The sequence below is a fragment of the Clytia hemisphaerica genome, unplaced genomic scaffold (genome assembly GCF_902728285.1).
Source record: "Clytia hemisphaerica strain Z4C2 unplaced genomic scaffold, Clytia hemisphaerica genome assembly, whole genome shotgun sequence".
Taxonomy (NCBI): Eukaryota; Metazoa; Cnidaria; class Hydrozoa; order Leptothecata; family Clytiidae; genus Clytia; species Clytia hemisphaerica.
Window position 1 is genome coordinate 56,736 of NW_027104179.1, and position 286,000 is coordinate 342,735.

Genomic DNA, 286,000 nt, shown 5'->3' on the forward strand with positions numbered 1-286,000 from the left:
TACTGTACATAATGTCAAATACTAAACTTAACGCTAACGGTCAGCGTTGGGTTTCCGAGTTATCAGAGTTTAATTTTACGATAAAATACCGTCCGGGTATTATAAATCGAGATGCCGATTGCTTATCTCGATTACCACTCAACATTTCGAAGTATCAAGAGTTGTGTAGTGAAGAGGTTACACCTGATGTATTTCAGGCTGTAGCTTCAGCAGTTGAAGTACAAAGCAACAACGACGAAGTGTGGGTTTCAGCCATTGCTACCAACAACAATGATGAGGATGTTCCTGACGACGAAAACGTCATCTCCATCAACGAACTGATAGATGCTCAACGTAATGACGTAGATATTTCACGTGTTATTCATCTGCTCGGAAGTGATGAAAAAAGCTTCGAGAGATGATTCAAAGTTTACAAAGAATTTGCTTCGCGGAAGGAAGAGAAAACCGTTTGTCGACGACGGTTTACTCAAGAGAAGGTGTGGCCGATTCCACGAACAGATAATTTGGCCGAAATCATTAAAAAGCATTATCTACGAACACTTACACGTCAACATGGGTCATCTAATGACCGAAAGAGTATATCAGCTGGCTCGCCACGACGGGTCTTTTGGCCTAACATGTTCAGTGACATTGATGACTACATCCACAAAGAATGTCAATGCATCGTGAATCGCAAACCGAACCGCGATTTACACGCTCCTCTTCAAAGTATTCACACTGCTTCACCAATGGAACTAGTTGCAATTGACTATCTCCATCTCGAAACTAGTTCACGTGGACATGAATATGTCCTATTGATCGTTGATCACTTTACAAGATTCGCCCAGGCTTATCCGACTAAAAATAAGTCTGCGCTTGCTGCTGCAAAACATCTGTACGGAGACTTTATTCTACGATTCGGCGTACCTACTCGCATCATGCACGATCAAGGTCGTGAATTCGAGAATAAACTGTTTGAAGAATTAGAGAAGTTGTCGGGTGTTACGAAATCAAGGACCACACCCTATCATCCACAAACAAACGGTGCCTGTGAACGGATGAACCGAACGCTTCTACAAATGATGAGAACACTTGAAGAGAAGGAAAAGACAAGATGGCATGAGAAACTTACTCTTAGGTTCCAAATAAACGGGGGGGTTCGAATAAACGGGGGGGTTGGAAAATTTTCTAGATTTTAATAAACGGGGGGGGGGACCTAATTGCCGGGGGGGGTTGGAAATTGTACTTCTGAAACCCAAAAATAAGGTAAAAATAGACTAAAATCAGGCTATTTAGAGCAAATTAAGGGGCCTTCTCTTTGACAGCTGAAAATATTCTTAGAGATTAATAAACGGGGGGGTCCTAATAAGGTCCGGGGGGGTTGGAAAATTTTCGAAAAATTAACAAGCGGGGGGGCCCGTTTAATTGGAACCTAAGAGTAACAAATTAACATTCGCTTATAACTGCACACAACACGAAACAACAGGTTACTCTCCTTATTTCTTATTATTCGGACGAGAACCTTCCATCTTTCTTCATAGATTGATTGGGAAAGAACCAAAAACTGAACGCAAAACTTACGATCAATACATCAACGATTGGAAAGATCAAATGCAAGAGGCATACGAAATTGCCTTTAAACGAGCATCCAAGAAGAAAGCCAACGATACGAGAAGACAAGCTGAGAAACCATGCCTTGCTCCTCTACTACCAGGAGACAGAGTATTATTGAAAAACGTGAAAGAACGCGGTGGTCCAGGAAAACTACGTAGCCATTGGGAACGTAGAGTCTACCGAATTCAAGAAAGTCAAGGCCCAGTTTACACGGTCGTTGACGAAAAGCATGCTCCTGCTAAACCTCGCGTTGTTCACCGCAACATGATTATGCCAGTTGGCAACGAGTTTATTTTAGATCCACAGGAGAAGAGGCAAAAGCCAAAGAAACAACGAGACGCACGACAACCACCACGACAGGAACCTCCTGTACACGTCGATGAAGGTCACGCCGAAAGTGACGACGAACCTCCGTTACATCTGGTGCAACACTACGATAACGTAATGGACGACGAAGTACAACATCGCGTACAGAACGATCCTGAGACGATTCCTAACGAGCCTGACGTTCCTCAAGACGACGAGAAACGTTGAAAACGGCAAACGAATCATCTGGTGAAGAAGAACCCGCCGAACAGCTCCCTGAACGACGACAACGTAGACCACGTCGGGTATTTACGTACGATGTACCCGGTCAACCGTCGATCTATAATTTGTCAGCAAATCAGCCAATTTATTACACAACGCAGCCAGCTTCAAACTACTTCAGTTATTGTTTCCAACAACCAATGTTTCCAATCCAACCAAACTGTATGTATCAGCCTACGTACCCTACAGTTCCGTACGGTACTCAAAGCTTCAACGCTGTTCCAAACACGTATCAAAATGGATACCCTCAACAACCAAATGTATATTTTAATTATTAAGCAAATGAACTGTTATTGATTGATCTCGGACTGTTATTCAAGATAACAATGTTGTATCGGACGTTCCCGATGAAATCTTGAAACTCACGTCAATGTTAGGCAACTAACAACTCCGAAACTACTGAAAAATTCGTCACTCGTAGCTGCAGAATCGAGGAGGGCAAACATTTAAAGTCGGGGAGAGTGTCGCCCTTATGAATTGGGCGTATGAGAACGCTCTTCCGCGGCCCGAGAAATGTTTGTCTGACGGATAGGAAAATTCAGTTTTTAATGGAAATCCAAGATGGCGGCTGTGGTTTCAGTCAACAGATAAATTAAATGCAAGAAGAGAACATTTAGTATATTTATCAACTCTATTCGACTCAAATCTCTGTCTCACTTCCCCTTAGTTACAATATTGTATTGATTAAATACAACCTCGTCACCATGCTTGATCGTTTATTTGATTATGTCTAGCGGCAACAAAAATTGGAGTATAATTTTCATATGGGGATGATATTTTGGGTATTTTTTTTTCATTGGAGGGGGATCCCACCGGTTCTGTGAAAGGGGGTTATGTATAAGTCTAACAACAGTCATCACAGTTTTACCAATTTTTACCATTATAGTAAAGCTCCCGCTTCGCTCGCTGTTAATTTTTAGATATTAAATGTATTTTTAATCTTTATGTGCATAAGTGTAAACGGTTTCTTGTATTTTCTAAGGAAAAAGAACAAAAATATTTTCTTTTATATTGAATGGAACATTTAATTAAAACTTTTTCCTGTATTTCCTAAGGAAAATAATGTAGAGAAAATCTCTAACATATTCAAAATTTGATGTATTTTCAAAGGGAAATTATCCAAAATAATTGCTTGTATTTGCCAATCAAAAAAACAATTTCTGTTATTTTCCAAGGAAGTTCAACAATTACAGTTCCTTTTTTTTTCCAAGAAAAATTACATATGACAACTATTATATACCAAGAAAATTAGAAGTGATTTTTTGCTACTTTCGTCAAGTTGGTTTTTAAAGAACAAGCAACATGCTGAATGGACCTACCTAATGATTAACATCAGATGAAAATAAGAAAAAAGTGACAATAATTGTACAAAAATTCAGAATGGAAAAATAAAGCTTGTGTGTTGAATAATGTAAAATGGTAAAAAGGAATTTCCCAAAATACGAAAATCACTTAAACCATTCATGCCCAGAAAACCTTTTAAGCTGTTTTTGGCCCAAATTTGCCCAAAAAAATTTTCCTTAAAAATCTGGCTCCTTCGCATTGCCATTTTGCATCATTGTGCAAAAAATCAGAAAAAAATTATGAGTCAACATTGAGAAAAGCTATATTTTCTTATTTGGTTAAAGGGAATTTCCCTAAAATACGAAGATCCATCTTTTAAGGCGAATAAGAATTTTCCAGGAAAAACCACTTCAGCCATCCTTTAGAGAATCTTGCCCTCCATCTTTGTACAAAAAATCAGAAAAAAGTAATGACAGGATTTTGCACAAAGTCCAAAAAACCCTATTTTTAGGCAGTTTTTAGCCCAAATTTGCCCAAATATATTTTTTTTTCGAAAATCGGGCTCCGTCACATTTTAGGCATTGCCATTTTGCATCATTGTGCAAAAAATCACAAAAAAAAAAATGAGTCAACTTTGAGTAAAGCTATATTTTCTTATTTGGCTAGAAGGAATTTCCCCAAAATACGAAAATTCGTTTTTTAAGGCGAATAAGAATTTTCCGGGAAAAACCACTTTAGCCATTCTTTAGAGAATCTTGCCCTCCATCTTTGTACAAAAAAATCAGAAAAAAGTAATGACAGGATCCAAAGTCCAAAAAACCCTATTTTTAGGCAGTTTTTGGCCCAAATTTGCCCAAATATATTTTTTTCGAAAATCGGGCTCCGACACATTTTAGGCATTGCCATTTTGCATCGTTGTGCAAAAAATCAGAAAAAAATAATGAGCCAATCCTGAGAAAAGCTGGTAACAGACGGACGGACGGACGAACGGACATGGGTTAGTTTATAGAACCTCCACCGGGGTACCCGGAGGTAGGTCCAAAAATCAAATAGTTAACACGTCGGCTAGCCATTGGGTGTAGACTTTGAAGGATGACTTTGAAAGACTTTGAAAAGCTTAGAATTTTGAAAATTCAAAATGAACAAGAAACAGAGAATGAGTGTTGAATTTTAAAAGACTCGTAAAAATATCTGTGAATTTTGACAACACGTAGCAAAAATTGACAACACTTAAAATTGAGGAGTTTAGCAGTGCTGTCATCCTATGCAATTTCCCGAAGTGACATGATATACTAATATACTGATCGAAAATGTTAAGATACCGTCTCAAATACCTCTATGGCATTTTATCCATAAACCTAGAAATATTATTAGGGTATTATGTGGTATTTTATCAAGCATGACAAGATAAATCAAAGAGAGAAGAGAAGCCAAGAATCAAAATAACAATTCCAAATCAGATTGATTTTTCAGAAGAAATAAACAAAACTTGTTGATGATCAGACTTTGGGGAGATGTGAAGACTGAGAATGAGACCTTACATGTTTTTTTATAAGCATAACGTTTATAAGCATACCGAGACCTGAATTTGTCTAAAAAATAAGCATATTACAAGCATATTACTGAGCTTGCTTTTGAGGTGTGTAAGTGAAAATTACTTAATTTAGAAAAATACAAGCACAAACGCGGCAATCGTTCAAAACTTTCCTGAAAAATCTTTGTGTCATTACTTATTTCGCTATCCTCATTAATAGCAACGACAGATTTTGGAAAAATTGGAGGCTTGAATTTTTTGGAAAAATAAGCATATGATAAACATACTTCGAGCCTGAGTCTAAAATATCTCTAAGCATAATTGAGCTTGTTTCCCAAAAAACATATGCTTATAAAAAAAACATGTATTGTTGGAGTACGATAAACGCGAATATTTTGCGATATTGTTCTTCGATGTCGTGCGGTTAATTTGGGTAAAATTAGAAAAATTCGTATCATTGGTAAAGAGCAACAGGAAGTCAGAATGGTTAGCAAAGAAGTAGGAGAGACAAAGCGGGCCATATATTTTTCATAATAATTCAGTCCTTGTATAGTAAGGCTGGTTCTTACTTAAAAGTATGTAAGTACGTAAAATAAGTACGTAAAATATGTTGAAATAATGCAACCAACAATTTGGCGCAAACTGGCGCTTTTGTATTTTTTATTTGTCACCCCCTCCAGGAAAAAAGTACTCCCCATTGATACTATGCTAGGAAGTCAATTTCCCAAAAAAGTTAGTATTTTGAACAATCAACCATAAAGTTTTTGTGTGTAGTCGGTCTATCAACTTTGAATTTTGAAAGAAGTTTCAAAACTATGGTCAAGAAAAGATTGAATACAAAAGCTTTTGAGAAATTTAATCCGATCCCAGTATGCCAGTCATACCTTAAGTCTTAATTACTCAAACTTTTTTTATTCTTCAGTAAGCTTATTAAGTCAGGTAAAAATATTACAATGGTAGGGTTTTTCAACCAGTGGGAGAAAAAAATAACAGATTGAATGAGCTTGATGGGAATTGATATACCCCAAATTTTTATGGCTGGGGATTTAAATTCCATTGTTTCCAAGACAGAAAATTCAGTGAGGATGGAAAAAATAGCACATTTTTTGCAGTGAGCATTTGTTTATTTGATTTTTTTCCAGTGCGGACAAGAATTGGAGTATGATTTTCAACTGGGAACAAAATTTGGCCAACTTTTCTGGTTGGAGGGGGATTCCACCGGTTCTGTGAGAGGGGTTGTATTCGTCTTATCATCAAAATGTCCCACATTCAACCTGAAAGGAGCTAAAAATCATTAAAACGGCACTTGATTGAATTTAAAGTAATGTAATTTTCTAATAGATCGATTTAACCGTTATATGTTATATCACAAATAGTACACACACATTTTTTATAAGAACATCCAAAATATTTGAAGCCTTCAGATGTTCTTAACTTTTTAAGTTTTAAGCCTAAAAATGTTCTTAACATGTTCTTTTTTTTACCATTTTGTGAGTATTTTTGCCCATTTTCCAAAGAAATTGAATGTTTTAGAGTCTGCAAAGCCTTAAAATATTCTTAATTTGTTCTTAGCATTTTGGTCATCGAAGCCTTATGTTCTTATAGTTTGTTCTTATAATAAAAAAAATGTGTAGCTCAACAGCTTTCACTGGATCAGGAAGTGAAGATGAGAGCAATTTATCATTTCGTCGTTTAATCTTCAGATCAAAATCCATTATTTGAAGAAAACTGAAGTGTCTAAGATTTTCAAAAAGTTTAATAAAATTTTTGTTTACCAAAATTAATAGATAAATACTTCATTATAAAATATTATTGTATATATTTACAGTGTTGGGTAAATGCGGCACAGAAAAAAAGATTTGGTACTGTAAGAAAGTTAGAAAACCTCAAGTGAAATCCAAAGCATTTATGTTAGTTTTTAAAAGCTTTTCCAAGTACTTGGAAGCAATCTGACAGAAACAAAAGACGATAGCTACGAAGCTACAATTTTTGCCCCTCTATCCTTACCACTATACACCATATAACTCTTTATTTTGATGGAAGATTTTCATGTTTGTTGGTTACTAAAAATTCTAAAAGATTGTTCCAACATCTCATTTTTGACCTCAAAAAGCTAAAGTCGATAAACGGTTTTACTAAGAGCGGATAAAAGTAGGTTAACTTTTATATAATTATTTCAATTTTGCGGTTCCGTATGTCCTAATTTGTATATAATTAAAACACCAGAATTTAAATTTACACAATTATCATTTTTGTTCATTTGAAACTCAGACTATAATACAGACTTATCTTATTTTTTACTAAGTCGACTTTTCATCATCTTTAAATACTCATTCCTCTGTTTCTTCTTCATTTCAATTGGTGAGTCAGCTTTCGGTAAATCTGACAGCGATGGAAACTTCCCTTTCCATGGTTTGAATGGAGTTCTTTTCCGAACTGGTTTCTTAATAGCCATGTTCCTTGCAAACCCAAACGGGATTTTCACAGAGAACAAAACCTCGTTTTCAGTTTTAGGTTCGTTTAACTTCTGTTCAATTTTATATACAATTTTATGAGTGTTCAGATAAGCAGCACTCGTCAATCGTTGCATGCATTTTTCATCACCAACTTTGTGGTACACCAACGATGTTGGTCTGTATTGGCAATGACTGGTGTTACTGTAGAACCAGAACATATCATCATCTTCAGGTACAAAGTAATGGATATTCTCAATACGCGCTCGTTGAATCAGAATCCCAATATAAGCATCATCGATTTTGAAAGGATCTTCCCAATCGAAGAATGGAATAATCTGTTTGATGATATCTCTGGATATAATGAAACCACCTCCACTACAGTAAGGAGGGTAGATCTCTGTCGGCCATTCTTTGTACGTCACCATGTACTTACTGTTTGGATCTCGATTCACTGGTGCTTGAATATTCATATCGCCAGCGTATAAACTGTCCTTATGTTGGGTGATAGTTGTATTCGAAATGAATTGCATAACATTAGGGATATTAATGAAAATGTCGTCATCGATCTTGAAGAGGTATGTGAACTCGCATTGTTGTACTGCCCATTCAAAACCAGCCATCACCCGGCGTGTCAAATCGTAGAAATCTTCATTCCGATCAATAATCAAAATGTCTTTGTATTTCTCTGACTCTGCTTTGATTTGTACTGATTCTTCATAATTGTCTGCTAAACCAACCGAGAAATAAACTTGGTAATCCAGATTAAATTTGTGTTTGAAGAGTCGGAAGATTTCTGTGAATCCCCAGTTGTTTCGAATGGCAGCTCTACGTTTTCGGTTAGATGAGTGAGACGTAACAAGAAAGAGTATGGTAGAGTTGACACATTTCTTGACAGAGGATGGGTTAATAACTGATGCTTTGTTGTTTTTCTTCATGCTAAATGTGTTCTCTTTATCCTCATGGTCAATTTTCTTGGAAATTTCTCCGACTTTTGAAGTTAATTCTTCCAGCATCTTTAAAATGTCTGTAGCATTTATCAGTTCTGAGGATGTTGCTTTTGATTCTGTTTTCTTGGTTCCTTTGCTTTCTGGGTGATAACGAATGGGAATGTTTTCCTCAATTTTCTTCACTGATTCTTCAGCTATGGGATAAGGTAAAGCTCTTTGTTGATTGTTCAACCGATACAATGTATTGCTCAGCTCTTCGCCTTTTCCTCGAATTTGTTTCAAGAATTCGTTATTGGCAATCAAGTTTTGGTCTCCTTTTCCTTCGATGGTTTCCATGTAGGCATTTCTATCTTGAGCAAAATCTTTATTACTGTAATACAATTTCTCGATTTGAATTTGATGTCTATATAAGAAGTGCTTTGATCGAATGACCAGGAATAACGACAAAAGAGCAGTGATTGAAAAGAAGCAAAGCGTCAATAAAGTGCGTCTTCTATATAAGAAACCCGGTCTAGCAACCTTCGATCTGGAACGTTGGAAAGTCGGCTTCATCATAGCTGTTGGACTCATTGGACTCATCATTTTGATTTCTCTTCTTCTATCTTTCAATTTCTCGCATCACCGTCTCTCCTGCTCATAAGAAACCAACTAATGGTGCCAATCATGGGTTGTCTTGTCATGAAAAGTATTTATCTACTCTTGAACCGGATGTCAGGAGAAACAATCTTCTCATAATGCAACATCATCGAATAATGGAATAAAGTTAATTAAGGATACAGTTTCTATGGAAACCAGAAATGTTACAAAAGGAACCATTACTATCGATTTTACTGATAAGAACTGATCTATTCAATTTTTCTTGTACCTACTACCTGTCACATAAGAAAAACAAAAACAAAATGGCATTCTCATTTCCTGGCACAAAGAAAAATGACAAAGAGAAGTTTATATCCTAAAGAATGTATGAGTCGATTTTCCATATTTAATCACATTTTTTCGAAAATCATTCCATCAGCCGAAAATTAGATTAACTGAGATCTTAAGATATTTCCTTGATTAAATTTGATAAGATCATTAGCTTTTATTAAAATTTGAAACACTTGTTTCATTTATTATTCATCTTTATTTTTAGCAAGGTCAGCGCAATTAAATTTGGTAAACGCAATTTATCATATTGGATGAAATCCCGCATGACATATATACCTGAATCCAATACATTTGCATATAGCCTTTTGAATACTATATTTAATCAGCATGAAACTTATAGTTACTTTTTTCGTAAATTATCTCGATAAATAAAAAAATGAAGGAAAAATCTTGATGATTTGATTGATCATTGTATTGGATCAAGTGATGTCAAGCTAACAATCAATGGTCGGCAAACGTCACCAGATAGATTAAATTACAAAATTCAGAAGATCAAGTGTTTGTAACCCAATAGACCTTGTCGACCGTAGTCGCGCGGTCAGGCACGTCCCACTTAATTATTCAATTGCCCCCCCTAAACTCGATCCAATCCTTTTTTGACACATTCTTCTATTGTCTATAGGTGCGAAAAAAGGACTGGGACGGTTTTAGTGGGATAAAGCGGACAAAAAATGCCCGCACAGCAATTGGCGGCTACTTACGGTCGAAAAGGTGTATGCAGCTAATCTAACTAAAGAATAAGATTTTGATTCTGTATTTGCTCCGCGGTGAAAGAAACTTCACGCTTGTCCTAATTAAAGATCTACGAAACTTTTTTATTGGTAGTAAGTCGTAAAATTGGAACAACTAGACTAAGGCAAAGCCTAGGTAGGAACTTGTAAATCTGTTCCATTGACAAGATTTTTAGAAGTTGAAGGGGTAGTTAATATTATTTTAAATTGATCTACGATGTAAGGGCGTGTATACACTCTTTTTACAAGAACATCAATTTCATAAGAACAATTACGCTCAAAAACACCGAAAAAAACAACAGATCTAAGCCTTGAACTGCTGAATTGTTTAAAATTGCCAAACGAGCTGCTCAAGCCAGCCGAGCCTCACCAGATATTTACTGGTTTGCCTGAAGTGGCAGTGGCCAATTTACATCAATTTGCTAGTTATATGCATTGAAGGAGTACAGGTTTTTTTATAAGAACAAACTAAATAAGAACATAAGGCTTCGATGGCCAAAATGATAAAAGCAAGTTAAGAACATTTTAAGGCTTTGCAGACTCGAAAACACCCGATTTTTGAGGAAAATGGGTAAAATGGTCACAAAATAGAGAAAATAAGAACATTTTAAGAACATTTTCAGGCTTACAACCCAAAAGGTTAAGAATATCAAAAGGCTTCAGAACATTTTGGATGTTCTTATAAAAAAAGGTGTAGATATGGTTGTGTTACCATAGATTTTGTTTACATTGTGGTGGGTTTTTTTTTGAATTTGTTATTTCCTCAAACCAATATTCGTGTATTGCTGTATTAATTGACATCGGTTAAGTTTAATTAAGTCCCTAATTATCTAATTGTGGTTTCTTCAAAACTTGAATTATTGCCTGATTACGGCAGGTTTAAAGAGGTGGTTGATTACTAGATACCCCTGTACCAAAAATCACTTACAATCATCAAACGGTTGTGAAGTTACCAACTGAATTTTTAGCCTCGCCCTGGTGCTAAATGTTTCGAAATATGTTGGTATGATCCAAAAACATAAACTGTAAAAATTCTTCAATCATGTATGGAATGTCGACTTTCAAAAAAGTGCGTTGACTGTGATACAGTAGTAAGTTAGATATTTGCAATCAAGCAAATAAGGGTCGCACAAAACGACGAATTTTTGAAACTGAGCATTAAAATTATTCCTGCTTTGTTAAGTGGTGTTATTTTTGAGAGCTCTTCAAAATGACAGAATCTATTTCACTCAATGTGGAAGAACCCAATTAGTTCACCTTCCCTTTGTTTAATTGGTTAATTAACATTCGACTAATGAAAACATTTGAAACATTTTTTATTTCGAGTGGTTTAGATACAAAGGAACTGATTTTCGATTGAGCTAAACATCGAGTGATTCATTTAGCCTTGCTATAGGAATCATACTAACGATAACGAATAACGTTGCCATATAGAGCCCAAAAAACAATGGTCCGACTGAATTCAATCAAATCTTGATCTTCCTTTCTTGAAAGTGGTAAAGCATAGTGATGCACGGAAGAGGAGGATGACTGGCACAAGGTTCCCCAGCAAAAGATCCCGTCGATTAAGTCAAGACAGATGATGTTGGCATAGTCCTTCAAACTTCTTTGGTAGTATACCCATAGTATAAGAAAGCCGCGGCTTTCTTATACTATGGTATACCAAAAGGCTCCTTTTGGGGCGCCAGTATGATATATAATCTAGAAGTATAAATCCTTCTTAGTAGTAACGGTTTTCGAACCGAAGGTCCACGCCCAGAGATAAAAAAATGAGACGACTAAAGTACAACAGGTGGTTGATAGCTTATCCTGGAATTCAAAGGTGTTACTTCCTTATTGTGGGAGAGAATTACTTAAATTACTTAAAAATTTAAGTAAACACTTTTTTTATGACAATATGGATTAAATCGTCTCAAAAATGTTCAATTGATCAGATAATACTTTTTAATGATGGGGGATTTCATGTAATGTCCTCCGTGCAATAATAAAATTGTTGATCTTGTCTTTTCCCTAATTATCGTCTTATATAACATGAAAATTACCAAGAGCTAATGTTGATTCGACCTGTTTGTGATTACTTCAATACCATACACATTTCTTTCATTTGACCTGCAATGGGCTCTTCTCACCCCCGGACACGAATGTCTCATTAACTAACTCCAACAAGTCGTCTTGTTTTTTGAGTTAACAATGCCTTATAAAGATAGATATGAGCCCTCCAAATACATTCGGGATCTGTCCTACCCACAAAGGAGTAGGAATCACGGCTCTGACAGACACTGCGACTTGACAAACGCAAGCTGCGGCGTATACCATGACACTCGAGCGACACCGGGAGAATGATGCTCAAACGAGGCCGAACCTCACAAGTGCCATGTCACATAACAATGTCTGTCTAATCTACCCACACTCTTGAGTAATGGTACCCAATTCCCCTCACATGGCATGGGTTGACCCCGGCGAAGTTATATTCACTTGCAAAGTGATCTTCTTGATCTTGTTGATATCCTCTCTCGGAATAATATCCTTCTCTATCTACTTTCTTAGGGAAATATATATGTAACAATTGAAAGCCTCCACTAAAACAACACTAAGTGCACATGTATTGATTTCATCCCCAAAATGTCGATTCAAGAAAATCCATTGAAGCTTACCAGGTGGCAATCCGTTACTTAGTGATAACAAAAGTTTAGAGATATTTAAGAAACAATGCCTTTCAATAGGTTTACTTTACGAGACAATATTCAATCGTTTTTAAATTTAGATCTATTTAGACCACGATGATACAGGAAGATTAAACAAAGTTAACGAACTTTTGTACGACAAACAGTAAACACACTTAAGAAATATCAGTGTTTCCTTGACCCATATAAATTTCCTGAAACTCCAGAAAATACTGCGTTGTCATGCTTACAGTCAGTCCCTGGGTTAAATCCAATATACTCGACCCTTTTAAATCACATACAACGGAAAAATTAAAGGATTTAAGAGTTCTTTAAATTAGAAATATTTTTAACCAAACATTTCCGTAACTTACAAACTAAAGGATGTTATTTTGATTTAATCTTTCCCGATCTGGTTAAATTAAAATCTTTTAAAATATATTCGTCTCAAAATAAGATTAAAAAAAGCTAATCTATATTCGAACAGGAATGTTATAGCGCACACTTAAGATAAATGACTGGTAACCACAGAGATAATCAACTCAGTGACCCGTTATAAAGCTCTGCAAATCTTATATAAGACGCTTCTAAATCAGTTTCCTGAAAGATATAAGCCTTACTTCCTCGTTGCTGAGGTGCTGTATTAACAAATGTAACATGATTATTAAGGCTCCCATAAAGTTTCATGTCAAATCCTGTTTATCTTAGGTTATGGCTCCTTAGTCAACATATTCTGCTTTGCTAACCTTCCCATTCGGAAAATATTTTTCGTTAAGGCAATAGCTGCCTTTTTCACGTAGTGACTGACTGAGTAATCATATTAGGTCTCTCCTTAAAAAAATACCCCTGTTTTAGTGGCTTGGGAGAATTCCAAAAATGCAGGTAGAATGTAGATACTAAACAGACGAATATACCACGCCTTCCGACTCGATTTTTTTACTTCGTTGTATTTTGCAGTATTGCTTGACAGTTTATTTATTTTCGACATGATGTGCGTGAACGAGGATCTATCCCTATAAGAAGCACGAATCCGTTTGGAATATCACCAGCCGTCCTGGAAAGTCCCATATTCAACCTGGTGTGGCACAGCATGGCCAACAACGGCAGATTCTTTATAGAGGCGATCATCCATAACTCAAACACGCACAGAAACACAAATTTGTTCAAGTTAGGTATATTTCGAGTTATGGAGTAAGGTTTATAAGGTAAATTGTATACCTAAGAAAAGTAGTATCATTGAAAAAAAGAAAGTAGAGGAACGGTTTATCGTCAACAACCAATTCAATTACTTGATCACGTGTTAACCACGTGTCATGGTATGACATGCAGATTAAAGGGTGCTCACTGATGAAATGAAGGGAGATTAGAAAATCATCCATAAATGCTAAATTTAACTTCCGAAAATTAGTTTGTTAACCCACATCAACATTATGTAACTCATGAAGTTAAAATGTTCTTTTACAATAAGGTATACTATAGTACAAATTACTACATCTAAGAAATAAGCCCAGAGCCGAAGAAAATTCGCAAACGGTTTTTTTGCCGAAAAGAGTTTACATTCGGTAGAGTTAGCCAGTTTCTTTGAAACTCTCCCACCGATTTTTTCTCCGCCGTATACCGCCATAACGCCATACCGCCATATTTTCCCGCCTTTACTATCACTATAACGGACAGTAACATCGTCTAAGGTTAGTTGAAGGTTAAAGTTGCATCTCTTATGTAGGATTTACGGAGCAACTCATTTCTTGCATAGCTAAGTCAACGCCCGCGTTGTTTCCATACAAACGCTGGATTGGAAGTAACATTTACCAACAGATTTCGAAAAATGTAAAACGCGAAAAGAAAGAAATTGCTATATTAAATCTGCCATCTGAGATACGAAGCAAATTTTATAGAAACACTTTTGCTTGTCTGGGAAGGGTTGCAGATTCTCCTCTAAGCATTTCGCTTCAAACTGCACTGACATTGTTTTCAATAATTTCAATTTCCCCCATAGGTCAGAAACATGCTCAAGTCAAATTCTTTTCTTCTGATAAACGGTAATAAAATAAAAGGTAACTGTTTCAGATCTAATTGAAACAAAGATAAAGTGATTATGAACATGAAAATCTTGAACACTCCTGTCTCGCCAAAGCAATACCAAAGCTACAGAGCCATGTTAGCGTATTTTTGGTAAGCAAATTCCCGGACAGCGTCAGTATGGTCAGGGAATAATCCTAAGCAAACGTTATGGTAACGGCAGACCATGCCAACTTTGTGGCGTCTACACCCAGCTGGCACACAACATTGTTTCAACGTCCATCTAACATTCATAACGTCTTTTTAACGTTATATAAACGTCGAAACAACGTTGTGTGCCAACTTTGTGGTGTCTAATATAATACCACCATCCCGAAAATCCCGATCATTTGTTGTCTGACTAGGCTTTGTCAGTGGAGATTTCCGTTTGTTTATTCTGGTAAAAAAGCAATCTATCTCAGAAACTATAATGGTGAAAATGACGTGATTTGGATTGGAATTCTGCATTTTCTCATTCTGAGGGTTTTTCAGAAGGGTAATCGGTATCGCTCTAATCCAATTTTCTAAAGAAGGGAAAAGGAAAAAGCTAGACTGGAGTTGTTTATAATGCGTGTAATACAGTAGTATAGGCATATGATGATACGATTATTGTTACGGAACTTAATTTGTATAAACGACTGGAAGAATCCGGTGTTCCGGCCTTATAGAATCCCCGGCTAGCTACGCAGAGAAAAGCAGGAAAATAACGGCATGATGAACGAACTTGAACCAAGTGGAAGATTTTTACAGGAAGATCAGAATCACTTGTTATAAACGACCAATTTTATTGAATTATTCTCGGCAGGAGGCTTTGGAAGTTCTTTTTTAACAAGAAACCTCCGATTGTTTTTTAAAGTTGAAGTAAAAGAAATTCACTAGCACGCACAATGACGTTCCTCTCCTCATCTAGCGGATTCCGTTTTCATTCCGATATCAAATTCCGTTTTCTGTTCTGGCAAGATTGGAAATAAAATTGTATCTTGACGTGGCGGAACAATTACGAGACTAAGAGTCAAATTCTTTCTTTAGAATAAAGGAAGAAAATCAATCACTGATTTAAAAGAGGAAGCATATTTTCCAAGTGAAAAGTATTTGAACCATGTAACTCGAAACTCTAACTCGCTGCAGATTCGAGTTATTGAGACTGCACTGTTATATCAATACACCCCTTGTGTCACAGACACCCACTGGAAAATTTGGCAAAAGTTTTGTCCCCGGAACATGTAAGATGTAGGTTTAAGCAGTTGTAAACACAGCAATTATGTTAACTGTTTCCCAATTTCTCCACTTTAGTTTTCATATGGATCAAAAATTATATTTCCACTTTGATTCGTACATTATGCGCAGATGAAGGATAATCGCCCTAATAAATTATGTTTCAAAAAGCAATATCGAAAAATCTGCTGTCACATCTGATATTACGTTACAATGGATAAAGGATACGGAATAACATGAAAGCATTGTTCACGTAATATCCTTTTGTAACATGCAACGTCCGGAATGAACTTAATTAGCTACTACTACGAACCATCGAATACGAATAGTGCTGTTGTGGCATATCTAGATTATAAAGTAAGTTAGAATAGCGCACTTACTCTCAGATAAAAACGTTGATGATGTTCGCCCTGCCTGAGATCGAGGGTAATTTGCGTGAGGGATCGCCTCTATCAGTTTGAACGTTATCCCCCGTATAACCGAAATTACGCAACTTAACTGTTAACCAAACATAAAAAATGTCTATAGTAGCGCTGCCCTCGTGCAAGATATGTAGGTAGGCCACAGATTCAACCCTTAGACGGAGAAAGGCGTATATAAACGTCTTGAAAAGGTCATTTTACCGATACACAGTCTTTTGGTCATAACTCCTGACCACTTAGCTGAGAGAAAGAGCTTTCCAACGATACCAAAGTTGATACCTGAATCATTCGTCCTGGTCAAGAAATGGCCTTTGAAAGAATAAATTTCCAGAAAAAAATGATGAACTTTTTGGCCTTTTTCAAAAAAGTTATGTAGCGGCTTTGAAAGGTTAAACCCTTTAGAAAGTCAACCTGTGCATCGCTCCTAACATGTTGATTTTCAAGAAAATTTCAAAAGTTCCAAAATACAATCCGAAAATTGTGCGATTTCCTTTTTGGATTAAATTATATAAAAGCTTCACTTGATCAGTATTTTTAATTCTTTTGTTTCGAAGTGGCAACTCGTTGTATCCCCAAAGGAATCATCTATTTTTGATTTCTCATAAGGTGGGCTTTGAGTGGCTTGTAAAATGAGACCCACCCTACACAATACCGGAAAATCATTATGGCTGCCCAAATATTGATATGAGCGGTAGCATGGAGACGCTGAAAAAGGTTTTAATTACACTAATGAGCTTTAATATCGTTTGATCAATTAAAACCGCTAACATTAATAGAATTATTAAAACAAAAAAGAAATCATATTTTAATTAACTTTCCAACTATTATTTTCAACTAATTAGTAATGGTTTCCTAAGAAATTAATTCAAAAATAATAGAAATTGATTGATTGGTATAGAAAAGTTACAGAGATTTAATTGATGTCTTTTTAAAAACTTCCTCAACATAAACAGTGCGGTTTGACAAGTGTATTTTCGAAACACAAAGAGGCGGCGGGAAATGGAAAAAACTAATTTGTTTCAGCAATTACCAAATAAGTAGAATAAGATTTCTTCGTTCAGAATTTTGAAAAACAAAAATACTACCAGGGGATACCCATTAAAACCACATACCCCTTAAAACCTAAAAAGTTGAATTTTTGGCTCTCTTAGCCACCAAACTTAATTTAATATTGTATAACTAACTTAAGACCTCTTATAAATGTACTTTCATCCAATACCTAATTTCAAGAATTTCAATTATCACAATTAGTTCTCGTAAAATTCAAAATTATTCAAAATTTCATCAAAAATCCCTTCAAAAAGTTTTTCGGACCTGAAAGTTTTTCAGCATCTGAATTGCAATTTCACAGTTTCAGAAGTTGTCAAGGGGTAAGGGGTTAAACTTCGTAGGTTTTAAGGTGTATTTCGAATTTAACGTACAGTTTTGAAAATATTTAGGTACCAATGGTCTAATTATAACATTACTAGCTTTGCAGTGAATCGCTGTTCAAAATTTGAGAAAAAAACGACTATTTTATAAAAATCAAATTACTATATAGCGCAATATTTGACCAAAAATTCTAATTATTAATTAAATATCAAAAATCCTATTTATGAGTGCTTAGCTTGAATCTGGTGATTCTAGGTGACGGTGATGGATTCTGATTCGTTCCTGGTAACGCTAACAGCTCTGGTAAACTGACATCGACTGCTGGTAACACATGGGTGATTCTACCTGCGGGTGGTTGGTTGTGCTGTCCAAGAGCTAATTGTGGCGTCCGAATATCGTACACTGTGGTTGAAGTTGACATAATTAATTTCTTGACTTCCCGTAAGTAGATTTTACAGGTCATAAAATAGATACCAGGGTTTAAGGATGCATTGATTTGTGATAAACATTCTGTGGCCAATAGAAATATTTGAGTTGTGTATGGGCTCAATAGATCAGGTTTTATGACCTGTACCACCAGGAATAAAGCAAGCGGTAAGTGGCAAACTAGATATGTTGTCATCAATACTGTAGCTGTCTTTGCCAGTCTTAAAGTTTTATTAAGATCTTTGAATCGCTTCCTTTGCGAACCAGATGTCTGTTTCCCAGTAGGTTTACACAACATGGCTGGACTTGCATTCTCGGCATTCGTGTAGTTCCTCTTAATACGTTTCTCAGATTCGCAAACCACCCTTAGCATGAAACCATAAGCAAAAATAACAGTTAGAAAGCCGAAAAGAATGAACAATACAACAAAGAAACGGAATAATGCTTTATTCAGATATCTTAAGAACAAGACTGGTAAGGGTATAATCCAGGATAAGATAATAACGGCGATGGATTTGCGTCGTGTCATATGCATATTGTGGTTGTTACTATGTTTCAGTAGTAAATATCGATCATAACTGATACAAACGATGAAACATATGAAAGCTCCTGGTAAACTGATCCCTAAGAAGCGGCGTACAGTTTCAATAGTTATGTTTTTCCGTAAATGTTCACTTAAGAGTTGTATGACACACACCGGAGACCATATACCACCAATGAAAACACCTGATAATGTTAAATTGAATAAAATCCAAGTTGAAGCTTGTCTGGTGGAGAAATTAGTGTTCTTTGTTCGTAATAAGACAACGATTGCCAGGGAATTGCCAACGATGCAGAGAATACCAAATGTACACATTATTATACCAAAAATAATGCTTAAGGGAGGGTCAATCAAATCCACCAGTGTTGATTCTACAGAACCATTTGATGACATTATGAGACCTCGTCTTAATTTTACTTACTGAAATTGTAGACAAAATAGTGAGTTATTTTTACATCAAATAAATACTATCCATTCTCAGTTGAAAATTGAATGTTGGGTAAAATATTAATATTCTTCACATTGGAATTCCTATTATGTCATCTAAAAAATAAAAACCTCGTGTGAATTTCCTTACTGACTTTGAAAATCAAAAACTGCCTAAGTTAAAAGCTGCACAATTATTGAATTTCACGTCATAATTTGTAACTTTAGAATGATAAATAACGGAAGACCTTTAATCTTTATAAACATTCTAGCGATACATTAATACAATAATGACCAGTTAGTGAGGGCTGTACTGAGAAATATTGCCCGAGGTCAAGTAACGACCGAGCTTGCGAGGTTATTGCGTTGACCGAGGGCAATATTTTTTTGTAAGAAAGCGTTAATCGGATGGTTTGAGATACAGTTACATTCTTTCTACCTTCTATGGTCCATAGTAAAACCTCGAAGTATTTTTGTGTAACAATCTTCCAAAATCGAGATATCAAAATTTGAAATTTTTGAAAATGGGTTCTTAACACGGTTCTTAGGTTGAAATTCTATTGTTTTCATCCTAAAATCCAAAAACTTGTAACTTAAATATCTCGAGAGACTTTGGAAAATTCGGCAAAAATATTTTGAGGATTTGCTCAGGACAATAAAAGGATCCCACATGTCAAATATCACAAACCATCCGATTATCCCTTTAAATTTCTTTAATTCCTTGATATGGTGGTAGACAAGGAATTCAAAAATTTCCAGTCCTCCATCATATCGTATAAGTGTTCTTCCATATCAGAGTGTATTTACCATTTTTCACTCCGGAAAATCATCATTATCATCATCAGAGTTCGGAAGAATAGAGATCCACATGACACGAAGTTGATTTTGAATAAAAGACTAGAAAAAAGAAGTGAGATAAAATGACGCTGAATTACAACAAAACAGCGGAAAGAAGGGAAGCAAAAACTTTATCCTCACCCAATGATAAGATTCGTTTTATGAAATAACCAAGGTTTAGATTTTATTGAAATAAATTTTGAAAAATTTCTCTCTTCGATAAAAATACGTAATGCTAATGGCCAAATGGGTTACCCCGTGAAAACCACTTTTAAGATTTGTTCAAGATTGCGGTTCCCAATTTCTGCCCTATTCAGAACAAAAAGAAGAGTTACAAGAAAATGGTTTGTACCCGGACGGGAGCGCGGGAAGGTAATTATCTTTCGAATTTACGCCTGAAATGTTCATGGTAAATATTCTTATAAAAATTGAATAACCCAGTAGATATGTTAATTTATGAAACTTCAAACATTCAAAATAAGGAAGAAACTAAACAAAATTGAAGATTAGGAAATAACGAGTTTCCTACTGGCACGCTTCATAAATCATTCATATTTTATCAAGAATAATCTAACAGAAAGACTAAAAATCTTTGGTTCTTAATGAACTTTGATTACTTATTTAGTAAAAAATTCCCTTTCTAATCTTAGATATTTCATTTGACTTTTTTAGATAAAAATTTCTAATCCTTTGGGTAGATAAAAAAAGCTCTTGTTTTAGTTTCGACAAAACTCAAAAAAGATTACCGAAATTTAGTCTTTAAAATATCTTATCTCAAACTCCCAAAAGTTTATCTAAAAGAATGTAGGGATCTATTATGTCTGGGCTTATTATTTTTATGGCATTTCGAAAAGCCTATGTCACAACAGGTCATAAATTCTGCACACATAACATTCTACTCTACATGTTTTTTCTTTATAAGTAAGTGTCTGCCCCTTGGTCAGGCTCGTGTATGCTTAAAGCTACTTGACGACTTGAAAAATATTTCAGGCTGGCGTATTATGTTACGTTTAGGAAATCTGAGTCTCCGTATGCTTATAAGTGTTATGCTCATATGAAGAAAAACATGTAAATGGATGTGTCGAATTTAATACCGATAACTGAGCTATGGCCTTTAGAGTGAATACGTAAAATGAGGGGGGGGTTGTAGGGGTTCGAAATTCCGCGTTTTCCCGTCAAAATTTTTGCTCAATCCCGGAATCCCGAAAATTGAAAAAAATAATAACACCGTCACACCGGTACAGGTTCAAATACCGGCATAATGACAAAAAATAAGGCCAATACCGTCACCGTCTGATTTTAAAATACCGTTTTCCCGTCTTTTTTTCATCAAATCCCGTAATACCGTACTAAAAAAGGGCCGATCCCGTCACACCGTAAAAGTACAACCCCCCCTAAAATGAGTGAAATAATGAGAATCTTCTCGGAGAATACAAAGAATCTTAGGTAAAATTTGCCCACTTCTCACAGATCCGGTGGAACCCCCGATGGAAAATTATACTTCAATTATTGTCCCAGCTGGAAATGATAAAATAAACAAATCCTAACTGCAAAATATTGTGCTATTTGTAAAAAAAGCTAGAGAAATTTCCTATTAGAATCGGCTATTGAAATCTCCTCGATGCAATAAGATGGATTCCCCTTTATCCGCCACGTAAAGTTAGTTTAGGTCTAAACAAACGTAAAGGTACGAATTGATAACAAAAACAATGTCAATGAAAGTGACAGAAAATCTAATGACATTACTATCTAATTATGATAATCGAAATAACGGAGAGAATCCCTCATTTTACCATCTGTGACAAAGAACGTGAAAATTCCAATCAAAATTTTGATACTTATTTCAGCAGGTGTTAAAGCTTGCATGGACTGATTGAAAAAAAACAACAGAAATTCAGTGACAAAATATGCTTCGAGTTACAATTTTTTTCCGGTGTTGTGAGATAAGATAACTCCTTTTTCCTACACAGTACGGAAAAGGGCATTGGACTCAACAGTGGAATTGGAAACAACCACGAGTAACCGCATCAACTGACGTCAGAGGGTACACCCCCTTCTCACAGACCCGATAGGATTTTTTCAGTCAGTAGGGGTAAAGATATTGGGCTAAAACTCAATGGGGATTGATATTCCCATATTTTTGATAGCTGGGATTTAAGTTCTTCTGTTTTCAAGTCAGAAAATTCCCTGGAGATGGGGAAAATAGCATAATATTTTGCATTGAGGATTGGTTTATTCGATTGTTTTTGATGGGGACAAAAATTATAATTTAAAAAGTATAATTTTACACCGGGGACGATATTTTGGCCAATTTTTCCAGTTAGTCTGTGAGAAAGGGGTGTGAGGATTAACCGTCTGGACAATGGTACAACCATGGTCAAAATCTATTGAGAATTTAGCTTATTTCCTCGTTTTTCGAAATTTGGAGTTCGGGCAAGAAAGTCGATTTTGGGCTATCTCTTAAATTTAATCGGATATTTCAATTTTGCACGAGTTTATAGACTTGCAGGCTATATTATAAGCCTTATTGGACCATTTTTGAACTTCTTTGAAGTCTTAAGTCTAGCGCTAAAACTCAGAAACCGCTACCCTTCCAACCTATCTTAAAGCACTACCAAATCGTTTGTGGTTTTCAAAATTCGTAGGAATTTCCCTTTTTTCTAAAATATTGCGATCATGTTTGTAGAGCAAAAAATGAAGGTAACGCGCTTTACAAGAGCTCAAGATTCGCAACCTGAGATCAGATTGTGGTTGTTTTCTACCCACCACGCTGAAGCTCTAAAGGAATGGGTGGAAACATACAATCTGACGAATATGCAATCTCGAAATCGCAAGGACCGCATTCGTCTAAAAGGACTGGGGATGACAACAAAGTTGCGTGATTGTGTTTATGAATAGGGCGCCGTATCAGTTTTTGACTTTCTGGCGCACAACAAGATTGTTGTTGTAAAATTTTCCGCGGGAGGACTATTTTCCTCAGATGAATAATTTTCAAGTGCCTTCAGAGGTTTACCGTGCACGTAAGAAAATTATGAACAGCTGTTATCAGGCTAACGATTCGAGGCTACCACGAAGTGTCGTGGTATGCGTTTTATATCTATTATAAGCTCTTGTTAATATTTTAGTTATTGAATTAACCTTTGAATGAACATTAATGCGGGTTTATGCTTTCTAAAGGTTAATTCAATGAGGTAAAGAAAAAAAAAATTAATTATCCATCGATCTGATAATTTTTTTATTGTTGATTTGAGATGAGACTTGCTTTTAATAAAATTCCTTCAGTCTGGACAAAGTGTGTGTACGCTAAATACGCTTATACATATTAAACACGTTAAACTAAAGTTACCCAGCTGGCACACAACGTTGTTTTAACGTTGATCTAACGTTAAATGGACGTTGTGAACGTTAGATTAACGTTGAAACAACGTTGTGTGCCAGCTGGGTAACATAGCTGTTCAAATATGATTCAGTGATACTAATTGATGCATTTTGATGTTGAGAAATTTCAGTAGGTGATGGAGAAGTTGATAAAATGGTAGGGCTGTGTTTGGGGCTTTTTTTAGTTTTATACTACTCTAGCCATAGAAGCATAAAACGTCTAATTTTCACATAAATCTTACCGGCTAACTATAGTCCGGAGCGAAGTTCCAATTTGTCACCTTTATGGATTTTAATTTTTTCAAATGAGGACAAGAAACTTGAGAGTTTATTTTCTGCCAGGGCTTACTCTTCAGGGTTTATTGTAGCCCGGGGTCCACTTAAAGCTTTTTTTATAGACTGAATGGCGCGATTAAGTGGCCCGGTAGTATATGGTAATATGCTTTTGCTTAGGCGGACTGTAAAACAGTCCGCCAGATTTTAGTTGTTTTTAGAAGGTAAAAACAGTATGAAGCAATATTTTATTTGAGAATAAGGGATTGCAAATCTGGTAATCGAGTTTGTTTCTCATTTTTGATTATATCTTTCAACTCCAAGTAGTTTTATTGTTATTTGGATTTTTAAAATTTTTTTCAAAATGGCGACCTCGCCAAACGCTCCTAGTCTACTTCACTGGACTCAGCGTCATAAAAAATTATCAAAAAGCAAAGTTCAGCCAAAAGTAGACTCTAGTCTAGGTTTATTGGGGCTGTAACTGTTACATGGACACAGTAGATATGGCAAAGTACTGGTGAAATTGAGAGTTAATAAAATTATAAGCATAACGCTTATATACATATTGTTTAGGTACCAAAAACTGAGCCTGGATATGCTTGTTTGAGAAAAATAGAATGCTAAGCATAATAATGCTAGCCTGATATAGGGACAGACACTTACTTATAAAAACATGTAGTTGGCTGCCTTTCAACACTTATCGAGGAGATATTTTTCGTTTGACATTTTCTGGCTTGTTCGCATTTATTGTAAGAAAAATTAACACTCCAGGGAAAAGATCAGGAAATATTTGAATAGCTCACTGCGTTAACATGTGTTTATTCTATTCATTTGATACGCTAGGTGACCATTTTGAATTTCAATAAGCTGTCGTACTGAGCTGTATTTCCTTTCAATAGGACGCTATAGGTTTTTTTTAAAGAACAAACTATATGAGAACATAAGGCTTCGACGACCAAAATGTTAAGAACAAGTTAAGAACATTTTAAGGCTTCATGGACTAAAAAACACTCGATTTCTTAGGAAAATGGGTAAAAATGTTCAAAAATTGGTTAAAATAAGAACATGTTAAGAACATTTTTAGGCTCAAAACCCAAAAAATTACGAAAATTTTTTTATGTTCTTATAAAAGAAACGTATAGTGACATTAAAGACAGGTAATTTTAGGATCCCAACTGTGATATGTTTAGACTCAAAATAAATGATTCTATCAGACAGATGATCATTTTTAAGAATGTTTTGATTTAACAAGAAATGGTAAAAACGAAAATCCGTCTGTAAATATTTTGATATTAAGGGATATCAACATGATGCATTAAAGGTATAAATTGCATATCAGGTTACGCTTTATTTGTGAGTTGGATTTTGGGAGAAAAAATCCTGTTTATGAAAGCTAAGAAATTGGAAGGACTGGAGATGTTTGAGTTGAGAAGTATACACCGCTGTCTCACAGCCCCGGTGGAATTTTTTTCCTCAGTTGGGATAAAGATTCCTATGGGGGGATATCCTAATGGGGATAGAAATTAACTTAAAAAATGAAATTAAAGCGTGTTTTTCATTTCATGTTTTCATTTTAAGAGACAGATATGTAAATGTACAATATGATCAATACACCCCCTTCTCGGAGAAGTTGTGATTTCTTTCAGCAAGTGGGGGTAAAATGGTGTCCGGACAATTCCCCCTGGTGAATTCCCCCCGGTGAATTCCCCCCAGTAAATCCCCCCTGGTGAATTCCCCCCGGAAAATTCCCACCCGGTGAATCCCCCCTGGTGAATTCTTACCCATATATTTTCATGTGTGTTTTTAAATTTCGAAATCATGGACTGTAACACCGGGCGGGGGGGGGGAGTACTAGGGTTGGCGAATGAGAGGTATGTGCGGACGGGCCCTCCGAAAACCGACCCTTAGAGAGGCTGATTTTTGCTGAAAAGGTGACCCTTAGAGAGACTTTTTGAATTTCTTTTTTAGATTTTTGAAAAAAGTCATACCCTTAGAGAGACTTTATTACAATTTTTTCTCTGGAAATCAAAAAATTTCCTAAAAATGCTAAATTTTCCGACCCTTAGAGAGACTAATTTAAAACTTTCAATCGAAAAAAACCTCCAATTTTAGGGTTAAAGAATTTTTACATGATAGTCTACAAAGTTTTAAGAATCACAACGCCCATTTTTTTGATTCCGAGAAAAGAACTGAAAGATTTTTACATGATAGTCGTCTACAGAGATTTTTATAAGATAAATAGTAAAATCGCTTATTTCAAATTACATGATTTTTTAGTTCACCAGGGGGGAATTCACCAGGTGGGAATTTTCCGGGGGGGAATTCACCAGGGGGGAATTGTCCGGGAATCGGGTAAAATAATTGACTGAAACTCGATGGGGATTGATATTCCCATTTTTTTATGGCTGGGGATTTTAATTCTTTTGTTTTTAAGTCAGTAAATTCAGTGGGGATGAGAAAAGAGCATAATATTTTGCAGCGAGGATTGGTTTGTTTGATTAGTTACAGGAGGGACAATCGACAATCCACCGGAAACGATATTTTGGCCAGACTTTCCAGTTAGTCTGTGAGAAAGGAGTGCATCAATCTTTAACACTTGCTGTAGGTAGGGGGGTCCAAAAATGACTTTTTTTGGAAATTTTGATGTTTAACCATCTTTTTTAAATTAAATTTTCACGCTGATTCCGAATTTGAAATCCGTTTTTCCATATCTCTTACCCCTAGGCGGCTACCAGAGACCCTTTTTTCGGATCCCATTGCAACCCGTTCTGGTATACACATTTTTTCATAAGAACATAAGGCTTCGATGCCCATAATCTTAAGAACAAATTAAAAACATTTTAAGGCTTTGCAGAATTTAAAATGGACCAAAATACTCACAAAATGGTGAAATTAAGAACATGTTAAGAACATGTTTAGGCTTAAAACTCAAAAAAGTTAAGAACATCCGAAGGCTTAAAATTTTTGGATGTATTTATAAAAAAGTTTCTTCGAAAGTGGAGTTTTTCAGATATCACTAACAACTGGTGTTTTAGGCTCCTCTCTCACTACATATCTCGGTAACAAACCATAATTTTTGTTTAAAGTTTAAAAAAGGAAAAGTTTGCTGGTTCCTTTTGTAACATAGGGGTGATTTTCTAATTTCAATACAACATTTATATATTTGAGACTGGTAACAAGCTATGATGTAAAACCAGGTAAATATTACGGTGAAAATTTCCGAGTTAAAGCAACGTCGGATCGAGTAAAAAATTCTCTCTAATTTTTTGTACACAACAAATTTTTGAAAAATTTTTATTGAAAGAAAGTTTTGTTCATGACTTTCCTGGAAAAAAATCTCATTTCAAGGTTTAGGCCCTTTTCAAAAATTTCAATTTCTTTTTACCCTAATCCGTAAAACTAAATCCCCGCGAAAAATGAAAAAACCCTTATCCGCGAAATCCGCGGAATCTTAAAATTTATCCCATTAAAGTAAACAAAAAAGGATAGTTCATTTAATTTACTGTAATGAAGGAATGTAAATTTTATCCAAATCTGGCAGTGAATTGGGAATCTCCAAGTTATTCACACAAGTAAAACGGTGATTACACCCCGATTCTACATTGGGGCCAGCAGACTTTTTATCTTAAAGATTTTTGTTAAAAAATCTAGAGAAAACTTAATTCTATTTAATTTATTCCCCATACCAGCTCTTTATAAAGAACCCTTTTTCATTTTGATTCCCTTGTTACATCAGTCTGGAAATCTAAAGTCTCCTTTAGAAAATTAATTAAAACATCATCAACTTTTTTATCAATAGGCACCTACCATCTGGGAGCGAAGGGGGTGCTAAAAACAGTTGTTAGGAGAACACAAGATGTGATGAATGGACGTTTAGTGAAGAAAGACCGTAAATAATAAAACATGAAAATTATTTGTGAAAAAAAAATCATCAGTATGGTTACTACAGTAAAATTTCTTTCTTTTCATCAGAAATATGTCTTATAATGGCGTTCACTTTAATAACATTTTTCAAAACTTGGTTGGATTTTACAGTAGGACAGTAGAAAGACAGGGAGATAAAATTTCTGTCTCAATATACACTCTTTTTTTTCAACAAGCATACGGAAAAATCGAGTCGAGGCTCAGTATGCTTAGAAAAATCTCATTTTCAGCCTTACCTTAATTTACGCTTATTTATATGGTTAGACTTCGTTTTGTTGATTTGCTTTGGGTTCATGGAAATTTCGAATTTTTTAAGTCGGAAAATTGATTCGGCTTTCTAATTTGGCACCGCAGGGGAAAACCTTTGGTCTAAGAAAGCTAAAACAGCTTTAAAAGTAACCCTGAAAAGGTCAGCGCTTTAGAAAAGCTGCACAGTTTTTTCTGCATTTCAGCTTGGAGGTATGCTTATAAACGTTATGCCTATAAAAAAAAGAATATATTATAGTTATAGCACAATTCTACAAGAAGATAACTTTTTTTCTTCTTCATTTTTTCTTCTTCATTTTCAAACATATATTTCATTTTTCTATGTTTTGTAATAATCCACTTCTAATAATCTTTTCAACAAGCACAAAACCGTTCGAATTCTTTTTTTGTCTCCGCAGCAGATTATATTGATCGAGACTGTACGTTCTTTTTCTGGTCAAAATAAAGTAGGAAAACTAAAGCGAGTTGAATTCATGATATTCATGACGTAATATTTTCTACGGAAAGACCCCGGTTTTTTGTAGTGGGGTTGTCTAGCATAATTTAAGGGAAAAAATAAGATCCAGCTGAAACTTTCTCCAGACCTTCTCTATAGGATGGTTATGCCTCAGGAAAAAATCCCCTAAAATCCCACTGGTGGAACATCCTTTTTTTGGGACATTTCTTTTTTCCCCAGGCAAAACCCTAAGGGCAAAATTTTTTGAAAATTTCAAACTCATTTTCAGACATTATCAAGTATACCATTCGAAAGCTCCCGAAAAACTATATAGAAGACTTTTAAATGGGTATAGCTGATTTCATTACCTAACTCAAGATAATTCACGCAGAAGATGCTATATATGGTCAATTTTAGACCAAAATGTGGCGAAAAGTGGAACTTGCGCATGAAATATCTCGAGTTAGATAAGGAAATCGGCTATAACCGTTTAAAAGTCTTCTATATAGTTTTTCGAGAGCTTTCGAGGTATACTTGATAATGTCTAAAAATGAGTTTGAAATTTTCAAAAAAATTTGCCCTTAGGATTTTGCCTGGGGAAAATAGAAATTCCACAAAAAAAGGATGTTCCACCAGTGGGATTTTAGGGGATTTTTTCCTGAGGTATAAGAATCCTATAGAGAAAGTCTGGAGAAAGTTTCAGCTAGATCTTATTTTTTTTCCTACAAACAGCCTGTAGTGGCAAATTTTTGTCTAGTTTGAATTTGCCACTACTGGCTAAAACTGGGATATTTTCGTAGAAAACATTACGTCATGAATATTCATGAATAGGAAGCATGTTAAGAATTGAATTATCAAGAATAAGAGCATTCAAACGATTTTCAATCTACTGTGTATACAGATTGAGTATTGTGGTCACATTTTCTTGAAATATTCAATGTTATTTTCAATGTGGATATTGGTTTGAACACGAGGGGAGACGTAAAGAAACAATACTTGGTGGTATGTGGAAAATATTTTTTATTTTTTTCGAAGTGCGTCAGTGAATTATTATCATTTATAGTCAGAAAGAAAAGACATTTTTTTATTCTGCTACTGGTAGTTTCATGCCACTTTTGTGACAATTTTCAGGCAATCATTTATAATTTTTTTTCTCAATTTGACCATTGATGGTAAAGGACTTTGGAAGTTGAGATAAAAATTCTTTCAGTTTGGTTATCCTATCTCATATTTTCCATGTACAAAGAGGTTTTGCATCTAGGTAATACATGCACATACATGTACAATTGATGCTCTCTAATTCGGCTTTAAAAGCGGGAACTGGATTTTGAGAGAATAATGTAGCGTATCTAATAGAAGAGTGTCGTTTGTAACTAAGAGCTTCTTGTTGACACCAGGGGGGGGTACTGACGGCAACTTTCACTATCATCGAGTAATGGCGCGTATCAAACAGTAGAACGGCTCTCAATCTAACGGTATCTTAGTCGAGAAAGTGTCCAAAGAGACCAGTAAGAATCTAGGGTGTGGTTCAAAGGTACTCTTCAGCATACAATTCTTTCTTTTCAAGGTCGTAAGGTGAAGCTGGCCCCAAACAATGTCTGGAAAAGTATACTGTAGTTTGAATAACTCGATTATTTTTTTGGGGGAGGCTAGTTTGAAAACTTTTCTATTCAAAATAGGCCTTCATGATTTCAATACTTTAAGCTTAATAGTTTACTTCATTTCTATTTCGAAAGAATTTGCAATTACTATAAAAACAAGAGGCCTTCCTTAAATTAAACTTTAAGGTCAATCCGCAATTTCGATTAAAGTATAACTTCATCAAAAATAAAACTTGTAAACCAGTGAGCTGAAAATATGATAGTGAAGAAGAAAAACACATCAGCGAAAATGTGAGAATTTAGTATTTTAGCTTCATCAGATTCGAAAAAAAAATCTTTATAAAAAAATGAAATTTTATTCCTTAAATACAAGGATTATCTCCTTATTTTCAGTCGGGTTTTCAGTTTACTTTTCTAATTTTGGATAATCAAATTGTTCAATTTGCTCAAATAATTTGGCTGATGGATTCCGTCTTTTTCTATGGATAGAAGAAGCTTTTCATACATGCGTAGAAAGAAAGTGGGATGGGATATATAGGGATATTTTTAATCTTCAGCTGACTTTTCCCGCTTTAGATCAGGAGCTAAAACTAGTGGATAGTGACAAATGTGACACGGCATGTCAAAAAGATTGAGGAAAGTTGAGGAAGTTCGAAAAATATTTGAAGGGTATTATGACAAGGGACTAAGTAACTTTTCTCTGTTATTGATTTGAGGTGTAAAAATAATTCTCCCTGGGTTGTAGATAGCTGTAGAGGATACCATCACATGGCTCCAAGAAGCTAAGTTGTGTTTCTTGGTTCAAAGTGCTCTAAGAGTTGTTTTTCTTTGCAAGAGTTTGTCGTGAAAAGTTTCTTTTTAAGAAAGGCAGTTTTAAGAAAATTTAGTCAGATGCATTGGACTGGATAAAGAGATCGAACAGTTCAAAAGTTCAACTAAATTTTATAATGTGCTCGTAAGAAAATACGGAACCAAATTATGATTCTAAAATTTTTAACGTTTTAAAGGAATAAAAAATAGTCATTACGACCAGAAGAGATTGAATAAAATATCTGAACATCGGAAAGCGGCACAAGATACCGTCAAGATGACGAACGGGACTTTTGTCGATCATATCATACCTCCTTCATCCTACATCTTCTTCAGTATGGGAATCCTCGTCGCCTTCTGTTGCATTGTGGGTAATTCCTTAGTTATGGTTGTTATAGTGAAATCATCACGTCAGAGAACGTGCTCAACAAAGATGGCGTCCACGTGGATATTATTCCATTTAGCATTGTCAGCATTTTTTATTGGTGTTTGGACTGTAATATGCGTAGTACATATCTCAACTGATACAATGAGACATAATACGAAGATGGACCATGCTCGGCGCTTTTTCGGCATCGTGGCGCCAGGAGCTTTGATTTTGTTATTAAGTTGTATCAGTTATGATCGGTTCATCTTGCTCAAGTATCATAAGAATCATGATAAACATATGACCAAAAAGAAGACAAATATTTTGATTGCTTTGTGTTGGCTGCTTCCACTACCTGTCCCATTTCTAAGGTAAGTCAAAAGTTAAACTTGTTTTGTTTGTGCTCCAAGTTATCATATCCACATTGCTTCCAAAATTAAACTTGAAATACTATCTCTGAGATGAGATGTTCTTCTAGGTGACTTTTGACAGCTTGATCTTCAGAAGGAGTTGTTCAATCTAAACAACTCGTTCGTTCGTTCGTTCGCTCTTTTTCTTTTTGGGGATATTCAACTTTAACCGTCATTAAAAATCTCATTTTTCTCGACAGATATTTGAGCCCACCAGGATTCTATTTACTCGTCATAATTGCAATCGTCGTCGTTTTTGTGTTGCTGATTGTCGCCTATTCCTTCGTCTTGCTCCTGGTCTTCAATTCGGAGAAGAAAATGAAGATGATCAAAGCAAAGAACTTATCTCTGGCAGACCTCACTTCTACTGAGTACGAACAAGAAGCTTCTCCACATCTTCAGAATCGACGCGACACCAAATTCAGAGACTTCGTATCTTTAAATCGAACCATCAAATTAGCAAAAACAGTCAGTAAACTTTTAATCATATATTTGATTTTCCATTCACCACTGGTTGGATATTTACTAGTCATGTTGTTTAAACGAGACGTCTTTGATGACCGGGGCCGTCAAACAGCCTTACTGGTGGCGGAACTTTGCTCACAAATAAATGCTGCTTTAATACCGATTGTTTATTTTGCTACCAATCAATCGTGTAGGAAAGGCATCAAAGAACTTTGTGGAATCAATAAATGATAAACTTTTCAAATTAACAATGATCCATTTTATATCCATACAGAGATATCCATACGAACATTTCCAAGTGGTAATCCGAGATAAATTTCCAGGAGGAATTTTTCATTTTTCCAAGGGGGTAAAAAGTTCTTTTAAAATTTCCAGGCGATAATTTCGTTTTATCCACCCTCACTTTAAGGTGTGAATATAATTTTTCCAACAAGGCCATTTTGTAGGGGATATCCACACATTTTCAACAATTTTTTTTATTTGAAAAGGTTCGTCCACCCCCAGTATGGTTTTTTTAATGGAACAGCCCATTGAATAAAGCTAGTAATCTAAAAGACGTGTAATAGTATAGTAGTATCTGACCCTAGGCTGCTTAGCATCCACTAACTTATTGCAATTAGACTTTTTTTTTTATGGATTTTATTTCTATATTTCATTCATTGACCTAGTTTTATAATACTTGAAAGTTCAAAATACCGTAACATTTAAACCCCCTCCACTCTATAAATTGCAACTCTATTGGTCTGGCAGACTTAGCTCAAATAAACCCTAAACATTGAAAATACAGTATGGGTGCTAGAAACACCAAGAAAAACCACAGTCGATTAGATTGGGAAACTATTTTGGGACATTTCATGATGACGCCAATTTTAAGTACAAACCCCTGCACAAAAGATTTAAAAAATTTTTTAAAGACAAATTTCAGCTAAAAGTACTTTATATGAAAGATCGTGAAAAGTAGATTATGAAAATGGGATCGATTTAAAAAAATTTCGTCCATTAGAGCCACAAATTGTCCGAAGTCCGCCATATTTCCTGGTGACGTCACCAGTAAGATTTACATTCTCATACCACGCTTAAAAGATGGACCTTGAAACGTACTAACTGAAAATGGTATTACAGGGTTTTGACAGCTATATCACTTATTTTGCTGAATAAGCGCATTTTACGCTATTTTAGGTGAGGCAGCAAAGCTCTAACTTCAAATATATGTTGATCTAGTCATCAAAGCCCGATAAACCATACAACTTTTTAGAAAGTGCGTTTCAAGGCCAATCTTTCGAGGTTCAAATTTGAGCTAAATATTATTTTTTTCAAAGTAAAAACCTAATGCTACTGTGTCGACTACTCTGCTGGGGAAAATTAGAGCCAATTATGCTCCCTTCTTCCACACAGGATTAATCGAACAAGTTAAAAAATTTTTTATTGCGTCACAAAAACTGGTTCTCGGACAAGTACCCTTTTCTCGGGACATTCTTTAATGGTTAATGGGGTTTTTACGGGAAGTGATGTTGACAAATTTAGCAAACGTTTTTGACCAATCATTTCTTTATAAATCGAGAAATTCATTCAGCGCAAGAACGATTTTGCTGAACAAAATTTTGCGATGGGTTTTACTTTCAATCTTTGCGTTTGCGTGAAAACCAAGCGTTTCGAAAAAGGGATCAAGTGTCTTCATTTGCAATGCAGGAGTTTCAAATCGAACACCTACGGCGCTACGTTATCAATACTTTTATATTCAATAACCTAAACAAACGATAATTTCGTTTCTGTTTCCCATGATGCAACGATCAAACGAGGCTTGTTTTACTTTTGATGACATGAATCGGTTGAGTTGATAATTAAGAGACATATGAATTCTTCGACATGGCAAGACAGAAATGTCAATATCCTTCCTTAGAGAAGAATCTAGCCTGCAAAAAACCGGCGACGGCTATTTTGATATAAAATGCCGGCAGCTCTCCGTCTTTTGCCATCGATGGCGTCGTTGAAGAACCACTGAATTATTACTGTTGCGTCCCTTCTGCGATTAAACAAGCTATTAGTACAAACTGGCTTCGAGTAAACTTAAAAGAACACTACCGGATCAAATTCTAAATGATTTACAATATAAACTAGGCACTGCGGCGACAGATCGTCACTTATGCACGACTATTATTGATGGTGTCTATAACGAATTTCATTTAATTTGTAATGAAGTTTTGTAATGGAAAAGGATTTAGTTGTATCAATCAGCAAACGGGGCGAAAAGAATCCTCCATTGATGCGAAGTTTCAGTTTATGGCCTATGAAAATATCGACAAAAAATTCGATCGATTTCTAAAATCTTCTTTAAATAATCGAACTTAAATTACAGTATTTACACAAAAACTATTATAAAGAAAATATATTATCAAGAATTTATTAATTGTAAAACTTTCAACACAGAAATTATGAAAAATATATAGCATACACATTTCCACACAAAAAATAAGAAATTAAAAATACCTTTGAGTATTCATGACCTTCAAGGATGAGTATTCATTTACGTTAGATTACCTCTTCGTCAAACGCGAGCTAAACGGTTGAAATGTTCAATGAACCAGGCGAAGAAGGTCTCAGGTACTCGAGAAATGTGACCAAGGCTTGGGTTGAACATACTCTCCAAGCAAAGTAAGTTTGACCAGGACATTTCCATGGCTGGAATCTGAAATAAGAATATACAATAAATTTAAATCATTTATTTCTCATAACACCCAAGAAGAACACAATGCAAACTCATTAGTCATTTTCGCCAAAAATCTTTAAAAGCTGATTCACGAAATCTTTCTCTCTCATACTGTACTCTCCTAAAAAAGCTCTATTCGAGAAATTTAATTCTTGTACAATGCAAAAATCTCGCGAATTTTCATTATATGCGCAATTTTTTTTTCTTTAGTGATAATGAAATACTTTCTATAATGTATTCTCTATGTGCACTCAAACAAATATACAATTCCCCAAGTATGTCTCTGCGTATTTATCAGCTTTCTGGTGCTTACTGATAGCGCCATATAATACTCTTTGGCATCTCCGCCGTTCATCAGTAACGTAAATACATGTTTTTTTATAAGCATTGCACTTATAAGCATATCTAGGTTCAGATATGGGGAAAAGTTAAGCATATGGCAAGCATTACTTGAGCCTACGAAAAATGTTTTTTTCCTGGTTTTGGCTTTTATTGGCTGGAATTTTACAGATTTTCAGTATTTTCCTAAATTTATCCTTTAGATTTAAGCATCCCCTCAAGCATTTTTCAGCCTTATTAAGCTTTTGACCTAAGCATCTCTGAGCCTGTTTTCGGATTTTTGTATGCTTATAAAAAAAAAAACATGTAAAGCCTGTGCTACACAGGGGCGAGGTTGGTATGTCACTGGTTGTATGTTGAATAAGCAAGAAGTTGAACAACAGTAAAAAGACGAGGTATTCCTGGGAATATAAATTGAAGAACTATTCCCAACCTTTTCTTCCATGACATTGAGAGAAGAAACTGTTGAAGGTGACGAAGAAATAGTGTTTCTCTTCAAAAGCTCTGAAATGTTTTGCACTATCGGTATCATCTTTGATTTCAAGTCTTCGTCACTATCTACAAATTTGGTACTTTGTCTCGAAGGAGGAATGCTTTTTGAGCTCTTCTTTTGCACTGATGAGATGGCGGATTGCATCTTAGAAACGGCTTGCGATGTTGCTATGGCTCCTACTGTCACCTTACGCATAGCTTGACCTGAAAATTGAAGCGAGGAGAGATGTAAATTACTGTATCATACAGTTAATCCTATAGTATAAGAGGTTTTTCAGTTTGACTTTGTCATGCAACTTCCACTATAATTGGATAGAACGTTCGAACGTTTGTTTTCATAGCGGCTTGGTTTTTAGTAAGTTACATAGCTTCAGCGAAACAAGAAAAAACCTAGGTACGATTTTGATTGATCATTTACAGCTAACTTCCGCTAATTCGAACTTCCGCTAATTCGAACTAATTCTCAGCTTCCGTCATAGGGAGAGCTTCGTAAAATACCTTTTATAATTCGAATCTTTCTGCAAGTTGAAAAAATAAAAATCCCCGTTCGAGTTCGAAGTTGAATCGATGGATTTTAATGAACCCAAAGCATATACAGAATAGAAGGAGTTACAACAAACAAACCTGCTTTGATGGCGTGATCCGCCCCTTCCGAATTCTGAATCAGATCGACCATTTCATCATGAAGTGCTATACAATCTTCAAGGCGGAATACGATGTGAAACAAGGAGGAGACTTGTGAAAAACTGTTGGAGGACGAATTCCCAGCGATTGTTTTGTTATTCATGGCTAGCAACAAGAAGATAGATCCGTTGTCAAGGTTACTGGACAGCTCTGGTTTGTACCATTGGATGGCGATCTCCAGATCACCGGCTTGCAAAGGGTTGCGCACTTTGACCGTGTCCACTCGATCTCCGACTTTTTCACTGGCTAATATCCGATTGGCAGTTGAATCAATCGATTGTTGGTCAGGATAGTCTTCCATTTCTTCTGTCAATGAAAAAAGTGGCAAAAATGAACGAGTTAAATGTTATTAGTGTGTATAATACTATTGACGGCGGAATTTATTATACAGTTGACGCTCCCTTATTCGACGTTCTACTATTCTATAGGCTCTCTTATTCGATGGAATTTAAAGTCACCGTCAACAAGAAACTCTCATATACGACGCTCCCTTATTCGATAGGCTCCCTTATTCGATTTACACCATCATTCGATAACATTGAAAGTCCCCGTCAACAAGAAACTCTCATATACGACGCTCCCTTATTCGATAGGCTCCCTTATTCGATGAAATTTAAAGTCCCCGTCAACAAAAAACTCTCATAAACGACGCTCCCTTATTCGATAGGCTCCCTTATTCGATGGAATTGAAAGTCCCCGTCAACAAGAAACTCTCATATACGACGCTCCCTTATTCGATAGGCTCCCTTATTCGATTTACACCATCATTCGATAACATTGAAAGTCCCCGTCAACAAGAAACTCTCATATACGACGCTCCCTTATTCGATAGGCTCCCTTATTCGATGAAATTTAAAGTCCCCGTCAACAAAAAACTCTCATAAACGACGCTCCCTTATTCGATAAGCTCTCTTATTCGACGAAAATCCAATTCCCCTTGAAGATCGAATTAGAGAGCATCAACTGTACTAAATGTAGTGTAATAATAATAAAATAATACAATGCATAGTGGCAACACCCCTCCAACCCCCACCTGAAAAAGGTCACCCCCACCTACATAGGGTTACCCCCACCTGAAATCTCATATCAGCCCAACCCCCACCTTTTTCAGCAACCTTGCCGGTAGAAAGGGGCTACACCATACTCCAACTCATATGCGCAAATCGGCGCAATCGAATCACACCTTCGAATTTGGAGGTCTTGTTCCTTTTAGGAACACTAAAGATCCCAGTTAAAAGTCCTGAGGACTACAAACTGGAAAGGAAAAGACTGGAAAAAAAATAAACTCTTTTTAACCTTCAGAACTTATGACAGTCATTTGTTTATATTTTTATCTAGTGAAACTATAGTATGTGCGAAGTTGAAAAAGACAAAAAAGTACAAAATCTAACGAAGTTAAATACAGAAAACTTGACAACCCCCACCTGAAAAATGTTACCCCCACCTACATAGGGTTACCCCCACCTGAAATTTCTCATCAACCCAACCCCCACCTATTTTTAAAAATCTGAAAATCCTCAACCCCCCCCCTGAATGGCCTATATCCTAAGCTTGGTCGGGATAGAACACTCTCTCCAGCCATACAAGGCCTACTCGTGTTCGTGAGAGACTATTCATGCCAGACCTTCCTCGTTTCCTGCTCATGGCAAGGACACAAAAACTATTCAAATTCATATTTTTGTTTTCAATCACTTGATCCAATAGAGTTTTCACGGGAGGACCTTTCTTTGTATCACAATCGTCGTGTTTAGTTCAAAAGATAGTACGTAATCATGAAAAATGAAACAAAAGTGAAAAACTCCAACCTTCTTCTTCTTCATCTTCTTCTCGTTCTTCCATAAAATCATCAGAAGGCGATTTGATTGGTGACACAGGTTGTGAAATATCCGACGCACTTTTCTTCACTGTCGCCATATCGGCTGTCACACTCGCCACCAGACCCCCAATCAAATCAATCGGAAAGATTGGAATGCATTCTTTATCGAAAACTGTCAGATGTTCTGCCAAATATTTCGCTACGACGTTCAGCTTGATGGTCCGCGCGGCCGAGTGAAAAGATATTCGCACGATGGCTTTATCGAAATCACCAAGTGCTAGAGACGAATAGCTGCAATGTCGTCTTAGATGGATCAGATACTTTATAAGATGCACCCAAGTGATTTCAACGTTGTTTCCTCCATTAAGCTTTACAATGCAGTTCGATTCTTCTTTAAGCTGATCTGCATTCTCAACGCCAATGAGATCTTCAACAGCGAAAGAAGGAAGATTCTGCCAAGCTGTTTGCTCCATGGCTAGAGAAGTAACTGATAGCTCACCAGCTAAGAGCTCCGATTTGCGTTGCGCCTTTGCTATGACACCTGCCGCCCTAATACACACCCAAGCGCCACGCGATAAACGATGACAATCTTTCGGGTGCGATTGTTGTCTTTTTATGTTAGGTGCATTTGGGCGTAACGCCCCTCCCTTTGTATTTGAACGCCTTCGGTCTTCTGTGTCGGGAGTCATAGGTTTTTGACGGAGTTTCAAGTACTGACTGAACACTAATGTCATCTCGTTGTAGCATCGACGGATGATGCTAGAAAAGAATGAAAGTAGAGATCAGCATAGTGTCCTAGTAGGTTGGTCCCCCCCTAGAAAATGGAAAAAAATCCCTCTCCCCCCTTTTAAACCCCCCCCCTGAGATTTGAAAAAAAATCCCCCCCCCCCTAGAAATTTTTTTCTTCAATATTTGCTCTTGATGCTTCTATTCACGTTATCTCTGTTATATATACAATGAAAAATTGAAAAAAAAGTGAAATGAAAAGTAAAAAATGAACTGCTAGTGAAAGATAACTTCTAATCAATTTATTTACAAAGCGAATAGGCCACACCAGAAAGATTTCCACAGTAGAAAAAATAATGTCCCCAGATAATTTCTCCCCCCTAGACTTTTTGGGGCCATTTTTTCTCCCCCCCCCTTTGGATTACCCCCCTAGATTTTTGAAAACCATTTGCCCCCCCCCTTTTCCTATTTTCTGAAAAAAAAATCCCCCCCCACTATGATCAGTTTTCAAAGTCGACAAAAAAGAAAGACGGAGAATGGATTTCACAGAGTAAATTAACACATGTTGAAATTTTGGTGAATTATGCAGAGTTATAAGACGGAAAAGCCTCTTTATATACTTCACTGTGGCGTAAGCATTTTTAACACTGAGAGATAAAATCAGTGTTTTAAGAAGCTTCTTAACAATGTACCATATGCTCATCTGAATTTGTTAAGATGCTAGTGACTAAACATTTCTGAATACTGTACTCACCTCAAATCAATGGTAGTGTTCCGAACGACATCAATAATCTCCAAGAAAGAATCCAGCGCAGTTGTCATTGGAATTTCATCAAGTTCGTAAAGGAAACGTTGAATTTCGGCTGGAAAAGGAAACAGTAATAAAATGAACCTCATTAGCATTGTTGGACTAGAAGTAATAAACACACGAACAATTGCAAATGTAGAGATTTTAAAGTTTAAAAGACTGATTAAACTCCTGTAAATCTCGCTAAAGGTTGCAAAAATTGGCTTAAATGTTGAATCAAAGTTTGTCTGTAAAGCCATTCTTTAAGATATAAAAGTTTTTCCAGGATTAATTGGCGGGCACCCTCTCAAAATCTTCTTTCAAACCAATCACATGTGGTTGCACCCAACGAAAGATGCTACGAATCCCCCAACAAATTGAAAATACTGACCTTTGAGCAGGGTTAGTTCAGTTTTGACAGCGAAATCTTTATTGGTCAATCGATCAATCAGAACATTGATAGAGTCAACATCTTTAATCATTTCCTTCCAAACGCGAGCGTGAACTGGCTGTGACGCGTGCACCATTCCCAGCGATTTGGCGCGGTACAAACGCATTTTGATGGATGTGAAATCGCTCAGAAGAAGGGAGTGAAAGTTAATTTGTGAAGGTACTGGCATTTTCTTGGACGTATGACAATTGTATCCTTGTAAAACGAGCTGTTGGTAAGAAAATAATAATAATTGAGTATGATGAAAATCTATCGACAGGGGTATACGCAAAAGTTACGTCAAAGTTATACGTCAAAGCAAAGTTTTTTTGTCAAAAAAATCTTTCTAAAACGGGTAAACTCTGTAGTCTGAAAAAATGAGAATTATTACGGTGACAATGTGTACATTCTTTTACGAGAAGTTATAATTTTAGAATGCAAGTACAATGTTAAGATTGTTAGCATTCGCTCAGACTAAACATACCTGATTTAAGAAGTAAGATTCGATATCCTCATAACATTCGACAGCCATTGGAAGATTGGACGGGTTCAGTAATACACAGATATCCGTTAACAAGACTTTCACTTCGATCTCCAAGGTAACCAAGGATGATGGTAGTATCCAATAGGATGATAACACCTCTTGTAATTCCTATAGCAAAACGAAATGTCGAAAACATGAAAATTCCTAAATATTTTGCCAAACTCTTTTCTTTTGCAATTTGAATGTAGAAACTTGTTCTTAAAATTCGTTAAAACTGATAAAAAAAATATGGGAATCGTGCTACCCCATTCCAAACAAAAACTGAATTGAGTAGTAGTTAAAGTAAGATCAAAGAAAAAATATTTCTCACTAACCTTCAATCTCTCAATTATGTCATAAGTATCTTTGCCACATTTCAAATCGCTTTGTATTTGTAACATCTTCAACAAGCATGCGCTCGAAGTGTCGTTGAAAATCTTACATTCCACTAATGCGTTTTGAACATATTCTTCAAAACTTCCAACACGTCCGACAAGTGACAACATCGGGCCGGCAAGACGACCGACGGCATTATCTTCGTCGGAAAGACGGCTTGATAACATTCGACGACATTTCAACCAAGTCAAACAATCAATAGAAGTGTCTCCCTTGTCAAAACTTTCATTCGGCTTGGCTTGATACTCGTAAGTGTTACTAATCTCCTGATTTGAATCTACCGTAGTATGATAATTGATAGCAATCAAGCATTCGTGAATGTGATTGGCTGAAGCTAACACGTGATAACGCGCGCTTTCGATTTGCGAAAGTTGTAGCTGACTACCAATGTATGCTTCCAGTTCTTCTGAACGCATTTTCGCTGAAAAAATAATATAAAATATAGTAAAAACGTCACATAATTTTTCAATTTAATTGCAATACTGAAGTTGTGAGAGGAAGATAATTATGACTATCTAAAACATTCATTCAGGATAGTATAAGTAGAGACATAGTAAGTAAGTCTGCGAGCACAGTCGAAGGCGATCAGAACGCTCCTATTTCGAGAAGTTGACAGATGCATGCACGAAATTTTAAATTTGAAAATACCAGAAAAGAAAGGAACAGAAAGAACAAAAATACCTTCGCCATTCTTAGGGACGACGATCAACTTCAATATATCTCTGACAGCATTTTCTGCACTGTTCAACAATTTCCATTTCAGGTTATTTAACGAGTGCTGTTTGACGTCAATCAATTGGATGTTCTCTTTCGATTTCTTGGCTTGCATTTTGCGGTCGGATTTCTTGGAAGGTGGCGATCCACGTTCTTTGTTCATCATCTTTTCTTTGCTGTTAGAATTCGGTGTGGAACTTGAAGTACTCGATTCTTTAGAGACAGATGGGGATGCTTCAATGGGAATCTCATTCAAAAGCTCTGCGACGGAGGCTAAAAGCCCTGATTGTGCAATGGAGATTTTGTTGCAAAGCTCTCTCCCGTAGATGTTTGTGTAGGGTGATTGGTTAATATTTATGCCACATACTTGATGTAAACAATGAACGTTTAATTGGTCGGTGATCAGTTTAGTATTTTTGAAAACAAAATGCTTGGTGTTGACTTTGGCGCGAATGAAATCTGCCGGTGACGGAAGCATCTTACCGCTGACCACGTGGTAGAAATGATGAAAAGCTTCTTCAAAACGCTCTAAAGCACTCAGAGATTTGATTCTGAGAAGCTTAACTTCGATGGTTGTGTTAATATCCTTGCAGATTGTGGATGCCATATAGTGTGAAAGCGTCAATAGAGGCTGACAACGCAGGTAGAAACCATTCCTTATCAGTCTAGTTGTAAGCCATATAAGATGCGAGGTGAGGTTTCCACAGTGTAAATGATGCATATCAGAGAAGAAATGAAGACCAGGGATGACCTGTTTGACCGTTTCTTCTGTGGAGATGTCGTATGTGATGTAAGAGTGGAATGCTGAAGGATGAACCAATGATGTGCAAAACAACGCCTGAAAAGAAATGGAGGAAAGCCGGTAACGGAAAGGTTCATTTATTAGACAGTGAAAACTATTTAACTCAAACCTCAAAAATTCAAATGTCTCATAAAATACGAACAAGTTGTCTTTGTGGCTTCAGTAAACAATGTTTTATAGATAATTCGAACACATAAAATTCCTCGTTCGAGTTCGAATTAGCGAGAGTCAACTGTATTTCGTTTTTTGAGTATTGACCGTGCTTCGATTGTAATTCGAAACAGATAAGAAAACCACCGCTAGGAAGAATAATAGACAACAAAATGTAGGTCTACCCTTTTGAAAAAATAATTGACGTCACTTCCAAAGGAATTTCAAAATAAAATCTGACGTCAATTATTTTTCAAAAGTTTAAATCTTTAGTTTCTTGAAAAGTTCTCGGTGTGCTAACATCGTTTTCGATAAGCTACTATCACGTTAACGATTTGAATCGAATATTGATCGGGTGAATCGTGTGAATTTCGTGTTTTATTACGAATTGAAAGTGCAAAAAGTATATTTTGTGCATAATTGTGTATTTACAATTGTGCGTTCATTGCTAATTTTGAAAAAAATAGCCTCATTAAGTCATTGAAAATGTAAGTATGATTTTTACAACTTAATGAGATTATTTGCACACAAGCCTTGCCTTCGTCTCATTTTTAAAGCGAGATGTGATAACAGTCTAAGTTGTACGGGGTCTTACATCATCAAGTTCCAGTTCAATACAGTATATGAATCACATATAAAATCATCTCGAGTTGTGCATCAAGATTCATGATTTTACGAGAGCATTAATTTCAAATTTCTTTTTCAGGGCTGGTGTTTTAAGTTTGTTTCACAACCCTCAGAAAGTTGAGGTTTTGAAGAAACCAGAGAAAAAAGAAGGAGTAAACCTTCTTGGTCAAACAGTTTATGTATCAAAAGAACAATCTACTGCTGAGCAAAAAAAGGTATACATATTTTGTTCAATTTGACTGAATTCACATGGTCACCTACAATTGAACTGGTCATTATCCATACAGGTGCCAAGACGTATATTACAGTTCTAGTTCTATTAATTAATCGCATAACACGCTAACGTACATTATCATGATATTGAAAATAAAAGTAATCCAAAGTATCATGCGCATTGGTCTTAGTTCGATAGTAAACTACTAAACTGAGTACTGAAGTGAGATTTGAATTTTGCATTATCAATCCGACTGCTCTAATGTCTGAACTTACAAGTCTATACTTGAAAGTATAACGATGGTTTAGCGGCAACAACCTAACACCATAAGATACATGCATCTCCTGGTATATTTTGTTGCGTTTCAGCTCTTAACCATATGTATCATTTTATCGGCCTAGCTGTAAAAAAAAAACTACTTTTGTTTCAGATCCTTGAAGATCTTTTTTACGATCCATTGAAAGAAGAAATTCGAGCAAAGAAGCGTGCCGAACAAAAGGTAAAGGAAATTACACAAAAAAAAAAAGAATATCGGGTACCCATTTCAATCCGTTCTCATTCTAATATTTTTTTGAAGAGTGATAAGAACACATAAATTTCTGTAACCAAATATTGTGTTCTCAAACCATTGCATTCGTTTGTTTTTAAAACACTGTTATCCATTGTGTGCATATTTTTTACTTATTAGGTTATCAGTGAGCTTTTCCACAACCCTCAAAAACAGAAAAAGGAAGTTAGCTTTGATTTGGAAGAACGCGAGTCGTGCCATGTTGAAGTAAAACAAATAGTTTCTTCAGGTCAACATAACAACAACACTTGGAAAAGTGATAACATCTTAACTGTCGAGCGCTCCCAAAAAGTAAAGAAAACATCTGTTGTAGGTCAGCATCTTTGTGGACAGCTGAAAGAAAACGTTTTATACTCTAAAGCTGGAAAGCAAATATCGGTTGCAGATCTTCATCGACAAAACAAAGATAGCAGTTTAACTGTTGAGCAACGAATCTTCATTCAAGGCATGTTATTTTTTTTTTTTTTTTTTTTTTTTTTTTTTTTTTTTTTTATACCAACATCAAAGCCTAAACGCGTGGTATTCCACAGAAGGACAACCACCTGTAACAGGTCAATATCAATTTGAATACAACAAAGATGGTAGCTTGAGCGTCGAGCAAGAGATCTTTATACAAGGGATGTCTTATTAGTACAACTATGATGTCTGGTGCTGGCAAAGCTACTACGGTATGGTGCAACCAGCATACCAAACAGAATTGCCATCCAAAGAAACACCATCTTCTCAAGATGAAGCTCCTCGAAACCTCTGCTAAACGCTACATCTCATAAATTAATTCATTTTTTTATGAAAATAACATCACATCACGAAAAAAAAACTTTCTCCGTGTTAGTAATAAGCTTTTCCAGATGATCTTGAGAGCAAGTAGAACGGTTATACCGGGTGCACCAAAAAAAAGTATACAGGCTTGTCGAGATATTGTGAGCTTCAGGATTTAGATTTTTTGTTCATTCTTTTTTGATTGTATAGAGGATCATACATTAAATTTGAAAAAGTAGTTCGAAAGTCATTATTAAAAAACTTTCAGTGTCGAAATTTCAAAAAATCATTAAATTAACCCGGTACATGGTCTACATTTATTTGTACTTGCATAACTCGAAATTTCCATAATTTCAACAAATTTGCGTTCCCATGTGGATTCGAGTTATGGAGACTCCACTGTATTATACTGCAATTCAATTTTTTGATTAGACTCGTTCGAATTAACGTAACGAGTTGAAGCCAGTAAGTCATTATAAAATCAATTTGTCATTTAATTTAATCTTGTCATTATTAAAAAACCCTTTGCGTGCCGTTACCTTGTTTTTGTACCCCAATCCATTTGCCGAGGGGTAATTTTTTTTAGTAACCTGATTTGCCGATGTCGTATATATACGACATGCAAATTTTAACTCGTGTTGCCGCATGTCGGATATATACGACAAGGATATTTTATTCCTATTTGCCAATGTTTGACATTTGTATTTGACATTTGTTTTATATATATTTTATGATAGACTAAAATAAACCTGAAATAAATCTTTTGAGCACTTAATATATACTGTCACTATTACTATTTGGATTTTTTTATGTCGGATATATACGACATTGGCAAATAAGAAAACCATTTTCCTAAAAGCTGATTTCTCGGCAATAGAGCTCCCTCTTTTTTAAAGGCCTCGGCAATTAGGTAAAAAAATTTAGAGTGAAAATTTGCATGTCGGATATATACGACATCGGCACGGAAAGGGTTAAAAAACGAAGCTTTTAAATAACTTAAAAAATTTTATCGACCCAAATGATATTCATGTTGGAGGCTTAGATGTAAGAAATTTACTTACTTGAAAAAATGAAGCAGCAAGATGACAAATCTCTGTTGAAACATCAATGTTCGTCGGGTGGATGTACCTGGAAAAAGTGACAAAGCAAAATCGTTTTTAGGAAAGGCAGTGTGTTCCTAACCCATTCCGTTGGCTTTTCAGTGTGTTAAGTGAAGAAAACCTAAATTTCCTGATGGACAAAGATCCATCCGACCAAAAGAGTAGAAAACGAACGGGCGAGAGAGCTGAGACCTGATCTAGCTGAATCAGTTCTTATTCCATCACATCTCCATGTAGCCAGTTTCAAGTTATAAATTTCTTTGGAAAGATTCAAGTATTTCCTTGGGTGAATATCGCTACCATCGAATGAGGCAAAAGGGCCAATCTCGATTACCAAATATCTGAGAAAAATTAAAACTTTCTTTACTTTGCCAACTTAAAATTTGGAAATTTGCTCTTTTTTCTTGTGATAGGATCCTTCTCCACTACAAAAAAGGGTCAATCTTAAAAGCAAACAAGTTTTCTCAGGCACTTATTTTGAAATTGGACGTTTTGCCTGGATGGCATTGATATGGGATTGTAGAATTTTCAATTACTGTCATATCTAAACTCGTGACTTACTTAGCAATACTGGTTGTAATGAGACCGCCTAAAAGACATCCTTTGGCACCACATATATCCAATAAACGTTTGGTTGAAAGTATAGTACGGTCTTCAATGTTGACAAACTGCTTCCAGTTGTTTAGAGCATCAGTTGTTTGGAGAATGTTATCTAGTGCTTGGCACCACCATTTGTAAGCTGACCTACATACAAAAGAAAATTGTGGGTTCGAAAAAGAGGAAGAGGTTCGTTTAGTTTTCTTATAGGTAGAACTTTTTTTGTATCTTAAAGGTTTTGTTTTTAAATAAAAGTGATAACGTTTGCTTACTCATCAATTCTAATTTACAAGGTTTTTGAATTTCCTCTTAAAATTATTCTAACTACCCAAATTTTTCAGAAAACCTTCTACCTCATATATAGTCTTTCTTGAAAAGTTAGGTATTTTTACAACTGAAAAGGGGAGTAAGATTGGCCAATATACCAAAAACCGACCACGCCATTAAGGGTTGATAGGCATCTTGAAAGGTTGTTGTTGATATAAATGGTATCAATGAGAGCTCTTATCTATAAAAATTCTCCTACCTTATATTGTTTGAGTGATACATAACGTTTCCCAACTCGTGCATGGCTTGTATTGCTAAATCAAATTGTTTAGTCTTTGTCAGCATCTCGACCGCGCGTTCGTAAGACATGACGATAGATGCGACTTGTTCACTCTCGATCAAAGGATAGAATTCCAGATCCTCTCTGTTTTGGAATGTCTTTAAGTGAAGATCTTCAGGGTCGTATGATGGAGGTTTGATTTGTGAAGCAGCGAAACTCACTTTCGATTCCTCACTCGTCACTTTGCCCATGTTTTGAGCATCTGAAAAAGTAATGTGTCGTTAGAATCTCTGTTTTGATGAGATATCAGACGAACAGTTTCAAGGATGAGGTTCAAATTTACTCAAAGAAAATGAACGGTGCTTTGCATAAAACTCAAGTGCTCCTAGTTTTCTTTGCTGGACTAAAACCAACAAAAAGCATAGTTAAGCCAGGGGGGGGGGGTCGGTACTAAAATCTCAGACATCATGACATTTAGTGACGTGGTGGTACTGCAAAAAAGCTCAAAAATAATTTTAGTACCATGTGTACTAAAATACCAAAAAGGGTGGTCCCTTAAAGAAATTTTTGAAAAATCTTAGTATTTTGTTCTAAAATCAGCCAAAATGGAGCATTTTTTTAACAATTTTGGAAAAAAATTGATTTTTTTTTTCAGGAATTTTCGAAAAAAATCTTAAGAAATCTTTCAGAATTTTTCCATTTTTTTAAATATTTAAAAAAAATATTTGTATGTACAGTTCAGCACAGTTTAGTAATGAAATTATATTATTTTGCAGATTGATGCACTAAATTCGACTAGGTTTGTAACAATGACCCCATTTTGGTAAATTTAAAGCCGTAAAAGGGCAAAAAATGGGTGGTATCTATGTTAAATTGCTCAAAATAATTTTAGTACATGTGTACTAAAATAACATTTTCGAAAAATAGGTGGGGGTATGTCAAAAATTAGCGAAAATCCTTTTAGTACTCATGTATGTCTTACATTTTAGTACTGACCCCCCCCCTGGTTAAGCCAGATATAGAATCAAGTCTAATTGACAATTTAACCTGACAACCAGCTTGAAAACTGAAAATTCCCAAGATGGTTGGAGGGTGATTGTGTACATTAGACTGAATTATATGGAAATTGTATGGCATCAATAACTTCAAGTATTAGTTATTTTAGTTTTAAATGAAAATTCTAACAAAAAAATAACTACAGTTTACCTCCTTGTTTAGCAGCGAGATATGAGACCAACAGTAAACGAGCGTGTTCAAGTTGTTTCACAGTGTAAAGCTTCTGATCAAAAGCATTCCTAAACCGTTCCAACGATACATCGAAATTGAAAGGCGCGATGGAATATTGCAAACCATCATCCGGAACATTGTATAGATCCGACCCTTCCGGATCAATGTGTGCTCCGATTTCAATAGGATCGGGTGTCACCCTTTCCATTTCAATTTGGACCGGGAAACCAGTGTTGGGGTCAAACGTGATCCTTGGAACGGGTTTAGTTGAGGCTTGGACACGATTATGTAATGCTTGTTGCGCATACACCAGAATGGGTAGAAGGGATGTACAGAAACGGTCGCTGAAAGAAAGAAATTGATTACCTTCAAAAAATTATAACTTTAACACGGAATTAATATTTTTCTTTTTAATAGTATCTCCTTTACGTTGCTTGCTGTTGCTCATTATTAAGGGTTATACATCGACATTTCTATCATTGAAATCACTTGAGCGTTATATGTATACTTAAATTCTTTAGCTGGGATCTTCATGCGATGAAAGGGGAAAGAATTATGTTTTCAGCTTCGAGAACTATCATTCCACTTACTTCCTATATATATAAGTTAGTCGGTTGTAAGCAGGGGGGGCATGCAGTTACTACAAGACATGATGTGTAGTAAGTGCTTTTTCAACACTTTTTTTCAGGATCACCACCCTTTGCAGTTACTACACCTTGGTAGTAACTGTTTTCAGAAAAGATTTCCAGTTACCACCCCTGTTTTTGAGTGATATCATCAAAAACATGCTCGAAATTACCCTAAATTGCGATTATTTTTCAACCTAAAGCCATTTTTGTGCTAGATTTTCTTTTAATTTACTTGGTTAACAGCTGTTGAGAACATTTTAATGATAATTAGGGAAAGCATAATTTCAAAGTTGGGTCTGAGAAAAATTTCAAATTTTCTTTCGTCTATTTATAACAAAAATATTTTAAAAAATTCATTTTTTGTGAAAAATTTTGAAAGTTCTTTAAAAAAATTAAAATATAAGCACTTACTACACCAAAAGTGCTAGTTTTAGTGTGTAGTAACTGTTTTCATAACTTCTGAATACAGTACCACCACGGTAGTAAGTGTCATACTGTCTTGTAGTAACTGCGTGCCCCCCTGTTGTAAGAAGTTAAAAGTAATACTGCCAGAATTGGAAAATTGTGGAAAGGTGGTTACGCTAGATTCAATCTGTCCTCCGACAAAATGCAGCAAACATTTTAAGGGATCATTTTCTTTAGCCTGAGAAAATTAGATAACCATTTCTCTCTAGCCGAAGCTAGATCTAATTTGATACGTCCTTACCCATCTAGCCCTTCGGGCTTTACAAAAATTTGTGTTCTTACCTTGTGATTGCATTGAATTTGACAATGAGGCTGGAGAGTCGTTCCCATTTCTCTTGGTAATACAACACTTCAACAGCAAACATAACAACACGTTTGATGTTCCCGTAATCCACGTGTGAAATGTTTTCCACGTCGTGATGGTCTGGCAACTCTGACGATTGTTGAAGTGACGATGGAAAGTCGTTGTTTAACGAAATGTTACTCTGTTTGAAAGACCAACAAGAGGGTGATTTACAAAATTAGCAGAGTCTTATTTGCGATTGAAGAAAATTGAGATCAGTAAAATTGGGTGGAACTTTACAGTCTAATCTCTCTTATTAGAATCTCTTTAGTTCAAATCTTTCTGTAATTCGAGCTTAAATCTTAGTCCCCTAGGCTGAAAATGCATAAAAATGCTATAATTCGAATATTACTCTAAAGATCGAGTTAGAGAGAGGCAACTGTAATTCATTAGAGCTACATCATAATTGAGTACTTAAAGCTAGACCAAAAAAACCCTGCTTGAAATGTATTTTATTTCAATGGACAAATAAATCTAAATTTCAAGTTAGAAGTCTTCTGGTACAAGACTATACTCACATCCTGTTCCAGTTTAAGATTATTCAAGAAATCCAGTAAGAATTCTGCCGCCATGTAAAAAACATTGTAGATCAGCGGGCGTAGCTGGATGACAGTGTAGGGCGTTTCGTGTTTGGTAAGGTCAATATTGTTATTCAATAATGTGATTGTCATCATCATGGTAGTTGTGGACTGGATGAGTTTGTTGCAGATATGCTGTAATAACACCCAGTTCTGACCACGGTGCGCCAAAACCTGAAAACAAAGAAAAAATCAAACATATTACAGTCTTGTAATCTATGGCCAAGTCTTTTACTATAATACTTTCAAAAGAAAAGATAAAAGATATTCAATTATAAAAAAATGTTAGTATGTAAGCTTTATGCAAGATTAACTTAAAAATTATAATTCTTCTGTTAACAACGTGTTTACTCTTTTCGTATACAGCGTGAAGGGAAAAAAGCGGAGCAGAATGTGACACAAACAGCACTCACCATTGCTCTTTGATAATAATTATAACTTTGTTCGAGGTTAAGGATGAACAATTTTCGTGCGTCGTCTTGTTTGATTTTTAAAGCTTCTTGTTGATCTAACACTCGTGGTGGTCGTCTAAAAATATGAAGAAAAAAATACTTGAAATTTAATTTTGGCAGACCCTTAAGCGGGTGCTGACTGTTAATGAAGAGACATCAACCTTGGAGACCGATAGAGCATGAAGTTCGGAAAATGAAGCCCTATATGGAGTCCAACATGAGAATTTTTTAAGGGAGATTGTGAATGCCTTTGATTTCAATACACGCTTTTTTTATAAGAATTACACTTTATAAGAATGTCCATGATAAAAATGGCCAAAAATTAACAATATCACCATCATGGAATTTTCCTACTCAAGCTAAGAATGCCATTTTTAGAGCATTTTCAATTATAAATTGCCAATTACCCCCAAGTAAGGCTCACTCCTTTCACAAAAGTATCATTTTATGCTTGAGACTTCTGTACTAAATGTTAAATCTAGTCTGAATTAGGATCCTAACCTAAGAATATTTTAGGATGATTTCGAACAAAAAGTTAAGAATATCCATGATGAAATGGATTTACACCATTCTTATAAAAAAAAGCTTGTAATGTGCGTGATGAGGTAATTACATAAGAGGATAATTACATCTTTTATTTATGTCATGTGATCTTTAAGATCAAGCCAAAAAGGTCTTACGGTGTCAGTTTCTTTTCCACTTTGACGGCAACCGATTGTCGACTGCTACTAGGCATGAGGTAAATCTCCGCAGTTTGTTTGCTGTTCTTTTCATGTTCCAATGTTTTGCCACCGCGATCAACAGGCTTATCATGGAGTTGAACTTGATCTTTGAAACAACCCACCCATGAAACCATCAATACACCAGTTGTAGAGAGTGTGAACCAACTGAAATCCATCATCCTACAAAAGATAAAAGTCCACTAGATTACTAAATCGCCTTAAATACCCCTTGTCTCACAGTTTCGGTAGAACTTTTTCTTACAGTGGGGATTAAAATTTCTATTGAAATCTCGATGGGGATAAAAATTCTATTGTTCCAAGGTTAAACAAGCAACATGCTAAATGGACCTACCTAATGATTAACATCAGATGAAAATAAGAAAAAAGTGACAATAATTGTACAAAAATTCAGAATGGAAAAATAAGGCTTGTGTGTTGAATAATGTAAAATGGTAAAAAGGAATTTCCCCAAATACGAAAATCACTTAAACCAGAAAGAAATAATGAGTATTTTCTTATTTGGTTAAAGGGAATTTCCCCAAAATACGAAAATCCGTTTTTTAAGGCGAATAAGAATTTTCCGGGAAAAACCACTTCAGCTATTCTTTAGAGAATCTTGCCCTCCATCTTTGTACAAAAAATCAGAAAAAAGTAATGACAGGATTATGCACAAAGTCCAAAAAACCGTATTTTTAGGTAGTTTTTGGCCCAAATTTGCCCAAATAAATTTTTTTTCAAAAATCGGGCTCCGTCACGTTCTGGGCATTGCCATTTTGCATCATTGTGCAAAAATTCAGAAAAAACTAATGAGCCAATCTCGAGAAAAGCAGGTAACAGACGGACGGACGGACGGACGAACGAACGGACATGGGTTACTTTATAGAACCTCCGCCGGGGTACCCGGAGGTAGGTCCAAAAATCCAGTGGGGATGGTTTTGGAGTGCCATTTTCAAACATTGAATTTCGAATAAGGATAAAATTAAAGTAAATTTCCCAGTGGGGCTGGAATTACAGGGGACGAATTTTTGCCAAATTTTCCAGTGGGGCTGGGGTCCCAGCGGGTCTGTGACACATGCGTGTCTTAAAGAACGAACATATTTCATATTCATCATTCGTGTCTAGAACAGTAATAGATTTTCGAGGGTTTATATTGATAACCTATGGACCTACCTTTGCTTACTAAACTGGAAAAAGAGACCCATAACTTTAAAATACACTTTGAAACTCTTGAAATTCTTGAGACTTTGAGTCTGTCTTAATATAATCGTTGAATTTACAGACTGTGACTTTTGATAGAATTCGAATCAAAGCGGCTTTCTGCTTGTTGAAATATTACAAAAATGGCAAAAACTGGAGGAAACTTTGGGAAATTAAGATGAAGAAAAGCTCTTGAATATCTTTTCAACAAGCAGAAAACGGCCGTTCAATTCAACTTTTATCAAAAGTTACAGCTTTTTTGTATCCACTGCAAACTATATTGAAACAGACTTTAGCATTCATCAATTGAACGAGACAGAAAACTTGAGAAAAGTTTAGGGGATTCGAGTTAAGGTCATATTGGACACTCCCTCCGTTATAAATTCTTAGAATTTATTCTTTACTGGTTCGCTTCCCTTACCTCTCGTCAAATTTTAAATTTGGATAACCAAGTCTTCTAGACATCAGATAAAACTTATCGAGACAAATATTGAAATGACATTCTGCTGAGATCAAGCACATCTAAAAGGAAAAGAATATGAATGCTTATACGGTGGTCGAGCATCTTTGCCCCCCCCACAAGATACTTCCCCTAGTAAAAAAATGGGAAAATGCTCGAGGCTTAAGCCCCAATAATTGATTGGATCTAACATGTGGTACAGTAGAGGTCAGTTTGACTTTGAAATCGCCGTTTTTGCTCTAATTTGCAGGAAATGTATTTTCTTTTTGTGCGACAGAGACAGTTTTCAGCGAGATTTCAGATCCAATTCAGTGAAAATAAAAACATGTTGGATAAAAACTGACTTTTTAAAAGGACCTCTGATCAAGTCAAAAGCTACATGATTCGATTCTGTTTTACAAGATTCCGCCTAGTAAGAAATTCGTTTGAGTTTTTCAATCAGGTCTGTGCAGCTGACTCGTAGCTTTCCGATTAGATATGAAAGGGCTTCTTATTTTCTTCTAGAGATATAACACTTTAGAGTTGGACGTAAACTTAGAAAGAACGTTCCCGTCGCTAAAGGGTCGATAAATTGATATATAACGAACGATTAGGCCTAGCAAGGGATTGAAAAAAGTTTCATAATTGTATGATTTAACTGAGTGGTTTCGTGGAAGAAGAGAAATATCTTTTTAATTAAGTGGCTTCTTTTAACGAGCTCAGATTCCTCAAACTCTCATCAAAATTAATTGCTTTATCTAATTTTAGAAAGCGCTGAAACAGGAAAATTTATCGTTTCATTTCCTTTAAAAAGAGGTAATTGTTTAGAACTTTCGGTTGGTTTAGTGGACATTTTTTACTAATTGAGGAGTACTAATGCCCGAACGTAGTGATTTGATTACCAAATTTATTTTTTCAACGAGTTTTTTATTGCACCATCAGGCGTCTGTAGACTTCACTCGGAAAAAACTTTCTACCGGATGGTGTTCGGAGGTTAATCTCCGAGCAGATTCTGGTACTGCACGCATGGCATGTATTCACTCTAAAGGACTCGGCTTTGTCAGTGATCTGCCCAATTTGTGCAACGCTTTAACCTTTTTCATCCAGATTCAGAATGCTAATACAAAATGAACTTTTGAGCGCGGTGAAATCAATCGCATCAAAACCAAAATGAAATGAAAAAAACTGAAAAATCTACTTCTGGTAGAATAATGCTATGATCTTCATTTTTGTATCAGAAACTCTTCAATCTTAGAACGTCATAAATGCGAAAAAAGATTAAAATACCTATATTCATTCAATCAAAAAACACAGCTCTTTTTTAATGTTTTTTAATGATTTTTGAAGTCAATCATTGATAAACTTTGGACTATATCTTTTGACGGAATAATAATAAAAAGCAACGCGGGTTTGATTGTTTTGGCTGAATAACCAAGTCAGGTCGTCACATTCGCCATATCTCTTTATCATCAGAGCGTGGTATTCAAAGAATGGATGATCTGCTATGAGATTACGTATTGGTAGCTATTTCAAATGATTGCTAAAAATGGACAAAAGAAATTTCCTTAATCAACCAGACCATTTGGCTCTAATTTTTCTCGTTTATTCACTGGCAATTTTCCAATTTTAGAATGTGCCGATACAGGAGATTTTTTATTTCAATTCATTGAAAAAATTTTTAATCATTTTTGTGTGATTACTTGTTACCCAGTGTTACCCAGTAATGATCAGTAGCTAAAAACAATTCAAACGATGAAATTTAGCACACCAACAGTTTAACCAGCTTGCCATTTTTATTGCCAACTCAATTGTTTTATAAACCAGCTTATACCTATGACACGAATATTACTAGGCAAGTATTCAACGACCTTGAAATTAAACACGCATAAAATTAACACGAATTTTATTTTGCTTTTTTAAGGACACCACGGCTGGTTTTAATTAAGGGGGTTTTTATTAACACGAAATTTTTCAATTTGCGTTAATAAATAAGGTACTCCACCATTAGCTTCCATAACGCACAGTTAGAGCATTCGGCTGCCGTGAAAAAGGTCATGGGTTCAACCCCTCGGCCGAGTCATACCAAAGACTTAGCGTAAAAATGGTACTGGAAGCCTCTCTACCTGACGCTCAGGAGTTGAAGAAAAGAATAGAGGGTAAATGGAGCTATTTTGGGGAAAAGAGTTGCACCCTACCCTACATTTGGGATAATAGCTATCGAAAGAGCTTTCAGGTCGCCTCCGACTGCAGTTGCAAGCTTTCTCCAACAAGCCCTAAATTGGGACTTGCATCAATCGAAAATTTCTGATTCTTAACCTTTTTACGCCAGACTTTATTCCTTCACCAGCCCGTAAACATCAACAACAAGAACGCGTGCGACATAAAAAGCATCGATAAGTCCTTCTTAAAGCATTGCTGAAAGTTATAATTTCTTGCAAATTGGAAATTGCAATTATCAAAGAATTTGGCAAGAGACAAATCAGATTGCCTTTGTGAAAGCAAATTCCTTAACTTTGTCACGTTTACAAATAATTGATTTATTGGCGTAACTTCCACTCGAAGCATTTTCCTCACCACTGCTGAAAGAATCCCCTGAAAATTGGAAAACACACCCTCTAATAGTTGATGAGACATTCAAAAAAGAATTTTAATGTGAAAAGTTTTGCCAAGAAAAAGAGTATAAAAGGAGCACAAAATGATACAAAAAACCAAAAAAGACAAAATACACAGTATCAGAATGGCTTTCAAATTCTTTTTACTGCTACTATGTGTCCAGCAAATAACTCAAACCAAAGCTGCAGTCACTAACAGGACTATTGGAACAATGTTGGACGACGTACTGAATGATCTTTCCAACAAAGTTGGATTCCTTCTAAAGCTCGAAGGTGCATGCGCTCCATGTCGAAACATCAAAGGCAGTGAATATTGCGATTGCAGAAACCTCGACCCAATGACTGACTGTTTGGATTTCTACAATGCAGGGCATAAAAAGAACGGACTGTATTTGTTGGGACGGCGCGCCTTTAGCTCACAACAAATCTTTTGTGATCAAACAACGCAAGGAGGAGGGTGGACCGTGTTCCAACGACGTCACGACGGATCCGTCGATTTCCAACAAAACTGGGCCACCTACAGATCAGGTTTCGGAAGCCTGTTAGGAGAATTCTGGCTTGGAAACGAACACATCCGTGATTTGACGAAATCGCCCTTCGCACCAAAGAAATCACAGCTTTTGATCAACATGCGTATGAAAAGAAAAACACAAATGGTGTATGCGAAGTATGAGCAATTCAGTATCGGAGATGAGATGGATAAATATCTCTTGTTCCTGGGAAAACAACTGACGGGGAACGTTCCATCTTTAACTGTCTTCAACAATCACAACAACACGCGATTTTCAACCTATGATCAAGACAATGACAAATGGCCCCGCAGTTGCTCCCAATCATATGGTAGAGCTGGCTGGTGGTATACTAGTTGTTACAATACCCTCCTTAATGGTGTTTACAAATTCACAAGTCCGTCGCGTGGTGAGATCGCATGGCAAAACGGCCGCACATTGTTGCCGGAATTCGTCGAAATGAAATTCCGAAGAAACATTTAAAGAAAGCTTTAGTCATAAGCTTTAGCTGGACTTTTAGTTTTTGTAAATATGATTTTTGTATTTTTAGAAGTAATTTTTAGTTGAGTAATTTTTCACAGTGATTTTTCACCATTTTGTAATTTCCGAATCATTTTTTTCCTTGTACCGTAATTTCTCTAATTTAATACGACCAAAAAAATAATTATTTTGGAGGTGTCGCACTAATAATAGGAGGATATAAATTGCTCTGAATCTGGAATCTTTTTATCGTACTAATAATTAGAGGAAAAACTTTGTAAAGGCGCGCTAAATTGGAGGAAAAATAAAAAAGACAATTTTTTTTATTTTCTGTTTTTTGTTTCTTTGTTTTTTGTTTCTTTCTTTTTTAAGCTTTTTTCTAACCCATATTTTCTTCTCTTTTCAAACTCTTCCAACTTTTCACGTGTCATCTGCCTCATTTGGGCGAAAAGATCAGCGTTCTCAGTCTTAAAAATAAAGCTTGCGGGAATTTCCATTCCTCCTTTAGGCAGGTCATGAGAGTATCTCCTTTCTCCTGTAATTTTCACCGACAATCCTCCTCCATTCTTGATGAAAAAATATGTTAATTTTGACAAAAATTTGGGAACGTGTCCAACCGTTTGACCATCACTACAGATAGCAATCGCGTATTGATCTTCGACTAATGCACCAGGTCTAACTTCTGGCTTCACAGTCAAAATGGAGCCGATATCAGCAGTCCACCCAGTCCAGCTGTAGATATGGTATCCTCTAATACAACAAGCAGCTGTAAATTCCTTTTCCAATACTATTGGAATTTTTAAATCTTGAACAAGAAGAGATTTAAAAAGATTGTCACACATTTTTGTTGTTGTGTATACGCAAAGCTGTTTCTTGTCGAAACGACCTGAGAAAAAAAGAAGTCGCTGCAGTGGAACTTTGTTTGTTAAAAAAACTCACAGCACAATCGAATGTTTTTGACATTCGAATGTTTTCTTCGGCCATCACTTCTCACTCGCGAGATCTATCTTTCTGAACTTACACGTGTGGTTTATTTTGTTCTTGTTCTTCGAAAGAAAATGTCTACCCAAACGAATATAATCGGTTTTTTAAAACAAGCATCGAATACCAAAAGGAAACGCCAGTCAACTATTACATCTTTCCTGGCACCTGGACAAAATCAAGTTGATGACTCTGTGGTATATCTAAGAAGTAAGTACATACTATTTTGCTCTGCGAAGAACAAATAAAATCTTCCCTTTGCGTTAAAATTACCATATATAGTTGGTATTTTTTTGGTAAAAGTATTTGAATTATTATTTTTACCATTTCAGGTAAAGCAGCAGCACCCCCACCGAGTAAAAAGCGTGTCGGACGACCACCAAATTCACTTACAGATGACCAAATCAATCGAATGCTGGAAAGGAATCATGACTACAACGATCTCTTACGAAAAGCCACGTATTTTGATTCAGTTATCATCAACTTTTACTTAAACCCTGACAGCGTGAAGAATGCCAACGAAATTGAACACTCCACCAGAAAACGTTACACCGAGAAAACAAAAAGGGAAATGAGAGAACACTACCTACTCACGCAAAACTTTGTGGCTTCTGCCAAAGCTTTTAATGTTAACGAATCCACCCTTCGTAATATTGTGAAAACCCTCCCTAGAAACGTTAAACCGATTGACAAAGGAAACCGTTCAGGAGCTGGTAGGCCATTAACATACCCCTTAGAAGTTGAAAATGATCTTGTATGCTGGATTCTCAAGCTAAGAGATATGCATTTTCCAGTATCTGTGCTCGCTTTACAGGAGAAGGGAAGAAGTGTTATCTGCCCTCACAATCCCACATTCAATGCTAGTCGTGGTTGGGTCCAAAAGTTTTTCGCAAGGCATCGACTATCCCTACGCAGCCGAACATCTGTCAGCCAAAAGCTTCCCCAGCAACTAGAATCTTCTATCACTAAGTTCTATCTTGATGCTGGTCGCTACATGAGGATCGGTAAATATCCCTTGTCACTTGTTGGGAACATGGACGAAACACCGGCATTTTTTGATATGGTACCAGCTAAAAGCATCACTAAAACCGGTACCAAAGAATGTGTGGTGAGAACATCAGGTGGTGAGAAAAAGCATGTCACCGTAGTTCTGTCAGCTGCTGCAGACGGAACCATGCTGCCTCCAATGGTAATCTTCAAAGGCAAAACCGAAAGAACCATTGAGAAACTGCGAATACCGGAAGGATTTGTGGTAAAATGCCAAGAAAAGGCTTGGATGGACGAGCATCTCATGAAAGTATGGCTTGATGATATCTGGTTAGAATACATCAAGAAGGTCTCCAAGGATATCGGGTTCGAAAATTCGCTGTTAACGTACGACGCATTTGCAGCACACAAAACGGATGATATCCAGAGTAAGTTGGTTGAAAATAAATGCGATGCTCTAATGATACCAGCAGGATGCACATCGAAATGCCAGCCAATGGATGTGTGCATCAACAAACCTTTCAAAGCCATTTTGCGAAAATGTTGGGTTGAACACGTATCTAAAGTCATCGAGAAAATGCCTGAACCCTCATCAAAACCCGACTTCAAGCTTCCACCACCAAGCAAACAAGATATTGTAGACTGGGTTGAGAAAGCACACAAAGTTCTGTCAAACGACAAAGAGATGGTAGCCAGATCATTTGAAGTATGTGGCATCACAACAACTGATCCAAGCAAAGTGAGAAGTGGAGAATTCTACGAACAATGCATGGGTAATGCTAAAACTATCTTAGATTTAGAGGACGATGCCACTGAAAAAGACGATGACGATGACGACCCTTTTGAATTGTAAATAATATTTTTGAAAATTTGAAAAATTTGAAAGAACAAAACTAATCCTGAAAAAATCAGTTCGTACTATAATTAGAGGAAAATTTGAACTTTACCGTATTAAATTAGAGGAAAATCAAAAGTAGGTAAATGGGTGCTCGCACTAATAATTAGCGGATTTAAATTAGTTCAAAATGACGAAAATAATTTCCTCGCATTAATTAGAGGACGTATTAAATTAGAGAAATTACGGTATGTCTTAAACAATTGAATATTATGAATAAAGGGAAAACCGTAAAACTACTGTTCGTCGTGACGCTTACATTTTTAAAACATGTTACAGTGAATTCGCCTATTTGCCTTTAAAAAGGAATTTGACGAACTTTTATTTCCCGTGGACACTCTTTAAAAATACACCCCTGTAAAGCTCGTGTTTACGAGGTTTTTTTTGAAGTTGTGAAGGAGATATTTAAATATAATAATTGTCTAGAAATAAAATCATTATTAGTATTCCATTAAATCTCAATTCAAAAATCGAGTTTAAAATGATTTTTTCTTTAAAAATTTATTCGTAAAAAGCAATAATGTACCACAGCGAATCTAAAAATGGTAACAAGTTTGTACAAATTTATTCGTTTGTACAACTTGAAACGGCTATTTTTGAAATTCCAAGGATGTCCCAAAGTTTTAGATTTGCTTTGATGAAAAACCAGTGCCCAGGCCCAAAAAATCAAAATAAATAAAAAAAACAACCGCAGATATTCATCCAAGGAACAAGTGTGCCAAATTTAAGCCAAATCCGACCATTTTTTAAGTCTTCAAGCTGCCCCATCGTGTCATTATAAGCGTGATGTTTGATTGTTCTTGCAAAATGAGATTTTCTCACACCAGAATTTATAAATGTATCCAGCGTCTAGCATTATTTTCAAAATTTTTGCCTAGAAGGTATTAATAGAAAGAGTTAAAGGACTTTTTTAAATGAGATTATGATCAGACACTTTCGAGCCGCCATGACAGTCGTCCTTTGCAGACAAAGCTAGAACATAAATTGTTTTTTATAACAATCGAAAGACAATACTCGCTCTCAAACATCTTATGAGTCGTTCATACAGTGTCCTTAACAATTTTTCGACTTAATCAAAAAACATTTTCAAAGAGTTTGTCGAAAGACAAGTTGTCGGCCAAATCAGACGGAGCTTGTGAAAGTAAATAGCAAAATTGTTGACTAATAATGTTTCTCTTAATTACTGGCTATAATTTATTTCCACGAAAATTAGTTAAAAATAATTTGGTTTCTAAAAGGTAGACACCACACCTTACCAATAAATTGGTAACATTTAGAAAAGAATGCTAATGGGAAAGAATTTCACATTCAAAACAGCATAAAAGGGACCAAAAATGATACAAAAAATCAGAAAGCATTATTAACACGAATGCACATAATCAAAATGGCCTTCAAATTCGTTTTGCTGATAACATGTCTCGAACTCGTATCTCAAACCAAAGCTGCAGTCACTAACAGGACTATTGGAACAATGTTGGACGACGTACTGAATGATCTTTCCAACAAAGTTGGATTCCTTCTCAAGCTCGAGGGCCCATGCGCTCCATGTCGAAACATCAAAGGCAGTGAATATTGCGATTGCAGAAACCTCGACCCAATGACTGACTGTTTGGATTTCTACAATGCAGGGCATAAAAAGAACGGGCTGTATTTGTTGGGACGGCGCGCCTTCAGTTCACAACAAATCTTTTGTGATCAAACAACGCAAGGAGGAGGGTGGACCGTGTTCCAGCGACGTCGCGACGGATCTGTCGATTTTCAACAAAACTGGGCCACCTACAGATCTGGTTTCGGAAGCCTTTTAGGAGAATTCTGGCTTGGAAACGAGCACATCCGTGATTTGACGAAATCGCCCTTCGCACCAAAGAAATCACAGCTTTTGATCGACATGCGTATGAGAGGAAAAACACAAATGGTGTATGCGAAGTATGAGCAATTCAGTATCGGAGATGAGATGGATAAATATCTCTTGTTCCTGGGAAAACAACTGACGGGGAACGTTCCAGCCTTAACTTCCTTCAACAGTAACAACAACACAAAATTTTCGACCTATGATCAAGATAATGACAAACAGTCCGGCAGTTGCTCCCTATCATACGGCAGAGTTGGCTGGTGGTATTCTAGTTGTTATGTTACCCTCCTTAATGGTGTTTACAAATTCACAAGTCCCTCGCGTGGTGAGATCGCATGGCAAAACGGCCGCACATTGTTGCCGGAATTCGTCGAAATGAAATTCAGAAGAAACATTTGAATAATGCTTAAGTCATTAGCTTTAGCTGGACTGTTTAGAATTGTAAATATGATTTCTGCATTTCTAGATGTAATTTCTAGCCGAGTAATTTTTTACCTTTTTATAATTTCCGAATCAAATTTTTTCCTTGTATGTCTTAAACAATTTAATATTATGAACATATGGAAACACCTTAAAACTACTGTTCGTCGTGACGCTTACATTTTTAAAATCATTATTAACATTCCATTAAATCACAATTCCAAAATTGAGTTTAAAACGATTTTTTCTTTAAAAATTCATTTGTAAAAACCAATAATGCACCACAACGAATCTAAAAATAATAGCAAGTTTGTAAAAATTTATTCGTTTGTACGACTTACAGCGGCTATTTTTGAAATTCCAAGGCTGCCCAAAGTATTTTTAGAAGTAATTTTTAGTTGAGTAATTTTTCACAGTGATTTTTCACCCTTTTGTAATTTCCGAATCATTTTTTTCCTTGTATGTCTTAAACAATGAATATTATGAACAAAGGAATAGCACCTTAAAACTACTGTTCGTCGTGACGCTTACATTTTTAAAACATGTTACAGTGAATTCGCCTATTTGCCTTTAAAAAGGAATTTGACGAACTTTTATTCCCCGTGGACACTCTTTAAAAATACACCCCTGTAAAGCTCGTGTTTACGAGTTTTATTTTTTTGAAGTTTTGAAGGAGATATTTAAATATAATAATGGTCTAGAAATAAAATCATTATTAGTATTCCATTAAATCTCAATTCAAAAATCGAGTTTAAAACGATTTTTTCTTTAAAAATTTATTCGTAAAAAACAATAATGTTCCACAGCGAATCTAAAAATGGTAACAAGTTTGTACAAATTTATTCGTTTGTACAACTTGAACGGCTATTTTTGAAATTCCAAGGATGTCCCAAAGTTTTAGATTTGCTTTGATGAAAACCAGTGCCCAGGCCCAAAAAATCAAAATAAATAAAAAAAACAACCGCAGATATTCATCCAAGGAACAAGTGTGCCAAATTTAAGCCAAATCCGACCATTTTTTAAGTCTTCAAGCTGCCCCATCGTGTCATTATAAGCGTGTTGTTTGATTGTTCTTGCAAAATGAGATTTTCTCACACCAGAATTTATAAATGTATCCAGCGTCTAGCATTATTTTCAAATTTTTTGCCTGAGAAGGTATTAATAGAAAGAGTTAAAGGACTTTTTTAAATGAGATTATAATCAGACACTTTCGAGCCCCCATGACAGTCGTCCTTTGCAGACAAAGCTAGAACATAAATTGTTTTTTAAAGCAATCGAAAGACAATACTTGCTCTCAAACATCTTATGAGTCGTTCATACAGTGTCCTTAACAATTTTTCGACTTAATCAAAAAACATTTTCAAAGAGTTTGTCGAAAGACAAGTTGTCGGCCAAATCAGACAGAGCTTGCCAAAACAAAATAGCAAAAATGTTGACTAATAATATTTCTCTTAATTACAGGCTATAATTCATTTCCACGAAAATTAGTTAAAAAGATTTTGGTTTTTAAAAAAGGTAGACACCACACCTTACCAATAAATTGGTAACATTTAGAAAAGAATGCTAATAGGAAAAAATTTCACATCCAAAACAGCATAAAAGGGACCAAAAATGATACAAAAAATCAGAAGGCATTATTAACACGAATGCACATAATCAAAATGGCCCTCAAATTCGTTTTGCTGATAGCATGCCTCGAACTCGTGACTCAAACCAAAGCTGCAGTCACTAACAGGACTATTGGAACAATGTTGGACGACGTAATGAATGATCTTTCCAACAAAGTTAGATTCCTTCTCAAGCTTGAGGGCTCATGCGCTCCATGTCGAAACATCAAAGGCAGTGAATATTGCGATTGCAGAAATCTCGACCCAATGGCTGACTGTTTGGATTTCTACAATGCAGGACATAAAAAAACGGGCTGTATTTGTTGGGACGGCGCGCCTTTAGTTCACAACAAATCTTTTGTGATCAAACAACGCAAGGAGGAGGGTGGACCGTGTTCCAGCGACGTCGCGACGGATCTGTCGATTTTCAACAAAACTGGGCCACCTACAGATCTGGTTTCGGAAGCCTTTTAGGAGAATTCTGGCTTGGAAACGAGCACATCCGTGATTTGACGAAATCGCCCTTCGCACCAAAGAAATCACAGCTTTTGATCGACATGCGTATGAGAGGAAAAACACAAATGGTGTATGCGAAGTATGAGCAATTCAGTATCGGAGATGAGATGGATAAATATCTCTTGTTCCTGGGAAAACAACTGACGGGGAACGTTCCAGCCTTAACTTCCTTCAACAGTAACAACAACACAAAATTTTCGACCTATGATCAAGATAATGACAAACAGTCCGGCAGTTGCTCCCTATCATACGGCAGAGTTGGCTGGTGGTATTCTAGTTGTTATGTTACCCTCCTTAATGGTGTTTACAAATTCACAAGTCCCTCGCGTGGTGAGATCGCATGGCAAAACGGCCGCACATTGTTGCCGGAATTCGTCGAAATGAAATTCAGAAGAAACATTTGAATAATGCTTAAGTCATTAGCTTTAGCTGGACTGTTTAGAATTGTAAATATGATTTCTGCATTTCTAGATGTAATTTCTAGCCGAGTAATTTTTTACCTTTTTATAATTTCCGAATCAAATTTTTTCCTTGTATGTCTTAAACAATTTAATATTATGAACATATGGAAACACCTTAAAACTACTGTTCGTCGTGACGCTTACATTTTTAAAATCATTATTAACATTCCATTAAATCACAATTCCAAAATTGAGTTTAAAACGATTTTTTCTTTAAAAATTCATTTGTAAAAACCAATAATGCACCACAACGAATCTAAAAATAATAGCAAGTTTGTAAAAATTTATTCGTTTGTACGACTTACAGCGGCTATTTTTGAAATTCCAAGGCTGCCCAAAGTTTAAGCTTTGATGAAAAACCAGTGCCCAGGGCCAAAAAAATCAAAATAAATAAAAAAAAAACAGCCTCAGATATTCATCCAAGGAAAAAATGTGCCAAATTTCAGCCAAATTCGACTGGGACCTTTCTCTGACTGGTTACTACTTTTTAAAATTTTCACACAAGTTTTGTAAATTAACCTTGATCACTAAATTAAGTGAAAGTAGGGTACGAAAAGAAATACCAACATTATTACAGTCTATACCAATATTATCATGGAAAGATCATGAAAATTCGCATAAAATATTCCAATTGTTTTTAAGGGTATTTTTCTCTCGAACGGGAGGCTGATAATTTCTATAACTTATCACACTTAACTAACGGCAAACGGAGGTTTTGTAACATGACGAATAATAGGATAAATATACGCGAGTATTTAATTATGCGGTTCTAATCAATGCAAAGTAATCAATTCGGCTTAATTATTATTTGAGTAGTTATGTAAGTGTAATAAACCAGCTGCGCTGGAAGGTCAGCCTAAATTGTTTAATATGATTAGAAAGATATGTATGTTGTTAAAAATTGATATGAATTACTAAAACGAGAGTAAAAAAATCATCAAATTTACGTTTGTATACAATATGGATTAACGAAAATATGCCATGTTACAATCTGTATGACAGAATAATTATTCGTCTCTTAATTAGGATAAATATTTAGATAATAAAAATTAGATATACAGATGAACAGCAACAAAAGGCTACATCAACAACAGATTCAAGAAAATAAAAGTTAAACTGAACAAAAAATCAAAAAAGTTTCAAAAACGAAGATGCTGTAAATCAGTAAAAGTTAAAATGGTGACATTCTTATTCATCTTAACTCCAGAGAAATAGTTTAGCCCCGGGGGGGGCACTGGGTTTGCGGACTGACGGTATGTGCGGGCCAAAAATTGGCTTTTAAAATTGCACCCTTACAGTGCAGCAAAAATCAGTGAAAATCATACCCTTAGAGTGCATTTTCCCCAAAATTTTCTATCCTTTTCGTGCAAAAAATGGTCAAAATTCCAGCATTTTTGGTCAAAATATCTAGATTTTTCAAAAATTTTCTGAAATTTCTACCCTTACAGCGCAGGCGGCAAAAAACCCACCCTTACAGTGCATTTCGGATGCCTTGAAAAATACACCCTTAGTGCCCGCACATACCCGTCAGTCATTTTGCTTGGCTGCCCCCCCCGGGAGTTTAGCTTAAAACTACATGTTTTTTATATAAGCAATGAAAAATTCAAAATAAGGTTTACACCGTTACCCAAAATACTATTTAAAATTTATTCAAATTTAAAGTTTTATGTTTAGCATACCCGGCGTCGTCCCAGAAAGACTGTAATTATTGTACTGTATTTTCCCTAATCGCAAGTCTAGAAAAAAATCATTTTTGCATCAATAATTGGATGAAGAACTTTGTTCTTTCTCAAATTTACATAGGAGCTGTACTTTAATATACTTGATCAATTTCTATTTACGCTTTATCATAATTATCTCCAAGTCGGTCCAAAAAAACAAACGTAACTGCCAGTGAAAACGCAAGTCTAGAAAAAAGTCATTTTTGCGGCAATAATTTGATGAAGAACTTCGTTCTTTCTCAAATTTACATAGGAGCTGTACTTTAATATACTTGATCAATTTCCATTTACGCTTTATCATAATTATCTCCAAGTCGGTCCAAAAAAACAAACGTAACTGCCAGTGAAAAACGCAAGTCTAGAAAAAAATCATTTTTGCGTCAATAATTTGATGAAGAACTTCGTTCTTTCTCAAATTTACATAGGAGCTGTACTTTAATATACTTGATCAATTTCCATTTACGCTTTATCATAATCATCTCCAAGTCGGTCCAAAAAAAACAAACGTAACTGCCAGTGAAAAACGCAAGTCTAGAAAAAAATCATTTTTGCGCCAATAATTTGATGAAGAACTTCGTTCTTTCTCAAATTTACATAGGAGCTGTACTTTAATATACTTGATCAATTTCCATTTACGCTTTATCAATATTATCTCCAAGTCCAGAAGAACAAGCATATAAAATGTTATCAAATCATAAAGAAAACACCAAGTTCGAGAAAACATTATTTTTGTGAATAATCAGATAATTAAGTTGCGAACTGTAATATATATACATTCCATCAAATTCCAGCAATTGTTGGTGGTTATTCTATATTCAATTCCAAAATGAAAAAATATGTTTTCATGCTAAAAAATAATGAGGTCTAGGCTAGGCAGGTAAAAAAATAACTCACAATTCAGGAAAAAACTTGAGCAAATAAGTTGAAATCTTCATACTTTAAAGAAAAGAACATCCTTATAATCTAACTCCAGTGTTGTATCTTCCTTAGTTATAAGTTTAAAAGCCACTTCAACAAGATATAATGATTGCATAAATAAAAGCTGGCAGGAGATAAACACCGAACGAACGAAAAAGCACCGCCTTGGCAGCCATATTGAATTGTTTTTGACACATATCGGGAAACCAAACTTAGCCCGATTGGATGAATTGAAAGCGTACCCCAACCGGAACGCTGCCCTAAAAAAGCAAATACATAGGCTGCTGGCATCCACTAACGGATTCGTGCTCCTTATAGAGGATGCTTAATAAGCTATTTTTCCTTTGTCCAGAGATTTGCCGCCTTTAGCCGATATACGGCTAAAGACATTTTTAGCTGGCGAGTGTCTACAAATATAACATTACGTAATGTTTAAATTTTCTATGAGGCACCAAATCATAGATTGGAAAATATATTTGGATTTCGAAAAAAAAGTAGGCGGAAGGAAGTTTGTTTTTTTTTCCTTCCTCGTTTCTTGTTTAATGTGGAGATTTGGTAAAAGATGAGAAATTAGATTTATTGCATTTAAGTGTATCTTCTGTGTGCACCAACAAAGTTTTGCTTCATAAAACTACATTTTGATGCTTTAATTTGGACTTGCATGAGTGCATAATTTTTTACCACACTGGATTCGTTGATCACTTTGGCTCCAGATAATTGATTTGTCAGTTCTACAGATATGTTGCAGATTATTTCAAGGTATTTTAGTTATGCATATACAGTACATTGTGGGGGTTATATTGAATATTTCTGACATTACTTCTTTATGATTCTACAAAGGCCTACAAAAGGGAGAGTTGTTGTTCCCTTGTTAAATGTTAAAACAAACAAAAAACTTTTCTTCAGCTTTGGCATTTCCCTTTTCGATACTGTGTGGCCTTTGTGTTTATCTTTTTCAAGTACTTAGCTTCAATTCTTTTGAAAAGATTGGAGTGTTTTTGGTTGTTTTCTTTCACTTTTTTGTTCATATTTGTATTTTTGAGCCTCGACCGAAGAGCTGAAGCAAAAGTTTTGATAAATTTAAAGACCAGATGTCTTATAAAAGCGAAAGTCAAAAATAAATTTACAGACTGTACACAATGCGCACATCAGATTATTTTTTATCTTTCTTTCTGTTTTGTTTTTCTGGTCTGGGATTCGAATTTCGAATATAAACATTCTATTGAAAACGTTCGAAACGATCGTTTTTGAGCGCACATCAATGTAAATCAAATTATTAACTCGCAAGGATTCTGTAAAATACATCGAATTAAAAAAAAACCGATTCGGAAAGCGGTTGGCAGATCATTAAGCAGACCTATACTACCTGGGGTTTTGTAGAGGTCTGCGATTCAGACTAGCAAATACACAGATCGGGAAACCAAACTTAACCCGATCGGATGAATACTTTAGAAATCGGGGAAACCCTTTTTTTTTCTGACCCTGCTGCGGAATAATAGCGAAATGAATGCTCAGCTGGGGCTGACCAATAAAGTAACCAAAGTTATTCTACAGAAATGTTTTTTCAAACTGTAATACATTTCCCTATAAAATAATATACACGTTTTTTATAAGAACAACCAACATTTTTGAAGGCTATGGATGTTTTTAACTTTTTGAGTTTTAAGTCTAAAAATGCTCTTGACATGTTCTTATTGACTACAATGCTGGACAAAGGGTTTGTAGACTTCTGCAATATTTACAAAATACTTCAATATCGATCAAAAACAAGTTCCTAAGAGGTTCTGGGTGCTTTCCAAACCCATCCAAAGCTGCTCAAAGTCTCTCAAAGTCACCCACCGCAGTCTAACCACAAGGGCTTGATTAACTGGCTTACACCAGTATCAAAACGCTGATTTTTTGCTTGTGGTTCCCTCAAAAGCAATTCAAAAGCAATGCAACGACTTCAAAAGTGTTTTTCTTAACTTCCATCCCCTTTCAGACACTTTGAAGAGTCATTTTGCTCTATTTCTCATCATTTTTCACTGAAATTTCATTTGTCTACAACCTTTTGTGCAGTATTGTACTTTGTGATTATTTTTGTCCGTTTTCCTAAGAAAATTGAAAATTTAGCGTCCGCAAAACATTAGAATGTTCTGAACATTTTGGCCATCGAAGCCTTATGTTCTTACATAGTTTGTTCTCATAAAAAGTGCACTGTAAACCTTCATCAATACACCTATCAACCCTCAAATCGTAAGGAGACTGGGTTTAAGTTTACCAGGGATTGTTAACCGGTTACTTTCTCTAACCGGGCTATACGGCTTTTTGCGCAATGCAATTAGTTCTTTTCGCATGACGACGGGCCGACTGCACAGAGTTGCCCGCAAATTGAATAAAAAAACTAAAATATGGCAGATATAATTTGATCCAGGACATATCGAGTTCAATGAGAAACTATGCCAAAAACCTTTAAATAAAAGAGAGTTTTCATGATTATAAACCAGTGCAATGTCTTCTAACATTACATCATTGACCTAACACCTGATTGGTTGTAAGTGATCAGCTGGTGGAAGCGTGATGTAATGTCAGAAAGCTTTAAAGTGATGTATATCATGGATTGAATAACTCAGTTGATCCGGCATACCTGTGACCTCCAGGGTAATTCTTCTTGGGAGACAATCCTCAATTTCTTTTTTCGTTGTTGTGTCTTCCATAATTCGGGAAGAACAGCTTGCATCCGAAGAATTGCATCCTAAAACAGACAGCTCTTATTGCTCTAAAAAGGTTTTAAAAACTTAATAAAAAAAGACCTACTATAGACCTAAATTCTGAAGCTTTCGGACGTTCTTAACTTTTCGAGTTTTAAGACTAAAAATGATTTTATTTCCATCATTTTGCGATCATTTTTGTCCATTTTCCTAAGACATCGGGTGCTTTAGAGTACCCAAGACCATAAAATGTTCTTAACTTGTTGTTAATATTTTGACCATCGAAGCCTTATGTTCTTATATAAAAACGCGTACACCTTAGACACTACTTATCAAGCGTTAATTAAATGACATCAATTTTTTCTTGGCACGTCGACGTGAAACCGCTTGTGCAATCAGAATAAATTGACAAGATGATTTGCAAAGAGAAGGAACTAGCATGATGGCCACAAATATTAATTTAAAGTCAAAGTGTAAAACATATTTTACATTGACATTTACATTTTGTAAATTTTGACATTTTGCCTGATCTAATTTGCAGTGGAATTTTGGAGCTATATAGCGAGATTAAACTGAATCAACACTAAATTATGCTTCCATAGATTTGAGGTCATGAAGGAGTACCTTGATGATTCTTTCTTCAGCAGTCATCACTTGTATTTTTTTCGTTCCAATGATCTTACTGCCAGACATCCCCTATCAAAAGAAAAGTCAGCCATTCAAATGACTTTCAGTGAGATTAAATTTAGCAGAAACTTTGTGGCGTTGTGCCAACGAAGGAGAAGAGTTCATTTTACGTGTTACATGAACAGCAGAACTGCCATAAGATGATGAACATTCTCCCAATATTTCAAACAGGTCATGCTTTAGCATCATTAAGTTTGTTCTGTCAATAAAAGTCTTACAACTAGTATTTGTGAATATGGAAGGAAACTTAATGGTCTTTTTACAACCGGGTTTCCGTCTACAGACAGAAAAGTTACAACACTGCTATAAAAAGATTGGGCCACCTTGGTGATGCTGATCTTGCGACTAGAGACACGTTCATCTAATGATTGACTGGCGATGATTTCTGCAAGTTGACGATTGGAAGTTCGTTCATCGATCCGTCCAAACCTCTGGTTGTCCGCCATTCCATCCGCCATCAGGAATAAACTATTGTTTGGTGAGATCTGGGAACAAGAAAAGGAAAAATGCACAAACTTCTCAAACGGTTTCAAAAAATGACTATCGGAAAAAATATAAATCAAACATGGAGATGGAGGGTTTGGCTGTGAAGGAAGGGTTTACTTATTTCTGAAAATCGAATATGGAGATGAAAGGCTAGCAAGGGGAGTTGTCGCGTCGATCATCAAAAATAATCTGAAACGACATCTATTTGATTCGCGCTGAAAATGATAATTCGGACTATTTAAGATAATTCGAAGCGTGTACAGAAAAATATTTGATGTCAGTTTTGTCAACTTCAGACAGAGTGACCATGCTACGAAATAACATCTACCTCTCCTTCAGCCTCGGGTGGGATGTGATTTTGCAATCCAGTGAGAGAAGAAAGTTTTCTGTTGTTTCGCTCTCCTTCAGCTGTCTGTGCGGTGACGACCAAAATCCCTCGACCGGCCTCCGTCATTGACTTGTTCAAAATGATCTCGTTCCGTCTGTAAATTAAAAAAAAATCAATCAGTGAGAAACAACCAACATATCAAGTTTTTTTCAAGTTACCTTATTAATGCAGTAGAGTCTCCATAACTCGAAAACGTATGGGAAATTTCGAGTCACGGAGTCAGGTTTATAAGGCGTTGTTAACCGAAGGTACAATAAAACTTGTTCAAGTTAAAGAAACATTCGAGTTGTAGAGGTTCGAGTTAAAGAGACTCCATTTTGAATAACGAAATGAAAACCAACCCAATTTCTTGAAACTACTATGGTTATTTGAAGTATTCTAGTTTGTGCTAGGTCTGTCAACATTTGCTTAAAATTATTAGTGTGTAGCTGGTTGAAAAGCGGGCCCTCGATCGATACTGCCATGGACTAGTCTGAATCACAGACCTCTACAAATTCACCGGTAGAAAAAGTTCTATAATGACCAGGAATCCGTTAATGGATAACAACAACCTAGACTCGGACCTGAATTCTATTAATTTACCAGAAGTTTCATTAACTTTTAGTCCGTATTTGACCTAAAGCCAAAATCCCAAAGGTATATTTGACCTAACCAAGGGACTTTTTTCTTACAAACGAGCGCAAAGATCACATTTATAATGATAACAAATAATTCTTGCATCTTTTATTTTTCACAGAGCCGAGTACCACATCTTTTGTGTAAAAATAAAAGGCGAACGAAAATTGATGGTATCACTAATGATACATTTTAAAATTAAATTTTATCACATGATACCTGGTAAGCCACGTGACTGCCTCTTTGGTCCAGTCCAATGCCGAATCAAACATTCGATCCTTCAGTGCTTTCCCAATCACACCCACAAAACTTTCCAAAAAGTGAGCTCTCCGCTTGAACTTCAATACTGAAGGTTGAAAAGTGAGAGATAAAAGTTAGAATCACTGACTTTTATATATCCCTGGACCAAACTACACCCGCCATCTTTGAAAGAGGTTACCGCTAAGAAGTCATTGCAGTTTTAAAAATTAACGTTAAACGACGCTACATCATCAATAGTATCCGAGGAAAAGTAGACCTAGCTCTCTCGAAGCATTTACACCGCTATTGAGTAGTGGTACCAGTTTTTTGCTTGGACGGGATTGAGAAACTTGGTCTAGGGTATATAAAGGTCAGTGGTTAGAATCGATAACCAAATTTTAACTAGTGCTGCTTTAAGTAGAAAAAAAAACAGACAAATTTCTCATTTAGATAAGCCTTTCCTTACCCTCTTTATAAGCAGTAAGGGGCGGAAGGGCGGCAACCACAGCGTTCAAGAGGACTCCATCTTCGGCGCCCGTCAACTCCAATTCTCCTTCTGATGCTCCTGGATGAAAGTTAAATTAAAAGTAACATTTCCTAAGAAGAAATTCGATGTACACTTACATAGACATACACATAGAAAGCACCGCTGTGGGGTGAGAAATTTATAGGTGTTGATATTAAGCAATGTACACCTTTCAGAGATTAGTAATAGTTATCGCACGGTACCAGTACAAAATGAGATATATTTTTCCAGTTCAGATTTTTCGTCATATTTTCCGAGCTTTTAGGCGTATATATGATCTCTCGCTTACCAGACCCTTTTTTTGAACGCGGCCTTATCTTTGTACGGTACAATATGAAATACAGCATTTATGTACACGTTTTTAGCCAATTGCTCATATTTTTCATGTTGATGATAATAATTATAAAAGAAAACTTATTCTGATTGAGGGGAGTTTATCTACCTTTAACTTTTTACACCATTATTTAAAAACGAGGAAAATCATGGGTGCCGCATCCATTATTGAACATTGAAAACCATTTTAGAGTGTTAATTTTAAACATTCTGCTTATTTCAGCATTAAAAAACAATAGTCACTTTCTAATTTGACAAAAAGAAATCTGGCACCACTTTTATTTGAGCTTAGGCAAGTGAAAGTACGGGTTTTTTTAAGAACTTGGCAGTCCCTGTAAGGGTCGAAAAAAGAGGGAAAATTTCGATTTGTTGCCCCTAAAAACATTGAAATTGTCCCAATAGGGGTCGTAAAATTCACAAAATTTTCCAATTTGTCCTCCTTTTTAGTCCTGCTAAGGGTCCTAGGATAGAAAGCCAGGCGGTACCCCCGCCATCCTGTAAACCTAGTACCCCCAAACGGTCGGTACCAACCTTCTTTGAGTAGTTTACTAGTAAAGATATCGATAGCACGTTGTTCACAAGTAACACCACCGTTCGTTGGATCAGTTGAAATCTTGTTGGCTCCTCCTTTGGTCTTTTGTTTCTTGTAAGTTCGCTTTTGAAGTTTCTTCACTGAGAAATAGAAATTTCATATAAAAATTCAAACTTTCAAAAGCATGGTAAAACATTTAAACAGGGTTTCCACTGGAAAAATTAGGTTGGTCGCGATATAGCAAAAAGATTTGTAGAATAAAAAATGAAAACATTTTCATTCTCAATCATATTTCAATTCCAGACAGCGAAATCTGGATTTATTTTTTGTCAACAGGTATTTACGACGAACCAATTTTTTTGCAGTAAACACCCATCTTTAGTAGACTAGTTTGGAGGTTAAAGAGATCATTGATCGATCCAATACTTCAAACATCGTTCAACTTATAAGGAAGATTATCAAAATTCACACCGGAGATTCTTCAAAATCAGAGAAAATATGCAGTTGTTATAAGGCGAAGATGACAGCTAGACCAAGGCTGCGCACATCCCCAGAATTGATTTGATATAGGGGATGCGTATCGTTAATAAAATTCCCGTCCGAGAGTTACCCCAATTTTGAGGTACTGTTTCAGCTTTAGAAATCTAAAGATTGTATTAGTCTAAGCTATTCAAATTTACCATTAAAATCTAATGAAATATAATGGTCTCTTATATAAAACTTACTAATCAAGCTAATCAAATTTCTAAAACTCAAAAACAAAAAGACGGGGGTAACTCTCGGACGGGAATTTTATACACGATACTAAGCCCCTATATTAAAACTTATCAGAGAGGATGCCTCTGCAGTCTAAAGCTAGACCAAGTGTATTTTTAAAGTTTCGACTTACTAAAAGCTTCTCCTTTCTCAGTGGGTTGAGGAGTTGCGCTGTCAGGTGGGTTTAGTTGGCCCAATATCTTTCCACCTGTATCCAACACATGAAGAGCTACCGACTTCCTATTGTAGTCCACCAATATCTAAATATATCAAAAGTTATCAAAAGTTATCTATGATGCTGATGAAGTCACGTGAAGATGACGAAAATTTCTACATCAGCAATCGCTTCATTTTTCTGTTCTATCAATTTGCTGCTTACAACTTTTACATTTTAAGTTTTCTAAAGTTATCTAAATATAATACTTATGAAAGTAACCACAGTGTCTTTTATTATCCGCCCAATTTTAAGCTCAGTCTCCACATTTTTCTTCTGGGGGCGTCATAAGGAAAGGGCGGTAAAAAAACAGCAAAGAACTCGTAAATAAAGTGGAAGATACATGTTATCCAGCATACCATATTGGTAAAATATTCACTTCACTAAAGAACATCGGAGGAAAGGGACCGTCAAGTGGAAACATACCCAGCGGAACAACCGTAAAAGTGGGAAGGCTGAAGGCTTAAATGGGATAGAATTCACTAGGAATTTGAGACAAAAATCTCATTTTCTCAAAAGTGGGGAGGCTGAAGTCTCCCCAGTCTCCACGCTTCCACCGGGCCTGAAAAACTTCTCATCAGACATCAGACTTACAGTAGCGATGTGATAAGTGAGACAAGACACCATATGATGTAAAGAGTCATTGGTTGCATTTTGTTTGCGATTCTTGAAAGATGATTGGATCTCCTGCAAACCACCGAACACGTGACACAGTACCTGTAAGAAAGCATTATCAAAAGTGATTTCTAGATTTCTAGCTTTTTAAGACAACTGTGAAGGATTTGCTTAACTGGACATAATTAAAATGAAAAAACATATGAAGCCCACGTTGGTAGAAACAGTTTAACTAGGGATTAAAAGGGTAGATTTCGCGGATTAGGGTATAATAAAAACACATGCAAGACCAATTTCATGGTATGTTTATTTGCATAAAGGAAGCTTTAATAATACATATTTTTTTATCAGCTAGTATGAAAATTGTTCAGTAAAATTTTAACTTAATGCCATAAAGGACTTTGATAACTTTGTGTCTGAAGATCCATACTCTCTAACCAAAACTTACACCATATAAACAAAAATCCCATCAGAAGCTACTCAGTCAGAGTATGGTATTTATGACCCAGTTTAAATTTGCTTACATTTGGTTTGAATTTTGCGCCAAAAAGCCGTTGATAAGGTAGCCAATCAGATTCGCACACTCCCAATCAAAACAATAATATCACGTGATTTCAACGATTGTTTAACAGCCAATCGAATTCTGCGCCAGGATCCTGTATTGTATATTGATTAATACTCGGCCTACTACAGTCTTTCTTCTGTTTTTTTTTTCCGTTAAGTCTGGTACACACGTCGAAATTTTTTCATATAGACAGCTAATAGAAAGACAGATGATGAACCTACCTCAAGCACTGGTTGAATGGGGAATTTCCAGTAAATGATGGGTGACAACAATCCATATATTTGAACAATTGATTGTAGACAGATCTGGTTATCGTTCAACCAGCCAGACATCTCCAATGCAATCAAAAGACGCTCACATTTCTCCAGACGTTCGATCTGTGAAAAGTGATGTTCAGACATGTGAAAATGGAGAAGTTAGAGTCTCATCAGTTATAGTTCTAATGAATATCTAATGGTCTTTTATTGACGATAAACTAAGTCTTTCAAAGGCTTTTCTTATACCAACGAAAAAGTTTCTTATAGAAAGTAATAGGTACTGGTCGGCGAATCAGACTACAAAGGCATTCTATGAAACTACGGCGGTGTTACTGGACTCGTAACATAATTTACAAGGTAGAGGGTCTACTAGTGACTGAAGTGGCGACGCGGTGAAATATCGGTTTTGATCTTGTGGAACACTCACAGCTCACTCACAGCTCACTTACAGCCATATACCAGACTGACTTTTGAAAGTCTGTATCATAGGAGTAAAAAATAGCCTTCTCTTAGTAAAAACGTCGTTATTATTTTATTATAACGTGTTAGATATTACATCTAAATAGAGCCATAAGGCCTTGTTTATTTGTACAAATCAAATGCATTGAGACCTACCTGATTGTCTCGAGTACTGCTGCCGTTACTAACAGAATCATAAAACAATTTGCCCTCTTTGATGTCAATCTCAATACCAATGAAAATACTCTCCACAAAATATCGATGCACCACCTCAGAACTGTACTCGATATTTTTGAGTCGCAATCTAAAGAATGAGGAGGGAATAACAAGGCTATAAGACAACTGATCAAACTTAAAACCAACAAGACGTAAGGGTTCCTGTGAGAATAAAGTGTCTCACACAATTTGACTTCTTCCGAAGAGCTGATACTCATCCAGACCATTAGAATGACGAATTAAACGAGGAGGAGACCCTAAATAGTCATTATGTGACCTGTCATGATTATATTAGTAAAAGTAATTTGTCGCGACGCAGAGATGAATTAAAAAATTAGATAAAGAACCATTCCTAGTCATTCATATACCTTTTAGGTTTCAATTTGAAGTCATTTGCGACAGTTTGAAAGTATTTCTTTGGTTCGGGTTGCTCTTGAACAAAATAATTCCACAGAATGTTGATGCATTGCTTGGTAACTTTGTAGCCATCTTTTAGATACGCAATCTATGACGAACACAATAATCAGTAAATATTTCTTCGAGTATCAAATTTACCGTACTAATTATATCAATGCAGTCAAAACGTGTGATTACTCGAAAAAGTTCACGTGATTTTATTCCCATGTTACTTACTTTACAACTTAAAGCTGATAACTTTATTAGTGTCAATAAATTCGAACCAATCAGAAATAAATGTCATGTAACAAGCACATTAAAATTTAAGGAGTAAAACCGTGATTTATCTTCAGATTTTAAAAATTTTGCAACATGTGTATTCATTTCCTGTAAGTTTTTCTTCATACCAAGAAACTTAAATAAAAGTTCAAATTTCAGAATTCAAGTTCCTTGTTCATTCCCTTATTTAACCTACTTGATTCAAATGAACACCCCTCGTAGAAGGGAGGTGTTCATTCGAGGGAACGTTTAGGAATACGGTATCCCGAATAAAGTTATATCCAAGTTAAAGTAATGGAAAGATAATACTAACTAGAAAACAACTTACCCTAGCCAGATATCCATAAGCCAGTAATAGAGGTAGATGGTTTGAGGCGAGCACAGGGCGGCCCGACATACCGATACTGGAGCCAATCAGGTCCCCTTCGGCATTGTATGCAGCAATAGCGGCCATATAGCGCTCATTCGGCACCAATTTGGTGACTGTCAGTGTCAGGTCTTTACCAAACGGAACCTAAATATAAATTGATTTGATAGTTTACGAGACAGGACAGAGCTCAAAGAATGCACGGTTGCTTTTGGTCTCTGACGATCCTTTAATTAGCTTATGAAAGAAAGAAAGTTTACTTTTCCATTTAAGGCCATTGGCCACGGACTCATTATATTCCTTAAAACTTTTCAAATTCAAAAATTAAAGCATTATCAAATTTAGGATTGGTTGGTTCATTTTCAAAACTTTGGATCAGTTTAAGAAAATGTCCTAAAACGGTTAAAATACGAAGCGCGAAAATGTGCTTTTTGGCGGACTTTAACACGCACTAAAGCAAGATTAGGTTACCTTCTCGCCAGTACCAGGGAAATTGGTATCACTGACTCTCACTTTCACATTATGTCCAGCTGCATTGCGTACGAAAAGACAGTAAGACGCAATGACGTCACCGTTCGAAGGTTCAAAGGGAGCTGGTCTGTAGGTGATGGTTGTATGGCCTCTTCGCACCACCTGTGGCGGGGGTGGGATACTAGTCTTAGTGCCACTCAAGGATGTCGTTGAAACACTTTCACCTTCTCTTTTAATGCGTTCCTCGGATGCTCGAGCTTTTTCGAGCAAATCGAAAGCTTCCTGGAAGACAAGAAAACATAATTTGTTATAGTAATCCTAGGCAGATGAAAGTCGAAATTTGCCATCTTGTTTTATAGACCGAATGAACTTTTATATGAAACTTCCATTGGCATATACTTATAGAAACTAAAATTTACAAGTGGTGATTTTCATGCACTTTTAAGTAAAGTATGAATGAACAAAAAGACAAAATAATAACCCATAATTATCAAAGAGATAGAGCTAAATCTAATCCAATGAAATCAATACACTATGGTCACTATCCAACGGATATGAAAGATAATTTTCACTTTTGAGCTAACCTGGATGACCTTGGAGGTTTCTTGGACACTCATTGAACATTTGGCAACTTTAAGTAAAGCCATTCGATAGAGCGCTTTGCTCAAACTGTTTTTACCAGCATCTGTCGGTATTGCTTGTACTGTCGTTGAGTTCTGCACGATAAACAAAAATGTCAAAAAGTGAGTTTGGAAAGCTTAAAACACAATAAAGCTGGAGGTTTTTTTAAAAAACATCACAGAGAGAGGTCTACATCATTGAGTTTGAAGACCCGAACGGGCTAGAGAAGAATCTTCAACCTTTCTCAAGCAAGAAAAAGCGAAACCTTAAGTTCGCCCCGCATTCAGAAATTTTGTTTGAAAGACACACGGATCACGTGCCCAGGATGGGAAATAAGTGGCTTCATTTCTCATCCATGAGTTTCGGATCTAGCCCCTTCGGGGTTTTGAAATCAATGGACTACATACCTGAATTTTAGAAGATTTTTCTTTACTTCGCTTCTCAGGGATTGTACCTATAATGAAAGAAGAAAAAGCGTTTTGCTTATACTCTTTTTCACAATAACCCCCGTGACAATTATTCTGTACTTATTTCATAAAACAAATGTGGCAAATCAATGTCTATGCAGGTCTATGTGCTTTACTCAAAAGACTTTGTATTGCAATGGCATTGCTTTTTTTAAACGTCTGCATCGATTCTCAAAGCTCAAGATAGCTTTCTGAAAAACTCTCATTTCTTTGGTGAAATCATTTTCTATGAGATGGACGGTGTTCCGAAAGACGCTGACGTTCATCTTTGTGTAATATGCAATGAATTGTGCAATGAGAAACAAACTAGCCGTATTGTATAAGGGTTGCGAAGCGATCCAGACTCCACCTCAATTCGCAAGTTGCTAGCAAAATAAGAGACACTGTAAAAATCCCTCTAAATAAAGCCGCTATAGAGACAGGGTCGTAAGAGCCTTAATGCCCCAAACACACCACATAATCCACGGCGGCACAACACCCGCCGCCCCGCCGCACATTTTTTTCCTTCTAGTTATTCTAGTGTAAATGGTGCCTTAATAAAATCGAACGATATTAGTCGAACGATCGAATATTTTTATTCGAATCACGAATCGTCTGTCGAAATCATCAAAACATAAAAATAAAACAAAACAAAAAATGTACAAAGATGGCTGTTGGTTCTTGGGCAGTTTTGATTTATTTCTTGCCAAATCGACAAATTTGAATCCTCCGTACTTCTTTATCATAGAATATCCACTTGGTTTTTTAAAAGGAGTTTCGTTCACTAAAGAGCACTCCTCCCGCCCGCCCGCCCGCCCGCCCGCCCGCCGGCTTGCAAAAACCTCTCATTAAGTGACCTTATTTGATACTTGATACTTGCTGTTAAAAGTCAAGGGATGATGAAGATCCTTTCTGTCAACGTTGAAACTAATTGTTTTCCATTTAACAATAAAATAAATATTTAAAACCGAAGAACCACTGCTTAAATTGCCCGCACGGTAATTTGATCAATTTCAGATTTTAAGTCAGTGTTTCGGCTTCCGGTAATTTTGTTGCTGTTCACTGTTAGGGTACACCATTTTAAAACGGCATTTTTTCGCAGTCCTAGCTACCAAACCGAGAAAGTTTTCGTGGCTTCAAGCCAAACCATTCAAGGTCATTTTGATAAAATTATCGGTTTGAAGATGTGATTTATATAGCAAATTTTATAGCAAATTTTCGCTTGGGATAGAAGTTAAAGGTACGTGCACACAATATAGCAAAACTGCTTCGCTCATAAATTCGCTTCGCAAAAAACCCTGGAAATCTTTTGAAGAGACTGCAAAACTCTGGCAAGATGTTGAGAGTGAGTATAGCGAGGTTCACGACAAAATAAATTAGGAAAGCGGTGCGATAGGTGTGTTTTGGCATAAATACTGCAATTTGTCTTTGATGAACAGAAAGTAGTCAGAAAAAGCAAGCCGCAGACTAGAAAACTTGCAAAATAAACAAAATGAAGAGCCACCACCAGTTAGTCGTAGAAGAAGAAAGAAATACAACTTTGAACCACAAGACACAAGAAAGAGTATTGGCGTAATCCATAGATCAGATGTGTGTATTTGGTGTGGCAAAGGTAAGTGTTTTGCATTATTATACGAGAACTATGATGGATAAATACTCTAAAACATCTCCCGGCTTATGAATCTTAAGGGAGGCACACGGACTTGGCCAACAACAATGGAAACGCTGACAGAAACGAAAAACGATGAAACCGCTTTAAAACAGTTTTTGGATATCCTCATTAGAAATAAAGAAAGAGTTAATGACACGAAGGTAATACAAATGATACCTTCCCAGCTGGCACATAAAGTTGTTTTAACGTTATATGGACGTTGTGAACGTTAGCTAAATGTTGAAACAACGTCGTGTGCCAACTGGGTTCACCGATGGGGGCTTCAACTAAAGAACTGCTAAACAAAACCTTATGGTCGTAAGTTTTAAAATCCCACTTTTTATGTTATATTTATTTGTAGGTACATGAAAGAGTGCATTGAGTTCATTTCAACTCGTAGCTCGACTCCCAATAATGATGTCAGTGACCGTCCATGGTTTAACTAGAAGTAAAGAGATTATATGTCAGATGCTGGAATCGGGATCTCCTACAAAGATGTGATGAAACTTCATGACTGTTGGGCTGCCTCAGACCTCAAAAACAATCCAGTTTGCCCGAGTGAACTTGAGGAAGGAAAAGCAGGTTAATTAAAAATTCTAGATTTTTTTTTTAATAATAATAATAATAATAATAATAATAATGTATACAAGTTCAAGGCACACGAGGGCCTCTGAGAACCGGATCTTGATTACAATTGTCTTGTCTCGAATCTTTTCGGATGTTTTTTCCAAGCTTCGTTGAGTCTTTCTTTAAAGATTTTGACAGTCTTTGCCTCTACAACGTATCTTGGTAATCTATTCCAGTTTGGTATACTCCTGTAAAAGAACGAGTTGGTTTGTGCGCCTCGGAATCCATCTTTACCAAAATTTGGTATCAGCTCATCTTTGTGTCTCCTGTTCGGACGTGTTCGAGTCAATAATTTACTTGGAAGAGTATTTTTATCGTAGTAGTGGAGATGTTTGTATACTTGGACCATATCACAAAAGAGTCTCTGCACTTCAATATTAATTAACTCGCAACATCCAAAGTTTGGATTTCAAAATTAACTTTATTAACATCGGAAATAGCTCATCTTCTGGTTTTTTATTTACAGGTACAGCAATCATAGACTACGATGACTTTAAAGACGATGGACTTACTGGTGCAGAGACATCACACCGCACGAATATGATGTTCATCCAGCCCGAATCTTATATCAAATCGAATCTCAGCAAAGATACTGAACAATCTGTACACGTTCATGACGTAACACGTTTGAAAAACTTCACAAGAGAGCAACACAAAAAATCCTTAAATATTCTACCAGTTCTAGAGGGGCACCATTGCCAATAAACGCAGTCGACATCACATCGCTGTCAAGTTCTGACTCAATAAGGAAAAAGATGTTTATTCATGCTGCTTGTAAGTACTATTGCTGATATTTCAGGTTTCAAAAGCATTGATGCCAAGAGAAATGAAATAATCTATTCCATAAGTATTCGGATCGGATTTTTTAAAAGTCTAAACCACGGTAGCCTACCCAAGTCACCATCTAAATCTGTTGTTTACACATTAATGAAGAAGGCTGCCGATGCGGCCTCTTATAAACGTATGCCGTTCATTCAATTTGTTGTCGACCAACCCGTTTACGCCCACATGATGGAATTGAAATACGAAAACAGTGAGATGTTCGAAAAGGTCATTCCTGTTCTGGCCCCGTTTCACACGCAAATGTCCTCATTAGCACAATTTTCAAGAGAATCAATGGATCGGAAATATCTGATTTGGTTGTCAATGCTGGACTTATAGCAGAGGGGTCAGCAGAGCAGGCATTGAAAGGAAAACACTACAACCGAGCACGGCGTCTCTACAAATTAATCTACGAATCACTTGCTCGGATTTTGATCAATCTTGGTATCGACAAATAAATCAAATTCCCGGAAAATCTAAAATCCTTTATGAGAATGTTGGTATGTTAATTCTCCTTCAATTAACGGAAGAAACTTGGATGAACTAAAACCTTATCAGATTGATGTCTCAGTATTGTGGTCTTTCTATTATTGCCTAAAAATGCTTCTAAATATCTTTCGCGTGTTTAGGTGACGTCAACTTGAATCAGGAATCTCGTTTAATCTCCTTCCAAGCAATACTCGATGCTCCAGAGTTTGACAGCTACATCAAGGAACTTTTTACTTCTGCAACTGGCAAAAACCTACACCTAGCTATTTTTTTTTGTAAGCATAATGGAAATGATTGAAATCTTATTCATGCATATTGATGGAAAGACAGAGGGAGAAAGAGAGCGTGTGTGTGTGTTTAAAAGAGGAACAAGCAACATGCTGAATGGACCTACCTAATGATTAACATCAGATGAAAATAAGAAAAAGTGACAATAATTGTACAAAAATTCAGAATGGAAAAATAAAGCTTGTGTGTTGAATAATGTAAAATGGTAAAAAGGAATTTCCCCAAATACGAAAATCACTTAAACCATTCAGGCCCAAAAAACCTTTTAAGCTGTTTTTGGCTCAAATTTGCCCAAAATAATTTTCCTTAAAAATCTGGCTCCGTCACATTTTGGGCATTGTCATTTTGCATCATTGTGCAAAAAATCAGAAAAAATTATGGCTATAAAGCTATATTTTCTTATTTGGTTAAAGGGAATTTCCCTAAAATACGAAAATCCGTCTTTTAAGGCGAATAAGAATTTCCCGGGAAAAACCACTTCAGCCATTCTTTAGAGAATCTTGTCCTCCATCTTTGTACAAAAAATCAGAAAAAAGTAATGACAGGATTTTGCACAAAGTCCAAAAAACCCTATTTTAGGCAGTTTTTGGCCCAAATTTGCCCAAATATATTTTTTTTCAAAAATCTGGCTCCGTCACATTTTAGGTATTGTCATTTTGCATCATTGTGCAAAAAATCAGAAAAAAATAATGAGTCAACTTTGAGAAAAGCTATATTTTCTTATTTGGTTAAAGGGAATTTCCCCAAAAAACGAAAATCCGTTTTTTAGGGCGAAAAAGAATTTTCCGGGAAAAATCACTTCAGCCATTCTTTAGAGAATCTTGCCCTCCATCTTTGTACAAAAAATCAGAAAAAAGTAATGACAAGATTTTGCAAAAAGTCCAAAAACCCTATTTTTAGGCAGTTTTTGGCCCAAATTTGCCCGAATGTATTTTTTTTCGAAAATCGGGCTCCGACACATTTTAGGCATTGCCATTTTGCATCATTGTGCAAAAAATCAGAAAAAAATAATGAGTCAACATTGTTAAAAGCTATATTTTCTTATTTGGTTAAAGGGAATTTCCCCCAAAATACGAAAATCCGTTTTTTAAGGCGAATACGAATTTTCCGGGAAAAACCACTTCAGCCATTCTTTAGAGAATCTTGCCCTCCATCTTTGTACAAAAAATCAGAAAAAAGTAATGACAGGATTTTGCACAAAGTCCAAAAAACCTTATTTTTAGGTAGTTTTTGGCCCAAATTTGCCCAAATAAATTTTTCTTAAAAATCGGGCTCCGTCACGTTCTGGGCATTGCCATTTTGCATCATTGTGCAAAAAATCAGAAAAAACTAATGAGCCAATCCTGAGAAAAACTGGTAACAGACGGACGAACGAACGGACGAACGGACGAACGGACATGGGTTAATTTATAGAACCTCCACCGGGGCACCCGGAGGTAGGTCCAAAAAATGAAAGATTTATATTTTTCTTGGTTTACAGACACTAACTCCAGATTTCGAATGTACGCGCGTGGAAGCGGATGTTAAAAGGTTTTTCATCTATTCTCAAATTCGCAAATCTTCTTCTGATACAACAGTGGTAATCGATGCAGAGGACACGGATGTTATTGTTGCAAGCTCTTATGTATCCAACATCTTGCCAGGTCCCCTTGGAATCAAACGGAAGAAAGCAATCTTCGATGTAAAATGCTTAACTACTCCTGAAATGTCAAAAGTGATAATTCGATTTCATGTGATGACTGGGTGTGATTCGAGTTTTTTCGGAAAAGGTCAAAAAGCAACACCTGATTCACTTGAAAAATTTGTCATCAAGTTTATATACAATGACAACACCTTAAAGGAAATGAGAAAGAACATTTGGCGGAAAAACAAAACTTAAGAACAAAAAAAACACTTGCGAGAATCGGACCTGAAAATTCCACGAATGACCTTCGAACGACAAGAGTCTTGTATCGAATAAAAAACCTAGAATCATTTGCAAACCCTTCAGAAACGGGAAACCCTCTGGATAACGGCTACACTATAATAAACGGTGTATGCCGTCCAAAAACAAGTCACGAGCCTGCTCTTCCAACGAAGCTGAGAATGTCTGTGCCTTATAAGGAAGAAAGCAAAGTGGTCGAAGAAAAAGAAGAACAAGAAAGTAGTGATGAAGAAGAGGATGATTATTTTGACGAAGAAAATGAATCTGAGTCGGGCTATGACCATTCTGATGCTGAAAATTAAAATTTACAAGTTCAATTTATAAATTGCTAACGAGTTTTGTTATTTTTTTCTTTGAAGTTGAAGAAAATATAATTGGGTGGTTTAAAGATGAGAAAAGTTCTTAGAGTATTTTTTGACGTCAATTCTTTTCAAGCAAATAATTATTACCTATCCTCACAAATAGAGTCATAGCTCAAGATACGTTCATTTTCAGGCCATAGTTGTGAATTGATTATTGATCATCGAAAGATTCCCGTTCCAATGATATATAATAAGCCGTGTTTTTCGAACATCGCCCTAACGTCAATTTTTTACGGGGCAATTTCCCAATTTGGGCCCTAAAAAAATTTGCCAGGCTTTAGCAGCGGACCCCCTCGCAAAAATGTCTTCAAATAAATCCAACTTTCGAATGGAATTCATGTGGTTGCATCCTAAAAAAGTTGTCACGGATCCTAAGGTTTGACCCTCTACAATTCCGCAGCTTGTGAACGGAATGTCGTTAGTACTAATTCTGGTAACAGATATTGGCGTTGGTCCGTCTGTATCTCATTTGTATGTTTGTTGCCTTGTTATGTTTGCGATGGTTTATACAATTTCCGCTCGTTTCAGCATTTGCGTGAAATTTTGCTTCTCAAGCTATAAGAATGCCATTTTTTAGAGTATTTTCAATTATAAATTTAAGAAAGACTCACCCCTTTCACAAAAATGCCATTTTATGCTTGAGATGTATGTTCTAAATGTTAAATCTAGTCTGAATTAGCATCATAACCTAAGAATGCTGTAAGAATATTTTAGGATAATTTTCCCAAAAAACTTAAGAATACCCATGATGAAATGGATTTACATCATTTTTATAAAAAAAAGCGTGTATGTCCGGAGCGGACAAGAGAATCATTCATGTTTTGTATTATTATTGCTACAAACATAATAATATACTAATTATATAGGTTAAGTTATTTATAGTAACTAATTATTATAGTAATAAAGTAAATAATTGGTCGCCTCACGAAGTGAAAGGAGACCATTAATCTCGGTGTTTCTTCAGACCAAAAATGTGAAAGTTTGGTCGCCCGATTCGGAATTAAATGTTCGGGGGATCGGGAAATTATCTCCCGCGTAAATTCTTGCATAAGCCGTTTTATCTTCATTATATTGCGCCACGCAAACTTATCAGACAGTATTTGCGGTGGTTAGATTCTAATTAGCTCCGTAGTAGTTAGCGTACTTGTTTAATGAAATCTAAATAACGGAGATAATTAAAAGCCTCGTGAAAATTGTCGAAAGTTTCTACTACAAAAAATGCAAGCAGCAGATAATTCTTGATGTAGATTTTAAATCTACAACTACAATAATGATTCTTCAAAATTGAAATTGAAATTTATGGTTCTTCATTGATATTATTCCATTCAAACTACCACACTCGTGATGTTGTTGAAAACAAACCTCCTTTCACTAGAATCGCTTTTGAGGTTAAAGATTTGGAAGATGGATGTGTTTGTGTTGAAAAGAAAAATAAGATAGATAAGAAGAAGTTTATTATTGTTTCAATTACTCGAAATCTATGATAACAGTTGATAGCATGTCCCAACCACGATCACTCACTGCATATGGCAATCTAACCAATGTATTAAGTGCCAGATCAAGTTATACCATGAATTTCTTTAGCTATACAATTAGCAGATGAAGTGAAGCATGAAGAGAACATTTATCACATAAACGCTAAAGCAAGATTTGATTGATGATTCACCATTCCAAGACGAGTAATTTTGTGTAACCATTGCGAGTATTGACTTAAAATTTCTTGAACAAACATACATTTTTAATTACACAACGTGACATTGCAGCTACATTAAAAGAAGAAATTTTGGCGGGAATTTAATTTGGCGGATGGCCGAAAAAGTTTTTTCAGAGCTGGAATTTGATCAGTGAAAGTTATCGTGACAGAAAGTTTGGTTGATAAACTTGGTGTGGAAGTATCAAAACAAATTTGTTGTCAAAGAGATTCAGGACGCACCCTTTTTAACTTTTTTGTTTTCATTCAAAATGACCGGACGTCGATTGGAGAATTAGAGAACGCCCGCCGTCTAACCACCCATCACCCGATGGGATTAACAATTAAGGAGTGTGTAACTTGCAGCGCGAGTGACGTCAAACGCTCCATCATTTGGCCACTATAATATGGTCTTCTTTGTTCCAGACATTCGCACGTGTTCCACTACAGATTTTTTTCATATTTCGATTTAAGAGGCTACTCGGTGCAAAAGAGAAATCGTGTATTTTTTAATACGTCGTTCATTAACTCAAATCAAATGACTTTGGAGGTTTGGTGAAATGGTGGAGGAATTGCTGTCCCATAGTGTTTTGTCAGATAGTCCCAAGTTAGAGCAGTTGATGGTAAATTTAGCGGAAATTTGATTTGGTGGATTGGGCCAAAATCGTCCAAATTTAACTTTTACTGCCCTCCACCGCCAAATTTAGATTATTGTTTTCTTCCCCATGTTATCTATTTTAAGGCAAATAAATTCCTGTCAAATTTAATTTTTTCAAGCCAGCAGCCACATTAAATTCCCTCCAAAATTTTTACTTTTGCTTAAGATTACTTCAACTGTATTATTATATAGATTTACTATAATAATTTATTGAAACTTTCTAGCAGCAATTTTTTATTGTATACTATACAAACAAGAAACATTCATTGATATAAGTTAAAAATGATATGATTAAGTCTTCAAACTCGAGCCCTATAACTTGAATGTGTCCTTAACTCGAACGGTTTTTTATCTCTTCAGAACAAATTCAGGCTATTTTCACCTATATCCCTAATGTTAGTTTTGAAAATTGATAACTTTATGAAAACCTTTAAGATTTTAGGGATGACAAAAATATACTATATTACATATTTGTTTCTGAAGAATATTTTTCAGGTTGATTCCAATCTCGTTTTATCTTTTCTAACATTAACTTAAAATCAACTTCAGCCATTTTGACATTAACGCGAATCAAAAGCACGTTGCTTTTTAACGATTTTACGCATTCGCAAATCACGTGTTACACTATTAAGCTTTTCATCTTTTACTTTTAAGCTCTTTAAGCTATCAGGCGACCTTCCAGCGCAGCTGGTTTATTATAGTACTCTTTGCTTTGTTTCATTATACAACCAAATCCATATAAATTTCTCTCGCGGTAGAATTCTGAAATTTGAAAATAGTATTAGCAACAGTATTCATGTTGATAGGTATGGCTGAATTGAAAGTTTTGTGCTTTTTTATTCAATTATTTTTGCTTGAATTTTCTTCGGAAGTTTTTGGACAATCAGAATTTTGTGACCAGTTACCTTCTCCCTACGTATGCTGTAAGTAATAATCGTGTCAAACTATGATGACACATTTTCTCTCGTGAGTATTTACTTACGAGAAAAGGGCCGAAAATCGCAAAGTAGTTTGTACGCTTAAAGGGACATAACAGTACTTGCGAAATTTGTAAACAAACTGTATGCAGCGGATACAAAATCAAAACAAATGTCACATGTCAAAATAAAAAATAAAACCAATATGGCTAATTTTGATTGTTCAATTGTTTTACAAGTTTGTTTTGGACACGTCATTTTAATTGTTCTCTTTAATGACACGTGGTTCACGCAATGTTTACATTTTACTACTTTTATGTCCCTTTAACCTTCAGCGGCCGAGAGACGTACCACGTACGTCATATATACAGGCCGAGAGACGTACCACGTACGTTTTGATACTGGGGTCCTTTCAAAGTTTAATAAAATAAAGACCAGTTTGAATTTTTCTATTCTGTAGAATAGAATTTAGCAGACAGGATAGGGGTGAAGGTTCATTCAATCAAAATTTTACGGGTCCTGCTTTTATACATCTCGAGATATTGGAACTCAATGTCGGTGTATTTTTCAAATGTCAACAAAACATCGTTTTAGTGGTGGACAGAGGGTGTTTGATGGATTTTTGGACTGAAAAGTCATGTTTATGTCTGGTTTTTTCTTGGTTTCAGCATATAAATATCATTATATGAGATAGAGAACCTTTATTGGCAGTCTCTATGTGGTTTGAAGAGGTTTTAGGGGGTATTTCCTGACATACATGCCTATCTCTAGCTCCAACAACTCAGGGCTGTTTTGCCTCAGTTTTTCCACTATTCTGGTGTTTTATTGCTTGAATTTACATGATAGAGAGTCTGTTATGATTATTGTAGTAATTTTACAGGCTTAGGGTAAGTGCAGGGCCAATTTTAGAGCAACGGGACCACTTAATTTACCTGTTGTGGCCAGAGTGTCGATTTTGGTGGAAAAGTGTGCTTCACCGAAACTTAGATTCTGAGATGAGATGAGCTTCTTCAGCCCTGAAATTTCACACAATGGTGGCTTATAACATAAACTAAAAAAAAATAATTTTTCTGGGACCAATCTTTACCTTGTACCCACTTTTTTCATTCAATTTGCCAAAAAAAAAAAAGTGAAAAAATCGTAAACATGGAATTTTTACTCTTTTGATTTGAGGCTGTGTAGTCAGGTTTAAAAGGGTGATGAGGCGTCTTTTTGGTATTATCTGAAAAAATAGATCCTTAGCTTTTCAAAATGGGTTTACTTTTTACTTAAGCTTTAGCGGTTCAGAATTTATAACATTTTCCGCGAAACCTCCATTTTCATGAAAAAAACAGCGGCAGCAGCGCGCGCTGTTTTTGAAAACAGCGGTGTCTAAAGGTTAACGTATTAGGTATTTTGGTATGGATTCTTTTAACTCTTTTAAGGACCTAAAATAGCCATAGTGTTAGACGTGATGTCTAACCTCCATTCAACAAGTTTTCGCTACACTTATAGAAACGCCTGATTGCAAACAACTCGCTTTGCGACTCGTTTTATCGAATCCAATCAGACTCTAGATAAAAAAATATTTTTATTGCCTTGGGAATGCGAATATATATAAGCATCTTTTTAAAGATTTTGTTTACAACTAAGCTAATACTGTACAGGGTGTCCCTAATTAAAGTATCGAGTTTGAACATGCGATTGAGTAGAAAAGTTTGTGTGTGTTATCGCTAAAATATAAGAACGTTCTCCATCGCACAGGCTTATTACAAAAGGTAGTTACAACGTATAAATTAATCGTAATGACAAAGAAAAAAGAGGGAGAGCTTAAAATAAAATTTTGTGAACACGCACATAAAACTTTCTACTCATAGTTGTGTTTCGACTCGATACTTTAATTAAGGACACCCTGTAGTAGTATATATATTTTTAAAGTCAAAATTATACTATTAACTTACAATCTCGGCTCATTGAGTTTCAAGCCCGAGGCCATGTCTAGAGGCGAGACTCCTGGATGGGTATTAAAACCACTTATTTCTCATCCAGAACGCATGCGCCTAGTTTTTACACAAACGTCGGATTGAAACTAAAGTCTATCGCTATATTCCAAAAAATGTAGTCTTCCAAAACAAAGGCACCGCTAGATACAATCCGTATGGCTTGAAACTGAATGCCTTGGCTAGACACTCACTTCCACTCACTAATATCTTTCGAATGATACCAAATTTATAAAGATTGAAGAATTCCTTCAAAAGTTATAGGTAAAAGAAAAAAGAGTGCACACTTATCGTGAATAGACTTTAGACTGTGGAAAAAATTAACGCTTGGATTTCCAGGCTAGGCTAGACCTTTAGAGTTTCGTGAGTCAAACTTAGGCGTTGAATATGAATATGAATTCAAGTTGATATCTTACCGACCTTCTCTTCTCTGAATCGTGACTTGTTTTTTACAGTAGAACAAACACCACCAACACCAGGATCAGAACTTTATCACGTAGATCGCTTTAGTGACAGTAGAATGCCCAAAATGCATCAAGCAGCACAAGATTCCTGTGGGAACATGTTTCCAGGCACTGGAAATTTATTCATACCAGAAACAGTAGGGGGGGATGTTAGGACTAATTTTTTAAGCCCATTTGTCAAAAGTTGCCATTGGGTATAAAAAGAAGAAAAATTCATGTAAAAACCCTGTGGAACTTTTTTCAAGGTTGCCACGGGTAGGGTGCCACCGCCGCTCCGCCAGCAAAATCGAAATTTCAAAAATTTTTAAAACATAGCGAAGTGACCCCTCATTTGAAAGGTATTTTCATGTTGATTAAGAAAATCAATATTGTAAGGGTGAAAGACACTCTCACAAGAAGTAACTTAAGAAAAACGATCAAAAAATTGCGTTTTTAGCAAAATCCTCAAAATTTTGCCAACTGTTGGAAATTACTTTTTGTGACAGTGTTATTCAACCTCATTATATTGATTTTCTTAACCAGCATGAAAATACCTTTCAAATGAGGGGTCACTTCACTATGTTTTGAAAATTTTTGAAATTTCGATTTTGCTGGCGGAGCGGCGGTGGCACCCTTGACACTTGATTTCTTGGCACCCGTGGCAACCTTGAAAAAAGTTCCACAGGGTTTTTACATAATTTTTTCTTCTTTTTATACCCAAAGGCAACTTTTGACAAATGGGCTAAGAATTTATGCCATTTTTGCAAAATAACATCCCCCCCTAGAAACAGCTGCTGAAAATACTGCAGTTCGCCAGCAACTATCAATGTATGATAATTTTCATTCAAATCATATTAAAATCTCAATTTCTTTTTTCTAAAAATACGATAAAACTGTACTGCAAATCTTCAGATTTTCACCAGATATTGTTTTATATTTAATGCTATTTTTAGAGTTTAAGCTCTTTGAGCATCCGCATAAATTTCGATTATATATTCTTTATTATGAAACTTAGAACCTCTTCAGATGTTAAGGCACTTAAATTCGATTAACATTGATTGTAATTGATCTTCTTTTACTAGAAGGTACTGGTTGTTTCAATGTTCATCTCACGTTATTTTTTTAAACATTATCAACATTAAACCTGCGATGGAGGGGGGTACCTATATACAAGTGAAAGTATGGGTATATGTGATTTCAGTCTCACTAAGTGTTTGAAAAAAAGGAAAATTTAAAATTTTTGTCCCTGGAAAGATGGTCAAACTCGCAAATTTTTCCTTTTTTTCCTCTTTTTTAGTCCCGCTAACGGTCCGAGCCTCGAAATTCAGGCGGCAAACCCCCGTCAGCTCGCAACCAATGTACCCCCCCCCCCCGGACAATAGATTAACGTCGAAACAACGTTTCGTACCAGTTAGTTGGGTTGTTTGAATAATTATTTCAATATAATTTTAGCTTTACTGATTATTGGATTGGTATGAGAGCTCCCTCTTTGAGTTCACCAGTCATGAAAGATATGTTCAAATGGAGTGATGGTTCTGATGTCACTTTTGACAATTGGGCTAATAATAACCCAGTAGACGATATTAATAAAGAATGTGTTGTTCTTTTTAATGCTGGTGGTTGGAAGAATGTTGATTGTGATGACTTAAACTTGTATATATGCAGGTCAGTGAACAAATTCTCATATTTCATTTGCTCCGTGCGTAAAAGTTTTTCTCATCAGGATAGGTGCACTTATTTGTTCTTATTTTAAAGTTTTGATTTTTGAAGTTTTCAATTTACATCGCATGCGTAGTAACGTTTTAGTGAAACCGTAGTGTAAAGGTAACGCATTCTGCTAAAGTGATAAGATCATGGGTTCAAGACTTCTTAGAAAGTTATATTCTAGTGTTTAATCCGTAAACATCGAAGGGGGTCACTAGTGGAAATACAGGAAAACCTACACCAAGAATGTCAAAGATTACGTCTATGTCTATGACTGCCTTTTGTGTAGACCCCATTTCCTTTACATATTTTCTGTATTATCTTTTTTCAAAAGGTTTATACCAGCACCAGCAACACCAGCACCAACACCTCCACCACCACCACCACCACTACCATCATCTACTGAGACACTGTTACGAGAATTAAATAATTTACTGGATAATGTCGTCATATTCGAAGCTCAGCCAGATTCAGAACTTGATTATCAACAAGCACATAACTTTTGTAAAGCTCGAAATGCTGTTTTGGGAAAGATCTTGAATGCTAAAGAAAACAAAATTGTCAGTAACTCACTAGCCTCTTTTGGGTAAGTACTTCTACTAAATTCCCTATCATGTCGATTAAGGAAATCTTTATAATTGGACCTTACGCTGAAAATTAACTTAAATAAATGTGAATTTTAAAAAGTTACCCTGAGCCTTTACGAACCTTTCCCGTAAAACTTCAGGCTTAATACAAGCCCCCCTTAGTGCCAACCGGGCCTTAATTTAGGAATGATGATTTGCTATTTTCAGTGGTTAAGATGAGTTTATAATGGCTCTATTGTATCCTTCAGATGAAAATTTAGTGTCGTTTTTCCAGGGGATGTGAGAAAGACTCTTTAGCCGTACCCTGGTTTTTCCTCATAAGGGACGATTTCGGTCAGATGCTTTAAGCTCTTTCCTTTCTTTCCTCTTCTACCCAGGAAAAATGTTTCCAATAAAAACATCTAGTTAGTTAGAATATTTGACGATTTCATTTTACTTTCTCTTTTGCAGTACAATGTGGATAGGACTTTTGAAGAAAGTCGGAAAGAAAGAAAACGGGAAATTTAAATGGAAAGACGGAAATAAATTGGCATATCGAAGATGGTGTTCTGGTAAACAGCCAAGAAACATGGCAGGATGTGTCGTGTTTAGAATGGATAATTTGGTGAATGGTCGAGGTTGTTTTGATGTTGTTTCGTGTGATATGGAATTCTTTTTTTATTGTGAACGAAGATCGAAGAAAAGTTGCAAATCGTGCCGTGCAGCTAATAAACCTCATCGGAAATTCCACAAAAACAATCCCGCTAAAATGGGTCCGTTGAAATTGGGAGGTAAACATAAATGGTAGCGCGAGTAGCGTTAAAAGTTTTAGGAGTAAAAGTAGTAAAATTTGGTTATAAGCCTAAAATACATCAATTACACCTTATAAATAAGAACAGGACACGAATAAATTGAGGGTCGAAGTGCCAAGAAAAATAAGATCAACCAAGCCTCAGAAAAGTTTTATTGGTTCTTATAAAAAAAGTGTATGCAGGAGTTGAGAGCCTGTGTCATAAGAATATATTGGATTAATAATATTGGATTCATGCAGACACCCCAGGTTACATAATCTCAAGAAACCGTTTATCCCCTTCTCCATTTCCCCATTTTTGCATGATTGAAGTCAATATCAAATTAAATTTGCTCCCCAGAAGGCTTTTTGCCATTACCCCTTTTCTTTGACCCCTACTTTCAAACCCCCTATTTAATTACCTTCATGTTAAGCCTTCCCTATGTTTTATTTTACGACTGTGTTCTTTTGAAATGCTAAGGCTAACGTCATTAACCCCAAGCCAGAATTAATTTGTTTTAGGCACAGTTAAAATTTTGTTATGTTGGCCGGGATGTTGCGAGCTCCTTATAGCAATAAGAGAAAAAGTTTTTTTTCAGACGCCTTCGAAAGATCCCTCTATCTCGTCCTCATCCTGGTTGAGATCCCTCTAAATCGGAATCAAGATAAATCCAGATAGGAAAGTGATAGAGACTTGAAATTTTCACAAAATGTATTTATATTTGTTCTCTAAAGGATAAAAGAAAAAGAAAGCATTTCTTCTCAGTTAATTTCCTAAAATTTGGCTAAACAAGGAAATTTGACCTAGTATATATAAAGGTCGAACTTTCTTTGTAAGTAGACAAGTAGACTAGTGAAGTTATTTCAACCTTCATCAATTTATTTTCACAATGTAAGTGTAAAATTTTTTTTCTATCTTTAGGAACTGGTCATGTTAAAGATTATTTTTATAGGGGACTAACTTTGTCAAAGTTCATTCTGCACTCGTCTCCCTTTTGTTTTTTTTACTCCATCTGATCATGAAATTTAGTAGGTTCAGATGGAGGGCTCGAAAATCTCAAGTTTCTAGCTTTGATATTTGCTTTACTGTCTGAACAACCCTCTATCACAGCCCCGGTGAAACCATCTCTTACACTGGGGATAAAATTTCTATTGAAATCCCAACGGGTATATAAATTCTATTTGAAAAATCTTGAAAAATCCAGTGGGGATGGTTTTGGAGTGCAATTCTTAAACATTCCATTTGAAATGGGGGGTACTAGGGTTGCGAGCTGACAGCGGGGGTGCCACCCGAATTTTGACCTTTGGACCCTTACCGGGACTAAAAAGGAGAAAACAAAGGAAAATTTGGGAATTTTACGATCCTTTGCGGGACAAATTTGACCCCTTTTGACAAAATTTTCATCTTTCCGTGGGTAAAAAGTTGAAAATTTCCTATTTCTCCAACCCTTAGTGGGACTGAAATTTGATTTTCTGATTTTTCCGACCCTTAGCGGAACTTTGTAAATCCAAAAATGTGAAAAATTTGAGAAAAAATTCTACCGTGGTATAATAGCCATGGTATACGAGGGGAAGAAAAGTCCTATTCCGAAGAGTATACAATTTCCCCCAGAAAGCCGCTTCTACACTTTACAGATCATCTAAATAATGACGCAATGTTTCGAGTTCCAACCCTGACCCTAACTGATAAGATCGAAATAATCAAAAATCGAAAATATCGAAAAGGTCAAAAAGGAAGAATGACTGAACCACCCCTACAGATTCATTCCTAATTGCTTATCACGGGAATTAACTACATGTGGTCTAAAGAACGACAAATTACGCATGCGTGTTAATGCAGAAGTCTGATTTTTTAACTCTTCGGAATGGGACCTTTCTCTGACTAATATCAGGAATTATTCAATGGCTGTTTTTGCCTACAGGTATATAATAATTATACTGAAGACTGAAGACTACTACTACTACTAGATTGAATGAATTAAAATTGAATATCGGTTTTTAGAGAGAGATTGAAACAAAAAATTTGATTCGTTAGAGTTTCTGGCGTTGTGTACTATTTTTAGATATTCTCAGCAAAATAAAGATTACAATCAAATTGCAGTGTCAATATTTCAATTTATTCTGGGAAATGGGAACAGATTTATTTTTTATTTTACGGGTGCACTCAAAATTTATGAAATATTAATAAACTGTGGGTATATATTTAATTTTAAAATTATCACGGTGAGAAAAAAATATTCATTCGATTGACATCCAAGGTTAGTCACACAAATGGATACAAACTCCATCATTGACAATAGCGATCCTTTCTGCTGTTATTATATCCTTCACGTGGGGAAAATGAATTTCTATAAAAAAGAACAGAATTGAGAGTACGTAGTCGGCGCAATAGCCGAAACGCAGTGTAAATATTATATACCTTCTTGGTAGAGAAAAAACGTCGGTAAAAACATTTATCGGTCAATAATTTCGTCACTTTTCACCGACGAATAAGTTTTGCCAACAAGTTTTTTACGAGAGTAAAGTTGGCTTTTAGAGGAAACAAGGATAGAAAACACCAAAAAATGCGCAATTATTGCAATTTCTTTAGATTCTGTGGCAATCGAACACAAGAACACAAAATTTAGGACGGAAGTCTTAATTTTAAACAAAAAATTGTTCGAAGTAACCAAAAATCATTTGGTAAAGAATTCATCGACTAGAATTAATTGTCCGTCAAAAATAATTGTCGGCAAAATACTTCGTATAGGCAAAGTGAAGATTCTTACCACTTATTTAAAGGATATAACATAACTTGGTAAAATTTGATTGGTATCGAAAATTACAACTTCGTTGAAAGTGCCGTCATTCTGTTTAAAGCCACTATGTGAATCATAGCCTGCTGTACATCCAGATCTTGTCATCATCCCGTTAAACTGACATTCAAACGTTTTCCCTGGAAGAATTCTCGCCATGATTAAGTGTTGTTCTCCACCATAACCAAAAGTGTACGATGGTTGCTCTGAAAAGTAAACTCCAGCACCAAATTTTCCACTAGCACTCGGTTTAAAGTTGCTGTTCATGATATTATCTACAATGGGGTCAGTTTTAGTGCCATGGAAACCGTAGATAGGCAATGATTCTGGTCGACCAGGATACTTTCGTTGAAACTCGGCTTCTTTTCGTTTGAAATTCCTCTCCAGAGTTGGGTTATTATAGAATTCGATCTTCGTGATTTCAAAATTTCTTTGTTGCTGTTGTTGTTTACTCAACATTCGAAGGAATCTAGATTCGACCATCGAAAAGTGACTTTCCAAAGGATCCCCGATATTAACTTGTCGTCTTGGTAACATAGTTTTCTTTCCAGTTTGAAAATTTTGTCCAAAATTCACACCAAGTGGAATTTTACTCGGTTGGAAATTGTTTTTCAAGGAGTAGCTAATTATATACCTTGGGAACACTTGATTTGGATCAAATACAACGAACTCATCAAAAAGAACACCACCTGTTCCTTTAGTTTCTCGTGGAGCGAACAAGGAATCACATCTCGAATCTTTAAGCTTCTTTGCGTCCGTAAATGGGGCAGCCTTGTCAACGGTTTTTGTTTTTCCAAGATACACCTCACAATACAAAATCTTGTTAGATCCCTTTGTATATATCATTTGAGCACTTTTAGAAGAATCTGTTGCTAGGTAGATCCCGGCACCATACATACCCGGTTTTGTCGGTAGCCGGAAACCAGTCTCGGTAATTCCTTTCACGCCACCATCGTCAGTTCCATGAAATTTTAATTGAACTATTGGCTCTGGATCAAATAAATCCATCGACTTCTTCAAAAATTTGACTTTAAGTGTTGGATTTTTGACTTCTTCAATCTTAGTGACTGTAGGATACCAATTATGACCTGGTTGAATGAACTTTGTCACCGCGTCTTCCACATCTAGGTATTTGGAGAGTGTTTCGCCTTCTTTCTTTAACTCTTTGTATGAGACACCATTGTACAGACGAGCTTCTTGTTGAACTTTCTTGATCTCCTCTTCCACCTTCATTTTATTTTGTTTTCGTTGTTTTTCTTCAGCTTCTAACTGCTTCTTCTTTTTCTCCTTCTCTATTCGTTCACAATCAGGACACGTTAGCTTGATAGCGTGTTGAAAACACTTGTGGTTGTGGCATCGATGACCGCACGCTCTGACTTGCGCACACGGTTCCTCACACTTGACACCATCTGCATTCTCGTGACATTTTTTATTTCCTGTATGACCACACTTCAATCTAGCAGCAACAATAAAATGACATTTGATGGTTTTGAAATCTTCAAAACACTTCTTTTGTCCAGCATGACCACACGTGGGAAAATGAAAGTTAACATTCAATTGGCATCTCTTTTGACCAGCATCTTCTTCACATCTCTTGGTATCAAGATGTCCACAAACCATATGTTGGAATTGGACTTTTTCTGGACACGGTTGGTGGGAATGTGGAGGTTGACAGACTTTTCTACACATATGTTTCCCACAACTCATCTTGTTCATGCATGGTTGTTTGCAGAAATTCCCCAATGCCAAAGCATCTGCATTCTTAACAGGGAAAGGTGTCTTTGGGTGGTGTTCGCATACAATATTCAACGCGTCACCCACACATCCTCTCTCGATCAACTTTTGTATCATTGGACGCCATGTTGGATTGGGGAAGAACATATCAGAGTTGCCGATGAAATAAACACCACATCTTGCACGAGATTGTGCCACGCATCTTCTATTCCTTTCACCTAAGAAGCCGATCTTTCCAGCAGCATTGGAGCGTACAAGGGAAACGATAACGAAATCGTTTTCATCACCTTGATACATATCTACGGTGTGGATTTTGACAGATTCCTTGGTCGTTGTTTCTTTGCCGTTTTTGTTGGCGGCTGCTTTGTCAAATTTGGTGATCTCTGGAATATCATCTTTCGTTGTGATGAGGTGTTGGAACTTCTTTTCATATTCGCGCATCGTTCTTCTGATGAGGGCTGTTTGTCCACGGTATGTGGCAAGAATGGTCACTTTGTCTGGAGAATAACCTTGCTGGATGAGAAACAAAGCTAATTTAACTGCACGTGTTGCTTCTTCTTTGTTCGTCACGCTTCGATCTTTTGTCTCGACTTCCGTATGATGCCAAAAGAAAACTGATTTTTCCAGACATTTAGCAGGATGGTTGTCCTTTACTCTCTCATAATTGGTTCGCAAATCACCATAGATATCCAATAGGAGGTCGGCGAATTCAGGACGTTGTCGATTCTGCAATTTGAGAGTGCTGTATGGAAGATTGTTGTTGATGAGGCGTTCCATCATGGAGATATCGAAGTTGTAATCTTTCCGAAGATGATAAGTATCGACAGGTGGACGTAGTTGTTGGTGATCACCGATCATCAACATGTATTTTGTCCACGTGCCAATGGAAGCGAGAAGCTGTGGCTCCAAAACTTCTGCTGCTTCTTCTACCAACACGATGTCAGGTTGAATCTCTTTCAACAAAGATTGGTTGATCGAAGCACCGGTGATTGTAACACCTACAATCTGTTTCCCGCCTAAAATCTCAGCTGTGTGTTGGTTTTCCAATTCAGTCTTTTGTTTGCATAGGTCCTCGTACATCCGTAAGTTTGTCTGAAAGTTGGCGCGCACTTCACATGTCTGCTTGGCAATAATCTTCTGGACAAACTGCACTCGATCCTGTGACTCGATCTCCCAAAGATTTTCATGAAGAATTATTATGCTAGACATAGTTTCCTCAATCTTATCAAGGGCAGCAGACGAAAAAGCTTTGATTGTGAGATCTGCGTCGGTTGTTTCTTTGGTGTAATCAACCATGATAAGTGATTTATTGATGTCACTTTTGACGTTGAAATCAGGTTTAGAAAGTGCGGCCATTCGTTCATTTTGTTCATCCTCAATCTCCTTTTCGTCTTGAACATCATAGGATCCATGGTCATCCTCACCAGCAGCCTCTTTCTTCTTTTTCTTCTCTTGTTTCCCCTTGTTGTTCACATTTAGCTTGACGTGCATTCTTTTACCAATCAGTGCGTTTTCATATTCTTCGAATACGATTTTGGACGGCAGCCATGCTTTCAAAGCTTCGTATTTCAACCTTTGGAAGCTCTCCTGGTAAGCATCAAAAACACCACTTTTTAAAATCTGAACAACTTTGGCTTTCGTTATCTTCGTTTTTCTTCCTTTTTTCTTTTGTTTCTGGAAGCCTGTGTCGTCGACTTCATCCCCAAAATTGAGTTGAATTTGCATGCTATCCCAATCACATCCCATGAGCAATGACGTCATCTGCTCATTTGAAAGCTCGTCTAATATGTTATTAAAACGAAAATTCCTCAGTTTTTCCAATGCACGGAATTCAATATCAATATTCTTCTTAGCTTCATCAATTTCACCATAAAGAGCTTGTATTTGATTCCATATCGCTGGTGATCGCTTGCACTTCTTGCGGATGGTTTGCAATGAAATGGCGTCAAGTTCTTCGTCACGTGATCGACCGCCCAAACGAACCACCTTCTCCGCCTCAACATGTCTAGAAATATATAAATCGGGGGAATTATTAATTATCAAAAACTGTTTTATTAGTTGTGACTATCTACTTCCAAGTCATCAGACATTGTTAGTGAATCACCCAGCATATAGCATCGTTTTCGACAGACACTTTGCTGAGGCTCATGGGATAGTGTTTCCAAATGAAAATTTGAAAAAATCTTTGTACAAACCTCATAATTCCTTTAAGGAATTCATCTAAAGCATGGTTTTTGTATGTCAACACCAAAATCTTCGGATCATGGAGCGAAGAGAGCGATAATAAAAGCCGTATCATCTGTATCCCGATAAAGGTTTTCCCGCAACCCGGTGGCCCTTGTATTATCCCGATTCGGTTTTGTAAACAGGTCTTCACCGCGTGCTCTTGATATGGGTCGAAAATACTGTTGTCACTGTGTGGTGTTCGAAAAAATTCGCTTAACGTCATTCGGTGTCTAGATGGCTTTTTGTAAGCTATATATGCATCAAAATCACAGCTCTCCGCGTGAAGAAAAGGAGTAAGTGGTCCTGGCTTCAGGTCAATGAGTTCATCATGGAAGCAGATATTTTCGACGTCCAAGCATTGGAGCGTTTTGAGGACTGGTTGGAATGCGCGATAATACGTTGGTGATTCTACCATGTACACATCACCTACAAAAATCCAAGAATGAAAAAAAAGTAAACACATTGTAATGAGGTTTAGGTAAGAGTTCCTGAATTAGACGGCGTATCATCATGCTCATGTATAAGTATATTTAAAGTCGCTTTAAGTGTGCACTAACGGTATGTGATGTGTGAAGATTCAAGCTTTCGTTTGATAATGGTAAGCAAAACGAAAATAAGTGAACACTTGAATCGAATAGGCTTAAAGAGGAATCATTTGTGTTACGCACTAATTTGTGTAGCGCTGAAAGCATGCTTTTACTCCCAAAAGTAGAGAGCGACCGTAGTGCAGTGGTAGAGCATCCGGCTACGGTTTGCAAAGTTGTGGGCTCAACCCCCAGCCGGGTCATAGCAAAGATTCCCAAAATGGTACTTGATGCCTCTCTACTTGATGCTCAGCAATTAAGAGAAGGATCAAGGGTAAGTGGAGCAATCCAGGGAGAAAGAGTTGCACCGTCCCCTATCCTCGGGTAGATAGCTATCGGAAGAGGAGCCTTCGGGTCGCCTCCGACTGCGGTAGCAGGCTTACTTACTAGAGAGTTTTGTAACTTTTATCTTTGTATATTATCAGACAATAATCTATCCGGTGTCGTCTATCTACTTTGACAACCATGAACTTCGACAGTACTTACAAGCCGAAGACAAATTATTTGAAGTTACCTTTAGCAGTGATGAGGTTGAGTAATATTTCAGCATCGTTCGAATCATTCCATTCCCAACACGATTGAACGATCACCACACCATCCTTTTTCAACATATCACGACTCGAAACTGTAACCCAGATCGGCTGTTGGAAATTCCCTGAGATGGAGATACATAATAGATTGCCAAACATTAAGTTAGGGCAAGTTTCCCAGTCTTTAATCTCCTTGACAGAGCTGATTTTCAACGCCATGTATAATGCACTTTCTTTCAACGCAATTCCAACGAGGGCGATGTTATGGTACACATTCATATCACGGAGATCTAAACACAAAGAAGAACATTTTACTCAAACCACTTAAACTTGATAGCAATTTGTTCGTAGGGTCAATCAAACGAACAACTCTCAGATCAGTACAAAAGGTAAAACTGGGATTGGAAATTGTAAGGGGATCAAACAATACACCTATCAACCCTTAACGCTTTTGAGGGGACTGGTAACGAAAATACAAGGAAAATTCTTCTAGACGACGGCATTGAAAACACAATTGTAGGAGTCTCTTGTGAAAAATTTAAGCGACCTTGCATTGAAGTGACCTTGCGTTATAAAGTTCGGGAAGAGCGCAAAAGAAATATTGATGATAATGAAAAGCTTTCTTTGAATGATGATGAAGAATGCATAAATGATAGCGAGAAACCTTTAAAGCAGCCACGAACGAATAAAAAGGATTAGTGTTAAAGTGAATTTAGATGGTAACAATATCGAAGTCAAGATGGAACAAACTGATAATTGATGCTCTTTTAATACACCTATCAACCCTTAGCGCTTTTGAGAAGACTGGTAACGAAAATACAAGGAAAATTCTTCTAGACGACGGTATCGAAAACACAAGTGTAGGAGTGCTCTTGTGAAAAATGTAAGATACCATTGCAGTGAAGCGAGTGCTCTTGTGCTCTTGTGAAAAATGTAAGATACCATTGCAGTGAAGCGAGTGCTCTTGTGCTCTTGTGAAAAATGTAAGATACCATTGCAGTGAAGCGAGTGCTCTTGTGCTCTTGTGAAAAATGTAAGATACCCTTCGAATGCTAAAAATAGTTTGCATTCTGCTGCAGAGGCTCGATAAAATGCCTCTAGAGCTTTGGTGGTCATTTGCTTGGTGTGATTTAGTTGTAACCTAAAAATGCCGTGCGCCGAGAACAAATGTTCCTTGTAAATTCATTACCAGTCCCCTAAAAAACCAACCGCGCAGCTAAGTGTTGATAGGTGTATTCCATAAGTAAAATCCGTAAAAAAAAACCAGGTTACCTAGAGTACCACCGACAAGTTCTTGAATAGATTTCTTCAGTTTATGAAAACAATCTTCACGCAAAAGTCGAAAATAAACATCAATATAGTCGTCAACTGAATTATAAGCTCCTTGGACAACCACTGGCTTCAAGTTGGCTGCATTCGTCAAATCTGTCAAAAAAACAGCAGAAACAAGCTATATGCTGAATGGACCTACCTGATGATGAAAGTTAGATAGCAATGCGAAAAGAAAAATGAAAAAAATCATTCAGAAAATATAGCGCTTAGCGAAAATACACAACACAATAAATTCATCATTGATTGTTGATGGGGGGAGAGGGAAGGGTTGTAGGGAAAAAATAAATAGGAAGTTCTGGTCGCAAAATTCAGTTTTATTGACAATTGAATCATGCTTGATGGTGAGCATTGTTATCAATAATGTTTTTGTGTGAAAATACTATAGAAATATAAGGAAAAAATCCAATGAAAATCTGCAAAAATAAAGAAATTCAAGAAATACTGTCTTTCCGGCGAAAAAAGGTTGTTCCGGCGACTTTTAAAATAGTTCCGGCTTCAAAAATCAATTTTATTGAAAATTGAAACATGCTTGATGGTGGGCATTGCTATTAATAATGTTTTTGAATGAAAAAACAACCAATTATAAGGAAAAAGTCCAATGAAGATCTAGAAAAACGGCGATTTCCGGCATATTTCAGGCATTTTCCACCGGAAAAATTTTTTTCTCAAAAATCGGACTCGGCCATGTTTAGGGCATTGTTAATACACATCTTTGAGCAAAAAATCAGAAAAAACTAATAATAAAATCTCGAGAAAATGCCAAAAAACAGTTTTTCCGGCATATTTCCGGCATTTTCGGCCGGAAAAAGATGTTTTTCGAAAATCGGGCTCCGTCACATTTTAGGTATTGTCATTTTGCATCAGTGTGCAAAATTTCACGAAAAAATATAAAGTACAGCTCAAGAAATCCAAGAAATACCGTTTTTCCGGCGAAAATCGGCTGTTCCGGCGATTTTTAGAAAGTTCCGGCTTCAAAAATCTATTCTATTGAAAAATGAAACATGCTTGATGGTGGGCATTTCTATTAATAATGTTTTTGAATGAAAAAAACAACCAATTATATGGAAAAAGTCCAATGAAAATCCAGAAAAACGGCGATTTCCGGCATATTTCCGGCATTTCCGGCCGGAAAAATTTTTTCTCAAAAATCGGACTCGGCCAAGTTTTGGGCATTGCTAATACGCATCTTTGTGCAAAAAATCAGAAAAAACTAATGATGAAATCTTGAGAAAATGCCAAAAAACCGGTTTTTCCGGCATATTTCCGGCATTTTCGGCCGGAAATGATTTTTTTTCGAAAATCGGGCTCCGTCACATTTTGGCCATTGCCATTTTGCATCTTTGTGCAAAAAATCAGAAAAAACTAATGAGCCAATCTCGAGAAAAGCTGGTAACAGACGAACGAACGAACGAACGAACGAACGAACAGACAGAGGTTAATTCATAGGACCTCCACCGGGGCACCCGGAGGTAGGTCCAAAAAGTTTAAAGCAGGCTACTAAACCAAATATGTAACTGATCCTGAATGCTGGACCAGAAAATACTAAATTAAATAAGAAATGTTTATTAAATCTTGATAATGGATAAAAACCCTTTTTCTGGGGTAAGTTTATATAAGAGAGTAAAGAAAATAAAACTACTGTTTGTCTTCACAATAAAAATACATACCTGCATTGAATATTTCTTCTTTCTTCAAAATCAAGGGCAAGTCTTTCCAATCCATATCATCTATACTGCTATCGGATACTGACGTCAGCGATTTCAAAATCTGATAGAGAAATTTAGCTGTGTCGCCATCTGGATGATCCATTAACGGTTTTATGAAAGCTAAGATGGCAGACTGCTTCTGTGGTACCAGCTTAGCAGCTAGTAAGAGAAACTTTTGAATAGATTCTCTTTTTCCTTGAAACCGATTTGACATTCCATTCATGTAAGATCGGAAACGTCCGCGAACTGGGTTGAAAAATTTTGCTTCCCCAGTCACATGTATCAAAACCTGTCGAAATCTTTCCTCGGAAGTGCGAATTTTTTCATGTAGCAATGTGAGAGCTTCGATGAATGTTTCCAGCAAAGTGTCACTGTTTGAGAAATAAGCCACTTGTTTGGCGACACATTGCCAAACTACAGGTGAAGTAAGAAGCTTCATGATATCTTTTGGATTATACGTCTTTTCCTTGTTCTCTTCTTGATCCTCGTAATCCAATCTTGAATCCGGAAAATCAAAATAATCCCGATGTTCAACCAATTTGATTTCTTCATCTGGTGAAAGCGTGGCTTTGATTTGATTGACATAATCCAAAAGCTCTTGCAATGTTCTATTGGCGAGTTGTAAGACCATCACATTAGCAGCTTTTGGTTTTTGGCCGGCTTTTTTAGAAACAAAAATGCGAAACTCAACATCATCTCCTTTCTTTAAATCCAACTGATTACTTTGTACAGTATCGAAAGAAAAGAAAATATTATTTTGTTTTTCATTTTCTGATTTTTCTATAACACCCGAATCCAAGAGTTCTTCACATCGGATAAACCCGAACGGAGTTTTCCCGTCATTTTTCCGAATCATGTTAACTACTTGTCCTTGATACTGCATTTTCTGTTTTTTCTCTACAGGCTCCTTCTTTTCCACTGCTGTCGTTTGCTTTTTTTTCGGTTCAAATTTCTCTTTTTGCACGAGTTTCACAGATTTCTCAATGACGTTAGCGGTTGGAAGATTCTCTTTTAATGGGTGTTCGTCTTCTTCTATTTTTGATGTTGTAGCTAATGAAAGACTGGGTACTGTATCTCTTTGATCACCACGGTCGATTTCGTTATGCGAAGTTTTCCGCGGTGTTATTTTTGGTTTTGGTGATATTGGAAATGACTCAACCGATCTCCAGTTTTCCCTATCTGGTCCCTTTTCCGGTTGGTTTGTATTTTGTTGGAAGAGACTTATCTGATCGAACAGGGTACTATCAAGCTTTGAAGTTGCCGGTTTTCTGTCCGCACCCGGATATATCGATTGTTGCTCATGTTGTTTATAGACTTTCGGTGACTCAACCGATCTCCAGTTTTCCCTATCTGATCCCTTTTCCGGTTGGTTTGTATTTGGTTGGAAGGGACTTGTCGATTGTTGCTCGTGTTGTTTATAGATTTCCGGAATTCTTTGCTTGTTCGGAGGATCCTGTTGACCATGGGCACCAATTCCATTTCCATTTGTTTCGTTTATCACACCTATCACACCTTGACTTTGTTTATTGAGAGGCTTGATCATTTCAAAACTTAGAGAGCTTTTAGGTGATACATTTTGACTGGCCCCTCCATCCTGAGCACGGTTTGTGAAAGAAGCTGGTATTTGAGGTCTTGGTTTTGCAATCGGTCTTTCTGGATTATTTTGAGTCAACAACTCAAAGGTATTTGGTGGTCGGGTTGTGTACGCTGATCTCACTGTTGGTGCAGGTTTGTTAATATTGCTGTGGGTTGTCAAATTGACTTGATGACTTGACAGGACTAGTTGAGAGTTTGTTTGGGGCTGTGTGGTGGAGATGGTTTGTCCATTACTACTAGAGTCATCAAGACATTTCATTAACCAGATCTTTGTCACTTTCCTGAAGTAAAGAAAGAAGGAAATAAAGTATTAAGCATTACACTCTTACAATGGGCCTTTCCACTTTATATCCATACAGGGGGTGGACGAACATTCCCAAAAATTTCCAGGGGTGTTTCTTCATTTTTCCAATTTGGTAAAAAATTATTCTAAAATTTCTAGGGGGTAAAAAACTGATTTTACTTCGTCCACCCTCACTTTAAGGTACGAAAAGAATTTTTCCAAGGGTATTTTTGCAAATTTTGCCATTTTCCAGGGGGTATCGAAACATTTTCAATAATTTTCTTTTACTTGGAAAGGTTCGTCCACCCCCCTGTATGATTTTTTAATAGAACATCCCAATATGTGAATCGTTCACCTTCATGATTGGGTTACTCTCTGAAGGTAGCAAGTAAATTATTAAAATTGAATGTCTTTTCTACGTCTACTCCTAGATTATTATCAATGTCTAGTCTGAGAAGTAAAAAAGAAGGCTGTCTTACCCTCTTGATGTGACATCGTAAATGATGGCATCTCCAGGTAATGGTTCCCCTTTCCTGATCAAGTTTGGGTCGTATTCTTGAACTTTTCCAAGCTCATTCTGAAAGAAAGGACCTTCCAAAAGTGTACCGAAGCGCTGATACATCGGCATCTCCTAGAGGGAAAAAGTAAGGTGGCTTTTAACTGAAAGAAATATTTGATAGACATTTTAGATTAAGGGACTTCAAAACAGATACTAGATAAACACTTTTAATTATAAAATGAACGAGAGAAAATAACATCAAGTTTTGTAAATTTACTAGCTGATAGAAAATACCAAGCATAACCAAACGCAACATGTGACTTTCAAAAAAAGTAAAGTATAACACATAAAAGTTATGACATACTACGAAGTATAACACATAAAAGTTATGACATACTACGAAGTATAACACATAAAAGTTATGACATACTACGAAGTATAACACATAAAAGTTATGACATACTACGAAGTATAACACATAAAAGTTATGACATACTACGAAGTATAACACATAAAAGTTATGACATACTACGAAGTATAACACATAAAAGTTATGACATACTACGAAGTATAACACATAAAAGTTATGACATACTACGAAGTATAACACATAAAAGTTATGACATACTACGAAGTATAACACATAAAAGTTATGACATATTACGAAGTATAACACATAAAAGTTATGACATACTACGAAGTATAACACATAAAAGTTATGACATACTACTAAGTATAACACATAAAAGTTATGACATATTACGAAGTATAACACATAAAAGTTATGACATACTACGAGTTTCTTCTCAATGTAGCATCTTCTAAAAGCTGTCCATGTTCGTCTACGGTACTATATTGAAGGCTGATACAAGTTTTAAATGATGATGATGAACAAAAAATCTATCCAACACAACACTTTCTCTCACAAACCGTGTTCATAAACAGTCCATTTCTGATAAACTTTTTCTAGTTTTTTTAGCCTTGTAATTGATGAATGATTTTCCAAGAATTTGATATTAAAATGATAATAATAATATAGTATAACACATAAAAGTTATGACATACTACGAAGTATAACACATAAAAGTTATGACATACTACGAAGTATAACACATAAAAGTTATGACATACTACGAAGTATAACACATAAAAGTTATGACATATTACGAAGTATAACACATAAAAGTTATGACATACTACGAAGTATAACACATAAAAGTTATGACATATTACGAAGTATAACACATAAAAGTTATGACATACTACTAAGTATAACACATAAAAGTTATGACATATTACGAAGTATAACACATAAAAGTTATGACATACTACGTATTGTATTGCTCCTTTACGTAGAGCACTGTCTTTGGTGAAACAAACCCACCTTTATTGCTACTATTAAAATGATAAACATATTAGTTTTAAACTACAAACATATGAAGAGCTACATTGAATATATCGCTCTCCTTCGCAGCGCTTTCATAGTATGTAATAAGAGAAATGTTATTCTTACGTAATATCAGAAAAGAGGGATAAACTACCTGTACTGTAAGACAAAACATTTTTTACAATAAGTTAATTTGAAATTGACAACGTGTATCAAGATTCCGTAACTTTTCATTAAAATTTCGAGATCAAAAACTGGTTTACACCATATAAAAACAACCATGTGTTTTAGCTCGTAGTTCATCTGGATCTAACATTTCGTATCTTTTGAGATTAGGGCACTTGAAGCCTAATTTTCTTATAGAAAAATGCTTTTTGCAGTTAATGCATTATTTATGACATTTGTTCCATGATAAACGATTCTTTTCTTTGCAATAGCTTAGTAACCAAGCAACTAAAAAATCTCTTATTGATCTCATTTAAATGCAATAGCTTAATCGCTATGATCAGAGATTTGGGAAAAGAGGATAAGAATCGCCGCTGCCGCTCGCTGTTTTCTCATTGTTGACCATTGAATTCGGCGTCGTCTGATGTCGCTAGGCTAGGGAACAACTTGGCCAAGAAGGTACTGCGAAAAAAAATGGCGTTATGTGCAGTATTATAACAGTTCAAGAAAAACTGTCTGAATTTACTCCTTTGGAGGGGTTTCCTACTGATATAAACAACTGAAAAGCTAATAACGATCTTTTGGGGTTTCCACTGACAAAAAAATCTGCTGTTGCATGCTTTATTTTTTGAGAAAAAGATGGCGGAAGCAGGCATGCTAAAATTGGATGTGAAATGGGACCTTTTTATTTTTAGCTAGTTTGCCTTACTGGAAAGTCTTTCAGAGTCAAAATAAAGTGGTTTGGGTTGGAAAAAGGTTGTAGGTGACTAGCCTAGCTTTGGTTTTTATTGGCACCTTCTAGATCTTTTTGGCACATCCTTCAAAGATAGCTGAAAAATTATATTAAAAAGTGTATTTTTTGTTTGTTAAGTTGAATAAAATTAATTTTTTTTGTGTTGCAAACATAATTTTTATGGGTAGCAGTAAGGTTGATTAAATGACAACCTATAGCTTAGTTTTACATGGCAAATCTTCAAACTTTCTTAGCATTTTGATTGAAGATGGGCAGATGGGCAAAATCGACTAAAAATGTTGTTTTTTTTTCCTACAGTTTAGATGAAAAAATAATGTTATCCTAGCAAAACTTGCTTGATGGCAATGGACAATGGATTTTAGATTTGGTAAGTACGCTAAATTATCCTTGATCACTTTTTAGCTCCTACTGAGGAAAAACATTTTTTTGGGGTTGAAATTTCAAGTTTTTGTATGTAACAGAAAATTGCAACCAAAGTTCTAATATTAATACTTATGTAATCTTATGAAACTATGACTCTGACCGGTTTGGCTCTGATCGGTTAGTAGATTTGCTCTGACCGGTTAGTAGATTGGCTCTGACCGGTTAGTAGATTGGCTCTGACCGGTTTAGATTGGCTCTGACCGGTTAATAGATTAGCTCTGACCGGTTAATAGATTGGCTTTGACCGGTTAGTAGATTGGCTCTGACCGGTTTAGATTGGCTCTGACCGGTTAATACATTGGCTCTGACAGGTTAATAGATTGGCTCTGACCGGTTAATAGATTGGCTCTGACCGGTTAATAGATTTTCCAGTTATATAAGATTTATTTCACCGGTTTTTGTCTGTGGTCGGTGGAATTAAGATTTGTTGTTTGTGTTCTGTATTTGTTCATGAGAGCTTGCTGCAAAAATCCTAATTCCCATTTTCATTATTATATACTTTCAGGTTAGTTACCATCATACTGCCCCAGTAACCTAGATCCATGAATTATTTTGTACCTTCACGTGGTTGGTATACAATGAGAATTGGCTTAAAATTTGTCTGAATTTCTCACGTACAAGGTTCAATATCTTTGCAAACACCAACAAATTCTGCTAATAAGATGGACAGGTGAAAAGCATGTTTAAACTCAAAGGAAACAACAATGGAATCTGATGTCATGGTTTGTTTGCAGTTGGATTAAGGTCTTTTTATCCCGGTTTCACCAGGATTTCCTGCTTGATTACGCAAATAGTCCAAAACAAGACACCAGAATGGGGCTAGACTACAATTACAAGATAATTGATATGAACCAACCATATAGATATAAAAAATGCTTTAAATAGAAATTCCAGTTTGGAATTGGAAGTGGACACTGGACTATTTTCATACATCACATTATATAATTATTCATCTTATGAAATACTCTTTTCTTGAGCATTGATGAACAGTCTGGTTATATTCATACTTTTTTTCTCTAAAATTTTATTGGAAAGGGTAAATTGCTTTTTATCTTAGAATCACACCTCTATTTGAATTAGTGAGCCCCCCCCTAAATCCAAGAGTGACCGATTTTTCATATACTGTTTCACAATATATGTTTATTTTCCAAGGTGCTTTTAGTGAGGAAGGATCAAGTCAAAGTTTTTTTATTGTAATTAATTTTCTTGCAATTATTTAAGTAACTTTTTGGAAGCAATAAGACAAATAAAATTGACATAACAAGAATCAAAAAATTAATCCAGAAATTTAACCAGTTTATTATTATTTTTTGTTATTACAACAAACGCGACCAAATAAAGATTTTTATATAATTTTTGTTTTTAATGTATGCTACTGTTTTGTATTATATTGCTATTATTTTTCGCTTTGTTGTGTAAACTTCAAAAAGTTCTTACAAAAAAATTCATGATATTTTTGATTTCTTGTCATTGATATCATGAATTGCTATTGTTTTAGTCCTGTTTTTTTCTTTCCCTTCTCCTTCATTGTTTTAATATTCAACCTAGCTAGCTCTTTTTATATGATTGTCAAAACACTTTAGCCCGAGAAGTAATGAAAAACTATATTAGTTTTACCAGCTTCGTTTTGTGTTTGAATGCAATGAATTTTAAATTCTTTTTCACTAGTAATTATTTCTATTTCTACAATATAATCTGTGACATTGGTTCGAGCATTCCTTGAGGAAAGTATTTTGGCTAAAACTGAAAGTTTTTGGCTCGACTAACACTGTATCCGCCCTGTCCAAAATGAAAAATGCTTATAAAAAAATACCAAAATACCCGATATTAAAAATATTTTTATTTCACTTTCGATATCAACCACGGCTGCCATTTTTTGTTTGTACTTCTAGTCTTGTGCGCATAGTATAATCAAGCGCTCCGATTGGTTCAGAACTAAAACAATCGATCGGGCGCAGATATTTCAATAGAACAAAAGGTTCCCTAGCCTATATTTCTATAGCTGAATAGCGCAATTCTTATCCTCTTTTCCCAAATCTCTGCTATGATTTTTCCTCTTTGCATGAATGAGGCCACCCAGCGGTTGGCGTGGTGGCGTGATGAATGGTTTTTCGTGGCGTGATGGCGTGAAATTTTGAAAAAAAACGCCGTGATACCGTGAAAATGAAGTGCCGGCGTGATCGTTTTTTTAGGCGTGATGACGTAAAATTGTGAATGTTGTCGAGAAATAAAGCTAATAAAGATTGCTATTATAACATTGACTAAAGCTAATAAAGATTGCTATTATAACATTGACTCAATGAATTTAAAACACCGAAGCCGCTAGAATGGAAATTTTGAATAGGAAATAAGCCATTAAACTTTTCACACGAATGTTTGAAGCACCGCATCAAATCCCAGTCGGGTTAAATTGCCCTTGTGCGTAAGCCTGAAAATATTTCGGTTAGACGATAATACCCGAAAACAACGACTAGGGTTCTCTCTGGTGAAATTCTACAATTCAAACCTTCCAATTGATAATTCTCCTGTCTCTTAGCGCTTTAGTGTGCCAGAAGAAAATTCTACATCGCGTGTAAGATAACACGAACATCGGATTGAAAGTGCTGGTTGACTCCCGGTTCTTCGAAGTTGCAAGAAGTATGACTGTACATATTCGAATAATAACCCTTCCATGATTTTTTTCCCGGTGGTGATGGTGGTGGTCGTTGAGACTTTTCATTTTAAATCCGATTCTAATACGCTTTCGGAAAAAATATCCCGAACGGGTTTCTAGAACCGAGCATCGCTGATGGCTGGCCCTAAGCAATATTAGTTATTATTCCGATCGGAATACACGTGTGCTTTTCTATTCTGTTTTTATTTCCGCTTCATAAACGAGGCAGAAGAACGAAAGTAAAAAGTTTTGAAGCTCTCGGCTTCCAACATTCTGTTAATTGATCCTTTTCTGTTTATTTTCACTCACATCTTTAGCTCTAATTAATCATTTGATCAATTTTAAAACTTATTTTAGCGCGAAGACACAGTAGCACCAGGGTGCAGCCGTTTTGTGTTGAATTAACGCTACACAGAACTTCCAAGCTTAAATTAAAAAGTTAAAAACTATAACTTCTTCCGTCTTGATCTCACCAGCGAAAATGGTAAATGTTCAGCAAAATTCAGGCCTACTTTTCGCAGTTTCAATGGCTTTCAGGGAGTTAAAGATTATTTTAGAGCAAAAAAAATCACGCCATTTCTCTATCGAAACTCCTCATCTTGAGAAATCACTCCATCTAGCGAATTTAATATATTCTAATCTTTCTTAGCATTTCGGTTTTAGGGCTGACCTTCCAGTACAGCTGGTTTATTTCTCTATATTTGTGCGTCTTTTCTGAATAGACGATATCTGCTTTCCGAATTCTCCCCGAATGATTACCCATGATGCATTGCGCAAAAAAATTCACGGACAATATTGACTCACTGAATTTTTTTGCGCAATGCATTATGGGTAATCATTCGGGGAGAATTTCGTTAAGCCGATATCGTCTATTGACATTCTCAATTCAATTGTTTATTACCGTTTGCAATGAATTAAAACTTAGTAAAACGTATTTCCTTTCTACAGATAATTTTATTACTTAATGAACAAATGAAACTTCAACGATTTTAGTGATTTAATTAATGTTCGATGCAATATCTTATTCCAATTCGATGAGAAATCGCAGCCTTTTTGGATCATTTTGAGACTGATATTTGCTATCAAAGAAAATCACCATAGTCTTGTTAGATATCTTATTTTCCCTATAAAATAACAGGGCGGGGAATCGATCGAAAACAAAAAACGTTAATTAAAACAACCATATCTTTAATATATTATATAATGAGGGGACGGCAGGGAAACCTCTTCCAAAAGAATTGTATTGGTTTTCAAAATTTTCGAAAGTAGATTTTAATTAAATTTTCCTTTTAAAAACTGAAAGTATTGTTTAGTGTTCAAACATCAGTCGAAAGGAATAAAAATTGTAATTTTAGAAAACATAATCAAAGGATCGTAACTGCGGCACAATGAAATTTATAAGGTCGATCACTTTGTTATTATGTATCCTTCAATCGAAAACAATGAAATCTCCAATAGGTGAACCATATCATGCCGTAGGTATTGGATCATCATGTTACGAAAAATCAGTAAACCAGACATCAGAATTTAATCTGAAATCAAGATACAATGATCAAACATTTCAAATATTCAGGAAAAAGATGGCCGGATTTTTGAGTGGTGTATTTCGGTATCAATATTTTGACGTTTGTTATGATACGAATAAATTGCTGTATCTATTAACGGATGTGTTGTTAAATGAAAGATACGTTGTCACCGAAGACCCTTCCATCAAAACTGGACAATACATCAAAGATTGGAAATCCAAGTCAAAAATCATGTTAGTATTAGTACATTTAAAGGCACCCATGTTTAAACTACTGGTACAATGGCTATCACAAACTAACATTTTAGTTATGGAATTCGGCCAACATTTCGATTTCCATTTAAACCCTTTTATCATGAAACATATTACGGTAACCCCTGAGGAAGATTTTCATTTATACTTTGAAGCTTTGGTAAAGAAAATGGGATGGGCATACATTACAATGATCATGTTGAAATACAGAAAATCACGTGAAATCAGAGCACATGAACATTATGTTCGACTTTACCAAATAGTGCTCAAGAAAAACAAGATTTGCTATAACTTCGACATTATTGAAAATGATAAAGATAAGAACAATGTTATCCAGCGCCTTCAGAAAGATCCTTACAGCTCCCAAGGGAAAGTTATCGTATTATTTGGCAACGAATGGGGCAAAGAGGAGTTCTTAGAAACATACGGACCTTCGAAGAACATTTACATAATCAACGAAGACTACAAACTTCGGTATGAAGCTAACCACGGTCATGTCATCTCTTACCGTGACAGCTTTTTCCATCATAATCCCAAAAGTATTGAGATTATGAAACTGTCAACCAAGCTAACTGATACGTTTTTCTCTGATGCTCGGCTCCCTGTTCACTTACAAACAGTCTACCCTGATGAATATTTCATCAATTTATTAAATGATGGTATGTTCTTGTTTCTCCAATATCAGGACTGTCTTCAGCGATCAACAAACATTAGCCTAGATTCTTTGAGGGCGTGCATCCAAGGTGTTTTCAGCCGTTCCAAGTTTTTTATTAATGTGAAACAAGTCAACTCGAATACTTCGATCGATATGGAAATTATAGAATCTAATTCCGTTAATAGTGTTGAATCACAATATGCCATACCCAACATCCCTGCTTTTATGAATCAGTTTAAGGCCTTCCCCAAATGTCCTAAGGTTCACTGCTCAATCGGTAACGAAATTGTTTACATCAAGTTGTCCAGTAATACAACACAGTGGAATGAATCTTATAGATGGACGTGCCAACCGTGCAAAAAGAATTATTACAAAGCAGGAGCTGGCAACTTTACATGCATTCCGTGTCAAGAGTTTCACGTGTCAAATAATGAACAAAGTTTTTGTTATGACCCGTATACTGTGGAAACGATATCTTTATCCAAAGATTCTGTATTGATCGCTATATTTTCAACAGTGTTTGGAATTCTGTACTGTGTTTTGGTTTTGGTGACCTTTCTAAAATTTCGTAAGACCCCTGTCGTTAAAGCTGCTGACATCAGAATGACGATATTCCATCTAATAGCTACTGTTGTAAACTACACGTTATTGTTGGTAAGTTTTTACGGTGAGCCGACGATTTTGAAATGTTATTCACGTATGTTTGCATATACGTTATTTTACACAATTATCGTGACTGTGCCATTGATAAGAGCTCAGCAAGTGTTTAAAGCTTTTCAATCACAAGTCAAAATGACTAAAAGCGAAATACGGAAATCAAAAGCCGCTGATATCTTCTTGATGCTGGTTCTTGTGTTGGTCAATAATTTGATTCTGGTGGTCATGGTGTCATTGAAAGACGTCACCATTCAAACTGTAAACAATGACCAAAAATTGACGCGAATCTCACATTGTGATGTGAGTATGAACTTTAATATTTTTGTTGGTTTTGCAATTTGTCTGCATGTAGCATGTTTTGTTCAAGCTTTCCGAGGACGCCGGCTGCCCGGTGTTTTCAAGGAAACCATGTCAATCATCTATGGGAATTTCATTTGTATAGTGATCCTTTTTGTCTTGTACCCGATCGTACTTTTCCAAAAAGATCTCCTTCAACAAGATGTTATCTACTGGATCACTTTAACTCTTACTATGAATATTCTTACCTTATTCTGTTACACACGAAGATTGTTCATAGCCATCTTTCGCCCGGAAATAAATACGGCGGAATATTCTCGGGCGATCGTGATGCAAAAGATGAAGAAAAATGCACAGAAAAGAATTCAAACGACATAATCGAGCCAAACGTCATTTATGAGCGCTTAAAAGATTCTCTTTCTTGAAGCAGACGTTACTTAAATACATTTACAGTTTCATTACTTTTTCAGTATTATATTTAGTACCTAGTCTAATTTCTTAGTAAGTGCACCAAGTTAAAAATGCTTGACATTGATTATTATCTTTTGTTATTTATTTGTTTTTGGTGGTTGACTGGTTATATTTTCAAAGGCCAAATCAAAGAAAGCATATCAGGTATGTTTTATTTAGTTTTACCAATAATTTTTATGCTGAAATTTTAAACTGCTGCATTCCAATTTAGACCTTTAGTTAGAGCCTGTCGACCGCCCTCCATGCAGAGCAGCGAACCGCCCAACCCCAACCGACATCAACAAACTTGTTGATCATGACCTGTGTGTTGTTTATTTGGGAAAGCCAGAATCCTCCTTCATCAATAACAAAGTTGGAGGGAGGTTCCCATATATTGTATCAGTATCTTGGGGACAAAGCTTTTTTTTTTGGTAACACAACCATCTTTGCCTATTTCGCCAAACTCAATTTTTAGAGGCTGACATGCATATTTCAGGTAGTGAAAGATCTAGTACAGGTGCAATTTTCATTTGGTATATTGAGGCAAGCTTTAGTGACTCTGCAAATAGCAAAAAGTTCACATATTGCTGTATAAATTGGACTAGATTGAGGGAAATTTGGCTCATGGCCACTCTCTTTTAATTGTTTGGTTCGTGACATTGATTGTTTACTTTTTTAGGCAGTGAAAGATCTTGAATAGGTGAAATTGTCATTCGATGTGAGGAGACAAACTTATTTATTCTAGTAGCAGCAAAGAATTCGCATTTTATTGCTATAAATTGAACTGTAATTGGGTTTGGGTTTAGAGCCACTCTCATTAAATTTTTAGTTCGCGTCCTGCTTTGTTTACATTTTTCAGTTCGGAGCACTATTCAGAAATCGCACGGGAAATTTTTTTTTGCATGTGTACTCTTAGTTCGGGGCACTAGTAACTTTTTACAGTCCCCAGACTCTTTCTAAATTTTACGAACGCGGTCAGGAGAAATTCCGTAATCCAAAGGTTCCAGATGTTAAAATTTTCCCGATCTTCAGAGCTTTAGCGTGTCGGAAGAAAATTTCTACATCGAGTACCAGATTACCTCTTTGCATGAATTAGGCCGCCCAGCGGTTGGCGTCGTGGCGTGATGAATGGTTTTTCGTGGCGTGATGGCGTGAAATTTTGAAAAAAACGGCGTGATGCCGTGAAAATGAAGTGCCGGCGTGATCGTTTTTTTAGGCGTGATGACGTGAAATTGTGAATGTTGTCGAGAAATAAAGCTAATAAAGATTGCTATTATAACATTGACTCAATGAATTTAAAACACCGAAGCGGCTAGAATGGATATTTTGAATGGGAAATAAAGCCATTAAACTTTTCACACGAATGTTTGAAGCACCGCATCAAATCCCAGTCGGGTTAAATTGCCCTTGTGCGTAAGCCTGAAAACATTTCAGTTAGACGATAATCCCCGAAAACAACGACTGGGGTTCTCTCTGGTGAAATTCTGCAATTCAAACCTTCCAGTTGTTGATAATTCTCCTGTCTCTTAGAGCTTTAGTGTGCCAGAAGAAAATTCTACATCGTGTGTAAGATATCACGAACATCGGATTGAAAGTGCTGGTTTGGCTTCGAAGTTGCAAGAAGTATGATTGTACATATTCGAATAATAACCCTTCCATGATTTTTTCCCCGGTGGTGATGGTGGTGGTCGTTGTGACTTTTCATTTTAAATCCGATTCTACTACGCTTTCGGTAAAATATCCCGAACGGGTTTCTAGAACCGAGCATCGCTGATGGCTGGCCCTAAGCAATATTAGTTATTATTCCGATCGGAATACACGTGTGCTTTTCTATTCTGTTTTTATTTCCGCTTCATAAACGAGGCAGAAGAACGAAAGTAAAAAGTTTTGAAGCTCTCAGATTCCAACGTTCTGTTAAGCGATCCTTTTCTGTTTATTTTCACTCACATCTTGCCTCTAATTACTCATTTGATCAATTTTAAAACTTATTTTAGCGAGAAGACACAGTAGCACCAGGGTGCAGCCGTTTTGTGTTGAATTAACGTTACACAGAACTTCCAAGCTTAAATTAAAAAGTTAAAAACTATAACTTCTTCCGTCTTGATCACACCAGCGAAAATGGTAAATGTTCAGCAAAATTTAGGCCTATTTTTTCGCAGTTTCAATGGCTTTCAGGGAGTTAAAGATTATTTTAGGGCAAAACAAATCACGCCATTTCTCTATCGAAACTCCTCATCTTGAGAAATCACTCCATCTAGCCAATTTAATATATTCTAATTTTTCTTAGCATTTCGGTTTTAGGGCTGACCTTCCAGTACAGCTGGTTTATTTCTCTATATTTGTGCGTCTTTTCTGAATTGACATTCTCAATTCGATTGTTTATTACCGTTTGCAATGAATTTTTAAAACTTAGTGAAACGTATTTCCTTTCTACATATGATTTTATTACTTAATGAACAAATGAAACTTCAACGATTTTAGTGATTTAATTAATGTTCGATGCAATATCTTATTCCAATTCGATGAGAAATCGCAGCCTTTTTGGATCATTTTGAGACTGATATTTGCTATCAAAGAAAATCACCATAGTCTTGTTACATATCTTATTTTCCCTATAAAATAACAGGGCGGGGGATCGATCGAAAACAAAGAAAACAAAAAACGTTAATTAAAACAATCATATCTTTAATATATTATATAAAGTGGAGACGGCAGGAAAACCTCTTCCAATAGACGATATCGGATTAACGTGAAAACTCAGATTTGATCCCCGAAATGAAATCCCTGAAATTTTTTCCGCACAAAGCATTGTGGGCAATATTCGGGGATCAAATCTGAGTTTTCACGTTAAGCCGATATCGTCTATAGAATTGTATTGGTTTTTCGAAAGTAGATTTTTTATTAAATTTTCCTTTTAAAAACTGAAAGTATTAGTTTTCAAACACCAGTCGAAAGAAATAAAAATTGTAATTTTAGAAAACATAATCAAAAAAGGATCGTAACTGCGGCACAATGAAATTTATAAGGTCGATCACTTTGTTATTATGTATCCTTCAAGCAAAAGCAATGAAATCTCCAATAGGTGAACCATATCATGCCGTAGGTATTGGATCATCATGTTACGAGAAACCAGTAAACCAGACATCGGAATTTAGCCTCAAATCAAGGTACAATGATCAAACATTTCAAATATTCAGCAAAAAGATGGCCGGATTTTTGAGTGGTGTATTTCAGTATCAATATTTTGACGTTTGTTATGATACGAATAAATTGCTGTATCTATTAACGGATGTGTTGTTAAATGAAAGATACGTTGTCACCGAAGACCCTTCTATCAAAACTGGACAATACATCAAAGATTTTAAATCCAGGTCAAAAATCATGCTCGTATTAGTACATTTAAAAGTACCCATGTTTAAACTACTGGTACAATGGCTATCACAAACTAACATTTTAGTTATGGAATTCGGCCAACATTTCGATTTCCATTTAAACCCTTTTATCATGAAACATATTACGGTAACCCCTGTGGAAGATTTTCATTTATACTTTGAAACTTTGGTAAAGAAAATGGGATGGGCATACATTACAATGATCATGTTGAAATACAGAAAATCACGTGAAAACAGAGTACATGAACATTATGTTCGACTTTACCAAATAGTGCTCATGAAAAACAAGATCTGCTATAACTTCGACATTATTGAAAATGATAAAGACAAGAATAAGGTTATCCAGCGCCTTCAGAAAGATCCTTACAGCTCCCAAGAGAAAGTTATCGTATTATTTGGCAACGAATGGGGCAAAGAGGAGTTCTTAGAAACATACGGACCTTCGAAAAACATTTACGTAATCAACGAAGACTACAAACTTCGGTATGAAGCTAACCACGGTCATGTCATTTCCTACCGTGACAGCTTTTTCCATCATAATCCCAAAAGTATTGAGATTATGAAACTGGCAACCAAGCTAACTGATACGTTTTTCTCTGATGTTCAGCTCCCTGTTCACTTACATACAGTCTACCCTGATGAATATTTCATCAATTTATTAAGTGATGGTATGTTCTTCTTTCTCCAATATCAGGACTGTCTTCAGCGATCAACAAACATTAGCCTAGATTCTTTGAGGGCGTGCATCCAAGGTGTTTTCAGCCGTTCCAAGTTTTTTATTAATGTGAAACAAGTCAACTCGAATACTTCGATCGATATGGAAATTATAGAATCTAATTCCGTTAATAGTGTTGAATCACAATATGCCATACCCAACATCCCTGCTTTTATGAATCAGTTTAAGGCCTTCCCCAAATGTCCTAAGGTTCACTGCTCAATCGGTAACGAAATTGTTTACATCAAGTTGTCCAGTAATACAACACAGTGGAATGAATCTTATAGATGGACGTGCCAACCGTGCAAAAAGAATTATTACAAAGGAGGAGCTGGCAACTTTACATGCATTCCGTGTCAAGAGTTTCACGTGTCAAATAATGAACAAAGTTTTTGTTATGACCCGTATACTGTGGAAACGATATCTTTATCCAAAGATTCTGTATTGATCGCTATATTTTCAACAGTGTTTGGAATTCTGTACTGTGTTTTGGTTTTGGTGACCTTTCTAAAATTTCGTAAGACCCCTGTCGTTAAAGCTGCTGACATCAGCATGACGATATTCCATCTAATAGCCACTGTTGTAAACTACACGTTATTGTTGGTAAGTTTTTACGGTGAGCCGACGATTTTGAAATGTTATTCACGTATGTTTGCATATACGTTATTTTACACAATTATCGTGACTGTGCCATTGATAAGAGCTCAGCAAGTGTTTAAAGCTTTTCAATCTCAAGTCAAAATGACTAAAAGCGAAATACGGAAATCAGAAGCCGCTGATATCTTCTTGATGCTGGTTCTTGTGTTGGTCAATAATTTGATTCTGGTGGTCATGGTGTCATTGAAAGACGTCACCATTCAAACTGTAAACAATGACCAAAAATTGACGCGAATCTCATATTGTGATGTGAGTATGAACTTTAATATTTTTGTTGGTTTTGCAATTTGTCTGCATGTAGCATGTTTTGTTCAAGCTTTCCGAGGACGCCGCCTGCCCGGTGTTTTCAAGGAAACCATGTCAATCGTCTATGGGAATTTCATTTGCATTGTGATCCTTATTGTCTTGTACCCGATCGTGCTTTTCCAAAAAGATGTCCTTCAACAAGATGTTATCTACTGGATCACTTTAACTCTTACTATGAATATTCTTATCTTGTTCTGTTACGCACGAAGAATATTCATAGCCATCTTTCGTCCGGAAATAAATACGGCGGAATATTCTCGGGCGATCGTGATGCAAAAGATGAAGAAAAATGCACAGAAAATAATTCAAACGACATAATCGAGTCAAACGTCATTTACTCTTAGGTGCCAAATAAACGGGCCCCCCCCGCTTGTTAATTTTTCGATTTTTTTCCAACTCCCCCCCCCCCCGGACCTTATTAGGACCCCCCCCCGTTAAATTCCCAACTACAAAAAGGAAAATTCCTTGTTTTACTCTAAAAAGCCTAAATTTAGTCTATTTTGACCCTTTTTAAAGTTTTTAATGGTCCATTTTCCAACCCCCCCGGTCATTAGGTCCCCCCCGTTTATTCAATTTTAATTTGAAACGTTTTCAACCCCCCCCCATTTATTCTAACCCCCCCCCCCCCGTTTATTTAGCACCTAAGAGTATGCTTAAAAGATTCTCTTTTTTGAAGCAGACGTTACTGAAATAGATTGTAGCAAATAATATAAAAGAAACTCTATCTCAAAATGTCAGAGAATACAACCTTAACATAATTTTGATATAATCACTCGAGCTTTAGTCAATAGCCTGCCCGAATGTTTGGGAAACATTTAACCGTTAGTGAAAAGCTTTGTTCATATTTGAATATTGAAAACTCGATTTTCCTGTTAAATGCAGAATCATCAATAAGTTGCTTATTGTTTTCATGTACGATTTTCGTCTAGACTTGAAATTTACTATCAAAAATCAAATAAAATAAGGTTGAACACTTAAATATTTTACTTAGCGTATTTCAATTTTATCCATAGGACTCTGTTCGGTTCAGTTCAAAAATTTCGCGAATTAGTATATAAGATATATGTGGAATCTTGTGGAATTTACATCCCATAAAAATGGTGAAGTGAGTGAGTGAGGTTGTGAGGTGTGATATTTAAAAAATATTTTCATTTTTGTTTATTTATTTAAAGAAAATTAACTTTTGTTAAAAGACCCGTGCCGGGACTGGCTCCGGTAATAGTAAAAAAAAAAAAAAAAAAAATTGGGACGAAGACCAAAAGATTTGAAATGACACGCCATAAAATAACTTGTGGTTATCGAAATTTGACGTCAGACAATGCAATGTAATCTTTTCTTTCTGCACAATACAGCGTCTTCAATAGTTCTACATAATCAGCGTGACAGAAAGCCCTGCGACGCGATCTTGTTTATGTTTGAGTTGAAGCTCGGTCTTCGTTAGCTAGTACTTTCTTACTAAACCAAATTTTTCGTTTATCAGGCTAGGTCTCGTTAAGCCCGGGCAAGAAGCACTTTTCACGATCGAATTTTTACGTTGTGTTCGAAAGATAAATTAGCCCTATATATAAGGGTTGCGAAGCGATCGAAGCCTCCACCTAATTTCAAGTTGCTAGTAAAATAAGAGGCACTCTGAAATGCCATATTTAAAGAGACAAGGTCGTAAGGGAAGCCTAAACAGGGAACGCCCGATACACCACACAAAAATGGCGGTAACACACCCACCCCACCCGTGCAATGCTCTTTCCTTCTAGTTGTTCTAATAAAGTAAATGGTGCATGGTGCCTTAATGAAATCGAACGCAAGTCGAACAATAGCAGATTTTTATTCGAATCCGCTGTTTGTCTGAAGTCAAAATAAAACAGAACAAAAACAAACAAAAAATTACAAAGATGGTTTGTTTCTTTACCCAAGTCTACACCGATTTAGATTTTGTTGGCACACACAATTTTACAGTGTTTACGAGTTCTTTGTTGATTGGCTTTAAAATCAGTTCTCACATTCAACCGTAAAAACCACTCATTTTGTCTAATTTGATACTTGATTCTTGCTCGAAAAAGTCAAGGATGATGAGAAGTCCTTGTCGTCCCCATTCAAACCAAATTTCTTTCGGCTTCCGGCAACTTTTTCAACGTTTACTCCTTAGGGTACCATTTTAAAACGGCATTTTACACACTCATATCTACCAGACGGAGAAAACTTCGATGTTCAAGCAAAACTATACAAGATCACTTGACAAAATCACCGTTTTAGAGATGGGATTCATATAGCAAATTTTCACTCGGGATAGAAGTTGAAGGTACGTGCACACAATGTAGCAAACTGCTTCGCTCATAAATTCGCTTCACAATGACTTCATTCCATTAGACCGATCCGACGTAGCGGTTTAAAAAAATATTTTTATCAATGTAATTAATTATTCAAGCAAGAATGACTTACGCAAAAGAAAGCGATCGCATCACGCGCTAACTTATAAATAGATCTTACTTTTTGGTCCAAGTCAATTCGGCTGGCACAATTAGTGCGGACCGAAATATTTTATGTTTGATGAAACCCAAAAACTTTATGAAACATATATAGCCAATACCTCCACCACTAACCATAATTTCCTATTTGTTTACTACATACGTAATAAAAAGGTTTACAGGCTACCTATAAATCGACTTTCGGCAATCACGGCGATCTTTGATTGGATTAATCGGATTCAAATTTCCTTGTTTTAGCCAACTTTTAGGAAATTAACTTAGAAGACTTTCTTTTTCTTTTATCCTTTAGAGGACAAATATAAGTACATTCTGTGAAAATTTCAAGTCTCTAGCACTTGCGTATCCGGAATTATCTTGATTCCGATTTAGAGGGATCTCAACCGGGATGAGGACGGGATAGAAGGATCTCTCGAAAACGAAAGTGCCCAATAATTGGTGAACAGTTTTATGTATCAAAAAACTTTTTTTCCTACTTTTACTTTGCTATAAGGAGACATTATATACCAAATTTCATCTCCTTATGGTAGTGCTCATAACGAGATACAAGGGATATTAGCCAAAATAATCCCGATTTTACAAAAGTTCCAATGAAAGATCACTGTGAATCTTACATTGCAGGGTTGTGAATGACCATTGTTTTAATCTAGCGTAAATAACATTAAACGGTTAGTTTTCATTTGTTTTTCAATTCCTAATTGGATGCGGAAGATTGTAAATCTACTTACCAAATTCATCGGGTAGATAAATAAAAAACTCGCTTTATTAGATGCTTAAAATCGTTGTGGACGCTTGGTCGTCGTTATGGAAGTTTCCTAAGGATTTTAGAGTGTACTTCTTTCAGAGGCGGTTTTCGATAAAAGTAAATATATTGAACATAATTTTCACAGTAAAAAAAAACATTAAAATAACCGCATAAATATTTTTCTGAGGTGGCAGTTTTCCTTTTCATCCATAGGACTCTGTTGGAGTCAATCCAAAAATTTCGAGTATCGAAAATTTATTTACTGCTGATGATTCTTGTGGAATATAAATCCCATAAAGTTGGGACAAATACAACATGATTTGAAATGACGCGCCACAAAATCAATTGTGGTAATCAAAATTTGACGTAAGACAACGCAATGACTTCTTTTTATCTGACGCAGCGCGACGCATAGAATTACGAAACTATTTTGTTGTTGTTTTTGCATTTATGGACCTAATCGACGCGGCCTGCGGGAAAACATTCATGATTTCCTTTGAAACGGCTTTTGGCAATATTAGAATATAAAGTATGGCGACGTATGCACTGTAACTTCCACCATTAAGTCATCGCGTTATTTTGGTACGCTATGCATTGAGCTGTTAGTTTCCAAAATATTCATGGTCTATGGCCACGTCCTTAAGATCGAAAATACTTTTTTCTAACTTCAAAATATCGTTTAAATTGACGAGAAAGGACTTTTTACTGTTTCCTTCTAGTGTAAACATAGTCTTAGCATCGATCTGGACAGGGGTTTTTCTTCGAAAGTAAAGCCGCTTTTCCACTCAAATTAACGAGGAAAAAAGTAAATTTTAAACGTAAATAGCGTGAACATAATTTTTAGAGTAAAAAAAGATTGAAAACCCCGTAAATATTTTTCTGAGGTGGTGGTTTACTTTTTCATCCATAGGACTCTGTTCGAGTCAATCCAAAAATTTCGCGTATTGAAATATTATTTACTGCTGATGATTCTTGTGGAATATAAATCCCATAAAGTTGGGACAAATACAACATGATTTGAAATGACGCGCCATAAAATCAATTGTGGTAATCAAAATTTGACGTAAGACAACGCAATGACTTCTTTTTATCCAACGCAACGCGACGCATAGAATTACGAAACTATTTTGTTGTTGTTTTTTCATTTATGGACCTAATCAACGCGGCCTGCGGAAAAACTTTCATAATTTCTTTTGAAACGACTTTTGGCAATATTAGAAATAAATATAAAACAGCAAAGAATCCCAAAAAAAAACTTACGCAAAATATTCGCAAACAACGTTATTAGATGGCGAATATTTAAAACCTTTCTAGGATATAACAAAGTGTTATGCAATCTATGCAGCTTGTCAAGGCAATTATATGTTAAACAAAACTAGAAACATAGATGAGAGCTATATAAGAGAAGTATGGAAGCCGAGAAGGGTCATTTGGCGATTTCTTTCAAAATCTGTCGAGATTTCTTTCAAGTTGTCGAGATTTCTTTCAAACTGTCGAGAATTCTTTCAAACTGTCGAGATTTCTTTTAAACTGTCGAGATTTCTTTCAAACTGTCAAGATTTCTTTCAAACTGTCGAGATTTCTTTCAAACTGTCGAGATTTCTTTCAAACTGTCGAGATTTCATTTAAACTGTCGAGTTTCCAATAAGTGTCGCGTTCCCAAAAGAATCACGATTTCATTTTTTTCCAGAAAAAATGTAGAGATTCCCTCGTCAAAACCGCGGGAACATAAACTAAACGCAGGACATGGGTATCACCTCCACACGCGGGAAAGAAAAATAGGAAGCCCCAATCCAGTCGGAGTTAACTGTAAACTACTCCGAAGATAATGGCTTTATTATCTTTCTTTGAAGTAATTGATAATCCAATTTGTGTAACCGCGACGTTGATGCGACCACCAATTTTCAATTCTCTGGTTATTTACAGATTTACCATAACGGTGAGCATTGATATCGTTATGAATGTGGGACTGGATTGTAGCCACGACACCATTTTCAGTACCACGATCGGTTTTTACAACCCTTGGAAGCACTTTGAATTTTTTAATTGCATTGCAGAAAAAGTTAGCCGGGATATTTGGGTTGTTATTTGACTTGCAAACTTTGAGCCATATGATCTTTCTGGAAAAACCATCCACACAACCATGAATGGGAAGTCCTTAGGGTTTCAACTTGTCGTAGCCATCTATATGCCACGCGTCATTAGGGCCATCAGATTAATAAACACGCCTTCTTAACTTTCTAGCCTTCCTCATTTCGGTGCCCTCAGGATTGATCTCTCTTAAGAGTCTATCATTACAGTGTCTCTAGGAGTTGTTATCCCATACATAGTCCGTAATTTATTCCACATTCCTCGATAGCCAAGTTGGGAACCTGGCCCTTCAATCTCATTACTTATGATTTGCCGAAGTTGATCGTCGCTGACTTCACCACCAGCCTTACTTAGCCCATAATCTCTCAATCTTCTTTTCAATGTGCATAGACATATATTCAACGCATGGTTATGAGCCAAAAACAATAAAATTGATTCGGATTGAAAGCCCCTTCTGAAATAGTACTCAATTATATCCCTTTCTGTTTCAAGAGTGTTGACGATAATGTTCCACTTTTGTTTGCCACAATTGCCACAAAAGATGTCCCTAATTTCATTGCCACATCTATGGCAAAACATCGTTATAAAGAAAAGCTTGGCACGTGGACTTTTCACAAGTGGATAATAATAGGGTGATTCCCCCAGTGTAATGTTCGACGCTTTCTTGGAAGCTCGACAGTTTGAAAGAAATCTCGACAGTTTGAAAGAAATCTCGACAGTTTGAAAGAAATCTCGACAGTTTGAAAGAAATCTCGACAGTTTGAAAGAAATCTCGACAGTTTGAAAGAAATCTCGACAGTTTGAAAGAATTCTCGACAGTTTGAAAGAAATCTCGACAGTTTGAACGAATTCTCGACAGTTTGAAAGAAATCTCGACAACTTGAAAGAAATCTCGACAGATTTTGAAAGAAATCACCAGATGACCTTTCTCGGCTTCCATAGAGAAGTGAAGAGACAAACCTTTGACATTGGACGGCACCAAAGTTTGTTGTGGTAATTGAAGTGAGACTTGGTGATGTAAGTATAGCAGTTCCATTTGGAATGATTTCAATTTCAACATCGAAATGTTTATAGTTTCCTCTCCATTTTCAGCCTGCTTGTCCTAAAAACGAAAATAAATAAAGAGTGATTGTAAAATAGAATTTACAAGACATTATTCATCGTGCAAAGTAACTAACTTTTACATTGACAACAATTGTGAGACAGCGTTAAAATACCTCAAAACTGTCATCTGCGATTTTTGTTTCTAGATGCGTCATTTTATCTCTGGCATTGTCTAACTGTTCTAAACATTGTGTTAACAGATCCAAAACATATGCAAGGAGTTTCGATGTGTGGTTGGGAATGTAGAGAAATGACGTCACATCTTCGAATAACTCCTCACTGAAAGATCCTCTCTTGCTTTCCTCTGTCTTCGGTGTAGGAATGTTGATTGGACTTTTGACAGTGTCCTTAAAAGAAACAAGCATAACATACAATGCCTCATGCAGGATAATAGCTATCCAATGTATTGATTTCTAGACAATAACTTTTATTTTGCATACGATGCGATTACTTTCGTACATTATCATCGATATGAAAAACATAAGCAATCTGATTGACTAAAAACGCGTACATAAATGCTGTATTTGATATTGTACCGTACAAATACAAGACCGCGTTCAAATAGTAAGAAATCGTATTTTGAACTTTCTTGTTGTATCTTTTACTGAAATTTATTCCCAGAAATATTTTCATTTGCCTCTCAAATCACAAGAAAGTTGGCCAAATAAGAGTGTTTTGATGTTGATTTCATCAAAATACAGGAAGTGAAAAAACAAAGCATGGAGAAAGACAAATGGAGAGAAAGTTTGTTTGTTGATATTTTTCAATTTGACGATAAACCAGTTATCACACTTTCACTCGTACACTATGGGTATATTTTTCTCGTTCAGATTTTTCTATATATATGACGAAAGTTCTGAACTCGCAAAATATATCCCATATTGTACTCTGTACCGTGTGATAACTATTACATAGTCGAACGTGCGCAACGCACTGGGCTCAACTTCAGTGGCTTCAAATCATTCATAGGCCCAATTGTAGACCCCCAGATATTCACCCAATGAACAAGTGTGCAAAATTTCAGCCAAATCGAACAATTTTTTAAGTCTCCAGGCTGCCCCAAAGTTTTAGCCTCGTTTTGGCGAAAAACTCGTCCCCAGGCCCCAAAAATCAAAATTTTTGAAAAATGAAAAAATTTCCCCAGATATTCACCCAAGGAACAAGTGTGCAAAATTTCAGCCAAATCGAATAATTTTTGAAGTCTCCAGGCTGCCCCAAAGTTTTAGCCTCGTTTTGGCGAAAAACTCGTCCCCAGGCCCCAAAAATCAAAATTTTTGAAAAATGAAAAAAACACCCCCAGATAATCACCCAAGGAACAAGTGTACCAAATTTCAGCCAAATCGAACAATTTTTGAAGTCTCCAGGCTGCCCCAAAGTTTTAGCCTCGTTTTGGCGAAAAACTCGTCCCCAGGCCCCAAAAATCAAAATTTTTGAAAAATGAAAAAAACACCCCCAGATATTCACCCAAGGAACAAGTGTGCCAAATTTCAGCCAAATCCGACCTTTTTTGAAGTGTCCAGCCTGCCCTAAAGTTTTCGGACGGACATACATACAGACATTCTCAGATTATAGCTCAACTGAAGTTGAGAATATTCGTGTATTCAAGTGCAAGTTACTTTAAAGGTTCTATTTTTACACGAGTGCTCCCATTTCATACCAGATACATGTTTCATATCAGGACGGTGTCTCCCTATTTTAATATTGTGCTGATATAAACAAAAAATGCTTTTCTTTTCCTCTTTCTGACCAATCTTGCTCAACAGTTGTGTCAATTCAAAGTGTGAAAAGGCTTAAAATTGATGAGTAAGGAAACGATATCACTCTTATTTAAAAACAAAACTTTTAACAGGCGATAAAAAAGTTTGAACAAGAAAAACAACAAAGAAATACTAACCAGTTCTTGGTTGGATCTTTCAAAAGATTCTACTGGCGACACTGGCCGATCTATCTTCAGTTCTCTCATCTTTGCAATACACAGCAACACGTGCGACAACTTTAAAGTACTTTCTGCCACGATGTTAGGATCAGCATCTGCCATGTTGAATTTCATCAGGGCGTCGTGGGTGATCAAAAAGATTTGCAACCACTATAATAAAATGTGAAAAATACGGTTATTTCTTTTAAAATGATGGAACGCAGAAGAAAAAGTCAAAATTAGTATAAAATCAGGCATTAGCTCGTAGTGAAAAGTTGAGGGTTGATAATAATAGCAAAAAAAGGAGACCTGATCGTTGCTTTATCAAAACTGTACAAACAGGTTGAATAATTGTATAAAAGTGTTTTAGGCAATGCTCCAAATTTTTCATCGGATGAAATATCGATTCTACACAAAAAAATGTATCCTGAATCTTCATTCTTTCGATTTCTAATGCGGAAAGATAATTTTTCGAACCAGGTTAAGATGGAAAAAACAAAATTCCGATTTACCTTCGTAAAGAAAAAACTGTGATACAGAGATTTATGAGCGTCACACGAATCGGATGTCACTTTGGCAAAATATGTTTTACACTTGTTCCATAACAATAGAATGACATCAACGAAAAAATCATGGTATCTTTCCACGTAGAATTTCTGAAAAAAATGAATTTTATAGCAATTCAATATTTTCAAAAACAAATTAATGGCGGGTGGTCATAATAAGAACGTAGGGGGGTCCGAAATTTCCAAAAGATTTAAGCAGGGGGAAATTCGGGAGTATGCATAACGTAAACTTATAATAGAAGTTCGAATCGAACGGGGAAAATTTTTTATTCGGGACCTTAGAGTATGCAATAGGTAAACTTATAATAGAAGTTTGAATTAAAGGAAGTTCAGATAAACCCTAAATGACATATGAAAACTTTATGAATTTTATCCTACCAAATTCTTCTGTTCGAGTACATCTTTTAAAGACAATGCTGTGTTTAAAAGTTCTTCTATGTGAGCTGCTTTATCTGAAACAAAGATAAGAATAGGCAAATATAAGACAGAGAACAGAAATAGAGAACAGAAATAGAGAAAAATTACAGTTATTTACAGAGAGTCATCACTCTCATTTCCGCACAGTTTTAGGAAGTTTTTGACGTTTCGTCAGCCGTAAAAAAATCTCTCGAAGAACCAAAAGAAGCATATTTACAGTTCCTGGATAAACTCATTTCTCCAAGATCTTCAGTCTTCAGCATGACGAATTTCTTTCGCAGTCTTGAAGAATTTATGGAGGTCATTCCAGCGAAGATTTTCAATACTTTAATCTCAGCGATACATAACTCATCATCAGGATGTTTTTTCAACTCATCCAGTACTGGTGGTAACAATGTATCAAAAGTGTCCCACTGCTCGTAATTATAAGCGTACTTGATAAATTGTAATACTGACTTCAATGAAATGGTTTGAGATTCTAAAAAATGAAAGATTGATGTATTTGAAATCTTTATTAAGTGGTTCAACAAAGAACAGAATAATTTCCAACTGTTATAGTATACCACTAGTAGCTCTGTTTGATTCATTGGACCTTAAACTTTTTGAATAAGTATTTGCTAACCTGCCGTTGCTAGATCGATCAACGTCATATCTTTTGTGACATTTTGCACACTTTTTTCGTGTTTTGCAGAAATGTGCGTTCGAGTACCTCCACCACCAGATACAATCTCGGTGCCAGCAAAAAACAACTCCATAAAAACATCGGTAGCAGTTTCATCCGTTTCTGAGCAGCCTGGTGATGTTTGCCCGATACGTCGGTTAGAGTTACTGAGAGTTTCAGTGATGGCAAGGAATTGTGCTGCTCGACCAGTGAAGATGTCGGCAAGCATACGCTCTGTACCTGTTCTTGGCCAGTTGTTCTAAAAAAATGAAAATATAATTTGATTGTAAATGTTTGAAATTAAAAAACCAAAATAGTAGAGGTCTTTCAGATCTGGCTAAGTTAGATCACGATTTCTTCAAAATACCGAAAAAAAATTGATTTGAATTAGAAATAACTTCTTCGGAATCGAATTTTTTCTTCTATAATAGACGTACATAAGCTTGTTTATCTTGAAAGACCTTTCAACACAATAAATCAAATCTCAAAAATTGATACATAGGACAATGGACAATAGATCAGAGATGATTATAATAAGTGGGCACAATAAAAAAGCCTTATTCCTGACAGAAGATTTTGTAAAATATAATTCATTGGCTTACACCAGCAATATCTTTCAAAAGAGGCTTGATTTTTGGTCTGAGAACACCTTTCGGGCGACGACGGCTTTCAAAGATATGTCTTTTAAAGATCAGTGCATCCATCTTGATGCGGGATTGTTTGAACACGAATTTGGTTTCAGGGGTAACAGGAGAGGTGCTTATTTTCTCAATCTCTTGTAATTCGAGGACCTAGAAGAATTTATAGAAAAATATTTGATTCAAAAAAACTGATTTTAAATAGTCCACTTAATGTTTCATTTCAGAATTAATTTAATTCATGGGCAGATTAACTTTTAGAAGTTCATAAGAAGTGATCTGCATGATATCTGGTATTGGAGAGAAATCTAGTGTGTTGTAGTTAAAGTAACCCAAACGAAGGCCCTCTTTCATTTAGCCGGAGGGTAGGAGTCACTGACAACTATTTTTCATGTATTTATCCAATCACTCGTTAACCTTCTTTTTTAATTGTTGAGCATTATGTAAAAAGGAATCAAGTACCATTTCCAAGCCTTCAGTATAACCCAGCAGGTGGGTTGAACGCACAAACTTGCACATCAAGTGATCAAGCTTTATGCAACGGGGCTATTATTTCCAATAATTAATTAATAGTCAAATAAGTCAACGACTCAACATCTGGTCATACCATAAACAGTGTCATAACTTGTTTTTGAGAATTATAAGTATAACTAATCAAACAAAACTTCCAAACGTCATATCTGATTCCGAGCGTCATTTAGTTTTCCTTACTCCTTCCGATAAGTCATTTTCCCCCTATCTGTTCGAGTTGTTGGTTGTTAGTTGTTAGTATATTTTATACACACAGCATACATTATATATAACACTTTTGAAAGATATTTCATTAATTTAAAGATATTTCAGATATTTCATTATATATAACACTTTTCTTATAAGAAGAACCAATATTTTCAGAGATCAAGGAAATAATGTTAAAAAAAATTAAAAAAAAGAATTATTGACAGAAATCTTGAAAAATCTTTGAAATGAATGGATCACATTTGACCCAAAACCCTCTTAATAACAAGATGGAAATTGCGTATTTGTATATGGATGGATTTTCAACACTGGAGTAAAAAAAAAGATGATTGCACCTTTTTCATTCCACGTTTTGCAAATTCTTCAGCCGCTTGGTCAGCTTTCAAGTCATAAAAACATAAAGAAGTGGTGGCGTACAACTGTGTTCTCCAACCCAAATATTTGACTGTCATCAAGGGAACTGAACATTCCATGGAGACGCAAGACCAAATGAGAAATTCAAGGACACTTGATGTAAATCCTTTACTCATCAACAACTTGGAAATACAGTGAATGTGAATAGTCCCTGAGGTGAAGAATCGAAAAATTAATGATTGATCATATTAAAGTAATTTTGCTGTTCTATCATTCATCCTATCGATTATTTCTAATCTAGAAGAACTATGACCATGAAAATTGGTTATCGTTAAAATCAATAAAGACACCATCATTTCCAAAAGATATTACATATTTTTGTGTTTTAAATTTGAACACAGCTGGATTAATTATTTCAGAAGCTATGAGCAGATTTCAGTTGATAGAACTTTGAGTTTTAGAGAAGTTTAGTCCTGTCTAGTCTAAATGAACCACGTAAAAAATTACCGTTATAGACAAGCCAACAGTGAGCATCTTCCATTAGAGCAACTTGCATGGACAATTGCAACACTTTTAAGAAATTGACAACGATGCTGATTGTCTTTTGATTCTGTAATGAAATATGGAAATGAGAAGTTAAAATATGATAAAATAAGGTTTCTGATCAGCCACACATCATCGACTAAAAATGTTACAAATCTATTTGATAATTGAAAAATCTCAAATACAAAAAAGTGCGGTGCCAAAACTGCAACATCCAAGTTGTAAAACTATGCACCTGATTATTAGCACATTGCCAAATAATATATTTTGTAAAAGTGATAAAAAAATCTTGATCAGTTGAAAGTCAAACCTGTAAGCTTTCGTCCAAGCTGATGTGATGGTAAATGATGGAAGCTGCATAACCCATCAAACAACGCAACTAAAAAATCGAGATAAGTGGGGGGTTTAAATAGAGATACTTTTATAATTGTATTAAAGGGATTATCAGATGATTTTATATATTTGGCTTATAGATACTTTTTATTGTCCTAAAAACACCTCCAAAGTTTTTGACCCAATTATTTTCCAAAGCGGATATATTCAACTTTGACTTTCAAATTTTTACATGAAAACGATAGAAATTCAACGTAAAGACTGTGTGACTCATTTTTAGATAATTCAAAGTCAAATATCTCAGCTTTGAAAAAAAATTGATAATCCCTTCAAACAGGTTTCATACCGTATTGATGAGGTCAGTGTTGCCTGTTACAAACAAACTCATGAATCTTTCTCCATTCATTGAAGCGATGTCATCAAAGGTGAAGTTGAAAAGAGTTTGTAGAAAGTGACCATAACAGTAGTATCCAGATAGCTTGTAGCACTATAAAACAAAATTTCATAATATTTCTTCATGGATCACATCATATATTGCAGTTGAACACCACTTAAAAGAGTGCTCGATAACTGTCAGTGCAAATTCATCAATTAAATTCATAAATTTCAATTTGAATCACATCGTCAATTTTGTAATAATTTGGTTCATGGAAACTTTTAGTAGAGAAAGGTGAGCAGTTTTAATCTTGAATATTATTATAAAAAAAAAACAGAAGTACTTTTTTAAAATGGGGTTGAAAATTGTAAAGAAAAAAATCTTCTGATGATTCCGGTGAATTCTGACCTTTTGTGAGAACAAGTAATCGCCCATCCAAAGCACTTTTTCTGTATACAAACTTCTCTTCAGTTTCAAGCAATAATTGTCCCATAATGTTTTCAAAGAGTTCACGCTAAAGAAAGAGAATAAGAATAATACAATAACTATTTTATCCAGAGATCGAAACTACATGATATTATCTTACGCCTTCTCCTCTAAAATAATATAAAGGTTTTTGGTCCAGATTTATAAAGTTTGGAACATGCTGTTTTAAAGCCTTGTTTTGATTTCGTTTACTTTGTTTCATAAAATGTTCGTAAAGGGCCTGAAAGGGATGGATACAATATTACCTTTTAGAGTTTTGTTTTGATCCAAGTGAAGTTTTGATTAATGACAAATATCTGTCTATATCATGGGTTAGTTGTGTGATTGATGATTTTGCATTCATTTTTCCAACACAGTTAGAAATTAAAGCCGAAATCTAAACCATACTTCAAAATCTTTTTTTTATCATCTAAAATCAAGAATATTATATACATACCAACAAGGGAAAATTGTTGAATTTTGCTGGCCCAAATTCCAAAGAATTTAAAAAATTGAGCATTTCGCAAGTTCCTGTACATACTACAGTCAAAAAAATCATAACACAACAGAACTCATAAAATTATTTTAGCAGCTTTTCTTACCGTTTTTTTGCCTGGACGATATAACAAACATAGCCTGACTGTGCAGACTGTGCCTTCATAATTGGCTGTAAAAAAATTTCTGTAAGGGTAGATTTTTTTCCAGCTTTCAACAATAATAGAACAAACCTATTCAGAAAAAATTAACAAGCGCATTTTTTTACCTTTCTCCTTCTTCACCTTCAATGAAGCACTCAAAGTCTAAGTTTGAGGTTAAGCACATAAGATATTCTTATATAATTATTGAAATTCACTGAAACACTGTTAATTGGGCGCTGCAGTACACAACTAACTCGCATTCTGTTGGATGATCATTTTGGGCATTTGGCCGCTGTACTGTAGAATAAGAAAACCGTATCTCCATTTTCATAATTTTGAGAAAGTTTCAAAAACTGCAAAGCTGTGACTCCATTTCTAAAAAAGGCTGTCTCGATGCATCAAGAATACATTTTTAGAAGAAGAAAGGCATACCTCCAAGAAATAGACTCACATCTTTGAAGTTAATTTGGACCTTTCTGAAAATTATGAAAATTGAGATACAGCTTTCTTATTTTACAGCAACAATTTTGGTTTTACCACCCACGAGGCAGAGGGTGCCTTTGTCTTTCCACAACTCCGTCCACCATTTTAACATTAGATCCAAAAGGGTGCCCTCATATAGTGGAAGATAATTTGTTTTCAAAGTTGTTTTGGGACTATTTGGGAAGTAGTACCATGAGATCGGGTAGCTTGCATCAGTAGAGGGAGACTTGCATAGCCAACATAGCCTGACCAACCAATTAATTGTTTTAATCAAACTTTTTAATCGTTCTATGGAGTTTGATTATTTTGATTGTTTGATTGGTTTGACAAGTTCAATTGATCTACGTAATCGAATCTCAATCGAACGGCCGATTCCTGGTTAAATATTCGATTGTGTTCAATTGCGTTCGATTAAGGTTAGATTGGTTCGATTAATATTAAGTTTAGTTGACTATGTTCGATTGGTTCAATTGATTGTCAATTACATTCAATTACGATTAGAGTCAAGTCACCAGTGCACGAACGGCCCCAGTACACGAACGAACGTCTTTGAACTTGTTCACATCAAAAAAGGTCCAGTCTGCGAATGATCCAAACACCATATTCAAAATGAAGACATTGCAACGTCAAAACATTCGACAGCTGGCGATCTCAATTAAAAAAGAAGGGGAAAAGAAGACACTATATACATTGCCGTGCTTTTCGATCAGCAAAACTTGAAAAAGAAAACAAAAAATGAACGACAAGAAAATATTTACAAAAATAAGCAGGTCAGTAAAAGGCTAAAGTTCTTATAAAAAAGCAGGGGGGGGGTCAACATCCAGATACCAGACCCATAGCCGGGTGGTGGTGTCTTTTTTTCCTTTAAAAGTCTGAAAAGTCAAGTTGGTATTGATGGGGGTGGGTCCCCCTTTTTTTTAAAAAAAAGAGGTATCCTCAGTTGGTATCGATACCAAAATAGGGGGTGGGTACCCCTTTTTTTTTCCTAATTTTTGCCCTTATAGCTAGAAAATACTCGGGGTACATATCAGTCTTAACAGGTTTCAATTGGATTTGTTTTAGCTTTTGAGTATAATGATTGTAAATGAGTACTTAATAAGTATAAATGACTTTGAAGTTTGTATATTTTGGACTTAATTTCGATATTTTCAAGTTTTATTTTTGATCAAGCCTGAAGCAAAAACATTTTTTCTGTGATAGCATTTGGAAATGAGTGAATCTATTCTGTTCTAAAATTATGTACTAACAATAGCTGGACCTTTGCACATCAATTATATTCAGATAATATTGATTCAGATTAAATTTTGCTAGCTTCATTGGGTTTCTTTTTATTATATTGTCAGTTTTCAGTCATTTTTATATTTTAGCATATGACATTTTTTGTATTGTGTTGAAGAAAGAGTATTTCAACAAGTCATACTTTTATGGACCTACCTGGTTATGCATTTAACACATATATAATTGATATCTACGTGAGCGTGACCATTTAACCATCATTCAAAACACAAATAGTGACGATCTATTAAAATTAGTCGTTTGTTTCTTATAAAAAAACGTTTAGAAACCAAAATTTCATGCTCTTGAAATATTCTTTCATATTCACGACTTTGTGAGCAAAAAAAAACATCTATCTCATCAAAAAATTAAATAATTTGGCTAAGAACATTGATGTATGCTTATTAATAGTGATTCTTATAGATAAACATGCGTTTTTTGAGCCAACAAATTTTTTTTGAAAAAATCTGCTTGAGTCATCTTTTACCTACGATGATACCCTACTTTTATGCAAAAAATTAAAAAAGTTAATGATCCAATTTTTCAAAAACCCGTTTTTTAGCCGTTTTTTGGCCCAAATTTTCCCCCAAATTTTTTTTTTCAAAAATCGGGCTCCGTCACATTCGAGGGTTTATAGTTACACATCTTTGTGTAAAAAATCAGAAAAAACTAATGAGCCAATCACGAGGAAAGCTAATAACGAACAAACGGACGAACGAACGAACAAAGGTCCTCCACCCCACCGGGGTAGGTCCAAAAATAAGTTTTTTGAAGTTTCTCTTAGTAACCTGTTTGTGTGGGAGGGGGTAGGTCCCCTTTAAACTGCTTTAAACTCAAATTTGTCAGATTGGTATTGGTACTGAATTAGGGGGTGGGTCCCATGATATTTTGTCAAATTCAAAAAGTCATGTTGGTATTGATACCAAATTAAGGGGGTGGGTCCCCCCCTTTTTCTGAAAATTATGATTTTCAAGTTGGTATCGATACCAAATTAAGGGGGTGGGTCCCCCCTTTTTCTGAAAATTATGATTTTCAAGTTGGTATCGATACCAATTTTGGGGTGGTGGTGTTAACTTAGCCCAAAAGGTCAAAAGTCAGGTTTTTGGGCTATGGGTTGGTATTATAAATGTTGACCCCCCCTGAAAAAAGATGCTTTTTTAGTGAAAAAGCGCATGGTTTTGAAAAGTTCAAATACCCCTGTATCATCTCGGAGGAGAGTTAAAGTATTACCTGCCCGGGGGGGGGGCAGTCAGGCAAATTGACCGACGGGTATGTGCGGCGGTTAAGGGTATGTTTTTCAAAATATCAGAAATGCACTGTAAGGCTGGTGAGGGTGGAAATTTCAGCAAATCTGGAAAAAATTGCAAATTTTTGCTCGAAAATGTTGATTTTTTTTGCTCTAAAAGAGTTTAAAATTTGAAAAAATGCACTGTAAGGGTATGAATTTCACCGATTTTTTTCTGCACTGTAAGGGTGCGATTCTAAAAGCCAATCTTTTCGCAGCACAAACCGTCAGTTGGTAAACCCACTGCCCCTTGGGATTACCTGCGAGTGGAGCTCTAATTTTTCTTTCAAAAGATCGCTCGTGCACTGGTTACTCATCCGTGGACTGGGTCCGAATAGCGCTCGCTTTAACAGCTTATTATTCCAAGAAGAAACTTTCAAATAAAGTGAAAACAAACTGAAAGAAGGACTTCAAACTTATCTACAAGAATCAAGATGGTCAAAAATGATTTATATATAAAAACCAAAAGTAAGTGAGAAAAGTGAAAAATAAGTTTGGCATTCATGCACTGGGCACCCCCCGACCTCTATGATAGATGAGTTTGATTGTGATTAAATTAAATTGGATCACTTCGTCAGAGCTTTTTACCATTACACTTTTTACGATGATAGACCTTTTTTAAAGAGGCAACCATGTTGAATAATTATGTACTCCAGCATAAAAACAATGATACAGCCATGCATAATTACTGTATCATGCATATTTTAAAAATTATGCATGGCTGTATCATTGTTTTTATGCTGGAGTACATAATTATTCAACATGGCTGCCTCTTTAAAAAAGGTCTATTGAATCAATCGAACTGATCCAATCAGAATCCTGAAGCTAAAGACTTACAGCCAATCAGAATTTGTTAGCGAGCGGTATTCATCCAATTGGAATCGCGTAACACGAAAGTGAAAGTAAAAGCAGAAATATATTCTTTTTTCGACGTGATTTGCATATATTAGAACAGAAAGAAACGCCAATTTGTCAAAGATTTGTTTAAAACCACCTTATTTTTTGTTGAGTATCGCCTAAATTTATCGAAAAAATATGCTTTTTAACATTAATCTTAAAATCTCTTTTATTGTTAAGTATCCCCGAGGTGCTCAACGGCGAAAGAAAAATAAGCGGGCAGAACCGCCCTCGTAGTTTAATCCCGGGATTGAAAAAACCTGGAGAAAACCTTTTCCGCACATATATAATGTAGCTAAGGAATTTTAAAACACGGCATTTAAAGTGAAACAAGATGGCGGAGAAGTAGTGATTGGAGGTTTTTGTAATTAAACAGCATGACAGAGGTTTGTTATATTTTAGCATAACAAAGACAAACTCAGGAGGTAAGGTAAATTGCGTTTTGACTGCTTTTAACTGTTTTTCTAATAAAGAATATCTTCAAACTTGACTTCACTGACTAGAACAACACCAAACCGATTTTGAACGAGGCCAAGTAAAAAAATCACAAAATTCGGGATTTTTGTAAACATGGCTGATCGCGAGAAAAAATGTTTTTTATAAGAAAATTTGCGCAAGAAGAGTTCTGAAAATGACTTTCCTCTTTTAAAAACCTGTTATCTTCCATCACACAAAATTTCATTTAAACATGTTAGCTAATTAATTCAAAATCAATAGAAACATATCACCAGTAGTTGATATAAAAAAGGTTCCAGTCCGCAAAAGATCCAAACACCATATTCAAAATAAAGACATTGCAACGTCAAAACATTCGAAAGCGCTGACGATCTCAATTAAAAAAGAAGACACTACATTGCCGCGCTTTTTGATGAGAAAAACTTGAAAAAGAAAACAAAAAAATGGAAGACAAGAAAATATTTACAAAAATAAACAGGTTAGTAAAACGCTAAAGTTCTTATAATAAAAACGCTTTTCTGGTGAAAAAGCGCGTGGTGGTTTCGAAAAGTTCAAATACCCCTGTATCATCTCGAAAGAGAGTTAAAGTATTACCTGCGAGCGGAGCTCTGATTTTTCTTTCAAAAGATCGTTCGCGCACTGGTTCCTCGTTTGTGGACTGGGTCCGAATTGCGAATAGCGCTCGCTTTATAACCACTTATTATTCCAAAAAGAAGGCTTCAAAATAAAGTGAAAACAAACTGAAAGAATGACTTCAACCTTGTCTACAAGATAGTCAAAAAGGATTTATGTAAAAACTAAAAGTGAGTGAAAAAAGTGAAAAATAAGTTTGGCGTTCGTGCACTGGGGACCCTCCTCTACAATCAAACGTAATCGAAGCAATCGAACAGCGAATCCTGGGTAATATTGAGATTGCGATTCAATTTCGTTCGACAATCAATATGTCCAGACAATGTCAAACGAACGAATGAATCGATGGCCAAATCAATAGACCTTTTCGCCTTTCCATCCGCCATATTGAATTGTATGCAAAAATTATGGTGGCCGAATTGCCGTGGTGAAATTCCCTTAGAAAGTATGCAAAACATATGCAAAAAGAAAGTATATATTAAACTTACATGCATAATTGGCATTATATTAAATAAAGTGTAATCTTGTAGAAGAAAGATTAAATTTACTTCTCTTGAAAACTAAAAATAATTATATTCGCTCATCTCTTAGAACAAGCACTTCAAAAATCAATAACATTAGACATAAACTCATACTGGAAAATCATCAGAGAAGGTAAAAAATAATCCTTATTCGGCTGACGGTAAATTATTCTCCTGGGAATAGAGCCGCCAAATGATCAAATCAAAACATTGATAATGTGTGACGTCATAATTACTGCTTTTCAGTTTGCATGTTTTGAAAGTTTGATGTGTGTACTCCGTCTTCGTGGAATTTCTTAATGGCATGAAAACAGAATATGCTATGTTTTTAAGAAGAATTTTCTAAAAGGCTTCTGTTGTTCTGTGAATATTTCTTTTTGGATTAAGAAATTCCATCTTTTATTGTTCTAATGATTAAAATATTTATTTATAAGATGCTTTGTTGTCTTTTTAATCTTTGTGTAAACTTGCATATGTTTTGCATACTTTCCAACTAAATCCAACCACGGATTTTTCGTTCCTCTATTTTTGCATACAATTCAAGATGGCGGATGGAAAGGCGAAAAGGTGGTGGGCGCCACCCGTTATCTGATATTCCGATGGCGTATTGGCGGCGGCCGCCCACGCTAGTGGCGAGAACCAATTTACCAATTAAAATATTAAAATTATGTCCGACCTTCAGAGCAAAGCGTGTCGTAGCATATTTCCACATCTGGTACCAGATAAGGTCACCCGGCGTGACATAACGAGATGGACGCCCGTGCCAGATCAAAAGTCTTTCAACAAAAGATTCACATTCTTCCCTTGCCTTACAGGAGGGTCTTAAAAACCTACCCTTAAGGCCGGCACATGCCGATGGCTGCTCTTGATGAGTGCCCCTGGGGGTTTGCGTAGACAATCATATCGTCTACACAACAAGATCACTAAACAAGATGCCTAAATAAAGAAAAAAGGGTATAGTTTAGGATAGGATTAGGAGGTGGGATAAATTTGAAAACGGTGGCTAGAGTCGAGCCCGGGTCAAAGTAGTAAGCAGTCACGGAGATGTTTACAGTGTAAACTTTTGTTCCAAACTAAGCCGTAACTTATGTTTCCGTAATCTGACTCTGCGTATATATATTTTCCCGCGTTTATATACTGACATATATACTGACCCTCTCTAACGGACGATAGCATCGTCTAGGGTTTTCGTTGACGGGAGAAAATTTTTGCTCGTTATTTTACTAAATTTTGTTTTATTAAATCACACATGCTATTCCAAAATAAAGAGTTCTTTTCATGTTATTGGGCTGTATCGTGTGAATTTCAATAGATTGCATGTCACCGACTTACCTTACAATGTATGTGTTGTTTGAATCTACGTTTTATGTTTGAATGTTTTGCGTTATGTTTTACGCATTTTGAGGATGACTATTTCTTTGAATAAGAAAAACTTTCAGTCGGTTTTGGGATGGTTGGCAAAAGCTCTATCTATTTTTCTTGATCTGAAGGTTTTGTGAATCCAAGAGTTGATTTTTCCAAAAATTATTAATTGATCAGTCTAGTTTGATTTTACCATCAATAAATGATACATACAAGTTTTTTAATAGAACCCAGTTTATAAGAATATTTAGCTGAAGTTTGGAATTCTTTCTGAAGCTGTTCCTATTTTTTTTGCCACTTTCTTTCAGCCTCAAATTGTTCTTATCCAGTTCTTATCTATTGGATGTAATTGAGGTATTTTAGGCGTTATACCCAATCTATACTACTTTATAACCCCTAAATGGCTTAATATTGAGCAATTTCAAGCTCAGCATTGTTCTTAAATGGTTCTTATTTTTTGGTGATTTTGAGCCTCATTGTTCTTATAAAATTGTGTTTATATAAGAAAAGTGTATTATAAGAACATTGCAAGACTGAGAATTAAAGGATCATCAAAAATATATTGGCTCTTACTTATAATAGTTAGAAGTCCATAGGGTTCTGAGGGGTAGCCTTTTGAACTTTATCGGGAGAAATTATAATTCAATCGATCCCAACTTGATTGATCAAGAATACAGTTTGTTTATGGATCATCGCATATCTTGAGTCATATTTGTAACGAAGGAAGTGTTCCCAAGGTCAAAAGTATGATTAAAATAATGTTAGGTGTTGGGAAGCTAATCAACTTTAACAACCATGGCGATATTACGTATTTCAAAACAAATAAACAATTAAATCCCAACCCTTATCCTAATATAGATAGAAAAGATGACCTGGTGTAGAATAAACATCTTTGATAGTCTAAATAAACATATAAGGACAGAGAGAGAGACATACATAAAAGACTGTCGTTTTGTGTCAATTAAACTTCACTTGCGACGTGTAAAGATTGATTTCGCTTGTAAACAAAACTTATTGAACAATTTATTCTTCCAAGATGCAGAAAGCTAAAGAATATGACTGGAAGGACTCCAACATGGCCCTCTTCGGCTCTGACACTGAGAAGAAAGTAAGTCTTTGTTTGTGTTCGTTATTCTTGTTGATTTTAATGCGCTAGCAAAAAAAGAGGCGTTGTCTAAATAGTAAGTCTGCCTAGACAGAGGTTTACCCGGAGGTAAGCAAGGCCACCACCTTTTTTCCCTGCTTTACTTAAACTTGTTGACTGTAACTATTAATTGCAGAAAATCAGCAGAGAGCCATCGAGTACCGTTTTTTTACTAAGTAGGAACCTTTGGTATTACTTTGTCGGGATTGAACCAACGTCTTTGCACACCGTAGCCGAATACTCTACCTTCGGGCTACGGTTATACTTTTGTTCTAATGGTAAGACAGCTTTGTCATCCAATTTCCAATTTTTTAGTGAATAGGCTGAAAAAGCACCATTTGACTCAACATTATACAACAAATAACGTCTGAATATTTCCCAGGTCAAGAAGGAATCGGCAGAGAGTGAACCAGCATGGCAAGGAGCTGGTCAAGAAGTTGGATTGAAAATCTGGAGAATCGTCAAATTTGAGGTAATGAGATAATACCATTTCTTAATTTATCAATGCTAATAGAGAAGAGTTCATCAAAACCACAAAAAATGCATAATAATTTTTTATAAATCAATTGACATGACCAGATTAGTTTTGTTATAATAAAGTGATGTCTCTCTTTCAATTAATTATAGAAATTACCCGAATAACCTGTTCAGAGCTTCTTAACGAGTGTGATTCTTTCTGAAAAGCGAAAATGTGAAATAACTCTCACTCCTCATTTTATCTCTCCGCAGGTTACAGGTTGGGAAGATGACCAATACGGTGAATTTTACAACGGAGATTCTTACATCATCCTCAACACTTACAAAGAGCCTGAAGGTGATGAACTCAAGCATGACGTTCATTTCTGGATCGGAAAACACTCCACTCAAGATGAATACGGTACAGCAGCTTACAAAACTGTTGAATTGGACACCTTTTTGGATGATAAACCAGTACAACATCGCGAAGTTCAAGGACACGAATCTTCACTCTTCAAATCGTATTTTGATTGTAAGTATCCATCGATTATAAACTTTCCTAAATATCTACGGCAAAACCTTGTCACTGACTCCCAGATTCAGGAATATTTGCCCTTATATTTCGTCCCCGGTGGGAAAACTAAAGCACTATCAGCCCCACTAGGAAATTTATTTTAATTCCATTCCCACTTGAAATCAAATAGAAAAAACTGCTCACCAAAACCGTCCCCATTTGATTTTCGATAGAATTATTCGTAACCACTATGGGGAAAAGCTCCACCGGGCTGTGAGACAGGAATGTAATATACTAGGATTCTGGACCTAATTGTTTTTAAATGTTCTATACAGATTGATATTCATTTTACCTTTCTAGCCATGAGTTTGTTGGAAGGAGGAGCTGATACTGGCTTTAAACGCGTCTTACCAGAAGCTTATGAACCAAGATTGTTTGTTGTCCAAAAAGGAGCTAACAAGAAGATCACTTGCTCACAAATCGAATTGAAACGTGGCAATTTGAGCTCTGATAATGTCTACATCATTGATAATGGTTTGAACGTTTACCAAGTATGCGACGTCATTTTCTGACTCTTTGATATCCCCATACGAATGTTCTATTTTTAACTCTAAGTCTCGAAAGAATTTTATGTTGTATTCATCACCATACTATATGGAGCAAAGTCGAGGACAGTAAAAACGCTGATTTACCGTCGTCCTCTGTTTGCCAGGATTTAGTCAAATTAGAACCTTAAAGTCCCAGCTTACAACGTTTACCTAGTGCTCACAACGTCCATACAACGTTATATGAACATCGAATCAACGTTGTGTGTCAGCTGGAATGGATACTACTAATATAGACAGAGTTTACGGTTCTTTTATCACCTTATTTGTTTTAATCTAAACTCACTTTTCTCTAGTGGAATGGATCAGACTGCAGCCCAGATGAGAAATTCAAGGCAGCTACAGAAGTTGACAAAATTGAAGGCAAACGATCAGGTTGCAAAACACACACCCTCGAAGAGAGAAGCTGTGGAGATAACCACCCTGCCATCCAAATTCTTGGCCCTGGTAAAAGTGAAGATGCTGGAGAGATGCCAGAAGGAGAGAAAAAGGTTTGTAAAAACAATGTAATGAATCGGTGAAATATATACCCCTGTTTCACTTACACATGGTAAGGGAAGATGAACTACAGGGTAATTTTGAATCTTATTGTTTACTTTTGGAGGATTCTTTTAAAGGGGTTTGCTTGACCGTGAATGTTTTTCTGAATCTGTTTTAATATCTTTTGTTTTTGTAGGTGTTAAGAATCAAGGACGGTGAAGATGTTGAAGAAGTAGCAAGTGGTGATGACATTTCCAAAGATCAACTCCAATCTGACGATGGTAAGTTAAAAAGTATATTTTTTGTAGATGTAACATGAGAAAACTTGTGGCTTTCTATGTGGTGCGTTTACTTTTCCTATATAAACTTCAAGAATCTAAGGATATCTTAAAACGATCTATACAAATATACGTCATCGAATTTGCTTTTCTTCATTCAGTCTACATCATTAACACTGGAGATCATGTTTATTGTTGGGTCGGTAAAGGAGCCAGCGTTGACGAACGAAAGAATGGAATTCCTTATGCTTGCAATTACTTGTCCAAAACCGAAACACCATGGCTTCCAGTCAGCGTGGTTGCTGAAGGAGCTGAGCCAAATGTCGCTTTCTTCGCTTGAGATGAGAAATGAGAAATTTCGAATGAATTTTGCGATAAATTGTACATTGTTTATATGATTTTTCGAATCTGTATTTATTGAATTGTAATATTTGACCAAATAAATTTCCTTATTGGAAACAGCCGGCTCAAAATCTATTGCTTGAGAATTTCCATTTTCTAGTTAGATAGAATTAAATTCCAGTCATTCATCATAATTCATTATAAAAAACCCCGGTCTGGCAATGTATTGTTTTAGCTTTTTGTTCAATTTTCTTTTATTACAAACAAAAGACAAGTTGCAATTTACATACTTTTTGATCGGTATTGATCACGTTACTAAAATCTCCTCTTGGGATTGGTCTATTTTCTAATCACATGATCAAAAAGTTTGCAAAATAAATCGATTTTGGTACGCAAGGTCTATCTTTTAACAATTTTCATCTTGGTCTCTTATTCCCATTGGGAAAACATCGAATTCCTAATAGCTGTAATTCTTAAAATAAAATAAAAAGATCCCGATTTCGAAATTAAACGGGGAATGATATTTGTTCGAAGAAAAGATTGACAGGGGACTTGAACAAGTTCGAAATATGGATAAAAGTTCGATTAATATAACTTCAAATAAGTGAGACTTTGCCACTGGAATCTTTGGCTCGGCTGAAATGAAGTTGTATCAAAAATATTTTTATTGAATAAGTGAACTTTCGTTCTTTTTTATTTTTTTTCTTCTGGACAGAGTATATGATACATTAACATTTTCAAATAAATAAAGTGGTATTCAAAAATTATACAAGATTTTTTGAGGGAAAATGAAAAAAAATAGTTAAAAGTCAATAATTTAGAACTGAAAATGTTTTAAACTGATTAAGTCGAGAAAAGATTAACCGATTGAGAACTTTCTCCACGCTGGAGTAAATTTCGTGATTTCGTAAAAAGCTATATGATGAAGATTGGTGATAATTTCTTTTTCGTTTAATTGAAGAAAGCGACATCTTTGGGTTCAGCTCCTTCAGCAACCACGCTGACTGGAAGCCATGGTGTTTCGGTTTTGGACAAGTAATTGCAAGCGTATGGAATTCCATTCTTTCGTTCGTCAACGCTGGCTCCTTTGCCGACCCAACAATAAACGTGATCTCCAGTGTTCACAATGTAAACTAAAATGAAGAAAAAATGTAATGATACAAAATCAAAATCAGTAAAACATGTTAAAATGTTTTGGAAAACCTAAGTCTAGGAAATTCAGATAGATGACCCATCAAGTGTACTAAACGTGAGGTTAAAGTCAAAATGCACTGCTCAACTTACCGTCATCAGATTGGAGTGCATCTTTGGAAATGTCATCACCACTTGATACTTCTTCAACATCTTCACCATCCTTGATTTTCAACACCTGTAAAAGCAATAGAAAAGACATGTGAAGACAAATCGCAATCCCAATCAGCAGGTAATGCTACCATGACTTGCATGCAAAATTGATATGGTAATCACATGAGCTGTCATAAAATCGCAGATTCAGCTCTCAGTTTAAGCTCTATTTGGAGAATACCAAGATGGTGTACTCATATTAGGCGTTGGTGCTAAATTTGAATTGCTTAGAAGCGTTCTACGTTGATAGCAATGCTCGCTTGGAAAGTAGGGAAAATAAAGCATTCATAGATTACCTTTTTCTCGCCTTGTGGGTCCTCTGCCTTATCCTTGCTTTTTCCAGGGCCAAGGATTTGAACAGCAGGATGGTTATCAGAACAACTTCTTTCTTCAACGGTGTGTGTTTTACATCCTTTGCGTTTCCCTTCAATTTTGTCGACTTCTTGGGCAGCTTTGAATTTTTCATCTGCACTGCATTTAGATCCGTTCCACTATGAAGAGTTGATAAAAGAAAACAGTGTTCTAACTGATATATTGTAATGATCACTGTTTTAAGCAGAGAACGCAGAGATGGATTTTTAATTCCTTTGTAATTGTCCCTAAGAAATTTCCTAATCAACCCTGTTGGCCGAGTTTCATGCTAAGAACTACATCAATTGCAGTTATATTAAAATCTGGAGTAATATTTTTCCTACGAAAAGGTTGCAATAAGAGATAACTTACTTGGTAGATGTTCAATCCGTTATCGATGATAAAGACGTCATCAGATGTCAAATTTCCTCGTTTCAATGAGACTTGAGTGCATTTGATCTTTCGATTTTCTTTTTTGACATGGAAGAGTCTTGGCTCATAAGCTTCTGGTAAGACGCGTTTGAAGCCAGTATCTGCTCCTCCTTTCAGAAGGGTCAATGCTGAAGTGAAGAATAAAGAAGATCAATAATCAGGATAATTATTCCAGTTGAGTCGCTAAGCCATTTCATTTTTTTCACATACACTTTCTTGAAAGACTAAACCATGACTTAACTGATACGCATCGTTTTTTTGACGTCAATTTAACGTTATATGGACCTGGCTCCGTGCCAGGTGAAGATGTTTTTAGTTCACATTTGTGTCTATGGAATATTGAAATATTGAGGATCTTGTTTTCTTGAAAATTTCTGTCATATACTTACAATCGAAGTATGATTTAAAGAGTGAAGATTCGTGTCCTTGAACTTCGCGATGTTGTACTGGTTTATCATCCAAGAAGGTGTCCAATTCAACAGTTTTGTAAGCTGCTGTACCGTATTCATCTTGAGTGGAATATTTTCCGATCCAGAAATGAACGTCATGCTTGAGTTCATCACCTTCAGGCTCTTTGTAAGTGTTGAGGATAATGTAAGAATCTCCGTTGTAAAATTCACCGTATTGGTCATCTTCCCAATGTTCGACCTATATAGGGAGGGAAAAGGATGGTAAGGAAAAGCCAAAATAGAAAGACACTAGTAGTAGTGCTAAATAGGAAGCACAAATTTTGATTTTAAAGGTGCTCAAATAGCAACAACAAAAAACATAATGGGACCCACGGTAGACCCTCAATTCACGCAATTTGAAAGTCGGGAAAAGCGGAAAAAGAGAAAATTCACTTATAAGCATAGATTCACAGATTCACGCATTTTGTTTTTTAATATTATTTTCACGCAAACGAAAAAGTCCATTTACGCACTCACACAAACCTATGGGTTGTCAGAGCTGAAGTAAATGCATGGACTTTTTAGTGTCATACTTCCCTTAGGATTACATCCTTTACAGCAGAAGGGATATGTACGTGACCTGACTTGAAAGAAAGTATCAGACAGGATTTATTTCGTTAAAACCCATCTGAACAATAGGTATTTAAAAGAATTAATCTTACTTGGAATTTGACGATTCTCCAGATTTTCAATCCAACTTCTTCACCAGCTCCTTGCCATGCTGGTTCACTTTCTGCCGATTCCTTCTTGACCTGGAAATTAGAATATATTTTAAAAGCCAAGCCTTTGATATTACTTGAGTTTTATCAGCTGTGTAACGTATCGAAACATGTTCACAAAAGCCACAAATGATTTGTGTTAGTTTGAAAATTTAAAGGTTTTGCTCAAATGTTTACAAATTTAACCTTCAATCCATGAGAGAACTTTGATCCAAGACAACGCCCACTTTTTGCAGAAAATATAACAAAAATGAATAACAAACAAAACTTACTTTCTTCTCAGTGTCAGAGCCAAACAGGGCCATGTTGGAATCTTTCCAGTCATATTTCTTTGCTTTTTGCATCTTGAAAATTTGGTTTCAAAAAAGAATACACAAGGCGAGATATTTGTCACAAGCGAGAGTTTGAAGGTACACGTCGCAAGTGAAGCTGGTTGTACAAAATCACTTCTCTTTTAAATTCTTTGTAATCTCCTTTGTATTTTAATATGTGGTTTCACGTCATTTACGAGCTTCTTTCTATAAGACCTGGTTTCTATTGTTAAAAGCATTTTCCCAAGGGAAGCAGTTGTAGAGGTAAATATTTAATCGCCTCTTTTGATGGGGCTCATAAACAATTAAAAGACAAATACTATTGACATATATTTGAGTGCTTCTTTTCAGAGCATTGTTTGTGTAAAGAGGGGGTCTATCTAACAAATCCTAAAAATAGACAAAACGAACGACAAATTTCATAAAAAACGACAAATTTCATAAAGAACGACAAATTTCATAAAGAACGACAAATTTCATAAAGAACGACAAATTTCATAAAGAACGACAAATTTCATAAAGAACGACAAATTTCATAAAGAACGACAAATTTCATAAAGAACGACAAATTTCATAAAGAACGACAAATTTCACAAAGAACGACAAATTTCATAAAGAACGACAAATTTCATAAAGAACGACAAATTTCATAAAGAACGACAAATTTCATAAAGAACGACAAATTTCACAAAGAACGACAAATTTCATAAAGAACGATAAATTTCATAAAGAACGACAAATTTCATAAAGAACGACAAATTGCATAAAGAACGACAAATTTCACAAAGAACGACAAATTTCATAAAGAACGACAAATTTCATAAAGAACGACAAATTCCATAAAGAACGACAAATTTTGAGAGTCGGCTGCATTAACCGCAAACTGCAATTTTTGAACGATGATTTCGTTGCTTTTTTTAATAAAAAGGCAAATCGCATTTTTCAGACGATGAATTTCTATGATTCAAAGCTCGAACAAATCTACGCTAACCTAGTTAAAGGTTCAAATGATTGAATTTCCACTTTTAAAATGTATGAGTATTGAAACTCGATGCAACGACCGATGCTTATTACATACAGTTTACATAGCATACACGTTTTTTATAAGAGCAAACTATATAAGAACATAAGACTTCGATGGCCAAAATATTATGCGAATAAATTAAGACCATTTTAACCCTATTCATACTAGGCTTTTAGGGGCGGTTCAGAACTAGGGGGGGGCTTTTCCTGTACCACCCCTTAACTTTTGATCTAGTGGGTCTTTTTTGATGACATTTGGCACACAAGATCCTTGTCACGTAAGGTAACTTTTGACAAAAATTTTTTTTGATGACGTCACTCATCATGCCCAAAGTGAGCAAAAACCGAAAATTTCCTTTGTTCTTATAAATAGCTATTGTATTCTAACAAAGGCTTTAGAAAAAAGTTGTCTGAGTTTAAAATGCTTATTTTATCCTAAATATTCATTAAACTACGGTTTAAATGATATATTTGACATGAAAAATAAATTTGTATTAGAAAAGTGTCAATTTTTGTGACACCTTACTGTCAGAAATGTCATCATGCTCAAGGTGTGAAAATATTTAGGTGTCAAATTTTTTTTATTTTGAAGCTAAATAAAAGTTGGGAATTTACAGAAAATTTCACGGCAAAAGCTCTATTATTTCATGAACTAATACCAACAGTTTGACCTCCGAACAGAAAGAGCCCCCCCCTAGTACGAATAGGGTTAAGGCTTTGTGAACTCTAAAACACCCGATTTCTTAGGAAAATTGCCAAAAATACTCACAAAAGAGTGAAATTAAGAGCATGTTAAGAACATCTTCAGGCTTGAAACTCAATAGCTAAGAACACCCAAAGGCTTAAAAAAATGTTGGATGCTCTTATAAAAAAACGTTATCCTAAATTGTTCACTTAATGCAGCAAAAAGAGCTGATGAAAACCATGTTTAGAGGTTGACAGAATTTTCTCTATTTGTACAATCAACAAATTAAAATGCAGACAATAAATCAGTCACTATAGCAACAAGAAGGTGTGTTTGCATACATTACGGGATTACTTCCCCCCTGAGTGGTTTCGATAATGTCTTTATAATTTTTTTATAATCATAAGCTGCTATTAAGAAGGTCATGAAATTCGGTAGCAGAATCATATCGAGCAAGGGACTCAAAGTTTTCTAAAAAGTCTTAGAGATAAGAGAAGATTAATTAGGAAGTATATATTTCAAATGATACATTTTTGATGAGCTGATTTACAGTTCGATTTCGTCAAATTCGTAAATCTGTTGCATGGTAAATAACCTGTAGGACAGAAAGTGCTTATAAATACATAAACCTTCCGAGGACAAAAATGATGACATAAAAAGCAATACAAATGCTTGTGACAGCAAAAATGATTTTCCTCGTTTAGGCAGATATAAACTTGATTCTCTTGACATAACAAAGTAACATCCCTAAAAAAAATATACGCCTATCGCCAAATTTGTTTACTTTCCTCTACGCTTTTTATGTCATAAGATAAACATGGGAGAAGAAAATGACGAATCTTCATTGCACCATGTTGAATCCGTTGGTATCATCATGAACATATAAATGACTGGACATCTATCTTTTATTGTCTCTTTGAAGCGAGCTTCGTTGCCGCCTGTTTTTCAAAATTGGTATGAAAAATTCGACAATATTCCGTCATGATTTTATTTCTTTGAATTATTTAGGCAAAAAGATTGATAGAGCTTGAACATTACTCCTAATGCACAAAAAAATTATTTTCGAATTTTTTACAAGTTTGTAATATATTTTATCAAATTTTTCAACTCTGAAATGCAGAATTTCAACTGCGTGTATACTTTTGAATCCCTTTTGTCACTCCAATAATTTTTTTTATGACTTAAAAAAAATAGCTTGCCAAAGTTGAGAGCCTGTGTAATAAGAATATCGAAATTAGAATGTGACACTCTCTAAAATTATTAGACACTTTTAAGTCAAAATTTTTAAATATTAGTCGCAGTTTTGACAAGCTGACGATGATTTTGCCTCTGTTATCTTTGTTATGATATAGATAAAAAACTTGAGAGGAGTAGAACAACAGAGACTTTTGTCGAAGTTTTGACGCTGTTAGCAAGGTATTCCCAAGTGGTATACATCAAAATCTATTGTTTCATTTTATGCTTTTAACGAGGCGGCAACGAAGCTAGCTGTGTTATCTTCAAGAAGACAAAGGAGATGGATGTCCAGTCGTTTATATGTTCATGGTATCATCAGAAATTTGATTTTCAGACCTCGATAAAACCGTTAATAAAGGAGGATAAGTTCTATCGATTCACTAAAAATTGATTCACTCGAAAACTGCAGGAGACTCGAAGGGCAAATCTTTTTTGTCAGTTCCACACCCTTTTAGGAGTAAAGTATCAAAAATTTTCCCTAATCTAAGGGGTGCCCTACGAAAACCTGTTTTAAGGCCTTTTCTGAATCTTGGACGCTGGTCTATGTATGGATGAACTCTGCTAAAAACTTATGAACTCGTAAACTCAAATTTATTGATCTCAGCCTTAGGTAGGATTTGTGTACTGAAAAGATAGTGTTTCCTAATTTTAGATAAAGTGACTTATTTACATAGAAATTCCCCTGGAAAAATCTAAAAGTTTATGCAAAAATAAGAAATTTTAGTAGGCACTGGAAGAGCTAATAAAATTAGCTTTAGTAAACATCCCTGTCTCAGTGGTTCTCTATGGGATATTTTCAAAAACATTTCAGGATATTTGGAGTGAATCTATTTTTTGTATAGGAGGGTGAAAAGCCCTCCTGTAATGTCCAGTTTGAGTTAGAAATTGTCATTTTTGGTCTAACTCATAGGAATTGGATTGTGCTTCATTGTCAAGCAAAAAAAAATTCAAAAGTGAGTCTTTTCAGCGAGATTTTAAGCCAAAAAGTCAAAAAATGCAAAGATTTTTGAAAAAAAGAGTTGATCATATTTGGTCAACGAGTGATCCAAGAATATCCAAATTTGGCCCTGATGTTTTAATTTATTCTGTCTTCTAGCGAATCGATTTGTTTTACCCCTAGGCACCTTTCCGTCATTCAGTCAGGTCCGTGCAAAAAGGACCATGTCACTTAAAGGACTAAAGAAAAATTGAAAAAAATTATTTTTTTCTTCTAAAATTCTCATTTTTTGGACTAAAATCACTCAAAAAGGCTGAAAAATATCAAAAAATAAAATTTACAATTTTCTTTATAACTTTGTTTAAGAAATCGGTCACAAAGAAGTGGGACCATGGCAAACTTGAAAATGTCTCTCTCAAAGAGATATTCTATATTCCATAAAAAATGCCTGTGCAAAATTTTAAAGCTCTATCACAAATTGAATTGTTGTGCTAATCCATTCCCCTAGAGGTAAGTGCAAATGACAAACAGTCCCTTTTTCGCACGTTGGAAATTTTCGTTTAGATTTAGACACTGGCAAAAAATCAATTTTCCAACTTTGAATTGGATGTATCCAGCTCTGCAATCGAATCAATTGATGTTTTACAAAGTTTGCTTAGCAAAACCAGTTCTTCAACTTTCGTTTCCTCTCTCTGATGTATTCCTTAATCTCAGAGTTCTTGTAAGAATACAGTATTGGGTTCAAACAACAGTTACTACAGGCTAGTGTAACACTAACCAAGTCTAGCTTCTTGATCATGCATTCAGTATAAAAGTTTGTATATATCATTTCTAACGCCAAAACTGGCAACCATACGCCATACAGAACAATAATAACCCGAGCAACTGTTTTTGTCAACCGGATATCGTTGTCTTTTCCATTGTGTATCAAACAAGTAGTACTATCTGTTAGCCCACCACGCGTCAACTTAACTTGCTTCAAAATACGGTAATAGAGGACAGGTATTATTGTGAGTGGTACGATAACGTGAAACCAAATCATGGAATAATATAGCCGATGGTTCACATTCCAAACATACTTTCGAACGTGGATCGGTTTCATGTAATACCCCATACAAAAGACCCAAATAAATGAATATGCCCAAATTGATGATACAATTATTCCCATGAATGTAGAAGTACATATTTTCTCGTATATAGTTTTCCAACAAATTACCATATATCTTTCAATAGTTATCACCGTTATAGTGGTAAAGGGAGAAACGACAGAAAACATCCAAACACAATTATAAAGATTGGATCCTACACTTCCAAGAGGCCATTCTGGGAAAGTTATAAAGAAAATAGTTTCAATAGCAGGCACCAGCAAGCTGATGAATATATCACTGATCGATAAACTAACTAAAAGAACCACGGAACGCTTTTGGAGATGTCTTTTACTGTATATAACGTAGCAAAACAACATATTTTCAAGGATAGCCACACATCCAACCAACATTAATAGTAAACTGCTAAAAATTTTGAAAGCCACGTGAAAATAACATGCTTGTGCAGTGGTGTTATTGCTCCGTGACGAGTTGCTGCCAGCCATGGATTTCAGAGCCTCCTTTTAAAAATTGCATGAATAAAAATCAAAGACCAGAGAAACAAATTAAAGTTAAAATTGTAAGTGATCAAAAAGCATCTAGACTTTTCCACTAGCGCAGTACAAACAAATATTTTCTTTCGAGGATAAAAGTCTGCACAGACAAAACTTGATATGATGTCAACATATACAGCAGAGATCAAATTAACACAAAACGTTCAATACATCTTTAAAAAGACGTCTCTCTGAGTATCATATGACATAACTACTATCATTTAGAAATTCCACGAAAAACACTTTTTATAACTGTATAATTGGCCGTAATTTCGTATTTCGTCCCCGGTGTAGGAAAAATACTCTACAATTTCAGCCCCACTAGGAAATCGACTTTGAATTCATCAGTATTTGAAACTAAATGCAAAATAATCGCACTTCAAAACCACCCCCTTGAATTTCTATCCCCATAGATTTCGATAGAAATTTTTATCCCCACTGTGGAAAAACATTATTCCAGACCGGTGATGTGAGAGAGGGGTGTAAGAATTTACCCAAAAAAGCAGCTTCAGGGGTGGTTCTTACCCGAAATTGAATCCCAATTATAAAACTTACCGAACTTTTATTATCATTGGGTTAGTCAATGTAATATTAGGGATTTAAAGTCTTAACTCATTATAACAGGTGATTACATATTTTCATTTGTTTAAATTTAAAATCCATATATGTGGATTAATATATGGATTTTAAATTTTAATAAATTTTAACAAATGATTATATATGTATCAAAGCTCTACCCAGTGTATCAAGCACTGTTTCAACATTAACAATGGTATGACAGATGATTATTCATGTTTGTTGTCATTTAATTGCATTCCCACTTACAAAAAGATTGTCATCGAATAGCTGAGACGAAAAATCTAAATAATTCAACCCAAAGTCTTTGGGAATAATCTCTACGCTAAAATGAACAACCAATATCCAATTAACTGTTGGGGTAATAAATAACCTTCCCTTAGATTTACCAATGCTAAATCAACATTCAGATTTAAAAGAATCATGGCACTGACGGGGGTATTTTCGTAGCCTGTTTTTGATGGGGTAATGGGGCAGGAATTTCAAATATTAGGGCAGGAGGTCTCAAATCTTAGCGAAAGATAAATTTTCGAGAAAAAATTAAATGAGACGAATTCTGAGAAAGAAAGATTGCGGCCTAGCCTAAAATTTCTGGTTTTACTGTAAGATAACCAAATACTAAAACGCCAGTCAAATTGTTAGTTGCATTATTTCAACATATATTTATTTTATCAAAAGTAAGAACCAGCCTTACTATACAAGAACTGAATTATTATGAAAAATATAATAAGAATTAAAGTTTACAAAGAATATGGTGAAAACATTTAGGAAGAAAATCAGTTGAAAAAAATTTTCACAAAATCTTCAAATTTGAGTAAGGCAGTGACTGTATGTAAGGTACTGTGGAAAAGACCATCATGAAATTCCCATTTGACAGTGGTTCGGAAAATTGACTGGTCGTTTGCACCTTCCATGTAAGTCATATCGATTGAGTGCATCAGAAAATCTTCATTCTTGCATCGATGTTTATTAAGAGCTACCTCTTTGTTTTCATAAAAAGGTTCGGTCTCTCCTGGCATTTTCTGAGCCAATCTCTTCATCTCGGTTGAAATAAATCCCAAAATACCTTCAGGCTGTAAATGTAAAAACGTAAAATACATGTTCGTTGAGGAAGCTATCGATTTAGGGCGTTAACGGGACTGGTCAAACCATATGGCTAAGTTAAGGATGTCGAGAAAGCTGCATCAATTAAAAATGACTGGTTGCTTTTCTTAATCGTACAATAATGAATTTCAGTTTGTTGCTTTCCATTACTTTTTCCTCAAAAAAAGAAAAGTGTTTACCTCGTGGCGGCACTGATTGTCATCATGTAGAAAATGGATCTTGATAAATTCGAGGTTTGCACCATGAATTTGAATTCCAAAGCTCAAGCCTTTCAAGTATTTTGATTTCATGGAGGAATGAAATTCAGCATTGGCATCGATTTGGTATTTTGTTTTGGCGTTTCGCGGATCGCCGTGGGTTGATTTCATCTTTAAAGCCTATTGTGAAGATAAAAATAAGTTTATTTTTGTTTTCTTTGTCCAGCAATTGCTAGGGGCTTGCTAGGCAGGCCTTAACGAGTCTAAGTAAAGTACTGATCGCTAAAAAACCATAGATAATAAAAAAGAACAAGATTTCAGTGATAATGCCAACAGTTGAGAAGAAAATACGAAATCTAGCCTATAATAGCCAAAGAATTCTTTCAAGAGATTTGTGGTAAAGGTTAGGCGAGATAAAGAGTTCCTATTGTAAATATTATACTCACAGGGTAGAAAAGGCATTTCCAAGCAACGCTCTCCCCACATTTAGGAGAGAATTTTAGAACCCAGTTACAACAGAGATGTTAAAAAATAATCTACCTCAATGCTACTGATGTTTGATAAGAGATTGTTCATGAAATTTCCAGCAGCGATTTCCATAAATGGGAGGTTGTTTGGGAAGAAGGCTTTTAAGAAATTTCGTTTGTCTTCCTGTGTTCGTTGTGACAAAATGACTTCCTTTGAGTATTCTTTATTTTTGATTGTGAAGCTTCCCAACGCCAGAAGAGCGGCATTAGAATCTGGGTTGGCTTTCAAGTGTAGCCTTTCATCCTTAACAATGATTTCATAGTTTGAATCAGTCAAAGTTGCGGTCAGTGTTGTGGCTGGTGTGAAATGCATGTATTTCTCCAAATCAAAGACGTGAATACTGGATAGAGGTTCACCGTGATCCGATAGATAATAATGTGGCCACACAGCATTGAAGGTTTTCATATCCCTCACTTTCATGACTGTTTTACCATCATCATTGATTTTGACATCTGCATTGAATGCATTGTTTTGTTCATCAGAACACGGATAGAATTTACCAAAAGCTGCTATACTCCATTCATCACCGAAAGGGTTGCCATCATCCTTCATTGCGAAAAAATGTGGATTCAAAAGTGATAATTTGTTGGAGAGACGCAGCAAACCGGATTTGGAACCAATGAAGCGATAATCAAAGCCATCTGCATAGCACCCATGTTCGTACGAGAACCCTTCTAGTCCAGAGATCTTAAAATGCTTAGATTGCTTGATATCGGCTGCGTTGATTCCAACGGTTGAAGTTTGAGCGCAATTGACACTACTTCCAAACATTTGAAAAGCTTTATCAATATTGATAAGTTCATTGGTGTTCAAATTATTGACAGAGATTGTTTCCACACTTGGCCAACCTGATATTGACAAGATAAAGACATTTAATTGGGTGAAAAAGAATAGTTTCTTTAGTGCAATTTGATATTCTTGAAAAGGAATATATACATACGAAGAATCTATGTTGTATTGTCATAACCTTTAACATGTGAAAATGTTGGTTTTACCTTTTTGATTGAACATATCTGGATAGCAATCTTGTCCGGAGGAACCTAGGAAACAATATAGATAAAATATTCATTATATTTTCGGATTAAATTATGATCAACCCTAGAATCATCCTTCTCTGCCGTCCAATTTAGTCACTTGTCATCCAACGCTCACGGTAAAAATATTTAAGCAAGAGCCGAAGGACTTTCAAAAAATAATGTTTGGAAGTGTTTCTCTGAAGTATTAAATCCTTGATCGAAATATTACACCCAAAAATCTACATTAGTAAAGACGGTTTATGAAATAATAATTGATAAAAAAGTTTATACTCTTTCCTTTAAATCTTATTGGCTTACCTTTCCAGAAGATTCCAACAAGAAGAAAAATCAAAATCAATTTCATTTTGAGTTTAAGTTTGAGCTTTAGTCAATTGCTTATGTTTTGTTTGTTTGAGTTTAGAATGATAACTGTCCCAAATTGCAGAATTTTTATACTAAATTTTTGATCGTGGGAAGTTTGTATTTCATCATTCAGTTTCAAAGACGTCCTTTGTCTTTTGTGGAGCAGGGTTCAAAAGTCTCCAAGTTGACCCAGAAAGACCGAAAAGTTTATGTTGTGTTGAAATTTAAAAAAAGGTCAAAAGGCGTAATCGATTTAGTCTCATTTGAAGCTCAATTTTGCGGTATTTCACTAATTATAGGTAGGCGATGTAATTAAGTTATGACGTTTGTTATTACTTTTGCAAAATTCATTAACCCGGTTAAAAGATTGAACTTAAAACTTCCACTCTTTTGAAAAGTCAAATTTTTCTATAAGCCAGCTGAAAACTTTCCAAAGATCAACGCTGTCAACAATGCCCAAAACCCTCTAAATCACATTTCCAAACTATGGTCAAAATTTTTTATTAATATCTTAAAGATATCTCGAGAAATAAAAGGTACTTGTTTTTAAGATTAAGTTTAGTCTTTGAAGAAAATATCCCGCTCAAAATATTAATAGATATCTCTTTGAAGCACCGTATCTAGCAATATAAACCTTAATTATTCTTATTTAATCTGGTCTGGCAGTAGGTAAGAAGTTAACAGGACCTGACATGTGCATTAAAGCTTTGGGAAGGTTATAAATAAGGCTATCTTGAAAGGCTCTTTCATAAAAAATAAAGCTTTACTTGAGGCAATTATTCAGTTTAGCCTAGATTCAAAATGACATTACCTTTGTAAGTACAACCAGCAAATCAAGGAGTCTAGGCTTACCGTGAAAAGCACAGGTCGAATACCCTGAGTATCAGAGGTTAAGTTTTCAAAGAATATATTAACCTCTGAAGACCAATAATATAAATTTTATCGCGCGCTGTCAATCTAATCACTGTAGAAAAAATCAAAGATGAAGAGCAAATATTACCTTATTAATGTCTGGCAGACTGTATCAGTATGCAGTTTACTATTTACGAATTCCCCAACCTCCAAGTGTAATTGAAATGAGTTTATTTCGAAAGAAATCTTTTACATGATCCACAAATGTATAACAGTAATTACTAAACTTTTAATTATAGAAATGTCACTTTAATTGAATTGAAATAATAGACAGACTTTATTTTATGATTCTCTATCACTGACTCTTTTTACAAAGCATTGATGATATTTTTGAGTTGTGTTTTCAACGATGGGAATAAAAATATCAACTTTGAACTTCATCCAAGATCTTGGATGGTCGTCATGGTTACTTTTATCTGAGTTGATTGCACGCTGAATAGAATCTGGATTGGTCGGCACAGCGTCGATATATGATTTCGACCTGTGCTTTTCACGGTACAGGTCGAAATCATATATCGACGCTGTGCCGTTTATCCAACTCTAACAATAAGGTTTCATAGTCTTCACATTTCCGAAATTACACTACATCGTTTATTAGAACTGTCAGCTCCATAATGCAGGTCCAAGTCTCATCATCAACAAAGCTTTATTGTCTTATTTTTTCCGAAGAATCAATCTGATTGGGAATTGTAATTTTGACTCTTGGCTTCTCTTCTCTCTTTGATTCATCTTGTCATGTTTGATAAAATACCACATAATACCCTAATAATATTTCTAGGTTTATCGATAAAATGCCATAGAGGTATTTGAGACGGTATCTTAACATTTTCGATCAGTATATTAATATATCATGTCACTTCGGGAAATTGCATAGAATGACAGCACTGCGAATTTCTGCACCTTTGCGTTGTCAGATTCCGCAACGTTGTCAAAATTCGCAGATTTTCAGTTGCTAAATTTAATAAGCTCGTAGGCTATCGAACAAGGTCTCAAAAATGTGCATTTTGTAGAACAACCCAAAAGTAAACTTTTCATCCTAGGAATTAATTTCCTACCTAGGGATTTTCACAAACATCCTTTACAATAAGGCTACTTTTATTCAATATAGCGCTAATTTGTTCAGAAGAGCAAAATTTTTCCTGATTTTGTTTGTGATATGGATAGGGTTATTCACGTTGCGTAGAATAACGGCGCACCCGGTGGAAAAACTGCAATGTTGTGCAATTTTGCAGCGCTTTCATTCTATGCAACTTGTCTAACAAATGTATGGCACACAACAGAAAGCTTAATTGCGAAGTTTTACGTTTCTGTTTTTCTTACCAGCTGGCACGCAACGCACATAACAATGTTTATTTAACGTTCCCAACGTCTATAATAATAATATTTCTCTTTTATCACCCCTTTTGAGGTATATCTAAAAATATCTACAAAACCGTATATACATTTAAAAAGCTGTCACCGTAAATGGTCTGTTTAAATATACGAAATTTTTCTCCCGTTATGAGACGGCCCCTGGTTGAAAAAATAAAAGATACAGAAGGAATTTAGTTGAAGTTGGGAGATTAATAGCGCCTGAACTACACAAAAGACCAAGAATTTGAAAGGAGGTTTAGCGAACTAGCAAAGGGCTAGGCAAATTTATCCTTCCTCCTAGGAGTATTGTCTCGGAAGGAAATAACTAGTCTAGGGAGAAAACAAAATATGAAATATATAAATGAATATGAATGGAACTAAAGAGATCAAGTTATAAGAATACTTAAAAAGGCCTAAAAAATTGACTAAGTCATAAGAATACTGAAAAAGGCCTTAAAAAAATTGACTAATTTTGTCAAAGTTAGAAGCTAAAGTTTAGTTGTTTTAATATAAAAAAATTGCAAAGATTTATGAATTTTGTGTAAACATGAATTTAAATTTGATTTTGTTGTCATGATTAAGAAGCACAAGGGTTTCAGTCATGTTAAAAAAAAAAAAAAAAAAAAAAAAAATAAATAAAAAAAATAAAAATAGTAATCTAGCATATAGTAAACTAATAAAAAGAGAATAAAACTACCTAAAAATAGTAATCTAGCATATAGTAAACTAATAAAAAGAGAATAAAAGATAATAATAATAAAAAATTTAGTTTCTAACAATATTTGCTTCTAAAAAAGCTTTCAGTTTTTGTTTGTTTTCAAAGTCCCATCTGCTAAGAATGTCAACTATTTTCTCTTTAGATTCACTTTCCAGTACATTTTCTTTTGTTAGTTCTACCTTTTTCCCAAGCAGGACATTGCAAATGTTGATTTCACATTCGTTACATACGTTTACAAAGTGTGACAGCGTAGGGGAAAAGTTTTCTGTGGACAAGTTGGTTAACAGATAGTCCTTTGTTGTTTCATTGTTCATTAATTGTTGTAGGAGTTTTATTTTTCTGGTTTTGATAGTTGACGAAATTTCATAGATATTGAAGAATTTGTTTAGGTCGTTTTTGGAGTGCTTTGATATCCCCCAGAGAGATTTGATAGTATTTCTGAACTGAGTGTTTACTAATGATTCGAAAGATTTGGTCATCTCTGATAATTCCAAACCGTATAAAAGCTTTGGTATTAGAATACTTTTGGTAATGGTTGCAATTGTTCCTGGGTGGGCCCATCTAATTCCTGAAGATATTAAGGAGGATGTAGTAGCCCATAGGTCTGCAAGTCGTGAATGAATATGACGATCGAGGGTTAACAATTTTCCTTGTGTTCCCCACTTGAAACCGAGATGTTTGAGTTCTTTCTGTGGTGGTATGCTTACGTTTTCCAATATGACTTTTGGATCAGGGATTGGGCTTGTTCCTGAAATGACAAATTGAGTTTTTGTTTTGTTGAATTTCAGACCATGATCCTTTCCGAATTCTACACATTTATCTAACATCTGCTGTAGTTGTTTGAGGGTGGGACTGAGTAAAATAATGTCATCAGCAAATGCCACGACCGATGTATTTATACCTCCAGGGAGTCTGGTCCCAATGTTCATGTTCTGTATGTCCTGGATTAGTTTTTCGGTGTAGTGGTTATAGAGAAACGGAGACAGGATTGATCCCTGCCTGACTCCTTGGGAGAATGTGAATTTGTCTGAATATTCATTTCTGTATCTGATGGTAGCGTCTCCTTGTAGGTATAATTTTATCAAAAATTTAAGCACAACATTTGGAACGGTTGATTTTTCGTACAGAGATGTAAATAACTTGAGCCAATTACAGGTATCAAAGGCTTTCTCTGCGTCTAGACTACATAGATATACAGGTGTATGTTCTTGGTTGTATTTTTGAATTGTTTCTTTGATGAATAGTTCGGCGTGAATGGTTGAGGAATTTTTACTAAAACCAAACTGCATATTGTTGTGCTGCTTGACTTTTGGGCATTTGTTTAGAATGGTCTTTTCAATGATCTTTGTTGTGATTGGTGTTAAGCTGATGCCTCTATAGTTGTTTCCATCTTGAAGTGGTTTCTGATATGATTTAGCGAGAGGGATGATTATTGATGTGGAGAGCGAGTATGGTAGTTCTTGATTTGACATAATGCGGTTTGTTAGTGTAGCAAGTATTTTGTGTAGTAAATTTGGTGCGTATTTGAAGTGTTCTGCTTTCAGGTCGTGTGGATCGTATGTTTTGTCATTATTTAGAGAAGTTGTAGCTAACCGAATGTCTTCATCAGTTACATAGAAAATTTCTTTCTCCTCTTTTTCAATATTTTCGAGGAATTTTCTGAGCTGCTCATTTGACTCATTGTTATCGATATCAGGAACTCTTGGTTCGTTCAGGATGGTGCTGAAGTGTTCTTTAAACTCTTTTGTTATTTCCGGTATTTTAGTCTTATTGTTTATGGTGAAAAGTTTTTGTTCTCCTTTTTTTGATTGTCTAATTTGCTGCCAGTATTTTTTTGGTTCACAGACTTTAATCTTTTCTATGTTTACGTAATGATTAGTTGTTGCTTGATTTTGAAAATTTTTAACGCACTTTCGAAAATCTTTTCTTGCAAAGCAATATCTTGAGTGTGGAACAGTATCTTTTTTAAAACCATCTCTTTTCCACTCATTAAAAAAATGCTGAAGTGTTCCCTTTTTCTTGGATAACTCAGTGTTCCGCCATGGTTTAGATTTGAAGAAATGAAAGTCTTTGTTATTAACGAAATTTGAGTATGCTTGAAGTGCTGAGTTTTTTAGTATTGAATGTATTTCATTGAAGTTTTCGGATAGATTTTGTTTTAAAGTATATTGTGATAGTTCATTGGTTAAAATGTCACTGTAATTTTGAACGAACCGTGGGTTTTTCCATAAAAAGTTCGGTAGAAAATCACTGTTTTGGTTATTTTTGTCATTGATTTCTGAGTTTTCGTGGCTCTTGGGTAAGTGTAATACGGATGTAACTGGGAGGTGGTCTCCTGTATTTAGGTATGTTGGTTCAATAACGGTTGTGTCGGTTATACAAGGTATTAGGTTAGTAGATATGACAAAATGGTCTATATATGAATGGTTTTTCAATGTTACGTGGTGATACGTGTATGTCGGTCCTGTAGCTTCATATAAGTCTATAGGGTAAGCGTTGTGTCTGGAAATAAATTCGTCTAGGTATAATGTTAATGGATTAGACTGCCCATCATGTCTGTTTGAAGATCTATTTGGTATTGGAGATGGACAGCACTGAAAGTCTCCTAAGACAACGAATTCACATGTTTGTTCAAATTTTTGCAATGTACCACTGATAATGCTGAGTTGACTTTGGTAAATATTTTTATATTCAGGTTTGTTGGATACTGTTTGGAGGTACACTCCTGATATGAGTATTGACGTATGATTTGTGTTTATTTTGATTATTGTGGTGAATTCTTCACGTAAGATGAGTTCTATGTTTTTATAATATGATGATTTTCTTACAAGCATAAGGTTTCCTCCATATGGACGTCCAGATTTTTGATGAATGTTTAAACAAACATTATGAATTAAACAGATGAATGTTTAAACAAAGTCGTGTGCCAGCTGGGAAGGCCAGTTTCATCTCTAACAAAAATACAGTTGACTTTCTGATAAAGCAGTCAAAGGTTAATGGCAGAGAGTCTTCTTTTCGGTACGAAGCAGAACTATAGATAATTTTGAGACTTTCCCAAAAAAAACCGCTACGATTTATGTCTTAGAGTATGGTACCGTTAGGGCTAATTTCGTCAACACATCAAGTTCCGTAGCCTTAAGTATTTTTCTTGAACTGAGGAACGCCTAAAACCCATCACATGGGTGATTCATGTCAGTAATTGAATGTAAGAATCATCTGTCTATCTGTTAGTACTTGATGAACGTTATCAACAAACCACATATAAAAAATATTTGCTACAAATCTTGAAATAACTAATTAACTTGTGGTTAGACGTTTGAGGTAATGTCAGCCAAAAAAGTAAAACTCATCTATCAAGACAGTCTGTTAGTAGAAACGTGAACTTTCGACACAGATGAGGGGTAGAGAAACTGACTGAAAGGCCTTTTACTAGGGCTAGGATTTTGAAATCTTTTACCATCGTGTCCAAGGCCCACTCCTTTGAGAATCGTATATAAAGGTGGCAAATTTCTGGTTAACATCAAATCAAAATTGAAGAGAAAAACAACGATCAACAATCAGCAATCAACTGAAATCAATCTGAAAATTTTAACAAGATGAGGAGATCAACAATTCTTCTTTTTCTAATTGGAATCTTTTTGAAAGGTAGGAATACTCCATGATTCTTTTCACTTTAAAATCTCACAACTCACAAGTAAAACTGTTACTTCTGAACACGGATAAATCAAGGTCATTTGTTCTTTTGGTATTTTATGACTCCAAATATGGATGCTCCCATAGTTAATCAAGTACGTAAATTTCAGCCTACTTCAATAACGAGGTTGGCATCTGTAACTGCAATAAATATGAATAACTCAATTTTGAATTTCATTTCAAGGTTCACTTGGGACTGACGAGAGATGTTACCCAGACATGTTTGTCCAAAAGAGAAGTAAGTGATTATTATGTCCATATATAACACTCCTGTCTCAGTGACCAACTGGGGAGTTTCTCGGTCAGTGGGATGAAATGAATGAGTTATATATAAAACATGTTTAAAGCCGCTGCGCCTGTCGCAAGTCAGGGACTCCAGATTGCATTGGTTGGGTTTTTGAGTGGGTTTTGGTGTTTGTGTTTTTCTGCTTGGCTTTTTAAGCTTTATGTCTATTGGTTTGTTGGTTCTTTTTCGCATAAAATTCTCATTTCTTGACAGGATGTTTGATTGGTTTGATTTATATATTTAGAAAAATTCAAAAAAATGGAAAAAACGTATAATTATAAAAATATTAGTGCCTTTTTATGTTTCATCTTTATTTTATTTAGTATTTTCAACACTTTCTCTCCTTGAGGTCAGATCTCTGATCTTCATCATATATATATACGAAATCTGATCTATATAATCCTATAATCCTTGGGTATATGTTATACAAGGGTGGTATAAGTTTATCATTTTTACCGAGTCTTAGCAAAAAATCGAATCACTAGCGTACCTTAAAATTACTCATTCAAACATCTCTAAAAACGCCGTTCATGATTTTACATTGGCATCTATCATGTTTTAGGATAGACTAATGATTGCACCATATACTATCAGACATTTTCATTGATTTTTCTTTTAATAGCACGACCAGTGACAACTTTATCCAAAGCTGTGACTGACTTGGTACACACAGAAACAGATGCTCACATCCAATCGGCATTAAAAGCTGTCCTCTCAAAACCAGATGAATATGTTTGTCACTCTTCAAAACCCAATGGTTATGATTTAGGAATCACACATTCAACAAGAATCATATTCCCAGAAAACCTAAGAATTAATGGAATCTCCAGCTTCAAGCCAAAGATCTATTGTCATCTAAATGGTTTATTCAGAAGCTCAGGCGATGAAAAATACTATTACCTTGGTCAATACAAAGGATCTTACCAAGTTTCTAAATGGTTGTCACTTCTTGACCCTCATTTCTTCTTTAAAAACGCTCACGGCATATACTCAGTATTCACCAGTGGTAGATTCTATCCATGCTCATCCAAAAAACAACCAGATTACAATGGATTAGTGAATGTTGGTTCCCGTAATGCAAAAAGATTCGCTGTTGAGAAAAACAACATGTTATCACTCATATGGCCTCATTACTATATGGCCCAACATGGTGAATCGAAAGCTGATCTCATATTGAGATGGAGAGATTACGTCATCTTCTCCGATGAAGTGTTATACTATGCTACACAACATAGCAGTAATAATCATTTCTTTATTATCGACCAGAAAATGAAACTGAAAGCAACGCCAACCTCTACTCCAATCAACGCAAAAGGAGACTTTGACATCCAACCAAACTTCTGGTCCTTCAAAGTACATATTCAAAGAAAACACTGGACACGATTTGTAGATGAATTCTTTCCCAAGACAATTCCTTTCACCCTCATACCATCACTTTGTTTGAAGAAAGATATCGTTAGCAAGATTGGTGATCTTGAGGTAAGTCAAAATTAAATATATCCTTAAAGGAAATCTCTCAAATAAAGACGCTATAGTCTAACCCTAATAACCCTGTGACCCCGGGGGGGGGGAGGGTACTAGGGCAAGATGGGTTACAGGGATGCTCCGCTGGTCAGGGTACCTTTTTTAACCTCCACGAGTCCCAGGTAGGGTCGCAAAAACACCAAAATAGAAAAATCAGTCCCTCGTAGGGTGCCTATTTTTGGAAAATTTGGGGAAAAAGTAGAGAATTTGAGAAAATTTTGGAATTTCAGTCCCATTCAGGGTCACTTTTTTCGCAAATTTCGATTCCCACGTAGGGTCCATTTTTCGAGCCTCAGTGGAGCCCCCCCCGGGCCTGTGACGAAATCAACCAACAATCTCTGATCTAGTCTCGATTTCCAGACCATTATTCTTTTAACACAAAACGTAGGAGCAACCCTGCCTCAAAGTTAAAAAGAAGAAAAAAAATCGTGCGGGAAGTTAGATATTTAATGGGAAAAGCAATTTTACTAGACTACTAATTTAAACACTCGAAAAGTAAACAAACTTCTAGGTACGTTTTTTCTACTACTGTAAAAGAAGCTTTTGAGTAAAACTGATGTTAATTAGTAGTATAGTTCTAGATTACCTCTGGTCCATAACATATGTTCTTGTCTTAAAGCTTGTAGTATATGGCGTATCATCAAATCTTTTTTTCAGAGCCTCACATTGACAACTAAACATGGCCGTAAAGACAACGAAGTACTTGACGGTATCCCAAAATATGAGATTGCGGCTCAAGGTTACATCAGAACGCAATTTCATCCTGATCCTCTGCTTGAAGATAGCGTTCATTTTTCGTTTACTACAAGTGCTGGAAATGTCCATGATTTTGAGATTACTTTCGATAAATCAGAAAACAAGTGTTATGGTGAAGGGGTAAGATCTTCAAGACATTTCTCTGGAAAAAACTGTAACTTTAGCTAAAATAGATTGCACCTCAAAATATCTTAACCCCGTTGCAATTCTATTTTAGCTTGAAAATTGTTCAATGGATTTTTAAAGCGAGTGTACTCGATACTTCTCTCAATTAAAAGAATTTCAAGAATCTCAAGCCTGTACATTCAGTATTTGTCTCGTAAACCGATTCCCCTTTAAAGTTGTTTAGCTTTTTTGAAACACCTAACCAGAATCATTTTCTCTTTTTGTTAAGGAAAAAGATGAATTTGACGCTGTTTTGAAGAAATTGTCAAACGAGGCGATCTTTTTACAAGGATTACCCTACAATGTGCGCGATGAAAAGCCAAGACCATACGAAGGTAGTTTTCCGTGTAATAGTGGCTTCCGACTCAACTCTATCAAGTTTGAATACCAGCGTGGTTTTCCAGTTCGTTCTTTATATCACATTACCGTTAGCTGGACTGATGATAATAAGCAACTACATGAGAAAAAATTGTATATGAAGTTCCACGACTTTTGGAACACTATTTCTGATTAAATTCTTTTGTAATTTTCAGATATCTTATAAAACCTCTTCAGAATAAATCTTCTTGCAGAATACGTTGGTGTTTACATTTCTCAACCGTCAGTGAAATAATAACCAATGTCTGAATACCGCTTTAAATTCCCTATAAAGAATTAGTTGAAAGTAATTAATTTATTAGACAGTGGGGGTAAAAATAACGGACGAAAGCTCGATGGGGATAGTCCCCTGCTTCTTATGGCTGGGGATTTGGATTCCATTGTTTTCGAGCCAGGAAATTCAGTGGGGATGGGAAAAATAGAATAATCTTTTGCAGTGAGGATCTGCTTATCTAATTTTTTTCAGTTGGGACAAAAAATAGAGTGGGGACGATATTTTGGCCAATTTTTCCAGTTGGAAGAGTTCCCAGTGGGTCTGTGAGAAGGGGGTGCAGAAATTTATTCTTTGTAATCTTGATAAATTAGTTCTATTTATACTGAAACGATTAATTTGTCTGAGACGAGCAATTTAGAAAATGAGCATTATGGAGGAGTGTACTATCCATTCATGTTTTAATAAACAGGATCTCCTCCACATTGAACATCTTTCGTTGCTAAGGTTGATTGACGTCATCCATCTGGATTGTTACAACTGACTCATTCCGAAACGGTGCTAGTTAAGTGTTATAAATGGTTCTACAGAGGTACACATTTTTAAGAACAAACTATATAAAAGAACATAAGGCTTCGATGGCTAAAATTTTAAAGCTTTGCGGAATCTAAAACTTCCAATTACTAAAAGAAATTACATGCAATTTACTCACAAAAGGTGAAAATAAGAACATCTTAAGAACATTTTTAGGCTTAAAACTCAAAAAGGTTAGGCACATCCGAAGACTTTAAAAATCTTTGAATGTTCTTATACAAGAAGAAAGTGTACGCAGAGGTAGATTAACATATTTTAGTGAGATCATCACGTAACTTGACCTCAGATGAATCAAAACAAATTTTGATGAGAAGTTTAGTGGTCTCCATGGTTTATTGTTTGGGCTACTTCAACCATAAGCCAAACAACCTTCAAAATGACAATTCATATATGATATTCGACACCCCTTACCAACCAGACAAATACTGATTGATACTAAAGACAATAGATTCTTTTGTTATTTACATCAACTTCGTATTATCTCTTCAGGGGGTCAAAACTAGCGGAAATCACTAGTGTCAAATTTTTATTGAGATATCTCAATATACAAAAACTTTTCTTTTAACCTTATTCTCGATAGGAATTTTCACTTAAGCGGGAGTTTGTTTTTAAAATCATTGAATGTAAATACTGACAATCTGAGTGGTCGTCATTTTTAAAGATAAAACTTTGTGAGATCAAGTCATCATCAAAGACTGCTCTATATGTTAATCGTGTTGCTGGGGTTGCAAACTATTTTGTCAGACATATAGGATTACTGTGTGGTCGATTTTTTTCGGTCAATCAACCTGAGCTTTTTCGATTTTTGTCTTTATTATCCAGCTGCGGTTAATGTGCTATGGACACATCATCAAGGCTGGATTTGAGCACGTTATGTTAAATAACAGGACAAAAATTTTCCTCTCTTATGTAATTTAAGACTGGGTTGAAAAAGAGACCAGTCTATTGAAAATAATTAAAAAAGACTTGTAACATATTCGTTGAGAATCCTCAAATCAAGATGGTAAGGTTAGTGAAGAGATCGATTTTATTGGTATTGACGTATTTGCTGGTGAAAGTAGACTCCATAACAATCCATGTTAATACAACACTACGGTTATCTGGTGGAAACAGCTCTTTTGAAGGGAATGTGGAAATCTTATACAAAGGACAATGGAAATATATTTGTGATGATTATTGGGATATTCGGGATGCAAAAGTCGTCTGCCGGCAGCTTGGATATACAAAAGCTATAATAGCTACCCGAGGGTAAGGAAGGGTTAAATTCAATCTTTTGCCTTTGTGATGGATTCCTATTGGATACAATGAAACAAAAACCCCAAATTTTTTTAACGTGGATATATGATTCCTCATCTAGGCAAAGGGGATTTCATTAAAGCATTACATTTCTAAGTTATGTAAAAGTATTTTGACTAACACTCTCAAGCGCCAACTTGAAACCTGACCCAGTTGCGGGATCGACATGAAACACATCTCAATAGTGTAATACCTCATGAAATACCGAACCTACCTTAGCCTAGACCAAACCAAATCTGATTTAGATTTAGATAAATCTAATTCAGTGGTACTTACATGGTATCGAATTTCTTTTATTTTTGAAGCTCTTTTTTGAAAAAGTAGTAGATTTTCTTTTAGCTTTTTAAAGCTGGAAAGAAAAAATAAATGTATAGTTGTTGAATAATACCGTACATCATACGCCCAAGTTCAGGAGTTGCCATAAAGCCATTATGGTAATAACCGGGAGGCCACATTGCTATACATTGTTGTTTAATAATAAAAATCAAAGCCAAGCTATTTGACAAAAATCTTTCCCATCTAGGTCGTATTATCCTATCAGCCACAACAGCTCGTACTGGCTAGATAATGTGCAATGTTGGGGCAGTGAGCCTGATATAGATGCCTGTAAACATCGTTCGTACGGCTCGCATAACTGTAAACATGGCACGGAGCTGGCTGGTGTTGTTTGTACTGATGTCACAGACGTTGACGTGAAGAAGCCAGTGCCTTCTAAAGCCAGTGGACAAGAGGTATGATCGCATTTCGGTTTGCTTAGAAACCCCTTAGAAAGCACTCATTAATCAAATATAACCCTGCCTCGAATTTTTAGCTTTGCACCCTAACCATATTTTGCGTTCAATATACTACAATGCTTGTGCCAAAAGCTGCATAAAAGGGTAGTTAGGTTTTTGAAAAGTCAATAGGTCTACAAAGTATACATACACTCAAAACTTTTGTCAAGGTGGAATGGGGGAGTGTCAAGTTAAGGTTCATTCTCCGTTTTATCTTTAACAGGTCGAGGATATAAAACTTCGATTGGTTGGACCCTCAAAACACGGTTTCATATCTGAAGGATTTTTGGAGATCAATGTCGATGGAGTCTGGGGTGGAGTATGCGCAGATAAGTGGACTGGTGTCGAGTCTTTTGTTGCTTGTGGTAACCTTGGATACCCTGACACTGTGGTAAAGAAATGATCTATCAAGAATTCTAAATCTTTTTCAAATTTAAGTTGAGATAAAACCACTGAAACGGAAAAAATTTAACTCAATAATAGCAATTTTATGTTTTCTGAAACAATGATGGTTATTTTTTAATTTGACGATTTGACTGTCTCTTGACTAGTTAAGAACAATAGTGAAATCAGCACCTTTACTGTCCTCAAATTTCGCAGGTCAAAACTGCGAGCTTTCCCAAATCGTATTATTCACTCTTCCTTTGTCAAAAAAATAAATGTTCATAGACTCGTTAATATATTGTCAGTAGACGATATCGGCTTCACATGAAAACTCAGATTTGATCCCCCGAGAATTCCCCATAATGCTTTGTACAGAAAAAATTTCACTGTAAACTTTTTTTCGCGCAAAGCATTGTGGACAATATTCAGGGGTCAAATCTGAGTTTTCACCTTAATCCGATATCGTCTATTATTGGGTTCAGTGTTAAAACTGAGAACTAAAGCTAAAGAATTTATAGCCCTCCTTTTACAGAAGTTCTTTAAAATATTTCACATCATAGGATTCGAAGATCGTTGTACCAGATGAAGTGCAACGTGAAATTTACGAAGAGAAGCTCACTCATTACTGGATGTCAAGAGTTTATTGCGATGGCAAAGAATCCACTCTCTATGAATGCCAACACGCTGGATGGAAGAAACATACCTGCAAATCGAAACCTGTTTATTTGACCTGCAAAAGATCTCCATTCATCAATGGATCACGTTTCGATAAAGTCGAGATGAATGTAAGTAGCGTAGACAGGAGGGGCGCAACATTTGTATAAGAAAGCAGATTTTTTTATCTATTCATTACGCCCCTCCTGTCTACGCTTCTGCTTATTGCAATGCTCTTAATCTTATACTTTTTTCGGGTGTACCTTGATATCTCTTGGTGGGCTCTTCTTTAAAGGCTATTTCAAGTATAATGAAGGTCAAATTGAGTCGTTATGAATCTCAGTAGCATGGTAGGTCGATCAAAACTGGCGGGGCAATTTTTGAGTGGTCCCCTCCCCCCTGACACGACGCTACTGTTATGAATGTTATCGAGTCACTACATCGAGTAATAAAAACATGATCGTTTGCACTATTTATTACATTCCTAGAACCATAATATTCGTTTCCGTTCTGGATCACGCCATTCAGAAGGGCGTGTAGAAATCCGCCACGAAGGGCGTTGGGGTACGATATGTGATGATGGGTGGGATATCACTGATGCAAATGTAGCTTGTCGACAGATGGGATTTGGATCAGCTTTTGAGGCTATTCATTATGCTGGATTCGGACATGGCGTTGGAAAGGTAAGTGCAAGAGTTTCATTTTCGTTTGTTAATTACCGAAAGCGAGAAAAATGTACAAAAAGTAACTTGAGATTCTTTTCAAAGTTTTCCAATACAGTATCTAATGTAATCCTGTCAAAATCTTGTCAATATAATCTGTACCATAACCTAGGACTGGATTGCCAACATTTGCATATTGAAACGACCTCAATCAAATAGCTAACTAAAATAGAAGATGTTTTTGTCTTAAGGTTTGGCTTGACCAAGTGATTTGTAATGGTACGGAGAAGAATATTCACAATTGCAGCCATCTTGGGTGGGGCGTGGGTGATTGTGGACACCCTGAAGATGCGGGTGTCAAATGTCATTTTCCGTATACCAGTGATCAAGAAGAGGGAAAGGTAAACAAGAGTTTCCATTCAATACAGAACTATAATTTTTATAGTTTTTATAAGAACTAAGAAACTGTTCCTGAGGCTCAGATGTGCTTAATTATTAATGGCAAAATTGATAAAAAAATAATGCTTTTACCCTTTATTTGCTAGAAATTCGTTAAGATTCAACTTTGTTTTAAATTGCTTTTTGTTATTTGGGTTAGCCTCGGTGTCTTAAAAAATGTTCTTATGAAAAAAAGTTAAAAAATCTCAAAATGTTATTTTCCAGCTTCGAGTAACCGGAGGACCTCACTCTCATCTAGGCCGTCTCGAAGTGTTTTCTGATGGAGTTTGGCAGGGTATATGTGGTATGGGGTTCGGACCACGGGAAGCTGAAGTCGCTTGCCGACAAGCTGGTCTTGGGTACGCCGTTCGAGGCTTCAGTACTTCAAAACACGGTAGGTTCAATGTTTATCAAACGGGGGTCATCGAATGCTTACTTTATATGTAGTGAAAAAGTAGTATAGCTTGAGAATCCTTATTTATATAGTGCACAATAAGGGTTTAACAGCTTGAACTCTTAAAATTGCACACGATAACAAGAAAATTGTTTCGAAATAAGGCACATTTGAGAAAAAGCCTAAAAAAGTGGAAGGGCGAAGTTTTATATAAAATCATTGAAAGAATTCCCCCTGAAATGGCAGTTTCTTAGTCTCCGTGGTGAAATAGTAGCAAATACTTATCCATTTTGTTTTGAATTAATTTGCTTCTTCTATTATCAGGATTGAACCGACGAAAAGGGCTTTACAACATAAAATGCTCAGGGGACGAATTGCGACTTCAGTACTGTCATCATGAAACAGATAAGACGGGACGATGTCGCTATTATGAAATGGCTTCAGTGGAATGCTCCCGATGTAAGTCTTCCGATATTGTTTAGTTCATTAAGGCTCGAGACATTTTTATCTCCATTGATTTTCAGAGTTTTTGTATAGTTTTTTTATCAATATATATTAATATCGTGAACAGTAGTTCTAGCGCGTATAATTTCAAAACCATTATTCAATCTTCTTCATTGAGAAATATTGGGAATAGTTTATTTTGGCTTCTTCCTTTCAGACGCTCCTGATATAGTAATGGATTATCGAGAAATGAAACGATCGATGCGAATCGAATCTCGACCTTTTAACGAATTAACATGTGCATTCGAAGAAAAATGTCTTTCCTCATCTGCAAATAACTATTACTGGTACCAAGCCTACGGTCATGCGATGCAACGCACGTTGATCCGATTCACATCCCGATTTTGGAATCGGGGAACATCGGATTATCGACCTGATGTTCACAAGGATAGATGGGAATGGCATGATTGCCATGCGCATTATCATTCGATGGAAAGATTTGCTGATTACGATTTAGTCGGTGAGTTAAGTGTCATGATTTGCCGTAGTTCTTTGGTTGAAAATTTCATCAAGACTATACGTCCAATACAGTAATGGATTGAATAAAAGTGTTAAATTTAGTCTGATTCGAAGGCAGAGGTCAACTAACATGTAATAATATAAAGAAGTACTAATCAGCTAAGGGGTTTCAGTGTCTTGCTTGCCACTTAATTCATCTTTTAGGTGAGACTTTATTTTTTCTGATGCAAGTAGCCTACAGTAAATTTGAATTTTGATTTACCATAACCATTTGTCTTTAAATAGCATTATTTCAATCGATTGAAACCTTATTTCAGATTTCTTTGAATTTCTTTCTTTTTAGATCGTAATGGTATAAAAAGATCAGAAGGTCAAAAAGCAAGTTTCTGTTTGGAAGATAGTAAGTGTGATCACAGTGTTTCAAAACGTTACAACTGTACTGGGAAGGCTGACCAGGGCATCAGTGTCGGATGTGCTGATAATTATAAATTCAACATCGATTGCCAATGGATTGACGTGACGGGGCTGCAATATGGAGAATACACGTTACGTGTGATTGTAAACCCTATACGTAAAGCCTTGGAAAGTGACTACCTGAATAACGTAGTGGTCTGTAAAATAGACATGAAATCGCAGACGGATATCACAGTGGAAGAATGTAAATTAGGTAAGTTCCTTTTGGCTACAGAGAGCATATTCACAGAGAGGGGAACGTGAAATGGAACAGTTGTATAACAAGAGACATGGGTGTAAATTAAGACAAGGCTTTGGATATGGTAGGCTGTAAAAATGGAACAGGGGTTTCTAAAATGGTACAGGGCTCTCTTATAGGTCATAAATGCGTAACAGGAGACAGGGAAAGTCAATTAAGGCTTAATAAGAGGCGAGGGTAAAGCATGAGGATGAGCGTGTAAAATGAGACAGGGGATCGCACGAGGGAGCTAAAAAAACAGGGATGCAACACAAGACAGGGGTATAGAGTTTATAATAGACAAGACTGTCAAAACGCGCGACAGTTAAAGTTTACTACAAGACTATTATCTAAAATGTCTTCCTTTTTCTCGACTATTTTAGATGACGAATGCTTACAACTTTCACATGGAGGTACTGCTGATGGAGCATGCTGTAAATTCCCTTTCATATACAAAGGCAAAGAATATCGTTCATGTACGACAAAGGGTACAGAGAAATTTAAAAAACAATTTCAATGGTGTTCAGTAACTACTGATTATGATAAAGATAAAATGTGGGGACTTTGCTGAATGAGAAAGTTCTGTGATATTGATATGTGTAATAATATGTTTTTTAGTTTAACGTTCAACAATGTGTCTTTTGAATTTATTTTATTTTAGAGAATCAAATTTTATAGATTATTTATGCAAAGGAAAGATGATGCTCTCGTCAACAAAAATGACGTTGATAGATTTCCCATAACTCTTTTTCATTGATGGTGTATAGTTATAGCAGATTGAATTTGTCAAATTTGCATCATTCTGTCTCTCACACAAACAACGTGAGAAAGAATGAAAATTCCTAAATACACAATACTTTAAGGTCAAGATAAAGTTTAGTTTTGCAAGTGTGCTTACCGTTATTTTCCAAGGATTAAGGGTTTGTGCATCCTCTCGCTGACAGTGAAATATTTAGTTTAAGATATTGTTTGTATGGTATATGCCTAAGTAATTCTTTAATACTCATTTTAGACTGACCACCATAGTTGTTAAACGAGAGTTAAATTCAATATTTGAGAAATATGAGAAAATCTTAATGTCTGTCGAAATGTTACACCCCCCATACTGTACACATTTCTTTTTATAAGCAACAACTCCCATTTCGGGTCAGCACTAGGGTTGCCTAGCATTCTATAGCTAATTTTCTATAAAATTTTCTTTAACCACCCTTGACATATATTTATGCTTATTGGGTCAAGTGCTATTTTTTGTCATGCTCATATCATCTAAAAAGCTGCTTTAATTAAAAAAAGTGTACTTGCCAGAAGGTAAAAGGTGTGGTACATAAATGCTAAAGTATTATTAGAAAGATTTTTTACAAGGAGTGCTATAAATGGAATCCGCTTATGCACTATTTTACCTTTCCAACCCGAGTGGTATGTATATACGCTCAAAATTAGCGAATATAACGAGTACCTGAGTACCGAGTAGCTATAACTCCTGACCGCTTGATTAAAAAGGGCTTAAATCGAATGCTTTTTGAACGGGTTTAAAAACGCCGTTCTAATGGTACTAAAATTACTTTCTAACTAATAACTTGCAAGCTACTATTCTAGCATGCTTGACCGATAATTCAGAAATAAGCAAAATAAACATCAGGAACATTAGAAACACTTTTCAAAAAACGTTGCGCATTGGGAAAGGTTATCACCAATTTTTCTCACTTGACTTTCCGCGATGCTTCATCCGTTACTTCCCGAACATTCTTTAACTACTTCATGTGCTTGAGAAGGTATTTTCGATTATGTAATCCAAAACTGTCTTTTTTCTGAGTACTTAGAAAATATTAAGTTGAAAACGGCATGATGTCAAAGTTTGTACTAAAACCCACCCTCAAATACACCTTTCAATTCAAATTAAACGATTTAAAATTTGTCAAACCCGTTATTTGAAAGAAAAGTTATAAAATTATTTTGATACGAAACAAAGAATAAAGCTCTTTCGTTTTACTTGTCTTGTGAAACGTTGACAAATTTCAGTCATCTGGTCTACAAGTTTGAAGTGCTGACGGAAGAAAGTTTATGTCATATGTTGTAATATGATACCTTGTCAATATTTATGTTGCTGGGAATATTATCTCTTTCTTCTACTTTGAATGTACTTAACTTGTTGTTGTTAAGAGCCATAAAAAAGCTTGAAAGTAATCAAGAAGAGCTTATTTATCTGTGGGACTCATTACGAGAATGTGGCCAAATCAAATTTTGTCAAGTCTGTTGCTGAACTTCGTATATAGTAAGTTTTCGATAAGTTTATTCAGGCTTATTTTATCAGAGAAATTGATCGAACTGGCCACACGCATAGCGTGTTGTTGACTCTAAAAATAAGGTTTGACCATGAAACAGGCAAATTTTTATCTCAAGCATTACAAACCAAAGGAAATTAGCAAGAAATAATCCAAGAAATTAACAGCGCTTTTGATGATTTCAGGTATTTTGTTCCCAAATTGTCTGTGAACCCCAAGTTTACTAAGAAAATCTAGTCAATTTTACTGTTTAGGCGATGATTCAGGTGTAAGTAGGTGTAAGTATCATCCCTGTCTCATTAACCCGTTGAGCATCTTTTGTTAGTGTGGATAACGGAAGGAGCTAAATAACGACGGGAATGTAGAATTATATTCAATTTCTATTATTAGTGTTCAAATATTTCATTGGGAAATGAAGTAAATGCGCCCTTGACCCCAGAATGGATATGTTATTTGATTGTGTTTTAGCCCCGATTCTTACTGGCAATGTTTAGGCATTGTTTTTAGGTACGAGGGCTGGAGTGAGTGTCTTTCTTTCTGACAGAGGTGCAGTTTGAGTGAATTTTTCTCACCAAAGAAGATTCTGGCCAACTTTTCCAGTAGTTAGGGCGAGGTAGGGGGTCCGATCGGGTCCTTGATAAGAGCTCGGGTGAAACAAGGCATGTCCCAAATATATCTTGCGTGACGCGCACCGCTTCCAATTATTCCTTAACGTTCATATATAGCTCAAAAGAATCATATCAACGACCGGATTTCGAAAAGTGCTGGGTCAAAAATTTGCATTAAGCCAATCTCAAGATATCGGTAAAAAATTGATATTGACGTTATAAAATACATCGATAACACGTCATATAAGTAAGATTCAAATGACGTCATTATTGAAAAACAGCGATAACTTCAATTTTATTAATGCAATCAACACCAAATTTTGACTGGAGTTGTAAATTAATGATTCTGAAATATTTGTTCAAAAATTTTCAGAAAATTTGAATGACGTCATTTGTTGTCGAGAAAAATTAAAATACGTCAAAAAATGCTGACGTCATCATGAATTTTCAAATTTTTTTTCATGAAATATTTTAGAATCGTTACTTTGAATCTACAGTCAAAATTTTGCTTTGATTGTAGTAAGTTAATCGGAATTATCACCTTTTTCAATAATGACGTCATTTAAATTGTATTTTTAACGTGTTTTTTCGATGTATTTTATAACGTCAAAATCAGTTTTTGGCCGATATCTTGAGATTGGCTTGATGTAAATTTTTGACCCAGCACTTTTCGAAATCCTCTCGTTGATACGATTCTTTTGAGCTATATATGAAAGTTAATGAATAATCGGAAGCGGTGTGCGTCACGCAAAATATATTTGGGACATGGCTTGTTTCACCCGAGAGACGAGGATGTGCAAAAGTAATGGATATTAAGTGAATTTTTGCCATGTTAAGTTGGATATTAATTTCAAATTCTAGAGGATGTTTGTTACGATGGTTATGGATGTTTTTCGAACGCTCCCCCTTACGACATCTCCTTCGCATTGCTTCCTCGTGATCCTACCATACTCAACACAACATACTACTGGCATACAAGGGAGGAGAGCAAACCTGAAGTGTTCAAAGCACCTTTCCGTAAATTACCTTCTATGAAACCCAAAGACAAGACGTATATTGTAACGCACGGGTTTATAGGTAAGTGCACTGACATAACTGAAAATGAGTGCAGTTCTTTTTCGAAAAATCTAAAAAACTAATTTTCACGCTCTGAGATTTCAGCCGCTTAAAAAGTTCTTAGAACACTCTTGAGTAAATTTCCGCAGGATGAAAAACAAGAAAATTCTGAATTACTTTCCCACGGGGGAATAGGCGTACTTGGGCAAAATAGGTTACGTGTATATAAGTCGAGTCACTTTCCACACCTGTAAAATCTTGTAAGGGTTAAAAAAAGTCATGATCTATGTATAATGGTCACAAAAATATAAAAATCGGTATCTCACTGATTGAAAGGATTTTAGAGTAACTTTTTGGAAATTTGAAATTGCTCAAAAAGTGGTCAAAATACTACGACATTAGGCTTACTTGAGTAAGATCTTAGCTGCTGATCAAAACCAAAATACGTTACTTCTTTTAAGTCAAGAAATCACTATGGCTGGGTGTGAAATAATGATGTGATCCATGAGAGATTTCTCTTATTACACTTTTAGAGAATTACGGGCGATTTTGGGTGAAACCCATGATAAACGAGTTGTTGAAAAATAACGATTGCAATGTCATTTTCGTGGATTGGAAAGATGGTGCATGGTACCCTTACAATCAGGCATTTGGTGATGCCAGAGTTATTGGTAAGATTTTTGAGCTCTAAAGATTAACTTAATAATGCCGATAATATAATATACCATCTTGATTATCTTGTAAATTTTCTCGCCATTTTGACTACATTGCTTGATGTTGATTATGGGGTAAATTATTAGAACTGGGACCTCTCCGAATAACAAGCTTTTGAAGGATCTTTTATCAAAGGGGTATGGGAATCATTCGTCCCTGTTGTGTAAATGATTTTACTTTCTTCTAGCTGTTGAGATATCTCAGCTCATCATTCGACTTCATCAAGAAGGAATGGTATCGTTAGATTCGTTGCATTTGATTGGCTTCAGCCTTGGTGCTCACGTGATGGGGAGAGTTGGCCATCTCTTGAAAGATCAACATCTTCATGTCTCAAGAATAACAGGTTGCTTTCATTATTCCTAAGCTTTGTGATAAGCTTGGGAAACTCTGCTATTGTGCTGCTATAATAGAATTTTGTATAAATTAAATGTGCACTACTCATTTTAAAACCATGTCAGGGTAAGTGGGGGGGCGTACGAGGTTTTGAATTACCGCCATCCCGGCCATTTTTTTGAAAATCACCGTTATCCCGTCCAAATTTTTCGAAAATACCGGTCCCGCTGTTTTTCCCAATCAAATTCTAAGGACTAGAAGTCAAAAATTCGGCAAAATGGAATAGAATATGTATGAGGTCGATCACTATTTTTGTATTTTGTTTCGATTGCAAAATTTCAGCCTAATCAGACAATTTTAGAAGTTTCTAGTCTGACCCAAAGTTTAGCCTCGTTTTGAGCCTAAAATTTGTGACCACGCCCAAAGAAATCGAAACTTTGAAAAAATGAAAAAAAACCACAGATATCTGTAAAGCCAGAAGGGCTAGATATGCGGCCTGGATCAAAAAGTGAAGCTCATTCTTGTTTGGGATTTGGTAGGATTTCCTACCAAAGTCACCTGACTAAAATCATGCAATTTCACTGGTTTGAGAGATGCGAAATAGCGTTTGCCGCCTACTTTTTTTGATCTCGCACTCTGAGAACAATGAAAATGCTAGATCCTATCCATCACCTCGAAATTCAATCAACTCACAAAATCGTGCTTCATTTTTTTTGCTGGATAAAGGTTAAAGCTGCAAATCTAGCCCTTTGGGCTATGATAAATCATTGAATAAAAGAAACACCCCAGGGATTCACACAAGGAACAAGAACAAGCGTGCAAAATTTCAGCCGTCAATTCGACCATTTTTGAAGACGCCAGTCTACCCTAGACGATCCTATCGTCTACACTAGATCACTAAAAAAGGGATTAGTTTAGGAGAGGCGTGATAAATTCGGGTGGAGTAAGCAGTGGCGGAGATGTTTACATTGTTGTTCCAAAACTCTACCGCCACTTTTTTCCCGTAAACCGCCCTGCCTGACGCCCTAACACTTTCCCGCGTTTACTGACTTTTAAACGGACGATAACATCGTCTAAGTCTACCCCAAAGTTTCGAGGTGACAGATAGGACAAGCTGATCGAATTCGAAAATTCGAATCTTTGTCTGGTTTACCCTAGGCTACGGTCATATCTCCTACGCTCCGGACGTAAAACTTCTTCTCTTCGAAGAGAAGATCAAGTGGAACAAAGGAGATATGACGTAGCCTAGTTTCTCCACGAACAAAACATTTTCATAGGAGTCGGGCTTTATAAAGCCCCGTGCACATCTGCATTAACGTTTCAAATAAGGTTTTTTATGAAATCTAAGATCCTTATTTTTTGGGTGTTTTTCGCGTTTTTTCACCTTTGCTGACTCCTGTGACAAGCTTTTTTATAGTCCGAAAATTTTATGGACACCGTCTACGTATGGCTTTTACCGAAATACCGTTGTTTTTTATAAGAATTACCTCATCCCGGACGAAAAATCAGGTGTTTTACCGTCACCGTGGCTCTTGCATAATACCGTTTCCCGAAAACTTTTTATCGTTTTTACCGCTTCCCGGCCCTAAATTAGGCCTTATCCCGAATACCGCCAGATCGTACGCCCCCCACGGTAAGAGGCCCCCAAGTGGTTTTCTTGATGACGTGATAGGGACGTTTTTGCAGGCGTTATTACGTGATTAGGAAACTTTTTCCTCGTGATTACGTGATAAGAGGTCAACACGTGATCTTAATTTGAAAGATTCTTGAGCCGTATGATACGTGATTTGGACTTTATCAAAGGGATGCGTGATCTTCCATTTTTTTTTGCTGATTATGATTGAAGACAAAAAAATACGTGATATCGTGATCAGAGTTATTCCTAAGGGGGGGGGGGCTCGTGTAATAAAAATGATTCCCTGTCGAGAAGTGGTTTCTACTTGGGAGCAGCAAATAGTGCTCATTAACCGTCATGATCATTATATTTTTAAATACTTTGCTTATTGCAGGCCTTGACCCTGCCGGTCCAAAGCTTGCAGAGGACGATACTCACCGAAACATTAGTCTCGACAAAACAGATGCTCAATTTGTGGATATTATACATTCGGATGCTGAAACACCTTTACTGGGAACATTGAAACGTCAAGGACATGTTGATTTTTATCCTAACGGTGGTTTGCATCAGCCTGGTTGTAAAAAGACTACTTCTAATTTCGGTGAGTACAGAAATGATCAACTCAGCAGGCTGTGATAAAACAATGACAGTGATTAAGAGCACTTAAACTGCCCCCCCCCCCGCATGTTAATTTTTCGATTTAATTGTCCACCCCCGGACCTTGTTACGACCCTCCTGTTTATTTGGAACATAATTCTTTGTGTTGTCTGAAAATTTGATAAAATCAGATTTAATTCTTTCAACGCAAGCCACCCTGTAGATTAGGCAGATCTTGCGACAGTTTTTCAGAGAAATGACAACCACCATCAATACCTGAATAGACTCTGAGGGAACTAACTTACCTGAACATTCTGAACTCTATATTTAAGATCTTTTCAAGCCAGCAGACACGATATTCGATCTGGTAAGTTGCAGCCATTACCGTGCCATCATATATTTCATTCGATCAATCAATCACCCACATGCTTTCAAAGCCTTCAAATGTAAAAGCTACAAAGCTTTCCTTAAAGGAGAATGTACCAACTGTCGAAAAGATGAAGATGCTTGCCAACATCAAGGATTTCACGTGAGCAGAAACGCACGCGGAAAATATTATCTATTAACAATGAAGAAAAAACCATTCTCAGGTAAGTTATACAAAGTATGTTATGAATTACTGTTTGTTAATCAAAAGTCTTTAATCAATGTTTTGACGAATTTATCCAACGATTCGCTTTATCACCATAAACTTACCACTTGAACTCTCTCGTGATTTTCAAAGAACTGGTAAGACATCCTCCCGGCGGAAAAGCTCTACCATAAAATCGCTTGAAAATTAAAATACTCTACCCACATAAACTAAAACCCTCTAGACCATGCCTGTTGGTTTTTCGCAGTTCACAAATGAATTGGGTGTATATGATCATGCTTGTAGTTTCAAAATCGCTTCTAATTTATGGTTCAGTTATAACCATTATTGAACATTTTGATTGGAACACACGTGCATGGTGTAAGAGAACCAAGAACTGTCTATCAATGTTTTCATCATAGGTCATCATTACCACGTGTGTATGAAAACAGGGAACATTCCTTACGCCTCACTCAGTGGCATGATCGACTTTCGACTGTTCGGAGAGAAAGGAACAACACAAATTCACACCATCGACAGGTTAGATTGTTATTCTATCAGGAGAATAGAATCCGTTATAGATGATACTTTCTAAGTATACGAAAGTGGTTTTCATGCTGGTATACAACGTTAGTTTAAAAGCTAAAGCACCACAAAAGGACTGAAAACATGACTTTAATAAACCAGCTGCGCTGGAAGGTCAGCCTAAATTGCTTAATATGATTAGAAAGATATGTTGTTAAAAATTGATATGATTTACTAAAACGAGAGTGAAAAAATCATCAAATTTACGTTTGTATACAATATGGATTAAAAATATGCCATGTTACAATCTGTATGACAGAATAATTATTCGTCTCTTAATTAGGATAGATATTTAGATAATAAAAATTAGATATACAGATGAACAGCAACAAAAGGCTACATCAACAACAGATTCATGAAAATAAAATCCTTGCAAGGAAGTTAAAAGCAAGGCATACTGTACTTATCAAAAATCACAAAATTGTATACACTTTTCATTTTTCACTGAGCTTAGACTTATAATTATATTCTAGCTCAAGCTGGACAAAAGATCAAAAAAGTTTCAAAAACAAAAGATGCTGTAAATCAGTAAAAGTTAAAATGGTGTCATTCTTATTCATCTTAAAACTGCAGAGAAATAGTTTAGCTTAAAGCTACATGTTTTTTATAATAAGCAATGAAAAAGTTTACACCGATCTAAAATTTATTCAAATTTAAAGTTTTATGTTTAGCATACCCGGTGTCGTCCCAGAAAGACTGTAATTATTGTACTGTATTTTCCCTAATCTGAGCCTAAATATGCTTAAAAGTGCAATATTTATCTATTAAAAAATATTTAATCCATTTATATACATTTATATATTTATATCATTAGTCCAAAATGTATAAGTGTCCGCCATCAAATCACAGTGAGAAAATGCAAGTCTAGAAAAACATAATTTCTGTCAATAATTTGATGAAGAATACTTCAGCCTTTCTGAAATTTACATAGGCGCTGCACTTTAAATATATATAGTTGATTAATTTCCATTTACGCTTGATCATAATTATCTCCAAGTCAAAAATGCAAGTGTCTGCTTTCAAATCGCAGTGAAAACTTAAGTCTAGAAAAAATCATTTTTACGTCAATAATTTGATCAAGAACTTCGGTCTTTCTCAAATTCACATAGGAGCGGTACTTTAATATACTTGATCAATTTCCATTTACGCTTTATCATAATTATCTCCAAGTCAGTCCAAAAAAACAAATGTATATAACTGCCATGAGTGAAAAACGCAAGTCTAAAAAAAAATCATTTTTGCGTCAATAATTTGATGAAGAACTTCGTTCTTTCTCAAATTTACATAGGAGCTGTACTTTAATATACTTGATCAATTTCCATTTACGCTTTATCATAATTATCTCCAAGTCGGTCCAAAAAAACAAATGTAACTGCCAGTGAAAAACACAAGTCTAGAAAAAAATCATTTTTGCATCAATAATTTAATGAAAAACTTCGTTCTTTCTCAAATTTACATAGGAGCTGTACTTTATTATACTTGATCAATTTCCATTTACGCTTTATCATAATTATTTCCAAGTCGGTCCAAAAAAACAAACGTAACTGCCAGTGAAAAACGCAAGTCTAGAAAAAAATCATTTTTGCATCAATAATTTGATGAAGAACTTTGTTCTTTCTCAAATTCACATAGGAGCTGTACTTTAATATACTTGATCAATTTCCATTTACGCTGTATCATAATTATCTCCAAGTCGGTCCAAAAAAACAAACGTAACTGCCAGTGAAAAACGCAAGTCTAGAAAAAAATCATTTTTGCATCAATAATTTGATGAAGAACTTCGGTCTTTCTCAAATTCACATAGGAGCGGTACTTTAATATACTTGATCAATTTCCATTTACACTTTATCAATATTATCTCCAAGTCCAGAAGAACAAGCATATAAAATGCCTATCAAATCAAAAGATAGAAAACACTCAAGTTCGAGAAAACATTATTTTTGTGAATAATAGACCTTTTTTCAAAGAGGCCACCCTGTTGAATAATTATGTAGTCCAGCAGAAAAACAATGATAAAACCATGCATAATTAGTACAATATGCATGATACAGTAATTATGCATGGCTCTATCATTGTTTTTATAACCTGATAACAGATGTTCGTAATTTTCTTACGCGCACGGTAAACCTCTAAAGGCGCTTGAAAATTATACATCTGAGGAAAATAGTCCTCCCGCGGAAAATTTTACAACAAGAATCCTGTTGTGCGCCAGAAAGTCAAAAACTGATACGGCGCCCTATTCATAAACACAATCACGCAATTTTGTTGTCATTCCCAGTCCTATTAGACGAACGCGGTCCTTACGATTTCGAGATTGTATATTCGTCAGATTGTATTGTTTTCACACATCCCTTTAGAGCTTCAGCGTGGTGTGCAGAAAACAACCACAATCTGATCTCAGGTTATGTTTTTATGGCTGGACTACATAATTATTCAACAGGACGTCCTCTTTGAAAAAAGGTCTATCAGATAATTAAGCTGTGAACTGTAATATATATACACTCCATCAAATTCCAGTAATTGTTGGTAGTTATTCTATATTCAAGTCCAAAATGAAAAAATATGTTTTCATGCTACAAAATAAATAAATGAGGTCTATAGCATGTAAAAAAATAACTCACAATTCAGGAAAAAACTTGAGCAAATAAGTTAAAATCTTCATACTTTAAAGAAAAGAACATCCTTATAATTTAACTCCAGTGTTGCATCTTCCTTAGTTATAAGTTTAAAAGCCATTTCAACAAGATGTAATGATTGTATAAATAAAAGCTGGCAAGAGATAAACACCGAACGAACGAAAAAGACTTATTGCTTGAGCCGCCATCTTGAAACACCACATTATGATCTGTAAAAACAACGCACGCTAAAAGTACGCAAAAAGTTAACCCGATCGGAAGAAAGTTTAGAAATCAAAGTGATATCGGGAAATCGGAATAAAAAAACCAAACTCTTAAGTTGCGGCGGCGGCTGGAAAAAAGGGATTTGAAGGGTCATCGGGGCTGACCAATAAGAGATTTATAAGGAGTAGACAAAGATTTCATCTTGTCATTTAATGCGAATCTGAATTTCTTTTTGTAGAGATATCCTCCACACACGTGGCTCATCAACTCATTTGACGTTTGTCACGCCCAAAAATTTGGGTGAAATATTGAAAATGAAAGTGAAAGCGTACACAGGAGTCTGGTACGAAGATAAATGGTTCATGAGAGATCTTGTCATCAAAAAGATGGGTGGTAAAAGGTAAAATCATTGGTTGTCAAACTGAATTTCTTTCAAGATGCTTTATTTTCTTCCAAAAAGAGGAAAGAATTTTTGACTGGCTCCCATTAAGATAAAAGAAATCACTTAAGAAATAGAGCACTTAAAAAATACTTTTAGGCACTTTTGAAATTTTTGCGCTATTTTGAAAAATAACCAAAGTCTCATTTTTGTGAGTATATACCTCGTCGAAATAACTTCTTGTACGAAATCTTATCTTTAGGTGGGAAGGATGTGTAAGAAAATGGATTTTCGACAAATTCCTCATCATTCGACCGAATGGAAAGAAATGCAAGATGACTGATCAACGAAAAATTGTCATGGAAGTCCTTCACAAAACTGCTTAAAACATCAGTTCTTGATGATGCAATAACTTTAAACAACCTTAAAAATCTCTTCAAAGTTTTTACAATTCTGTAAGAAAAAACTCCGATGGATCTTTTTTCATGAGAATATGTCATTTAAATTTCTTTTTTGCCAGAACCTTCTCCATTCTCTTCTAACTCTACATCATGGTAACATCCACAAAGTGATCGGGTTGTAAACACTGACAAATAAAAGTCTGGACAGCGAGTAAAATAAGGCGTTTGTTCACTTTCACTAAAATCATATTATAAATTTTTTTTGCTTGTGTGCCAGAATTTTGAGTCCGTCGCGTCATTCCTCGCTCCAATACGCACGGTGCATTACGTCCTCGTTCTCGTCGCTAATGCAATACTCCTGTGTATCTTTTAATAAGCATTATCTAAAAATTCGTTTAATGGTGATAAGAAAATATAGTGTCTTTACTGATTTAGTCTCTAAAGCCTGATTCCAATGTACTATTGTATTATGACGCTCAAAATTCTGATTCACTTTCTACAGCATACTTAGTGTTGATATGATCCAATTGATCGTTAGTCGACTCGGATCGAATTCGTAACTTGTTATCTCTTTATCGTCGTCATTACTCCAAAGTCCTAAACCCGAAAATTGATGTGGAAAAAATCTATCATTTTTTAAACACATGTCTCTGTTCTATGATCCTATGATCATGCGAGCTCGAAGGTCCAAAAGTCAATTCAACATCACACTCCGACGCCTTAATTAGGTATTGAATTGCGAGGTTGCAGAGAGAGTAAATTTTCGCGCCATCTTCGATCTCTGACTGCGCGAAATTACGCGTTCTATTACCGCCTTTTTCCCACTCAATATCGTACTCAGAACATTTGAAAACATTTTATTATAAAAACTATGTAAGGTCTTGAGACAGGTTTTAATTTAGTCAAACTCGAACCTGCAGTCACTTAGTTCGTTTTTATTTCATGACTCTGCTGATTAGCGTTAGTCAAAAGGTGATGCTAGTGGCTCTGGGTATGGGATTGTATTTTTAGTGTTTTTATAATTTCTTAATTTATTTGTTTGTAAAATTTATAGAATTAAACGCTGGTTGCTGTAATTATTAATGTCTTCATGAAATCCTGCAGGAAATAATCTAAACAATATTATTTTCATTGTATTTATTGCCAGGTAAAGGAAGCAGAAATGGGAAAAGTTTTTTTTACATCAAATCTGCTGAAACAGATTTACTCGTGCATCTAGTTATTTATAATTCAATCAATTTTTTAATCTTCTTGGGGTACACTTAGTCTTAACTTTTGGTTCGCTTTTTTAATGATATTGATAGTGCTTACAACAAAAGGTCTGTATCACATTCTTCAGTAAAATTAAAAAGTCAAAAAGTGGTGTGCAAGCTACCCTGAGTATCAGAGGTTGAGTTTTCAAAAAAAAATATCAACCTCTGACGATACCAATAATATAAATTTTATCACGCATGTGTCAAATTTAGTCACTACTGTAGAAATAATCAAAAATGAAAAGAAAAGATTACCATAATAATGTGTGTGATTGAAATGAATTTCTTTCAAAAAAAATCTTCTAGATGATTTCCAAATATTTAACAGTAATTTAAAATATTAAAGGAATAATCAGATTGTTTGTAATATTTGGCATCGTGTGGGATCCTTCTATTGTCCTGAGCAAAATCTCAAAATATTTTTGCCTAGCTATTTTCCCAAAATCGAGATATTCATGATATTCATGACGTAATCTTTTTTACGGAAAGACCCCGGTTTTTGCCAGTAGTGGCAAATTTTATACAACATTTGTCTACTGGCTAAAACCGGGGTATTTCCATAGAAAACATTACGTCATGAATATCATGAATTTAAGTTACAAGTTTTTGACTTTTAGAATGAAAACAATAGAATTTCAACGTAAAAATCGTGTAAGAACCCATTTCAAAAATTTCAAATTTTGATATCTCGATTTAGGAAAAAATTGTTAAATATCTCAAACAAACCATCTGATTATCCCTTTAATTATTGTTAGGTTTTGTAATTGCCCCCGCAGGAGCGTAGCGACGAGGAGGCTCTCATAGTTTCACGCATAGATATTGGACTGGAATCTCAAAATTTTGCGAATTGTTTTGTTGTTGTTGTTGTTGTTGTCGCGTAAGCATTTCCGTAGTTAGTCTCTTCCGTAAATGTTCGGTTTTTTTCCGGGACGGTAGTATATATTTTCATATTACGTTATATGGTATTATCATTATTACATATTACAATTTTAGCTTTGATTTAGCTTTGAAAAGCTGAAGCGAGTGTTATAAATGCAAATCAAAACAGTGTATGATATAACACGAATTACAATATTACTTGTGCAAATCAAAACAAACAAAATGGCAGACTGGTTATGATGATGATGAGCTGATTCATTGACTAGAAAAAGTGTTTTATGTATGTCAAATTTTGTTTCTTGTCTTTGAAACTGAATACTAACTACTGTAATTTAGTGAGACGTTCACTTCAGCAATGATTTCAATTCTTTTTCCAGAATCTTTAAAGAAATTTGCTTAAGTTTTCAAATGTACATTTGATATTTTTGTTCAAACTCTAATTTATTTTTGTCTATCATTTTATTGATAACTACCTTTATTGTTTATAGGGCTTCTTGAGCTTTAAATACCATCATATGGTCGTAACTCGAGAAAGTCCTTCTTAACTTAGTAAAACAACTGCCAAAATACAAAAAAGATGAATGTACATATATGTAAAGTTGATTGACTTTTTCTTTTGGTCTTCAAAATAATTTACCTCACTTAGAGTGTTTTTACGTCTTTTCAGTGCGGTAAATCTTTTCGAAAAACCTGAAAAAAGTTTGCTTACTCGTTAAACTTTACATGCGCACGTTAAACTTTTTCATGCAGTTGTGATAGCCTAAATAACTTACGCTCCAGTGGTTTGGTGAAATAGCTCCAAATTCTGGCTTTCTAACTTAGGAGAGACCTTCCCGAAGGCATTTAACGGTGGTTAGACTAGGTACACAGACAGTCATACAGAAACACCATAAAGGGAAAGTATATCGCTAGCTATAAACTCAAAAAGTCTAGCTTCCTGAAGGCACGTCTCTTCATTGTATGCGCTGCGATCAGCTTGGAGAAAAGATTGCATCATGAAAAAGGACTATGCACTTGAAAAGAAATTTAGGCGCATTTAACTTTTCTCGACTGTACGTCTGAATAAACCACAATGGCATTCCTTTACTTTTCTTTTGACAAAAAACATAGAAGATTTTGCTTGAGAAGTGCAATCACAGCGTACGCTAGTGGAGCCCGGGCCTTAACTAGGATAAGTGAGTTTCTATTTCACCCAACTTAAGATGGCGCAGAACTTTTTGATAAATTTTATACGCAGTATCCTCTTGACTATTGTTTATTAGGCAAAGTAGCAATAGAGAATTGTTGAAATATAGCAGCCAATGAAAAAAACAAGCTATTTCTGACTGGTTACCTTGTTGATTTATTCACCACTATATATTTTGCCTACAATCTAAGATGTCTGCGACATTACCAGAAAAGGTCTATTTAGTGAATAATAATCATGACATATATCGTTATAAGAAAGAACCAGGAGAAAAAACAAACAAACAGGAGATGTGAAAATCAGTAAGATAATGATACCATAACTTTTTAAATATATTTTTGAGAGGCTTTTCCAGCTTTTCCTTAAATTTTATTAAGTTATCAAGCTGCATGAATTCTTCAAGTATGTATTTTTTTATAATGGAATATAATTTTTTTTTTCAAGCAAACGCCTCAATCAATCAATAATTCCTGATTATTTTTTAATGTTTAATATTTAAAGCATTAAAGCTTTATAAGTGCATGACATGATCTTTATGTGGGGGCATTTAGTGAAAGCTATGACTAGTATTAATTCAATGGAATCGAAATCGTAGACAAAGACAGATCTTTTATGTTATGATTTATTTTTTGAACTTCATCCAAGAAATTGGATTGCCGTCATTGTTACTTTTCTCTGCGTTGAAAGTCTTTGTTATGACACAGGCTCTCAACTTTGGCATGCTATTTTTTTCAAGTCATAAAAGAATTATTTCAGTGACAAAAGGGATTCAAAAGTATACACGCAGTTGAAATTCTGCATTTCAGAGTTGAAAAATGTTGATGAAATATATTGCAAACTTTTGAAAAATGTAATGTTTAAAGCTCTGTCAATCCTTTTACCTAAATAATTCAAAGAAATAAAATTATGACGGAACGTTGTCGGATTTTTCATATCAATTTTGAAATACAGGCGGCAACAAAGCTCGCATCAAAGAGACATTAAAAGATAGATGTCCAGTCGTTTATATGTTAAGAATATGATTTTGGCATGTAATTTTCGGTAACTTAATTTAACCCTCATTGCGGATTTTTAAATCACATACTATTCCACACTCAATGTGAAATATCTGTCGTCATACGTGGTCCGTACGTGGTGCCCGCCGAGTTTCAGAGTAACTGGTTTCAGTTTTGATTTGAAAAAAGGAGCCTAGGCAAGAAAAACCTTGGCCAATCAGATTACTTGGGCTTGTTCTAGGAAAACCAACAAAACCTAATGCGCAGCGCAGGCGTCTCTCAGTGATCGACATTCGATACAAGATGGTACCACAGTCACGAGGACCCGAAAATCAAACCACGTTTATGTAAAAGAACAAAGTTATCAATCAACAAAGACATTTTCACTTGAAAAACAACTCTGTTTTATCTGGACAGTTTGGTATGATAGTAATTACTTTATTTGTATAAGTAAGTATTAGTATTAACATTCTACAATACAAATCTGTTCTGAAAGCAATCTCTTGCAGACCGGAAAGAGTTACATCGGATCGCCCAAAGTTACCTTCATGTTTTTATTTTATTTTCTTATCTCTGATCCTGTCTTTCTCTTTTCTGACTGTCTGAGTTTCTGAGACTTAGTTTCTCATTTCTGACTGAGTTTTCATACCTGTCAATCATTTGTTCATCAATTTCGACCAGTCTAATTTTCGCACCGAGTGGGATTCGAACCACCACCGTGTAGCCAGCGCTCTATCCGTTGAGTCATCGCCGCACAGCAAAATCACGCAATTCATAACATATTATACCGAACTGGCAAAAGACGGGGGTAATGTTATTATAGTATGGGTAAAAGTACCCCTTTTTATTTTAACCTGACTGAAATTCGAGCTGTTACTAATACTAGCAACCCTGCGGGGCCCAAGGCGCCGAGTATGCACCCGGCACAGTGACAAGCCGTTACTAGCAACCCTGACCCTACCTACTGTTAGTTAATCAATTCCAAACAACAAAACCCCCGGAAAGGTGACTATCAGTGATCCGTGGATAAAAAAATAAAATAAAAAAATTAAGGTAACTTTGGGCGATCCGATATAACTCTCTCCTTGCAGACCAACTCAAGTGAGTTACGGCATGTCCAAAGAAAAAGTGAACCAGTTCCACTCACTTTCAAAATGTCAAACATAGCTGGAAAGAAGCGCCTTGTGATGTAGTTCAACGTGATAGGTGTTAGAAAAATTTAACTTGAGGCTATAAGAATTTATAGCCCAAAAACATGTATTATGACGTCGTAAACATTACATAACATTACGTCATAAAACTAAAAATTTGAATATCTCGTGAACTAATAGTCTTATAAACGTCAAATTTTGACCACAAATAGATATTGATGTAAGAAAATTTCTAAGTTAAAAATCTTTTGAAAAAAATGATGATGTCATTTTTTATAGCCAAAAATCGAAAATGGCTTAAAAATGCTGACGTCATCATTTTTCAGGAGATTTTGAGAATTTTACTTCTAGAGAATTACGATATATTTGTTCTGTCAAAATGTCATATTGATATCATTAATAGTTTATGAGTTATTTAAATTTTAAGTTTCGTGACGTAATGTTACGTAATGTTTATGACGTCATAATACAGGTTTTTGGGCTATAACTTCTTATAGCCTCAAGTTAAATTTTTCTAACACCCATCACGTTGATCTACATCATATGGCGCTTCTTTCCAGCTATGTTTGAAAATTTGAAAGTGAGTGGAACTGGTTCACTTTTACCTTGGACATGCCGTAACTCACTTGAGAAGTTAAATAGTCAGGGGGGGGGGTCCATGTATAAAAAAGCGGCATGTATCATAGGGTGGGTGGGTGTTTTCAAAAAGATTTTGCTGTTTAGTACTTGTGTACTACACATGGGGGAGTCAGAGGGTCAAATTTCGGATTTTCTGCTTAGTATTTGTGTACTAAAAAGCCAAAATCAAATAAAATTGTGATTTATTTTAGATTTTTGTTGGAAATTTTTTTAAATTCTCAATTGTTTTTGTCAATTTTCGAGAAAATTTTTTGAAAATTTTTTAATGAGAAGAATAAAAAACTTGCCCCAAAGTTTCAAGTTTTTTGGCTTAAAATTTTTATTTTATGAAGGGGTATATTTGGTAATTTTCTGGATAGTATGTTGTACTATCCAGACGATCTCAATCGAACGGAATTGACGATCGAACCAGTCAAACCAAATCAAACGCAATCGACCGCTTGAAATTCGATTGTCGAACGCAATCGAATCTCAATCAAATATAACCGCAATTTTCAGATTCAATTGATATTCGATTGCGTTCGATTGATGTTCGATTGCGTTCGATTGCGTATGATCGTCGATTCATTCGATTGTTCATCGCATAATTTCTACGGGAAATAGAAAGTAATTTCATTCGGCTTGTGATGTTTGAGAGCTTACATTACATGTTGGGAAACAACCCACGGCATAGCCTGAACATGTTCGGGCCTGTTCGGACCATGCTCGGGCCACAAAAAAGTATTGTTGAATCGGCCCGTACATTCTGTTCTGACCATGTTCGGGCCATGTATTTACAATTGATACGGATTTGCTCGGGCCATGTTAATTTTATTTACCTTACCTGGTTTATCATCATCCATTGTTAAATATTTTCATTAGACAAATTCTAAGTTTTATATTTGAACCATATATATTTGAATAAAGATAAAGATTTTTAAATTTGTTTGCTAAAATAAGGAATTTAAAATATAAATATTGGGTCCTGAAATTACACGCGCGATCGTAGCAAGTTTTCGAAAATCTGGCCCGAACATGGTCCGAAACTGCGCGGGCCATTTAAAAAAAAGTATTAATCAAGAGGCCCTAACATGTTCGGGCCATGCCATGGGTCGTGTTGGGAAGCTGCAAGAATAAAGCCAGACGATCTCAATCAAACCAGTAGAACAACAATCGAACCAATCGAATATTACCCAGAATTTTGACGTTCGATTGATCTTCGATTGCATTCGACAATCGAATTTCAATCGGTCGATTGCATTCGATTTGGTTTGACTTCGATCGTCGATTCCGTTCGATTGAGATCGTCTGGTACTATGTAAGGGGGTGTTGCTGTTGGGGTATATTTTGCAGTTTGCTTGATAGTGTATTGTATTATACAGGGGGTGTCAGGGTGTATTTGGGAGTTTGCTGGATAGTACTGGATAGTATATTGTAAAATATAGGGGGTGTTGGGGTGTTTTTGGGAGTTTGCTGTATAGTATTTTGGACATTTTGTACTATAGGGGTGGGTGGGTGTTTAAAATCAAAATTTTCTACTAAGTACATGCCGCTGTATTGTATATGGACCCCCCCTGAGTTAGTCTCAAAAAGTAATGTTTTTATGTTTTTAAATCTACAAACACGCAACATGGAAATCCCTAGTGTCAGGTGCACGCAGGTGCATTGATAGGGTCATCCTAGAAATTGGGGAGTCTGTTTTTTAAGATAAAAAAGAAGAGGATATTATATTCTATTCTTGAAATTGAAATGGGCCATTCCAGAAATTTTTTGTTACCCCCCGTTGGGCGATGTGCATTTTAAATTTTTTTTGCCCTCAGAAATCCTGTGTCGTCCGCCCCCTGTTGCAGACAAATTCTGGAATGGCCCAATCAACGATCAAAACAATCAAACCAAAAATCTAACGCAAATTGAACCATAGACCTTTTGACGTTCTGGAGCGCAAAAAACCGGCACTTTTTGCTCCAAACGTTTCCGGAGCGCTAGGAGGGTACTCTTTTTTTGCCTTTGCAAGAAATACACCGTGTTCCAAAAGACAAAACAATGGAAATGCGTCAATCTGTTCAGCTGACCAAAATGGTGAAGGCTTCTTCATCGGGAATAGTGTCAGGACCTGCAGGTGACCTGGTAGGGTTGGGTATGGGTGTGGTTTGGGTTTGGTTACGTATCAGATTGGCTAGGTATTGGGTTATTATCAGTTAGGGTTAGGGTTGGAGCTCGAAACAATAGCACTCTTTTGTGATTTTCTCTTAATACAGTCTGGTCTGCAGTTTGTACATTATAAATAGCCGTCAGAAACACTTTCCTGGCATGAATCCGTGGCGCAGTGGATAAGGCATTGGGTATCAATACATCGGAATTTTGCATTTAGTGGGTTCGACTCCCACCGGTGGCGATCTGTCAGTAAGTCATTCAGTAAGTTAGGAAACATAGAAGATAACTCACAAAGAACCAGGAAGTCAGAAAAACTACAAACAAGAGACTGGAAAGTACAAAATAAGTCCAGATCCGTCTTTCGTCTTTATGAAGAAGCCACGACCGACCAAAATGACACAAAAATGACAAAATGGCCTGTCAAGACAATTGAATATCAATCAATCTCAAATAAAATTTATCTTGACAAGGAATAAATAAGCTTTTCATATAGCCAGACAGAATTACCATAGATTAAACCAAAAAAAATATATAAAAGATCCAATTTCAGCCATTATCAGCCAAATCCAATTTTTGTTCTTGCTGGGGCTTTGTGGAAACTTATCCTGTCCATATTTTGTAAACATTCCCGTATGTTACTGATGTACTTGACTACCCGTTGTCAAACCGGGATAAGACGGGGGTACTGCAATAAAATGTTATGCAAGAAAAACCATAATTTCGACCTCAAAAAGTGACTTTCTTCGCCAATAACTTTTGATAGAATTGTTCCCCTAATTTAGCCTTTTCAGTAGGTCTTCCTCTATCTCATGTGCTTAAGAAAAACCAAAAAGATTGCCCTAAAAGCTTAGCCTCGTAAAGCCCCAGCTAATAATAAACCCCCTGGTTATATCTTTGTATTCTTGTCTACAATGTTTGGGGAACTCAAATATCCAAAAGTTTTTCTATTTTTCATGGAAAATGAGCTATAAAGGCAATTTCTTTGCTTAAGGTTTGTTTTTTCTTCGTGAATTTTCATTTTCAATCTTTCTTTAAAGATTTAATATTTTATCAAATATCTTGGGATTTTCAGGGTTTATTCTAGAACTAGACAGCTTTTTACAGATCTTAAAAAGGTTTTTACAGATCTTAAAAAGGTTAACTAAGTCTTTAGATATAGTCAAAAGTTTAGACATTGGTGAAAACTTATTTCTCCGATCGAACATTGACACACGCATTTCCAAATTAGACACGCGTGAAGAAGAGTTTTCGACGCCCTTTGATTGATGTCCCATCTGAAACGGGCAGTTCCAGTTATAGTCATAGTCAATTACCCCCCTGTGGACAATATGCTGACATGGATTTCCGTAACAATTTACTTTTAAAAAACTTCAGGATTTATGTAACATTAATTCAAGATTTTTTAGGACCCTCCCGGAGCTCTGGAAACGTCCGCAGCAAAAAGTGCTGTTTTTTTATCGGAGTAGTTACAGTTCCAGCAGTCAGAACTTATATTCGAAATGATACAGTTTCAGCAGTCAACATTGCGCATGCACACTAACACTATAGATCTTTCCCTGATTCAGTTGCCGGAACTTCGATATGAGATTATTCAGTTCCGGCAGTAGTGCATAAGTGAAGTGCCGGATCTTTACCATAGTCAGAACTTTAACTATGAAAGATTTAGTTCTGGCAGTCAGTTAGCTGTATGCGCAAGCCGTTTCATTCACACGCAGTCCTTTCCTTAAGGTATGTGTTCACCTTCCTTGACACATTCTCTTTAATTGATCATATCTTTAGAACAACAAATTTTTATATATCAAAAGTATATATTTTCTGAAAGCCAATAATATTCTCTTTCTAATGGTAAAAGTTTCAGCTGAATTTAAAAAACTGGGCAGGATATAATTAAAATCTTAAGAATTTTAACCTCACCTACTTCAAAGAAGTTAAAGTCACCCATAGCTTTTGAAATTTGAGAAAATAATTTCGATACTATGTTCCCAATAGATTGAACCAAAAAAATGTCTTAGGTTTTTTTTTTGGATCGACTTTAACTCGAGAAAACTTAAAAATTGTTAAAATTTGGAAAAAAATCATTCATTTCTCGAGTTTTTTCCACTTAACCTGAAATTGTGAAGCTTTAACTCGATTAGAAAAAAAATCCTAAGACATTTTTTTAGTTCAATTCTTTGCCGAAAATATAAAAAAAAATTAAGTTCATAGCTAAATGCTATGGGTGACTTTAACCTCGTTAAAACTAGTATGGTGTGGTAAAATTTCGTTTTTTTCTACATCAATCTGAAATTTTTAACGAGATGATTGCTGTTAATTTGAGTGATCAGTGAAATGTGTCAAAAATATTACTATTCAATAGAGGTGAGAATAAACATCAGCTGAATTCTCTCTTTTGTCTTTGTTGTTTCCGAAAGAGACAATTATTTGAGTAAATAATCCATCATAAGATGAAGTTTGTTTTGAAATTTAAATGGTTATAACTCTGGATCTAAAAAATATTTTAAGATCGCGATTTTACCAAAATGAAATCCAGTAACTTTTCTTCCACTTTGACTGAAAAAAATTTTTTTGACAAAAAATCGGAAAAAAGGTGTACACATACCTTAACGCGCAATCCTGGCTGCCGGAACTCTAAAATTTAATGATTTTGGTTCCGACAGTCAGTTATACGAATCGCGCATTTTCATTAGATGTTGAAAATTTATTTGTCATGTGACAAGAAGTTCCGACTTCACATTAAAAAAAAACATAATGGTGAAAGAACGTTTTTTTATGTATATGATTATTGAAAGAATTCAGTTGATTTTAAGGTTTTAATTATTTCTTTTTCTTTTGCCATGTGTATTAAAAGATTCTACAATGTTTGGGGAACTCAAATATCCCAAAGTTTTTTCTATTTTTCATGGAAAATATGAGATATAAAGACAATTTCTTTGCGTTGCCAGAAGTTCGACTTCAGATTATATTCAGTTTCGGCAATAGTGCATAAGTGAAGTGCCGGATCTTTACAATAGTTGTAACTTTAACTATAAAAGATTTGGTTCCGGCAGTCAGTTAGCTGTGCACGCAAGCCGTTTCATTCACGCTCAGTCCTGGCTGCCGGAACTCTAAAATTTAATGATTTTGGTTCCGGCAGTCAGTTATTCGGCGTCGCTCGTTAGTTATTTGTCTGTACACAGACCTGATATCTACAGCTAATTTCAAAATTCTCTGACGTAAACTACGAAACGATAAACTTGAAGTACACGCTGGTACAGAGTAGCGCACAGGCTGTTTCATGCGTGGTCACAGTGAATCTGACAAAAGTTGTTATTAGCGAGGTTAAGTTAATCGATATAATCACAACGACGGACAAAATGTAACAGGCTATAGTGAATCTCAACCAATCAAATTTCGTATTTTCACTGGGCACAAAGCCTATCAAATTTTTTCCTCAACAAGATTATCTAGAGTGAAATTAGTCCCTTATTAATTTCCGAAAATTTCCTGCCTGAACTGACTAATGCTGACTGCCGGAACTGCATCGTTTCGAGATTAGAATTCCGACTGCCGGAACCGTATCATTTTGGATTTGAGTTCCGACTGTTGCCGGAACCGTATCATTTCGGATTTGAGTTCCGACTGCCGGAACCGTAACCACTCCGTTTTTTTTTGTGCTCCGGAACATCGGATGATTCTGGAGCACTTCCGGTGTTCAAGAGCACGATTTTTGCATAGATTTATAAAGCCCAAAGGGCTAGATATTGTGCTTTTGCTGAAAAGTGTGCCGAGATTAGGTAGGAAATCCTACCTAAGTAATATTAGGTTCGCTGTGCTAATCATGGGAAAACTAACTGTTTTCAGGCACGTATTTTAAAAAAATCAGCCGACTCATGGTAGTTTCGATATTTCGATCAGTGATGCTTTCGAATATAATCTGACAAATTCAAATTTCATTAATGGTTAAGTACCGTGAAGTCGGGTAACTTGCATCAGTGGAGGCAAACTTGTATAATAGCCATCAAATGATTGACCAATCGAAGCAGCAAAATTTCAAAACAAATCAACTATGCAGCTCTGCATGCAGCTCTACTCTACCATTTTAGAATCTCATATTTGCCGTGCAAGTAATTTAACTATTTTTATTTTAATGACCAGCCAGGTCATTCATTTGAGGGCTATGCAAATTTCCCTCTACTGATGCAAGTTACCCAATCTCACAGTATTTTATTTGACCACCTGACTCACCTGGGGACAAATATTTTTTTGTAACCATGTTTAAACGGTTTTTTAAAAACCACTTGCAGAGGAGCACCAGAAGAGCTTCAGAACTTTCCATAGAGGAAAATAGTCATTTTTTAGCAGCCCCGGAAAACTCTAAAAGTTTTTAGAGCGTCGGGAGGGTCCTGATTTTTTTAGGGAAAATCCTGGATTTTCCAATACTTAGCAAGAAAATAGAGCAAATTTTATGGATTTTCTGATACAGATGACCAAATAATTAGGAAAATCCTGCACTTTCCAGAACCTTTTTCAAAATTTCTCAGGATTTCCAAGTGAAAAGAAATTCCAAAAATCAGCGTTGTCCACAGGGGGTAATGGTTTTCTTTCTGGAACTACCCAATGAGGGTTGGGTTCGTGGGTTATGGATCATAAAAGCCAAGACAAGATAAGGCAGAATTCCATAATCCAACATGTGGACAATTTGCATCACAGTGATCTTTCATTGGAACTTTTGTAAAATCAGGATTATTTTGGCTAATATCCTTTGCATCTCTTTAAGTAGTGCCCATAAGGAGATGAAATTTGGTATATGAAGTTTCCTTATAGCAATGTAAAAGTAAGAAAAAAAGTTTTTTGATACATCAAACTGTTCACCAGTTATTGAGCACTTTCGTTTTCGAGAGATCCCTCTATCCTGTCCTCATCCCGGTTGAGATCCCTCTAAATCGGAATCAAGATAATTTTGTCCTATAAAGGATAAAAGAAAAAGAAAGCATTTCTTCTCAGTCAATTTCCTAAAATTTGACTAAAACAAGGAAATTTGAATTCGATTAATCCAATCAAAGATCGCCGTGGATCTTGATAAGAGCTTTAGCACATTGGAAGAAAATTTCAAGCATATTACATATTTACATATTTGTAAATGATCAAGCGAAGACTTTTGTATCATGGCGTACGGCCATTGCGAAATATTTTTCGTGAATAAATATTTACCGTATTCTAACGCTAAAATAATCTAGATGGGAAACAAATATTAAATTTGACTCCAGTTGACTATTTTTTTGCTTGTGCCCCAATTGGGCTACTTATTGCAGTGAGTGGGAAATGAAGATTAAATGAGCCATTGAGTACCATTTAAAAAAAAAGTCTTTAGTATGACCTGGCCAGGAAGTGAACCCATGAACTACGGCCAGAAAAGTTCTAAGCTGTTTTTTTTTGACTGAATAAATATATTTTGAATCTTTTTTGCATTTATGACGTTCTAGGATTGAAGAGTTTCAAATATAGAAGATAGTAGCATTATTCTAAAAGAAGTCGATTTTCTTCTTCTTCACTTTCCATCTTCATTTTTACATTTTTTATTTTTTTTATTATTGATAATATTCCGCTCGGGAATATCTTTTCAACAAGTCGAAAACAAATTCTATCTAAAGTTACAGCCTTTTTTGTCTCCGCTGCAAATTATATTGAGACAAACTTTAATGATACTGTCAAGTCTAAAGGAAGGTTATCTTCAGTTAAGACTAAAACCTTTTAAAAGATAAAATCTTATTATTAAAGGTGAATGACAATGGTTTAGGTGGTTTTGACAAGACTTTATTGTAGTTGTCACTTTGTTTTTATCAAACAACTTATTAAAGTGATTTATGTAATTTCTTGTTGAGGTGCATCAACGACGTTCCTCAAGGGCCTCATTTTAATTTTACTATCATTTTCTTCTAGCAAGCAACTGAAAGATTATATGATGTTTACAAAAAGTCTCGAATACTAAATCAAAACAAATAAAACAAAGAGGAAGAGACACCACATGCATTTGAGTCAAATTTTCTTTGGTTATCTTAAACAATATCCTCCCTAACATTTGGTGTGGAGCGTGTTTTGAGACGAAAACGGCGGCGATTTTAATCAATAAAGAAAGTTCAAATTTAACAGACAATTTACTGACTGAAAAACATTTTGGAGACGCAGTTTTATTTTATAAGAAGTGTTTTTAAATTAAACATGAAGATGGAAGGAGCTAACGATGTTGGAGAATTTTCAGTGCCAGAGGTTGGCTTCTTTGAAGGGACGGAGAAATTATTGGAGGTCTGGTTCACCAGCAACGTTGAAGATGGACTGACCAACAATAACAATAACGGAGATCTCCGAATCATTCCAAGGTTGGTTTTTTTTTACAATAATGTTTGATCAGAAAGTCGACTTTTTGTATTTCCTAACCTTTTGAAGGCACTTTCGTTGCATTTTGTCTGTTTATTTTTAAGTTTCTATTTTTTAAAAACATATAATTTTAAATCATCATTAATTGGCAGCAAAGTAATTCCCAATGCCCAATCAATTGTTCTAAAATCTCGCTTACCGCTTTTTGAATGACATCTGAAAATATTCTCTTGGCAAATAATCATTTCTATTGAGCATTCAAACCTTCTTTTTTTTAATCGTCAGGGAAAAATTGGATCAGTTACTTGGTATTGTAGATGCTGAGATCATTTCAGTGGACAAAAACGAGTTTATCGACTCCTATGTTTTGAGGTAGGTTTCATATAAACCTTTTATTTTAAGTTCTGAAGTTTCGTGTGTATCCCTTATAATTAGTATCTTTTTGACAATATTACCTTCTAATTCCAACTGTTTTTGCCATACCCAGTATTATGACTGGCGATGTGCTGTTGCTTTTGCGTTAGCAAAAACAAAAAATGTTTTGTCTACTCACTTATTAATTTAGAGACTGCTATGTATATATTTTATAATTGATTTGTAACGGAATATTCCCATGCAAAAATGAAACTTTATATCTTCTATCTTTGTAGCGAGAGTAGTATGTTTATATCAAGCAACCGCTTCATTATCAAGACCTGTGGCATCACCAAGCTCTTATTTGCAGTTCAACCACTCATTAATATCGTCCAACGGTTCACTGGTATGAAACTCATGGTAAGATGTGTTTTTTCAAGTGGGTTTTTATGTTTGGTACAATAGAATGTGACATTGTCATTCCTTACCTATCTGCTCAACTCCTTTCATTTACTAAAGATAATACTTTAAAGCCACCAAAACAAGCATAGAAAGTCAATGTCATCAGGTGGCTCGATCTAAAAAAGCTATCTTTCTATAAGAAACTAAAATAAAAGACTGCATTACGCCACGTTTCGTTTTCATGTGCTCAAGCTCTGTACAAGAAAATAGACTTTTAAATTGTTCAAACATTTACACATTTCAAGAGCACATACTAGAAACCAGCTAGGACTCCTTTCGTTGACAATCTGATTCGATCATAGTATCATCTAATGTTTCGCACAGGAAGAGCTAGCGGTTAGATTTGTTTCAACCTTCTTGATCTGTCTTTCCACACCTTGAAGATGATTCTATTTTTCAGAATTTCTTTTACTCAAGACGAGTGTACTTGAAACCGGAGAACCAAATTGGAATCCATCAAACCTTCAACTCAGAGGTAATACTTGAAGTTTTTTTTGGATAACCTAGTGCGCTTAGTGATGATTTTTTTCCTTTTAGGATTTTACAATTTGAATGTAAAATATATTTAGTAGTCAGTGAAACTGTGCTTGACTCCTTGACGTACTCAAAAAGCTAAAAAATCGCATTTTTAAGATTTTTTAATGCCTAAACTTTGAATCGAGTTATCTCGGCTCTGGTGATAACTAAACCCTTAATGTTTGGTACCGTTGGAAAGCTCTTTCAAAGCTCAGTCTTTTTAGTCAGATTTTAGCCAAAAATATCGTTCCTGAGAGATCAAAATTTCGCAGGAGTTAATTTATACAAAATTTTACTTTTTACTTTTTACAGGTTGAATATTTACAGAAGATCGTACCTGGTAAAAATATCTTATGTCTCTTATTTACTATCCGTATTGTCTCGTACCGCCTTTAAAGCCCCTAAACAATCTGTCTCCTGTCTCGTCTGCTGATCAATAATACTCTACAAATGTGGAATTGCGTAGTATCCAATTTCATTTCGGGTAAATTTGATTTCGTAAACTGGCGCTTAACATATGCTTAGCTAATGCTTATTAAAGCCAGATTGACATTATGTTTTCCGAGGTCTGAATCGCTTCTTCAAAAACGCGGAGCTTGCATAAAGATTGCAGTTATTCAACCAATCATCAAAACAAAAGATAGCGCGTGGCGTAACTTAATTGTTCACTGCAATGTCTTCACTTTAATATAACATTTTAATTAATGACCAGAGAGTTTACAATGTTTTGACTGCGCATAGTGTCGAATAAGAATTGGAATGAATTGTCTGCGTTTTTAATGGAGCTGTTTTGCAGAACAAGCAACCAGACTCGTGAATAGATGTATTGGTTTTAAGTTTTATCAAGATTTGAGCCTGGATAAATCAAATAATAAATCAAATAAATACTGTATTAATTATAATTTCTCTTAGATGGTTCTCCTTACATCATCGGATCCAAACAAACAGAACAATGGTATCTTTTCACATCGGATAACGTGTCCGATTTTATCGAGTCTGATGACGTCACTCTCGAGATTTTGATGTCCGATATGGATGAAACAGCTATGGTTGAATTCACGAAATTGAAAAATGAATCTTCGGCTGACGTTATTAAGGTACTCACAAAGAAAGAAATGAGAAATGATAAGCATTCGATTTTAATTTGAATTGGAAAACGACCACATGTGCTTCAGTCTGAATCGCAGACTTCTATAGATATACTTCCTATATAGAAACTTTTTATAATAAGAATAAGAAACTTTTTCGCTAAAGGATGAGCAGAAGCCTACATGTGCTTGCAAGAATCAGACTCCTTGAAATTGGACTTTTACAGTGAACCTTGAAAAAAAATTTACTATTTGTCCAACTTTTTGGTCAAATAGCTACATTTTGATGACAAAGTGAAAAATTGGGAGGCAATTTTATCTATTTTATCCTATTATTACTGAAGACACTGTTTGTATTGAATCTTCACTGCTATACTGTTGTAACTTTCTTCGCTTTTTTGTCTATTCTAGAATTCTGGAATCGAGAAGATATTGCCCGGTTCAATTAATGATGGTTGCTTATTTAATCCGATCGGGTTTTCGTTGAATGGTCTAAACAAAGAGGCTTATTACACTATACACGTGACACCTCAACCGAGTTGTTCGTACGTCAGTTTCGAGACGAACATCAAGAAGGAAAGTTATGACCACATCGTCAATAAAGTTTTGGATATTTTCAAACCGAACAAATTCATCATCACTCTGTTCTCCACCAAGGTAAGTAATGGTCGCTTCTATCATCTAGGCTACGTCATATATTCCTTCGTTTCGAGCGTAGAACTCCTACTCTTCGGAATATGCGGCTCCAGGCTTTTAGGCCTTACTTACGAAGAGTAGGAGTTTTACGCTCGAAACGAAGGAAGATATAACGTAGCCTAAGAACTCCTTCTTTTCGGGATATGCGCATTGCTCTTGTTTTGAATATTGAATTTCTCCGAGATTTTGATGAAACAATAGACAGTTTCGAAACAAAAGCCAATCATTCTTTTACTTTAATTAATATATTGATAAACTTCTTTTGTTTAGAATTTCTATTATGTTTAATCCTATTAAAAGGCGAATTCCCTGTGAGGATCACTAGCGGCCGCCCCTGGGCGTGCCTATAGACCAAGAATAAGGTCTAATAAGGTCTAAAAGCCTGGAGCTGGCTATCATCATATTTTACTATTCTTAACATTAAAAGTCTGAAAATTCGGAGTGGAAAATATTTTTGAAGCCAACAACAAATGTAAACTTTTTTTATTGGTGACCCTACCTGATTTCTAGCTTAATTCAAATCTGAAAGAGAAATTTCCATCGATAACAAAGAAAGGGTTTGGATATAGATTTGTTCCATTTTTAAGAAAACGAGACTTAAATTTAGAATCAACCTTAGGCTCAAATTTCATAATTGGTTGAAAAAATACTATGAAAATTTCCAACTTTTATTTAATCCAAAATTTCAAACTGGAATAAAAGCTTGAAACTTGAGATTTAGACAGGTTTTGGTAACACGGTGACAAGCTGACAAGTTTCCAAGGGGAAGGGCGTGGTAGATAATTTACGATAAAAACATACCTTTTTCATTCCAGGGCTCACAATGTGGAGATGCTGATGAAGTGTTGAAGAATGTTTCTTTGAATAATTACGCATGCGCAGATGAATGTTCACAACAACTCAAGAATTATACTTTAGCATATCGCGCATATTGTAAACAACCCAATTGACTAGAAGATCTTTCTCATTCAATGTTTTCAAATTGTTGTATCGTTTTACCTCGATTCCTTTGTTAACCTCCATTTACCTCTGCAGATAATTTCTTTTACCAATTGTAAAATTTTCCTCAAGGGAATTATAATCTATTCCAGATCATTATATAATCGACATTATAATTCCTTTGGGAGTCCCCAAAAAACCAGAATGCATTGCATTTATCTAAACGCGATATCGTCTATTGTAAAATTTTCTCTGGGGGGGGGGTTAGTGTTTTGTTACTTTAAAAGGTGCTTCCCAAAGTGGATACGTATAATAATAATAGTACAATAACATAAGTATTGTGTTGTCTGTGTAAAGAGCCTTAGGTACCTCAAGCATGGCTTATAAACAGGTTCTAGCTAGGTGCCTCTTCCCTAATTTAGGTGTCTTCTAAGTTTGAGCTTGGAGGTAATAAAAATATAGATGGAGATATCACTCCTACTATTCTATTGTATTGTATCGTTGATAGCAAACTTTTGCTTTGTTGCTTTGGGAAAAAGCCATTAATTTTGCTTTCGCTCATGGGAATACTTGAGTTGAAGAGAATTTGAATAAAATCACGCTACATTTTTAATTTGTTCATTGTGTGATGACAGTTTTGTTTATAAAACATAAGAAAACCTTGCAAGAATAAGCACAGAACATTGAATTTGAAATGTTCGCTGCTTAGGGAATCCTCGGCAAATTTTGTCAATTTTTACATATTTACTAATGCCAATCTTTCAACTATATTCTATCAAAATTTTGAGGCAGCTGCTATTTTAGATCAAAAGATATTTATAGCAAAGAACCTTCCACAAACAACAAAGAATTCGCAAAATTTGAAGAAGTTTACCTCTCGAAAGTTTTCCGATAAAATAAAAACTTCTTTTAAAACTATAAACAAATCATTACTCGAAAAAAATTCGCATTTTACCTAAAAGTAAAAATACGAGGTTTCGTTGGACAGAATAACTTGACTTTAGTTCTTATAATCTATATATTCATCTGGTGGCTGTCGGTGTAGCCGGGAGTGAGGGAGTCTATCCCTCTAGTCCTGTTCCTGTAGTTCCTTAGACTAGAGTCTACTTCTGGCTGAACTTTGCTTTTGGATGATTTTTGATGACGCTCAGTTCAGTGAAGTAGACTAGGAGCATTTGACGAGGTTGTCATTTTGAAAAAGAATGTTTAAAATCCAAATAACAAAAAACTACTTGGAGTTGAAAGATATAATCAAAAATGAGAAACAAACATCAATTTTATCTTCCAAAAACAACTAAGATCTGGCGGACTATTTTACAGTTCGCCTAAGCAAAAGCATATTACCATATACTGCTGGGCCACTTAATCGCGCCATCCAGTCTATCAAAAAGCTTTAAGTGGACCTCGGGCTAGTAGTTCCTGCAACACTGATTTTTGTCATTTTGGCACGTTTTATTGTTGAGGAAACTTTTAGATTGTTAACCGTTAACCGTAGGTTACGGCACAGCTCCCTCCCCGGGTGTACACGTAGATTTATAAAGCCCAAAGGACTAGATGTCGTGATTCGGCTGAAAAGTGTGCCGTGGTTAGATAGGAAATCCTACCTAGGTCACGTGACATTACAATTGAATTTCAGTACTTCACCAATCAGAAGCTTCACGGATTTTCGAAAACAATAGCAACTATATTTCTTGCGATATTCACTTTTTTTTGCATGCGATGGCTTAAAGTACGACATCTAGCCCTTCGGGTTTTACAGAAACGTGGTGTACAGTGTAGACTAGAAATGCACTTTCAAGAATGCCTACAATACAAGTAAAGAAAGGGTTTTAGAAGGTTTAGAAGACATCAAACACTTTTTTTCATTGCCTCCTTCGTAAGTAAAGTCTATCTCGAATTATAATTTGCATCATATCATAGACAAAAAAAACTTTCGTTGAAAAGGTATTCGCGAGTTGAATATTATCAGATAGAGAAAACTAAAAAATTCATAAGCTGTATTTTTTAACTGAATCATTTTTATGAAAATGGTGTTCATATAGTCTAATTCTACAAGAAGAATTTTTTCAGCTTCATTTTCCAAACTTTTTTAAAATTATTTTTCTATGTAATACACAGGAAAAAATTTTAGATTTCCAAGGTTGGAAATTTCAAAGTTTCTTAGTTGGAAAAAAGATAAAATCCAATGGAAAATCCACCCTGAAAATGTGGGACATTGTCCAAGGTTGGAAATGTTGCATTTTCCATGGCTTGGAATTTTCGAAAATCGCGGTTGAAAAAAGCCAAAATCCAACTTTAACAAGGTTGGAATTTTCAAAAATTCAGCTGGAAAAAAGCCAAAATCCAAATTTAACAAGGTTGGAATTTTTTAAAATTCAGTTGGAAAAAAGCCAAAATCCAAGCTTATAAACAAGGTTGGAATTCTTTAAAATTCAGTGGAAAAGCCAAAATCCAAGCTTAAACAAGTGAATTTCGAAATTCAGTGGAAAAAGCAAATCCAGCTACGAAGTTGAATTTCAAAATCAGCTGGAAAAAAGCCAAAATCCAATTAACAGTTGGAATTTTAAAATTCATTGGAAAAAGCAAAATCCAAGCTTATAACAAGGTTGGAATTCTTTAAATCAGCTGGAAAAAGCCAAAAATCCAAGCTTAACAGGTTGGAATTTTCGAAATTCAGTGGAAAAAAGCCAAAATCCAGCTTAAAGAAGGTTGGCCTTTCCAAAATCGAGGTTTAAAAAGCCCCAATCCCTTTCAAGTTGGACTTTTTAAATTCAGTTGAAAAAGCCAAATCCAAGCGAAACAAGGTTGGAAATTTCGAAAATCAGGTAAAAAGCCAAAATCCAAAAAGTGATGGCAGAGATGTGAAAAAGACTTAACAAGGGTTTGTTTCTGTGAACAGTCACTCGCTAGCAAGGCCTATGGCCCGGTCATCTCTCGTTATGTTCTCACAGCTACGTGTTGATCTTAGATCACTCACATAGCTCAGCAGGCGCTAGGTGAAACTATGACACAAGTACCCTATGTGCTTCATTGCGACTCACTCGATTGACCGAGGCCGCTCCGAAGAGACGCCTCACCTGACGGAAACTTACAGCTTGACTCTCACATTGTAGCCTAGTATCTAGGTTTAGCTATACATCAAAAAGTTTTGAGCGAAAAATCACTTGTGGTTTTCCCAAGGACATGCGCAGAAATGGTTAGAAAAAACGGTAATTCCACATGGATTTTTAACGTTTCCCAACTGTTTGGAAAAACAACAAATTTCCACCCAAAAGTCTAGTTTTCCATCGAAGAGTTTCATTTCAAAAATGTTTTTCCACATGGATTTTTACGTTTTCCAAACTGTTTCGAGAAACACAAATTCAACCCAAAAGTCAATTTCCAAGAAAGGTCTCATCTGAGAAAATGTAATTTCCCAGGGATTTTTAAGTTTTCCAACTTCGGGAGAACACAATTTCAGACCCAAAAAAGTCTTAGTTTTTTAAACCGAAGGTATCAATTTACAAAATATTTATTCTCAGATCGATTTTGACCTTTTATTCATTCCCAAACTGTTGAAATAAATTTCCCACCCAAAAGTATTTTTCCAACCAGCCTTGGAAAATTGTCATTTCTACATGGTTTTTTTTCACTTGATTTTTCAAGGGCATTGGTTTATTCTACAATGCTATGGGTAATTTACGTTTTCCAAATCAGCTCAAAGTAATCGCTCAAATTTCCAACCTTCAATTATAAAACTAAAATTTCCAACCCAAAAATATTGAATTTCCAACCTTGGAAATCGAAAATTTTTTCCTGTGATAGTTATCGCACTAGTCTGTACACGAACCCGATATCTACAGCTAATTTCAAAATTCATTGCCGTAGAGTAAACTACGCTACGATAATCTTGAAATAAAACTCTCTCTGGTACAAAGTATTATCGCACATATGGGATATATTTTTCGAGTTCAGATTTTTCGTCAAACTCTAAACGAGAAAAATATATCGTACGAGTAAAGTGTGAAAATTTGTGTGAAATTTATTGTCAACTTGAAAAATATCAACAAACTTTTCCCTCTCCATTTGTGCGTCTTCTTTGTTGTTGTTTTTTTCACTTCCTGTATTTTGGTGAAATCAAGATCAAAACATTCGACTCTTCGGAAATGATTCGAATGGTCATTGAAATATAAAAACATTCTTTTGACAACTTCTGTGAGTATTGAGAGGAAAAAAGAAAACATTCCTGAGAATAATTTCGGGATAAGATCCGGGGGGGGGGGGTACTAAGGTTAGCGAATGACAGGAATGAGGGGTATGTGCGGACAGGACCTCCAAAAATCGACCCTTAGAGAGACTGATTTTTCCTCAAAAGGTGACCCTTAGAGAGACTTTATTACAACTTTTTTTTTTCGATTTTTGAAAAAAGTCATACCCTTAGAGAGACTTTATTACAATTTTTTCTCTGAAAATCAAAAAATTTCCTAAAAATCCTGAATTTTCCGACCCTTAGGGAGACAAATTTAAAACTATCTGATTTTCCGACCCTTAGAGACTTTGAAAGATGAAAAAACTGACCCTTACCGTCCACACCCATCATCCATTTTTGCCTAAATACCCCCCCTGTGGATAAGATACAAAAGTAAGTACAAGATATAATCTCTCACTTACCAGACCCCATTTTTGAACGCAGTCTTGTATTTGTACGGTACAATTAAAATTACCGAGAAAATACAGCATTTATGTACGCGTTATTAGCCAATCAGATTGCTCATATTTTTCATGTTGATAATGATCCAGGGGGTATGTGCCGCCTAGGGTTAAGGACTGACGGGGGGATGCCGCCCGACTTTCAAACTTTGGACCCTTACCGGGACTAAAAAAGAAAAAACAAAGGAAAATTTTCCTATTTCTCCGACCCTTAGTGGGACTGAAATTTGATTTTCTGGTTTTTCCGATCCTTAGCGGGACTTTGGAAGTTCAAAAAAGGAGAAATATGCCGCCTTAAGGGCTACACATACCGTACTCTCTATTTGCCTTAATACCCCCCCCAGGATAATGCTTGATAATATTCCTGATAAAAAGGAATTTCTTTTTCAAAATTTCTTATATTTTTATTAAATCTTAGTGCGTAAAAAAATATTCCAAGTTTATATATACAAAATCTAATTGCTATAAAAATTTACAAAACATAAGATAACAAATATTTTCACTCAAATTTACGTTTATTAACCCAATAAAAAAAAATGATTTTAAGTAGTAAGTGTTTCAAAGCCATTCCAGAAAATATATCTCCAGCTGTCAAAGATATCGATTTTTTCAAGGCATTTTTTATATCCAATCCCTTAGTACTACATTTCAAACATAAAATTGCATTTTAGTAAAAGGAGGGAGCCTTATTTGGGAGTAATTGCCAATATAAAATCGAAAATTCTTTAAAAGTAGCATTCTTAGCTTGAGTAGCAAAATTCCATGAGGGCCATTTTCATCATGGACGTTCATATAAAGTGTATTCTTATACTAGAAAAAGCGTGTAAATTCGAAATGAAAAAAATCCCTGGTTATTCAGTAGCGAGATTATGTATCTGGAATTCTCTACGGCTACGGCTAAAGCGGCGAGGGAAATGGCGAGTAAGGCAAGTAATGGCGGGTGAAAGCAAGTTCGATATTTGACGTACGGCATTATGTCGACTTTGCTTATACGGTGTTTTTCTCGTACAGAGCAAAGTAGACAACGACATGTCGCCTTTGGTGACGACCCGCATGGGCAGCCCCGCAACCGTAGCCGTAGAATATCTCCGATACATAATCTCGCTAGTGAGTTAATCTCGGTGACTTGTAAAAGCTAATGTGCTCAGCTTTGCCATGTCAACGTGGAGAAAAGAAGACTTGTTATCCTCAGAGCACAGGCTGTGTGAGTTTTTGTTTGCAAGTTGGTAATTCGTTTCTATGATAATATTTGATGAGAGATAAGACGTCTTCGAATCTTTCATCAGTGTTACGATCCAAGTAATATGTTTTCTCCTGAGCGATGAAAAAAAGAGCCGGAATCGATTATTGTTATGGGTATTGTTATCTGATATTCCGATGGCGTATTGGCGGCCGCCCACGCTGAAGCTCTAAAGGAGCGGACCAATATACCATCGGAGATGATTGTAAGTCGGCCTCGGATGTGTCGCATCCCCAGTCGGGTCCAACCAACCTTGCGCGTAAACCTTAAAATATTTCGGTTGGACCCGCCAATCCCCCGAAAACGCTCGCTGCTAAATCCTTGACAGGGTCTTGCTAAATTCATATTCTAAACCTTCCAGATGTTAAAAATTTTCCCGACCTTTTAGAGCTTTAGCGTGTCGGATGAGAATTTCTTCATCCGGGTGCCTATATATAGTGAAGATATGTAATATCTGTCATTTTAGAAAAAGAAAAGTATTGATATATAAATAACTCAAACTGATAAAAACGAAAAAAGTTAAGAATATTTTTGTTAATTGTGTGTATTTACGATTTTTTTGGTATTTTTTATTTTTTAATCATTCCGAAACAGAGGGTAATTTAGCAAAGTTAACGGGAATTAAATAGTGGTTATGTGAACGAAAACCTAATCCAATGAAGATAGAAGAAAGTAATAGTGGAGAAACAATGAATTGCAAAAACTTTTTTGATAAACACACTCCGTAATTCATCAAAATACATACAAAATGGGGACAAATACAAAAGCAAACACATCAAAAAATAAAAAAAAAAAAAAAAAAAAAAAAAAAAAAAGGATACATAACAAAACAAAAACCGAAGTCCCAGAACTTGTGACTGGCATAGTGACTTTCCAGTGTTAGGCCCACACTCATCGCCTTCGGAAACATACTAAAAAAAGGAACTGACCAGCAGCTTCCAAATAAATAACAGACAACAAACAGATACTACAACAAACACAATCTTACATAAAAATAGAAAAAATCACACAAAAACTGAAAAGAATAGAATCGTAAGTTGGCCGAGAACCCGGTTCGGCGTGCGCGACGGGGAAACGCACAGGGCAAAGAAAAAGCAGGAAATGAATACTCCGATGCTAATGCTAATTCTTTAGACAAAAAAAAAAAAAAAAAAAAAAAAAAAAAAAAAAAAAAAAAACAAAAAACAAAAAACAATCACACATACAATCACAAGAAACAATTTCACAATTTGAAATATGTAAAAGTTCTCGACGTTTTCCATACTTCATAAAACAGTCAGGAAAACCTGGAAAAACATTTGAAACTTGCTTCTTCAAGAAAGCGTTTGAAGCACCCTGTTTCGCATTCGAATGAAAAGCTCAGTGACTCTAGAGTCAGATCTTAAAACATGGTGTGCTACGTGCTATCCGTAAATTTTGAAAGACGGATCCATAAAAATGCACGATGGGATGTTTACTGTCGGCTGTGGCATCCTTACATAAAAGGGAAAGGCATCTCTCTTATCAAAAAGTTTATATCTAAAAATATTGTTTTCAACGGTGATATCTAAATCTAAAAACGATGCATGGTTTCCATGGTGCTCAACTTTGAGATCTAGTTCTTTAGGGTAAATCTGTTTGTAGCAATTATGAAACTCATCTCTGTCATTTAAGGCACACAAATCATCAATATATATATATAATATGGATATAGAAGCACGTTAGCCAGTGGGTGGTTTCGGTTTGACACTTTAAATCAAGTTGTTCGAATCTCATTTATAAATCGTTTAAGTTGAATATTGTTATAGTGCTTATTGATTGAGGAAAAAGAAGATTGCCGGGAAAAAAGAAAGTCATTTGCTTTGGAATCAAATGTTCTAGGGTCTGAGTGCGATTGAATATACCAGGCTTTTCAAACCAATTTTGACTTTTGTGATCTTATTAAGTTTTGGGGCGTCGTACTGTAAAATTTCCGCAAAAGCAGATTTTTTGTGTTGTCGCTCTCACAAGAAAGAGATTGAACTCAAATATTTATTTTGAAACGTTATCATGCAACAGGTTTTCAGACCGTCATTCTGACCTTTACGAAAACTTTCTGATCAAATGGTATAAATAAGTACTTATAAGGTTTGCTATCGAAATAAGCTTTTCTTAAGCAAGGGCGTGGCAAAGCGAAAGATCCACCTTTATTTAAAAATTATCACACCTAACTTTTTTTAAATAAGCTTTTTCTATATTTATATGATACCTTAAATAGGATCAAAAGTAAAGAATACATCAACTGCAACTTACTTTGAAGAAAATAATGTAATGCTTGACATCAGTGGGGTCGTTTTTGTTGGACACTTTCACTCCCAAAGCGTCTTTCTGAAAAGAGAAAATGAAAAGGGTTTCCTAGCTTGTTGGCCTTTATTATTCAGATAATCTTCGCCGAAGAGAATATTTAAACACATTGTCATTATTTTTCGAAGGAATATTTTGAGCACCACTAGGCTTTACAAGAAAATTATCCACATGGAAGTTATGAGAAAATCCAGGGGGGGTCATATACTTTAGTTTTGAAAATCAAAAATCACACAAAATATTGGAAATATTTTCAAGTGGTATCAATTCTTAAAGCAAGCACTGTTGGAGTTGAGATTCATTCATTAAACCTGCCGAATTACACAGATCTAAAAAAAGGGTCCTAAATCGATGTCCTTAACACACTCATTTTTTGTTTCTTTGGAAAAAGCCTAATTTGTTTCTAAAGTAGCTTAGAAGGTGAATTAAGTAAACTGACGAGAACAGACATACTTACCCCATCTCGCCGTTTCGTTCTGATTAAGTAAGTCCCTAAGGGCCATCCAGCCAAATACCTGATGAAGAGATAAAAAGTGACAAAATTATTAAAATAGCCCGTGTTTTTTATCATGTTTTTTATAAGAATAGTTTTATGACTGTAGAAGTCTTAATTTCAGAAACGAGCTAAGAACCGTTCAACAGCCTTAAATCCCAGAAGAAATTCCAAAGGCCTGTACAAAAAATATGGCTTCCTTATCACAAGGGAACAAGACAATTACAATTTCATCAGCTTTTAACCTTAGGCACCAAGTTGGAAATAGAATATCTGAGCTGAAAATTTTGTTGCGTAAATCTGCTAAGGATTTAAAGAATTACTTGTAACAATCATCTCGATCTACTCCAACAAAATAAGCTTCAGTTGGTAAAAAACAATCCCTCGTTTGATGGTGATCATTTGTGGGAAGAGTATTATTGTTCGTTAAAACATGATCAGGGTTAGCGTATGGATCAACGTCTGGAGGATGAGATTGAAGGATGTAGCCTTTCGAATCTAAAGAAGTGTTCTGGGAATTTCGAAACATGTTATTTCGTGACGCTTCTGTTTCTCTATTGGAGGTACGCGGAGGTTGTGGTATAGTGCTTCGCATTGTCACGTACGAGCTTTCGATTTCAGAACGCGATCGTTGTAGAGTGACATAACCTTCTTCATGATCTGAAGTAGTTTTGGTGACATTTCCAGTACGCCTTGGGGCAGGCGTCGGCGCCCAGGATTTACTTTTTTCATTCAGTATAGGATGTGAAACGTTTGCAGTTGTACTGGTGAAATTTGGTAAACGTGGTGGTGCAATAGGTGAAATATTGCTAGGTGACGTGGGGGTGGATCTGTTGTTGTTAGGCGGCGATGGGATAGGCCTACTACTGCTTGGTACCGGTGGGGTTGGTCTATTGTTGTAAGGTAGAGGTGGGATCTGTCTGCTAATTGTATCACCGGGTGAAACCGGTCTGTTGCTTGAAAGATTTGAAAAGGAAGAATTTTCACCAAGTGGCAGACTGACGCGATCAGTTTCTAAACTCATTTTTGACAATTGATTGTTAGTATATTGAAGAGATACTTCAGATGAAAGTGAACTTGTTCGTTCGCGAGAATGTGGCGGAACAGGTATTTCATGTGGCAAGTGAGGCGAGGCGTGGGGCGGATGGTTACTGGGTGCTCCCATATCTGTATACTCTTCTTCAAAGTGGTTGTGTTCCTTCATGGAGACGTAAGGACTCGAAGGAGGGTTTCTTTCGTTCATTGAAACATAATACTCCATTTGTGGTGGTGGCTCGGGGTGTCTTTGTTCAGGTGGTAAGGGCGGTGGTGAATTCATTGCAGGGCGTCGTGGGTGGGTTAAAGAATAGTGTTTTGGACGAGGCGGTGGAGGATGATCATAATTTTCTTGGATTGTTCCTTGAAAATAACAGTATTCATTTAAAAATTGATGACAATGATTCATGTGGTCAATCGACAGCAGAAGTTGTGGTCGAGTGATCTAACTCACCACTGTATCGTATTCAAACTTATGGCGTTATTGAAGAATCATCAAATGAGTGTTGAGGCAGTAGACCATAGAAACCAAAACTGCAAAAGCAAGATAAAAAGTTTTCAAAAAATCTGGAGGTTACCGAGGCATAGATATCTAGACTCAATAATTTGAAAGATGAATAATTAGATTCAATGAGCAAACGTGATTGGCAACCATTGACATTTATTTCTACAAAGTTTTGACCAAATATTGGAATATGCGAAAAAAGGAACTCACCAGTGCTTCTTCTATGAGGAGCACTTTTCAAAATTGGACTTGTTGCTTCATGAAATTCTGTTGCTGTTCCTAAAAATGAAATAATAATTACCTGACAACGTTTAAGCTCCCAAAAACTATTCAGCTACATGCTTTTTTTATAAGAATAGTGTATTTTGGATGATGGTGAAGTATTCTTAAGAAAGTGCCAAGATTGAGGGTGAAATATTCTTAATGTATTCTCACTTTTTTGGACTTGACTTTATTACAAACATGATAAATGATCAATTTGAGAGTTTTAGACTTTTGAGTGAACATTTGGGTTAAAATTACATTTCTACCTAATAGCTTCAATTTATATCTGACAAAGGAAGCAGTTTTTTCTGTTAACCAAATACAAAATGAGTTTATTCTTATCAAATTCTGTGAAATTCACCCTAGAGGGTACTTAGGGTATTCTTAAGATTTGGGCAATTTTCACCCTGATATTCTTATAGAAGGTATTCTTATAAAAAAAAGCGTATATTTTTTCTGTACTGTCAAGATAAGAAGTGGTCAATACTATAAAAGATCGTGACTGAATATTTGTTGGTGATAGATTTTGAACCCAACGGGTCTGTGACACAGGGGTGTTCAAAATCTATCCCGCCAAACATAGACATTTTGGTTAATTTTTCGTCGCCGGTGGGAAGAACACCCAACAATTTCAGCTTCACTGGAAAATCGACTTTGTTTCATCCATATTCAAACATTGGAAAAAATTGCACTCCTATATTATCTCAACTGGATTTTTCGACCTGAGAACAATAGAATTTCAATACCCATTGGAATTTCGATAGAAACCCTTATCTCAATAGTGAGAAGACATTCTACAGGTGCTACAGGGTAGAGGTGTTTTTGATTAAAACATGTCAACCCGGGGCAGGGGAGGGGTACTTAGGCGAAATGGGTGCCGGGTATGTGCGAACCATAAGGGTCCCTAAAAAGGGTCATAAATTCTTAAAATTTGGACTAAAATTTGAAGATTGTGGCTGAAATTTGTGGAAATGGTCTCTCTAAGGGTGTCAAAAACGCCAAAAAAATGGAAAATATTTTCGAAATTCAGCCTCTCTAAGGGTGGATTTTCGAACTTTGGTTCGGACATACCCGTCATCTGGCAAACCTAGTACCCACCCCCCGGGATGTTAACATACCAGTATCGAAGGATTCAGTTGATGAGATGGAAGGACTTGATACATAAGACCTTCTCTTTGGTGTTGGTGTGTGGAAGAAATCAGCATGGCTCTGAAACGGCTTGTTCTCCACAATGTCGGCTTGATTCAATATAGCTTTCAATTGATCTACCCATTTCTATGACATGAGAATTCACAAAGATTACAAGCTAACAAGGAAAATCCTCATAAAGGGGTATGGAAAGATGTACTGAACCATCAAATTTAGAACATAATCGGTGTCAATGGTAGGCTATTTTCAAATCCATACCACTAAACCCAGTCCCTTTGTTGAGAAAAACAAACGGAAAACCATGACCAAGGGATTAATTTCTTTTAAATTGGGAGATATAGTGTTTTCATACAAATTTTTGGCAAATTTCATAATGGCGATATCCTCTGGTCTACTTAACACACCCCCTTCTCAGACATACTGGGAACCCTTCCCACTAGAAAAATTGGCCAAATTATCGTCCCCAGTGGAAAACTATACTCTATTCTTTGTCCCCACTGAAAATAATCGGATAAACAAAGCCCCACTTTAAAATGTTGTGCTATTTTTTCCATCCCCACTGAATTTTCTGCCTAGAAAACAATGGAATTAAAATCCCCAGCCATAAAAACATGGGAATATCGACCCCCATCGAGTTTTGGTCCGTTATTTTTACTCCCACTGGCTGATAAAATACCACCAGGTCCGTGAGAAGGGGGTGTCTTAAATGGACTCATCATTACAATAAAAATTATCAGAAAGCAAAGTACAGTCATAAGTAGATTTTATTTGTACTTTCAATCATTGAATATGAAAGACTGTAAAGTATATGTATAGTTGTCGACGGACTATCAATGTAAAACGTCAATTCTTAGTCGCCGGACATTTGAATGACTTTTTCTCATATTTTAACAAATTAAAAAATGCTAAGGACAAGAAATTGGAACAAACCGTACTGTGTATTCATCTTCACTTCCAGCACTGAAGCGATAACTTTTATCCTTAAACGATGGATTTCGAAGTTCAAATAAATATTCATTATCGTGTGTGGCCAAACTGAAGTAAAGAAACAAAAAAGAAAGCTAGAAAAACGCTCCTAACCAAGCCAGGCCATTGATCAGGAAAGTGGATCGGCCAAAGTTGTGGCGATTAAGACCATGTTCAGACGTTACGGTTCCGTTCCGAAACGAAACGAAACGGTTCCGAAACAAGTGTGAACGTCCAAATTCGAAACGTCAAAAAAGAAGACATTACAAAGCAAAACAGATCGAAACGGTTTCGCTCCATTTTTTTTCATCGGAACGGAACTGCTCCGAAAACGTTCCGAAACCAATATGAACACACTCGATCCGTAGCGAAAATCATACCGGAGCGAAACGGACCAGTAACGTGTGAACATGGTCTAAAGAGGTTGAACAATTTTTTGGCAGTTTTACACTGCCGGGAGAAATTTTTTGACCCCCTCTCTTAAAATGGCCTCCTTTGAAATAAAGCTATTGAGGCCTATTGAAAGCACGAATCGTAATATAAAAAAAAACTTTTTTATTTCAAAATAGTGAGGGGACCATGACATTATATGGGGCCATTACGAGTAAATAAGACAAAGACAGAGTCTCAACTCTAGAGTGGGGTGCAGCCTCTTGTGTGGGGTAATTTTAATTAACTAGAATCTTGTAATTATTGCTTTGCAAATACCTGTATCCTCCAGCAACAAGGTTGAGCGCTTTTCGTGGACTTTTACTCGATTTTTTCTCATAATAAATTAAACAGCCACTGACCACCATGCAATATCTGTATTGTCCTGAAAAAAGGAGTTGTTGAGACTTTCCAAAACTAGGTCTAAATATAAAGGATGTTTTTTTGCTAAGTAAGTAATGTTAGTAAGGTTAAATTCGACCGGAAAGACATTTTATGGAAGCGATTTTGCCTGTGGAGAAAGTCCAGCTAATTCTCTGACAGTGTAATGGAATTGATTATTTTTGGGGAATGAACTTGATTTTGTAAATTTTAAATACCATGCCTGTCTTACCTTTATCTTTTCGGTTGTATTTGTGTAAAAATCCACAATGAGTTGCTTTAGGTGCCAATTCTGAGGCTGGTTTATTCCTAAGATTATCATCCATTTTTTTACTTTTTTTGTGATTTTTTAGATTTTTTTATTCTACCCTGCAAAAGATAAAAATTTGATTGCAAAAAAAGTATACATTCTTAAAAGAAATGCGAAAAAATCTGAAACGAGAGTTTTGTCATTATTACATTATCCTAAACCATTAAAAAAAGTTTAAATGAGTTTAAATACACTGGTAAACGACCTTGTCTATGAATTTCATTTGAGTCTCATTGTTGTGATAAGTATACGATCAACTATCTCATGGTAGAGACAGTTGAGTCTCCATAACTCGAACACGCACAGGGAAAACAAATTTGTTCGAGTTAAGAAAATTTCGAGTTATGGAGTAAGGTTTATAAGAAATCGTTAACAGAAGGGACCATAAAACTTGTTCGAGTTAAGGAGACATTCGAGTTATAGAGGTTCGAGTAGACTGTAGAAACTTCAAAATTTAAAAAAGATTTTCGACGGTTTGAAAGAATTATATCAAGCGGTCAACGCCTGTCATGAAAATTGATTAGTAATTATAAAATCTTAATTATAAAAGTATTTACATAAAATCGGAGTAAAATTGTCAACATAATCAAAAATAAACATTAATTATTCTATTGTTACAAGCTATGCTTGTGTAAAACATATATTCAGCGCTTTAAAGGTTCTTCGTTAAACGGAGCCCAAACGGAGCATATAAAACTGATGATTTTCGCTCGAATTTCCTTAGTATCAAAGAAGAAACAACCACTGATTTTTATAAAACCTATATTAAGTTATATCCGCCATCTTTGGTTTGATTTTTTGGTACCTGCAAACGCTCTTAATGTATTACACCGCTATTGAGTATTTTAGTATTAAATGAGAAACTTATGCAATGAATTCTGAAAAAGAAGACTATGTAAGTGCAACCAAGGCATGCGTCACTAATAACAGTCTTTACAGGAAAATTATAGACCACTAGAGAACCAATCAAAACAACGTATTTCACATGTATTGGACCGTTTACGTCACAACCAGTTAATAAGTAACCTTTATAACTGACACTTAATTGTAATTTGAGAGCCTACAAAAAAAGAAGTACTTTTATCCTCAACCCATGGGGCTTTTTTCGAAAAAACTTTTTTTCAAATTTTAGATACCCGCCTGGATTTTTGGCCAATTTAAGAGGTACCGCTTGGATTTTTGTCCAAATTATAAAGATTTCCCCTGGACTTTTAGCTATTTTCAAGAGATCCCCTGACTTTATTCCAGGAGTAACCAGATCAGATTTCAATCCCTCACTGGGTCATTGAGGCAGGGTTGGATTGTTAAGATCGTAATATACGTATACAGAAATTCATGATATTCACGACGTAATGTTTTCTAAGTAAACATCCCGGTTTTTGTCAGTAGTGGCAAATTGAAAGTAGAGAAAAAGTTGTTCAAAATTTGCCGCTACTAACAAAAGCCGGGGTCTTTCCGTAGAAAACATAACGTCATGAATATCATGTATGCATATACGTTATCACATACAAAACTAAGAGTAGGGTTGCTTTAAGCGAATTTTACAAGTTGGTAGATTGTTTTTCATATAATACCGTATAAGATCACCAATCTTTGTGAATTTCGGCTCCGGTTCACTGGCAAGGAATTGCTGCCCCTGAAAAACGAAACAATCAAAGATATGGAGTATTGAAGGACACTCTTTTACAAGAAGACTAGTTAATCTTTTTCTCCAAGTAGGAGGAAAAGTGAATTTGAAATGCAGGACAAAACTCTCTCATGACCTTGAAGTCCCCTATTGATCATTAAAGCGAATGCGCGTTTTTTATAAGAGCATCAAAAATTCTTGACTTTTTGAGTTTTTAATTTTCCTAAGAAATAGGGTGTTTTGAGTCTACAAAGACTTAAAATGTTCTTAACTTGTTCTTAACATTTTGGCCAGCCTTATGTTCTTATAAAGTTTGTTCTTATAAAGAAAGAACGTGTAAACTTGAAGAATCAGTTACACTGTGGTTGTCAAAGAATATTAGAATGGAAAGTTGATTCCCGCATAGTGACGATCATTACGCATTTGTTGAATAAATGATTCGTACAACAACAATAATAAAACACGACAAATCTATTTCAATGAGGGACAAACTGAAACTACTTTTCATATGATTTTTGTGAAAGATAATAAATGCTCCAAGCTTTGAGTTTTATTCTTACTCAAACTGGTTAACAATTTCTGGATACATGCATTCTTGCATACAAGGAAAACTTTTCAACAGCAGAGTATATAGCTAGCTTATAAGGAGGTAAACTTAAGTAGACAATGAAATGATAAAACTACAGTTTCATCTTACACAAATAGACTTTTTATTTAAGACAAAAAGGCAAAATGGAGAACTTACGTTCTTTTGAAATATGATAAAATGACGACAACTCTGTTTCTCTGCAGTATAAATTGTCAACACGTGTCTCTGTAAAGAGAAATCCATGAGAAGGTTATTTCATGAGCTCCCTTCAAATCATCAAAGCTGAAATCTAACTTTAAAACTCAGACCAAATCCTTTCTCAGATTTTTGGTGAAGGAAAACATACAATAATTCACCAAAAATACTATGAAACATCTTCTCATATGAGGTTTCATGTAAAGTGTAGTATATTGACAATGTCATAAGAAACAAACCACAAATACCTTGTTAATAAGTCTTTCGATTAAGAAGTTTTCTATAACAACATCTATCAAAGCATCATGAATAAAAAAAGAGAGGCAATCTCTTTCTCTTTTATCAAGGATTAAATTACTTTCATTTTTAAAACAGACGACATATCAAATTAGAGCAATCTCAAAATTGTCATATCTCAAAGACTTGAGTGGGTTGATTCTTTCAAGTTTTGATGACGAACTTTCATCTTTCTTGTTGATAGTTTATGGAGCAAAGTATGAACAGCCCTAATAACCAATGCTATTCCAAAAGAACAAAGTGTTCAAAAGGGTAACCTTGGTCAATCAAATCCAGGTGATAATTTAAAACCTCCGTGTTGCAACAACCTTTTGATAAATCTTGACGGGAAATTCAAAATTATACAAAGACTATCGTTCTTCAAAGGCAAAGGTTTATAATTGAGACGGAAATCTAAGTGAAAAATCTAAAACACCTCTGTCTCACAGCCCCTATATTAATTGTTCCAAGGTTTAAAAGTCCAGTGGGAATGGTTTTTGAGTGCAATTTTTAAACATTGGATCTCGAATGGGAATGAAATCAAAGTCAAATTCCCAGTGGGGCTGAAATTCCAGGTTATTTTCTCAACGGGACGAAATTTTTGCCTAATTTTATAGTGGGGCTGGGGTCCCAGTAGGTATGTGACACAAGGGTGTCATTGTTCTAAACTGGGTGGATATCCGTCTACAGACAGAAAAGTTACAGCACTACCCTGTATGGTTTAGTAATAGACCACCGGATAAGTTCAATTTTGGTGGTGATTACCAACTTCCACTATAATAAAAACATCACATAACACTGACCTCGTCAGAGTTTTTTCGGATTAGATAAGTTCCAATGACATTCTTCGCTTTCAGCAATCTGTCATAGATAAAATCAAAAGGTAAATCAATCAATCAATCAATCAATAAAATTTAGCTAATAACAGTCCCCACGCCACCGGGGGCCAGAAGGGTCATGCCCCCCACTTTTTTGCAAAGTAAAAATTTTTAGTTGCGCCTCCTCAGACTGTATATTCATTGTCCCCTTTCTTTCAATTTCATGGCGTGCCCCTTCAATTCCATGGCGTGGGCCGTGAGTAATGCTTCGATCAGCCATCTCATTTTCTAGTTGTTTGATAAGCTCAGACTATCAGAAACTAATTCATATAGAGGAGAAGAAACAACAAGCATACTCGATGGCATTTTCTCTTTTCATGTTCCATCGGTAGACATTTGTTGGAAGAATCGTGGCATCACTCATTCTCTGAAAGTAAAACAGAGACCTAACTGAAATGGGTGATAGTCTTTCCAAAAAATAACCATCACGTGACACAGTAACCAGAAAGAGTGACGTCATACCCATCAAGTACAGAGGCAGTTAAATATGAAATTATCTTTTACAGAAACGGAAAATTTGAAGCCACTTACATTGTCTGGTGGAGCTTGAGGTAGAACTCGTGGAGGCCTACAATAAAGAGCACAAAAGAGTTTAATATTGGAAGCACAAGAAACTTGGTCACGAGATTAACACACTTTTATACACTGTGGACCAAGTTTCTCAATCCCGGCCAGGCAAAATCTTTGATCGGAGTATTTTGAAAAGCGGTACCCTAATGGCGGCACTACTCAATAGCAGTGTAAATGCATCGACAGCGCTAGATCTACTTTCCCTCGAAAACTTTTGATGATGTAGTAGCACCGTTAGACGTTAATTTTTAACACTGCAATGGCTTCTTTACGGGTACAGATTTAAAAAAACTTCGATCAAAGATGGCGGATATAGCTTGGTCCAGGGATATATAACGGTCAACACGAAAACTCGATAATAATAATAAATATTCGCTATAAAACTTGACCATTTCGAAAAATATCTTCTATATTCATCTTCAAATAGGTATTTGTAAGAAAACAACAACAGAAAATCAGTGAAATAATTTCGACAAACATCAAACCAGTCATGTTTGAAATTGTGTTGTTTTGGATAAAACTCTGAATAATAAATAATGGCATTATAAGAAGGGGGAAGGGACATAAATATTGACATCCAATGCAGGCAATACAAATAAAATAATCGAACTTTTCTCTGAGAAAGCTTTAATTCACACCTCTTGAGGCAATAAGTAATATTTATAATATGATATGACAGTTGCTAGTACAATATAAGAAATACTTTACGAGTTCCGAGATTTTTCCGTACAATACAGAAAATCCGGAACGAGTGAAATATTTCCATATTGGACGAGCAATGTCTGATAACTGGTTTATGGGCGACGAAAAAATGCACTTTTTGTGTTGAAAAAAAGCGCAGGGCACTTTTGTAGCAAAGTGACGTTAGATTGCCTCTACCGCTGCAATGCAACAACATCTTTTCGTCAATTTATATTTTGTACATATAAAATACAAGATATATTGTTTTATATATTCTTTTTAACCAATCAGATTGCAGATATTTTTGATCGCCGATAAAGCCACATTAAGAAGGTGCTCAATCTTTAGAGCAAAAAAAGCTTACAATGTAGGTGGACCTTTGATGCCATTTGGTAATCTCGAAGGACTACCTAAAATCAAGAGAAGGAGGATTATTTCGTTACAAAGTTATTCCTAACAAATTCTCCTTACAAAACAAACAAGCTAGGAAATGGGCAACTTGTCAATTCTTTCTTAAAGTCGTTTGACAAGGCATTTGCCAGATACTCCTTACTGTAGAGTGGTATGTATTGAAAAAATAATATAAAGTGAAGGATGGAAAAAATCATCGAAATCTGTGTATTCAGTACCAAAATATTTCAGTTAGTTTTACCTACTGCCTCAGCGTCTATTTCACTGACTTCATAGCGACGTCCCTGAGAGTGCGTTTGTTTTTTAGATTGCTCTGCTTCATTATGCGGTGCTAGAGAGTGCATTTGCTTCTTAGTATGTTCCGGGCGTGGCGGAGGTATGGGGCAAGCACAGGCTTCTTTCACGGTTGGACTTTTGTAATGATCACTTTCAATGATGGGAAAAGTGGAGAGAGGAGTTGATCGTTCTGGAGATTTGGAAAGCTTTGGTGATGAAGGCCTGAAGACTGCAGGCGTTAGACGGCAAGTTGGTCCTCTGAAACTTTTATTTGAATCCGGCAAAATCCCATGATCATCAAAAGTGTTTGAGGTGCCAGTAAAAAGTTCATTGGTAATTTTTTCGTCGTATTTTTCCGGATTCGAGAAACTGATATCTGTAGGTTTGGTTTGCGCGTAATCATAACTTTCGCCGTTGATTTTCTCTCCATTGGGATAGTAAGATGCCATCTCGTTCTTGATTATATTCAACCATTTCTAGATTGAGAAGATAAGAAAATATTTGACCAAACAGTGAAAATAGAAAAGAATAGTTTTCTAGAAACATAGACTGGATTCGGTTGTTATACATGTTTTAGAAGGTCATAGTGTCCTAGTTGGTCCCCCCCCTAGAAAATGGAAAAAATCCTCTCCCCCCCCCCCCCCCCCCCCTGAGATTTGAAAAAAAAATTCCCCCCCCCCCCTAGAAATTTTTTCTTCTTCAATATTTGCTCTTGATGCTTCTATTCACGTTATCTCTGTTATATATACAATGAAAAATTGAAAAAAAGTTTCCACAGAGTGAAATGAAAAGTTAAAAATGAACTGCTAGTGCTAGAACTGCTTTTTAGATGTTAGTTTAGACAAAGTTAGCTACAGAGAGTAGAAAAAATATTTTTCCACAGTAGAAAAAAATAAATAGATTTTTGAAAACCATTTTGCCCCCCCTTTTCCTATTTTCTGAAAAAAAAATTCCCCCCCCCCCCCTTTTAAAAGGGGGGGGGGGACACTATGAAGGTCTATATGTTATGGGATGGTTTTATTTTCTATTAATTTTCCTTATTTAAACCAAATGCGTGCAAGGAGCTGAGCTATATTAATGATCTAAGAGAAAATCCTCAACACTGTGCATAATGTCCTCGATATTCCAATCTAGTGAAGGTACGAAATTCCTCAAATAGAGTGGTAACAAGCTAGGCCCGTGTAGCCACGTCTTATGCTTATGTCAAATATCTCAACCCCCTCCCGACTATGTGGAGCAAACAAAAGTTAAGCCCGGCTTTTCTGACACAGCCCAAAGGTTAATGGAAAAATGGGGGAAAAACTACGTTTTTAATGTTTATATTAAATACCTCAGCCTCCCAATACGTGGGGCAAACAAATTGATGCTGTGTCGTGTTATTTTCGCATTGTAAATTGATGTAGTAACTCTGCGTTAACGTTTGTGCTCTCCCTGGCTCTGCAAACAATTCAACACTATTATGAAAAGGTGGAAAGAAAAATAATTGTTACTCTGCACATCAAGTGCATACTTCTTGAAATTTACCTTTGGTCTCATTTGAGAACATTTAATATCCTTTACTGCTAGACAAGCCAAAAAAGCAAAAGCTAAATCCTCGAGGATAGTAGACGTAGAACAACAATCTAATTTACAGGTAGGTTTCGCGAATATGGACGGACAATTTGTGATCAATGGGGTCATTTAACCAAAAAGCCTCGTACTACTAAGACGTGTAATTGTATCTCAAATCTCCGTCCATACACAAATTGCAAAACTAATATTAAAATTGAATTGAAATGAAAAGGGGTTATCCAGAAAAAATTTGAATATATGGGGGGGGGGTAGAGGATATAACATTTTCTGGAAATTTACCCCCTGGACATTGAGACTTTTGACCCCCCGGAGAAGCATTAGTTGCCCCCCTGGATACTCAAAATTACCCTCCCCCAAACAGAGCAAAATTACCCCCAAATAGAGTAAGTTTACCAAGCTGGGCAAGGCAAATTTTGTAGATTTTTCACTACCCCCCAGACACTATATCCTTCACCAATCACGAACATTTTCTGGAAGAGCCCGAAATCGTAACCAATAAAAAAGAAAGTATTACCAGTAATTGGAAAGGATGAAATTGCACAGTGGTATGGAACTCGTCTTTTCCGCAAAGATGAATAATTCACCATTGAAAATCACACAAAATCTTTGAACGGCTGTAACGGATGAATAAATATTGGAAGATTACACTTTTTTTTATAAGAACATCCAAAATTTTTTAAGCCTTGGGATGTTCTTAACTTTTTGAGTTTTTAGAAGCCTAAAAATGTTCTTAACTTGTAGTTAATATTTTGGCCATCGAAGCCTTATGTTCTGATATAGTTTGTTTTATGAAAAAACGTGTATTTTGAGTATTTAGAAATTGATACACACGTTTTTTATAAGTACACAAGGCTTCGATGGCCAAAATATCAAGAACAAGTAAAAAACATTTTAAGGCTTTGCCGACTCTAAAAAAATAAATGTCTCAGGAAACCGCACAAAAATACCAAGATAATGGGTGAAAATAAGAGCATTGAGAAGATTTTTAGGCATAAAACTCAAAGTTAAGAACATCCGAAAAACTTCCAAAATTTTGATGTTCTTATAAAAAAAACATGTATTAAAAACAGGATCAATATCAGCTGCCAATGCTACTCAGATCCCTAAAAGGAAAAACTTGCCGGCGAGATTGCTGGTAGGTTTTTCATTTAGAACAAATTACTAAGAGAGTAAAAAGTGACGATAAAAAAATGGAATGGTATCTTTACGTTTCTTCGTGGTCGCAAAACTTGATTTCTTTTCAACTTTGGATAAGTAGCCAGAATGTACAGCACCCCAAGATAACAATTCCTTGACACTGAAATCTCTCTTTTTCTCCATCTTCATGTTTAGTTCGTTGGTTGGAAATGCTCAATGCTGAAAGAACATTTTCTGTTAACTACACGTTTTTTTATAAGAATATACTATATAAGAACATAAGGCTTCGATGGCCAAAATGTTAAGAACAAGTTAAGAAAAAGGCTTCACGGACTCAAAACACCCGATTTCTTAAGAAAATGGACATAAATACTCAAAAATGACGAAAATAAGAACATGTTAAGAACATTTTTAGGCTTATAACTCAAAAAGACAAAACATCTCTGAAGGCTTGAAAAAATTTGGATGTTCTTATAAAAAAAGTATTATTTTCAGATGAAACCTAACAGACCTGAAAGAGGAACTTTGAAATTCATGAAAAAATAATTCTAGCAGAAAAAAACACAACCAGCAATTTTGTATATCTAACAGCCAAGTTTAAAAGGTAGAATAATAAATATTAAATATAAATTCTCTTTAACAAAATATTTAAACAGTCAGAAACACACAAACATCCACGCGCAATCGAACACAACAGTCAACGAATGAACAACTATATCATTCAAACCTATTTTACTTGATATGCAAAACAAGTAAAGACAAGCTTGTGGAGATGAAATTTTTTTAGAAGAGTCTCTAAGAGTTCCTCTTTTAGAATAATTCTTTTTTAAGTGTACATACTTGCTGTATCAAAACTAGCACTAGGAAAAACCTTATCATATAAAAAGAAAGTTAATCGTTGAAATATTGTCTACATTGATACAATTTGAAAACCAGATACAATCGACAAAAAAACATAAACACATATTAATTAATAGAAATATACATACGTACAGCATCGTACAACTTGTCACATTAAAATGTCTTCTCTTGCATTTCCTCTCTGACGTTTTTATGATATTATGACATTATCTGTTCAAAATATATTACATACAAACTATAAAGTTCTTGGAATTGCATCAATATGCTGAATAAGCTAATACCTGCAAATGAGAAAAAAACCGCAGTACATCATTGTATCATTGCACAGTGTGTAGAAAAGTATATTTATCTATATTTAAAACCTTAAGAAAACAAATAGTAAAATTCCAGACCAGAACATCGACCCACTTTAAGGACAAATTCTTGTCATGTTTCAGATAAGATGCTTTAGACATCTCAAGCAAAGTCAAGTGGAAGATATTTACACATACCAAAAAAAGAAAGAAAGATATAAATCTTTGCATGCACCCACGATAAGAATTATTATAAAAATGATTTGATCTTAATCTCAAAACATCAAACTTACAAAATACATATCGATTCTCTTAATTAATCATCATGACCCTTTGGCATTATAAAAAACGTAATGGGTTACTAATTACATGAAATTGAATAAAAGAAAAAATCTTATATTGTCTGCGAGACTTTTAATTGCAGGCGGGTTTAGAGTGTAGTATTTTAAGATAGGAAAATTTCAAACCTTAAAGCTATCCTATCAGATGCTCTTGCAAAACTTTCTGAAGTAATTATCGGCAAAATTTTTCATGGTTAAAAGGCTAGCGCTTTTTTCTTCCGGACAAAATATGTCAAAATATATCGAGGCGAAAATGATAAATACAGGAACGCTTTTTGCCTTTTTACAAAATTTGTTTCCTAGAACTTTATTCGGTTTTAGTTACTTGGTGGACCACGGTGACTTTGACCACAGAGTTTGATCCATTGACTTGCAAGCTCGAAGGGCTAGACTCGAGACTCCTGGATGGAAAATGAGAAATGAAGCCAGAGTTTTTCCCATCCAGAACGCCCGCGCGTGGTTTTTACACAAACGCCGGATTGAAACTAAAATCTATCGCTAGATTTTAAGAAAATGCAGTCCTCAAAAATCAAAGGAACCGCTAGATACAATCCGTTGTCATGATTACGGTGCGTTCTAGGCGCGTTCTGGATGGGAAATAAGTGACATCACTTTTTCTTGACTGGGAAAGGTTAAAGATTCTACTCTAGCCCTTCGGGCTTTAAACTCAATGTCTGCATCATCCGCAAAGTTTACAAGCGATAGAAGATACTTACTATAATATACTAATCTATAAAAGGTAACAAAAATATTTCATGCATTGCTTAAAACGAATTTCATCAATAGGATCATTGGCAATAGAAACAAAGTCTCTCCTTGTTTCAATACCGGTACGTCCCATAAACGATATTTTCTGGTTCTCTATCATATTAGTTTAAATGTTGAACCTGGTTTAACTACTTAACCTTCACCAGGTCACCTTAGGACTCACAACCTTGGACTGTTACCACCAGATTCCTTGAACCTGCATGGTCCCTGTGTTCACATAACCAGATTCCTTGCCATGTACCAAGATTGAGTCTACCTTCAGTAATAGGTACTGTGATTGAAGCACCCATTAAACTACACTTCACATGAGCAGGCATGTCATCTGGACCTTCCAGTGTATGGATATACGGTGCATTTTCAGGAGCGATTCTGTTTAACATCATCTCCATATCGGTGCGAACTGAAGAATCCCAACATTCGTTCAAAGAAATACTTGCTGATGTGTGTTGGATGACGATATTCATGGTACCAACTTTAATCTTCTTCAAAAATGGTAGCTCTGAAAAGATGACAAAAGTCTTTAAAATCGTTGCATTGGGCTCTTCAGAAAACTGTTGTACATGGGGGGGGGGTTGGAGGATATATTAGATATTTTGTCCAGAAGGGTAGTGAAAAATCTGCAAAATTTGCTTTGTTTTTGGGGCAAACTTGCTCTGGTTAGGGGTAATTTTGAAGGTTTAGAGGTCAAAATTCACAATTTTAGATGTAGAATAACTTACTTTGAACGATGAAATCTGTAATTTTGTGAATTCCCCTTGCTTTAGCTGGACATGTTATAACTGTCTGGTACCATTGCATTCCACTCCCTGTCAATACTTTTGACGCCATCTTTAATTTTGTATCTTTCTAAATCTTATTGTTTTCTATTATTCATCTGGAACGAAAAAAAAAACAAAGGAAAAAATTGGACAGTTCTGTTTGAAAACTGGAAATGAGGTAAAAAGGTAATGATAAGATTTCAGTCTTTTTGTCATAAGCAGTCAAAATCATACAGCGGAGGGGAGGAGTCTCCTTTCTCGGCATACCCTCCCCTTCACCACTCCCCCCTCCCCCAACAAAGCTAGCACAAAAGTTTGCATCATACCACACTTTCAAAGTACAAAAAAAAAGGTTTCAAAAGAGAAAACCATTGACTAACATTGATATATTATTGCCATTATTTACTATAAATATGAATTGTACAAAAGATGAGTATAATATTTAAAAACCATAGGAAAGATTATGTACAAAGGAGATGGAATAATAATCCATCCAAAAAGGATCAGATCAACACAACTTGTTCAGTTTGTATATAAGGAGCAATCGTTTTATATCGGACGATATGTTGTGAGCCTTCATCTAAATCGACAGGATCTTCCCTAGAAAACAAATAAAAAATCTGTAACAAAAATTGTTAAATTGGATCAAGGCGCCCTTGGGAGGGAGATTGCTTAGGTAGAAAATGGGTGCCCGGTGTGAGTAACAATTCAAAAGCTATCAATATGAAGTTTTTCTAAAGGGTCGGTAGGTTATACCAGGTGCGCCACAAAAAAGTTTCAAAACAATTACAAAATTCACTTTAAAGAGAGAAACTTTTTTGTGGCGCACCTGATACCGGTCAATAAACATGGTTTGTACTTACTCCGGATCAAGAGTTACTTGTTCCACATTTTCAAGGACTTTGATAAATACAAATGATTCCAGGTTTGGCTTTGGAACTAAATACAAAACAGATGATTTTTTAATTTTAATCAATGAACACACAAACAATCGAAGATCAGAATGATCATTTACATTAAGATGGTTTAGTAGGGGGCCAAGCCTGGGGTTCCGGTGACATCTTTTTTATGACCTAACCATTTTTAGTCTGTTGGGCTTTTCCAGAAATAGTCTGTGCTCCCCCTGTTGAGGATATCGGATATCCACGGGGTTAACGATTTTTGTTCAAAAGTGGATTAAATATTTACAAGGGAGCGGATATCCAGGGGAAAAGTGTCTTTTCAAGTAAAAGATATGATATCAAGGGGGTAATCATCTTTATAAGAGAGGATATCCAGGGAGTTGAGCATATATTTTTAAAAGAACAGTATATTATAAGATATTTTTTGAGAGGGAAGACAGGGATTAGGCCCGGGAAAACTTTTTGTAACCAAAATAGTGACGCCATAGGCAAAACTGCAGGGGAAACAATAAGGGGTAGAGAAATAGCTTATTTTCAAAAGCCAAAATAAACGAAAATGATTGGTACCTTTTGATAGAGCATGAAGTTCTGAGCAAAACATTACAACAACTCTTTTAATAAAACACACAAAGAAATATAGTCACTTTAAGATCAACTAACTGCCATCTCTACTGTGATTTGACATCAAATCTTGTCTTTTGAACTTCAAACCTACTAAAGTCTATTCACGATAAGTGTGCACTCTTTTTTCTTTTACCTATAACTTTTGAAGGGATTCTTCAATCTTTATAAATTTGGTATCATTGGAAAGATATTTGTGAGTGAAACAATTTGAAATAAAAAAATCTTTAAAAAAATTCTAAAAATGAAGATGAAAATGAAGAAGAAAAAAATGAAGATCTTGTAGAAAAGTGCTATAACTTTCATTTTCACTGGAGAGATTCTTTGATCTTAGGAAATCATCACTGTGAAGAAATTTCATTAAAATATTTATTCAATATAAAGTTATGATACAAAGTTAATAAGTGATTGACCCCAAAAAACAGCAAAAAACTGCAGAAAACAGCGTTTTTAGACGTCAATCAGCTTATAACTTTGTTTGATATCTTTTGACTGAATGATTATTTTTGAGAATTTTTTTCACATTGATGACGTTCGATGATTAAGGATTTACTTCGGTGAAAATGATAGTTATAGCCCTTTTCTACAAGATCTTCATTTTTTTCTTTTTCATTTTCATCTTCATTTTTATAATCTTTTTAAAGTTTTTTTTATTTCAAATTGTTCCACTCACTAATATCTTTCCAATGATACCAAATTTATAAAGATTGAAGAATTCCTTCAAAAGTTATAGGTAAATGAAAAAAGAGTGCACACTTATCGTGAATAGACTTTAGTTCGGAAGATTTCTTACTGTTCTTTTTCTTGTCCAGTGATTGCATGTTTGCTGGCATTTGTTGTAAAGCTAGTCGTTCAAAGTGATTCTCCAGGTTCTCTGAAAAACTGAACATCAAACAAAATATGAAGAAGCAATATGAAAACGAAAGTAAATAATATCACTCTTAACCTAATTTTAATTTTTTTAATTTTAATAAATCTTTAAGAAACAAAGTTTACGCTTTTGCGAATTGCATCTCTTCTGGTGACATCCTCGGTTGTTCCATAGATGCCTCTTCCGCCAAAATGTGAACTACATTATTCTCAATCTAAAATTGTGAAATATTATAATATATATTAAAGGATTTTAATTCTTTTTAATTTATTCATGATTTTGATTATAAATAACAAGGTATACTTTTCAAGAAAATATTTGTGTGGGTTCATAGTGGGCAGAGGGGTTGGGTATCAAGCCCCCCCTGAAAATGGCCCCCTGAAAATGGCACCCCCTGAAAATGGCACCCCCTGTTTTAGCTCAAGCCCCCTCTTCAAAATAAAAATTTCTCAACCCTCCCTCTTTTTCCAAGGCTTGAATTCCACACCCTCTTCTTCCCAGGCTTAAGTTCCTCTTTTTTTGACTTTTACACACAAACTCTTACAATCTATAAGTATATGTGACTCCCCAAGCAATTTAAAGTACCTGAAAATTGGACAGGTCTTTAGACGGTCTTTTAAGGGCCGGTAAATGACCGGTAAAAATTTATCAAAAGACCGCTACAAGTTTAGTTAATTTCGCTGCCGCTGCGAAGCGTCCGGTCCCAGATCGGCCCCGATCGCCCGTTTGACATCCTTTTACAGCAATTTTTTTATGTAATCGTTACTAAAAATCCCTAACTAGCGGCCTGTACCGGTCTAATGAACGGCCTGGACCGGTCCAACGAGCGGTCAGGACCGGTCTAACGAGCGGTCACGAGCGTCTAGAAGCGGTCAGGACCGTTATAGATCACATTTCTAGAAGGTCTGGAGGCCGATCTAAAACAGAAATTTGACCGCTACTAGACCGCTCGTAATACCGGACCAAGACCGGTCTGATTTTCAGGTACTTTAAATCGCTTGGGAAGTCACATATTTCAAAGGTTATTAAAATGAAGAATACCATAACATGAATCTGTCTGTTGGCAGAACAGGGCAGAAATAAATTTTTCAACAGAAAAAATGAACGAAAATACCATAATTTTTGAGAAATTAAAAAATGAGTGGGAAAACATTTGAAAACTTCCAAAAACACCTTTAAAAAATTCACCCCTTTATGCCCAAGCCACCTCTTATCAGAAATTTTAACAAGCACCCACTTCAGTAAAATTCTAAAACCCCCCTTTTTCAGGGGGGGGGGGGGAGTGACCACTATGCGGGTTGTTGAAAGGATTTAGAATTGCTTAGATTTATATAATTTGATAGTTTGACTTATGACTTAAATATCATTGTATTCGTAGAGTCTCGTTTCATGCTCAAGAATGGTTGAAGCTTTGGAAACTTCAATAAACTATTATTATTTTCATTATTCGTGGATGAACAGGTATTTGAGGTATATCACCAAAGCCCCCTCCCCTTCCCCACGCAATACATCAGTATATCATAGGATTTTCTCAATAGATTATTTGGTGTAAAAATGTTCTCAAACCTTTTTTAGTCTTTCTCTGAGGTAGCTGGATATCACAAATTTCACTCTCTCCAGCTATAAAAAAGTTGCAAGAACAAATATAGGGAAAAACATAAATGCTTACAATGGAAAAATATTAGAAAAGGAATTAAAACAAACAGTCGAAAAAAACAATGTCCATTATACGATATGAAGACACTTAGTAATATTAGATACCTCAATTTTCTGCAAGGATGTTTTAAGATTTTTGTCTCTTGATGAAAGTGAGCTTTCCTGAGAAAAATAGATAGCATTTGAATTTTGACATAAACCCAAGAACTTTCATGCAAAGGAATAGCTGGGGGTTGAAGTGCAAATATCAAAAATGATCTTCTTTATATGATTGAAGCTTCAGCCTCCTACTTTAAAGATCATTGTTTATTTTAATACTTTAAAGCAAACTTATTGACCATTATCAAATCGTCGTTCACATGACAAAAGGTTACATAAATCTCAAAATTTAAAATTTTACTGTGGTGGTCATCTTTGAGATTGAGATTGCCCTTTTTTTAAGTAGAGGAATAGTCAATGTTTTCATATGACAAAAAGGGCAATCTCAAAGGCAGAAAAGAATTGCAAGATTTCCAATTTTTCGAAGACAGTTATTTTGAGATTGAACCTTTAGTCATGTGGACGACGAAATATGGTTACGTTTACAATTCTTTTGTTATTTGATTTTAATTAGTACTAATCATTATGATAATTATAAATGGTAAATCAAAATTTGATAAAGTTACATTATAGCTTTTAATCAATGAGAAGAAATAATGTTCTTTATACAATCAATCTCAGGTAAAATATTTTTCTAAACAACCAGAAACAACACATCTTTAAAATCCTTACTCGCTCCCAAGATAAAAAAAAACAATCAGACTCACAATTTCTTTGATTTGTCCCATCATACATTCAACAAGTTCATCATGATGTGGTAAAAGTTCTGCCGATAATTTTTCATTCAACCAAACTTTCAGTAATTTCTCGTAAACATCTTTAGCGGTAACTTCAATTTCATCTTCACTTCCATCAAGAATTTCATCAGCTTCATCTAATGTTGACATCTTGTCTTTTCTTAATTTTTTGTTTATACAAGTAAAACCAAAACATAAATAAAACTAATAGGTTAGGTCCGTTAGCACATAAAAAATCAAGAATACTTAAGCTGGACTTTTAAGGGTAAAATTTAATTTTAGACAGTAACACCAAATTTTGTCACCTGATCACCTGCCAGGAAATATCATTTTTTTCAGAATACTCAAAGCCTGATGGTACCAGTGGAAAAGATAACAAAATTCTGATAAAAAGTATTGAGATATTGAGGTATAGAACATACCTTGAATTGTTCCTATCAAAAGTTATGAACGTTGATTTTAATGTTCAAATCGAATTAAAAGATTTAAAAGTAAATCCTACAGAATACTAAAGTTTCAATTTTGAGATTTACAAGGCAAATCAATGCACTGTTCTCCCAAAGCAAAAGACATTTTACAAGCCTTCCTATGTCGTTTAGACCCTTGAAGGTTGAATTCTGACAGGGATCCATGTACCGGGTGTTTCAGAAAGAAGTGTAAAAGTTTGAAGTTACAGTAGTTTGTGAGAAAACTAAAAAAGGTTATAAATCCGAACATTTCGCTATTTGAAGGAAGAAAGACTAACTTGAATTCTGATAGTTATAAAAAATATTCGAAAAAATTGTCTTTCAAAAAACATATTTTGGAAAAAAAGAGGGAATCAAATCAAGCTTACAAAATAATGAAAAAAAGCTTTCTTTGAGTTTGATACTTTTTTTTTTAAAAACTAAAGATTTAAGGGCCTTTTGAATGCTTTGATTATCAAAAGAAGAAAAAAGAATCACTAAAATTGAAAAATCTTAAGAGCCATTTTCTGTAAAAATCAGGCAGAATCAGGCAAGTCGAGGAAGTGATATCCTCAGATTTTGCCAATTTTTGGATAGTTTACTCAAATACATGAAAATAAATTCCTGTGAAAATTTTTTTGAAAACCTTTTTTCGTTCCCAAGAAATGGGCCTTCAAAATTTGGGCCAATTTTCCCAAAAAAGTGCACTTTTGATAAATCTTTGACTTCAAGAGCAATTTTAGACATGATCAAGCTTAAGATTAATTTAAAAACATCCATGGGACTTTGATTTGACTTATGGTTTTGCAACAAGCATCAGCCAAAGTTGCTTCCTGTTACCTGTTGGAGTCTGCTATTTTTGTCCCTGCGACCCTAATTTGCCCTAAAATTCAATGAAAGTTGTGTCCAAGACTTTGCTATTGCAATCTAAGACATTTACCATGGTCTGCAGCCACTAGGAAACAGTTTGGAAAATTTTGATAAAGCTGGATGCCTGGTTGCTAGGGAAAAACTATGCGTTGTTAAGGGAAGAACTATGCGTTGTTAAGGGAAAAATTGGCTAGGTCTTGATGACTTAAAAAGATTTTCGAAGATAAATTGTGCAAAAATGGTATTAGAGTACATGGGTTTGATTTTAGGATTGGGTAATATGGCCAAAACACTCACTAAAAATGGTTTGTTTCAGTGGTGGAACTTAGGGCCATGGCTTTAAAAGCTCATTGAAAATACTAAAAATTAAGCGAAAAGCTATGTTTAACCGCCATTTTTTTCAAAAATGAAGCTTTTTCGAAAGATAGCTTTTTCAGATTTTCTTCATAACTTTTGAAAAAATTTAAATTATGATGGCTAAAAATTTAAGTTAGTCTTTCTCCTTTCTGATGGTGAAAAATTTAGATATATAATATTTTTAGTTTTCTCACAATCTTAATTTGAACTTGTATATTACTGTATATACTTTTTTTGAAACACCCGGTATAAAACATCAATTTTGGTCAACTTGTTCCAAAATTGTGAGCCTGGAAAGGCTTATGATATTAACGTCATTGAAAAACTTTCAACTATATACATCATCTGTAAGGGGAAGCCAGTCATTATCATCAGTAGTCAAAGTTATATTCTCTCTATAATCAAACCTTGTGTAATAATTGTGTAAATTTGGAACAAAGCACAACAAACATTTTGACATAATAACTTCCTAAAGTCTTAAACAATTTACAGCCGCCTCGAACATTTTTCAATTTGAAAATTTAACTTGAATATATGTGACTCCCCAAGCGATTTGAAGTACACAAAAGTCCGATCGGCTAAAGCGGGTAAAAGACCGGTCTCATAGCGGGCAAAGTGAAATTTCAAGCGGCCTAACATTTTAGAAGATCGGCCATGAAGCGGCCAATGGAATTTTCCCAAGAATTTTCTCAAGGCCTCTATTAGAGGCTTTTTCTTGATCGAGAGACCGGCGAAGCGGCCTATTTAGCGGCCAGCGGCCTACTAGCGGCCTTTAGGGATCTTCTCAAAAATATAATCGACTTTCGTTTATGAAGTTCGATTAATGATTCGACTTGACTTAATTTCCTATAGTATCTCCCATATTCGATTATTTAAAATCCTTGTATTTGATTAATTAATCCTTTTTCTCTTATATCTTAGGGATCTTCTCAAAAATATAACCGAATTTCGGTTAAATGGTTTCGGTTAAAAACACACTGTCTCGGTTTAACCGAATCGCTTCGGTAGAAAGTTTAACTAAATTCGGTAAAAGTAATTATTGAATTCGGCTTATGCTTGTGGAATTCAGTTTCAGTTAAAGTTTTACCAAATTTTGGCTATAAAGAATTTTACATTGTCTAAAATAAAAATAGAGAATTCACTGACTGAGAAGGGGATATTAACAAAAGGATCGTTCGTGGTGAGACAGGGTTATCCTAAAAAAATTGTTCCTTTAACTACTTACAGATTCTGAATTTGTTTATCTAGTATTTTTGAATAGCGAAATACTTTGCTCTCTTACATTTCTTTTCAAATCATGATATTGATATAGATTTGGAAAGCAAGAAAAATGTCTCGAGAGACCAAAATCTTGAGGTTCAGCCAAGCCCACCATGAACCACAACGAACGAAGGAGAGTGCAGACTTTTACTAAATGTTTGTTTACATTGAGCTCTCTCTGCGTGCTTTCCTTCATGTTATCACGTGAACTTTTACAAAAAATAGTGATGAAATACACTCCTTCTGAGTGTGTTCTCTTTCTTTTCACGTGATTTTCACTTTTTCTCTCTCTCTCGCATTCTAAAAGTTGCATCAAACATTCGAAACGTCACAGATCAGGAGCTTGTGACAAATCAGGAGCTTATAAGAAAGCAAAGCCTGCGAGATGCCCTTTTGGAAGCTTTCCCTCTCCTCTACTGGGGAAACAATCATTTTATTTTATTTACAACATTTGATGGCTTCTTAGGTCCTTTTTATTTTGAGCGCCCTCCCTTTATCTTTTTTTTTTGTTTTGCACTTTTTGATTTCTGAAAAAATCTTTCTTTGTTCCAAATGTACTTGAAAATGTAAGTAAATTGAAAAACAAAGCTAAGGGCCGCTAATGGCCGCTTAGGGCCGCTGATGGCAGCTAAGGGCCGCTAATGTCCGCTAAGGGCTGCTGTTAGCGGCTTAAAACTTACTATGTGGCCGCTTTTAATAAGCGGCCTCGCATCGGCCTTCTTCAATATCCGAGCGGCCCAAAAGGTAAAAAGACCGGTCGAGTAGAGGCCAAAGAAGATCGGTCTTTTTACCGATCGGATTTTTATGTACTTCAGATCCCTTGGGGAGTCACATATTTTAATCTGTGCGATTGATTTTTGATCGCTACAATTAAAATATGTTTGTTTATGCATTTGGGTGCTTGTAACAGCCATTGATTGAAGTCTTCATTACAAGCATATGTGCGTTTATGTGTCCCTTTCCGATTCGAACACTTTTGTACTGTCTAGTGTGCATTGTTTCACTCTTTTTGAGAATCCCCTCCATTTTTACTTTTTTCATTGTCCCTTTCCTTTGGCAAAAATTTTCGAAAAAAAAAATCTTAAATCTCAAATCTAAGTTTTTGTTACACAGTACTCGAACAACATTACAGGCCAAAATTTTTTTTTGATATTTTGGCCCCCCGAACATGACACAAGTAGTTAATCGATATAATTGATAATCTTGAGTAATCGATAAATAATTGATAAGTAATCGATGGATTAGATATCGATTAACCGATAGAATCGATAGGTAATCAGACCTTCAAAAAATCTTGAGTATCGATCAGTGATCGATTATTTCCAAGCTATCGATTACTTATCGATCACACATCGACTACATACAACCTATCGATTACTTATCAATCATGTATAGATTGTTAACAATTATTGATTACTTATTGTTTATGCATTGATTACTTATCAATTATTTACTTATCTTCGATGACGTATCGTTATTGATTATAATATCGATCGTGACTGACTATTGACTACATTACCAGCCCTTTTTATGCCGGCCCTTATTCCACCAACGAGCCCAAAAATAACGCTAATAAAGGTCCGGCGTAAAAAGGGCCAAGATAAGGTATTTAATGAAGTAAAGAAAATTTCTGGAATTCGCCAAATCTCATTCCAATCGTATTACTTTAAATAAACGCCCGCTTTCGAATTAATAAAATGCACCTCCAAAAAGGCAAACCATTCAATAACACCCCTTCTCTAAATAAAAGGGTAACTTTGTTGTTTTTTTAACTTTCTTTTGTTCAGCCTTTCAGAGGGTTTGAGAAGCTTCAGCCAAAATTTACCGTATGCTTATAATAAAAATGAGTGTAGTAGCTTTTCTACAGATGAAATGGAGTTTTTATAAGATACTTTAATAATTGGTCATTTGAAGTAATAAAAATGTTAACGACCAACCAAATCAAATAAGAGCTTGTAAAAACTCCATCTCGTTCCCTTTTCTAGGCCCTATGCTACCAGGGGATTGGATTCAATTCAAAAGTACATCCCAATCGAGATCAGCGAAAAATGTTGCTTTTAATTTCGCGCAAATGGCGAAAATTCGAGAAATCGAGAAATTTAATCACGCAAAGGCGAAAGTTAATCCAATTAAAGTACCACTCCCTAAAATCTGATAAATAATCGATAGTTGATCGATTAACTATTTGATTGATGATTAATCAATTTTTGATCGATTTGTAATCGATCAAAAGCTGTGATCGATAGCTGATCGATTTCTAATCTATACTTAATTTAATCGAAGTATAAACGATCTATAATCGATAAACAGTCAATGAAAAAATTGATCGATAAATAATCTAGAACTTTGAAAAAATCTTGAGTATCGATTACCTATTGATTCTATCGGTTAATCGATATCTAATCCATCGGTTACTTATCGATTATTTATCGATTACTCAAGATTATCGATTATATCGAAAAACTACGCCTGGTTTATAAGGAACCTAAACTTGGCTCCAGGCCTGGCTGGCGGAGTGTGGAGGTCTTAAATTTTTCTAGAGAATTTCAGCCACATAGTTCCTTATTGATTTCTTTGTTATGTAGCTGCAAAGATTTTGACTGATTTGATATATTCTTTCTTTCTTTCTCTAATTAACGTTGTTTCGTCAATATTTAGGGGTCACTCACAAATCGATTTAAATTCAAATAACATCATGATGGCGTTTTGATAGCTAAACCACCTACCCGACCCACATAATGTGACTCACAAAAATCTGGTACTTTGCTTCTTTTTCTTTAGTTAAGACCAACAATAACTCATGCTCAACGCCATCACCATTTTCGACTCGAGTGTTGCAACCAACGCAGCTTTGACTGGTTTATATCTAGACCCAACTTGGCCAAACTGATAAGCTCGATGCTTGCCCAAAGTACTCGTTGCTACCAGCTTTCAGATTTCAAAGTTATTTTATCATTTATAATATTGAATATTTATTTCAAAATAGAGGCCAGAGCCATAAAAAAACGTTTATATTATTTTGTTATGAATCTCTGAGGTATATATATATATATGCTTTCCTAAAATTTGTCAAACAGTTTTGTCAGTCCTTAGAATTGTTTTTCGTGCCAGTTCCGTATTATTTTCCGAGGCTTTCCTTTTCTTTGATAATTTTTCAGGTGCTCCTCGTCAATCAACAGTCAACAAAATGAAGCGATTAAAGTCAAATCGTCGTTATACGAAATTAACTTTTGAGGGGTCTAGTTATGGTTTTTAGGCCGTGACCAGTGACCCAAAAACGTTTTGCTTTTTTTCAAAATGTCTGTGACCAACTTTTTGATATGTTTCCTAAGGGTGGATTTGGAATTTAAATGTTATATATATACCAAGCTTGAAAACCCGCAGTTTTAGAGTAATTTGCGTTTTCAGGCAAAATTGTAAGCCCTAAAAATTTGTGATCAAAATTTTACAACAAGAATCTTGTTTTGCGTCAGAAAGTCAAAAACTGGATACGGCACCCTATTCATAAAACCCAAAACTAAAACCCAAACTACTCGCAACTTTGTTGTCGTTCCTAGTCCTTTTAGACGACTTCGGGCCTTCCGATTTCAAGATTGCATATTTGTCAGATTGTCATATTTTCACAAATCCTTTTAGAGCTTCAGCTTGGTGTGCCAAAAACATTCACAATCTGATCTCAGGTTACCTTTTGGCTGGAGAATCACTCCCCCTACATTTTTCTTTTTCCCCTTCTTTAATAAATTCGACAAAAAATCCCTAGCTAGACTATAACGCAGTCTCCTTCCATATATCTTTTGTTTTGTGCATATCATCACTTGTATCCTTTGTGTAGTGTTAATAAATGTTAAATACTTACTTTACTTACTTATTACAGCGTTCCAGACACAAAAAACTTCTCCCACTAGGGGTAGCCATCTTTAAAATTTTCGAGCCAAAATTTTAGCCGTGATTCCAAGATTTTTGCTGCAAATGCCCTAGTTTTCAGCACTTTATATTTTACAGACTTCGAGTTTAGAAACCAATGCTCAAAACTTTTAGAATTTTGAAAAAGTTACTAATTAAATAGACTAATTTATACATTTTTGGTTATAATTTGAAGCAAAATAATGAACTAAAAATGACTAAACAAGATTTTTAAAATCAAATTTTCGAAGTAAAAGGGTCTGTAAAATCTCATTCCTAGAATTCCGGGCATATTCACTTTCACTTTCATTCTCTCGCAAATACATAGCCAAAAGGGTTCATCGACTATTTGGTGCGTAAAAGGCAAGCAAGTTTGAACGTATTTTTGAAATGGTAAACTTATTCATGTGTAGACAGGAAACCCGCCTATCGCTTCACTGCGGAAACCTCCAAAATGTCGAATTCCTTGTTCATCACTTTGTAAGATAGGGAAATTTTAGCCAGTGTTTCCTGGCTAATTCATGTGCTGATATTTGGCAGTGTTTGTTGGCAAGGACTTACTTTTGTACCTGAGAATTTCTAATTTCTCTTGCAAGCATAATCAGTAAACTTTCAACATGCATCAGGGCTCGAAATAACGATATTTAGGTGGTCGGACACACTAAGGCTTTTAAAGTAAAATGGGTCGGACATGTCCGATTGATTTTTATGTGGGGTATACTTCAAGTCTAATACAAGCTTCTGATAGAATTTTACATTGATCACGAAGAAGCTAAACAAATGTCAATTAATGGTCAGAAGCCCATGATTTTTATTTGAAGCATGCTTTCATTTACCTACCTTGAGTTACCTTGAGCTTGTTTCGTAATATCTTTACGCATCCATCCTGTGAGGACCGATGTAAATTTTCATATTGATGATGCTGTTTGTTTCAGCTCGTCTCATCATAGTGTAGCCAGTCACGAGTGGCTCGTCGGGAACTGTAAGAAGATATTTATCCAGCTCAGTTTTGAATTTCAATTTCTTGCACCCAGTGAGATCCCTCAGACGTTTTGGCAGCGAGTTGAAAAGCCTTGGTCCTTGGACTTTAAAACTTGAGTATATGACTTTTTGCCAGGGCCCCCTTTTCACTAGTGGTATGTGACATTTTCTTCCTTGTCTGGGATTGACATAGAACGTGATTGTCCCAGGATTTGGGACAAGCTTCTCAATAATACACCAAGTGTATATGATAATATATCTTTCACGCCTTCTCTGCAGTGAAAACAGTTTTAATGTTTGTAGTCTTTCCCAATAGTTTTGGTTGTGTAGGTTTTTAATCCTCCTTGTGAATGATTTTTGGAGATCTTCGATCTGCTGGATCAGATTAACTTCATTGGGTGACCATAGTTGAGAACAGTTGTCGATGTGTGGTATGACTAAAGACTTCCAAAGAGTGAGCATGACATCATGTTCTCTTGAGCTGAATGTTCTCAGAATCCAACCAATGAGTATCTGTACTTTTTCTACAATGGTTAGAATATGTTGGTTGAATTTCGCATCGTCTGACATGGTAACACCAAGATCCCTTGTTGAAGATTTGGTTTGGATTATCTTTCCTTCACCTGTGAAATAACTGGTGGCTGGTCCGTTTCCATAATGGAGATGCTCGAACTTTTTTCCATTTAACATCATTTTGTTTATGGCCGACCATTGATATACATTGTTAAGGTCGTTTTGTAGGTGAAACTGGTCAATGATGTTTTGGATTCCTTTCTTTACTCGTGTGTCATCAGCAAAACTTGCAAGTTCTGCTTTGGTTGTCCCTTCATCAATGTCTGATATCATGACGATGAAGAATAATGGCCCAAGAACCGATCCTTGAGGTACTCCTGATTGAATTTTTGCCTGGTACGACTTGTGACCGTCTACAAATACTACTTGGTTTCTGTCTTGAAGAAATGACTTAATCCATTTAAGTAGTTTGTCTGTTATTCCAATAGATTTCAGTTTTGATAGCAGTATCCTGTGGTCGACTTTATCAAATGCTTTTGAAAAATCGAGATATACAACATCTACATCCAATCCTTCTTCTAGTTTTGATAGGATACTGTCATAGTGGCTGAGTAATTGACTAAGGCATGATCGCCCTTCCCGGAAACCATGCTGTGTTGGGTTGAACAAGTCATTGTTGTTGATAAATTCGACTATCTTCTTTCGAACTATTTTTTCAAACACCTTGGTGAGATGGGACGTAAGTGATACTGGCCTGTAGTTAGATGGCTCTCCTTGATCTCCACCCTTTGATATTGGTGTGATATGATTTCTTTTGTGAATCTCCTCTGTTACTCCATGGTTCAGACAGTTCCTCCAGAATATTGCGAGTGGCTTAGCAAGTTCTTCTTTGCAATTTTTCAGCAAAATCGCAGGAAATCCATCAGGACCGGGAGCAGAGTTTGGTGACAATGTTGAGATTGCTTCAATGAAATCTTTTTCGTCAAAGTCTATGTCTTTTAGCACGTTTGGACATATTGTTGGATGAGTGACGTCATTTTCCGATGGTACACTGAAAACCGATGTGTATTGGTCTTGGAGTATATTAGCAATACGGTCAGCATCATATATCAAAGAATTATTTTTGTCACGCAGTGGTCCAACTTTGGATTTTGATTTACTATGCTTTTTTGCATATGCATAAAAAAATTTAGGATTGTTTTTTATTGATTCTGTTGCCTTCCTTTCCTGGCTTTTCTTCTCTGATTCGTAGGATAGCTTTAGTTTAGTTTCAATGTCTATTAATTTTTGTTTGGATTTTGCATTTTTCATTGGGTTTGGAAATTTTCTAAAAATGTTTTTTCTTTTTCTGAATAAAATCTTTCGCTCGCGTGGTATCTTCTGAAATTTTTTAGTGTTTGGTTTTCGTTTTGGTACATATTCCTTAATTATGTCTATGATCCAGTCTGTGATTGTTGACAATTGGTCAGCTGTCGGTTGATCATGAAGGTCTGTCCACAATTTATCCTTCATTTTTTCCTTGATTGATACCCAGTTTATTGTTTTTGAATGAAAATTGTACTCATCAAATACATTACGCACAACAAAGGGATCCTCCTTTTGGAAACTTGAGTGTAAATCAAAGTGAATTTTAACATTGATCATTGAGTGATGGGATATGTAATCTGGTGATGGGGCTGATTCATAGCTGTGTATTAGTAGAGGGTTATTTGTGAGCATTAAATCCAGTGTATTTCCTGCTTTGTGTGTGGCTCCTCTAATGTGTTGAATCAGATTATGGTCATTCATAAGAGTGAATATTTCACTAGTCATTCTTTGTTCCTCTGTAGATGCCCCAGGGTTTGAGCACTTGCTGTCCCAATTTGCGTGTGGCAGGTTAAAATCACCTGCTATGAAGATGTCTGGTGTTTTTCCTTCAGTTTTGTCTAGTTCTGATTTAATTAACTCTATAACTGGTTTGAATTGTTCATTCTTAGATGGATTCCCGTTTGATGAGTCGTCTGGCTGTCGGTATATTCCCCATATTTGGATATCCAATGTAGTCGAACTCAGACAGATGACTTCGATAACGCCATTTGAGTGTGTAACGGTCTGTTTGAAGTGTGATGAAATATCTTCTCTCATGTATATAGCGACACCACCACTACATCTTCCAAATCGTGACTTTGGTCTTTTTCTGTCGGACCGAAATATTTCATAGCCTTCTATGTGTAACTCAGCATCATTATGGTCTTTGAGCCAAGTTTCTGTTAAAATCATAAATAAAAAGTTATTCTCAATCAACTTGTCTTTGATATATGGTACTGTTGATTGAACTGTTTGTGGTTTAAGTCCTTGAACGTTTAAAATTGAAAATGAATTTAGCAAGACGGGTTGATCATTAACGGGTTTATTCCCCAGTTGGTGTTCTGAGGGGACATCATTCGTTGAGGATACTGGTATTGTAGTGGTATTTCCTTCCTCACTTGTTTGTCCATCAGTGTGGATATTTTCTGATCGATCTCCAGTATTAAGTCTTTTTTGAATTTTTGAAAAAATATATAGCTAAAAAATCCATTTCTTTGTTTGTATTCTGGTTATTCCTTTGATGGGTTTCTTGAGATCCATACTCCCTGTTGTCATGCTGATAGTGTTGTTCCTTAAAATCATTTTGGTACTGATTTTCTTTGACATCCCATTTGTTTTGATATTCTCTCTCTCTCTGTGGGTAGGTTTCAGCATTTCTTTTTGTTCCTTTTACATGTGTTAGCTGACACATTTTATTGAAACATTCTCCTTTCCTCAGTGAATCAATGCACATTTTTGGGTGAAAAAAGAGACAGTTTCTACCTTTTTGACAGCCAACTCTGGCTCTGGTTCCGTGCTTCATGAATTTTCGACATGCTTTTGGATGGTCGAACTTGCAGTCTCTTCCCTTTATTCCGTACTTGCATTTTCCTTTTACATAGTGCGCACAGGTTTTGGATATCTGTCGATTTTGGTCCGTCAAATTGTCACTTATTTCAATTGTCTCATTTGACTCTGAGTTGTCTTTATCACTCAGGATTGGATCACTCATATTGTCATCCTCATCTTGTTTGCCTGCCATTGGTATTGGCTTGACAAGGTTATTAAGGTCTCTCTGTCTTTTGTTTTTCTTCTTTCCTGCTTCGCTCTTTGGGAGGTTCTCATTAGCACAGTGATCACAAAGGTAGTAGAGGTTTTTGATGTTATGTGGATTAATGATAGACAAGAGACTATCACTGTCCATATTTTGGTCAGCAGCACCGAGTTGAAGAAGAAAACATTGCCTATGAACATCCTGTCCACACATGACGCATTGAAGAAGGGGATTATCCTCCAACCTTATACAATAAGATTCATTACAGATGACACATCTCTCTGGAAGCAAGTTCTGGATCCTACATATAAGGTTATGTATGTTTGAAGGTTTCAGATAGTCTTTTTGCTCAGGTACTTGTAGAAAAGACAAGGTATCTTCTAAAATAGATTTGGTAAATCCGTTGAAATCCTTCCTCAAACGATCAAGGTCCTTTCCATATTGGTAGGTTTTGATACATCTCTTGATGTCGTCGGTAGGAGCTAGTAGGCAGAGCTCACCAATTACTGAGTTAACATCTTCTTGTTTGGAAGTTTTGTTGCACTCATTATTTGCCATCCCAGACTTAGAAGATCAAACAAGACTGAGGGAGGGGTGTATCCGAAGAATGCTCGCACAACGTGTAGATCAAGATAATGCAGATAAAATAAAGGATTGGTACCTGCTCAGCTACGCATGGGAACCCAGGTGTTCTCTTGTCATGCGTAGCTGTTCCAGGGTCAAAAGCTGTGAAATCAATCCTTCTTGTCAAATGGTACAGTACTTCCACAATGACAAACCAGTTTTTCCACTTCTTGTTTTATTTTCTGTTTCTCTTTTTTATTTTCACTTATTCACTAATTCTTAATGGAGTGAATTTTTTTATCTGTTATATGATTTGTTGAGAAAAAGCATCACACAAAATGAATATCTAACACTAATGATCGCAACTTTGAGAGTTTTTGTGTGTAAATAAAGAAGTTACTAATTCTATATAAATTACAATTTCTTTTGGAAATTTCACAACGCATCTGACAAATTTTTCAAAGGCACCGAAAGTAATTGGGTCGGACATGATGTCCGACTAGAATCGATTTGGGTCGGACATTTCAGCAATTGGGTCGGACGATGTCCGATGTCCGACCGTTATTTCGAGCCCTGTGCATTTATGTTTATTTTTAGTTTTGGCAGTTTGGGATATGCAAAAAGTAGATGGACATTCTTTTGTTTAATCCGAGACAGAAAGGTAGATATGTCTTATTTTTGTAATTACTGTTGTTAATCAATAGCTTGCAACTGTATATCACTATTTAGATTCTTGTTCTTTTAGACAAACTGACAAATCTAGACCTGACTCTTCTTATGTTGTTTTGGGCAGGTAATTTCTGAATTTGGCGAAGGGAAGTCAGGTATTAGTTTACCGTTACCCGCCTGTGTTTGAGCTACCGCTTAAAAATTTTCATTATTTTAAAAAATTTCATTATTACTATTTTTTTCAGTCCAAATATGAAAAACATCAATACATGACTTACCAATGGCTCTGAACGGTATGAAGTCATCTCCGCGTACGCATTGTCTTGCGAAGTGTTCATGCAACTGATTTCATCCACATGCTTTGTATCATCGCCACTTGTGCGCCCAATGTGAAACAAAGGATACGAGCGCGCGCACCTCAAAAAGAAGCGTTTTTATCCTCAGGTAATATATATTGAAGAGGTATAACTTAATAGTATAGACACTTGCAGCTTGGGAGAGTTTATGGTAAAATAATGAATAATGAATAATGAAATTTTGCCGCATCGAATTTTGAATTCGTTGTAACGGTAAACTAATACCTGATTTCCCTTCGCCTTTTGCACACTTGAAGAGCCTGCCTGCCTGATCATAAATATAAACCTTTATAAAAAGGCTGTTTTTACCAAAAGTTAACTGTTTTCAGGAAGGGCAGCATCCTATGACCGAATGTTAAAAGGGCATGAAAGATGACCTGATCATTGAAGCTCTAACTAACAGTGTAGCTCTAAAAAGCTCTAAAACAGCATTTAATAATACTCAGGTGAGTTAAGGAAAGTCCAAAACCTATTTCCCGATTTTTCCACCACTTCCCATTGTTCCTTAACTCTTGTATATAGCTCAAAAGAAGCGTATTAATGAGAGGATTTCGGAAAGTGCTGGGCCGAAATTTAAATTAAGCCAATCTCAAGATATCGACCAAAAACTGATTTTGACGTTATGAAATACATCGAAAAAACACGTCATAAGTAAGATTCAAATGACGTCATTATTGAAAACAGCGATAACTTCAAGTCTATTAATGCAATCAACACAAAATTTTGACTGGAGACGTAGATTAACGATTCTAAATATTTGTTGAGAAATTTTCAAATTTTTTTGATGAAGTCATTTGCTGTCGGTAAAAACTAAAATACGTCAAATAATGATGACATCATCAAAAAATTTCAACTTTTTGTCATGCATTATTTCAAAATGAACAATCAACGTCTCCAGTCGAAATTTGGTGTTAATTGTAGTAATAAAATCAAAGTTATTGCTGTTTTAAAAAACGATGTCATTTAACTTGTCTTTTTGACGTGTTTTTTCGACGTATTTCCTAACGTCAAATTCAGTTTTTGGCCGATATCTTGAGATTGGCTTAATTTAAATTTTCGGCCCGGCACTTTCCGAAATCCCCTCATTAATACGCTTCTTTTGAGCTATATACGAGAGTTAAGGAACAATGGGAAGCGAAGAAATAGGTTTCGGACTTTCCTTAACTCACCTGAGCATGAAAACCAGAATATGATTCTTCAATGGGAATCAAAATTATAAAGTGCACTTACAAACATCAATTTGTGAGATCTAACAAAATTAATAACCGCACTGTCATCATTGACAATAAAACAAACAATTTTCTGTCAAGAGTCTTGTAAACATTCCAACAACTTCCATCGAAATGATCTATCACAGCTCAGTCTACCATTTTTAGCGCGGTCCGAGGATTGAGCCGAGAACGCTCCCCGAGCTCCTGCGCGGGTGAAAAACTTCAATATGTCAATCATTTTTCCAAGCGAAGAGTACGCATAGCGATTCTAGCTTTACGATAGTGCCGCGGATCATCAATGGATAGTATTCAATTATCATTATCCCTTTATTTTCATTCCTAGAACTTAATTGCAAAAAAAAGGAAAAATAGAAAAGTTGTATTTTTTACTGCTCTATTCACATAGTGAATTTGAAAGATCTTCTATGTGGCGCTTTTTTGCAAACTTCAAAAAACTGATTTTTGTCCCGCCTTTGCGGGATTTTGGCTTTAGTGCTTGAGTGCAGCATAGGGTACAAAGTCCAAATATACGTTTCCCGTAATTTTTGTATGAAGAGTTAGGTCTACACTGACTAATAGTTTAGACAGTTAGCCACACTAGGAAAAGCTTTCAAAAAAACAACATCAGTCATCTACAGGATGTATTTGCAACAACAAGGATGAGAGGTACCTGAATCAAGTTCGCAAGACATCAGTCATCTACAGGATGTATTTGCAACAACAAGGATGAGAGTTACCTGAATCAAGTTCGCAAGACATCAGTCATCTACAGGATGTATTTGCAACAACAAGGATGAGAGTTACCTGAATCAAGTTCGCAAGACAATTAATTAAAACTTGAAAGTTTGAAACAAAATAAAACCTGCAGCAGCCAAAATCAACCAACCAAAATTTGTCATTCAATTCCCGAGACAGCTCTAAGGCCTTGTTTATATGATAAAGTTAAAACAATTCCGCACATGTAAATCAAGCTATTGTTAGATTTACTTGAAGATTCTAGAACATGAAGACTTTTTCTTTTTGAAAAATCTTTTTAGAATTTAAATATTGTTGCTTTGAAATTTACGTCCTTTTTACCAATGAAATCATAATTAATACTGATGAAAAGCAATCATTACTTTTTATTAAGTTCATAGCATCATATACAATGGAAAACAAAGTAACAATAGTATTACGACTTATACGTTCTTTTGAACATAGAACAATAAGAAATGTTGTGTATCACGATATAGATTTGGATCTGTTGACATCGGAATTTATCAACTTTGTCAAAACAGACCTTAAAACAAAAACTTCACTACCGCCACCTTTTCGTACCTTCAAATATGACACAATGAAAGTTCAACACAAGGCTTTTGGCTCAAAGACAAGTGATCCTGTCATTAATACATTTAATGATGATGAACTTATTCTTAATATGGAGAAAAGTTTGAGGGATAATGGTATTGTAAATGAAACAGAAATCTCCTTTTTTGTGTTAGATGATTATCGCAAGTATCAGAAAAATCCGCAAATTGCTTGGTGATGAGAATCGTAACGATGTAAAGGGTTTGCTTTTGTAATTTCTTCATTGTGTTGATTTTTAAAACACGCTGTGTGGATAATACAGATAAATGAGACTTGGTTGGTAAAATGTATGGTTATGGCGCATTTACCAGAATATTATTGAATGAGATTCCCAGAGGCTTGCCCAAACACAATCAAATTTTTTCAACTCCTCCAATGTTTCCAGGCTTTTCACAATGATTAGTCTTTTGGGAAGTTGTTTAACCGGAAACGACAGTTTTTAGAAGATGATCCTTCTTTTACAACAAAGTTGGCACTGCTTGAGATTCCAGAATAGCTTGTCTTTTTGACCCAACTTTCATATATTTTAGAAACTTGCTTTAATTTTACCTTTACGTACACACAATACATTGACATTTAAATACATTGATTTATTTGTCATATAGAATATAGAATTGGACTTGTAATCGGACTATCCCAAAATAGCTTTTTCCTCAAGTTTTTTATCTGTATCAGGTATAAAAATTTATACTGCAGGGATTTTATGGCTTAGACTTTATGGCTTAGACTTTCTCTTTTCAATCATTTATTTCAGTACCCTTAAGTCTCTAATAAAACTGCAAATGCCTTTTCTAATTATCGCACAATTTTGTGGAATTTATTTTTGGCAAATCAAGAATATTTTCAAATTTGGCGAAACAAAAAATAGCGAATGACCCATTATTTTGGTTAGTTGAAAGAGGTTTTTTCATGAAAATCTAGGCAAAGACGAAATATAATTTCAAATTTGTAAATAACTGATTTTGTTGAATAACCATAAAATCCTAATTTGGAAGGAGGTGGGATAAGTATTACTTAGAAAATAAATGGATGAGTTGAATCTCTTGTATTCTGTCGCGCTCGATTTCAAAATTTCGAATTTTTCAAATGTTCAAATAAAGCCATGTTTGATTTATTCTGTGCGTTTATTAATTTGAATTTCTGTTTTCCGGCCTATACACATGTTTATCATCTTATCAATCCTAGCTTTATGTTTATTGCCCACTGTACATTTATTAGAAACTCGAGAGTAGGACACTGCCCTAAGTGGAATAAATGTGTGTTAATATTACATCATATATTTCGTTTTTTTTATAGTGGTAAGAAAAAAAAAGGAAACAATTTGAATTTGAGGCGGGATGGGTGAATGTGCGGATGGAATACTGGACACTTTGTTACAAGTGGAGAATTTGGGAAATGCAATCAAGACATACCCGATCCCTCCCATTGATGTTTTAAACCCTGAAAGAATACAAATTATAGAAGAGCAACAGGAGGCTGTCGCAGATCTTTTGAACAAATTAACTTTAAACAATAATCTGACATGTATATCAAAAGTACTTGAAGATATATTAAGTATTGAGGGCACTTCTGATGATCTTCCTCATTGTTTATATCCAATGCTGATGAAAAAACCCTACTTAAATATACTATACCGGGAAATATCTACTACTAATGTTGAGCTTGCTATTTGTGTATTAACCAAGATATTGGAATATTGTCAAGACAAAGATGACTTTCGCCAGTTTTCAAGAACCTTTTTTTATGAGTTGGACTTTGAATTTGACCTTCAGACATTGCTACTGAATGAACTAGAAAAGTGTCTAACTGGGGAAGAGAATGCAGAAACAAGCATTGTTGTCATTCTGTTGAACTTCTTGGTGCAATTTTTCAAGAGATTATCTCATTTTGATTTGACGGATCAAAACCCTGTCAATAATATGTTGAATTTCACTAAAGTGATCATTAAAAGCATTGAGATTTGTATGTTTGAAGAAGATGTTGCATTGTATGGGATTGAATTGCTTGAATGTCTCCTCTTACAACATCGAGATGGTGTGTGGCTTATGTTGATCAAGAATGGTTGGTACCGTGTTCTATTTGGTGTGCTCTCCACTCATCCTTATGAAAGTAAGCATAATTGAGCATAATTTTATCTTGTTTGAAAGTTTTTATGTCTCAAACGTCTAGCCAAATTCAAGAAATGGCATTGGCCTATTCTAGAAATAATCTCTACCCCCTATGTTGAGAAGACTTTACGTCCAGGGTGGTCTAGTAAATAAAAGTAAAATAATTTGGAAAATCCATGGTGGTCAATAAAGTGAGGTCGAAAATCCAAGGTAGTCGAAAATCAGAGAATCAAAAATTCAAGGGGGTCCTGAAAAATTGAAAACAAATCCAGAGGGGTCACCTTTCCCCAAAAAGACTTCCTCAACATAAAGGGGCACAAATTCAAATTTTTTCTGGAATATACATAGCCCATTTTTGTCTTAACTTAAAATTATACAAATTCCAAGAATTTCCAGAAGACTGATTTGTTGTTTCAGACTTAGAAAGTTCTTATTTTGAGTGCTCATTTTATAATGAATGATGATTATTGTATATCAACAGCGTTCAGTATTTCATTATTTTACCCATCACATTTTGATTATTTGCATGATATATAAAAGAACATTCAATTACTTTTCATTTTTCAGAGGATGTGGTTCAAAGCACAAGTTGCTTGTTTACTCACTTATTCTGCCAATCGGCTCCTGCTCCCTATGAAAAACATCTAGCCTGTAAAAGTGAAGAGCTACTAAACACAAAAGCATCCATAGGCTACTTCACATCAGAAAGTGTTGTCTACATCATCAATCGACTGAACTTTTATGAAGATTATCCAGATTTCATGTATATCTTCTTAAATGTTATTCAAGAGATTTCGATATTCGAAGATCTTGCTGAGATTCTGATCGAACAGGGTGCCGTTTCTATCATAATGGATTGGATGAGTCAACTGATTGGCAATGGAAAGATCCAATTAGCTGCTTTGAAAACAGTCCAGAATTTAAAAAGTGCTGGCTTTGAAGGTATGGTGTTTTTTAATTTTTATGACAACTTAACAAGCTGATTTGATTCAAGACAAAAGATTACCGTACATCCTCGATTAAGCGCCTCCTCTAATATGGGCCGCACCTAAAATTCAGTTTTTAAAAAACTTGCCCTTTAATAGGCACCTTATACTAGAAAATAACGAAAAGCAAGAATGGAACATCACAGATCCATTTACATGTTTATTAATTTCCCATTTGTCTCAAATATTTCTTGAAGGATTGTGACTGAGAAATATGGTAAGTCAGCACTTGTACCGTTCTCATGTTTACGGGTTTAGAGAACTGTGGGTTGTTCTTAATCGTTTCAGCCAGTCCGCCGTCCTTAAAGCGCTGATACATAAACTCGCTCATTAGTGTTTGGAACGGAGTATATTTAATCATTCTTCTTTGAAAAATCATATAGAGGTAACTAGACGGTTCCCGTCGTCGCAAACGCCGGTTAACGGTTTTGCTTGCGCGTCAAAAGCCTTTAAAATACTATAATGTCGGTTAATTCCTGACATTGTTTCGGCTTAAAATGCCGAATACAATAATAAAAATTATACTTCTAAACTTTCTACATTAGTCAAAATTTTGTGTCTGTAAGCCTCGACGATATGTCTTTTTAAGATAACGGAAGTTTGTGTTCAATGAAATGCCATAGTGACCCTGTCAAAATTATCGAGAGTACCCGTCGTTGCAGACCCCCAAAGGTGTCTGAGGCGGTGAGAGGGTTGCTTCTTGGAAAGAAAAAGCCTTAGTTGTGAAGGAGAGGCTCGCGCTTTGCGATTGAGCACTGAAGGTTTACCCGTTTGTTGGCTTCACATGCGGACAGCTTAAGACCGGCGCATATGCAATGCAACCAACATTGAAACCTTTTTAAATAATGTTAGACGAAGTTTAATCATCGAACAACAATGTTGGATTTTGTTGCGTGTGTTGATGTAAGATAATTCGAAATCGTGCAACAAAAATGCCACACCTTTTTATTTGAAACTTTGTGACGTCGCAGTACTTTTTCATGAAATTGACGTCAGAACTTTTTTCGTTTACAAATAGCAGTGTAGAGTCTTCTCTAATCCGAGTTTTCTACGCTTGTCAAACTTAGCGCGAGACTTTTTGTATCGAAGGTGGATAGGTTTTCCCGTTTTCCAGCCGCGGCGTTCAAATTTTAGAAACCTTAACATATGTTACTGGGCTAGCGTTACAGACATTTTTCATAAACTCATTTAGTATAGTACTAGCCGTCACCCGGCGTCGCACCCGCCGAGGAGTAGATAAGCTGAACGCATCATAAGCCCTTTTGATGGTGGGGAGGGTCAAAAGATCTGATTTGTAAGCCCAAACAACGAAAAATTTCCACTTTAAATGATTGAAAACTAAAAATATTGCAAATTTAATGTTTTGTGACGTCATTTGGGCTCTAAACTCCAGATATTGGATTTTCAGAACTTGATGACGTCATCGGAACCAAAATGCCTCAATTTGAATATGTTTATTTTCGAAAGTCTCTATATACCCACTCTTACCCCTCCCAAATTATTCTCCTTTAAATTTCCGATCAAATGATGGGTCAACCATCTCCTAACTCCTTTCCAATCTCGAGATATTGGATTTTTCCTGTTTTGATGACGTCATCAACTAAAAACGCCTAAAAATTCAGCCAAATTTTAAAGTCACACTCAAGCCTTATAACCTCTCTCATCTTATTCTCCATAAAATTCTCGATCCAATGAGGGGTCACCGACCTCCCAACTCCTTTTCAAACTCGAGATATCGCATTTTGAAGTTTTTCCCAAATCTGTGACGTCATTGGGTCCCTTTACTCCTAATGTTTTCAACGGTCAATTCGCGAATTTTGAAATTTTTGCGTTCAACGGGTAGCTTATGCCCCAAGGGTCCCAAAAAAACAAAAAACGTCAATTATTTCCACGGGAAAGTGGGTTTTTAAATTTGCGAAAGATTTGCACTGCAGCGACTTCTTACAAAAACGCTAATTTTCACACTCTTCCCCTGACCACTTTCGCTTTCGTTTTCAACCACCCAGCCAACCACCCAACCAAAAAATCGGTCACGTAACTCTCGAACCCCCATCTCAAAAATCCATAATGGCCCCCTCACGGCTCACTCACATTCTACGTTTAGTAATATAGACTAGCCGTCACCCGGCGTCGCACCCGCCGAGTAGAGTGTTGTTGAACACATCAAAAGCCCTTTGGATGGTGGGAGAGGGTAATAAGCTTGAATTCTAAGCCGAAAAAACGAAATATTACCACTAATCAATAATCGAAGCTTGAAAAATCGCATATTTTATGTTTGGTGACGTCATTTGGGACCTAAGTGACGTCATCGAAAGGGTAATAAACTTTTCACTTCACTGAAAGTATTTCTTCGTTGACTCAAAAGATTCTCTCGATGAATTCCGATCCAATGAGGGTTCAACCATTGCTTAAATCCTTCTCAAACTCAAGATATTGTATTTTTCAGGTTTTTATGACGTCATCGGACCCAAAATGCCTCAATTTGAATATATTTATTTTCGAAAGTCTCTATATACCCACTCTTACCCCTCCCAACTTATTCTCCATTAAATTTCAGATCTAATGAGGGGTCAACCATCTCCTAACTCCTTTCCAATCTCAAGATATCGCATTTTTCTGTTTTGATGACGTCATGAACTGAAAACGCCTAAAAATTCAGCCAAATTTCAAAGTCACAATCAAGCCTCATAACCCCTCCCATATTATTCTCCATAAAATTCTCGATCCAATGAGGGGTCACCGACCTCCCAACTCCTTTTCAAACTCGAGATATCGCATTTTGAAGTTTTTCCCAAATCTGTGACGTCATTGGGTCCCTTTACCCCTAATGTTGTCAACGGTCAATTCGCGAATTTCGGAATTTTTGCGGTCAACGGGTAGCTTATGCCCCAAGGGTCCCAAAAAACCAAAAAACGTCAATTATTTCCACCGGAAAGTGGGTTTTTAAATTAGCGAAAGATTTGCACTGCAACGACTTCTTTAAAAAAACGCTAATTTTCATACTCTTCCCCTGACCACTTTCGCTTTCGTTTTCAACCACCCACCCAACCATCCCACCAAAAAATCGGTCACGTAACTCTCGAACCCCAATCCTAAAAATCCATAATGGCTCCCCCACGGCTCATAGAGAATTAGACTTTTAGTATATAGACTAGCCGTCACCCGGCGTCGCACCCGCCGAGTAGAGTGTTGTTGAACACATCATAAGCCCTTTGGATAGTAAACGGGAAACTGTAGACTGAATTAATCTCAAACAACGAAAAATTATCACTTATCACTGATCGAAGCTCGAAAAATCGCACATTTCATGTTTGGTGACGTCATTTGGGCCCTAAATGACGTCATTGAAAGGATAATAAATTTCTTACTTCACTAAAATCATTTTTTGATTTACCCAGAATATTCTCTCGATGATTTCCGATACAATATGAGGGGTCAACCATTACTTAAATCCTATTCTATTTTTTAGGTTCTGATGACGTCATCGGGCAAAAGTAGCCGAATATATTTATTTTCGAAAGTCTCTTTATGCCCACTCTTACCTTTCCCAACTTATTCTCTATTAAATTCCCGATCCAATGAGGGGTCAACCATCTCCTAACTCCAACTCCTTTCCAATCTCGAGATATCGCCTTGTTGAGTTTCATAGCTATCTTCCGTAAAAGCCCGGGCTATAAAATATACGGTCTATCACGTTGCTATGTGAACGGATTTAAAGAAAAATGGCGGATTCCCAATGTAAACAAAAACACAAGGAACCAAAATGTGTCACAGATTAGAAAAAGTTTTTTTTCCTATTTTCCTTACCGATTAACCATTTCACTTTTTATATAGACCTATAATGATTAACAACTGAATACTTTAAAAGCAAGAAGCTAAGCTCGAAGGCCAAACCATTTACTACACAGACAGCATGAATTTATTGAGGACAAAAAACTGGTACCGTATAAAATGAAAATATCAGCCGCTCAATACTAAAAAGGAACCCAAAGAAATGGAAGATAGGATAATGTCAATATTTTTATAATGAGGTTTAGTGTTAATTGAAGAGGTGCTAGTGATAAATTTAATGTATATAAATCTGAATGAAATTAGAATGATTCATTTTATCATATGATGGTGTCAATAACTATAACCTTTTCCTATTTACAACATCATAAAAATTATGGAAAATAAAGTGTTCTTATAAAATAAAGAGTCCGTCGGTCTAAAAAGTGAGTCGGTCGGTCGGTCGGTCTAAAAAGTGAGTCGGTTGGTCGGTCTAAAAGTGAGTCGGTCGGTAGGTCTAAAAAGTGAGTCGGTCGGTCGGTCTAAAAAGTGAGTGTGTCGGTCGGTCTAAAACGTGAGTCGGTTGGTCGGTCTAAAAAAGTGAGTCCGTCGTCGGTCGGTCTAAAGATTGAGTCGGTCAGTCGGTCTAAAAAGTGAGTCGGTCCATCGGTCTAAAAAGTGAGTCGGTCGATCAGTCTAAAAAGTGAGTCGGTCGCTCGGTCTAAAAAGTGAGTCGGTCGCTCGGTCTAAAAAGTGAGGCGGTCGGTAGGTCTAAAAAGTGAGTCGGTCAGTCTAAAAAGTGAGTCGGTCGGTCGGTCTAAAAAGTGAGTGGGTCGGTGGTCGGTCTAAAACTTGAGTCGGTCGGTCGGTCTAAAACGTGAGTCGGTTGGTCGGTCTAAAAAGTGAGTCGGTCGCTCGGTCTAAAAAGTGAGTAGGTCTAAAAAGTGAGTCGGTCGCTCGGTCTAAAAAGTGAGTCGGTCGCTCGGTCTAAAAAGTGAGACGGTCGCTCGGTCTACAAAGTGAGGCGGTCGGTTGGTCTACAAAGTGAGGCGGTCGGTCGATCTAAAAAGTGAGTCGGCCGGTCGGTCGGTCGTGGAAACGAACATATTTGTCAAATTTGTGATTGTCGACTATATTACAAAGACTACCAAATTACTTGGATGTATTACCATGCAGCAAAAATATGCCAGTCTCAATTTTCAAGAGGGCTAACGTAAATGTTTCCATTGGTCGGTCTTTGGTCTTTGTTTATTTTGTTAAGATGGTTGGTTGCGATAAGCCCCATAATAATTTCTGAAGAACAACAACTGTACAAATCCATAACAAAATGTTCTTTATTTAAGAAACAGGATACCATGACCATTAGATCATTCCCTATCCATGTACAAACGATGGCACCAGTGACCAGAGCAGAGAGACCAGATCAATCAATCAATATTAAAAAACCAAAGAGCTTCTTGCTTCTATCTGGTTCTATTTACTTTTACGAAAATTACCAGTAATGTAGAATTTCGAAAACGAAGATACGCTTCCGAACCGGGCGACGTTTCCCGATCGGCAGGGAACCGTAGGCATGTTTTCCGGTGCCGTGTCTCAAAAGAAACGTACTCCCCCGCAAAAAAAGAACACTGTACTGTTTTCCCGCTCGGAGCTCGATTTAAAAAGAAAGTTGGAAAAAAATCCATAATGGCTTCCCCACGGCTCATAGAGAATTAGACTTTTAGTATATAGAAGATAAAAGTTAGACGGAGTTACAACTTTTCTGCAATAGCCAAAGAAGTTATAAAACTCTTTAGAAATTTCTTTCAAATCGGCCTCCCTTGATTACCAATCATTGATAGCAAAAATCAGTCAAGATATAGATTATAAGAACTAAAGTTATTCTGTCCAACGAAACCTCGTATTTTTAGGTAAAATGCGAATTTTTTTCGATCAACAATTTCTTTATAGTTTTAAAAGAAGTTTTTAATGTTATCGGGAAACTTACGAGAGGTAAACTTCTTAGAAAAGAAATAGTAGGAGTGGTATCTCTATTTATATTTTTATTACCTCCATGGAACAATACTGTCTGGTTTACGTCACGTCAGTGCACGTCACAAGATCTTTGTTGTATTAGGGGGGGGGGTCAGGGTCCAGGATACCAACCCAGGGCCCAAAAACCTAACTTTTTGAGATTTGAAAGTAGTAGACACCACCACCCCCTAAATTGGTATCAATACAAAATTGAAAACCCCAGTTTTCTGAAAAAGGGGGGACCCAGCCCCCCCCTAAATTGGTATCGATACCAAATTGAAAACCCCAATTTTCTAAAAAAGGGGGGACCCACCCCCCCCCCCCTAAATTGGTATCGATACCAACATGAAAATCCTGATTTTTCTGATTGGGTCCCCCCCCCAATCAGTAAAAATGCAAGAAGTTATATGCATAGGATACTGCATACAAGGGACGCTAAACAAAATCTGTGGATGTTTTTATTCAAAGAACATTCCTCTTATTAACCACTATTGTAACAATCACCTTTTTTGTTGTTACTAAAGTATATTCTCTAAGTCTTATTTTCAAAGGATTCCAAATAATGATTTGACACGATGTATTTAAGGGGTTCGCTATTACTTAATTTCCCTTAGATTCTTTTCTTCTTCCTTTAAATTCAAATTCGTAATTACAATAAAAGAGTACGTTTAGTGCAGGCTGATGGCCTCGCTATTTGTTTCTTAGGCTGATGGCCTATCTTCTTTTGATTTATTTCTTCTCTATTCGCTTGCTTCCCCTTGACTGAGCTCCTTGATTTCGACTCCTGTATTTATACTGTTTTCGAGGTGGTGGAGCGCCACTCCTTCTTTTTGTTTTTCCCACGGTTTCTTGTGTTTGATGAAGAACGTTGCTCCGACGTTGCCTTGTCTCACCAGGTACGTATTGTTTTTAAGAATTTCGTGTAACGCAATTTGCGGTTAGCGTTTTTCCATTTGCTAGGACTTACCCAAACCTTTTTCTTGTGGAATTTATAACACTCCTTATTTGGGCTTTACGGATTATCTTTTCTTTCGGTTGAGTGGATCGTTCTGTAAACGTTTATCTAAAAGTTTGTTCTCTTAGTTTGATTGGTGGATTCTTTGCAACATTAGGTAATGTTTTTGTCAGGTTTGTATCGAAAATCTCGTGCTTACGTAGTTGGTGGTTTGGTCTTTACCGAGAGGAATGTTCGAATTCCAGGGATTATCTTTTTTCTCACGGTTGGTCGAATCGTTCGTTAAACGTTTGTTTTCAGAGTTCATTCTAAATTTTGATTGGTGAATTTACAAAATTATTTGATTGGTTGTATATTTGGAGAATAGAAGGCAGCTATCGTCGTTGTTAGCTACGGCCTTTGATTGGATAACTTTTATTAATAGAGGTTATAACTATAGAATAAATATGCTATTTACATTTAGTAAAGGATGTACTCGTGACACTATTTATATTATGTACCACACTTTAGACTCCTGAAAATGAAAACTTTTTGGAACCTACCCCGGTGGAGGTCCTATAAATTAACCTGTGTTTGTTCGTTCGTCCGTCCGTTCGTTCGTCTGTTACCAATTTTCCTCAGGATTGAATCATAGGAATCTTTTGATTTTTGGTACAAAGGTGCAAAATGGTAGTGGCCAAAATGTGACGGAGCCCAATTTTCGAGAAAAAAAAATTTGGTTAAATTTGGGCCAAAAAACGGGTTTTTTGGACTTTGTGAAAAATTGAATCATTAAATTTTTTTGATTTTTTGCATGAAAGTAGGTTACCATCAAAGGTAAAAGATGGCTCAAGCAGAAAAATTTTGCAAAAAAATTTTGTTGGCTCAAAAAACGCATGTTTATCTATAAGAATCGCTATTAATAAGCATACATCAATGTTCTTAGTCAAATTACTCAATTTTTTAATGAGATAGATGTTTTTTTTTGCTCATGAGGGCTTACTTTTGAATAGTATGTGTGTTTAAGACAGGAAATTTTAGTTGCTCGGGGTGTTCTTATAGAAAAACTGGCCAAATTTGATATTTTTTATAAGCACATTATCAATTACTTAGGTATTAGCTTTTCTCGAGATTGGCTTTTTCATTCTTTATGATATTTTGCACAAAGATGCATAACTATAAACCTTCGAATGTGACGGAGTCCGATTTTCAAATAAAAATGTTATTGGGCAAATTTGGGCCAAAAAACGGCTTAAAAACGGGTTTTTGGACTTCGTGAAATATTGGATCATTGATTTTTTGCATGAAAGTAGGTATAAGATTGCTCAAGCAGATTTTTGTAAAAAAAGATTTCGGCTCAAAAAACGCATCTTTATCTATAAGAATCACACTATTAATAAGCATACATATCAATGTTCTTAACCGAATTACTTAATTTTTTGATGAGATAGATGTTTTTTTGCTCACGAAGTCTTGAATATGAAAGAATATTTCAAGAGCATGCAATTTTGGTTTCTAAACGTTTTTTTATAAGAAACAAACGACTAATTTAAATAGATCGTCACTATTTGTGTTCTGAATGATTGTTTAACGGTCACGTCACGTAGATATCAATTATAAATGTGTTAAATGCATAACCAGGTAGGTCCATAAAAGTATCACTTGTTTTTTCTCATTCTAGCACAATGTAAATTAAGTTTCTTGAACTAAATTGGCAAAATGTATCAAATTCATAAAACTAGTTGGTAAACTAGACTAGATAAAAAACTCATTGTATTAGGCACGCCTAGAGTCTTTGTAACATAGCCTATATGATGAACGTTATGTACAGAAAAGTTTTATCACGACTAAAAAAGTTCTAAGACTTGATTCAGTTTGTTCAACTCTAGTTTTGAACGAATTTTGGTTGATTGAAAGGATTGAGAGCAGCAAAAGTTAAATAAAAATTTAATTTCAATTATAGAATGAAGAATGCTTTTATATGGAATCAGGGTATAGTGTAAACGATTCAAATAAGTTTTTATACTTACATTATACAACATTTTAAGTCAGATACCAATTTCAAATTCAGTAAAAACTAAAAAAAGGGGGACCCACCCCCTCAATTTGGTATCGATACCAACTTAAAGATTCCCTAATTTTCAAAAAAAGGGGGACCCACCCCCTCATTTTGGTATCGATACCAACTTGATTTTTTTGAATTTTGAAAGAAAATTGACCCCGGCCCTGGGTTTGGTATCTGGATCCTGACCCCCCCCTGGTTGTATTCTAAAGAGTTATAATCAGGGGGGGGTCAGTACTAAAATGTCAGACATATATGAGTACTAAAAGGATTTTCAAGAATTTCTTGCATACCACCATCCCATTTTAGAGAAGTTGTATTTTAGTACCCATGTACTAAAATTATTTTGAGCAATTTAACATAGATACCACCCATTTTTTGCCCTTTTACGAGTTTAAATTTACCAAAATGGGGTCATTGTTACAAACCTAGTCGAATTTAGCGCATCAATCTGCAAAATGATATAATTTTATTACTAAACTGTGCTAAACTGTACATAAAAATATTTTTAAAAAAAGATTTAAAAAATTGGAAAAATTCTGAAAAATTTCTGAAGATTTTTTCGAAAATTCCTGAAAAAAAAATCAAATTTTTTCCAAAATTGTTAAAAAAATGTTCCATTTTGGCTGATTTTAGAACAAAATACTATGATTTTTCAAATATTTCTTTAAGGGACCACCTTTTTGGTATTTTAGTACACATGGTACTAAAATTATTTTTGAGCTTTTTTGCAGTACCACCACGTCACTAAATGTCATGATGTCTGAAATTTTAGTACCGACCCCCCCTGTTATAATAGGGTTTTTGAGTGTTACTGTTCTTGTTTGGATCCTTTTCATTTTGTTCTAAATGGTGCATTTGCTGTAGCAGAACTATTATCCAGATGCTTTAAAAGGTCTGGATTAATTTTTTAGTATTGCTCTCAGCAGTTTCGATAGCCCTTGTAACTTTGGGATTGGAATTGAAGATTTCCCATGTAAAAAGTTATGTTGTATTAATCCCGTTATACAAACGTGAATGCTAAAGTATACTTTTGACTATAAAAGTGTCTTTTTAAATTAATTTTTTAGTATTGCTCTCAGCAGTTTCGATAGCCCATACAACTTTGGGATTGGAATTGAAGATTTCCCATGTAAAAAGTTATGTTGTATTAATCCCGTTATACAAACGGGAATGCTAAAGTATACTTTTGACTATAAAAGGTCTTTTTGGATTAATTTGAGTATTGATCTCGGCAGTTTCGATAGCCCATATAACTTTGGGATTGAGATTGAAGATTTCCCACATGTAAAAAGTAAATGTTGTGTTTCACGTAATACCTTATTATACGAATATTACTAGTCATTTTATTAAAACCAGCCGTGGTGTCCTTGAAAAAGCTAATCAAATTCGTGTTAATTTTTGGCGTGTTAATTTCAAGGCCGTTGAATACTTGGTACAAACGGGAATGCTGAAGTATACTTTTGACTATAAAAGGTCTTTTTAAATTAATTTTTAAGTATTGATCTCAGCAGTTTCGATAGCCTTTGTAACTTTGGAATTGGAATTAAGATTTCCCATGTAAAAAGTAAATGTTGTGTTTCCCGTAATACAAACGGTAATGTATACTTAAGTATACTTTTGACCATCAGTGGTGCGGTTAGGTTATTTTTCACCTGTAAGTTCTCACTGCTCGCTGTTACCTCTTGATAGGGTTGTACGTCCTTTCATTGTCGTTATAGTAGAAACAAGTAGTTGTATTTATGATCTTGTTTTTTAATGAGGAACTTTCAGCCATAGATGATTTTGAAATTTGTTTTGAATACGGTATAGTTTGTCCGATTGTGTTGACCAAATTTACACCAACTTTTTTCACAAGATTTCTTCTAAGCCAAAAGTGCTTGATCAAAGCATAGACATAAGAAAGCCGAAAGCTATTAATGGTTTAAACATTAACAATAAGACTTGTATGGTTTTTGACTTTAGTTTGTTGACCTCAAACAGAAAAAGCAATTTTATTTCCCCAGTGATGCCTGTCAAACCTTTGTAAATTGACAGCATCACTCTTTACAAAAATTTGAATCAATCAAGTCTCGTCTGGAAAACCTATCACTATTAATTATAATTCCAGACAGGAGCCCATTTGTTAATTTCTCCGAGAGATAAAATGTATGTAGCTATAGGTCTGCTAGCCTTTACTAGACGTCACCCGCGTTTTTTCACGCAATTAAAAAATCCCGGTTTTTGGTGAGGTGCTCACTATAGGTTTGCTACATTGCTAAACAGTACTTCCAGTGTTTTTCTTTTTATTAGATCCATTTTCCCGAGGCATTCCGTTATGTCAACATTCGAAACCACTTTTAAATGAAAAATGTAATCGTGTAATCCATTATATTACACTATAATGTTTCAAAGGGTATTTCATCCCATTTTCGATAGACCATCATGTAATTGTAGGTGTGGTATTTCTATTATTGAATTCAAAGTAAGCCTAATTTTATCTAGATAAAGCTCTGATAAACCTGAATTTTGTTATATTTCTTGTATATATAACAGGTGGAATCGGAGAATGTATTTTTTGTTTGACGATGGTTATTGTAACTGTTGCTTTCATTTCAGGAAGAGACACTTTTCTAGAGCTCCATGTTAGTGTTATTTTTCAGCAACGGTTCAGAAAATGCTTCTATGTAATTTTGGATCATATTTTAAAGGAATTTTCAATAGCCAAAAAGGTTCAGGGGCTATTGCGATAGTACGACGAGATTATGTGTATAAGTATTGGTCTGCTCACCGCAGATGCATCTTTGATTCTCTATGCTCTAAAATCAAAACGTGAAAGATTGTCAGCGTGAAACCAGGTACTGTATTTCTAGGGGGGGATGTTATTTTGCAAAAATGGCATAAATTCTTAGCCCATTTGTCAAAAGTTGCCTTTGGGTATAAAAAGAAGAAAAAATTATGTTAAAACCCTGTGGTACCCTTTTCAAGGTTGCCACGGGCAGGGTGCCACCGTGGATCCGCCAGCAAAATCGAAATTTCAAAAATTTTCAAAACATAGTGAAGTGACCCCTCATTTGAAAGGTATTTTCATGCTGGTTAAGAAAATCAATATAATGAGGTTGAATAACACTGTCACAAAAAGTAATTTCCAACAGTTGGCAAAATTTTGAGGATTTTGCTAAAAACGCAATTTTTTGATCGTTTTTCTTAAGTTACTTCTTGTGAGAGTGTCTTTCACCATTACAATATTGATTTTCTTAATCAGCATGAAAATACCTTTCAAATGAGGGGTCACTTCGCTATGTTTTAAAATTTTTTGAAATTTCGATTTTGCTGGCGGAGCGGCGGTGGCACCCTACCCGTGGCAACCTTGAAAAAAGTTCCACAGGGTTTTTACATGAATTTTTCTTCTTTTTATACCCAATGGCAACTTTTGACAAATGGGCTTAAAAAATTAGTCCTAACATCCCCCCCCTAGTATTTCTACACGGCTTTTTTAGATATCAGTAAGTAAGTCTGCGACCGCAGTCGTAGGTGTAGGACTCCTCTTTCGATCATCATCATCATTGCTCGACCGCAGTCGAGACAATGGATTCCACTCGCTGGCGCCAGGAGCCGCGGTTGCGCATAGCAGTGCCCAGGTCGCTAAGATCAAGGCCTGTATCCCTGCTCACCACATCCGGAAAGGTAAGTTTTCTCGATCTCTGAGCCACACGTTTAGGTTTCCAAAGCAATAGGGAGGAAATAACCTCAGATGAGGCACGGAAACAATGACCAGCAAATTGAACGCGCTTGGCTTTAAGGAGGAGAGAGATTGGTTTCAAGGAACCGTATATGGTGCGTTTTGTTGGATGGTCACGCCAAGAGAGATTTTTAACCCTTCTCAGAAGTCTGGTATGGTACCGTCTAGTTGCTTTTCAAACTTTTTGGTAAGGGACCAGGTTTCTGAACCATACATAAGAATTGGCTCAATAGTTGACTTGAAAATTTTAACTTTGAGACTAGAGTCGATGAAGGAAGATGACCAAATACTATGCAGCTTATTGCATGCACTCCAAGCTAAACCTTTGCGAATTTTAAAGTCTTTTTCAGAAGAAGAGATGTAAGAACCAAGATATTTGTAGTCTTCTACCTTTCGTAGGTTTGTACCAGATATTGTTTTAATATTGTCTGATAATTCGTTAACATTAAGAGTCAAATATTCGGTTTTGGACTCATTGAGGTATAAGCCTGTACAGTTTGCAGCAGATTCAAGAGCAATTAGAAGATTTTGTGCATCCTCTAGGGTAGAGCTGATAAGTGCTATGTCGTCAGCAAAGTCTGTATCTGTTAAATGAACGGCAGGATTACGTGGACCAAGCCTACGTTGAAGAAGAAAACCGCAGCTAGATATTTTATCAACAGAAACGCGCATAAGGTAATCGACAACTAGAATAAAGAGAAATGGTGCAAGGGTATCACCCTGGAGAATACCAGCTAAAATAGAAAAAGTTGAAGTCTCGCCATCAGGTGTTTGTACTGAAGATTTTGTATTAGTGTACAGAAGTTTTATGGCATCAATGATCTTTTGAGGGATGCCGTAAAGAGAGAGAATATCAAACATTAAGTCGCGATCAACCGAATCAAAGGCTTTTTTGAAATCAACAAAAATCAAAATTGCTTCAAGATTGAAGTTTCTAGCTTCCTCTAAGATTCGTCGAAGAGCAAGAACTTGGCTTAAAGTAGAACGACCACTTCGAAAACCGTTTTGATTTTTACGAAGAATGGGTTCAACATGAAGCCGTATTCTATTTAGAAGAAGCTTATTATAGATTTTTGCTGCGATTGGGAGAAGAGAGATACCACGATAGTTTGTGGCAAGACTAAGGTCTCCTTTTTTTGTTACTGGAACTATGGTCGATTTTAACCAGTGTGTTGTACAAACTTTGTCTTCAAACGCGAGGTTGCAAAGCTTTAAAAGGATATCATGAAAATTTCTGTCCTTCCAGATAATAGGTGGTATGTTATCTGGACCGAGGGCCTTGCATGATTTTGTTGTGGAAAGGACCTTTGTCAACTCTTCCATGGAAAAGAAAGTAGATTTATCTAGAGGGGGGGGGAGATTTGCTCTCGTGGGAGAAAGTTATTTGTTGCTAACACCGGTTTTTTACCCAAAAGATTTTTGAAATGCTGTAACCAATTATCTAAGCGTTTTTATCCGAGCCACCTTTCAGCTGGATGGACGGTTTTGAGTTCTTGCCACTTAGTTTTTGTACTACTTTCCAACCATCGCGACAGACATGTCCTTCAGCTGAGTATCAATAAAAGAAACTTGAGCCTCTAGGTAGGCCTCGTCAAGTTTAATCTTGGCAGAGTTAAGTTGCTCCTTGCGCCTCTGCGTTGGTGCTGCATTATACAAAGAGGAAGCTTTTGTTAGAATTTCTCTTGCTTTCTTGACTAAGGGACATTCTTTTGGGTCTGATTTAGCTCGTTTTTGTTTTCTTGGAAGTTGCTCTAGGGCAACTTTTTCTGTGGAATCTTTAAGACAAGAGTACGCTAGCTCAAAATTATCTTTGGTCAATTCTTCGTTGAAAAGAGTAGAAAAACGGTTAAAGACCTCAATTCCAATTATGCTACAGACTTCAGGATTTGTAGAGGCTCTTTTCCAATCTATTTGTTTTAAAGGATTAGTTTTGGAAGGTTTGGAAGAGCGAAGACTAAGTTTGACCTTAGAAGATACGATGCGATGATCAGTACTCACAGTAGCAAAGGAAGAATATGCTCTTGAGTCCTGTATGCTATTACGCCATTTTTTCCGGAAAAGGATATAGTCGATCTGTGCTTTATCGCTGTTTGGATATTTGAAGGTCCAGAGATGATTAGCACATTTCATGAAGGAGTTATTTGAGGAAAAAAGGTCAAATTCTTGTAGAAGATCTAAAAGGTATTCACCATTACGATTTGTAGCCTTGTCAAATGAAAAAGGAACATCAGGGTATGCAAGTTTGGCATTAAAATCACCGGCTATGGAAAGAAAATTATGCCTTGGAATATGGCTAAGCAAATTTAAAGTGACGAATAAAACTCCTCATCATCTTCCTCGGGAGCACTGTTGTGGGGGCACACACTACTGTTAAAACTGGGTTGCTGGAAAATTCAGCAATCACGATTCTAGGTGTAATTTTTTCAATTCTTATTAAGTTGCTGGCTGCTCTAGATGAAAGAAGAAAGCCAATCCCTCCAACAGAAGCGTTAACCGTGTTTTTTGTTGCAGATGAGGTGATAAGCTGGGAGGAAGAAATTGAATTGTAAATTAAATCATCGTCAGGGTGTAATATTCGACGTTCTTGAAGAGCAATGATGTCTATAGAGTTATTAGACATGGAGAGTACCAGTTCATTAAGTTGTGTTGGTCCGCTTAGTTTGGTAACGTTAAAAGTACTGATTTTTAAGAAGTTAGAACACGGGTTAGAACATCTTGAAAGTTTTGTTGGTTTTGATTTTGATTGATCAGGTTCAATCTTATCTGGAGAGACCCTCCCATTGAGGTTTAAGATCTCACCTTCATTGGATCCCAAGGTGGAATCAAAGAGAGAAGAATGATCGAGAGAAGCTTGACCGGTAATCAAAGGCCTATCCCTGTTAGGGACTACCAATAGATCCCGGACCCTGGAGCTGTATGAGAAATCCATTGTCTTTTCAAATTGCTAATATAGTATGTGTTGCGCAACGACTACATACCCATTCTCAACTAACTTGAGAGTTTTCTCCTTAACCAAGAGTGGTTAGGCAGAAGAGGATCAAAAACCATATCAACTATCTGTTGTTAACTGCCTAATGATCCCTATCGCTCTACCTGCAATAGAACGAGATTTTTTTAGGCTGGGATACTCCAGCTGGTGTTATATCAGAGTTTTCCTTCTCCTATTTGAATTGCCTTACTGGGCTATGAGATGCTCCAACTACACCTAAAATGCTATGTGGTGACAAATATAGATAAGAACAATTAAAATATATACTACTGAATAACGATTTCGGTATCTGAAATAATAGTTCTTTTTCTCGGTAGTTTTAACGTCACAGTTATAGATGGAATAAAAACATATACAACTTGTGAATCTTTGGAGGATCAGATGTTAAAAATAGCTGTGAAAAAGATGATAATTTTCAACATTGAAGTGATTAACATCGTCATTCGCTGTAAATTCAAGACGATCAAAAATTATATGAAATGCAGCGATTGTCAACACTGAAGTGATTAACATCGTTACAGTCGTAGATAAAAATTATCGATGTTATGATAAATGGTATATGAATATTAGACAGGTACGAGCCGGGAAGTACATCTTATCCATTTGGTGGACTAACTTTCTTGGGGTTTTTCTTGTTTCTTATGGTAATAAGAAGATTTTAAGCTTCTGGGCCACCCCGAAGGGGGGGGGGTACTTAGGCAAATGGAGGGTACGGTATGTGCCGTCCTTAAGTGTACCTTTTTTGGATTTCCAAAGTCCCGCTAAGGGTCGGAAAAATCAGAAAATCAAATTTCAGTCCAACTAAGGGTCTGAAAAATAGGAAAATTTCAACTTTTTACCCCCTGAAAGATCAAAATTTGGTCAAAATTGGTCAAATTTGTCCCGCTAAGGGTAGTAAAATTCCCAAAATTTTCCTTGGTTTTCTCTTTTTTAGTCCCGGTAAGGGTCCAAAGTTCGAAAGTCAGCTCGCAACCCTAGTACCCACCGGGTGGGCCACCTGGATTTCTCATCTGGGTATCCATAATGGTGGATTTTTGGTTATTGGACCCCTGTAGGCAAAACTGAAAATATTTCCAACCCAAATATAGGCTTATCATATATCAATCGATCGGAAATTTGATACTGATATTTTTGAGATACAAAGTTGGGTCTGAAAATTTCTTTGTCTTGAGATATAAATCACTTTCGTTTTCCCTGAGAAGGCTACAGTTGTCTGTGGGTAAGCCAATTCTTTTAGTTATTTCTCAAGAAAAATGCATTTAAACATATCAAAACTTTATGTGCTCCTAGAAAAGGCATTAAAGATTGTTTGCGCAAATTTTCAATAAGTTTGCACTAAAAATGTGTTTTTTACAGGCCAGAGTACAATTATCTTGCCGTCAGTTTTGTCTCGAAATTGGCCTTTTTCTCTGAAATGAATGAGTGAAATGATTCTTAATAAGGTTAAGAGCCACCCATTTCTTCATAATCTCACTCAAGGGAGGTACTTAGCAACGAAATAAGGGCTAAAATGTGTCTGGTTAGCACTTTATAAGCATGATTTTTGGTAAGATTTGATCCCAAAAACGATAAAATTTTCAAGCAAGTATTCAACTACCGAATATTTCGTTTATCAATTTCCAAGCTTCCCCATTTTGACGAGTATCATGAAGGTTTTCAAGCTTATCTATTTTCTCCCTGAGATCGTGGTTTCCAATTTCTTGGTATGTACAATTGAGATTCCGTGCGGCTATCACCGTTGGATTGGCTGAGATGGACAAAAATTTGATTTCTTTTTCCTTGGCAAATGCTCTTGCATTGACTGTTTGTTCACCGCTCAACACACTTTATAAATCTGTCATTGTTACTGTCGCTAGCTAGTGGTTGAAATTTGTTTCTGACTGAAATTGTGTACCTTTGTTGAAGGTCCGCATCCGAAGAGAAATGTTTCCAATCATATTTTATTTTGGTTGTGTTTTGGACTTTCTCAGGCTGAGTGAAACGCTGTAGCACAGACTATTCTATGGTCCGAGCCAACAGTGTTGAAGGAGTTGTATACTTCAACATTTTAAACACTGTTTCTCCATTTCTTCTTGACAACGATGTAATAAATTTGCCGTTTGAGCCCTGATGCTCTATCTCTGAACGTCTGGAGAATAGATAGCTAACACTGTAGTTTTCGGGCTTCCATCAAATTCAGCCATTATGATTATATTACTGATGTTCTGGCCTTCAAGAGTGCTTTTCTTGATTTGTGATTTAGAAGCAAGCCGACTCCGCCTTGAGAGGTTTGGGCTTCGTTTTTGCATCCTGAGGATGTTTTATTAGGTAATGAAATTCAATGCGTTTCATCTCGATAGGGTCATCGTGAATAAATCGATGTTCTTGGATTCCGAGAATGCCAATGTTGTTTTTACTGGCACCATGCTATAGTCTAAGACAAATCACTATCTAAAAAAAGGCCAAAACAGAAGAAAATTCGCAAATGTTTTTTTTTGCGGAAAGGAGTTAACAGCCGGTAGAGTTTGCCAGTCTTAGAAACTCTACCGCCGATTTTTATCCCGTATACCGCCATATAAAGCTGTAAAATCCGCGTGCATTTATATTTCCCCGTCTTTATTATCTCTGTAACGGACGGTAACCTCGTCTTTATGATTGGGAGACTGTTTACATTTTCCGACGTAATTCGAAAGATAGCAATGATGAATACAGCGCTATTTTACTAATCCAAACAGTGTTAAATCTTGTACAAAGAAAGCAGAAAGCTAATTCTTTGTCAAAATTGCTATATTTTTCCTTAAAAAAAGCGAAAAAACAATCAATTTTACCGCTTCTGGTCGAAAGCTTTCCCCTTCTTGGATATCATGCAAAAGATTTATCGAACTCTAAATAGGCAATAAGTAGACAGCTCTCAATCTGTTACCTTCTCCTCGATGAAATAAAGTGCCAAAATTGGCCTGATTTATAGGCCCCAATTAATTAATGAGTGAATCTAGTCAAATTTATTTGTAATTTTCTCAGCCGGTCAATAATTAATATTATTCATTTGGGTTTTATTTGAATTGTATCAGAAAGGTCAGTTACAAAAAAGACATTTCACCCAAATGAAATTTCGTTTCATCATAGAATTCAGATGGATTTTTACTAGGGTTAAAACAAATATATTTTTTGGATCTGACATGCAAGAATAAAGTCAGAACCTGCAGGTGACCTGGTAGGGTTGGGTATGGGTGTGGTTTGGGTGTGGTTATGTATCAGATTGGCTAGGAATTGGGTTATTATCAGTTAGGTGTTTTATAAAATATCCCATCATGGACCATCACTTCAGGATTGCTCCCAAAGGGATAGAGAATGGTGTGATATTTCGGGAAATTTGCGATCGTTATCCTAATGCTGCTTGTGGATGTGTGAATATGGAAAAATGGGTACCCTCCCTAGGAAGTGACATTCAGAGAAGGGATAAGATTAAAAAGGTTTTGTAAAATTTAGGTGCAAATACGGAAAATAATTGAAACTTGAAAGGAATATGAATCATAATTTTATCCTTATATTTTTATGCAGTTTTTCTTATGCTCGATCCCTGTAAGAAAATTTTCTTGCGCCTATTGTAAAATATCACATCATCCAGTATCCAACCAGGATTACTCCGGGTAGGATAAAGTTGGTGTGATATTTCTGGACATTTGCGGTCGTTATCCTAAAAACAGCTATGTAATTTGTAAAATATCAGTGGATGAAATTGATAGACCCCTCAAAATGTTTGAAATTATGTATCTTTTATAAAATATCACATCATCCAGTATCCAACCAGGATTACTCCAGGTAGGATAAAGTTGGTGTGATATTTCGGGACATTTGCGATTGTTATCCTAAAACAGCTATGTAATTTGTAAAATATCAGTGGATGAAATTGATGGACCCCTCAAAGTGTTCGAAATTATGTAAAGTTTTGGATTTTTTGAGGTTTCGAAGTTTGTTGAATATGATATTTTTCAGAGTTACATCAATTTTGTAAATGAAGTATTTTGTGGAACATGTAAAAATATTTTATTTTAATCGGCTTTTGGAAAAGTCCCAAGGCCAAGAGAGTTAAAAGTGAGAATATGTCGCGTCTATGTGCAAAAATTGAAAATTGAAATAAGAAGGGAACCTTCTGTGTTCTTGAGGTGGAGTATGCACAATATTTGCATATTTATTTGGTTGACTTGAGAGCCCCAAGACTGTGTAACTGAATATAGCTGTGAAAGAAAAAATCTGGTAGAATGTCTTTGGGGTGAGAATAGACTAGAATTGCAGATTTTATGCAATGAAGACTGCTGTAGCAGAAGATCTCTATTGTTAAAATGTGAAATTAAAATGAACAACGGATGAGATGGAGACACCCCCACCAAGGGGGTGCCTGGAGACAGGTGCGGATCCTGGAGTAAGCTCTCCTTGCCACTCTAGAGTCACCCACCATCTCATCCTGGCAAATTTGTTTCTGTAGTGCTGCAGTCACTACAGTGTGAACAAAAAAAAAAAAAAAAAAAAAAAAAAAAAAAAAAAAAATTTGATTGATTGATTTGCTACTTGATTGATTGGCTACTTGATTGATTGGCTACTTAATTGATTGACAGGTTGGATGACATGTATCAGAGATGTTAAATCAAAAATTGATTTTATTACTTCAGATTTGTATATGAATGATTATCATTGTTTTTTATCATTGAAAATGTGTCAAAGAGACATAAATGGTGAAAATCAAATAAGTAAGCTTCGTTGTGAAATGGTACTTGAGCAGGTTTTGAACCTTAGACCCTCAGATTCCGATGTGTGAAAGTTACCCATCCACTGCACCATCAGGCCTCAAAATTAAGTTAGGAAATTTTTTATTAGATTATTTCTACAAATGGCGAACGCCCCCTGAATGTATTATTATCAAAATAAAGAAGTTTATGAATGGTGGAATAATAGTAAATTATAGTAGAGAGAAATACTCTTACGTTGACTTGGCGATTGTCAAGATAATAAATAATGACCAACGAGCGACAGCAACAGCAGCCAAAAACGGTGACGATAGAATAGTAAAAAGTGACAACGGTGATAATAGAATAGTAAAAAGTAGAAAATGACTTTAAAAACGATTTGATGGCTTTTTCACTGGCGTGGATGCTTTTTGCAGGTTTTGTGCAAGTGAGTGATAGAAATTGAAAACAAAAAAGAAAAATTATTTATATTGGATGTACCATTTATAAACAGAAACCAAGGAAACGAAGGAAGCGAATATACTGCAATGTCCTCTTCTACTTTACTGTTGTTGCATTTTCCCGTAGCGAATTCCAGGAAGTTGTGGGTCGTTTGGGAAAACTGGACGGAAGTAAGAGTGAAAGTGATGGTAAAGTATTGTTAGTGTTGTTGTTTGGAGTAAAATGGGATTGGAAGTGCTCTAGGCCGTGCTCTGGTGCCGTTTAGATTTGGACTTTGGTCTTATGCTGAAAGAAATCAAGAAGGGAAAATAAAAAGGGAGAAATCGAAAGTGAAAGAAGGGAGTGGCAGAAAAAATGTTGAACTAGAGGTCAGGATGATTTAGGATTGACAGAATATGGAGTGTGTGAATGACCAGAATATAGTGTTGAAGTATTACTATTTGGAGTAAATTGAAATTAGAAGTATCATAGTGGGGTTCGAACTTGCTGTGCCAGAGGAAATCGAGAAATCGAAAGTGAAAGAGAGAAATCGAAAGTGGAAGAGAGGAATCGAAAGTGAAAGGACTGCAATCCAAGATGGCGAGGGGATGTAGAACATGGAGTGTGTGGAAGACCAAAATTGTGCATTGGAGTGTTGCTATTTCGGAATCCTGACAGTTTGTCAAAGTTGTCCTGGTGGGGTTCGGACGTGTTGAAAGGGATTGAGAAATCGTTAAATCGAAAGTGAAAGGAGGAGTTTGAGTGAGAATGAAAGAAGGTTGCAACAGAGGTCAAAATGATGAGGGGTCAGCAGAGTGCGTAAGACCGGAAAATATGGTGAAAGAGTGTGACATAGGTCACTGATTGGTATCGAACCCAGGCGATAGCGGTGAAAAACCCGACCGAGACCAACTGATTTTCACGTGGGGTACTTAGACAAAGATGGCGGGACAAGGGGGGACAACTTCTTTGTGTTGGGAGGGAGTGGAAACTTGTAGGTATGTAGGAGAATAGTATGAAGCTTGAAAATTTAGTAGTAGAAAGGATGTTTGATCTTTCTTCTGGTTTGGAAATTATCGATAAGATGATTATAAATGGATTGAAAGAATGAAGTATATAACATAATTAGGTTGACAAAATAAATAATTTTTAGGTCAAATGCCTGGCGATGTGGTTGTTGTTATAAATAAGTGTTATTGATAATTATTGTAACAACTTGGTTGCAAACAAAGAGGCTTTTCGGAATGCAAAGCAATAATGGTGTTTCGTGATGTGAGGCAGATCTAATGACATATCTGTGTGAAACCCAAGGGCAGTAAGAAACAATGAAAATGAGAAGCTATTTCTGATGTTCCTTAGATGGAATGACCAAACAACAAACAAAAACTGATAGTCTGGGGAGGATAGTCTGGGGAGGATTAGAGCCTGGTCCGATGTGATCAAATGAGTAAGTGGATATGTTTGCAATCAGGCATTTATAAAAATGTAATGAAAACTTTTAAAACTTTATTTTGGAGCTCTCAAATTTTTGTATCAGAAGAAGTGAGTTTAGTCCCTAGCGTCTTGTTGTTTTTGTACACAGTGGTGGGTCTTTTAAGGATATTTGATAGATCAGCGTCCTGTTCAATTGTTGACCAAGCATCTTGGATTTTGCTTTGGATATTTTTGTCTCTGTCATTGTGGAGGATGAGCGGTAGGATGTTCTTATTTTCATGTTGTTTGTTGTCGTATAATAGGTTATGTCTGGTCTTGGTGAGCGCTTTCTTGATATTGTCGTTGATGATACGGAGAGGGTAGCCACGGGCTAGGAGTATTTTGGATAGGTTGTGGAGTTCATTGGTGAGAGTTTGAGAATCACTGATAATCATGTTGTAGCGGAGGGCTTGGGAGTAGACAATACCTTCTTTTGTGTGTAAAGGGTGGTTGGATTCAAAATGAAGGAGTTGAGAACGGTCAGTGGGTTTCCGGTAGATGCTTGTGGAAAATTGGTTGTTGGAAATGGTGATTTGGACATCTAGGAAATTGATAGTGGTTGGTGATTGATCAAAAGTGAATTTTATGGTGGGGTGTAGTAAGTTCATGTATGATTTAAGTTCTGCCAGTTCTTCGTTGCTGCCTTTGAATATTATAAAGATATCATCTATAAAACGTCTCCATAGTAAAACGTTGTTGGTGAATTCATTGATAATTTGTGTCTCTATTTTACCCATGAACAAGTTGGCGTATTGTGGTGCGTAGCGTCCCCCCATTGTCGTGCCTGATTTTTGTAAGTAGTGCTTGTCCATAAATCTAAAGCTGCTGTTAGTGAGGATTGTGTCCAGTAGGATTTTGATGGTAGTGGTGTTTGGAGCGTGGTCTGGTAGTAGTCTTCGGTGATCAGTGTAGTACTCTGTTGTGGTGTTTAGTCCTTCGTCATGTGGGATGTTGGTGTAGAGAGATGTCACGTCAGCTGTTATCATGGTGATGTTGTCTAGTGGTTCGTTCCAGGTGTCTAACAGTTGTAGGAAGTGTTTGGTGTCTTTCAAATATGTAGGGAGGGATTCCACCAGTGGTTGCAGATAGTGTGCAAGATAGCGTGATAGGTTGTCTGTGGGGCTGTCAAATCCGGATACTATTGGGCGAAGGGGATTGTTGGTTTTGTGGATTTTAGGTAGGCCGTAAAAAATTGGAGTTCTTGGTTGGTCAGGGGGTTGGAGGAATTTAGCGGTGGCGTTGTCGATATAGTGTTTGAGAGTGAGGTATTGGATTGTTGTTCGTACGTCATAGGTAATTCGTTGGGTTGGGTCGTCTTCTAGTTCTTGATAGGTGTCCGTGTTGTTGAGGTGTTCTTTGTTGATTTTGTCAATGTAGTCTTTTTTGTTGAGGATGACCAAACCTCCTCCTTTGTCCGCTTTCTTTATGATGATGTTGTGGTTGTTTAAGAGAGAGTTGTAAGGTGTCAAGATATGTCTGTGCTGTCTTCGTTCGGTAGGTCTTGGTTCGATTTCGGAGTTATAGAGTTGCTCGAAGAAATGGTTGATGGTTTCATTTTGTGTGGCAGGTGGGGTCCAGTCGGATTTTCGTTTTTTAGGGAGTTTCGGTAGCTGGTTGTTGTCATTGTCTTGCTGGTTGTTGTTATTGTCTTGCTGGTTGTTGTTATTGTCTTGTTGATTGTTGTTTTGTTGTTCTTCGTCAAAATACATTTTGATGTCGATGTGTCTTTTCAGGTTGTTATATATACTTGGGTTGGATTGGATTGAAACTTGAATTGTGGAATGCCTGGTGAGTAATTTAGGCCTCTGCAAAGGACGAGATGTTCTTCATTGGTAAGGTTGTGGTCAGAGAGGTTGTGGATTAATCTGGCATTAAAGTTTTTGGTGTGCTCTTGGATGACTAGTTTTCTTCGTTTGATTTCTGGGAGGTTTGGTTGTTTCCATATTTTTGATTGTTTGAGGAGGTCGTGGATGGATGGTAGGCGATATTCTCTATGTGCGTTGTTGTTGTTGTGGTACATCTTGTAGCTGTGGATGAGAAGTGTTATATGTTGAATTAAAATAGAAGGCTTGTTTGAAATTAAAGGAGAGTGTAAGACCGAGATGTGAGTCTACGCAGGTGTGGATTTGTGGTGTGTTAGGTGAATGTAAAAATATAAAAACCGAAGAAATATTGTAATTAAGTTTCGTGTTTGTAAGAAATAGAATTTATTGACTTTATTAGAATAAAATTGACAAAGCCTTGTGTAATAAAATATTGATAAATTTGACAAATATGGAACTTGGGATGAATCGATCATTGTTTTTAATGTTTTATCTAGGTTGTCCGTTTAATTTTAGATATTTCATTTGCTGTATGTCATAATAATACCATCTGTTAGAGTTTGCTTCCAAGTTGTTGCAAATCCATTTGATTTGGTAAAATCGTTTTTTCTTCTTGTTTTGGTGGTACGTACTGTGTAAGTAGGGAATGATGAGAGATGGTGAACCTCCATTTCCATAAAAAAATGTTAGGATTTTAAATGTTCCTTTGTCTGATATGTGACCTTCATTGAAGCAGTTTGTGATGTGTGATGGCCAGCTTCGAATTGGGAAAAAGGCGTTACCATTAATATCATTGTATAGTGTTGTGCGGTTGGGTCTGTTGGTTATGAGTTGTTGGTGTTCGATGGAATTGGCGTAGTTGTGATAGTTCATTCTGTAGAGTAAAGTAGAGATGGGTGGCGTATAGAATATCAATATGTTTCTATTATCGTTAGGGTTGATGCAAAAAATAATAATAATAATAATATATATTATATATTATTTATTGATAGATATGTATGTATTTAAAAGGTTGGCGAGAGAAGACACAGATTTAAAAGGAAACAAGGTGGAGGTTGATGATGGGAGTATTGTTTATTTCTATATATAAATATGGTTAAAATTGAACAAATTTGTTGAAAATTAAAATGTTTGAAAATGACGAACGTCTGTTGCTCAAAAAATACTGATCAGTTCGTTCTTTCGGATGATATCATTTGCTGTTCTATTGACTTTTGCTTGTATCTCTTCCATTATTAGTTTCAGTGATTCATTGATTTTCATACGGTTGTTATAAAAAGGTGACCGTATAGGTGTACCATTTGGAAGAGTAAAGTGAGGTGTGTAGAATGTTGGAATGATGATATTCGTTGTTTTATAGGGAGGTGTGATTTTGGTGGTTGAGGGTGTCAGGGATCCAGTGGTGTATACAGGTGATGCAGTGGCAGTGGAGTTTCTGGGCGCTATCGTGGTCGTTATCAGTGGTTGGAGCTGGGTGTTGGTTTTGTTTGGGGTCTTGTTCTTTTTAAATGGTGTTTTGAATTTTGGTTTTCTTCTTGGTGGGATTCTTGGTATGTTGAATAATTCGAGGAGTTCTTCTGTAGATCTTTTTTTGTATTTAGTGTGGATATTGGATGGGTACAGGGATGGACGCATCTGAAGTATAGAGAGAAGGAGATGATCGGTTTCATTGGTGGTTAAACAATTTGTATGATAGCGGTCTTGTCTAATGCTGCAGTCATATTTTTCGATTGGGATGATGTCATTTTGTTTCATTTTTTATGGTGTTGTTTAAAAAAATTGTTTCAGAATGGCGGAAGGTATTTTTGTTGCTTTCAGTCATTGCGCTTTAGAAATCTAATTAGCATATTTTGGAAAGAAAATTATGAAAATAGTAGAAATACGTTTCAGATTTAAATGTGTGTTTTTCCAAAGAAATAAGGAAAAGTTGGTCATACCTCGTATTGAATGAAATATTATCTCATGTATTTTGCAAGGAAAGTTATGCAGATAAGTATTGTTTTTGTTCCAGAGTGAGGAAAATATATTGTTGTTATAGAATTATTCGTTTGCAGATGACGCATTTTGCAATCTGAGTGGCGCGTAGTTCGAAAGGAGAATTATAATGAATTTTATGATGTTTCATTTTGATTCTGAAAGTTGTATTAAACGTATTATGTGAGGAAAATTGAATGAGTTTGAAGTTACGTTTTGATTCTGAAAGTTGTGTTTATGTATTTCATGAGGAGAATTAAATCGTTTTTATACAGAGGTTGTGTGTATTCATAAGGTTGTGTGTATTTTGAAAGGAAAATTATTTTGCGTTTATTTAGAAAATTGTGTATATATTTGAAAGGAAAAATTCTATGAGTTTAATGTTTGTTGTTTCGTTTGGTTCTGAAAGTTGTGTTTGCCTATTTCATGAGGAAAATTGAATGAGTTTATTAATATATCGTTTTGATTCTTAAAGTAATATTTATGTATTCTATGAGGAAAATTGATTCGTTTTTATATAGAGAATTGCGTAAGCAGAATTGTCCGTGAAAGTATGTGCAAATCCGATTTTGCTTCCTTAATAGAAGTCTTCTGCAGATTATGGAGTGTTGATTTGGTGTTTCTTTACCATGTCTTGCAAAAGGACTCCGTCTTGGAGAGCAAAAACCAGAAAAGTTCATGTATAGTATGGTATGTTATTCCTTTTATTTGTTTTGTTTTCGGTATTGTGAATCTATTCAAAAGTTTTGGTTAATAAAACATTAGATGGAGGATATGATTATAAAAAATTTTTGATATGCACAGGGCCATCTCCCTCATTCCGACCTAATCCCTCTGTCTTTAATGGTGTGGTAAACGCAATGTTTTATTTCATATTTGACAGGGCAGACTCAGCCATGAAAAAGTGAGCTAGACCAGTGCATATAAAAAATTGGTGAAATAATCATATTCGTATCTTATTTAAAGAGAATGTAATGTGCCTCTGTTAGTTAAAAGTCAAATCGTGTTGTATGTAGAGAAAAAGAAAAAAAAAAATATATATATTTCTGTAGTGGAGAAAAATAAAAAAATTGTGTAGTAGAGAAAAAATAAAACAAAAAACAAGACTATTTTGTCCGCTCTCTATTCAGGAGATGTGTGAAATAAAAATGTAGAGTTACGTGTTGGCTATGAAAATTAAAAGGTTTTTTGCGTGGAAGGTCTGAAAAAGCTTTTCGTTTTAAATACTGGAAAGTTGTTTGTGTGTTCAAGTTGTAAGTGATTTATTGAAATTCTAAAACGTATGTCGTTTGTGTGCTAGAAAACTGTTTGTGTTTTGTGTTTTCAGAAGAAAATTATTTGTTTCCTTTCGTTTCCAGTATGAGGATTTGATTTTTATGTGATATGTGTGGAACTTTTTAAAAAATGCTTTTCATAAAGTACTAGAGAGTTATTTGTGTGTATTTTCAGAAGTAAATTATCTGTTTCGTTTTGGCTATTTTGGATTTTCAAAAATTTTATGTTTTTGTTGTGAGAGTTCAGGTTATAAGTGATGTGTATCGTTTTGATTTTGGAAAGTTGTGTTTGCGTATTTCAAGAGGAAAATTGATTAATAGTTTTCCTTTAGTTGCGTGTATTTTAGAAAAGGAAAAATTATTTCGTTTTTATTTAGAGAGATTGCGTGTATTTTGAAAGGAAAATAGTTTGTATCGGATATGAAAATTCCATTTAAATTTGGGTGATTTGTATTTGATTTTAAAATGTTTTTTATATGTGCGTATTTTTGAAGGAAAATTATGTTTTTGTTGTGAGAGTTCAGGTTATAAGTGATGTGTATCGTTTTGATTTTGGAAAGTTGTGTTTGCGTATTTCAAGAGGAAAATTGATTTGTTTTCCTTTAGTTGCGTGTATTTTAGAAAAGGAAAAACTATTTCGTTTTTATTTAGAGAGATTGCGTGTATTTTGAAAGGAAAATAGTTTTTTTCATTCAGAAAGTTGTATGAAATTTTGAAAGGAAAAATTATTTGCTGATCCCCATGTGCCATGCTCAACCATTTTTTGCTGTAACACTGTGCTTCAAATGTCCACGAGAATGAATCAGTTCATGTTAGTCATAGTATATTCTCATTGGCATGTCTCACTCACTAAACCTTCTGTCTGTAAGAAACTCAATGTTTGTATACCCAGTTTTTGGCACGTTTTGGTGCAAGGCTTAAAAAATTATAAATTTAATTTCCTTCAAAATGAAGTCACTATATAGGTAAACAATATGAATTAACAGTCAATTTCCCTTTTTTCTATGCCCTTATAATATCAGTAGGGTTTCGGTAGAGCAGCGCATAACACTGTGTGTGTAACACACTGACTGAGACTGTCATTGAAGATGTCGTCCATTCTGACAATCGTATAAGGTTTGATCCAATATCAGTAGTTTGATACTTATTCATTTAGTAGCAAACAATGTCCCTCAAGTAAATCCAGTTGAGCAACTAAAGAGTTATTAACCAAGCAGAAATCTTGTGTGCTGTTTGTTGTTTGTGAAAGGAAAGCTTAGCTGTGTGGACAGACGGGACTTTCGATTTCTCGCTTCCACAAATGCTCTGTGTAAAATGCACGAAAGTTAAAAAAATATCACGAAAAAAATCGTACGAAACAACATGAATCTGAATCTGAATCATGAATATTTTTCTGGCGAGCAAGTCCGCTACGTGAAGCAACAAAAGCCCCTGCGGGGCAATTAATAAGCATACATCAATGTTCTTAGTCAAATTACTCAATTTTTTTATGGGATAGATTTTTTTTGCTCATGAGGGCTTACTTTTGAAGAATATGTGTGTAAGACAGGAAATTTTAGTTGCTTGGCATGTTCTTATAGAAAAACTGGCCAAATTCGATATTTTTTATAAGCACATTATCAATTACTTAGGTATTAGCTTTTCTCGAGATTGGCTTTTTCATTCTTTATGATATTTTGCACAAAGATGCATAACTATAAACCTTCGAATGTGACGGAGTCCGATTTTCAAATAAAAATGTTATTGGGCAAATTTGGGCAAAAAAAAAAACGGCTAAAAAACGGGTTTTTGGACTTCGTGAAATATTGGATCATTGTTTTTTTCTGATTTTTTGCATGAAAGTAGGTAAAAGATGGCTCAAGCTGATTTTTGTAAAGAAAGAATTTTTCGGCTCAAAAAACGCATCTTTATCTATAAGAATCACTATTAATAAGCATGAAAGAATATTTCAAGAGCATGAAATTTTGGTTTCTAAACTTTTTTTTTATAAGAAACAAACGACTAAGTAATTTAAATAGATTGTCACTATTTGTGTTCTGAATGATTGTTTAATGGTCACGTCATGTAGATATCAATTATAAATGTGTTAAATGCATAACCAGGTAGGTCCATAAAAGTATCACTTGTTCTTTTCAAATTTTAGTCTTCAATTTTAATTAGAAGAACAAGTATTCACTAATAATGGTTACGATTTTTCCACAGGACATGTAAAACTATTAATAGGAGTCTAAATTTTTTTTCTCCAGAAGTTCAAAAAGTTTGTTAGTTCTGAAGATATATTGAAAAGTTTAGAGATCCGTAGATCACGTCACAGTGTATTATTTTAATAAGAATGCTATTTAAAAAAGAAGGGATAAAATTACAGAGGGGAGGTTGATATAAGGGAAATGAAATAAGCATGGGGTGTCACACCCCTCTGTATGAAAAAAAAACACTACATGACTTCTGACTTCACCCAGACAATGGCTGTTAACGCCTTAGCGTACTTTCAGTATCCTCTATAAAGACGCCACAATACCCAATATATTAGATGTTTACCGAATAAGTTGTAGCTTACAGGATTGAGCATTTGTGTTGTTGGGGTTACTCACAAGCAGCCTCATAATATTCTATTTGATTTGATTTGTTTGAATGGTACATTTTCCTTGTTTTTATAGTGGTAGTCCTGAGAAGGTATTATCCGATGACAAGCATGAAGAAAATGGAGATATCCCTGAAATTAATGGTATTTACAAATTACATCAACCGCGTACAGTACTTTGTATCTTTTGAGCTTGCACAGCTTCTAAATGGCTAGAAGCTAACCCACGCGTTCATACAATGAGGGACTAAAACTGTTTACATGAGTCCGCACTCTCCACTGCCCTACTGCAAGTAGTGTTATTCTTTTGTGAAATGTCTTTTTTATTTTCCATCAGAGTATACTACCGTCTTAAAGCTTTCAACTTTCAACTTCTTTTAAATTATACACCATACAAGTTCCATTAAAGTTTAAAATTAATCAATATTTTTTTCAAAATTTATCTTGCAGAGTCTGCGGAATTAGAAGAGAAAGATTTGATCAAAAGAATGAGGCTTGAATTGAAGAAAGCCGGGGAAAACAGCAAGAAAAATGAAAAGGAGATAGATGAACTTAAACAAACTGTCCATGCTTTATACAAATCTCTAGAGGAGTCAAAGCAATGGCAATCAACAGTCTACGCACAAATGCAACAAATGACTGAATTCAACAATCAAATGTCACAGAGATTAAATGAATTGAATGTGGAAATTAAAACACTGAAGCATGATAATAATGATGAATTTAAGCCTAAAGATGCTCCCTCTGAAAGTGCTACTAAAATGAAAGAAGCTGTTGTTTATGGAGACTCTTCTTCTGCCAAGAAGCTTTCAACTCGCCGAAAATTGACAAAACCTCATCAAATCCAAAAAACTGATACTGGTGAAAAGCCCAATGGTAAATCTACTGAAGAAGCTAGTAATATTTGTAAACAAAAG

General features: G+C 35.6%; 24 protein-coding genes across 25 annotated transcripts in view; 11 read left to right on the top strand and 13 right to left on the bottom strand.

The window, feature by feature from the left end:
* Positions 1-7,053: 7,053 nt before the first annotated feature.
* LOC136814691 (uncharacterized) lies at positions 7,054-9,224 on the bottom strand. Its single transcript, XM_067071105.1, has one exon. It carries the CDS (start codon positions 8,982-8,984, stop codon positions 7,290-7,292), a length of 1,695 nt encoding a protein of 564 aa, XP_066927206.1. The 5' UTR covers positions 8,985-9,224; the 3' UTR covers positions 7,054-7,289.
* An 8,498-nt stretch (positions 9,225-17,722) lies between these two features.
* Positions 17,723-19,172, bottom strand: LOC136814685 (melanocortin receptor 5-like). The gene has a single exon (XM_067071099.1). It carries the CDS (start codon positions 19,147-19,149, stop codon positions 18,007-18,009), a length of 1,143 nt encoding a protein of 380 aa, XP_066927200.1. The 5' UTR covers positions 19,150-19,172; the 3' UTR covers positions 17,723-18,006.
* Positions 19,173-30,908: 11,736 nt separating this feature from the next.
* Positions 30,909-32,251, top strand: LOC136814692 (octopamine receptor beta-2R-like). Its single transcript, XM_067071106.1, has 2 exons — positions 30,909-31,446; positions 31,686-32,251. The coding sequence occupies exons 1-2, from the start codon at positions 30,986-30,988 to the stop codon at positions 32,179-32,181; spliced, it is 957 nt and encodes a 318-aa protein (XP_066927207.1). The 5' UTR covers positions 30,909-30,985; the 3' UTR covers positions 32,182-32,251.
* Positions 32,252-34,257: 2,006 nt separating this feature from the next.
* LOC136814695 (cilia- and flagella-associated protein 54-like) lies at positions 34,258-135,439 on the bottom strand. 2 transcript variants are annotated; one of them, XM_067071109.1, is made up of 48 exons: positions 135,274-135,439; positions 134,951-135,056; positions 134,513-134,653; positions 134,144-134,212; positions 133,798-133,900; positions 133,272-133,501; positions 132,163-132,351; positions 131,522-131,819; positions 131,117-131,377; positions 130,861-130,934; positions 130,429-130,572; positions 129,896-130,087; positions 128,115-128,348; positions 127,858-127,999; positions 79,060-79,106; positions 78,616-78,747; positions 78,032-78,313; positions 77,522-77,707; positions 76,887-77,023; positions 76,459-76,606; positions 75,808-75,963; positions 75,001-75,123; positions 74,326-74,452; positions 73,436-73,576; positions 72,512-72,610; positions 72,025-72,151; positions 71,131-71,284; positions 70,640-70,801; positions 70,254-70,325; positions 69,566-69,673; positions 52,963-53,063; positions 51,303-51,524; positions 50,584-50,698; positions 50,111-50,344; positions 49,532-49,734; positions 48,135-48,499; positions 46,908-47,190; positions 46,346-46,528; positions 45,746-45,812; positions 41,532-42,402; positions 40,790-41,271; positions 40,416-40,583; positions 39,893-40,160; positions 39,469-39,577; positions 37,978-38,747; positions 36,113-36,478; positions 35,430-35,692; positions 34,258-34,636 (listed from the first exon to the last, which is right to left on the bottom strand). In XM_067071109.1, the coding sequence occupies exons 1-48, from the start codon at positions 135,369-135,371 to the stop codon at positions 34,496-34,498; spliced, it is 9,693 nt and encodes a 3,230-aa protein (XP_066927210.1). In that variant the 5' UTR covers positions 135,372-135,439; the 3' UTR covers positions 34,258-34,495. The 2 variants fall into 2 exon arrangements, with proteins under 2 accessions (XP_066927210.1, XP_066927211.1); XM_067071110.1 differs by having other exon boundaries at positions 34,476-34,636; positions 36,113-36,475.
* LOC136814689 (uncharacterized) lies at positions 42,920-44,679 on the top strand. Its single transcript, XM_067071102.1, has 5 exons — positions 42,920-43,004; positions 43,223-43,358; positions 43,788-43,856; positions 44,046-44,374; positions 44,586-44,679. Coding segments are annotated over exons 1-5 (630 nt in total). The 5' UTR covers positions 42,920-43,002.
* Positions 55,691-56,665, top strand: LOC136814698 (ficolin-2-like). The gene has a single exon (XM_067071112.1). The coding sequence runs from the start codon at positions 55,718-55,720 to the stop codon at positions 56,582-56,584; it is 867 nt and encodes a 288-aa protein (XP_066927213.1). The 5' UTR covers positions 55,691-55,717; the 3' UTR covers positions 56,585-56,665.
* On the top strand, positions 60,782-64,276 carry LOC136814730 (fibrinogen C domain-containing protein 1-A-like). Its single transcript, XM_067071150.1, has 2 exons — positions 60,782-61,689; positions 63,635-64,276. The coding sequence occupies exons 1-2, from the start codon at positions 60,814-60,816 to the stop codon at positions 64,241-64,243; spliced, it is 1,485 nt and encodes a 494-aa protein (XP_066927251.1). The 5' UTR covers positions 60,782-60,813; the 3' UTR covers positions 64,244-64,276.
* On the bottom strand, positions 96,270-108,247 carry LOC136814696 (uncharacterized). Its single transcript, XM_067071111.1, has 8 exons — positions 108,087-108,247; positions 107,274-107,425; positions 104,877-106,792; positions 103,150-103,302; positions 101,862-102,167; positions 100,733-101,189; positions 96,777-100,542; positions 96,270-96,356 (listed from the first exon to the last, which is right to left on the bottom strand). Exons 2-7 carry the CDS (start codon positions 107,420-107,422, stop codon positions 96,780-96,782), a joined length of 6,744 nt encoding a protein of 2,247 aa, XP_066927212.1. The 5' UTR covers positions 107,423-107,425; positions 108,087-108,247; the 3' UTR covers positions 96,270-96,356; positions 96,777-96,779.
* An 8,070-nt stretch (positions 135,440-143,509) lies between the features above and the next one.
* Positions 143,510-146,490, top strand: LOC136814694 (gelsolin-like protein 1). The gene is made up of 7 exons (XM_067071108.1): positions 143,510-143,662; positions 144,081-144,170; positions 144,428-144,686; positions 145,029-145,219; positions 145,570-145,764; positions 145,950-146,034; positions 146,193-146,490. The coding sequence occupies exons 1-7, from the start codon at positions 143,591-143,593 to the stop codon at positions 146,369-146,371; spliced, it is 1,071 nt and encodes a 356-aa protein (XP_066927209.1). The 5' UTR covers positions 143,510-143,590; the 3' UTR covers positions 146,372-146,490.
* A 601-nt stretch (positions 146,491-147,091) lies between these two features.
* On the bottom strand, positions 147,092-150,132 carry LOC136814693 (gelsolin-like protein 1). The gene is made up of 7 exons (XM_067071107.1): positions 149,941-150,132; positions 149,612-149,701; positions 148,890-149,148; positions 148,441-148,628; positions 148,014-148,208; positions 147,658-147,742; positions 147,092-147,506 (listed from the first exon to the last, which is right to left on the bottom strand). The coding sequence occupies exons 1-7, from the start codon at positions 150,010-150,012 to the stop codon at positions 147,325-147,327; spliced, it is 1,071 nt and encodes a 356-aa protein (XP_066927208.1). The 5' UTR covers positions 150,013-150,132; the 3' UTR covers positions 147,092-147,324.
* A 4,113-nt stretch (positions 150,133-154,245) lies between these two features.
* LOC136814708 (RYamide receptor-like) lies at positions 154,246-155,622 on the bottom strand. Its single transcript, XM_067071125.1, has one exon. It carries the CDS (start codon positions 155,449-155,451, stop codon positions 154,516-154,518), a length of 936 nt encoding a protein of 311 aa, XP_066927226.1. The 5' UTR covers positions 155,452-155,622; the 3' UTR covers positions 154,246-154,515.
* Positions 155,623-156,714: 1,092 nt separating this feature from the next.
* Positions 156,715-159,347, bottom strand: LOC136814686 (uncharacterized). The gene is made up of 5 exons (XM_067071100.1): positions 159,239-159,347; positions 158,900-158,944; positions 157,917-158,752; positions 157,359-157,556; positions 156,715-157,148 (listed from the first exon to the last, which is right to left on the bottom strand). Exons 1-5 carry the CDS (start codon positions 159,282-159,284, stop codon positions 156,852-156,854), a joined length of 1,422 nt encoding a protein of 473 aa, XP_066927201.1. The 5' UTR covers positions 159,285-159,347; the 3' UTR covers positions 156,715-156,851.
* Positions 159,348-165,788: 6,441 nt separating this feature from the next.
* Positions 165,789-169,262, top strand: LOC136814688 (uncharacterized). Its single transcript, XM_067071101.1, has 5 exons — positions 165,789-165,911; positions 166,144-166,197; positions 166,868-167,724; positions 168,427-168,645; positions 168,920-169,262. Exons 1-5 carry the CDS (start codon positions 165,863-165,865, stop codon positions 169,202-169,204), a joined length of 1,464 nt encoding a protein of 487 aa, XP_066927202.1. The 5' UTR covers positions 165,789-165,862; the 3' UTR covers positions 169,205-169,262.
* A 1,152-nt stretch (positions 169,263-170,414) lies between these two features.
* Positions 170,415-176,871, top strand: LOC136814699 (lysyl oxidase homolog 2B-like). The gene is made up of 11 exons (XM_067071113.1): positions 170,415-171,121; positions 171,693-171,900; positions 172,166-172,333; positions 172,887-173,111; positions 173,469-173,663; positions 173,894-174,043; positions 174,306-174,474; positions 174,799-174,933; positions 175,136-175,438; positions 175,781-176,104; positions 176,512-176,871. The coding sequence occupies exons 1-11, from the start codon at positions 170,874-170,876 to the stop codon at positions 176,697-176,699; spliced, it is 2,313 nt and encodes a 770-aa protein (XP_066927214.1). The 5' UTR covers positions 170,415-170,873; the 3' UTR covers positions 176,700-176,871.
* Positions 176,872-178,145: 1,274 nt separating this feature from the next.
* On the top strand, positions 178,146-189,234 carry LOC136814701 (inactive pancreatic lipase-related protein 1-like). Its single transcript, XM_067071116.1, has 9 exons — positions 178,146-178,400; positions 179,880-180,095; positions 180,608-180,745; positions 180,976-181,131; positions 183,131-183,337; positions 183,666-183,923; positions 184,327-184,444; positions 187,568-187,729; positions 187,971-189,234. The coding sequence occupies exons 1-9, from the start codon at positions 178,352-178,354 to the stop codon at positions 188,092-188,094; spliced, it is 1,428 nt and encodes a 475-aa protein (XP_066927217.1). The 5' UTR covers positions 178,146-178,351; the 3' UTR covers positions 188,095-189,234.
* A 13,006-nt stretch (positions 189,235-202,240) lies between these two features.
* On the top strand, positions 202,241-206,789 carry LOC136814703 (S-adenosylmethionine decarboxylase proenzyme 2-like). Its single transcript, XM_067071118.1, has 8 exons — positions 202,241-202,701; positions 202,985-203,071; positions 203,350-203,473; positions 203,916-203,990; positions 204,344-204,371; positions 204,944-205,128; positions 205,531-205,776; positions 206,631-206,789. Exons 1-8 carry the CDS (start codon positions 202,544-202,546, stop codon positions 206,763-206,765), a joined length of 1,038 nt encoding a protein of 345 aa, XP_066927219.1. The 5' UTR covers positions 202,241-202,543; the 3' UTR covers positions 206,766-206,789.
* Positions 206,790-212,436: 5,647 nt separating this feature from the next.
* Positions 212,437-220,592, bottom strand: LOC136814732 (uncharacterized). Its single transcript, XM_067071153.1, has 9 exons — positions 220,460-220,592; positions 220,126-220,231; positions 219,387-219,486; positions 218,421-218,577; positions 217,249-217,317; positions 215,822-216,896; positions 215,463-215,520; positions 214,955-215,029; positions 212,437-212,757 (listed from the first exon to the last, which is right to left on the bottom strand). The coding sequence occupies exons 1-9, from the start codon at positions 220,551-220,553 to the stop codon at positions 212,632-212,634; spliced, it is 1,860 nt and encodes a 619-aa protein (XP_066927254.1). The 5' UTR covers positions 220,554-220,592; the 3' UTR covers positions 212,437-212,631.
* Positions 220,593-225,713: 5,121 nt separating this feature from the next.
* LOC136814733 (uncharacterized) lies at positions 225,714-230,136 on the bottom strand. Its single transcript, XM_067071154.1, has 6 exons — positions 229,743-230,136; positions 228,821-228,968; positions 228,127-228,226; positions 227,371-227,494; positions 226,006-226,516; positions 225,714-225,763 (listed from the first exon to the last, which is right to left on the bottom strand). The coding sequence occupies exons 2-6, from the start codon at positions 228,936-228,938 to the stop codon at positions 225,714-225,716; spliced, it is 903 nt and encodes a 300-aa protein (XP_066927255.1). The 5' UTR covers positions 228,939-228,968; positions 229,743-230,136.
* Positions 230,137-230,178: 42 nt separating this feature from the next.
* On the bottom strand, positions 230,179-231,882 carry LOC136814711 (UPF0047 protein YjbQ-like). Its single transcript, XM_067071129.1, has 2 exons — positions 231,732-231,882; positions 230,179-231,511 (listed from the first exon to the last, which is right to left on the bottom strand). The coding sequence occupies exons 1-2, from the start codon at positions 231,838-231,840 to the stop codon at positions 231,165-231,167; spliced, it is 456 nt and encodes a 151-aa protein (XP_066927230.1). The 5' UTR covers positions 231,841-231,882; the 3' UTR covers positions 230,179-231,164.
* Positions 231,883-232,146: 264 nt separating this feature from the next.
* Positions 232,147-236,855, bottom strand: LOC136814710 (DNA replication complex GINS protein SLD5-like). The gene is made up of 7 exons (XM_067071128.1): positions 236,627-236,855; positions 235,926-235,982; positions 235,731-235,784; positions 234,290-234,378; positions 234,087-234,175; positions 232,634-232,709; positions 232,147-232,370 (listed from the first exon to the last, which is right to left on the bottom strand). The coding sequence occupies exons 1-7, from the start codon at positions 236,804-236,806 to the stop codon at positions 232,274-232,276; spliced, it is 642 nt and encodes a 213-aa protein (XP_066927229.1). The 5' UTR covers positions 236,807-236,855; the 3' UTR covers positions 232,147-232,273.
* A 16,675-nt stretch (positions 236,856-253,530) lies between these two features.
* On the top strand, positions 253,531-255,360 carry LOC136814702 (uncharacterized). Its single transcript, XM_067071117.1, has 2 exons — positions 253,531-254,342; positions 254,909-255,360. Exons 1-2 carry the CDS (start codon positions 253,571-253,573, stop codon positions 255,322-255,324), a joined length of 1,188 nt encoding a protein of 395 aa, XP_066927218.1. The 5' UTR covers positions 253,531-253,570; the 3' UTR covers positions 255,325-255,360.
* Positions 255,361-269,337: 13,977 nt separating this feature from the next.
* LOC136814734 (uncharacterized) lies at positions 269,338-270,754 on the bottom strand. The gene is made up of 2 exons (XM_067071155.1): positions 270,625-270,754; positions 269,338-270,086 (listed from the first exon to the last, which is right to left on the bottom strand). The coding sequence occupies exons 1-2, from the start codon at positions 270,752-270,754 to the stop codon at positions 269,338-269,340; spliced, it is 879 nt and encodes a 292-aa protein (XP_066927256.1).
* A 6,724-nt stretch (positions 270,755-277,478) lies between these two features.
* LOC136814735 (uncharacterized) lies at positions 277,479-279,140 on the bottom strand. Its single transcript, XM_067071156.1, has one exon. It carries the CDS (start codon positions 279,138-279,140, stop codon positions 277,479-277,481), a length of 1,662 nt encoding a protein of 553 aa, XP_066927257.1.
* A 5,614-nt stretch (positions 279,141-284,754) lies between these two features.
* The window catches only part of LOC136814700 (angiogenic factor with G patch and FHA domains 1-like), a 2,817-nt gene continuing 1,571 nt past the window's right edge, over positions 284,755-286,000 (top strand). The window contains exons 1-2 of the mRNA XM_067071115.1: positions 284,755-285,227; positions 285,534-286,000. The exon at positions 285,534-286,000 is cut by the window's right edge and continues 1,571 nt beyond it. Of these exons, the coding sequence (XP_066927216.1) occupies positions 285,134-285,227; positions 285,534-286,000 (561 nt within the window). The 5' untranslated portion in view covers positions 284,755-285,133. The remainder of the gene's footprint in view (positions 285,228-285,533) is intronic.

What these genes read in the sequence shown, in the direction of transcription:
- LOC136814703 (XM_067071118.1), top strand. Translation starts at nt 202,544, where the DNA reads ATGAAGATGGAAGGAGCTAACGATGTTGGAGAATTTTCAGTGCCAGAG. An exon ending in ATCGACTCCTATGTTTTGAG is followed by an intron (nt 203,072 to 203,349) that starts GTAGGTTTCATA and finishes CTATCTTTGTAG; the next exon opens with CGAGAGTAGTATGTTTATAT. An exon ending in CTTCGGCTGACGTTATTAAG is followed by an intron (nt 205,129 to 205,530) that starts GTACTCACAAAG and finishes TGTCTATTCTAG; the next exon opens with AATTCTGGAATCGAGAAGAT.
- LOC136814734 (XM_067071155.1), bottom strand. Translation starts at nt 270,754, where the DNA reads ATGGATTTCTCATACAGCTCCAGGGTCCGGGATCTATTGGTAGTCCCT. An exon ending in CACCTTGGGATCCAATGAAG is followed by an intron (nt 270,087 to 270,624) that starts GTGAGATCTTAA and finishes TTCTTTCCATAG; the next exon opens with CCGGTGATTTTAATGCCAAA.
- LOC136814732 (XM_067071153.1), bottom strand. Translation starts at nt 220,553, where the DNA reads ATGGATGATAATCTTAGGAATAAACCAGCCTCAGAATTGGCACCTAAA. An exon ending in AACTGAATCCTTCGATACTG is followed by an intron (nt 217,318 to 218,420) that starts GTATGTTAACAT and finishes TTTCATTTTTAG; the next exon opens with GAACAGCAACAGAATTTCAT. An exon ending in GATCGAGATGATTGTTACAA is followed by an intron (nt 215,521 to 215,821) that starts GTAATTCTTTAA and finishes TCTCTTCATCAG; the next exon opens with GTATTTGGCTGGATGGCCCT.
- LOC136814691 (XM_067071105.1), bottom strand. Translation starts at nt 8,984, where the DNA reads ATGATGAGTCCAATGAGTCCAACAGCTATGATGAAGCCGACTTTCCAA.
- LOC136814689 (XM_067071102.1), top strand. An exon ending in AGAAGCGTGCCGAACAAAAG is followed by an intron (nt 43,857 to 44,045) that starts GTAAAGGAAATT and finishes TTTACTTATTAG; the next exon opens with GTTATCAGTGAGCTTTTCCA. An exon ending in CGAATCTTCATTCAAGGCAT is followed by an intron (nt 44,375 to 44,585) that starts GTTATTTTTTTT and finishes GTGCTGGCAAAG; the next exon opens with CTACTACGGTATGGTGCAAC.
- LOC136814694 (XM_067071108.1), top strand. Translation starts at nt 143,591, where the DNA reads ATGCAGAAAGCTAAAGAATATGACTGGAAGGACTCCAACATGGCCCTC. An exon ending in GGAGAATCGTCAAATTTGAG is followed by an intron (nt 144,171 to 144,427) that starts GTAATGAGATAA and finishes ATCTCTCCGCAG; the next exon opens with GTTACAGGTTGGGAAGATGA. An exon ending in CTTCAAATCGTATTTTGATT is followed by an intron (nt 144,687 to 145,028) that starts GTAAGTATCCAT and finishes TTACCTTTCTAG; the next exon opens with CCATGAGTTTGTTGGAAGGA.
- LOC136814692 (XM_067071106.1), top strand. Translation starts at nt 30,986, where the DNA reads ATGACGAACGGGACTTTTGTCGATCATATCATACCTCCTTCATCCTAC. An exon ending in CTACCTGTCCCATTTCTAAG is followed by an intron (nt 31,447 to 31,685) that starts GTAAGTCAAAAG and finishes TTTTCTCGACAG; the next exon opens with ATATTTGAGCCCACCAGGAT.
- LOC136814701 (XM_067071116.1), top strand. Translation starts at nt 178,352, where the DNA reads ATGTGGCCAAATCAAATTTTGTCAAGTCTGTTGCTGAACTTCGTATAT. An exon ending in TGGTGATGCCAGAGTTATTG is followed by an intron (nt 180,746 to 180,975) that starts GTAAGATTTTTG and finishes ACTTTCTTCTAG; the next exon opens with CTGTTGAGATATCTCAGCTC. An exon ending in CAAATTCACACCATCGACAG is followed by an intron (nt 184,445 to 187,567) that starts GTTAGATTGTTA and finishes TTCTTTTTGTAG; the next exon opens with AGATATCCTCCACACACGTG.
- LOC136814711 (XM_067071129.1), bottom strand. Translation starts at nt 231,840, where the DNA reads ATGGCGTCAAAAGTATTGACAGGGAGTGGAATGCAATGGTACCAGACA. An exon ending in TACAGATTTCATCGTTCAAA is followed by an intron (nt 231,512 to 231,731) that starts GTAAGTTATTCT and finishes TCATCTTTTCAG; the next exon opens with AGCTACCATTTTTGAAGAAG.
- LOC136814693 (XM_067071107.1), bottom strand. Translation starts at nt 150,012, where the DNA reads ATGCAAAAAGCAAAGAAATATGACTGGAAAGATTCCAACATGGCCCTG. An exon ending in GCTCTGACACTGAGAAGAAA is followed by an intron (nt 149,702 to 149,940) that starts GTAAGTTTTGTT and finishes TCTAATTTCCAG; the next exon opens with GTCAAGAAGGAATCGGCAGA. An exon ending in ACGGATTGAACATCTACCAA is followed by an intron (nt 148,209 to 148,440) that starts GTAAGTTATCTC and finishes AACTCTTCATAG; the next exon opens with TGGAACGGATCTAAATGCAG.
- LOC136814696 (XM_067071111.1), bottom strand. Translation starts at nt 107,422, where the DNA reads ATGCCGATGTATCAGCGCTTCGGTACACTTTTGGAAGGTCCTTTCTTT. An exon ending in AGAAGAAATATTCAATGCAG is followed by an intron (nt 103,303 to 104,876) that starts GTATGTATTTTT and finishes TTTTTTTGACAG; the next exon opens with ATTTGACGAATGCAGCCAAC. An exon ending in TTCCTTAAAGGAATTATGAG is followed by an intron (nt 100,543 to 100,732) that starts GTTTGTACAAAG and finishes ATATATTTCTAG; the next exon opens with ACATGTTGAGGCGGAGAAGG.
- LOC136814695 (XM_067071109.1), bottom strand. Translation starts at nt 135,371, where the DNA reads ATGAATGCAAAATCATCAATCACACAACTAACCCATGATATAGACAGA. An exon ending in AAACCTCCAAGGTCATCCAG is followed by an intron (nt 78,314 to 78,615) that starts GTTAGCTCAAAA and finishes CTTGTCTTCCAG; the next exon opens with GAAGCTTTCGATTTGCTCGA. An exon ending in TGAACTAACCCTGCTCAAAG is followed by an intron (nt 39,578 to 39,892) that starts GTCAGTATTTTC and finishes TTCCTTTTCCAG; the next exon opens with CCGAAATTCAACGTTTCCTT.
- LOC136814698 (XM_067071112.1), top strand. Translation starts at nt 55,718, where the DNA reads ATGGCTTTCAAATTCTTTTTACTGCTACTATGTGTCCAGCAAATAACT.
- LOC136814733 (XM_067071154.1), bottom strand. Translation starts at nt 228,938, where the DNA reads ATGAAGATGGAGAAAAAGAGAGATTTCAGTGTCAAGGAATTGTTATCT. An exon ending in TTCATCCTTTCCAATTACTG is followed by an intron (nt 227,495 to 228,126) that starts GTAATACTTTCT and finishes TTTTCATAATAG; the next exon opens with TGTTGAATTGTTTGCAGAGC. An exon ending in AATAGACGCTGAGGCAGTAG is followed by an intron (nt 225,764 to 226,005) that starts GTAAAACTAACT and finishes TCTTGATTTTAG; the next exon opens with GTAGTCCTTCGAGATTACCA.
- LOC136814699 (XM_067071113.1), top strand. Translation starts at nt 170,874, where the DNA reads ATGGTAAGGTTAGTGAAGAGATCGATTTTATTGGTATTGACGTATTTG. An exon ending in TCGATAAAGTCGAGATGAAT is followed by an intron (nt 173,112 to 173,468) that starts GTAAGTAGCGTA and finishes TTACATTCCTAG; the next exon opens with AACCATAATATTCGTTTCCG. An exon ending in GTGATCAAGAAGAGGGAAAG is followed by an intron (nt 174,044 to 174,305) that starts GTAAACAAGAGT and finishes GTTATTTTCCAG; the next exon opens with CTTCGAGTAACCGGAGGACC.
- LOC136814730 (XM_067071150.1), top strand. Translation starts at nt 60,814, where the DNA reads ATGCACATAATCAAAATGGCCTTCAAATTCGTTTTGCTGATAACATGT. An exon ending in AAATGAAATTCAGAAGAAAC is followed by an intron (nt 61,690 to 63,634) that starts ATTTGAATAATG and finishes ACATAAAAAAAC; the next exon opens with GGGCTGTATTTGTTGGGACG.
- LOC136814708 (XM_067071125.1), bottom strand. Translation starts at nt 155,451, where the DNA reads ATGGCTGGCAGCAACTCGTCACGGAGCAATAACACCACTGCACAAGCA.
- LOC136814735 (XM_067071156.1), bottom strand. Translation starts at nt 279,140, where the DNA reads ATGTATTTTGACGAAGAACAACAAAACAACAATCAACAAGACAATAAC.
- LOC136814702 (XM_067071117.1), top strand. Translation starts at nt 253,571, where the DNA reads ATGGGTGAATGTGCGGATGGAATACTGGACACTTTGTTACAAGTGGAG. An exon ending in CTCCACTCATCCTTATGAAA is followed by an intron (nt 254,343 to 254,908) that starts GTAAGCATAATT and finishes TTCATTTTTCAG; the next exon opens with AGGATGTGGTTCAAAGCACA.
- LOC136814686 (XM_067071100.1), bottom strand. Translation starts at nt 159,284, where the DNA reads ATGAAATTGATTTTGATTTTTCTTCTTGTTGGAATCTTCTGGAAAG. An exon ending in CAAACATCAGTAGCATTGAG is followed by an intron (nt 157,557 to 157,916) that starts GTAGATTATTTT and finishes TCTTCACAATAG; the next exon opens with GCTTTAAAGATGAAATCAAC. An exon ending in ACAATCAGTGCCGCCACGAG is followed by an intron (nt 157,149 to 157,358) that starts GTAAACACTTTT and finishes TTACATTTACAG; the next exon opens with CCTGAAGGTATTTTGGGATT.
- LOC136814710 (XM_067071128.1), bottom strand. Translation starts at nt 236,806, where the DNA reads ATGTCAACATTAGATGAAGCTGATGAAATTCTTGATGGAAGTGAAGAT. An exon ending in TGGGACAAATCAAAGAAATT is followed by an intron (nt 235,983 to 236,626) that starts GTGAGTCTGATT and finishes TATTTTTCTCAG; the next exon opens with GAAAGCTCACTTTCATCAAG. An exon ending in CATCCTTGCAGAAAATTGAG is followed by an intron (nt 235,785 to 235,925) that starts GTATCTAATATT and finishes ACTTTTTTATAG; the next exon opens with CTGGAGAGAGTGAAATTTGT.
- LOC136814688 (XM_067071101.1), top strand. Translation starts at nt 165,863, where the DNA reads ATGAGGAGATCAACAATTCTTCTTTTTCTAATTGGAATCTTTTTGAAA. An exon ending in CATGTTTGTCCAAAAGAGAA is followed by an intron (nt 166,198 to 166,867) that starts GTAAGTGATTAT and finishes TTCTTTTAATAG; the next exon opens with CACGACCAGTGACAACTTTA. An exon ending in ACAAGTGTTATGGTGAAGGG is followed by an intron (nt 168,646 to 168,919) that starts GTAAGATCTTCA and finishes CTTTTTGTTAAG; the next exon opens with GAAAAAGATGAATTTGACGC.
- LOC136814685 (XM_067071099.1), bottom strand. Translation starts at nt 19,149, where the DNA reads ATGTCATCAAATGGTTCTGTAGAATCAACACTGGTGGATTTGATTGAC.